The sequence below is a fragment of the Amblyomma mixtum genome, chromosome 4, assembly GCF_055824585.1.
Source record: "Amblyomma mixtum isolate Tamu chromosome 4, ASM5582458v1, whole genome shotgun sequence".
Classification (NCBI taxonomy): Eukaryota; Metazoa; Arthropoda; class Arachnida; order Ixodida; family Ixodidae; genus Amblyomma; species Amblyomma mixtum.
In genome coordinates, this window is record NC_143015.1 from 80,881,357 (window position 1) to 81,169,714 (window position 288,358).

Consider the following 288,358-nt stretch of genomic DNA (forward strand, 5'->3'; position numbering starts at 1 on the left):
CCCCTGCGGGTGACATTGATGTCAGTGCTGTCCATTATAGACTTCCTACACAGCAAGGGCGTCAGCTATATTCTCACAACGAAGTTAAAACAAGACCCGCTTGAGGTAATTAGACTGGCACGTTGAAAAAGCCTAGAAATGCTCATATATAATGTGTTTTTTTTTTTAATTCAGAGATTTTTTGGCCTAGTGAGCCCATTAGGAGGTGACGAAGACCACCCTACAGTTACAAAGTTCAGGTAAGTATTTAGGTGGTGGTGGAAAACGTTTATTTGCTCTAATTTACAATATTTTTTTGCAGCTTCAGATGGAGTCTTCCATCTTATCATTATTTAGGCTGCTTTCTTTTACACACCTGTTGAAGTAGCTGTGAAGTGGAACTGTGAGACGGGAACTGATCGTGTCTTATTTAGTGCCTTCGAGAGCCTCGGAGAAAAGCGTCGCGACGCCCTCATCCAGAAAAAGGCTAGAAAGAACAGATCTGGCAGGAGCTGATGGCGATACCTTTCAGGGACCTCTCCAATGCTTCCAACGACCACAGATACAGTGTTCCATCACCAGAAGAAACAGCCTTGTACTATTTGGCAGGCTATGTGGCTTTCAAAATGAAAAATAAAGCGCAATGTGAACTCTGTGACGCAATATGACGCACTTGGCAGGCAGGATTCTCTGCCGCGTGAGGCTATATGCTCATTATTGAGCGCGAGTATGTTAGTGGCAGTCTCGCGTACCCTTCTCGCGTACCGTACCCTTTGCCTGTATAAGCGCGGTAGAGGGTGCTAAAAACAGGCTTGAAAGGGCGAGTTGTTTGGCGACCTGTTTTGGAACGTGCTGGATTCTCTTGTAAAAAAAGGCACGAATGGTGTTGGTTTACCAGAGCATGCTGAAGTGTTCACAGCTCAATTAATTTACTTTTATTTAGTGACGCCCGTGCACTTCTTTGCGCGAGCAAAGTGGTTGGAAAATAGTAGCGCCGTTAGAGCTCAAAAAGAGCGAAAGTAGGCGAAGCTTGTCTGACAAACTAGTTGACAGCAAATCTGTCAACAACGATGTTTAGTGGGTTTGTGAATAAATTTTTTTTCTATTTAAATGCCAAGGGCCTTGAATTACTCTTGCATTTCGCCTACACCGGCATCGAACTCGCGGCTTTCGGGAAGGAAGCTGCGGGCCGTAGCCACCGAGACAGCGGCGGGTTTTATTTGCACCAGTATTGCTGTAATAAACGTAAAAGTAATTTTGCGCGAAATGCAAGACACAACAGCCAGTCGAGAAAAACTGGTTCGGCGGATAATCCGAATCTATTGAAGTAGCAAGGTTAGGTTCATCTCACGAGAAGCAGAACCGAAGCATGCATTTCGTCATTGCCCGTACAAAACGGCCGCTTGTGACACTGCTCAGAATACCGCTCTTAAGTTCGCAAACGAGCTAAGCCCACGTATGTTATGAAATACCTCCGGGCAAGAGCCGGAAACAAAAAACAGCAGTCGCGCAGCGATGATTCGAATGCGAGTGCTCGTGCAAAACGCTGCGCGCTAGCAGACGACTCTCGCTCTCCTGGCTCAACCCGCGATTGCAGCGCCGCGGTGGCGGGGACGGCGACAGGCCGCCTGTTCCCTACGGGCGCTGCGAGGAGTTATGGAACTAAAAAAGTATCTATAAACGTTGGTCACTGCTGTGTCAGACTTCAATATCAATATTCAATATGCATTTAATATCTTGTCAAATCATCCCCTTATCATGTACAAGAGACACTTTTGATGACAGCCTGTTTTGTGAAGGGGCCTTTTTGCAACGACAGATGGCAGTCACACATTTACAGGAATTCAGAGCCTTCCCATCTGATACAATGACGTAACGACTTCTCAACCTTTCATCCTCACCGGCGCTAGCTCCTCGACCACTGACCGTTCGGCACCCCTCTGTTAAACGGCACACAAGCGACAAACCAATACTCTCAAGTGACAAGTCAAAGAACTCTACGCGACTTCTTTTAGAGTAAGGCGATTAAGCGTCCCCTGGAGTATCTTAACACTTAGAGGGTCGAATTATTTTGAAGAAAACTTTCCCAGGTGGTCAAATTACTTTATTGCGGATCTTGAATCTACAAAATGTATATAATCGAGAATAAATAGTAAAAAAAAATTAGGAACAGTACTTTGGTGACAGCATCACTCACAACTGGAAAATGTTCAATAGAATAGAATAGCAACGGGGATCAGCAAGCTAAGAGCAGCACCAATAAAGATAGAAATCAACTTTCGCCGCCTCTGCAAAACAGTGCCCACAAAGAGAAAACACGTTTCGCGCTATTCCGTTGCGATCCCGCGGCGGAATCGAAACCGCTAGGCGCGTTGCCACAGAGGGCGAGAATACCTCGCGAGCAACGGTGATAAGCAAGCTAAGAGCAGCGCCAATAAAGATAGAAATCAACTTCGGCAGCCCCTGCAAGATAGTGCTGACAAAAAGAAAACTCAAATTTCGCGCGACTACGTGGCGATGACGCGGCGAAACCAAAACTACAAAAGGGGTGTAGCCGCAGTCTGTGCCGCCGCGCTAATGCTAGACATAAGTTCTGCTTATCTCCTTAAGAAGGCAGCACAAAATTCAAACACTTCTTGTAATTCCTAAGAGGTGGCAGCACCCCCCAGTGAGCCCGCATTGTTCTTTTGGCGCAAAATTTCAAACGGAAGATCGAAACCGTACCCGTACGGCGAAGACCTTGCGGGACAGAAAACCGCCGCCGTACATATACGGCAAAAACCTTCAAAGGGTTAAGACTATTATTTCATACCAAGCGTATTTAAGCGTATGTGAGCGATTAAGCGTATTTGCTTTAGATTTACCTGTATTTATAGACTTCATTCCGGAGAGGAGGGGTGAGGGGCGCAAGCGATCTCGTACGAACTTCATTCACTTGCAACTAAAATAAAATGCGATTACCAAAGTTTCTTTAGCATTATCAGAGGCAGAATCGTTTTCTCTCTCTGCCGCATGTAGGACCTTCCTATAGGATCTTGGACGCTGACAGAGCTTCGGAAGATACAGAGAGAAAAGCGGTAGATGAAAGGCAGGGCGGTTAACCAGAAGGATGTTCTCTTTGGCTACCCTGCACTAGGGGAGAGGGATGAGGGGGCGTAAAAGGAAAAGAGCAAATAAAGAAATCTCGTGCAGTGGAAGAACAGCCAGCAGAGAGACACGTGCTGAAAGTAATAGGCCGCCACAGCTGTGGCCTGCACTGTTGAGGGCTTCCGAGCGCTTCGACCTCTGTACAACACAGCGACCGTCCTTCATCGCTAAACACAAGGTGTTGATTATTATCAACTCTGTTTCTTTGACACTTAGGTCACTGTCTCACAAATACAGTTAGCGCCACAAATTTAAAAACGACTGAGCTGCACTGGTGTTCTTATACTGCGCGTAGACTCGTTCGGGCGGCGGGGGGCCGCGCACGCAGGAGCCTCCAAAGAACGATGCTCACTCGTTGGGTTCCGTTTTGAGACTGGGAGTTTATTTGCAATAGAGTCAGAGCACTTGAAGGAAGAAAACAAAACACACACAGAGGGAAAAGAGGGTGAAGGAAAGCGGGGGGGGGGGGGGCGCACTTAAAAGAGGCCACCTGCAGTTTCGGCCCGGCCGGGCTCGAGACCTTGAGGCGGAGTGTCGTCTTGCGGCTCCGATGCGCGAACCTCGTAGTTTCCTGGAAGCCGGCATGCTCCCCTGTTTTCTGCCCTCCGCGCTCCGGAACTCGGGGACCATCTCCTATTTTCTTCATCCTCCCCCGCAATGAGCTTCAGCTCATTTGTGCTGTATGTGGGACATCTTCGCTTAGGAGTTCGAGAGGGAAAAGGGCCTGCACTGGCCAACCGAGCTCCTATTAGGGTCCCCATCAGCTCCAACCGCGGTAATGACAAGCGCTTTAACCCATTAGCGTCCAGCGTACTTTTAAAAGTACACTTAATTTTTTTATAATTTCACCACCAAAGACTGCAATTTTCTTTTCAAGTAGGGCATGCTTTTGTCAACGGGATTGGCCAACCACCCTTAACTAATTTGGCGCACTTCCTCTGCTCAGTATGTTAGCTTTCCGTGGTGAAACTTCAGGATGTTTGTTTCCCACGAAGTGCACCGGTAGTTGCTTGCTTATAATTTTCTCACGGCCGCATTCATGTACATATTACGCTAGTTTCAAGTATAGAGCAGCACGAAAGACAAAACTAAACAACGGATGCTTTGAATGTCCCGCACCTTTGGCATTTTTTGCTCTGTGATGATTTATATACTGCTGTACTTTCTATAGTACACTGGGTCTTCCTGTGTGCAGAACGGCGCCTATTTATTCCAGTTCATAGATCTTATAGTTACTTCCAATTTTTCGGAAAAAATCACTTTGTCTGCTCAGCAAGGCCTCGGAGGATGCTGTACTTGCAGCTAGCGGTCTTGAGTTTGATGATGGTATGATTTTAATTGGTTGTAATAAAGTTTGGTTATAAGAACTGAAGGTTCTACCGAGCAGACAGTTACTGTTATGCCATTCACACCGTCTGCGCGAAGTACTTGAGTTCAGAAATGAAACATTTGGAAGCGCGTGTTGTCCTGTCGTCACCTGAGGTGATTTAAACCCTTAGTGACCATTTCATCTTTTTTTTTAATTTTTTTTACCTCTCAAGACTTTCTTGTAATGCTCCACTGGGAGGAATTTAGGGCTTGAGGAACCGTTCGCCAGAACAGGTTCAGGAAGTGTCCACTCGGGCCAAAGAAAGCGATGAAATACAAGCAGCCATGAAACATTGATTCTTGCTTCAGTAGTATAGGTTACGTGCCTTTATAGAAGTCTACGATCAACAGTATAGTAACTATGGCTTGCAACTATAACAGCAGTGAGCCTACGTGTTTTGTAGAGTGGTGGTTGCCTACAGCAAAAGAAAAACAGATTTTTTTAAAGCCAAAACTCCTTTCCTTTTACAACAGTGGTATGGCAGGTGTTGACCTTTCGCATCAAACCGTCTACTGCCAGTATATCAGCATCAGGGACAAAAAGTGATAGTGGTTGTTGACACCAAAGCTCAACTTTGCAATTGTGAAAGCCTGAACAATCTACCAAATTGCTAGAGACGAGCCTGCTGACTATTTTTGCTTTGGTAAGAACGTTACTCATTATTATCTACACCTTGACATGCAGTAACCAGCGGTACGCAGACACTCTGGCTCAATCGTATCTGATGCTTCTTTGAAGAGGAGAAAGCTTTCCGTGCAAAGTAGGATAACTGCGGTGCCAGTATAGCCAGAAAATATTCATGAGGGCCTGCAAGAAGTGTTATATCACCCTGCGTAAAAATCGCAGACAAAATAACAAAATTCACGCCACCAATGGGAATGCAGTGAAGTAGCCACATGTGCTACGGGGAAGACCCAGTGTACTATAAAAAGTACACCTGTGTAACCTCTGGAAGGAATAAAGCAATCGTGACGAAATTTCAGCAATCTCTTTTTCTTTACATGAGAGTATTATGTGCTAAAAATGAAGAAAATCCCTCTGATAGACTTTTCTTGGTCCCTAATGGGTTAATGGCGCCACCCTTGTTTTAGCCATCAGAAGGGATACAGTGAAGTTCCCGTCTTCATTTGTTGTCTTAGTGTAAGGAACGGCACCGTAAGCTTTCGGGCTGGCATCACAGAGAATGTGAAGCTCCGGCTGGGCATGCTCTTCTTTCAAGGCGACTTTACGAGGTACGGAAATATGGCGAAGCTCAGGGAGCTGTTGGCACCAAATGTCCCATCGGTCAAGTACATCTGGAGGCAGTTTCTCATCCCAATCTGTACCTCGCTCCCAAAGGGTCTGAAACAAGATCTTCGTTGTAGTGGAAATTGGTGCGAGGAAACCGAAGGGGTCGAAAATACGCGCAGACGCTTGCAGCAAAAACCTCTTTGTGTCTTGCCGCGATCTCAAAAATTCTATTAGGGTGTTCATCTCAAACACGAAATCGTCTGGGTGAGGCCTCCATTCGACACCCAGGATCTTGGTCATTGTGAGCTCCGGCAAGCTGCCCCGTGCATTCTCATTTTCGGATAACATCGTCGAAAGTTCAATCGAATTCGATCGCCACTTGCGTAGATGCATGCCTGCCTTGTGTACAATGTGCTGCGATTCTTGGCAGATGCGCTCCGCCTCCTCAACTGAGTCAGCGCCTGTCACCAAATCGTCCACATAAAGGTTGTTCTTGAGTATATTCGCTGTGCTCGGATAAACGTCTTGCACTGACTCAATGTGATACCTCAGAGTTGCCGCGAGCAAAAAGGGGCTTGATGTTGCCCCGAAGGGCACTCGTGTCATTCGATACTCCTTTATATATGAGGAAGAGCTTCTGACTGCTTGGGAGGTCGCTCGTACCAGAGAAAGCTCAAGGCGTCACGGTCACTTTCGACCAGCTGCACTTGAAGGAAAGCCTTTTCTATATCGGCCATGACAGCTATTCTGTGGGTTCGAAACCTGATTAGGATGTCTGAGAGGTTTGGGTTCAAATTTGGTCCCGCAGAGAGAACATCATTTAGCGAAAGCTCGCCTCGTGCGCTCGAGGAGGCATCGAAGACCACCCTCAGCTTAGTTGTTTCGCTTGTCGGTCTGACAACGCCTCGATGCGGGAGGTAATAAATAGGTCCCTTTGGGGACTCACCATTTTCGTCGACCTCCTCAGCGTGCCCAGCAATCAGGTATTCTCTCAGCGCTCGGTCGTAAGCTTGCATGTCGCCGTCGTTTCTTATCAACTTTGTTGTCAACGACCGAAGTCTCTGCGCAGCTATGGCCTTGTTGTCCGCCAAATCTGAGGCATTTTCTTTCTAGGGCAGAGAGACCTGATAACGGCCATTGCTGTAGGTGACGCTTTCTTGAAAGCTTCGAAGAACTTCGTCTCCCTTCTCTGTGGTTTCTGTGTCAACGATTCCAAGATGTTACAACTCCCAAAATGACTTCAGCTGCCTGGAGAGGTCGTCGTTTTCTTGCTCAGTGGTCACCAACACGCGCATGACTCCGGTGGTTGTCAAACAGGTCGTCGCTGTGTTTCTTGCCACTCTACCCTGCAGCGTCCACCCAAAGATGGTCTCCACGGCGACAAGCTTGTCGTTGACCCGCTTGACACCTCCAGTGGCAACGTCCCAGTAATGGTCAGCTCCAATCAAGAGAGAGACTCCGATGCTATGTGGATGGTCGTCCGGGGCCAGGTCAGCGAGTTGGAGCCCTTGGTCTGCAGCCAGGCTGGTAGCGGAGGCGTCAGGTGGTGGCAGGAAGTCCCCGGAAATCTCTGGAACCTCGAGGGCCTCGATTCTTATTACGTGGTCGTCATGTCGGCTTCGTAGACACAACTCGACTCTGTTACATGTTGTGATGTTTGGCGCAGTGGTCCCAAAGGTGTGAATGGCGAGACGTTCTTCTCCCACCACTTGAAGTTTGAGACGCCGGGATACCTCTCGCTTTACGAAAGTTCTCTGGCTGCCACCGTCGAGCAGAATCCTCACCAAGGCGCGCTTCTGTTTCGATTCCGCCCATGCTTGTGCTGTCTGTAGGAGCACGCTGGGCGTGCAGCCAGTCTGTGCCACCTGTAACGATGACGGCACGACAACCTCGTGAGGTGCAGAACCGTTTCTTGAAAGGGGTGGCGTCGACTTGCTGAGATCGCAGACGCTAGTAGCGTGCCGGGCGGAGCACTTCGCGCACTTGAGCCACTTTGCTGTTCGGCAATCGGCTGCTCGATGATTCATTTTCGTGCATTTAAAGCATCGTCTTTCTCTGGCCAGGATCTCTCTCTTGGCTTCTGGCGCAACGGAGGCCACGCAGTCTGCCGTAACGTGGTCTTCTGCCCCACAAAATGAGCACTGTGACTCGCTGCCCTTTACAGCGAAGACGGCTGCAGATGATGGCTTCCCCTTAATGCTTGGCTCCCTCGGTTTAACAACCCTGTTGAGTGACTGTCGACTGCTGCACCGCGCTCGTTCTCTGCTCTCCACTTCCGTTCTCAAGAAATCGAGGAAGTCTTGGAGCTCGTCTTGGGGAACGGTTGAAGTGGCAGCCTTCCTTCGGTGATATTCGAGGCTAAGTTGATCTGGGATGCTCTTTCGAAGGACAGTCAGCAACAACACGCCGTACGTGCTTGATATCACGCCCAGTGCCTCGAGGCTTCGGACTCCCGATTGTACCTCATCATAAAGGGTCATGAGCCTTTCTGTGTCATGGAGGTTGTTTACCGGGCGAACACCGAGCAAGCGAGACATGTGTTCTTCGATAATGACGTCTTCTCTCCCAAATCTTTCTGTGAGGGTCCTGATGGCAATTCCGTAATTTTCATTGCTTAGGGATAACCCTTCGATAGCCGCTGCCGCCTTCCCTGTTAGATAACTTGTCAGGTACTGAAATTTATCGATTGATGATAGAGAGCCATTTTTGTGGATTGTTGAGTCGAATTGATTCCAAAATTTCTGCCATGATCTCAGGTCTCCATTAAACTTGGCGATTTCCAACTTCGGAAGTTTGGTTGTTGCCGATAGAAGTTGGCTCGTGGTAACGCTGGCGTGAATTGAAGGCTGAGAACTAGGCTCGGAAGGGTTCCCCGCTACTGATGGAGTTCTTGACCGGTCTCCGTAAGAAGTTTGGTTTCGTAGGGCTCTTTTTATTCTAGTTTTCGTGATGCTAATCTTCTCGTTGTAAGCAGATACGGCGGCTAATTCTACGTCGAGTTCCTGTAGGTCAATTTTCTTCTCAATGCTGTCGTTAACCGACTTTAGCTCTTCTGCTTGCTCGATAAGGAGGTCAAATTGTTCTTCAAGCTCACCGCTTTGTGCTGCAGGCTCTTGTAGGAGGGCGGTGGCTGCTGCGATGATCTTTTCGGTGGCTTGACGTAGCGCGGCTTGCTTCTTTTGGGGTCGTTCCATGGCGTCTTTGATGGCAGTTGACTAAGTTCCCGGGTTTCGGCATCAAATGTTGATTATTATCAACTCTGTTTCTTTGACACTTAGGGCACTGTCTCACAAATACAGTTAGCGCCACAAATTTAAAAACAACTGAGCTGCACTGGTGTTCTTATACTGCGCGTAGACTCGTTCGGGCGGCGGGGGGCCGCGCACGCAGGAGCCTCCAAAGAACGATGCTCACTCGTTGGGTTCCGTTTTGAGACTGGGAGTTTATTTGCAATAGAGTCAGAGCACTTGAAGGAAGAAAACAAAACACACACAGAGGGAAAAGAGGGTGAAGGAAAGCGGGGGGGGGGGGGGGCGCACTTAAAAGAGGCCACCTGCAGTTTCGGCCCGGCCGGGCTCGAGACCTTGAGGCGGAGTGTCGTCTTGCGGCTCCGATGCGCGAACCTCGTAGTTTCCTGGAAGCCGGCATGCTCCCCTGTTTTCTGCCCTCCGCGCTCCGGAACTCGGGGACCATCTCCTATTTTCTTCACAAGGCATACCGATAGCCCAGGTGTGCCACCGTGAAGCGAGGCTGCTTGACGCTGCGGTTGATAATGTGGATGACAAAGTGTGTCATTCCAACTTCTGGGAACGATAAGCCTCGAGGAGCCATGGCGCCAGCTATTGGACTGGGCTGAACGCTTCTGGCACTTCCAGTGCATTTCGTGCCGCTGGCGTCAGCACGCTGGGAAGACGCACACGCATGTTGTTCATAAATGTCTTCAAGATTGAAATTACTTGCTCTTTTTCGGCGTGGACGGGTTCCTGGTCTGCTGCCCTAACCAACACTAGGATCAGGGCACCGGATGCGCGGCGCGTGCTCCGTCATTAAGGGTATGCATTGCCTCGATAGCGATGGCCAAGGCATCTGCAGGTCTCGGCGTTTGCACCGCAGTATGGCCTTGTGCTTGATCAAGGGCAACCTCTGGACTGTCGGCGCGCCGCGCCTGGTTGACCACTGTGGTTGTGTGTAGCTCCGATAGGGATGGCCAAGGCACGTCTCCAGCAATCATTCCTGCTTCGCCAGTCATGGGGCTTCCGTACTTTAAAGAGGCATGTGGAGGGTGAGGACAAGTTGCAGAAATCTCTGCACCACCCTTCCAAATGGCCACTACACTCTTAGAAGACCTTCGGCGAGGGGCACGACGTCGTCACACCTTACCGGCGGCTTTTCTGTGTGTGGAATTGTCTCTTGTTATTTGTTGAAATATCGTCCGCTTCTTTTTCATGCGGGGACAGTCTTTTCAAGCAACGTCATGAGGGCCGCGGCACTTGCACACTTTATAGGACTGTTGCCCGGCAAGCAGCGCCACGTTTTGGCTGAAAACGTCGTGGGATCAGGATGAGGAAATTGCACACACTACTCACGTGCCCGGCCGTCATGCATTTCCGGCATTGGAGGGCTTCGGGACGGTAGGCCTTACCACGTGTCGGAAGTGCCCAACCTTTGCGTACTTTGTAATGGAATGCAGACGCTTGGGGAGTGAACTTTATGCACTTTCTTCTCCCAAGGCGCTCATTTTGCAGTATGCTACAGTGTTGGTTGCTGGTCGTATAAAAGTGGGGAGGTCGGAGTCGCGGATGCCTATGTCTGCGTCGTAAATGACGCCCGCCGTAGTGCCACTGCCCTAAAGGACATGGGAGCCAACTGTGGTGCCATCGAGCGTTTTGATGTTGATTGAAATTTCAGGTGCGTTCCAGTCCGTGTCATCAATGGCGACGACGTTCCTCTAAACATTCACCCTCACGACTTTAAAAGCTCCCGGGACGCGAGTGTCTAGGACCACAAACGTGGCTTGCCAGTTGATGTTGATATTTCCGATTGGAGTATCCAGCAGGAATAGGACAGAATGTGCTGGTGATCCTCGCTCCGTTGAGATGGTGGGCGTAATCTATGAGGCCGCGTCTTCACCTCTGTGCAGTCTTCGCTTGGTCTTCTTGCTCAGAACTCTGATGAAGCCGTCGTGTGCCGCGGAATGATCGCTAGCGGCCGACTGCAACACGGTGGTCTGGCTGCTTGAATTGTTCGGTAGGCAGAGATGTTTCCTCTGGACGGCAGTTGCCGACGAACTGAATTCCACAGGAGGTGCAAGAGCGTTAACTTCCATCACAATCATAAAACAGGAACAGTACCTCCACGATAATGTCGTAAACTTGGAAAAACTGCAGAGGCGCAGGGATGGCGTTCTGGTGTAAAACCACTTCATCATCATCGAGGAGAAAAATACCTGAAGCTGCGCAAGAATAGAATTGGGGTAGTTGGATCCAATTCATCTCCAGCCCACGCAGGTGAAAGACAAAGGTAGTGGAGAGAAGAGGAGACACTTTTGCTTGCGCTGACTCGCCACTAAGCTTTCACTGTGAAGGAAGCTGCCGCCGCGGCTCAGTGGCTATGGTGCTCGACTGCTGACCCGAAAGACGCGAGTTCGATCCCGGCCGCGACGGTCGAATGTCAATGGAGGCGAAATTCTAGAGGCCCGTGTACTGTGCGATGTCAGTGCACGTTAATGAACCCCAGGTGGTCGAAATTTCCGTAGCCCTTCACTACGGCGTCCCTCGTATCCTGAGTCGCTTTGGGACGTTGAACCCCATGAACCAAACCTTTTATTGCGAAGGAGTGCAAATATGCATATACACATGGGGATAATCAGAGCATGGGTGAAAGGCATGGGCAAAAACAAAAAATATGAAAAACAAAAATAAAAACCCATCATAGCCGCGCTTCTCCGCTGACTCGAAAACTGACACATCACCTGTTATTAAATGCCTCTCCCGCTGTCACAAAATGTTATCGACCGGCATCGGGATTAGCGTATGCGAGAAATAGAGATGTATTTTATTCAAAAGAAAAAATATGTGCTAGCAAATCGCCGTTCACTTTTGTATGGCATAGGGATAGGCTTTTTATATAATTCGGGATATGATGTTAGTTTTGATGTTAGGGCTGTGAGTGTGGCTATGGCGCTTTTTTTTCTGTTTTTATAGGCTGAGTTTCATCGTGCCTGTAGGCATTGAGTGCCTTTCACACATGCGTGTATTACCTCTGAGTATATTTATATTTGCATTCCTTAACAATAAAAGCTTAGTTGCGGGGCAGCGCTTGTATTGTCTACACTTCCTGTGTCCTTCGTCCGTGTGCGCTGACGAAAGAACGTTAACGAAGTCACCGACCACACCCGCTGAAGACTGCACATGAGAGGACGTGGAATTGCGAGCGCGATGTCGTCGCGTCATGGCAGGCCACTTCGTTGCGGTTTAGTGACGAGAAGCTGATGATAAGCAGTGTGCTAAAGTCAAAGTAAAATGAATGTCACAAATACACAGAAGCTTCAGCGCCTTTGATTAACTTCCCTCGTTATCATGCTCCATAATTACAGCAGGCTCTCGGTTGAGCGTCATTCGTGTCTCTTGGCCAGCTTCGCTGCTCATGACCAGTGGTGCAATGTTCGCTGCGCACTCTTTCGGGCCGCGCTCACTTCCGGAGCTTTTGTTCGCTGCGCTGGAATGCGCGGCGATACCTACAGCTGCCGCGGCCGCACACGCTGCGTGGTATTACAGGTGCCCCGGATATACTTTTTCTGAACCTGTTGTTTTGCTTTGCGTTCTGGATGCAAAAGCCAAGTCTGGAACTCTATAAAAAGCAGCGGAATGTTCAAAAACAAGCTCCGGTGCCATGAACTTGGCTGATATCTAGTGTCGGAGCGCTCCGCCCTTATAATAATGGTCTATAGACTGTCTACAGACTCTATAGCCATTCTTTAAACTTTTCTTTTTGTCTATACACAGTCTATAGAAAATCTGTAGACTAAAGTCTATAACCGCCTTTATTTTATTTTTTCTACAGACGGTGTATAGACAATCTTTGGACTAAAGTCTATAACTGCCTTAATATATTCTTGTCTATTGACTGTCTATAGACTACCTGTAGACTAAATTCTATAACCACCTAAATTTCCCTTTTCTATAGACAGTCTATAGACTATCTATAGAATAAAGTCTATAACCGCCTTCATTTACTTTTGTTATAGGAGGTCTATAGACTAAAGTCTATAACCGCGTGCGTTCTTCTCCATAGCGCGAGTAGCAGCAAATCTAGAAATAAAAAAGATAAAAGCTCTGCAGGAATCTAAAGTCGGAAATGTTCGTTTGCGCAGCAAGCGTTTTAAACAATATGCCCCTATAACGGCACCACTTTTGTGGGCCTTCACAAGGTGTTCATAACTGTCGCAGGTTCGCTATCGCTGGAACAGAGGGCACGCAATATTTTTGTTTTCCTTTAGAGCGGAAAAAAATGCTTATAATCTTCTAAAGTTGCGTCATCTCCACCCTGTGTGATTTTCCATGATGCAATGCTGCTCTATGACGGAAACTTTTGGTCTGACATAATAATTCAACGTAATTATTACCATTCCTAGTGCACCGCCAAAAATGCTGCTTTGGTTTCATTTCGGCATCACCATCATCATCATCATCATCACCAGTATTTAAAATTCAAAGCTATCAAAGCTATTAACGTATTTGTAGGACTCTCTATATCACGTACTCTCGAGATACAGTTTGCTGAGAAAATGCAACTTGAAAACAGAATACTTTTTCCTCCACTGAGGTCAAACCCGCCACTTTGACGGTAGCATCGAGGCCATTGTAGACTCCGTGATCTCTCCTTAGGAGTGAATGGCTGTGCGGTCCGTCCTCGAAGATTCGTATAGACGGCTAATCATACAAATAAGTAAGCCTCTTTGTTAGTATCCGGAGATGTCTGTGCTAGGCGGTGCTCACATGAAAGATTAGCACATGGATCGCGCTAAACGATAGTGTGCTTTGAATATAAGAGGTACCATGGCGGCTCTGTGGTCTTATTGTCCACCTGCTCGGTTTGTGGTCTCAACGTCAGATTAGGGCCGCAGCTCTGGTAGATTAACGGATCCAAAATGCAAAGAAGCGCCGGTTTTCGCTATGATGTAATTACCTCTTACGATCACTCTAAGCAGGAATAGCAAAAACAGATAGTAAGCCGTCATATACAGCACTCCTTTTTATAATAGGTAGTGCGCTAGAGGACAGCTTACAGTCTTAATACTCCCATATAGGCGTATATTTGTATAGGGTGCAGATGGTCAGCGTTGTTCCGGAGCCCTCCTCTACGGCGTTCCTCATAGCCCACGTGCAACTCCAAGTCTTTAAACTTGCATATGTTAGATTTGTGACCATAAAGTGCTCTGACCTTTTGGAGCGCATTACCGAACTGATCACTCCAGCCTGGGTTTATCTTCACGATAAAATGGTCGCAGGTTAGCACGACGCGACGCAGCGGTAGCATGGAGGAATTCCTTGCACGTCAGAGTACGAAAGTTCGACGCGTATGCCTTCTATTGTACACAGCTAAAGCTAAGAAGCAAGAAAATATGAAAACGAGCTATGAATGCTGATGTAGCCTTTTCAGTAACTTAAGGCAAAATGAACGACATAATCTGGAAAGAGAGAAGGTTGCGAATGAGACCGGTTTCATGTAGTTGAACACCATCACCCGACAGCGACTGACATGTAGAGGCCTACTTTGAAGAAGTATCGGAGCGATTTGACGTAGTTCCCTAAGCTGTCAGACTAAGAATCTTCCTTGAAAATACTTTCAGCTCGAAATATTTTGAGGAAGAATAATCACATGGTTTATACCCTGCCAGTACTTCAACTAATTTACCTAATTAACTCCGAACCTAATGAACCTTGGCTAAAAATGAGAATGTTAGCTTGTTTCAAATCTTATTATATAACCCGAAGGTTGAAGAACGGTATTAGTCAACGGGGATTAGTCAAGAGTTCCGTGCTTGACTCGTTAACATCACGTGTTTTTAGTTAGAAAGTCGGTAATGCTTTCTTTACTGAAAAACAATCCTAGAAGCTTTCGGCTGTTCAAATAACGCTTGAACGATGATAGATGAACTCAATTCTTTTACCGGTCGGCATTGATATTAGTTGCGCATGACAGTCTTTGTTTTGCCCCGTAGTCTTGCTTCAACGAAGATGCACTTGATCAGGCCAGCAGTGCGCGATGAATGTGGCAATAAAACTGTCAGCCTTATTCACTCATAAGAAGATAAATGGTACTAGAGAGCGATGCCTAGCACAGTAACATCATTGGCCTTCGTTGAAAAGGGCACTGACACCGCTACAGAATGTGGGGAATATGACGGTGGTCTATGGATGCCTCAGATTCGTGATAGAGTACGGCTATGTGTGTGCAATTTACTCATTTCTAGTACACCCCAAATTTTAAATAACGGTTTGCAGCTTACTGAATATTATAAGTTCCCGATAGCGGTGATCATCCGCTTCTGCAAAAAGAGAAAATTTAAACTGCTTTGCGTTGCTCTTGCTATACTATCGAAAAAACGGTCGCTTAAACGGGATTGTAGATGTGAATAATAGATGTTTCTTTTAGTCTGGTATCGATCACTGCGACGTCCATATGGATGTTCACTGTGTGATCTCAGTGCATGTTAAAGAACCCAAGGTGGTAGAAATTACCCGGAGCCTTACAGTATGGCGTCCCTCTTACCCTGAGTTGCTTTCTAAAGTTAAACACCATCAAAACCAAACACAGTTAAATGAGTCGAATACATTTCCAAAGTCTAGAAACATCTCTATGATGTCAGCCTTTTATTTTGTGTACTTTAAATTTCAATCTACATATAGTAGTGTGGTTTCTGCTGACCAGTTTCTCCTAAATCTAAAATGACCAGAGGTTATTATTTACCAAGTCACGAATTCCACAATACTTTTTTAAATATCTCCTCGGGCACCTTTTCAGACACTCGGATTAATGAGATAGGCCTAAATTCACTATTAACTGTCGTATATAGAGCCCACCTTGTGTGCAATAGTACTCCGGAAATCTTTATTAGTTGAAGAAAACTCCAGTATATAAAGTACTACGTTTTTCGATATGGGAGATTGGAAGGCTGTTGATCGCTTCCGCACATTTTAGCGTTTTTTACCTATTCTTCTCTGCTCCTGGTGCACGGACGCACTTATGTGCTAAAATGTTGCCGAACACACCACTCTCATTACTCTACAGTAAGAGCATTGTGTTAATGGAGCCTAACACATTGGCCACATGGTGTATCAGCTTGCTCTTCTCTGCGTGATCTGCCCGCAAGAAGGGAATCATAAATAAATTTTCAACGTCTTATCAGTTATGGCATCTTCATGATACGGGACCGTTTTAAACTGGAAGTTTCTTGACTCTGTCACTGTGGCAGTCTGCAACGTTAATCATGGTTTGGTTTCGTTGTGGGGGTTTAACGTCCCAAAGCAACTCCTCAGGCTATGAGGGGACGCCGCAGTGAAGGGCTCTGGGAATTTCGACCACCTAGGGTTCTTTAACGTACACCGACATCGCACAGTACACGGGCCTCCAGAGTTCACCTTCATGGATCGCGCTTAATGTCTGTAAACGTGTCCATGTAATATCCACACCTTGATCAATTACCTGCATTTTACTTGGTTCGAACTTTGTGAAACAAAGAAACCTCGTTTTTATTTTTTAACTTTAAAGAAAGTTCAGATACCACTGTTTTTGAATGATTCTTAGATGCAATAGCGAGATGCATGGCATGCTTCACTTTTATTTCGCCCATGTTTTATGCGGTGTTGCTATAAGTCTGCGCTCATCCACTACAGTATGAAGGAGTTCTAACAAATCATGAACAAAAACACTCTGCAGCCTCAAGATGACACTTAGTGGCATACCCTATGGTGGCATGCGTTCTGCCGCTTTTGAAATTAATAAAGACCTAAGAACAGATACGTTTTTAGGGGTACGATGGCCTCGAGCGTGATGGGAGACCGAGACCGAATCTCGGTCGAGAGGACCGCATTTCTAAAAAGGTGAAACGCAAAAGCATCAGTAGTGCTTTAGAAGTAGCTAGTTGGTCGTTCCTAATTACATAGGGGTGTGCTAACTTCGGATCAAACACAAGAATACACCACGAGACACAGTCACTGACTACCGCAAACGCAGAAAAGCCACACTGTGCTAGTCTGCGACTGTTTGGTTTATTGTTCGGGGGGCGGTTAACGTACCATACCGACTCAGGCTACGAGGGACGTCGTAGTGAAGGACTCCGGAAATTTCAACCTCCTGGGGTTCTTTAACGTGCACCGACATCGCACAGTACACGGTGCTCTAGAATTCCGGCTCTGTGTAAATTTGACCGCCGCGGTCGGCATCACACCCGCGTCTCCCGAGTCAGCAGCAGAGCTCCATAACCACTGAGCCACCGCTGCGGCTCTAGTATGTGACTGTCTCGTGGTGTATTGTTGTGTAGTCTGTTCCCAAGTTAGCGCATGCCTATGTAATTATTGGAAAAGCATACTTGCGCTGCGCGATATCTGTGCTTATTTTTACACCTCCGGGGGTTCCACTTTATTTCGTTGTCCTCCACACCGGCGTCTTTCATAGCTTGCAATCAGCTTTGGCATGTTCAACTAACATTGCTTGCCGAACGCAGATATGTTATCATTTATTTTTCCCGACGAATGTTTTATGCGATGAAGTTCCCGGCTATTAATTAAGGAAGCCAGATATTAAGGAAGCCAGATAAATAATGCGCTGCCTTCGCACGTGGCGTGAAGAGCGGCGCGTCGGGGTGCGATGAGCAACAACCAAGTGGGGCGGGGGTTGCTATCAAGGAAATACAGAAACGGCGGATCGAGCTTGCGCGCCTGACGATCGTGCCTTCCTATTCCCGGCTGCTTAAGTCACCGGGAAAGGACAGCCGTCTCCGGGAGTTGCCCAACGCTACGCCACTCATTCGATGACGGGCGCTCGCTTCATGAGCGATACAGCAATTGCCTGAGCAACCCGGTTCCATCGAGGTGATGTCACCCCGAATAGTCATAAGAACACGAGCCTTGGACGCCATATTCCGCTAATTTCCCTTACTTTGAGGGTTGACGCAGCAGAGGCGCTGGAAAACGGCGATTAAGCAAGATTGCCGCCAATAATTAAGAAGCTATAGAAGGCAAATCAACGAATGTGGCAGAGAGATGATGAATTTCGCTTTATAGAAAAGCGCTTTTGATATGTAAAATTTTGTATATCTTTTCTTATAGAAGTTCTCTCCCATCCCCTAAAAGTTTTTTTTTTTGCAATTTTCTACGACCTAACTGCCAGTCAAACGCTCGAAGGCTTTGGCAGGCCTTCCATCTCTATTCTGGTTTCGGCTATGCACTACAAAGATTGTCTTGTATCTTGCTGACAGATCGTGAAAACAGGACGTTCGGGAAGTCGGCCCGCGTCAGTCAGCCTATGATGGCGTCGACAGAAAATGGTCTTGACGCTGAATCAGTAGAGCGCTTCCACATCGCGGCGATGAAAAAAACGGTTCTGGAGAGCTTCATTAGGTAGGTGTTCAAGAATAAGTGGTGAGAAAAATGTGGGGAATCACCTTTCTACACCGGAGTCACAGTTATGGAGAATTTCTGAATGAAGGAATAGGTTGGTTGGTTGGTTGGTTATTGGGGTTTAACGTCCCAAAGCGACTCAGGCTATGAGGGATGCTGTAGTGAAGGGCTCCGGAAATTTCGACCACCTGGGGTTCTTTAACGTGCACTGACATCGCACAGTACACGGGCCTTTAGAATTTCGCCTTCATCGAAATTCGGCCGCCGCGGCCCGGATCAAACCTGCGTCGTCCGGGCCAGCAGCCGAGCGCCGTAACTACTGAGCCACCGCGGCGGGGCGAATGAAGGAATAGGAATCGAATTTTTTGTGGCGACAAAGCGGAGTCGCACTTAGAGATGCGAAGTGCTGAAAAAAACGGGAAAATTCCGGAAAAAAACCCGGTTTTTTCCCGTTTTTTTCGGAGCGCTTGGAAAAATTAATCAAAATTGCCAAGGGGAAAAAATGTACAGAAATAAAGTTTACGCAACCCACAGTGCCGAATGCGAAAGCGAAACATCGAACGTGAAACCGAAAAGCCGATCGACGGCTGAGCAATCGCCATCGTGACCACGTAATGTCAGCTCCGCCGTCGGCGAAGCTTCGTCGGCTGGTTACAGTTTCTCTTGTTTTGGTGCTTGTTTTGTACTCTTTGGGGTTTTCTTCGCACCCCTGTGCAAACTGTTGCGGAAATCCTCATTTATTTCCGTGTTGATTTCGTGTTGGAGCGAATTCTGCAATGGTACGGCCACTTTCCAACGTGTGGATGCACTTCACGGTCGGGGAGACCGTTGGCGGGAAACGGGGACCCGCAGTCTGTAAGTACTGCAACAGCAGCTATGCTTTTCTCAATGCCACCCGCCTTTCTGGGCACATTGCTCAGTGCGTGAAATTCCCAAGAGAGGAAGTGACACCACGAAGCCGCTCTCGCAGCCCTTCATGTAGCAGTCGTAGTTCAAGCGGAACTCATGGCGTAGTAAACAGCAGAGCGAGCAGCGCGGCGTCAGCGAGTGGAAGGGTGACTCAGTTCGTCGACACGATGACACCTCAAGCGCAGAAGAACGCCGATAAAGCGCTGGCAAAGGCGATATATGCTTCGAACTCTCCCTTCACCTTGGTTACAAATGACTATTGTGTGGCTGCATTTAAAGCCCTCAGAACTTCTTACAAGCCCCCAAGCCGGCACAGCTTGGCTGGACCATTACTCGACGCAGAATACGAGGCCGCTACCGTATCAGTGAAAAATTCCATTGAAAAGGCTTCATGCATCACCCTTGTCACTGACGGCTGGACAAACGTAGAAGGAGAATCGGTTATAAACTTTTTGCTGTGCACACCATCGCCACTGTTTTTCAAGTCAATCAACACCGGCACAAACAGGCATACCGCGGCCTACCTGAAAGGAGAAATCTGTGCAGTTATGGAATCGGTCGGTAGCTCAAAGGTAAAGGCGCTGGTAACCGACAATGCCAGTAATATGAAAGCAGCATGGGCTCTCGTTATCGAGCGATTTCCTCACATTACAGCGATTGGTTGCGCCGCACACTCTCTGAACCTGCTGATGAACGATCTACTTACACTTGGCACAATCCAAGATGTGCGTAAGCAGGCGAAAGATATCATCAAATATGTTAAGAAAACTCACTTGGTGTTGGCCACATTCAAGGAAAGGCAGGCAACAAAGCACGGCAAAGGTGTGAGCTGCAGCCTGAAGCTTCCGAGCAGGACGAGATGGAGTGGTGTCTGTCTCTCCTTTGAAAGCCTTTTGCGAAACAAGGAGGTTTTGCAGGAAATTGCTATAATGGAGAACGTGAAGTTCGACAAGGCTATTAGGGTTGTCGTTCTGGACGAAGAAGAGTTCTGGGTTGCATTGAAATCATGCCATACTTTGCTGGAACCCATCGCAAAGGCTATCCAAGCCGTAGAAAGTGACCAAGCACTGTTGTCGGACGTCAAAAATTTGTTTCACAGTCTATCAGAGCAGATTCAAACGAATCTGCAGTGCTCTGTTCTTCTGAAGAATGAACGGGATCTCGCCAAAAAAAGCCTTAAATACACGCAAGGCGTTTACAGTTCGTCCCATACACTGTGCAGCAAACCTTCTTGATCCAAGATACAAGGGGAAGAACTTGACTGACGAGGAAGTCTTGTCTGCGTTTGACTGGATCTCTGAGCACAGTAAGCACATGAACCTCGAAGTAGGAAAAGTGTACTCCGAAGTTGCAGAATACAGGACCAATGAAGGCATATGGTCAAGGTCCGGAATATGGGCCTCTGCTAACCACATGCGGCCTTCAACGTGGTGGGAGAGAATCTGCACCACTAAAACGGTGGTGCCTCTGGCTCGAAACGTTTTACAGATTCCACCACCATCAGCTGCTTGTGAGCGAAACTGGTTCGACTTCGACAACATTCATACTCTGCGTAGGAACAGGCTAAGTAATGACAAGGTGCAAAAGCTTGTTTTTGTGCACGCACATCTCAACATGATGAAGAAGGCTACAGATGAAGCCAGTGATACTGACTCCGAATAAGTTGTATAAGTTCACCTTTTCACCGCCTTGGTCAATGTATCCAAAGTTGAAGCAATGACGAAATAGCAGCCGCAGAAGAGGCATTAGAGTGTTTTTTGTTATAACTGCCATAAAAGTTCCACAGTGTCCTGCCTATTTACAGAGAACAGACCGCTTTTGCTGGATGCTTCTATAATTCCTTCAATCTCTGAAATCCTTGTACTTGTTTGTGAAAAGGCAGAAAGAATTTCTTTTTGTTTTCGGTTATTTGCATTATGAAAGTTATGGCTTTTGACATTGACAATAAACCGTTGTCATGCGCAAAAGAAATTGTTTTTTTCCATTTTTTCCAAATTTTCGGAAAAAAACATGAAAGAAACCGTTTTTTTCCCGATTGTTCAAAATTTCCTGAAATTTTGCATCTCTAGTCGCACTTCATTCGAAGATATGCGAGTAAAAATTTTTCTTCTTTTGTCCTCACGAACCTCCGGACCCTTACTTGACTTATGTTTCATCAGGGAGCAGAAATTGTGCAGTTGAGATGCACCGATACCCTGGAGGTGTAACAAAACTGCCCTGGCCAGAGGAAGAACGATCTTGGCGACAAAATGAAAACTTTGCAGTTTTACACAAATTAATTAAATTACATAACACAAGTGATTGCAAGTACGGCTAATGTTCGGGTCGTATAACTCGGACAGCCTTAAATTCGGAACTGCTGACGGTGAAAGACGACGAACCTTAGACCTGCACCCCCTCACACTTTTTCACAACTTCGTTTTGAGGCAACGGCTTGTTCGTCGTTGATTCAAAATCGCCGATCACTGACACTGAACAATGTGGCCATGGGCTGAACACATGTTGCCCTCGCACCACAATTGCTTGCCCGGCTGTCTCCCATAATGCTTCTTTTCTGCAACGAAAATCAACATCATTCACCCCTGTGACACACATACTGCGCCATTTCCTTTCCTCAAAAGCCAATATCAATACAAATACCCGCCCCCCCCCCCCCAACTCGTTATTTGCGGGGCTCGACCGGAAACCCTGGCTGTGCGTTTGCAGCCATCACGAGCCCCCCCCCCCCCCCCTCTTCCCTCCCGGAAGGACTCACCATATCAGCGTTGCTCTGAGCGACGAGACACTGAAGACAGCGTTTGCAGCGCCGTACGGTTGCCTAAGCGGATCAGGTTTCCGGCACTAGCGACGGATGCGAACGTCTCGGCGGATCCGGCTGCCGGCAGCCACTCTCACACTTCCCAGAGCAAAGAAACAAGCGAAGAAAACATCGTAGTGCCGGTACCTACGGCGCGTCGTAGTCCGACACCATGCAGGATACCACAAATGGCATGCACCGTTCCTGCGGGCTTCGGAAGAGAAGACGTGCTTGAAGCTTTCCAGGCTGTGCTTGAAGCTTTCCAGGCCTTGCTGCCTGGCGGCAGGAGAAGCGAAGCTCATTCTTACAAAGACCAATAGATTTATCAAAGCCGCGTTCGTACATGTGATATAGCTTCGCTAAATATAACAGTATGTTGCTCTGTGGTCAAAAATATTGCCGAAATTTGTCTTCAAAGCAACATATGAAGGGGCTATGATGTTTAGAGTCGGTTCCTTTCCCAACCACAAGCTGTAGCGATTTCAATGCTGCTTGTTGTGCATGCAGCTGTAGCGTCCAGTTTCGAACCAGCGAAGTCGTCGTGCTCTCGAACCTAATGCCATGGCCGTTGAGCCGCGTGGTAGGTATCAGGGGGGGAAAAAAGGCACTATCTGAGCAGGCCTTTGAGCTCCCGGGGCTACTGATACAGAACAGTGTGGCGAAATTATGAGCAAGATTGGGTGACGTTTCTTGCTTCGTGGTTGAGGCGTTGTCGCATAGCTATCTGCCTGTTCTTTGTGCGCTGGCGCTCCTTTTTTTTTTGTTCTTCTAGCGTATTTTCTTTTCTTTTCGTGTTTTTCGAGCACATCTGCGTTTCCTGCACAAGATGACGGTTTTTGTAGAGGTTTATGTCGCTTTCGGCCCTTTTCTAGCTACTGTGAAGAGCGCTAGCAACGCGTCTTGGTGAAGCTAGCTTGTGCGTTCGGTTATCGAAACTAACTTTATGCGGCAGATTGTGACCGAATAGGCAATTTACGGCGTAGAATACAATAGTGCTGCCATCTAGCGAGCGCTTGGCGCACACTGAACCAGCAAGTTTCAGCACCGCTCGCCAGGCAGCGTGAAATCTATCAAGCGATAAACCAATGTGAGAGCACAACATACGGGGACATGAGCGTACACCATTACGGTCAAAACACAGCACTAAGACGAAGAATAGGTTTAAAACATTTATTTGAGGGTGATGGAATTGCAAAATGTACAAAATATTATTGAGCAGTAGTTGTTCGTTTCTATGCAACATAAGCAGAGGAAGGCAGTCTTTCCACGGCTGAGACATCAATGTAACAACGCGCTTCCCAAGAACGTCTCATCTTGTAAACGCATATCTGCTGACTACTGCATTATTTATCGACCAATAAAAAGTACTAATGACCACCTCTCGCTCCAAAATGACCTCGATCGCATTACTGACTGGTGTAAAACGTGGCTATTGACTTTAAATATTTCTAAGTGTAAGATAATTTCTTTTAGCTGAAAATCAGTCAGTTCGCATTTTGCCTACCCCATTAATAACGATACATTGGCTCGAACTACCTATCTACTATCTAGGCGTCCACCTTTCACCAAACCTTTCTTGGCCTGAACATATAACCGGAATTTTTGCAAATGCTTACCGGTGACTAGGTTTCCTTCGCCGTAACCTGCAAAGCACCACACCTTCACGTGCGTCAGCAAGCCTACATACCTTTTGTCAGACCGCAGTTAGAGTACGCTTCATTCATCTGGTCACCTCATCAGAAATACCTAATAGAGAAGTTGGAAGCTGTCCAGAATAGGGCTTGTCGTATCATTTAGCAAAATTCTAGTTATAAGTCCAGTGTAACTCAACTAATGATCGAACTTTCACACCATCCGTTGAAAATTCGTGGCAGCAATGCACTTTTATCTATCCTTCATAAATACGTCCATGCCACTGATTCACCGCCAGCCCAGCTACAACGTCCCTCCTACTTATCACATAGATTACATAATAACTACAGCTATGCCAGCATTGATGGCAGCATTCATGCTTTCAACTTCTCGTCAATCCCACGCGCCATCCGCTCTGGAAGGATCTTCCGTATTGCATCGCACTGCAGCGTAATTATGTCACCTGTCGCGAACATTACTGAGGCACTTCGTTGATAACGCTTAGCACGTCATTTATATACTCATGATTCAAAAAGCTGTGTCTTCAGCTGCTTGAGACTTTTGCCTCATTTTCTGTTCATGCGCAGCTATCCTCATCTATGACAGAAATGTTTTTTTTTTGCTTTTGTGTAACTCTGTGCGCATTTCTATCATTTTTCTTATATGACGCATAGTTGCCTTGTACCATTGCCATTTTTTGTGAACTGTGGTATGTTATCTGAACTCCCTTGTTTTTGTCTGTTTTGCTGCGCTTTTACGAGCCTTTTCTTTATCTAACCTAGTCTACACGAACTTCTGTATTTGACCCCCCCCCCCCCCCCTTACACAATGCCTCTCCGGAGGCCTCTAAACCATGTGTAAATAAATAAATAAATAGACTTCCATTCTCTCCGAACCACAGAAAATATACATCTGTCTTTCGTTAACTGCAAAAAAAAAAATCTGCAAAGATTGCCTCAAAGTGACCGGGCAAGTAAACAGTTCTCAGAATGCGACATCACGGGTCCTCGACCGCGAGTACCCTCAAAAAATCTGCATGGCCATAACACTAGGAGTGAGAGAACAAAGAGAAGTGAGCCGTAGTGGAGCGCTTCGGAATAATTTTAACCACCTGGGGATCTCTAACCTTCACTCATACTGCACTGCACACAACCACCATTTGCGTTTCGCCGCCATCAAAACACGGCCGCCGCGTTCAGGTTCGAACCCGGCTACTCCGTCTTAGTAGCCGAGCGCGCTAACCATTGAGCCATCGCGGTTTTCTTACGGCGCGGTTGAGATGTCCACCGAGAAATGAGGCAGCTATTGCGTGATTTCCTTTCTTCAAAGACCACTAAGAATAAAACTGCACTATAAATCAGAAGAGCGTGTTGTCGGGCTAGTTGGTTCTGCATAGTATATAAGTGAAATGCGCAACAACTTAGACAGGACACAGGAAGAAACACATACAACAGTTCACGAGCGCTCGTGAACTGTTGTATGTGTTTCTTTCTGTGTGCTGTCTAAGTTGTTGCGCATTTCACTTATATACTATGCACTATAAATAATGACCGGACAGTCCTGAGTAAAGGTCTAGGACAGATATGGCAACCCCTCCCCCCCCCCCCCCCTTGGTGCGCACGGCCACGTACGGAGATAATTAGGCGTACTCAGAATGTTGCTGAAGGAGGTCGGCCCAAGCGCACATTTCTGAATACCAAATGATGGTCGATATACGTAGTTAGGCCAGATACGAATAAGGTGCGCTAGCACTTTGGTTTTTGGCTCAGTTGCGATGTTCATAACCATTTTTCTCTTATGGCAATGGTTCGGATAGCCGTAATAGGTTAATGACCATATATGCGGAATTGATTATTCTCTCCTCTACATTCTAAATCCCTGGGAGTCCTCATACCACTCCTGGCGAAGTGGTGCAGCGGTTAAGCAATGTACCACTGGGCCCTTCTATGGCAGGTGCAGCTAGTCGGTGGGACTTGTTTTGCGAACAGGTTCGTTCTTCCCGAGCAGCCTGTCGCGGCTTATTGAGCTGGCACCTGACGCGGTGGGCAGGTTGTGATCTGCCTGCTACAAAGCAGGCTTCAGAGAAGCATACAGACTGACAAACAGACAAACGTCCAGCGGTCAGATGCGGCGAATGGATACCAGAAGTACTGGCGCAATAATATGCTGGAAAATATATTGACAACATGCTTTCCATTCTGGCGGGGCCTCTGAACACACTCATAGTCAGAGCAGTATAATTAAAAAAAAAACAACGCACAGTCCGATAACTGTCGCAGCGAAATAAATAGCGGTAAGTTGTTCGATGTTATAATGCTAGGTAAAGGAAATTCTGTTTGTTGTAAAATTTCTAGCGCATAAATTACGGCTCCCTACAGCTGAGCAGAGTTGGCGTCCTCCGCTAGGCTGCTGTGGCCGAAACATGATTTTGGCTGTTTTGACTTCATTTAGAGCTCGTGCAATCTGTGCTGCGACACTCATGCACTGCTTCCGCGAAGTCCATCAGCTGAACCGCTACTGCTTCAGCCCAGGTTCTCCAAGGGTAAAATAGGAAAGATGCACGAACGAAGGATAACTGAGGCGTTCTTCACTGCAGTGCACCTCGTAGTCCACAGAGTTCTTCTGGGGTGCAGAAATCCATTCCTAAAGGCTTGATAATCAAATACATCGCAGCGAACAAGTTTCCACTCTTAAATCCTGTCTTTTTTTCGCTAGACGGGCGCCTTCGCTGTAAACTGGTTGACAGAGTGCCAGTACTTGACGTTCTCCATAGGGTCACCTTGAATAACTGAGCAGAAGGCCTCCCTTGTTGATTTCCTCAAATGATATAGTGGACACTTCTAAGGTTTCGCGTATTCCTCGCTTATCTCTCATTGGACATTCAAAGTGCTGGAAGTTGTGAGGTGCTATCCTTGCTGTGCAGAAAACCAGTACACTGTGTTCTCTCATAGGATGTTCCCTCTTCAGCCTTTCAGTATGGAGGCGTCCAACAAAAAAGCTGAATAAAACTAATAAGAGGATATTTTGATATATCTGTCGTGGTCACTGAATCACCATTTATAGGGATACGGAACCAAACTTTTGGAGCTGCTCTTTTACTTGTAAACAAGAGCTTGACTGCTAAAATTAATAAATGCGGCAAACATTTTAGTGAAGAAAGGCGGATGGCACGTTTTTTGTTCGTGATTTATTGCCATACCGTTGCACCTGGCGGCCGCCTGTGGAAGCTGCGACTAGACGCCATAACACCCCCGCTCCCACTGTTGCCGCAGGAGCACGATTGCCATCGCTACTTGCGGGTGTTGCCAGTTTTGCGTCGGCAGTGTCGGAGGTGGGGAGCCTTATCGCTTGGTCTACCCAAACTGCACTGCGACATCGCGCTTCGAGTGACGCGACCGGTTGCCTCGGTGTCATGATGTCACGCTCTTCACCTCGCGCCGGCCTGGGTTGGCTTGGCGCGCGCTCAAAAAATATCGAATATAAAACCATCCGCTGAATACTATGCGAAATGACGACTAGATTTCAGTGTAATCACATTCCGAGAATCTATTTTCAGCTTTTTGTTCAATTTAAAATTTTACTTCAGTATCCCTTTAGCATTCCCGTAGTGAGATATCAGACTTTAATATGAAGTACGTGCATATCACCGAATCTATAACCATCAAGCAGACCATAATTTTCGCGGCACATAGCCTCTCTGACCGCATGTATGAAAAAAATCAGTTTTTGTGATTCCAAATGTGGGGACATTTTCGTCGTGGATAGAAAAAAGTGCACTAAACTGCCACAATACGCCAGAATTCACCGGGAAATGGGGCTCTCAAAATAGTATAAACTAACGACCATCCTAACGGCGTCATCGGCTAAAATTGCAAGTTAAACATATGTGTCTGAAACATTTGCAGTCTGCAGGAAACATTCGTCCTAGTTGAACGTTCGCACCGTGGAATTGCCGCTTCTCCGGTGCAGCTGCTCGCACATGTAAGCCAACAGATATTTTTGGTCTGGACTAGCTTTTGAGCTTCAGAGATCCAACTGCGGCAGCATTAATAATACAGCTTAGGTGGGATGGGGCAACTCGTTTCGTTTCACCCTTGGACTTACCACCGATCTTGAGCGCAGGTACCGAACGCGCGGCGGGTTCTTCCTGACCGCGGATACCGTATTTTGATGGAGGTGAGATACAGAAGCTCGCCTGAGCTGTGCGATGTCAGATGTATACTTAAGTAGCCCAGGTGGTCTAAAATAATTCCTATTCCCGCCAACACCCCCCCCCCCCCCTTCCCCACTGGCCCTACCGCAGCGTCCCCATTGCCCGTGTGTCACTTCGGGACATTAACCCTCACAATTCACGTTATATTTGAACTGAGCAAACAATAATGGCTCTGAGGTTTTCTGTGCAGTCGCATGACAGCGGTGTGTCATTGAGTCATAATTCCCTTCAGTGAAATTATCTCTGCGGAATCTTGTAATGCCGTGCGTTTGAGCGACCACTTTACGAAATGCAAGAAACACACAGTCTAGATAGAGAGAAAATGACTTCAATAACAGAATTAACGCAGAGATGAAAAATGGTCGTAGCGGAATAAATTGCTCCACGTGCAACGATACTGAAGCGAAGGCTTCACGAAGTTGTGTGAAGCCAGGGTCACCGTGTCTGGAGATTTGACCTTCAATAGAGCCAGAGGTCAAACCAAGCCCATGCTGCGTCACCATTGTGGCCCACAATGGTGCTGCACCAAGGTCAAACGTCAGGTTAAAGGTTAAGGTCAAGTCAAAACCACAGGTCAAGGTGAAGTTAAAATGTCAAGGTGAAAGGTCCACTGGCCTACAGTCATACAGTCACAAACAAGTGACGTCAAACCAGCTGAACACGTGACGGATCGACGTCATGATCACATGATGGAAACTGCCGATGTCACATCGGTAGGAGCAGCAGCTCTGAATAGCTCGTTTTGCTACTCACCGCAGCCGCAGTTCTGGCCCAGATTTTAAGGGGAAAGCCTTTATTAGGTTCATGACTCGCCAGCGTGTCCGTCTGCGCGAACGTGTCAGTCATACATGTAACATCACAACTGGACGTCATGCCAAGTCACGCGAGCTGTCAATAATACCTAGTTAAATAGCGCAGTACCCCGCATATTCTAGTACGCCTTCGTTCCTTTATATATACTCCAGTCGGTGAGCAGCTAAAGTGGGACCAGTGGGTTGTACTAGTGGTACACAGATTGTGGACCACCTAATTGGCCTAGAATGTTCGGAGTGGTATCAAACTATTCAGCGCGTGAATTCTTGAAACTTCAAACGTCCATTACGGACAAACCGATTGACGTAGGACATTCGGAGCGGTGCAAACGATTTCTCTTCTTGCGCTGTATGCGTTAGCAACGAAGGTGTAGTATGTCGTTACTCGAACTCGGTTATAACGCGCATAACACCGAACACACACAATGAAGAATCAGAAGCGTTCGTTCCAAACAGCTCAGCAGGACGGCACAAAGGATTTCGCCTTGTTGCACGTAAGGTGATTTAACTGCTCGCCCTGAATTTTTCTGATGCTGGGCACAGGGAATGGCACTATTTAAAAAATGGGTATCGCAGGAACTGCCGTTCCTGCAGTTGAGTAGCGTTGGCGTATTCGGCTGATGCTGCGATGGCCGATATTTGGGGGAGACCAAACGCGAGAACTGTTTGAGTTTTTGGCGCGTTATTGGCGTTTTGGCTGTTTTGTAGCGTGTGCTACATTGACTACAGTCTCGCCGTTTAGCGTGCTTCCTCTGTCGACCATACTGCGCATGCGCGAGGAGCGCATGACGTCACTGCAGCGCCTTGCCGCGCGCGCTGGCCGCTGCAGCTGCTGCGGCCTGCGCAGAGCCATGTGACGTCAGTGCTCACGCTACGTATATCCTGGCATAGCAGAGCTAAGCTATTGCCAACGTTTTTTTATTTCATTCAACGCAAGCGCAATCTGTCCTGTGCCACGTATGCACTTCAGCTGCTTCTATGGAATACACCAATTGGAGCTCTGATTCCCCAGGCAATATGACTGCGCCTACAACGGCAAAAATTCGAAAGGTGCAATGAATCCTCAGATAATGTGTGTGTGGTGTTGGGTTTAATGGCGCATAAGCGGCTAAAGCTATCATGCGCCAAGCACTCCTCAGATAATCCATTAGTAATTGAGCACCTCCTTGTGCACAAAGTTCTGGGATCCAGAAATCTATTCCTAAGGGCATAAACATCACAGGGGTGCAAGCGAACAAATTGGCTTCCTCAATTTCGGTCTTTCTTCCCTGGGCCGATGGACGCCTTCGCTGTAGACAAGGTGACCAAGTACCAATGATGGACGTTCTGCACAGCGGCACCTTTCGGAAATGAGCACAAGGATACCCTTGTTCACTCTCTCAAACATATAGTGGATACTTCCAAAAATTTCAGTTATTGCTCGCTCAAGTCTCGTTGCAAAGTCAATCTTTCGAATACCGAAAGAAGCTGTCCTCTCTGCGCAGCTGGGCCCCTACTCTGCTCCCTCATAGTTCCTTCTTCACCCTTGCAATACTGTGGTGCTCAACAGTAAAGAGGACACTGTACAATACCTTTCACTATTACTGTACAGTATCTGTCATGGTCTCTTATTCATCTGTCAGTATACACGATATCAGCTATTTGACAGCCACATGAAGTGCATATCACTGCATCTGTAGCTATCGAGCGGACCCCAATTTTCAAGACACATAAGCTCCCATAGCTGGGTATAGGAAAATATCTATTATAATGATTCCAAACCAGGGGAAATTACCACCATGTGTAGGAAAAATCACAAAAAACTGTCGCAATTCGCCATTCAATCAAGGAGGGGTATCTTAGAAGAGGAAAAACTAACGTCCACCTGAACGGCGCCATCAGCTGTTACGGCAAGTTAATGATCCGTATCTGAAACACATGCAGTTGCAGTAAACATCCGTCCCAGTTCAACGGTCGCACCGTGCAACTGCCGCTTCTGCAGCGCAGTTGCCTGCACACGTAAGGCAACAAATGTTTTTTGTCTGGATTTACTTGTGAGCTTCAGAGACCCAACCACAGCAGCAGTAGTGATACACCTGTGGTGAGATGGGCCAGCTCGTTACATTTCGTTCTTGAAGTAATCCTCGATCTGGAGCTAAGGTAATATTTCGGCACTATTTTTAAAGGAAGCATCCTGTGCCGGGTCTGGCAGTTTTTTCCTGAAAAGATTCTCTTTCAATTTCGCCCACATTTTTTTTGAGACTTTTGAATTGTTTGCTAAACCACCCCGTATATTATACAAGATATTTTACTTCAATGTAAGACGACATTTTTATTCACCTTTGAGTAATTGTGGCAGAGCACTCCGGAGCATTGCGGACTCACAATTAACCCTTTATTGCCGAGCTTTGTTTAGGAGTAGCAGGTGAACATTTTTTTTTGCAGCCCACTGCACCATTTTTAATTTTTCGCTGTCTTCTTTTGTAAGAAAAGGCCATTCAAACTGCATACTATGCAAAAAAAAGAGGCGACTGCTCTTAGTGATTTTTTTTTAAAAGAAACGGCAGTGAATGCGGCCAATCGACAAGCCATTGCTCAATGACGACAAATGTTAGCGAGAAGGGTTTCCTTTCATGACGGTAGGTTACTCTAACAACAAATATCTTACTTCAGGCTAATTATAAAGAAAACCAAGGCGGTAAGTATTTCATCGACGTAGCCTAGCAATCGATTGCAGAACGCGCGATTAAAGATAAACAATAGAAATAAGACGTTTCAGCGATTAGAAATGAATTTTTTTTTCCGCAGCGTATATATTTTTCTTCATGAACTGCAAGTTACTCACTATGATTTTAGTTTATTGAAGAAGGAAAAATTTTGCATATTGAGGGAAGTGGTGTCGTTAGCGCCAAGCTGTTTATTAGAAGGAAGCTCGCAATGCAGAAAAGCGGGCTCTGGTCTTCCGTTTTCGCCAACGGACATCTCCAATCGAGGAAAAACCCGCAGAGAAGTCGCCTTACAACTCTATATGAGACCTCCCTCCGTTTCCTTTGTTTATTGCGCGTGTTGATTTTTTTATCTATTCGAAAACCTAGTTCAGCATATCCTGAGCACAGTCAGCGTCCGTGTCACTATCTAGCCAACTTCCTATCACGAGGAAATTTCAGCGGCGTATTCAAATGCACAGGATATAAAGAATTGCTCCTGTGTTCAGCAACTTTAGACATCCAAGGCTTTGAGAACAATGCTTATGGGCTGGCTGATTAAGTGCCACGAGGGCTAGCTATCGCGATCGGCTTTCGTCCGCGTGTATGTCCAGATGAACGGCATTGAACTGTAACGCCCGCGCGAGATAAGCTCCTTTACAAAAGGTGAGCTGTCAGATTCCGCTCTGTGGATTATTTGCATGGTGCAGCGAAGGCCGCGACAACGTCGTCACCGTCTATAGATATTTAACAACAGTGGTCGGTAGCGTTGTTCACATAAACTTTTTTGGGTGGCGGACGCGTAAGTGCGCTGATCAAGTAACTGCGTGGTAAGTCTTTATGCATTTTTTTAGACGGACGCATTATACTTATTCCTGCGCCGAAAATAGCGAATTGATTCCTGCCAATATCGCTTTCTTGGCATAAATATTGACTTGTTGAGAAGAAATGTACTAAGGGTTCCGGTACAGGGGACTATGTGCAGGAGAGAATCGCGACAGCGCTGGCCGCGTTTCGATGCAGACCCAGTGCGTGAACGGACCTAGTTCTTTTGGACATCCGTGCACTTTAAAGAACCGCGGGGGGGGGGGGGCAGAAACAGCCGTGGCGCCACTCGATATGGCGTCTATCAAAGTCAGCGTGGGATTTCAGGAAGTTAGAACTTTATAAATGACGTCACAACGAAGTTCTTGGTTGCAGAGACCACGTGAGCAAGACAAGAAATCGAGTATGTCCGCGTCAACAAACCTGGACACTGCGGACTGCGTCGTCTTCGGCGTACTCACTGCTGTGGGCTACCTGGTCGGCATATATTTCTCCGTGGTCAAACGGCGAAAAAAGGTAGGAGCTCCAACCATTCTTTAAGAGTACGAAACATTTCTCGGATTTTTTGAAAATTATTGCCTCTGGGATAGTAATGAGTTATACTGAGCATTAAAGCCAAGATATGGAGAAATATAAAACAGGCAGGGCCGTGATTTGTACAGAGCAGATATGATGTATGATTTCAAGTGGAGAGTCAGAGATTTTTTGTAAGTCTCTTTTTGTGGAAGAAGGCATCGCTACAGAAAAGAATAAAGAAATCATCCTTGAGGCATCACGCGAATAATTGTTTTAACGCAAAAGAACTGATCACGTCGCCGTTGGGGTTTAATTAAGCATTACTTGGGTTTGTTAATTTTTAAATATGGGTGACTCCTTTTTCACTGCGGACCCATAAACACGGTTATATTTCCTTCACCAACATGAGACTGCTGTTATTGGTTTGATATTGGTATGCAAAAAATGCGACTTGATAATTTTGTTTTCAAAGTAGTCTATTCTTTGACACTCGATTTTCTCTCCATATTTTCTTCAGTCTGGCGTGTTTGTAATCAACTTGATCGCAGAGCAAGTGCCAGCTTAGGTAATGACGTTTGATCGTTTTATTTAACCTTATAAATTGAAGAAACCACTATGGTGCTCAGTTTTACTTTCCTCTCGTCTATGTATGAAATATGTTCTAGCTCAAAAAAGAGACTATAGGATCGAGTAGGCTCAATTGATGTTCGCAAAACGCCGCGTACACAGATGCAGTTAGTTATCTGCAGTTGTTTTCTGTAGCAAGAGTAATCGACAACCATTTAAGGCAAAAATTTTGATAACGCTGGCGTGATCGCTTGTTCAGTTCCGGATACCTCGCGATCAAAGCCGTGTTTAAAGCATGTCCACAACACGTGCAGAAGTTTTACATTCTGTTCGTAGGAAGCACGACATTTGCTGTGTTTAAAAAAATGCGGTAGAATTTCAGAAAATGTAGAGATGTTTAATTTTTTTGCGCACTTCGACATTTGTCAATGTGAGTACTGCTTTTAATGGGAGCGTTGCCCTATTTTAGGCTAAATTTTGAGGCGAAAATGGCTTTTTAACAGCCAGAACATCTGTGGGTACTTCCTGCCGAGCAGGTAGTAGGATGGTATAATCGTTTGACGGGAAAACGCAATGCGTAGAAAACGGTATCGCCTATTTTGCTGCCCAGAATACTGTACCAAACACCAAAAAGCACTGGAATGGGACGCATGCCTCTAAGCAACTAAGAGCAAGCGTGAGAGAAGCTCCAGTGCTCTCCCGCATGTCTATGCCAGTCCAAATAGAAAGTTCCCAACCAAAGGTCGTAGTACATATAATGCTTTAGTTCTGATATAGCTCAGTGTACGTTAATGACAAAACAGGTTGTGGCGCCACGCACAGCTCATCCGCTATGTCACCGTTTTACCGCCATGTCGCGACGCCGGACGTGCGGTCGGAGCCGAGGTTCGAATAAAAGCGAGGCTTCGAGGATCCACGGAGAGGAGGATCTTCTGTCGGCGAATTGTAATGAATTTACTTGCATTTTTACATGCTAGTAGATATTTCAGAAGAATTCTCCCCTGCGATTCTGAAACCTGGGGGTTTCAAGCCATGTATTGTGCCCGGATCCATAGACAGGCAGTCCGTTGTCGTCGGGCGGGCATCAGTGCAAGAGCACAAATTGCCATTTTTTTTCCACACGGAGGCCCGCCCTCGAATTTCTATGCCACTGCACGTTGACACGCACACCACTAGCCTTCCGCAGGCAACCACGGCGTCTCGCGCTGCGAAACGGAGGTTCGTGTTCCCGGCGTGTCCATTGGTCTTGGCGTACACCTGTACGCGTCGTCGGCAGCGGCGTGTAGTTGTTTTTATTTTTCACCCGGCGGGTTACGGTAAACCGACCTCGGTGCGGAGCCGGCGATGCTTTCGTTATTCCTAAGGGGCCGCACCTCGATGAGGTCACCGTTTCTAGGATAGCCTCCTGTAGCTTCTGCCGTATGCGGATATCCGATACGACGGGAGCTCCTTGTACGGGCAAGCGCGACGGCAACCAGCATGACTGCAAGGCCATGGTTGCGATCCCATTATAAGTTATCCGAGCTGCCCTTGGCTTCAGTGAGACGAACCGGCGTTTTCCCAGATCTACAGGACAGACGTAAGACGTTAAGTGTTCCGTTAGGCGCAGGACATGTCCAATATTCTTGGACATGAATATTGGAAAACGGTACGGTACTGTTATATAAATATTGAAGGTAATGGTGCACTCTTCCAATATGAGGCAAAATCTTTGCTTTATAGTGTCTCCATCGGTCGAATCGAGCAGTAAAGACTCTCATGGAAAACAAATGTGGAACGAGTTGTAAAATTTTTAAAATGAAGAAATCCACCCATGACTAGAAATTTCTTGACGTGAATAAACGACATTGCGTTTTATATTGTGACTTGGAATGAATTATTTTTAATTTTTTTCAAACACCGCAAAAAAGGAAACCGTAGTTTTGGAATTGTTTATTAATTTTTATTCTCGCATAGAAGTCACTGCGACTATTTTCGCACATTTTTCAGTATATAAAAAAGGCGATTAAAATGCTAAAGAGAAAAAACACTTTAAGCAACGGGACAAAAACATTAAACTTTCGAAATACGATTTGTGCACCGTGTTTAGCCGTCAGTTACATGCTAAGGCAGTCTGAGTACGCATATGAACGATGTTACGCTGGCGAGAAATATTCGAGGGATTTATTTTTTTTCAGGAGGTTTAATTGGAGGACTTACTTTTGAGCATGAAAATAGATTTGTAAGTTCAATACCAGAGCCCTACTCCGGCCATACCCCATTCTCGCTCTTCACTCCAGTTCGCGCAGCTGCGAGAGCTAACGAGACAAATAGAACTTGCGTTCCACTGTCTAACTGCGAAGGTGCGCGCTAATCTTGGACCATCTTCTCACGGTCACGGTTGTGAAAAGTAAAATCGGATGCGCTGCGAAGCAGGTGCACATTAACACCACGCGTCGTAAATGGAGAGGACGATCAAAGGACGATCAAAGGTCGACTAAAGGCCGACAAAGGCTGACAAAGGCTGACAAAGGCCGACCAAGGACCATGCAATGGCTGGTTAGCCTTGTTTCTCATCCCTCACTGGGTGGACGCACTATCAAGTTCAGCTCCCGCTTTCAGTCTGAGCACCACCAGGGTAAACAGCTTTCACCTAGAAATAACTACATCCTAAGCGAACACTAAAGGAGTTTTCTGTGCGCTTTCAAGTGGATATATTTGTGCCAACTGAAGCATTGGCTCGCTGCATTTTTGTTATCTTGAAATTATGTTCTCTTACACTAACATTCTACCTGTATATGTTGTTTTCTTCCTTTGCCGTCTTTTTCAGTACGTCCCCTGCAGAGCGGTATGTTAGTCACTTTTGCTATCCTTATTTTAAAGGTTTTCAAGTTTCAACAGTAATTTTGCATTTCAGATTCTTCGATGATAATTTTAGACCTTGTAATCCGGATTTTAAATTTAAATCGGGGTACAATCAAAGTGTTCTAGAGAGCTATTTGAGCCTGCCATTGCTTCGCTGATTGAAGATGCTAATGAACAACTAACAATTTTAAAATTATTTTTTTGGATAGATGCAGAATGGCCGCTATATATTAAACCAAAACGAATATGAAAAGAGCGTGGTGTCTTGCTGGTGGAGTCACAACATTCGCCCGTACCGTTCCGCTCCTTGCTTCAGTTTGAGTGCACTATACCGTATTGTGCGTTTTTATCGTAAAGGCTTTAAAAATTTTTATTACCTCAACCGCTGGCTCGTTTGCGCTGAAACTGCAAGTTGAGGTAAGGAAAATTTTGAAAGTCTTTACGATAAAAATGCACAATACGGTATAAGCGTAAGAAAGGCAGCAGCAACAGCATGCAGCGGGTTAGCGTCCCCCTGGGGGCAAGTTTTAAGTTGACTGTATTTTCTCACCCGTTTTCGGAATCGGGCCCCTGACCGACGGAGCTGTCGGTGGAGGCAGTGTACCAGCCTGCCTTGAATACTGCAAGGTCGCCAGACGGTCCCATAGCTGTATGTTACAACACATCACGAACATAAACCCTGTCGGACTCAGTGAACTAAACAGAGGCCTACCGCTCGTTGTGCACCCTCCATCGAGAAGATATACCTGATAATTTTGTAAGCTAAAACATATCGAATTCACTTGTCACCATGAAGCTGCCGGATAATGTGATGTGTGAGAGTTCTGGCGTGTAAGAAGGAGCGCAAACTGCACATGAACAAAAAGATAGGTGAAACGCACGCTTAAAGCATCAATTTATATTCTGCGAAAGTGGCATGTACTGTTGCTGATCGTACCCAATAATCTCTAGTATTTGCTGTGTTCCCTCATAGTTTGGTTTACAGGACGACTTTTGCCACTGCTTTTGTTTTTGATGTTACGAACCATTTATACCTGCTTTCATGTCACTTTTCGCCCAGGTATCGATCACAAAAGCGGCACAAACAATTTGGAAGCTCAGGCAAATATGATAAAAAGGTGGTGCCATTGTTGGACCTAGCTAAAGGCCGTGTTTTGCGTGTTCTTTTGTGACTCTTTCTATTCCCCTTTGGCATTCGTCAGGCCTACCATTTATGCCTTCCGGCGAACCACATCACTGCTTGCTTTCACTTTGAAGTGATAGGAGAAAACTGTTTAGCAAAAAGGAACAAAGTAAAGAGCCGCAGAAAAAATGCAGACTTAGTATGGTTCGAGGTGTCATTCGGGGCACACAAGTTAGCAGAAAGCCTGTCTTATTTAATAATTACACTTTTTTCAATTAATGAGATAGGTCTTAACTGCAACGTGAAGACAAATATTTAGCTAGACCAGTTACAAAAGCAGCAGCACCTAGTTGATGTATACGAAGAAGTTTGAAATGGAAAGTGTATTATAACTGTGCTGTTATAGCTCTTAAGTGTACTATAACAGAGACCCTTACGAAGGAAATTGGGAAGCCCTCGCCAGTACCACATGCGTTTGTCAGTGCCTAGTTATTATAGAAAATAAAGTTTGTTTACTTAAAATATATAACCCATCAGTTCGGCGCGTGGAACATTCCAGTATCTCGGCGACAAAGTCGTTTGGTGCTACACTTTGCGGTTGTTGTCACGGTTAAAAAACTCAGTTATTGCCCACTGCCTGTCCTCAAAAAAATAAAGGAAAAATCAATCAGTACAAAAGCGCAAATAAAAAAATATTGCGTAGTCTATTTAGGCGCAGAAAAGACAAGGCTAGCAAATTTGTGTGTACAGCCGGCGAATTCTTTAACTGGCTTTAATGACTGCCGCCTTTTCTGTGCTCCTGTAACCTATGACGGAGCAAGCTTGCGAAAGTATTATATCTAAGCACAGTCTCACTAAATCTGTGCTCACTATTGAGCTTTCCGTTAGTTTGCTTTCTCGGCCGTCGCGCACGGCAGCTTAAGATTTCGCCGCCTGTACGCCATTCTTCCCTGCCAGTGTTTACCTCTTATAAAGTATTACCGTTTGTTCTATGCTATAAACATCATTTATCAATCCTAATGTACAAAAAAATATTTATTTTTGCCTTTCTATCGTTCTTATCTGAACAGACAAATTCCATACAATTTGCGTGCAATTTGTTTAACTAGTTGCTGGCCTCAAACAAATTATGCTCCTGAGACTATAGATCACATAATAGCAGTTCTATGCATATCCAATATTATTTGTTTGTGCCCAGAAAAGGGTCATTAGTCGCCAGATTGGAAGGATTGAAGGCTTCTGCATTACATTCTACTGTGAGTATCTACTGTATTGTGTGTTTCATAAATTACTTTTTTTTTATCTCACAGTTGAACTTAGTGATTTGTCCTTTATTTCATTGCGTACTATTTGTTGTGCTTTCATTTCTTCTGTTCGAATGTACCTTGCTGTTGTTCATCGTTTGACTAGTTAGTGTTGCTCAATGATGCCGGCCGTTATATCTTTATTTTATCTGTATTTTCCTGCCTGAAAAGTGTTTAAGCCTTGCTTAGTGCATCACTCTGCTGATTTTCTTTACCCCAATGTTTTCTTTGTCAATAATTTCATTGACATGTTGCAGCATGCCATCTGCTACGATATGTAACCCGGGGATTAGGCCTGGTCAGGAGACATCCAATTCTCCTTTTGCCTCTCCCCGTGGACGCCATGTAATGTTGTCCGATATAAACGGATTGACTGATTGATTGATTCCTATTAACTACATTGAGCCCCTGTCACACTCCGAAGCACATATCAAAGCAACCTTTTAACGGAGCGCTAGGCACTGAATCAATAAATAATTCTTACCAATATCCTAAAAGAGGCCTTAGGTTGCTTAACACTGCCCCAAAACCAGCCTCGCAGCACTGAGTAGCCTTTCTGAAATCAGTGTGCTCACTGCCGCGCTCGATAAGCACTGCCATAATGTGCATCTTATTTTTCACCCTAGGCAGTGTCTGGCATCAGCAATGCCGCAAGCGCCGAGCTGGAGGCGTTCCTGGGAGGCCAGAGCCTCCCGGCTGCTGCCTTGGCTGTCTCCATTGTGGCCTCCGTGGCGAACGGCATGAACGTCGTAGGCTTCGTGGGGCACTACTACGCCTATGGTTTCCACGCGCTGTGGGTTTTGCTGGGGACACCGCTGGCGACGGCTTTCGCAGTGACCGCACTCGTACCGCTCCTGTATGGTTTAGGAGTGGCGTCTGTGTTTCAGGTAACTGACAACAGGAGGTGTGCACTGATTTATCAAGTGTTGCTTGCATAAAAAACAAATGTATATAAGCCCAGTGTAAGGAGGAAGCGTGAAAAGACGAACGACAGGAGTGGAAATTTAGAGGACAAAAACTATAAACTTTAACTTACATGTACAGCGAGCACTTCTAGTAGATAGCATGATTTAAAGTGGTCTGTTAGTTCTGTTAGTTTACTTGTTGTAGTGTGTGCAATTTGGGTAATGACTTAGTTAATGATTGGCTCCCAAAAATTTTTCAGTATAACAGCAGAAGAGCAGTACACACAATTTTTTCGAAGAAATTCTTGACTTATTTGTTTATTCTGTCCAATCAGGCAACTCCTCGCTGAAGCTGGGCGGCTGTATTCATTATGACATTTTCTCGTGGAACAGCTGTAAAGATACGTTGCGACAGCCGAGAGCTTAGGTAATGAAACTATATAATTTAGGGTTAACAATCGTGGGTTTTGCTTTGAACATAAACGAAGAAGTTGCTTCCAAAATTTGTCTGAGGGATTTTATGAAAAAAAAAAACCTTCTCCGTTGATTATTTCCTTCTGGATTTCTACTTATTGTTGGCAGTTATCTTCTTTTGAGGTTGCTAAACAGCGCCATATGTTCTGTGGTGTCTAACTGACTCTTAAATGCTGACATTTAGAGAGCCAAAAACGTGGTGTTGAGGAAATTAATGCACACTATTTCGTAAGCCACACTCAAAACGCGCACCTTTTTACGTTCTATTTGTCACCTTCTCCTACCAGCCTTATTATGGCCGCCACCTTTATTTCAAGTCTAGGTGATTGCTAGCTGTCTGCTGGGTGTCTGCTTAACATGTGGGCCGTAACAAGTGGCATGATGGCACGGGGTAATTTAAGCACGTCCTGATTTATATCCTCTCTGTTATTTTTTTTAACCACCTCTAGTACCTGCGTATGAGGTTTGATAACAAGGTCGGCATCACAGCGAGCGTCGTCTACTTCGTCCTGAGCGTAAGCTGTCAGTTTTATTATTGTCCAAGTTTGCAACGTTACTCCGTAGTCCTTGCACAGAATCTTTACTTCAAAAGTAACGTTCTCTTAATAGCCCTTGATAGAGTTGGGAAGAATGTAACACCATGTATATTTATTGCTCTAACACTCTCGCAGTGTGTTGAAGGTGTTGCATTAAAACGCAATTGTTTTCTAGCTTTATTCAGTTGCGATGACGTAAACAGACGCCTGCTCTACTGGTCTAGAGATATCGTGCGGATAAGTGTGCTAGAATATTTGCATAAAAAAGGCACCAATAGCATAAATTTGTGGACTATATTGTACTTATCGAAATGCAGCTATCGCGAAAGGTCTGTTTGTGATTGGAGCAGTTAGAAGTTTTCTCGCATCATTCCCGCTTCGGAGGAGCAATCGAATAAACCTTATGTCCTCACCTTAATTTCAGAAAAGCCAAAGGTGGAAGTGAGTAAGCTCTTACATATAATTGAAGTTAACTGGAGTTTCAAGACAAAAGAATTATACAACCTGTATCAAACGTTTAGCGCCCATGAGGATAGGTAATCTCAGGCTTGTATCGGGGCCCTTTTTGTATGGGCGAAAATCGTAATTTTCGGAGGGGTGAGGATCATAGTTTGTTACCTTCAAGAGATCTCCTACGGTGGCTGCGCATAGCGAGCCACTCGGCGTTACGCAGACGCAAAACCCCATGGGTTCGAAACTTTTGACAAATACTGCACATACGTGTCCGCTGTTGTGACTGGTGCAAAAATACTGGTCCTTTATTGTTAGCACTGCCATTCGCAGGAACATTTTCAGTGTCGCAATTACGGTGTGGCCAGTCGTCTAAACTGTGCATAGTTGTTTTCAAACCCGCTAAACTCTAACTTCTTTTGTAGTTCCCTGTTGTAATCGCTGTCGCCTTAGTACGATGGCAGAACGAAAACTGTGCATGTTCTATTTTATGGGTTTTGATTTCACACAATTGTTTCTTTTATGCTTCTCGCTGAAAACTGCTCCCGCCTAAGTCGTCGCACTCATATTAAGGCTCACGTTTTCAGCAAACACTCGGCGCCGTGGGAATTTACAGCGCTGCGATTGGATTGGCTACAAGTAGGTATTCACCCGTTTCCACACGTTCTTCTTGTTTACATAAGCGGCGAAGTCAGCTTAAACACTGCACGAAGCAGTGAATCTTGCTCAGACGAGTTCGAAGCACAGTAAGTTTTAATTGCGATTCGCAACACTGAGACAGTCGCTACAGGCGACGGAAGCGACTGGCCGAGATAGAAGTAGGAAGAAGCATTTGTTCAAGTTATGCACAGTGCTTTCACGTTATTCAACTTTACCGATACTTCACTGAGGGTTGCAGCGTTCAAGCCAGCGTCTTAGAGGCTGGATATAAAAGGAATAGCTGTTCTTTTATCCAAAACTTGCACATGCATCGCCCCCGACGAAGGTTCTACTAAGGCGTAGTTTAATTCCATTACTTTCTTCCTGTATTCGCATAGAAGACGCGCACTTCGTAGTTTCAGCCGGTCAGACACACTGGCTCCTGCCGTGAACGGCGTAAAACGTGGCCCCTGGCGCCGCACAACTGCAGCACCGGCCGTGTACATATGCGTCAAACTCGGTCTTTCGAATGGAATACCAACTGTAGTGCTGATTTCTTTGCAGTCATCCTGCTCTCTTAATTAAACGGCTGCGTCGCACAGAGGTGCCCGTAATTACTCAGTCCGTCGCGGCTATCAAAGCCAAGGCGATCTTTAGTGGGCGTGTTTCCACTCTTCCAATACTTGCTTCACTGAAACTGAGACTGTGCAGTAAATTTAACGATCAAATTTGAGTGCAGTGCAAGCTACGCCAACAGGAATCCTAATAAAAATTATACTCTAATGATTGACGTCTCCGCGCTAGCCGCCAGTCTTTGAGGAGAATGGCGACCATAACCATTTGCGAACAATGCACTAAACCTGACTAAACAGGTGACTAAACAGGCACCATATTCCTTGCATTAAATTTTGTACGATACCTTTACCTGTTCGGACATTCGATGAAATAGCCTGAGCGTAGAAGGTAAGAATATGTAATGCGAATGACTAGTCGACTAGCTCTTAATTTTTCCTTATTTTCTTCAAAGAAAAAGTGAACAGAGCACGCCTGGCACCCTTAATTTGAGCATGTGTCGCCAAGAATAAAATCGGCGGCATAAAGTGAATTATGTATATGGTATGTGTAGGTTTCATGGCTTACAGGAAAATGTATCTTTAAGGAACGAAACAGCGCTAACTAAAACGAAGGACCAAGAAAAAGAGAGACACGAACACGCGCTGGTCCTTCTTTTTTAGTTTGCGCTGTTTCGTTCCTTAAAGATGCAGTACCAACTCGCCCACTATGCTATTTTGCTACAAGGAAAATGTAGCAGAAATCTTTCAAGACTTCGCATTTCTTTTAGAGTTTGCTGACTACCCTAAACGATACTCCCCGTATTTTCCAGTGCTCTCGGTGCCGCTGCTGTACTCAAACATCGTCATCGGTCTTGCTGGCACAATATACACAGCTCTGGTAAGTAAATACTTCAATTATATATCGCGCTGCCATAAATAAAGCACTCGCAGCGTGCCTTCTCTACACTGTGTCGTAGCACGGGATGTCAGAGCGTGGTTTTGGTCTCCGAAGACATCGCCGGTAGCTAGAGTGCGCCATCCGGCAGGCTTATGTGTGAAAATATTGTTTCAGAATCCAGTAAATGAAATCGCAGTGCCTGGGAAGATCGGACCTTTTAGGACCATGTAAAAAATAGGTAGTAGGTAAAAGAGTTGAAAGAACAAGACAGTTAGCAACCTTCGCGTACGAAGATAAATATAAAAAAGCGCACAATAATGCTTTAGTAGTAGTGTTGTATTATTTGTCTGTTTGCTTATGCAAATGACAACACATTTGGACTCTGTTACAACTTCAGCTCTCGACTATATATCAGACGAAGACAGACAATTTTCCCCTACGTTAAAATGAGGCAGCCTTCGTCCTTTTAGCGCATTTAAATGTGTCCCTCTTTTTCCATGTATTTTCATTCCTGCTCAGGGGGGACTCCGTGGCGTCGTTTGGGCCGACTGCGTGCAGGCACTGGTTATGTTCGTGGCACCGGTCACAATCATAGCAAAAGTGATACACGATTCCAGCAGTGTCACACCGCCGCTCCGACCCATGTCTGATTTAAACGTCACTGAGTACATGTTCAGGTCAGTAAAATCGCTGCCAGATGAACGGGAGTTCATATCAACTCCTGTGATTGGTTTCATGAAAGGTGAAACTTACCTCTTTTTTATCATTGTTTAATTAGCAAACGGGTGCGAAGCAATTTCCGCGGAGGGATCTAGCCGCTGCACTACCGTACTCAGCAGCAAAGTATATTATGTCGCAATAAATGCTTCAAAATAATTTTTTCAGGATCCTCAGGCTCTCTCAGGATTCTGTGACTTCCACTTTGCAATATATCGATAACCGTGTTAAAACTTTGCAGCTTGCAGTCAGTTAAATATTTGATATCAAGCAGAGATTGAAGTTCAGTTGACTGTTTTTTTTCTGCACCGAACCAAACAAAAATAGCAAGAGCTTGTTATTGTTTTATGCGTTACCGAAGCAATGTTTATGCCAACTATCGAGTCGAACAATAATGTGGTCGAAATACTAAGGCATCATCTCTGGTATCAAAATTTTCAATGTTTAATTTATTTGGCGCTTGAAACATGAAAATTTCGCATTTCATGTATTTCCATGCGCCCCATTTACTAATCTACAGCACTAAATGCTCTACGTCGACTTTACAAGCAACACTTATGACCGCCTTCTGCTGGCCAATTCAATAATGACAACGGATTCCGCGTGTCTTTGTTTTTTCTCACGTGCCCTTTCATCGCGTATGTCTGCAGCGTGAGGCTGATGTCATCTGGTGCTAAAGTAAATAAAAATGAATCACTGTTTGCAAAGCTAACAGCGTTGTATAACCTGAAAAAGATGTTCAGAACGTACTACAAGGCATCGTAGTGTCATTGTGCTTGGAAATCAATGCTCGGCCAGGCTTTAAAGCTTAGTTGTACCGTTCTGTAAGTACAATGAGCAGCATTTAATGTATTTGAGTGCTATGAAGTCTTTCTAGCGACCTCAGCAGGAAGAATTAAGGCAATTAATGTTTTCTATGACATGTGGCCTTAAGCTTTGACTTCCTGCAGAACATGCCCCACATCATTGCACTTTGCTCGGTGTTGTGCTAAAGGCGTTGCATGTGTTAGTTGCGTTTTTGCGTACTGAATTATGATGGAATCAGGTGTGAATTAGAGAAGGCAGGCCATAATGGGTCGGAGCTAAACCAGTTAAATAGAGTGCTGCTACAGTCGGTAAATACAGGCGGTGGCTCTTCTTGCACATAGTGGCCTTTAAAACTTGTGAAGGAAGACGCCTCGTGCACCTTGGTGAAGTACTCAAGATGTAATATAACGTACAGCGTAAAGAAACGAGAGACGACGAAAGAAACGTATACCACAAGCCCTGACTTGCAGCTCCTGCTTCATTAAGCATGCGCCGAAACTAGCCCTTTGGCGGACTTTGACCAACCTGGCTCGTCACGAGGTTGCTACCATTTCTGGTTCTGGACGGGCCCAGCTTTTCACGTGTTTCCTTGGGCTGTGCGTCTGGTCTGAGAACTCGTACAAGGGCGCTATGCTGGAAGGCCCCAGTTTGCTGAAACTCGGAATCTTCCCGAGCTCTGGCGACGCCCTCAGATGAGTGAACTAATGGTAGCAGGACAAAATCCCACCCTCGTCACGCCTCAAACTTCATTGGGTTATCTGGATATATTCCGTGCTTTATCATCCCATCGGCGCCACCTCATCGGCTTCTTGGGCGGTCTACAAAGAACGGGTCACGTGAGCCAACCGCCGGTGCACTTTTCATTTGTGTGTCGCTCCACCAAGTGCACTGCGTGTGCAATTAGACAAACGAGGTTTGTTGAATTTTATAATGCACTTAATACACCTTTATAAGCATTTTATAGTGTGCAAGATTTGGATTTAAAGCGCTTTGGAGTGATTTATGCATTATTAAATTTTGCTTTGTACCGCGAGGGAACGCTACCAACGCATGTCATCAGCTGACCGCCAATGGCGACGAGGTACATGTGCAACGCTGTGAAGGTTACGGAAGTAGTCCGCAAAAAAAAAAATAGAGAGGTGTATCACTCCGCGCTGTTCTGTGACCGTGTGGTCTAACGCGTCGCTCCGGAGAGTCGACAGGCAATGGGAGCGCGTGGGTTCAAATCCCGCATGGTGAAACTTTTTTATTTCACATTTTTTTTCATCGCAAGTTGAATTTCGCGTGAGTTGAATGAGAAAACTCGTTTTTTTTTTCAGAATCGCTTGAATATTATGCCGTGTTCTGAAATGAACTGCATGCATCTGTTCATTACATGCATACCGCGTTAATGTGAGCTGTCCGAAATTCGTTGTCTCATGAGCTCGCACCGGCTTTTGGTCAGCAGTGGCGGTTATCTTCCCAATTCTGCAGCATTGTGACTATACTTTTTAGATGCAAGTGAGAGGTTTGTGCGAAAGATGACATTCATTCGTCGGATTTAATTAATTAGCACAGCGGTGAGTGCTCTGCAGTGGCCCGATTAACAAGTGGCCATCTGCAACTTTCGATTTCGCCGTTGCCGAGGAGCCCGCTGTTATGCGTTGCATATTGAAATCAGTCAGTTCAGCCCTTGGGCGCGGCCGGACAGCCACCATTGACCTTGAGCGCAACCACGTGACGTGACGTCACGACAGCCGGAGGAAAATCTGGGCCCCAACTCGCGCGGTCGCGCGCGGGTGCAGCCACCACCTGACTCCCGCTCCTCCCGCTAGGGGCGCTGCGCCGGCGCGTGACGTCACGGAGGAAAAGCTGGGCCCCAACTCGCGCGGTCACGCGCGGCCGCAGCCACCACCTGACTCCCGCTCCTCCCGCTAGGGGCGCTGCGCCGGCGCGTGACGTCTTGCCGAGAAAATCTAGTGCCGCCAAGCAATACCTCGCCCTCAAAAAAAAAAAAAAAAAACCGCGCAATATGCAACGCATTCTTGGCTTAACCAAGCTAAGCCTGGGCATCTTTTATTTTTTTTTGTGGGCCTCTCTTAAGGTACCTGGCATGTTATGAATTGTTCTGTGGAACCGGTTAGCGGCTGATCCAGTCTTCGCCAAAAGAGTCTGGGACCGACTTTGGCACTGTGCTGTAGAGTAGCCCAGAGGGTTTGGCGAGAACAATTATTTTTTACTGATTGCAATGTTCAATGCATAATGTGCCTTCCTCGTGAAATAGTTGGCCTTCACCATGTCAGGGCTGGACTTCGAAGGGGCCTTTACGCCAATGTAGGTCCCGTGGACGCATCCCACGACGTCTGTGATGCCGCCGCGCAGAAGGAAACGCTCCTCAACATACGCACGTTCGGACGCAGTCGTGGGCAAAGCGAGCCACCGCTTCTGCACAGCCGTGTCGATAAGCGCGTCGGAGACGTCCCTCACACAGCGGCTCACAGTGCTTTATTGGCGTCCAATAAAGCGGTCTGCGCCGACGCTCCCCTGGAAGCTCCCGGTCGCGAAGAACCCGAGGGCGCAGAGGACTTGCTCTTCGACCGAAAGCGAATGAAGCCCGGTACGCACTCTCCGCAGGCGTGGGTCATCGCCTAACTATTTACACAACCATCGTGCCGATTTTTTGGAGAGGCGAAAATGTCGCTGGAATTCGTCGTCGGCCAAGGCAGTAAACGGGTCCAGCCGGCCGTACTGACATTTGCCGTCAGAGGAAGCGATTACCCAGGCTGCTGCTGCTGCCGCCATGACAGTCCAGAGATGAATTCGGGGCACTTCACCGTTCACGAGTTTAGCTCCGAGTTCACCTGTCAATCAAAGCCATTGGTCACGCCCCCGGCGTGCCGTACATAAATTATAGGCGTACGCGCTATGGATGGGCCACTCCCAACATCCCTGCTGGCTACAGGTATGCTGCGCGGCTGTGCTGATTTCTGACAGACATCGACAATGTTGACCATCGAAATATAACAGGCAAAACGGACGTCATCGCTGATAAATCTAAGCATCTCTGCGAAGGACACGCAACGTGGCGAAAGCCGCCGATTTCTTCGCTCGCATACCAAGATTGCACAACACTATAGCCTGTTGCAACTACGTAAGACACAGCGCAACGCTGAAGGCGCGTCACACCTCCTTGCAAGGCGTCAAACACGGAGCACGACGACGAACCGGTGCAATAAAGTGTTTGTAATTTCCAGCACGCAAGCACTGCGTACTTCACAACCGTAACACCTTTCTCTGTTATAAGTCCGATTCCATTATTACAAACAGGATCCCTCACCTGCTCGAACAATATTAATGCGATGTCCCTGCCGTATACAACGGCGATCGAAGTTAGTGACCAAATCAGTCCGCAAAACCTTGAAGTGCGCGACGTTGACAAATACTACGCAGATACGCGCGCCACTTCCTTCACAGCTTTTAGTCAGCGTCTGATGACGGAGGATGAGTTGTGTCGCTGGGTAGCACGCTCTTCGCATCCGCAGTGCACTAAAGAGGCGTCACACGCAACAGGCATACGTAATGAATCATTGAATACAGCCAAACAGCAATTTTTTTTCTCACACCGCATCACAGCCGCTCGCACGGCCAATTTCTGCCGCTGAGATTTGCCATGAGCGTACTAAAAGCAATGGTTGGCCATAGCGGGGTGCGGTAGCGGCCGTAGCAGCGGAGAGCTCCACCTGAGGTCACTTCAGAGAGCAGCAGTTACGCGGGGGTGCAGTGAAGTTCAATTTTTTGCTTTTGTTTATAATGCAAGCCAGAAGATGCATAACTGTTATATTTTGATATACGACACAATAAAATATATTATCGCAATGGCCGAAAAGTAAGACAGATTCAGCGTGTAGTAGTTGCCCAGTCTTTTTAGTCGAAGGCAGCGCTACCGGCGGCGTGTCAGCGCAGGAGCTCTCTCGTTTTCGACACGGTGGGCTGCCGCTCTAGTTCGTATGCAAGCCACGCTGCAAGCAATGGCCTCACTATCGCCTCTAGCGGCAGAAAGTGACAAATGTTTGTTAATTTCCTAAAGCTATGCTTTTCAACAACGCTTCATTGGATTCAGATTTTAAAATACATTGGGAAATGAAGAAAATGTTCATAATATTATCTGTTGCCTTTTAACGTATCCGAGAGAAGAGAAAGGGTTGATACAAGAGTGCACCTAGTGCGCACTGTTCGTCTTCGGAAATGGAGAGACAGATAGAGCCTGAAAGAGAAGACACGCCTTTGACGCGCCCGAAAAGGCGTGTCAAACAGCTAGCGGCGAGTGTGCAGATAGATAGCAGAGAAGTCACGATTTCGCGATTGCTGATATGGCGCTGATAACTTCAGGTAGCGCTGCGGCCTGGTATTGCGCAGTGTATTGTGTTTGAAGTGTGAAACAGGCGCACAGGGTGCGCTTGTATCGCCTTTACGTGGCTTTATCTCTACATTTTATTGTCCGCTGCCTGCGCACGTTCCGCGCTATCTTCGTTCACTGACTGCCGTCATCGCAAACTCGGATGAAACTCGGGCGATCGCCAAACTCGGGCCTTCCGGCATAGCGCCCCAAATCATTTTTTTTCTTTGCCGACAGATGGCAGCCCTGGTGCTGAATGAACTTAATGGCGACAATTTCGAGGAAAAATGTGTGCTAGTGTGTTAAAGACACGGCCGGGAAAACGTGGACAAAAATTCCTGAAGACACTTTGGAAATTCTAAAGTGTGCTTGGCGAAAGGCTTGTGGTCAACCCACTGGCGCTTCCCCGAACCGCTTGGTGCGGAATCACTGGGCCGGTTAGGAGCCATGCGTCTCACTCACTCGACTGCAACAAGACGTCTGGCGAAGGAGCGCCGGTGCAGTTGCCACCGCCGACGCGCGCGCGCTCGTTCTACCGCTACTGTGTGACGTCACAGTTGCTATGCACAGCTACGCCCCCACCGGCGCGCCGGTTGCTAAGAAGGGGAGGAGGTTTCGCTGCTGCCCGGAGGAGAGGCCACTGTTGACACCATTGCAGCGCACAAACGGACACCGCGAGCATGAGCCATTGAAGGCTTTCGCCTTAATAATGAACAGCGTAAAAGATACCAGTCAGGCGTGTCCAGGTACCACAACTTTTTTTTCGCTCAGGAGAGTTAGCTGCTTACGCACGTACGTTGATTTTTCTGGCTATGTAAGGCCTGCTAAATTATCTGAGGAGCTAGACCAGGACGTCAAAGCTTGAGAGTTCATTTGTGAAGCAGAGGCACACAACGTGGTATTCGTGGCACGGCACGGCTAGATGGAATGGTGACGCTTTGAAGGCATGAACGTTATATGGCTCATGAGCAAGAAAACCCGGCGTCGTTATCGGCGTCCAGGAAAAGTGGTCCAAAAAACTGCCAATGACGTACACCATCAGCAGAGAGAAAAATGTCTTCCCAAAGTGCGAGGAATTAAACGAATTGCCTGTTTTAGGTTCCACCACCAACACGAAACGACTGAAAGCACTTTCCCGATTGTCTTCACATAGTTTTTGGAAAAACTGTTTTCGTGCGTGCACTGCTTGTTTTAATTTATGTGTGTTTTTTGTTATCATTTCATGCTTAGGTGACTGAGAGGCCATGTGTAATGTCTGTATTTTTAACTTCACGTCTCTCCATTTCTAAACTTTCCTATACCTTGTTCCTGCATGTTGATTCATTTAAACCGATATCTTTATGCCTTGCTTTAACAGCTGAAACTGTTTTAAAAATCAGTAAAAAATACGTTTTGTTCGAACACAGAGCAAACCTGGACATCACACTTGATGAGAACATCTGGAGTTGCCTCATCGGTGGTATTCCGTACATTTTTGTTCGTGTCGGATTTGACCAAATGGTTGTCCAGCGATTCATGGCAGCGAGGAGTCTGCGAGACGCAAAAAGGTGCGTTTATTTGTTCGCTACTCTGGTTTCAGAGTGCTCACATAAATATTAAGGTGTGTTACATATGTGCATTCCTATTTCAGGATAGCCATCGTCAGTGCAGTGTTCGTGGTTTTCTTTTTTTTCCTGGTTGGAATTGCGGGAGGAACTATCGTATACTGGTATAGAGACTGCGACCCACTTATGTCGGGTGCAATCAAGAGCTACGATCAGGTGAGATATGATAGTTGTTTCCAGTTTTTTTTTTCGCTTGAGCGAGCAGTGGTCTAACAGTCATTCACACTGAAGGCACGGCAAGGAGTAAAGATAGATTGTCAGCAATCGACACTTTGCTTTTGGGAAGAAAACAGTGCATCGGCGTGATCAAGTTCACATAAAAGCGCGTTATCAACCTGTATTTTTGTCGTAATGCTCCTCAGGACCTGGAACCTGGGTAGATCTCTTTTAGCATATCGCACGCGCTTAGCCTTCTCCAGGTATAAGTTGCTGGCTTGAAAAGTAGTATCCCGTCAATAAGAAAATGAGTCTTCCTGATAAAGTCCTGGTAGCAGTAATGTGTTGGCTTAGTCACAAAATATATACTATCGAGGACAAATTTAACTACATCTCCCCCCCTTCCAAGTCGTCAACCGTCAGGCATTGCACGCGGGCAGCGCTTGACAGCGCTCTCCGGCGCAGTGCGCCGGTCTCGACACCAGTAGTGTATCGTAAAGTGGTGTCCGCAACTTCATCGCCAGGTGGCGCCTGCGTAAGTTACTTTTAAGGCGAAAGCCTTCAATGCCTCATCGTTGTCGACAGAAGGCTGTCGACAGCAGGTTGTCAGCAGAAGGTTGTCACCAGAGGTGTCACGCTTTTCGGTTGGTCCAAATGGTTATACATTCAGAGTACGTGGATTCGCAGTAATTAGGTCACCCACGGATGCCTGACGGCTCCTTTTGGAGCAGACGACAACTAATAAAATAGTAGTTGTCGTCCGCTCCGACAAGGGGCGTAAGGGGTACGTGGGTGACCGCATTGCATACCCCATTACGGCGAACAGAGCCATGGATATAGACCTTTTTCAGGTGCGCGCGGCCATCTCTCGACAGCAGCGCCGCCTTGCCTCTGGCCGATTTCTCCATGTTAGCTTCGGTGGCCGCCGCTGCAATACTGGCCGCGAGTACTCGCCGCGCTGTTGAGCCTTATCTGAGGGTTGATTTTTGCATGATTTTCACCTACAAAGTGTTGCACTGTATGCACAGAGCAACTCTGCACAAAATGGCCCGTGCTTCGGCGAGCGGCGACGCGGATGTTTCCCTGCAAGTTGTGCCGAAAATCGACACTGGAGGTGCGCTTCTACGCTAGTGTGCGCAATTCATTTAACGGCTTTCTGGTATCTATAATGGAGACATTTATTAATGCGAGCACGAAACTTGCTGAGCGCTTTTATGTTGTAGTTATAATTATAAAAGAAAAACCGCTCCGTTCCGAGCTAACAGCAGTGTTGCTGTCAAGCGCTCAAGCGGTCTGCTCTGCGTTGCGCCGGTGACATGAACAGATTGAAACTGCTTTAGACCGCGTCTTTCACTACATTTTCCCTCTGCAATGTCCTAAAAAACGGTACTTTCAGTAGTGCTACATGGAGCAAGCACCGCTGGAGCGCATAAGCGCACAGAATTCTGTTGCGGCTTTTGGCTTTGCATAAATTTCTTCATTACTTCGTACTAACGGTAAAATAACTGGTGAAGCGTGTAAATGTAGGGTGTTCCACTCTTAGCGTGAACATGCGAGTGTGTGGCAGCGCTCTTCGGAGCGCCAGTGTATCCGTCGGCGCCGCGCGTCCAAGCAAAGTTTCGCAGGAACAGAGGAAACTGGATGTGGAGCTTCGCGTCGTCGGACGTTTCGCTAAACTCGGAAAAAGGTGTAGTAGAGAGGCATCTGGCCTTCGAACGCGATGTAAATTATACACTCCAAACTGGTGCACCTGCTGTGACAGTACCTGAGGGGCGTATCTGCTTGGGCCGTCTCGGGTGCGGCCGCTGATTAATGCCGAAAGAGCGAGAAAGCGCGTGCGTGTGGTCGGGTGTGCACTACGTGCCTGCTGATTGCACGTCCCTAATAGGCACATTTTTTTTTAAACAATCGGCACTTTGCATTATGGCGTCAGTTGAAAATAGTATTTGGTCGAAGCATGAGGTGTCACGATGCAGGTGTCACGAAAGTTGAGGCCTTCAGTTTTTTAAATCTTGCTGGTTTATCGGATATTTACTGCAAGCAAACAGCTGTGACATTTGCGCAATGCATCATGGCTTTCAAGTACTGTCAAATAGCTACGTTTACAGTGCCGTTGTCGTTAATAATCAGTCGCCAGTGTCGGTAGTTATAACAGAAGTGTTGCACGTAACCTGCAGCGCTGCGCATCATTTCCCCGAATTATTACTTATGTTTTGATTTTGCAAGGGTCACAGACGACACATATCTTAGCGACATCAGCAGTAGGAGCTCGCGTGGAAGGTATGTGTAGCTGAAACAGCCCGCAACCGCACTGCCGCCGTGGCTCTCTGTGTTCTTCAAACTGCTCCCTCTTCAATCCGCCTTCGCTTCCTGTAGTTGTTCGAACAGCAGACGACTGCGCAGTGGTTTCCCGAAGACCTCGTTTCAGCTTTAATCGCACATACACCCAAATCGGGCTACTACAGCTAAGCAACCGCATACAGTAAACACGGAGAACCACAGAGAATGCACGGGATGCACGGACACCGCCTTTCCGAACCAGCCAGAGAGGGGGAAAGCAACATGGCGGTGTTCGGCCTGGTTCGGCGCTCTGGGAGCGAGGCTGAAACTGAAAAAGGTCTATAACCGAACTCATCGAAGCAGAGAGAGAGTCGTGCTAAAGAAGCAGTCAAAGCCTGCAGTCAAAATGTGTAGTTGTAATGTGTAGTCAAAGTGTGTAATCAAAGCACTAGTACCACACAAACAGTCTCGCAGTTACTGCCAAACAGTGCGCCAGGAAAGGCTTTCGCCTTACAGCAATTTAGAGAGCCAAAGCGCCCCCTGAATTTTGGTCCTCGATAGTGCGTTTTGCGAAGTGCTGCAATTGCACTAGCATGCATGCAGCCATCAATATCAGCACATGATGGGGGCATTGTTCTGACGGAGAAAATGTGTCAATCAATCAATCAATCAATCAATCAATCAATCAATCAATCAATCAATCAATCAATCAATCAATCAATCAATCAATCAAACAATAAAATAATCAATCAATCAAATTATTTACCATCTTACAATACATAGAGGCGTTGTAGAGAAAAGATGCCAATGAGCAGCTTGACGACTCTACAAACCTAATGTTGAGCAGAGAGGCCGTACTGCAAGTGACAGTTTTAAACGAAGACAAATACATCCCGGAACCACCCTAGAACATAAAAATCATCAACATGTACGGAAAAGTAAACTTAAGCCTTGTTTTTTTTAATACATGTGGGAAGTTCTCGAAGGAAACAGGAAAACAAATCGAAATTCATAAGAGCATAACTGTTAAGAAATGACTGAAGTAAACCGTCCTCTTGAAAGGTTATCATTCCAAGTGGTGATGCGAACAATCCACTAAAAACCAAAATATTGACTGTAGTTTGTCAGACATCTTAACACTGTCTTGTAACTTATGTTAAGCCACTTGCGTTTTGTAGTTCATCAAGCAAGTGATGTCTTCTCATTCTGCATTGAAGAAAATTTTGGCACATACTACGAAAACTTGAAGCGTTTAAACTTGGAGGAGTACGGTAAAAAAAAAAGTCCTACGCGGAAAAAAATATGTCGAAACAATCGCACTGACCTTAGTATTTCTTACTTTTTGATGTTTCTGATGCTTTGCGATAAATTTTTCAAAATGTTAACTTTTAATGTTGGCCACTATTTATTTGCTTATTTGTTTATTTATTTATTAGTACCTGAAAGGTTGACTAGGGGCATTACATGGGGGGTGGGCATACATATCATTGAAAAAAATAAGTGATGAATGATTTGAAGTATTGCAGGCCAGGATGGGTGAAAGCTTCAGCGGGGAGGTCGTTCCAGACTCTTGCGGTCTGGGCGAAGAATGATTTTAGGTGCGCAGAAGTAGATGCTCGAGGTGTATGAACAGCTTTCGGATGACTGATGCGAAGTGAAAGGCGGTATGCAGGGGTGATAACGGATTGACTCAAATGCGAATGATAAAACTTGTGGAAAAGGCAGAGTCTGGCTATTTTCCGACGGGATTCAAGGCTGGGGAGGTTAGCTTTTATTTCCAATGCTGTTACGCTCGTATCATATAAATAATCCGAATATACGAATCTTATCGCGCGGCTCTGGACGTACTCAAGGGTTTTGGCTAGGTTAATTTGTTGGGTTTCCCAGATAAAGCAAGAATATTTAAGTTCAGGACGGACAAGAGTTAAATAGGCGGACAGTTTTACGGAAGCAGGTGCCAAACGCAACTTACGCTTAGATAACCAAGAACACGGTTAGCTTCGTTGGTTATGTTCATTATGTGGGTGGTCCAAGAGAAATCCTGTGTTAGGCTAATACCTAAATATTTATATGAAGATGCGTGTGATAGCATGGAACCGCGAAGGGTGTAATTGGGAGTAGGATACGATTGACGACAATGAAATGATACTAGCGTTTTTTATTAACGTCTAAAGACATTAGCCAGTTTGCGCACCACTCTTCCAGGAGTTTTATGTAGCACTGCAGATAGTAAGTGTCTCTGTTACAAGTGATGCTCCGGTAGATGACACAGTCGTCGGCGAACAAACGAACGGTGGAAGATAGATTACTTGGGAGGTCGTTGATGTAAATTAAAAATAGTAGAGGTCCTAAAACCGTGCCTTGAGGTACGCCGGAGGTAACAGGGGCGATGGAAGGTGCATGATTGTTAGCCCATACAAACTGTTGGCGGTTAGTCAAAAAATTCCGGATCCAGTCATGTACTAGTGGGTGGAGGTTTAGGCGCGAAAGTTTAAATAAGAGGCGCTGATGGGAAACTTTGTCGAAAGCTTTTTCAAAGTCTAAGAAAAGAGAGTCCACGGGTGTGTTCATGTCCATACTAGAACTGATGTCATGAGTAAAGAGGGCCAGTTGGGTAGAGCAGGATAGGTTTTTCAGGAATCCGTGCTGAGAAGGGTAAAAAACTTGACAGACTGCAAGAAAGTCATTATGTGTGAGTAAATGACGTGCTCCATTAATTTAGAGGGAACGCTAGTTAGGGAGATGGGACGGTAGTTTTTACTAGACCATGGGGGGCCTTTTTTGGGCACTGGGATGATTTTCCCCACTTTCCAGTCGTGGGGTACAATACCGGACTCGAGTGATTGCTGGAAGATACGACAAAGAAGAACAGCTACAACATTTTTAGTATTCTTGAGAACTTTTGTATTAATTTCATCTATACCAGCAGATGTGGTTAGTTTCATGGAATCGATCAACGCGATTATTCCGTTAGGGTCGAAACGTATGTCAGGCATAGGTGTCTTATGCGTCTTTCCAAAACAGCGTGTTCATAGATGCTGCTAGAGCCTGTAATGAAAGTTACTTTGTTTCCCAATCTGTTCTTTTTGTAACTGATGGCGTGCAGTAAAGGACCTACTTGAGTCTCTGTGTCACACTTGATGCACAGTGAAATAAAAAATGTTGCGACGTTCACGGGTATACAGTAAGCGAAATTCCAATGAACTGTTAGCGTTTCCATTGGCAATTGCCGCCCACACTTTTCTGCGCTGAAGTGTGCGCAAGCTTATATAAATTCTTCAGGCAGCGACTCTCTCTTTACGAATATACGTTTTATTTATTTGGTCCTAAAAACAGTCTATATTTTCATGTCGAGAGAAAAGCGTTATTTTTTTTTAGTTTCCAGCACAGCTGTCAGCAAGCCCCTGTAGGCATCTGTCATAAAAGAAATTCGTCCTGAAGCCTTAGTCTTCAAATTCCCATGACACCCACTAGGAAGCTTGAATCCGGCGCTTGAAGTGTGCGTCTTGCGTGAAATATTTTTTTACGTGTGTTTTCGCGCACAAACCTTATTTTAAATGTTGGGAACGCGTAAAGACCTACAACGGATGTATTTTGTTCTACCTGGGAAATCAGACTAGAATGTGTAGATGCCCGAGCAGATGCTTCTAATTCATTGTAACACGGGTGCCATGTGAACCGCATATTTATTCCTTTAATATTAAAATCCCAGTGAAACTTGAGTACTCTCGCTTTCTTAAGCTATTTCTCAATATCGATAGAAATAGTAGCCCTAGATGTTTACTGCAGAACACGATTACTGCAAAATAGGAAGTACAACTATCCGATGTTTTCTCGATGCGATGAAATCGTGGTTGCGCTCCAAAGGGTAGTGTTACGAATGCTTTTAAGCACGTCGTTGGACACTTAAAATTTTTTCCATCTGCTTGTACACGAAAGGGGTTTTCAGATTTTTTCCCTGTTGATTTGTTAATTGAACAGGAAAAGAACTATGTTAACGTCCTTTTGTTCCAGGTTGTCCCTTACTACTTAAAAGAAAGCCTTTCCGATGTGATGACGTTACGAGGCTTGTTTCTTGCCGGTCTCTTGGGAGCTACTACAAGGTGAGTTCGTAAACCAAATGTTTGTTATCGTGCAACGTATGCTGCTTACGGAATGAGAAATGATATTTGAGCCAAGGCCTCTAGTCGTAGATGCACTCTTGTGACGACTAAACGGGGCTTTTTGGAAGGAATGTGAATGTTGAGGAGAGTCGGATAGCATTTTATGTTAGACAGTCTAGTGCGTTACTAAATTTTAATGCCTAAAATTTTAACGACACTTCGCCAGGTTGTCTGCTGAGAGGTAACTGGCCTTTGTAAACTGACTGTAAAACATTCAGTTTGTCGGAAAGAGCTTGGTGCTAAGAGGTCGCGTTAAGTGGTCGCGAGTACCTAGCCTTCGACGACTTTGTAAGCGCACTCGACCGCCAGATCTTTCGTTCCGGGGTCAGAGCTAGTCAACACGGTCTCCCACCGCTCGAGAGAAGCAGTGGTAACTAGATCACCCGGAGGTGGCTCTATTTTGCAGTCCCATTGTATATGATCGTAGTTGACTCGTTGGCCGTAGGGTTGAAACATTAGATAATTTAGAATTTCGCAACCGTGATTGTGCTTTTCGCTGTGCCACACTGATTTGATCATGGTGATGATGTCTGTTTGGTGCAAGAGCAGCTATGGAGAAAAGGCGCCATCTGACAAGGTATTTTCGCTATTGAATATGAGTTCAGAGACTTGTTTTCCAAGTTTTTCACCCCACACACGCCGAGCATCAGGCGAAGGGAAAGCTTGTGCACATTGTATCACCGGAGGTTTCTAAATAGGACTGGGGATAGAATACCACATCTGCCGAATGCGAGGCAAATGCTCAAACCACGGAGCCATCGCTGCAGTGTGCAATGATTTCGTTTGTAATGTTACCGAAACAGAACCTATCGGGACACCTAGTCCAGCTTCAGAAGAACTATAATGGTGACAGGTGCCCTAGCGTATTTTGACTTATCAGTGTGTTCACTATGTTTATGTGCCGCTTGTAGCACTCATTCTATGCACATGTTGAAAGAATACTGTGAGCGCATCATCGCGAATGCGAGGACGAGCAGGGGAATGCCTCTTGACATGTACAGCCGGCCAAATATTTAGCTGGCGTGCGTGACGGCCGCTTTATCCGTGTTCCCGCTGCTTATGACGGAGTAAACGTGCCAAAATATCAACTCTAAGCGCAGACTCACTAAGCCCGTGCTTATTATTGAGCTTTCCGCAAGTTTGCTTCGTGGCAAAGCTCAGGAGCGCAAAAAAAGCGTCCGTCGCTGACGATAGCTGGAGATTTGGCCGGCTGTACCTCTATTTCAACGCAGCAACGCGATGATGTCAACGATACCTGTCAGAGGCATCGCGGTCGCTGCAACGGGCTAAAGGGGGTGACAGCAGTGAAAATATAATTAAATTAATAAAAGTTTCCATTTTTTGGGCCCTTACTTTCTATCGTGTTAACAATTCGTTGATACTTATATGCATCCAAAGAGAAAAAGCCAAAGAGGACATATAAGGGGCATAGTGTTCATCCTGCGCTATATAAGTCCTATTATATTTCACTCTCATCTACGTGTAATTATTACCATAGTAAAGAAGACCTCTTGAAAAAGAATAAAGTGTAAGAAAGCAATAACACGTGCAAAAAATAGCGATGACCACCCTAATTGAAATTGAGGCTTTCTAAATTTTTAATTTTTCAATAAATCTTCAATGCTCTCGTTTCTTCAACGTCTCTTTACACTGACACGTTGTGATGTCCTGCTCCCTAATTTCATTGTGCCCCTGCACATAAAAAAAGGTGTTCAGTTCACTTTGAAAAGCCGATTGCAGCAAAGAATCGAAAGCTGTTTTTGAAAGCTCGCACCAGGTCTTTTATTTCTCTCTCATATGTCGGGCAAAGCATGGAAAATATGAATTCCCGGTGCGTAATTAAAAATTCCAGACTATTTCTCCCCACGCAAAAATTCAGCCATTTAGTTGTACAGATACGTGCACCGAATCGCTTGGCTGCCGCTGTGACATTTGTGAGAACGATTACAATCTACATTTCCCACTTTATATAACAAAAGTATGTATATTTTGCTAAAATGTTACAAATGACTACAAAGCCTTCCGTCAACCAACTGCAAAACTACCTTCTTTGGGTTCGCAGCACGGTTTCCTCTGTGGTGAACTCGCATGCAGCAACATTCTACATCGACATTGTGGCACCACACTTCAGCATCTCAGAGAAGAGAGCATTGATTATAATGCGCCTCTTAGGTAGGTTGAAAGCTCGATGTCTTGTATTGATAAATATTTATCAGGGTTTGTTCCTACATCTCGAAACAGTAAAAGGAAATGACGTGTGGCCTGATAGATCTGCAAGGAAGCATTCGCTGAGGTTTCGGCTTTGCTCTTTGGGCGCAAATAAATTAATTAGAAGCAATTTCATACTTTGGAATTTGGAACCATTTGGAATCAATGAAAAGCGAGTCTGAGCGCCTGGAAGATTTACTGGGTCTTTTTGTTTATACTCTCTTCCAAATCTACCTGTGCTATATGCCTAGAATTTATATAAAGAGAATGTGAGTGAAACATATTTGCGAAGACAGACTACTTCTCTTTCAGCGTTTGGGAGTGGGGCAATCATGACCCTGTTTGCAATTGCTGTACCAACTTTAGGCACCGCTACTCGGGTAGGTGTCCAGTTATTCGCATTTGTTTCTTCCTGCCGCATCCTACCATATTCGTAATCGAGTCGCATTCCGCCCACAGCTCTTTTTGAACTTCTACGCTTCAGCCTCTGGGCCATTTGCCGCGCTAGTCATCCTCGCCGTCACGTGTCCGTGGATCAATGCAAAGGTAAGGCTCTATTGTTTGTACGGTGAAACAGCGGACAGAAGTGCTGCTTCGATAAGGCATGCATCTCTGCATCGCCGAAATACAGAGATTGTTTAGGTGTGTTTGTCGCCATGAAGCACTTTTTCTGAGAGCAGTACGGCGTATGGTATTTTCACCAACGTTAATGACGTCCTAGTCCGAATCAAGAGGAAGAAATGGGCTTGGGCAGGGCATGTAATGCGAAAGGAGGATAGCTGCTGGTCCTTAAGGGTAACGGAGTGGATTCCAAGAGAAGGCAAGCGTAGCAGGGGGCGGTAGAAAGTTAGGTGGACGGATAAAATTAAGAAGCTTGCGGGTACACGGTGGCCGCAACTGGCGAAGGACAGGCTTAATTGGAGAAGCATGGGAGTGGCCTTAGTCCTGCAGTGGGTGTAGTCAGGAAGATGCCGATGTTGACGATGACAAAGCGCCGTGTCCTGTAATTGAAAACTGAAGGGTTCACCATTTCGCCTTTTGAATGCTACCTTCACCTTGATGTGTAATTTTATGAGATATGTATAATTTTAAGATAGGTGTTGCAATTTCACTAAATTAATGTATTTTTCAGCGCGTCAACGTAACGTCCCGCATACTGCTAACTGGGCTGGTGACTTGAGACTACCGTTCTGGACCCGCCTAGTGCCTTTGCAACGATTTTGAAAGAGTTTTTTTCTTTTTGGTTTGCGTGCCGCCATCCTAAATATGTTAATCATGATATTCCTCTCTCGCATTGCAGGGTGCGGCTTGGGGAAGCTTGCTGGTTTGCGGGTTCCAGCTATGGCATGCCGTGGGTCGCAGCCTGTCTAGTGTGGCAAAGCCGCCTGTGTTTCCTGGAACTCTAGATCGCTGTCCAGCGCCTGAAAACAGTACTGCTGAGGTTTCAAGCGTGATGGAAGGGCTGTTACAAGAAGGGTATATTTTTATGTTTGGCGCGCATTAATTTTTAAGCGTAACCGCAAGGTTAACTGCTTCCAAAAATGTATAGCAGAATCCTAGGACTATTTGGTGAAAAACTCACCATGCGAACTGAAGCGAAGAATTTGTGGGCTCTAGCCTGTCTCGCTTTGTAATGAGCGCCGTGGGAGCCGTAACGTGTTTACTTTGCACCACATAGCAGCTTAGATGCCTTCATTTGAGCGCTTTGCTCACAAGCATGGTATTATTGAAATTGTTTTTTTTTGTCGGAACCTTTCTGCGTGATACCTAGGAATGTATACAGTGCAGCTTGAAATGCATTTTCAGTCGCGCAATGCGACTTAATGTACACGTGCATGTGTTATTGCGCACATTCATCAAAGAGAATATGGAGTGTGCCATTTTCACAGTCTGCAAATTGCTTCATTATATGACGAATATTTGGTACCACAGATGCAAATTTCTCGCGACTTAAGCTACCTATAGAGCTTTTTGCTGAGGACAACCGCCTGTGGTTGCTAGGATGTCAGTCATTTCAAATCGCCTATTTTAATAACTGCTGAGAAAGCTATATCTTGCTAACTTATAAGAGATAAATGCACACTGTCGTCTTTAGTGCACCAAACTTTTGGAGCAGTCCTAGCTGGAATTTGCGCTAATGTGTGTTAGCGGCGTACAGATACCACTGAGCCCTGTTTAAGCTGCCCGAAGAGCATGACAGAAGGGCGTTGGGAACCGGCATTGTCTGCCCAGTTTGCGACGGATATTTTTCCTGCAGCGTTAAAACAGAGGATCCCACGTGTTCACCATCGCATGCTTTGTGCGACTTAGAAATATTTCCTTAGGACAGGTCATACGAAGAGAATGGTTTGACCAGGACAGTTATTCCATGAAGTATTACAGTGCTGTCTGTGGTTCCTCCACAGCGCTCGTAACGTAGGCATACAGGTGAAAATCAAGACACGGAAAGAAATTTATTTCTGAACGATTAAGCCATTGTCGGTCACTGTCGCATTCTCCGGTACGATCCACCACAAACAAGCTTTGAAGTGTGGAATCAGTGAAGAGTAAACAAGAGAACTGGTGCAACCTATCTGAGCTTTAGGTTTGCATCTAATGCTTGCATGCAAAGATACTGCAATCGCTTGTAAAAATTGTGCAATCAGCGTAGCTTCCACGTCAGTCAGTCCCGGTTATGCGCGCTTTACAGGGAGCAGGCGAAACAAATGCTACCAGTAATGACCGCCGCATAGGGGCTACTTAGCTAACGTCGGTGACATCAGATATGAAGCCAGTTTTCGTCTATCATGGCACCCAGTCTCACGGAATGAACCCCGGCCTAATAGCAGTGCGTAGGCATTGTAAATGCTTCCCGACGACGCGCGTGATTATTAAAGTCTAGTGCAATGACGCTTGTGATGCCATTTCATTGCGGATAAATATCTTTTGCCGATAGATTTGTTTCAGTAATTTTAGGTCTTAATTATCACTCAAGCTGTAAAATTGTCTCGTTTTCCCTGCTGTCCAGAAGCATGGCATTTTATTTCTTTGTGCGCCTTATACACCTCGCCTATTTTCATAGCACGTTTTAGAGAAATTCGGCCCAGTACACGGTATCCGCCATAAAAAATGCGTTATCATCATCATCCGGGTTCCAGCTCTCCGAGCTGAAACTTCAAGGTCACTTTGTTCTACCACCCACGCCACTAGGAGTACGACAAGCCAAGACCGTGATATTTGCTACCTTGAAGAGATTCTATATTATCTCGTAAGATGCATTTCACTGGCACTACACTAAGTACAGAACAGTGCCTAAAATATTGGAGGGACACTTAAGCTCCGCCTCAAAGGTAATACGCGATAGCATTAATAGGTTAATGTCCATATATGTGGAGTTGGTAATTCAGGAGTTTACATTCATAGATCCCATTGTGTCCTCATACCACTCCCGGCCCAGTGGTGCAGCGGTTAAGCGATGCGCTACTGCCCTGCGATGGCAGGTGCTGCCAGCAGTGGGTCCTATACGACCGAAGTTGCTCTTTCCGAGTACCTTGGCTCCTTTCCGAGCTCCTGCCATGACGTCAGATCAGAGCCCCCGCAGCTCTCACGAACATCGTGTTGCACACACGGTGACACCCGGCTTTACCTAGCAGAGTGCAGCTATCCCTTCAATACAAAGTGCACGCGCTTTTTGTCCGGCTTTAGCCCACATGAACGCTTCGGGAATGCAGCGTCCGTAAATTTCATGGCTACGAGCGTGAACTTGCGAATAATTGGTTGTAGAAAAGCAGCGGGCATAAGTTATTCGGATTACTCGCTCATAGAAGCATGTTTGTTATTCGCAGTGAGCAACCTTGTTAATTGAACATCGCAGTGTCCAACCCTATTATTTAACTCTTTACAGTTTCATAAATGGCCGCGAATTTTAGGAAGCCGACTTTTTCACGCTGTTAGCTTTCACTTGTTAGAGCGCAAATGTGAAGAAAGCCCATGCTCTCGTGCACTGCACGACAGAGAAGAGATGGCGTTACTCTATGGTATGGTTCTCTGCAACAATACCCGCCTAATTAACATGTCCGCTATCCGAATCCGCTGCTTTCCTGTGCTGCCCTCTTACGCGCACCGCTGGTTGAAAAGGAGCCATCAGCTTCTAGCGCGTACGCGCACTTCGTGCTGGCCACAGGTGCAAATGTGCTGCGACACGCCTGCCACTCCGCACGCGCACATAGCGGCTCGCTGAAGCGGGTCGCTCCTGTGGCTCTCACGCGCACGTGTTTTTTGAACCAGTTGTTTGTGTGGGACACAAAGTACTGCTATCACACAAGAGGGCGCCATAGGTTGTGAAAAAAACAAATCAGATTGGCTTCCAACTGCATAAATAGGATCATTTTGCCGTACACAGCGGTGAAATGGAGATTGGTGCATGTATCCAAAGCACGCTCCCGTACAACAGGTGTCTCGTAGGCTGCTCACAGCAGCTCCGTTCTGCCGTGTATTGTGCTCCCGCTGCATTTCCGCGTTTCATTGCCACGTGCGCCTACTGAACCGGCTAACATTGACTAAAAAAACGCATTGTACAGTCGGGTACAAAAGTCTCCGGACCACTTGTTCCTCAAACGATGCTTATAGCTCTACTATCAGACAGCGACTGGAGACCGCACTTGTGGAAATGAAATTACAAAAATTTAACTTTTACCTCCACAAGTGTGGTCTCCAGCCGCCGACTAATAGCACAGCTATCGGCTTCGTTAGAGGAACACGTGGTCCGGAGACTTCTGTCCCCGACTGTACATCCACAAAGCAGTATTATAGCAATCAAATATTCACAAGATGCCAGTTCGCAAAAAAAAAACGAATGCGCGTGAAATGTCTGAATGCATGAGCCAATGTGCATGCTCTATACTTTGGTAACAGTGCCATGCAAATGGGACGTGATCAGTGACCACAATACCTTTTTTTTTCGAGAATGTGAAACTCAAACTTTTGACCACGATTGTACATGTGTTTATAAGAGCGCTAGGTTAAAAATTTCGGAAATTTCGGCAAATCGGAACCTGTGCGCTATTGACGCCAAGTACCCTTCCGCAATACTTTTCTTTCTGCAGCTATTCTAAACAGCTATTGTGCGATTAGAAATGTCGCAAAAATGGAGGAAAGGATGTCTCCCTTTGAGCTCAACAAATCCCTACGTAAAGGTCCATGCAGAGGTACCTTCAGCTCTCTGTTGGTACGCTGTTACGGTTACAGGTTACACTTATATTCACTTCCTAATGGAGTGCATATTGCAACCGCGCTAAACGACGCAGGACGAAGAGAGGAAAGCACAGGACAAGACGCGGACAGTCTTGTCGTGCACTGCACGACAAGACTGTCGTGCAGTGCACATCCGCGTGCACTGCACGCGGATGCAATATGCACTCCATTATCAACCACCAACTAGCCCGCCTTCACTTGTTACATTAACTTCCTGTTACCATTAGAGGGGAAACTTGTAACCTCAGTAGCGGTGAAAGTATTTTCTCAACATTGAGGCCCAGCGGAAACGGTATGTGCCTTAATTTGACTTGCAAACTCCATCAGAATCTTTCTTGTGCGATTCAACCGAGTTTGCACGTTTGCTTTAGTATAAGGCGCGTTTGAATAGATCCCCGTAACGAACTTTGCCCCTGTCTCTTGAAGGGTGCTCCATATGGCACTAGTGCAGCGCGAAGGTCATATGGGTGCTAACATTTCTCTTGAGTTGTTCGTCCTTTCACGTTCTAGTGGCGCCAATATACACGACTGCGTAGCACAGAGGTACAGCTGGTGAACTCACAAAATGTGGCGAATCTGTACTGCTACCTTTGTTATACACCCTGTAACACGTTTCCTTCACAGCACGTACGTGTTTCCACTGTACCGGCTCTCCTTCTTCTGGAGTTCATTCTTGGGCGCCCTCTTAACGATTTTCCTTGCTACTGCGCTCAGCTTCGCTACTGGTGAGTACACGAAGCGCTGCCGACGTGAAATGTATTAACGATCGATATATGAAAAACTACTTTCCACGACGTCATTGAACCATGAGTCCGCAGTAGTGGCGTGCGTGTGGTGGTGTTCCCGCATGTTTTATGCGTTGCCTCAGTCGTTGGCATAGTTGCTCTCAGGTGCTTGATATATTAAGCACCATCGAGAAAGTGTGCTATTAAACCAACTTAATCTAACGACACCCACAAAAACCAGGTCAGAATGTTAGTGCAGTTTTTATTGATCATGCAAAAGTAAGAAATTCTCGATAGTTTTTCAGCACTTAGAAATTTTTTCATATGAGGTCAGCTCTTTCTAAACATCCTCTAATCAGCACAAAATCCGCTCCTGTACTAATAGAGATATGCATCAATGAGTGAACGGACCGTAAAAATCTACGCCTGTCGGCCTGTCATATTTGACGCGTTGAATTCCGGAATTAATTCGGTTTTAGCGAAGGCATTTAAATCCCTAAAGCACCGAACACCCCCGCCCAAGACACATTACCGGTAACCCATAAATACAGTAAAAAAAAACATCTTTGCTTGACCCAAAAATTGGCGTTGACTCAGGGATTAACACGAGTGAATTTTAGACACTATAGGAGCTGCGCAAAATGGTCGTGGGATAGTTGCGCATGTTTGTAACGTGTCTAACTTATTGATACGGCGTATGCAAATTGTGCAATTTTGTTGTTTTAAGGTAATACATGGGCTATCGGGGATGCCGTAGTGTACAGCTCCAGACTAATTTAGAAAACCCGGGATTCTTTAACGTGCGCTGACGACGTAGGTTACAGCCGCATTTTTTTATTTTCGGCAATTTCAAATACGGGAATATAATAATAAGTCTGCAGTAGAGGTTTCCTTCGTTCTACTGAAACTGTTTCTGTGACATCTGTTGGTGCTTTGGATATTGTTCCATCAATGAAAAAAACTTTAAAATATATGTGTCTTTATTAAAGGGACAGTGAGGAGAGCACTATCAATATTTTTTTATAGCAAAATCCGATAGTTCGGCATTTCATGGCTTTGTTGCCACTTGGCCGGCAGCGAAAGATGCATTTATTTCTAAGAAATCTGGATTCGAAGTTGAAAAAGTTTTTCGCGCCGCTCTGATTCAAACTTGGGATTCTCTTATGACGACACAGGACTAAGTGACGTGAAACATGACGTGTACATGACGTAACGCAGACTCTGTGATTTCTGGCGGCCAGCAGAGCGGCCTAGCAGCAGCCGAAAAGAAAGCTACCGCCGGCCGCACGTTGAAGGCAGCTATCGGCTATTGCGGCAGTCGCTACAGTCGCTTCGCTTACGTTTTCACCGGCGTTTTGCAAGCGTTACGATGGATCCCGTTGTCGAAGTCGTCAACGAAGTTCTCGCAAATAGACACCTTTAGCATACCGTGTACCTTGTTACCGTTCGCGGATTACCGGGAGCCCGCCTACCGTCGATGAGCAGGCGCTGATTCGTCCCTATGCTGCAGGCGCGTGCGTAGCTGCCGGACACGTGGCGCCATCTGGCGACGTCAAGGAGATTTATTTATTTATTTGTTTTATTTATGCAGAATACCCCTAAAGGCCCTCGAGAGGGAATTACATAGGGGGGGGGGCACAGCAATTGAACAGAATAAAACAAAACCACAAATATATAAAACAAACAACAAAAGCACAAATAAGGCTCTTTGAATGACATAAGCGTATGCGAATGCATTGGCTGCGCCTCAGTGATTCGTGACTTCACGGGTCCTAACGTTGCTAGAACCAATAACACTGTTTTCTCCTATGACGTCATCACGCTTGTAGTTGCGAGTTTGGCCTGTGGCGGCGATACCTGTATTTGGGTTCTTGCTCTTTTCAACGTTACAAGAGCTTTGTTGTCAGTATGAATGGCGTTTTTGTAATCAGAAGCTGGTATTCTGTCGATACAAGCAAACTTCAATTTCTCCTCAGTGTCCCTTTAAAAACCAGGCGAGCGCAAAGTCACGAGCAGAAGCGGCACTGTATTGTTCCACGAAAGTCTTTCAGATGCTGTTTTGTCGATGAAGTCTTCAAAAATACGCTGCGCCTCAATACCAGAGGAATTCTTTACACAGAGGAACATTATTTCGGTCAATTTTGTCGCAAACTGTTTTGCAAAAAAGATTTTTTTTTATTTCTCAAGGGGGCATGAAGAATGCAAAGAACAATGTACGTTTCACGAGCCCTATATTTCTGAACTTCTGGAAGCGGTTCGCCTTCATCGCTGAGAAATGTGAGGTAAGTGTGTCGGTGCTGAGGGATTGGTGTCAGGTTTTTCAGTTATTGCCTTTAAAACTCAATTTCGTTAAAATTCAAAGCCAGAAAGCAAATGCATGTGGGGGTTCATAAAAATAAATTACGAAAGTAATTCCAAATTCTCGAATGCTACTTGCTAGACAGATCCTATTATTGCGTTCAAAAAAGTGTGCCGCATGCTCAGTCGCCACATTTATGACTTTTTTAAATAAATAAATACATAATAAACAAAACAAAACGAACGTGAATTTATAGATATTATTTGGAGTTTTCAGCACAATTCCACAAGGTAATACCAGCATTTTAACGTTGCACAGAAAACATATTGAGTTTTGCGGCTCACAGCTCAAGCTTCGCAAAACATCGCCGGTCAGATACATAACTCTAGTTTCTGAAGTTGCGTGCAGTCTCGCCGATAGCCAACTTGGAAGGAATTTGTATTTTGGCGTCTTTTTTGTTTTACACCATCCGTCTTCCCAGAATGCTTGCTTGTAGCTTTATGGATTCGTGGTTGTCATCTATTGTTGCTTTTGCAAAGCCGTAATCTACGAAATCGTGCCTGAATTTATTCGTTATTAGGTTAAAGAGATCTCATTATTATGGCCAATTGTCACAGTAATTCTTTGTGATGCAATAATTCTTCAATGTGAAATATTATAAGCTGTTGTTGATTGTCTTCGGTGAATCGTCTAAAGTTTAGAGTAACACCGGCTCCCTCCCCCTCTCTTTATTATTCTTTATCATGCATAATGCTATCAAACCATTAGTACTGAAAACAAGTAATTAAACAAAGGCGACAACTATACGATGCTTCTATGCCACTGTACCAGTAGATTGTCAATAAAGATCACTGAAATCCACTCTGCGCTGAGAGTCACATAAATAAACTAAACACGATATGTGGATATGTGCTAATCGGTCCATTCGAACTCTGACAAGATTATTGAGCGTTTACTAAAGAACGCGGTAGTGCGTAATCTGAGCGGTGAGGAAGAACAAATATTCGGCGCCTGCTGAGAAAAAGACATTTCACATTGGTTCCTCAGCTCAGAAATAATAGCGCAAAAAATAACCGGATGTTACATATTGTGTGACCATGCTAAGTGTTTAGGCTATGACCGTTTCTACACTTATGCGTCACTTGAAAGACTTGGTGTTGCCTGTTCCTTTGCAGTTGGAAGAAGCAAAAACACTGAATGGCACGAAAGCTTCGTCGGGTCATCATGACGACGACGAACGCACTAATAACGACACAGAACTGACATCGAAGTACAAACGACGAAGCAGTAGCGATGTGTCTGCTGACGAAAGAGCTGAATGCGTCACGTAATTTTGACTGCCAAGCTTCTAGACATTGTTTTTTGGCACTGCCGCATCACGAACAATCCTGTGCCTGTATCATTAGCGCGAAGTGAAGCGTGAAAACGGCGACTCAAACGCGATGTTCAAACATTCTATTTTAGCTTTTTTAATGGAATTACAGCAGCGTCCATTGTCACATGCAAACAGCTGTCGTCTCTTCACACTTTCGAAGTGAAAAACAACCGTACCTCTATGCAGTGTCCCACAGCTGTCCTTTGGTTTTCATGTTAGCGTTGCACTTGTATTCTTCGTGTTTCAATCGAGGCTCATTCTATTTTTCGTCTTTTCAGGCACAACAATATGGTGCAAAGAAATTAAGCCTCCTACTAGAGGAGATGACTACTTCCCTAGTGCAAATGTGGTCTTGAAATTGGGCGAAAATACCGAATTTTCAATGAACTTTGAATGCTTGCATTCATTTTATTTCGCAGTTGCTGATCAATGCAAGGCCGACTACTTATAAGCATTGCGGTCTGTACTTTTTCCAGCGAAGCATTGTTATTTGATCTGTCAGCTATGGAATCTCTCTTGCGTTTATTTAAAAATTTATTTCCCTTTCAGCTTTTGATAGATAAAACCAATGTTACTTGTTTCGGTACTATGTGCAAAGACGCTGCGTACTGTGCATGATTTTCCCTCGAGTACTGCTCTTATGTTAATCATATTTATATAGGTCAGTCGAAAGTTTCAAGTGAGTGGGGTCACGAGTGTGTTGTATTTTATCTTTCATAGCGCGTCTAGAGAAACAAAGAAATTGTTCAGTTTGTTCAGCGCTTCTGTTACGCATCAGCGTGATGTAGTGTTGGTGACCTGCACTTCGCGTGACCAGCTCATCTTATTGTGAAGAGCCGGTTCTGCCACTCCTGTTGTCCCTCCACATCGTTGCTCATTTCGTTCATAGTGCGGGAACAATAGATCTCAGTATTATTATCACCGCTTGAATACCACAAATGTATGCTCTCGCTGAATTGGGCAAAATCTAAGCTGAATTGCGCGAAATATTCGGCTTACCAAACTTTCTGGCAGCATGAATTATCGCGATGGAAAGAAACGCGAACAACGCGGCGCCTACGCGCTCCGCTGTTCGAATTTCCTTTGACCGCGCTTTAACTTGGGTGGTATGAAAACGACGTTAGAGTAGTCGTAGAATGCATCACTGACGACTCAAGCGTCTTTTTGCTACCACCGAAGCAAAGGCGTGATGAAAAGGAATCCGAACAGGGAGCACCTAGGCGCCGCTCTGTTCGCGTTTCTTTCCATCACCGTTTTATTTTCTTCTGAGCCTACGGGATCATATTGCTGTTATGCCAACTGAGCAGCCGCCATTTGTAAGTTGAAGGTTTGTTTGAGAGTATTGTGTGATCTTCTGGCTTAAATTATTTCACGCATCTGTCATGTCTGCACTGAAACCTTCCTGTGAATCAGGTCATCATCTTTTGGTTAAAAAAGAAAACCTCTACTTTTTTTACTGATACATTTTCACCTTGGAGAGTTTTAGCGCCGTTGTGAGTGTAATTGCTAACTGCAGTAACTACGACTAGCAATGGCAACACAGTACCATACTGACCGTGCGCCTCTTTGGCTGTTCCAAAACAATTATTTTCGCTAGCTTGAGCAAATTTTCAAGTTTTCTTGAATGCGTGCTGCATTACTCCCTCTTTTTTGCTCCTCTTCGTTGAACGATTGGTTATTGATTTTTTTTTTCATGTACGCTTTTATACTCTTTATTTGTCTGAACGCCCAGTGCCATATTCAATGTGTTGCCTTTGCGTCTCTTCATTTGCGGTGCTTTGTTCGAACGCTTGTACTTTACTCAGTGCTGCACAATGGAACTCGTGTTCGCAATGTTTAGCTTAAGCTTTTAGTTGCATATTAGGAGGAAATATTGTTCTGGATGGCATCCACTTAACATGGCGAGGAGAAAAGTATATTTCCTCATTACTTCTTGCTCCACAGTGGGTGCCTTTCGTTTCCTTTCCATGTTTCGTGTAGTGCTTGACGTGTGTCATGACTGGAGTCAGTGGCAGGTGTGGAGCCTGTAGACCCAGAAAATCAATTTCCAAGGAGGCACAAAAAAAAAACGTGATTCGGAAATTCTAAATAAGAATATGCCCGACATCAATCAAAACTTCAACCATGCATAAGTTTAACAGGCAACGTTCTTATGAGTGCTGTGTCTGTAGGTCGATATATGTGCAAGTGTGCGCTCATATGGAGCTAGTTCACAGAAAGTTAGGCGTTCGCCTTATGCGGAATGCGCGTTGAAGTGTCTACGCTGCAGGATGCCAGAAGAAATGGTGCTGGACGCGCGATTTTGTTTTCAGCGTGCTTTACGCCATGCAGTATTACGTTTCTTTAAGGCTTATTAGAGCTTTAAGTATTTTGTGATTTTTTGGTTACTAACATGAAAAGCATTGATCTCTTTTCTATAGCTGGCTTAAAACAGAGGTGCTTCACATCTGCCAATGTTTTGTCTTCTTTGTGTGACGCATATGATGCTGCATTTTTCGTTGTCAAAAGAAGTGACCGGCGCTGCCATGCTCACTGATCTCTGCTGTTTACGGGAGGAAAGGTTTTGCTCATACGAGCTTTAGAACCCACTCATCTCAAAGAATAGGTGTGATCTTATACTTCACAGCATTAGTCACTGCTTGCTCGTACCTAAAAGTGCCGCGTGGGCGGCGTTTTCCGGATAGCAGTCAGGGCAGGCCCCGGAAAAAAAATGAATCAAACTACAGAGTGAACATCTGCCGAATATTAGCGGAGATTACCTAACCACTAAACCATCCCTACGGTGGCCTACCGATAACAACATTCATTGGTATTCACGCGACTTTACCGAACCGGCTATCATTTCCCAGATGGACAATCACGTCGGCGCTTCCTGCAGAGTTGTCGCAGTGCGTAATCAAGTAAGGGTACAACCGGTACAGGTCGTTTATTAGAAATAAAGTGCAGCTTGAATTTTATGTAGTGCAAACGAGCACTAGCTGCTTGTACACAACGATTTAAACAATAGCACTGGGATGTAGTTCTCCTCATTGGGACATTCCTGGGGAAATTTCGCGCTCCCGCGTTACATGCTGAGTGGTGTAATACTGCCTTCAGTTATTCATTTAGCGATATACTTTTTTTTTAAAGACAAGCAGGAACAAAAACGTGAGCAGAGAATTTAGAAATATAGAGCCACTCAGCACAAGCTGTGGCTCAGGGCGGCTGTGGGCGGGTAATGGGACGGCGACGGCTATTGGCGCGGGCTCTGTTTCAGTCTCGAAGGCATTCCGAGATTTCTAACATCTGCTTGTCGATTGGAATATCATGTGAAACGAATGCTGCAGAAGAACTGCGTGCACTAGCCCAAGGCTGGCAGTCCAGTCGAATGATATTCGGTTGGAAAGCATTCGAGACGTCCTTTTTGCAGTTATAAAAGAAGGGTAAGTTTTAGTGTAAGGATACCATAGCATTTCCTTCAATGAAAGGTGCAAGTTGTAACCTGAGCAGTCAAACTTATCATATATATAGGCTCGGAAAGTTGCGCTTTGAAAGATGAAACTGAACGAATAAAGTTTGCACCTCTGTGATGCAGGCTGACACCACCAGGAAACGAATAATGTTTCTCCTTGATATGTAATTTATGCCCAATTGCAGTCGGTCTATGAACCATCTGGAGATGTACATACCCTTTCGACATGAAATACTGTAACTCCTGTGTAGCTTAAAACTGTTTACTGAATGCACGGCTAAAGTTTACTCGTCAGGTTTAAAAGGCTACCTTAAGGGAAGTGCAGGTAATCCTGCAATATTGGGATATTACCTTTGCCACATGAATTGTGATGCTGGGTGCAGTTTTAGCTGAGATGGGCTCTCTAATCTCTTGTTCAGACCGCAGGTTCCCCTGACGAAAGAGCGTGAAGATTCACAGAAGGAAACGTTCTACCTTAGTAACAGCTTCCGCCCTTACAGCTCATCGCACGCCAGAACGTTGCAATCACAACGGAGACGCCACGCGCTGTCGGATCCTCGTATATCAAAGTTGCTGGGGATGCTCGGAGCCTCTGGCGTCTCACTCCATAGCATAGTTCATTTTATTGGTCTCCTCATAAAAGTAAGAAAAAAAAACGAAAAGAGAGAGGAAGTTGGAATGAGTAAAACTCTGCCAGCCTTAATGGCAGTTGAAAATAAACTAAAATAAGTTCAGCGATCAACAAATAAAACGTCTAGAAGCCCGTGTACTGTGCGACGTCAGTGCACATTAATGAACCACAGGTGGTCGAAATTTCCGGTGCCCCTCACTACGGCGTCTCTGATGCCTGAGTCGCTTTGGGAAGATAAGCCTCCATAAACTATGAGCCAAGAAATAAAACGCATTTTATAGAAAAATTTGCTTAGTTAGTGCACAAATTAACAAGTAAAAAATGTCGGGGCGATCAACTGAACTGATGCGGTAGAAATTTTATACCATTCCTCTTTCTCCAGCCAATCTATTCAGGTTTCGTTTCTATACCAATATGAATGCATTTTCGCGCACTAATCTACTCTAGTTATGATCATTTTCCAGTTCCGGCTACGCAACTGCGCAAAATGCGTCACATTGTTAGATCGCTGCGCGTCCCCATAGTAGTGGTGGTGGTGGTGGTGAAAACATTTATTAAATCATAGGGAGAGGTGTTGGGGGTCGTGACTTGAAGGGTCACGACCTTACAACCACTAGGTGGGATGCCTAGTCAGGTACCCCATTGGCGTTTGCCGCAGCCCGGGCGCGCTGCGTTAAGGCCCTTTGGGCCTCGAGGGTGCAGCAACCGGACAGGGTCGCCTCCCAGTCCTCTCGGCTGGGGTTTGGGATAGGGGGTAGGGATGGGTTCTGCTGGCAGGCCCACACCATGTGGTAAGTGTCAGACACCTCCCCACAGTGTGAGCACCGCCCGTCGAATTGAGGATCGAAATGTTGCAGAGTTGCCGGGCACAACATCGTGTTGGTGAACAAGCGCAGGAGTACCCGCTCGTTGACCTTCCCCAGCCCTTTGCACGGGGTGGGAAGAGTTTGGTGCGTGGATTTGTAATACTCGCATATTTCTTTAAAAGTATAAATCGGATTGAAATCAGTGTCCTGGTCGGCGTCGGGTCCCGTGGGAAATGCCCGGAGAGAGAGCGCGCGGGCGGTGGCGTCGGCTGCCTCATTTCCGTGGACGCCTTGGTGACCTGGAGCCCAAACGAGAGATCGGTGCGCGGGATCCGAGTCTCGGCTACAATTTTGGTAAATGCGATAAGCTAGGCGAGTAACCCACCCTTGCGTGACGTTACGGCAAGCCCCTCGCGAGTCGGTGATTATGTATTTGGAGGAGGTGTGAGAGGCTGCCAAAGCGATGGCAACCTCTTCTGCGTGAATTGCTGACTGGGCCTTGAAAGTAAGGGCGTCTACTGTTTTACCCTCGTGGACGACCGCGGCCGTGTACCATTCCCTGGGGTCCGGGCCGGGCGCGTCCACGTAGAAGACTCCTGGTTTGCTCCGAAAATGGCGGTCCAAGGCTTCCGCCCGCGCCAGGCGCCTGCCATTATGATCCTCTTTGGACATATTGGTGGGGAGAGGCCGCACGTGGAGGGCGCGTCTCCAGTGTACGAGAAGGCGGCATCTCTCCTCTGTGAATTGAGTGTGCTGGATGTGAAGTCGGGCTAAAAGGCGGCGACCCGACCCTGTCTTTGGGAGACGAGTGTATTGGTTGTTGAGGTGGGCCTCCCGAAGCTCCCTAAAAGTGTTAACCATCCCCAGTGCCAAAAGGCGGCTGGTAGAGGTAGAGACCGGGAGGTCCAGCGCTCGTTTCGTGATTTTGCGGAGGATGACCTCGAGGGCATCCTCCTCCTGTTTCCGCAGGTGGAGATAGGGAGTCGAATGCAAGATTCGACTGGTCACGAATGTGTTCGCCAGCCGCAAGGCGTCTTTGCATCGTAACCCACCGCGCTTGTTGGAAACCCGGCGGACCATGCGGCCCACCTGGTCCCCCACCTGCCGGAGCTTGGCGACTGTTGTGTCGCAGCGTCGCTGGTTGTGTATGAAAAGTCCGAGGACACTGATTTCCTTGGATTCGCGAATGGGACCGCTTTGCAACAAGAGATTGATTTGGGTCGAGCATGTGCGCGAGGGACGCAAATGCACGAATTCCGATTTTGGCGGGGAGCATTGCAGACCACAGTCTCGAGCATAGCGGTCCACTATGCTGGCGACCGTTTGCAGGCTGGTTTCCATATCCCCAGGCGCCCTTGCGTAGCCCAGATGGTGATGTCGTCGGCGTACAGCGCGTGCTGGACCCCTTCGACCGCACCCAGTAGGGCGGGTAGGCGCATCATGGCAATGTTGAATAGCAGAGGGGACAGCACCGCGCCTTGTGGAATCCCCCTTGATATGTTTTGCCGAGCTAGTAGCGTATCCCACCAGGCATCGGGTCGAGGAGCACCGCCGCAGTGCCGAAGGAGGAAGGGACGTGGGCCGGAGACGGGGAGTAGGGGAAAAGAAGGAAAAACTGTATTTACATTTTTACATGATTATTTACAAAAATGACAAAGAAAGTAAAAACTGAGAAGACTCAGGAAACGTTGAGCGGATCGCTCAGGGAGTCGCTCCGGGAATGCCCTCTCGATGAACGGCTCGAGCGCTTTAAATAGACCCTCCCGAGATCTTCCCGCCTTTTTCAACCAATCGTAGGGACTTCGTCCGGGTGCTCCATGGTCGTTCACCGCTTCGTCGTCTTCCTCTGCTGAGGCCCCTAAATAGTCGGAAGTGGCCCGTCAGGCCAGGTGGATTTCATATCTTGTCTCGAGGAAACAAGATGGGCGAACACCTGCCGCGTCGTCACCTCGCTTCATCCGCTGAGGCCCGTGGATACTTGGAAGTGTCCAGAAGAGCGTGTTGACGGGCTAGTCGTTTCCGGCCAGGTGGATTCCATGTCTTTGTTCCAAGGAAATTCCCCAAAGGCGAACACCTGCCGCGGCGTAACCCCGCGGTTGACAAAAGAGCTAGGACCGGTTGAATGGCAGGCGCTTGGCAGACGCTCGTCTCCGCAGGTAGCAGCTTGCTTTGAGACATGTCACCTTGACAGATGCACACAATGTCGCAAGGTCAGTACTTGGGTGCCTTGGGTGACGTTTAAGGGGAACTCCGGAAGACACGTCGTGGCAGTTAGGCAGAAGTGGCGGTACCAGGAATGCAGGAGTTGAATACGTCCCTCGTGTTCGTTTCCACCTGTCATGAGGTTGCATGGGAGCGCGTGCATGAAAGAAGACCCCTTTCGCAGAATCACGCACTGCATCTGGGCATGGCCTAAGTGGACACAGGTGTGACGGGAACACACAAAGAGAGTTAGGGGGGGGGGGAGGGGGGTAGAAACACAACAGCACGTCCGCCGCCCGAAGAGGTCTCGTAGTGGTTGCAGCCAACGCTGCTGCGCGCAGAGACCTGGAGTTGTGTCCGATCGGCTTTTGGTCACAGCTGGGTCCAAAGGTTCTTCTTGCTTCGTTGACAGCTGTAACGATCTTAACCAGCAAAGTCCAAAGCCCAACAAGCAGAAAGCGCCAAACCAACTTTAAGACCTGCCAAGCTGTCTGTGGTCAACAAAACCTCATTCGAGTAAATGAGCTGTCGCGTGAAATTTACGTCCTCCTCCTAAAGTTTCCAAGTTTGACCAAACCAGAATACATAGAGCTTTCTTAGCCAAAAAGGGAAAACTTTCCTAAAATTTTGGGGGGGTGCCGTAGCACGGTTTATGTCACAGAAAGCCACCTCCCGTGAGAGCACAAAGGGAAGGTGGAGCTGCTGAACACACAAACAAAACAGACAAAAAATGATTCCCGCTAAAGCAAAAAAAGAAAATACAAATTTGCATAGCGGATTAACGTCTGGGGAGTCAGGAAAGGGCATTACACGGGAAAGCTTCGGCTGAGGCCATCAGCGTTGCCATTACCTCGCAATTTACTGCAACGATTGTAAATTGAGTCCCGCAAAGCCAAGCTCCAAAATTTCGCTCTCATCTCGCATAGGAGAGTGTAATGAACAAAAGACAAAAAACAAGCATTAAACTCAATATGAGATTATGCGTCATATCCGCCCCTTGCGCGGCCGCGGTCCGACAGTTGCTTAAGCAGATGAGACATTACATAATGCTAGGAATTTCAGCTTGCATTTCTGTACAGGAGAGTTAAATGAACAAAAAAAACAAGCATTCAACTCAAGACGGGATTATTCCTCGAATCCGTCTACAAACAGCGTTGCGACTCAAGGAATGTACTGGTTGCTACTCTTCAGCCGCCCCCTTCGCGGCCGCGGTCCGATAGCTGCTCTAGCAGGTGCAACAGGACACAAGGCTAGGAATTTCAGCTTAGGACCCTTAACTGTTCCTCGTCCAAGTCTCGCGGTTCTGAAGTTTGGCTGACGCTCAGAAAGCAGAATGCGAGAAGGGAACGAACGAGTGCGGATGCCGTGCCAGCGTATCCGTCTCTCTCGGATTGGGTTCGCGCGTTGCGTTCTCTTGGCTTGTGTTCCCACGGGGCGGGTGCGAACTCTTGAGCACCGAGGTGCCAAATTGGGGCTGCTACGCGGTTCGGATTTCAGTCGAGCAGTCAACAAGAGCCGCACTTTCCCCTTAATTAACTCTTCCCGTTTGGCCACCTCTATACGCTGCCGCTCCGTGGAAACCCTCTCTGTTGGTTTGCGAGGCGCGTCACTAGCCATCGCGGAACCGTCACAGGTTAAATCGTCGGCGTTCGCCTCATTGTCAGATTGTGATCCAGACTGCTCTGGCTCACTACCGTGAGAGTTTATAAGTTTTACAGGGCCACGTTTGCCCTCTTCACCCGCGTGCTCTGCTGGCGCTTCGAATTCTGGAGCCTTCGAACTGGTGAGGACCTGCGCAGCTTTATCTCCAAAACTAAGGCCTTTTTCTCTAGGCAGCATATCCGAGCGACTTGGGAAAATCGAGGGATACTGCATAGGCAGGTTTTGGGAGACGGCTGCCTTGGTCAGACGCAGCTCGAGCGGGCTCTCGATCGCGACGCGGGCAGTAAGTTGGTCGTGTTGGATACCTTTCCTATCCTTATACTGGCGGTACAGCAGGCCAGAACGGAGCTGGAAAGGTATGTTCTTCCGTGACACACCTATGTCACTTTGGTGACTCAAGTTGCGTAGAGATTGGTCTTTCTCTTGCTCAGCGGTGAACGTTTCTCTGTACACACGAAGGAGTTCGAGAAAGCCATCTGAGTGGGGCAACACTAGATTCGTATTCAGTTCCTCACCTAGCCCCAGCTCATCACTTGCGCCTGCTTCGGAAGACTCACTATAGCCTGCACTACTATCGGTGCTCTTTACCCCTGTGCTAGAAGTGAGTAAGTCCTGGGCTGGGTCGTCATTAGGTAACGCGGAGCCGTCACGGGTTAAGTCGCCTGTGTTCGTCTCGTCGACAGTTTGCAATAAAGCCTGCTTTAGCTCATCACCGTGAGGATTTATCAGGCTTACAGGTTCAGGTTTGCCCTCTTCAACTACGTGCTCTGCTGGCGCTGCGACCTCACGAGCCTTCGAAATGGTAAGGACCTGCGCAGCGTTATCTCCAAAACAAAGGCCTTTTTCTTTGGGCAGCATATCCAAGCGATTTGAGAAAATCGAGGGATGCTGCTTAGGCAGGTTTTGGGAGACGGCTGCCTCGGTCAGACGCACCCCGAGCGGGCTCTCGATCGCGACGCGGGCAATGGTCAAAGACACGCTGGTTTCAGTGGAGCATAACTCAATTTCGGGTGTTTGGTCGCGAGCGGCTGTCGTTCCCTCATCGTTGAACTGATCATTGTTTCGAGGCAGCGCTGAGGCGCATTCCTCGCTTACAATAGAACTTGCAGTTGCCGCTTTCAGCGCGCGACTGCTCTCTGGAGGACTACATTTCTGCGCTGCGCCTACGTCTTTCTGGGTTGCAAGGGAAATCTGCGCGGCATCGCGCTTTTCAGCTAACGCCGCGCTCTGGCTTGGAGCTCCACAGTCGCTGTCAGGTTTGCCCTCTTCAACTACGTGCTCTGCTGGCGCTGCGAATTCACGAGCCTTCGAAATGGTGAGGACCTGCGCAGCGTTATCTCCAAAACAAAGGCCCTTTTCTTTGGGCAGCATATCCGAGCGATTTGAGAAAATCGACTGATGCTGCTTAGGCAGGTTTTGGGAGATGGCTGCCTCGGACAGACGCACCCCGAGCGGGCTCTCGTTTGTGACGCGGGCAATGGGCAAAGACACCCAGTTTTCATTCACGATTTTAATTTCACTTCGCGCCGAAACCTCCTGATTTAATGTCGAATTCCTCTCGGCGCGCTTCGCCAGTAAAATTTGCAACTCCAAACGCATTAAAGCAAGTTGCCTTTCATCGGCTTCCTTGAGACGAAGGCGTTCTTTTTCTATCCTGTCAGCCTCCTCCTTAGCGGCTTCCTTGCGGTAAAGGCGTTCTTTTTCTATCCTGTCAGCCTCCTCCTTAGCTGCTTCCTTGCGGTAAAGGCGTTCTTTTTCTGTCCTGTCAGCCTCCTCCTTAGCGGCTTCCCTGCGGTAAAGGCGTTCTTTTTCAACCCTGACGGCCTCCTCCTTAGCCCTCCTGATTCCCTCCTTAGCGTTCCTGATTCCTTGCTGAATGACCTCCCAGGTCTCCAAAATTCTGTCACCCTCCTCCTTAGCACCACATTCCTTAATAGCCTCAATCAGCTGCGACTTTCTGTGACTTTTCCTGGCCTCAATACCCAGCTTTTCACACAGCAACATCAACTCTGGCTTCTTTAGCTTCCTCAAATCCATGGCAATTCTCGAACGAAGACTTTCAAAAAATAAGCTGCTACGTGAAATGCTTAAGCGAGCACGTGCAGAAAAACAATCTACAGGTAGTGATAAATTTCCAGAGTTATCAAGCCTGGCAGATTCTTAAAGAAAGTCAAGCGCTCACCACTGCTGAAGCCAGGACCAAGCGTGGAAGATCCCACCGCTGCCACCTGTTGATATGTTTTGCCGAGCTAGCAGCGTGTCCCACCAGGCATCGGGTTCAGGAGCACCGCCGCAGTGCCGAAGGAGGAAGGAACGTGGGCCGGAGACGGGGAGTAGGGGAAGTGAAGGAAAAACTGTATTTACATAATTACATGATTATTTACAAAAATGACAAACAAGGTAAAAACTGAGAAGTGTCAGGGAAACGTTGAGCGTATCGCTCCGGGAGTCGCTCCGGGAATGGCCTCTCGATGTACGGCTCGAGCGCTTTAAATAGACCCTCCCGAGATCTTCCCGCCTTTTTAAACCAATCGTAGGGACTTCGTCCGGGTGCTCCAAGGTCGTTCACCGCTTCGTCGTCTTCCTCGGCTGAGGCCCCTGAATAGTCGGAAGTGGCCCGTCAGGCCAGGTGGATTTCATATCTTGTCTCGAGGAAACAAGATGGGCGAACACCTGCCGCGTCGTCACCTCGCTTCATCTGCTGAGGCCCGTGGATACTTGGAAGTGTCCAGAAGAGCGTGTTGACGAGTTAGTCGTTTCCGGCCAGGTGGATTCCATATCTTTGTTCCAAGGAAATTCCCCAAAGGCGAACACCTGCCGCGGCGTCACCCCGCGGTTGACAAAAGAGCTAGGACCGGTTGAATGGCAGGCGCTTGGCAGACGCTCGTCTCCGCAGGTAGCAGCTGGCGTTGAGACATGTCACCTTGACAGATGCACACAATGTCGCAAGGTCAATACTTGGGTGCCTTGGGTGACGTTTAAGGGGAACTCCGGAAGACACGTCGTGGCAGTTAGGCAGAAGTGGTGGTACCAGGAATGCAGGAGTTGAATACGTCCCTCGTGTTCGTTTCCACCTGTCATGAGGTTGCATGGGAGCAGCGCGTGCATGAAAGAAGACCCCTTTCGCAGAATCACGCACTGCATCTGGGCATGGCCTAAGTGGACACAGGTGTGACGGGAACACACAAAGAGAGTTAGGGGGGGGGGGGGGTAGAAACACAACACCCTCGTGCCGAGCAGGAAAGGTCCGTGCTCTTCGTCCTGTATTCTGATGTAGGACAGTGTCCGTGAGAAATTGTTTAACGTAATTGAAGGTATTGGTGCCGCAGTGAGTTTGACTCAAATGTGTGAGTATGATCACGTGAGTTACATTATCGAACGCTCCTTTCAGGTCGAGCGCAAGGACTATTTTGTCGTTTTGGGGGTGTGTAATGGGGTTCAAGATTTCGCGGTCGAGTTGGAGCAGGACATCCTGTGCGGATCTATGTGGGCGAAATCTGAACATTGTGTCCGCGAAGGTGTTGTGTTGTTCGAGGTACTCGGACAGCCGATCCCGCACCATCGTCTCCATCAATTTGCCCACACACGAGGTGAGAGAGATGGGGCGGAGGTTGTCCGTGTCGATCGGTTTTCCGGCCTTCGGGATGAAGGTGAGAATGGCCGTTTTCCAGTCAATGGGGAACGGGGTTTCTCCCGTCCATATCGCATTGATGTATTCTAGAAGGCACTGGTACGCTGAATCAGGAAGGTTCGCCAAAAGTTTGACGGTGACCTTGTCCCGGCCCGGCGTGGTGCCCCTCTTCATTTTGGCCAGACCCGCCCGCAGATCGTGAAGCTGGAAAGGCTTATCCAACTCCGAGTTTTCTCTGCCAGCGTAGGAGTAGGCCAATCTGCGGGCGTCCTGAGTTGTGCACAGGTAGCGATCCCGGAGCGCCTGTGCCAACTGCGTTGTATTTCCTTGGAATGAGTGCATGGCTTTGTGTAGTTGCTTCTGCGTTTCTGTGCGGGTATGTGCTGGGTTGATGAGGGCTCGGAAGAGCCGCCACGTGTTGCGGCTCGACATTTGCCTCGCCGCCGTGTTGTAGCGGTCTACCCAGTTTGAGTCAGCGAGTTGGGCCGGGTACTCTGCTGCCTGCCGGGTGAGGTCCGAAATGCGCGCTTTGAGCTTCTTGTTGTGTTTCTGGCGCTTCCAGCGGCGCGAGAGGCCTCGGCGCGCTTCCCAGAGGTGGAGGAGGTGGTTGTCCACGTCCGTGACCACCTCGGTGAGCTGTATCTGCTTCTCGTGGGAGCGAAGGTGCGATATGACTGACCGGGACCAGTTTGCGTATCCCTGCTCTGTGATGTTCGTGTTGGTGTCGGACGGGAAATTTTGGCGAAAGGTGGTCCAATTGGGGATGCGTGCTAGTGTGGTAGGGCGCTTTAGGGGGCGTGTATAAACAGTGGTGTTGATGATGCAGTGGTCGCTGCCGAGGGTATCCTCGGTGTTGATTCAGTCTGCGTGTCTGATGTTGCGAGTGAAGGTGAGGTCCGGGCATGTGTCTCGGGTCAGCGAGTTGCCTAAGCGAGTAGGAAATGCCGGGTCGGTGTGGAGGGTGAGGCCCAATGTGGACGCCAACTCCGCCAGCATGCGTCCACGCACTTCCTCCTTACGATAGCCCCATAGCTGGCTAGGGGCGTTGAAGTCGCCCACAATCAGCAGGGGGTAGCGACCCGCCTCTTTAAGTGCACGGCTAAAGAGGTCCGCGAAGGTCACTCGCTTCAGTTTCGGGGAGCAGTATACATTAAGTACGTGCGGGGGAGGATCCGATCGGCGAAGGGGAAGGATCCTTACCATAGCGTACGAGTACGGTATGTTGAGATCGAGGTCGATTTCGGTGGCTGTGTACGACTTGTGTGCGAGGAGACACGACGAGGGGTCTCGCTGGAACGTCACGTAGTTAGTCAATTTCGCCGCCGCTCCTGTCTCCTGGAGGGCGACCACGGCGGGTAAAGCCTCGAAAGTTTCTAGGTAGAGGCGCAGGTTCGCGCGTTTCTGCGAGCCTTGAAGCCTCTGCAATTCCATTGCGTTACGGTTACCAACGTGTGTGTTTTCGGAGGTGAGGAACGCTCGTTAGGCCGTGCCGCCATCATTAGGATTGGAGGTGAGAGACGGGTGCTGATTGGACTCTGGCCTACAGCTAGCACTGGGTGGGGGTGCGGGGTTGGAGTCCTGCGATGCCGCGTCTCTGGGATTGCAGATAATTTTCTTGTGCATATTGCAGGCTCGGATCATCTCGAACCGCCGACTGGTTCGGGTGGTTTTCGATTTCATGCAGCGGCTTATGGCTGCAGGGACCGATGACGAGCATTTGGACTCCATGCAGTTCATAGCCGTTTCTACCATTTTCTGAAGCTGGGAGGGAGACGCGCCTCCATCGCGGCCATTGAAGACGCGAACGCGGGCGGCAGTTCGGGCTCACTCTCCATGGCCTCGGGACTCGGGATACCCGTCGCGGCAGCTAGCTTTTCTTCCAAATTTTGAATTTTGGCGAGCAGTTGCCCGATCTGTGCTCTAAGCTGCTCATTTTGTCTGCGGCTTTCGACATCTACGCCGTAAGCCGAGGAGGGGGAAGTGGGCGAGGGGGAGGGGGGAGAGGAAGCAACCGCTGCCCAGATGCTCACCTGAGTGTGTTGTTGCTGCGTCGGGGCCCGGACTCCGGCAGCGCCACTTGGTTTGAGGCCGGGAAACTGCTTGGCGTTGTCTGCGCTAGGGGGCGGTGGCGGTGCCTGCTTTTTCTTCTTGTTTTTCTTGTTTCGCTTCTTCTCTCCCGTTGACTTTACTCCGGGAGACGAGGAGGCCGCGTTGACGTTTCCCTCGTGCGAGCCGGTGGCATTATTGCCATGTCTCACGCCGCCATTGGCTCCGCCGGCGGTGGGATCTTTTCCATTTCCAGGCTCTGACTTTTCGAATCGTCCATGTTGGGAGGGCTTGACACTGGCAAGATGAAGTCGACGGAATTTTGCCGTGCAATCTTTCGAGCCTGTGGGGTGGGCTAGTCCACAGATTGCACTTGTCGAGTTGCACTCGTGTGGCGCAGGGCCATCCTGCGTCACAGTCACATTTTGGCCGCAAAGGCCACACTTAGACGAATTCGGCGTGGGGCAAGTGTCCGTGCGGTGTCCCACAGTACCACACTTTACACAGGCGGGCACGGTTCGCTTGTATTCTCGGACGGGGGTAAGTTCCCCGTTGTAGTGGACGTACCGCGGGACCACCTTTCCCACAAAGGTGATCACCGCGATGGATGATTTTCCAAGGCGGCGAATGCTTGCAATCTGCCCGCCTCGCCAGACAATTTGGGCGGTGAGCGTTGCGCTGGTTTCGTCGTCGGCGATGCCTCCGATGACGCCGCGGCATACGTCTCCAGTTTGTTTCAAACGCCCGTGTACGGGCAGGGTGCCTTTGCTTGTGGTCAAGCTGATTTCGCCGATCAGGCGATCGGCGAGGTGCGGATTCCGTACTCCTACAACGAGAAGATTCTGCTCCCAGGCGGGGACGATGTTGAGAATGTTCTCAGCAGCAGAGATGCCGAGGTGTGCGTTTAGAGCTTTGCCAAACTCACCACGTCGGGAGGTATTCCGTAGGTCGGCGGTGACCCTGGGCTTGAGGATGACCACGTAATCTTCAGGATGCATCTGTGGCATAGGACGGGGCTTCCACAGACGCGACTGAACTTGTTTTCTAAGTGATGAGGCAGGCCCGTGCGTGAGGCCTTGCTGCGTAGTTTGGGAGGCCGGCGATGTGGCAGCCTGCTTGTTGGAGCCGGCTCTGCCGCGCCGGTTGACGAGTTGGAAGAGCTCCTCGTGCTCGAAGCGCGCAGGTTCCGCAGGAGCTTCAAGTTGGGTAGCTGGAACAGTCGTCCAGGCCATTTCGGAAGGGTCGTAGCCCCTTAGAGGGGCTTGAGAAGCCATCTTGAGAAGTAGCGAGGGTCTGACCGCCGCGGGAGCGACGCAGCCGTTAGGCGCAGCGTCCACTCCTCGCGGCAAAGTGGAAATCGCCCCTAGCAATGCGAAAATTGGGCCCACCTGGTGAAATTTGGTGGCTCCAGAGTCCTGGTGATGTTAGGAATCCACTCGCTCAAATTTTAAGAGAGGCCGAATTGATGCGTCCCAAGAATTAGCGACACTTGACGGAGCCGATATGGCATGCGTCCCTTCGCGTTCTCTCGCGGCCAGCGTCTCCCTCCCCATAGTAGTACCGGCACAAAGGCGCTGCCCTTTAGCGATGGGCCACAGAATTGGCTGGTAGCTGTTTCAGGCGGGACCTGTGAAACCCAGGTTTCTCTGCGCGAGCAATGCGAGGAGGAATACAAGCGCAGGCCTCATTTTTCTACACATACCACTGCGGGAGACTGTATATTTTGCGCGCAGCCTTGCTATTGTCTTAGTCATTTTTCTAGTTGTTTTCGTTTTTGCTTAGTCACTCTGTTTTGGGCAACTCCCTCCTTTCTCTCACACGTGGAGAAGGCACAGTTGACAGGTGGCGTGGCAGGTGGAGAAGCAAATTTCTATAAACGCCACCTGCTGGGTGCAGCCATCGCCCAAACGCGGACGCCGTCGGACATTTTCCGCCTTCGTGACCCTCCTAATACTATCGCATTAAAAAAAGAACCAAACAGGAGGGGAGCCTATAGTCAAAGTCGCCAAGTCGTCGTGCTAGGATATGCAAAGAAGGATAGGCAAAGAGGAGAAAGAAATTCGCAAACGGCTAGGCAATGCCCAGTCTGATTTGGCGAGAGCACGAGGATATCGGTGGACTTGCCCAGCACGACCTATTACTACCACATATGGTCCACGCACGATTCGAATTCTATTAGTCGTAATGTATCACATCTCGTCAATTGACTGTGGCGCGCACCCGCTAGATGGCGGGGCGCACACGCCGCCTCCCAGAGCGCAACCGCGCCCGCTGAATTCAACGGCGTAACTGACGCAGCTGTGCGTTTTGCCAGACCAACAGCACCGGCTGCAACATTACCGCGGACTTTAACTTGACAAGCCTACGAGCTCTTTAAGCTGTCGATACGGTACACCACAGGAAGTGCTAAATTTAGCGGTGGAACTCTGGCGCAGCTGCACGTCTTGCCAGTCCAAGCGTTACGATGCACACCAACTTAGCGGGCCGATGAGCTCCCTATGCTATCGCTCGATAAATTAAGCATGAGGCCATCTTCCTCCTCCTCATCATCATCTTACAATGGGCCCAGCGGGCAAGAGTAGCCATCCTGGCGAATTACGCCGAAGAGGCGACCAGAGGGTTATAGTACGACTTGAGGTGTTTAACGTCGACAACCTCGCGACCATGGCGGCGGTGGTTCGAGGAATGCGTAACCGGCTCAGTCAGGTAGTTGACGGTAGGTTTGCGTTGAACGACGTGGTAAGGGCCAAGCTACTTGGCCGAAAATTTTCTGTCGGCGGGAATCCGAAGCCAAACGAGGCAGTCGGCGGAAAACATCGGGAACAGACTTTGCATTGTCGTACTAGGTCTTTGGGTGTCAGAAGTAAAGGTGCGGGTCAGCTGACGGTACTTGGCAGCTTTCTGGGCAGTGTATGAGATAGCTGTGTACTGAGCAGGATCACCATGTCGAGGGTAAAACCATGTCAAGGGGACAGGATGGTTCACTGCTGTATAAGAGGAAGAAGGGGGAGAAACCTGTCGTCGCTTGATGGGCAGTATTGTATGCAAAGGTTACAAATGGGAGCACCTGATCAGAGTTCGAATGGTCCGACGTTGCTTACTTTGCGAGCATAGCAGTCAGAGCGCGGTTGAACCGCTCTGTGAGGCCGTTTGCTTGCGGGTGGTAAGATGTAGTCGCACGGTGAGTGGATGTGCTTGCTGAGAGGAGCTCTTGAACAACCTCGGACAAAAAGACACGTCTTCTGTCGCTCAGGTGCTCCCGAGGTGCGTCGTGACGGAGAACGAAGTGGTGGAGAGTAAAGTAAGCGACATCACGGGCCGTCCCCGCGGGAAGTTTCGTTAGGTAAGGCACAACAGGTTAGGTGATCGGCGGCACGATTACCAATAGCTTAACCGGCCGAAGAGCAGGGAAGCGAGCCCATAGAGGTCGATGCCGATGTGGTCAAAGGGGCGAGCAGGGCACGGTAAAATCTGCAGCTGGCTGCCTGATGACTTCTGTTGGTGACAGGCGGTGCACAAGCGAAGGTAGCGACAGACAAAACTATACATACTACGCCAATAGGAGCACTGACGAAGCCGATGATAGGTTTTCAGGACACCAGCATGACCGCTTTGCGGGTCAGCGTGATGACGGGCAGAAACTTCTGAGCGGAGATGGTGTGCGTTGACAAGTATCCATTTTCTGACCTTATAGGTGTAGTTGCGGTGGTAAACAAGACGGTCCCCGATGGAGAAATGGGAATTTATAGGAGTTTATAAGAATTTATGGGAGTTTATTTATACAAGGCGCATGAGCGAACCCAGGCACATGGCGCAGATTGGGGGCAAATTTCCGTCATTCCGATTAAGCGTATCGGCTGTAGTCTGACTGATCAGCGATTCCAGACAGAGCCGTGATTTCGAGTCCCTTTCTTTAGCGATCACACGTGCTTTTGCCCAGTTTTTGTTGTGTACAGCGGACACCGAACGCTTGGCAAACGCATTTTGATCTGCGCTTTTTTTTCTTTATTGCCTGGCTTTTGCAAAGAAAATTGTACGAAACAAAACAAAACACAATAAACGCTATATACATACGACTCGTGGTCAGCCAGCATGAATCTAGCTTCGTCTAATTAAAATTCAGGCAATGTACAGAGGGGCTCTAGTTTTGAGAGCCACTTCGGAGGGTCCGCGCGGCCTTCTGAATGGCCAGAAACATGTCCATATTTTCGTGAAAGTAAATCCTGGCAGGTCTTGCGTCTCGGTCACAATGGTAGCCTGCCATTCTGGAGCGCCATATACAGTGGAGGCCTGTCAGCATTATTAAGTCGAAAGGCACCCCATTCTCATTTTCAACAGATAAGTACCGAATGCAGTACGGGTCTAGCGGAAATTCTTTCTTTAAGGTTCGCTGCAACACATCCCAAAAATAACCCCCTTCCCAACAGTGTAAAAAAACATTGTCTATTGTTTCCGGCTTCCTGCAAATCAAACAGTGAGATCCCCAGGGTAAAAAGAATTCCTTTCCCTCTAAAATTTTTTTAACCGGTAAGGTTCCGGTGTGTAGCTTAAAAAAGAAGGTTTTTGTTCCTGGCGGCACCTGCATTTTTTTCACTCTCTTTAAAACATCTTTGCCTGGGCCTCCACTGTACAAGGCCCTGTACAAGGGCACGGGGAAAACTACATCGCACAGAGCACGGTACAGTTTCTTCCGTTTCACAGTGGACAGAAAGTCATTCGAAAACCGCGCAGAAAGAAACCTTACACTGGCAACGATTTCCCGGTAAAAACCGCTGACCCTACTGTAAACCTCAGCAGTTCCGACTACGTACTCCGGCAACAGGCGCCGCAGCCTAACTTGGCATACGGTGCGCAAAAACGGGTCTCTTGTGTCCCGAAAAAACAAGAAACGATTCACCAGCTGCCGAAGAAACAAATGGCCCAGTCTCAGCCCACCTTCCTGTACCCGTCTGAACAGGTTGGTCCGACTGCAGCGCTCCCAGTCAGACGACCAGATGAAGACGGCGAAAATTCTGTGCAGCTTTTGAATGCTTAACCGTGAACAGTGCAACACCTGCATGACGTACCAGAGCCTGCTGATGAAGAACAGGTTGCAAACAGTGGCTCTGGCAAAAATTGACAAGGTCGTCCCTTTCCAATTATCCGCTCTCTCCCGTATCTCTTTGACCTGCCCTGTCCAATACTGTTCGCTGTCACGGTACGCATCGAGCGGACCGCCCAAGTACTTATCTGGTGTCGTCGTCCAAGGCACACTGGCGAACCGTTCAGGCGTAGACGCCCACCCGCCATGCCACAGCCCGAGGCATTTCGACCAGTTAACCCCGCTTCCCGTAGCTTGGCTGAAATCGCGTACACATTTAACTGCCTCGCTTATGCCTCCCTCGTCCACGGCAAACACTGCAATGTCATCAGCGTACGCTAAGAGCTTAACTTCGGCTGCTTGCAAACTGAATCCGTTGAAGATACTGAAAAAGCATTTTGATCTGCGCGCCGGTTACCTACGTAACTCTGGTGATTACGCATTCTTCGCTCAAAGTCACCCGTCTCGCCGATGTACATACTCAGACGGGCAGTCCGTGCATAGGATCATTTCCTTCTTCAGCTTGTCTTTGATTTGCACAAGCTGACTCCTCAGTTTTCGAGCTGGCACATACGCGGTCATTACATCGTAGGACCGTATATGCGTGCCGAAGGTTCGCTAATCCCAAGAACATAGGGCATCGCGACTCGTTTCTGGGTAGCGGGATTAGCTTGCAGCCTGAAACGTCCCATATGGCGCTGTACAGAGTCCATGACATCTACAGGATAGCCACACGTAGCTATCCTGTAGTTAGGTGGGCAGATGAGATTAAAAAGCTTGCGGGGATACGGTGGCCGCAAGTGGCAATGGACAGGGCTAATTGGAGAGACATGAAAGAGGCATTTACATTGCAGGGGGCGTCGTCGCGCTGATGATGATGATGTCTGCCAGTAGAGGTACGTTGAAGCCTTTTGAGGTAGTTGATTTTATGGTCTTCAGTAAGCTCGGCACTTGTAATATGCATGCCTTTTGCAGCAATCTGCTGATTTCGGAGTAGACGTGTAAGCCAAGGGCCATATTCATGGCTGTGCGGATGAAAGCACCCTCCTCTGGTTCGGCCGTCTTATATACCCGACCCCCAGCATCGGCTAATGCAAAGCGGAATCCAACTGAAGAAGAGGACTGAACTGAAGCTGTCATGGGCGCGTGTCACGTGTCTTTGGGGAGCAAGCGCCGCAGAAGAAGAACCATAGCTCCGCGGTAGCCAGCAACGTTTATTCGCCTCCCAGCCTGCGTCCGACGCTGCACCAGGAGGAACAAGATGGCGGAAGGTGAGCGCACGCTGTGGCTTTCTCTAATATTTCCACGCCTACGCTGAGTGGGACGCAAGTTAACACAGGCCTTCTTTTGAAAGGAGGGATGCAGTGCTAAGTGCTTGGTAGGCCTCATTTTTCTAGTATTGCTATCCCCCTGCGGGGTAATGAAAACACGATAGCTAATTCGCAGGGAAGTACACCAGGGACCCGTGGTTTAGATGCGTACAAAGTTGCCGTGATTAGCTTGTAACTCATAGTGGCAACGGGGCCAAAGAGGGCTTCGTCCTCACAGGTAGGCCTAGTTAGGCACTCAAGCTGTTTGCCAGCCTAATAGCTAGATCTTCTTTTGTTCAATCATTTTTAGCTTCCCAAAAATTTAGTGACTCAGCTAGAGATTTTTTTTCTCCACGGAAGGGTAGCTGGGGACGACAATCAATGATCTCAGCCTTGGGCCCGAATGAAGAAGCTGTGCTATATGTGCAGCCAGCCATAGTTAGATTGCAGATGCCCTCCAGGCGAGCTTTTCATGAAAGCTGAGTAACCCATTATGTGATTTTAGTCATTGAACAGAAACAGTGTGCGCGTCAGTCGCGATTGAAAATAGATAAATGGCAGCGTAATTTCCCTGCTAAGAATTGGAAACAGCTACGGCTTTTGAAGGATTAAGCAGGTCTGAACATAGAGATTGTTTTTGTGGAGGGTGCGACTGTGCCTGACATTTGGACTTACAGTCCTAATAAGTGTGTTCGCGCTCAACATGTCGAGCGCTTTCAGTTCCGCATGCCATAATTGCGTGTGCATGACATGAGATAAAGCGACTAGTCTACTGTTTTAGGAGGATTTCCTTGAAAATCATCTCATTTAGAACTAGATATTTTCTCGAAGATGAACCACGGCTTTCTATATTTATGGATGTTGGCGCCATTAAAAATCGAACTCGCGTCACGTTGCCTTCGGCTCATTATAACCTCAATAGCCGCAGCGCCATTAAGTCGCAATTACTACTGACATTACAGATGAGTGCTTTTATTTAGGAGCTCACGCATATTTTTTTTCTGCTGCTTGTAGGGCTGCAGTCGCTTGTTATGCTGGCTATGCATTGTGAGACAGGCGCATCAGCAAGCAGCTTTTCTCGTCGTCGGTGGAGTCTTTGGGAGCGCTGACTGCAGAGTGCAAAAAAAAATACTTTAAGACTTTGTTCGTGGGTGGAACAATCTCTGCAGTAGAAAAGAAGTACACAGAGCTTTAGTCGAGCTCTCCGTGCCTTGCCGCCGGTCGTAGGCATGCTTGAAAAGCACCCTTGGAAATTTAGGGTGGTCACAGCGGCAATTCGCAGACATCGTCTGACCAGATTTGATCAATTCGGTACGCTTGTCTTGCTAAAAAAAGGGAATCGAAAGACAGTCACGAATCGAGCAAACGTAGCTGCCTTTTTTGTGAGTTCACATCGAGTCTTGTTGACACTATGCCTTTTAAAGCACTGTCACAGTGGAGAGTCGCAGACGTCGCGTGACTGAGTTTGATCTCGCTAAGCTCGCGCAAGTGTACACATGCTGCTGCGACCGTAACAAACAGACAAAAATATTCGCGTGGTGTCATGTGATCGTCGCTGTGAGCAACTTTAAAGGTGCGGTGTAATGGCGCCTCGTTGTGCATTTACCCCTAGTCGCCGAGAGCTTTGCCGCTGTTCTCCACACTTCCTGTCTTTGCGTTCGCGACCATAAGATGTCACACAATTTCTCTTCCTATTTTCAGAGGAGACCTTTATGCTGAGCTCCCACAGTTCCCCCGAGTAAGTACTGGAAGTTCAATCCAGTAACCTTAATAGGGCTGGAAACAGACTCCGCCATGTTAAAAAGCTGCAGTTGCGGCAACCGTGGAAGCAAAAAGAAATGGGCTGCCGTAACCCACCATGGTATGGAGATAGAGGGATGGTGAGAGCTTAAACACAACGTATGCCGTCTACCGTCACCGCTTACCGCTGGCCTCCAGTCCGCGTGTGCAGATGGGGCCAATGAACCAGGCACAGGCAGCTGCAGGGGCTTTTGGGACCTCTGAGCCATCAAAGACGTTCGCGCAAGAGGAGACGAGACAGAATGCGCCTCAGTCATTACTAAAGCCCGCTAACAAGGCTTTTACTCTGAACATATGGAACCGGAAGAAGGAGGTCACATGTCAGGAGATTTTAAGGCGAAAGCCTTTAATGGCTCATACTGTCGTCCGTTAGCAGAGGGTGTCACACGCGTTTACCTCGGGAACTAAAAAAGATAGAAGAAAACCAATGGTTCCTTCAGATAGAGCAGGAAATGAACCTATGAGCCAAGTTTGATGACGGTAGATTAATTAGGTGATTAATTATAGGCAAACATATCAAAATCGCGTCGGAATAGCACGGACGTCGATATAGCCACAGGAACGGTGTGACGCCACATCCACCAGAAGTCGTCACGGCATAGTGACAATTGTCACAGAATGGTCGGAAAAACGTCGGATTTGTGTCAAATCTGATGGAAAAATGTGTACTTAACCCTAGTTAACACTTAAGATCCCCGAAAAATGTATACTAATTTGGGTACCGATATAGCCACGGGATCGGTGTGACGTCACATCCCCGGAAGTCGTCACGGCGTAGTGTCCTCGGCTTTAGCCTCTCAACATTTTAGTTGCAAAAGTGTCCTCGCAATTTTTTCTCTAGTCACACTAACTCATGGTGATATTCCTCTGCCCTGTGATGCAGGGAGCGAAAGACTGAGGATGACTCATATCCGAACCAGCTGCTGCCCCTCATCTGCTGCGCTATACTCGGCCTGTTCATCATCATGATTATTCTGCTCATTATGTTATCGAACGTCTACGCCGGTGAGTACAGTACGCGTTTTAACGCGATAGGATTAAGGGGCTAGTGTCGCAGAAAAGCCGATGTCGGCGTCGTTGGCCTTGACGTTGTAACACGAAACACGATCTTGTGGAGATACGGGGAATCGAAGTGTTTAAGATTGCACGGAGCGCAGGCGCCGAACGCAATGCGAATGTTTTTTTTTCTTAGCGGACACTAACACTGTACAAAATCGTACACAGAACAATTTAGCCAACTCCTAACGCACTACGAATGTTCGTTGGTTAGGAGTGAATAAAAATGGTACCTAGTGGACGCATCGTAGTCTTCGACTTCATGAAGCGTCCTTGTGTACTGATGCGTACATGAGTAAATAAGAGTATGCCAAGTTTAAAACAGGATACAGTGAAAATCGCGCTCTGCTCTATAAAGAATTTTATATGACTGCCATGAGCTGTGAAACGCAGCGCCATCAATGCTGTTGAGATGAAAGTAAATTCGAATAGCTTGCGCTGAGGTACGGTAGTGTTCTGACCGTGTTCGGTTTGTTTATAAGTTTATTTGTTTGTGGAGTTTACGTTCCAAAGCGACTCCTGGTATGAGGGACGCCGTAATGGAGGGCTTCGGTAATTTCGGTGACCTGGCATTTTTAACGTGCACCTGCATCGCATAGTGCTTGTGTATTTGGAGGACAGACAGACGAAACCTTTGGAGACGTCGAATGGTTCGAACGCGATCCTAGTGATAACACGACGGTTTCGCCCCTGTCTGTGCGAGCGTTGGTTGAACCCTTCACGGCCACTTCGGACCTTTGCGCGTCATGTTTTGCGCGAGTGCCAACCATTGCAATGTCATGGAACCTGTACCGCGCAAGCGCTTGTGATGTACGCGTGTGTGTGGCGTTACGGTGAACAAAAAATTCAGGAGGCACTTTGTTGACCTAAAGTGCGGTAGGCGAAAGCCTTAAGCACGGTGTTGCTGCTTGTGTCACTGTTGTGTTGTTAAGATGTTAAGCTTCGCCTCTAAGAGTGAAACGCGACAGCGTCTTGCAGCGCTGCCAGGGAGTCCACAGAACGCCATCGCCCGTTCGGTTCTACGCCTTGCTTGTCGGTAAATTGGTTTTTGGAGCAAAGGAAATGTATCTGTCTCGCATACCTCGGTGGACACCTGAACCTCGCCGTAACGGGAAGGGAGAAAGATGGGAGTGAACGAAAAGACCGTATTCACTGGACGCGCCTTTGTTCATTCCAAACCATCGAGATGGCATGGCGGAGTGGTAGCGTGCTCGTCTCGCACTCCGGAGGCCTTAGTTCGATTCCCCAACTCGACCAATTTTCTACTCCGTTGTATTTATTTATCTGGTCTGACTAGAAAGGCTAATTAGGCTACTTGATCAATTAAGCAGTTAACTAACCTCAGTCCCATATACTTGGAGCATCACTATATCATCCCTTTAATTGGTTGCATGGTTACTAGCCAAAGTACAATTGACCCGTTTGAAATTCGCGCACTGTGACGTCACGACCATTTCGACCAGTTGAAAAGCGTGACATTTCTGTCGACAATTTCCGCTTCCGACGATGAGGCATTAAAGGCTTCCGCCTTAATACGACGCCAACGGAGACGCAGACCTCCGGTACGGCCGGTCTTTTCTCTTTCATTACAAAACTTTCTCCGTTCCTTCCCGGCGTGGTTAAGGTGTCCATCGATATGTGAGACAGTTACTCCGCCTTTCTTTCCGCGAAAATCACAATTAGAATGGTGACGCACAAAGGGCAATTCAGGGAGTATAGCGTCACTGCAGCCCGTTGGTGATCTCTTAGGGAGGGGGATGGGCTTCAGAGGCCTTCTAGACTCCGAGCGTATTGTCCAACGGGCAAGGCGTCGCACCGAATGGGCGTTCCGCGGAGTCCCTGGCAACGCTGTAACACGCTGTCGGGTTCCGCTCTTTAAGGCGGAACTTATGCTTCCTGGAATTTTTTTAAGAGCGTGAGCTCTTAAACTTTTCAAGGACGCGTCTGTCTGCAGTGAAGGTCAAATTGATCAAAACAGAAACTACGTGACCACATTATTTCATATTTCACATAGCAACAGTGGGCGCCTATCGCCTTAATTGATGGCTATACTTTCGATCCATTATATATGTGCCAGAATAACGGCCATCGAAGTGGGAACCCCCCGGGACCACCATTTGCATAAAATACGCGGGCCACCCGTTTCACGCAGAATGTTCCAAGGGGTGCTCCTAAGGATAAAATTACTAATTGGGATAGAGCCGAAAATATGTGCGGGATTCGCAAAGATGACCTTTCCGCCCCCAAGACATACATTCCGAGGACTTTCAGACGGCCATTGCTGCCGAACCGTTTGTCGCAGGGGGTTCCGGATGGTGTCAAACGATTCGTCTTGTTGGGATGAGCACGTTTATAAAATTTATTAACTGCAATGTCAAGTCAATATAGCAGGCATAACGTTAATGGCTGTAAATCGCAAAAGTAGTGCCAAATTTATGAGGTAGATGGCGCTGCTTGTGTCTTATAAGGGATGCTGCCGGAAAGCAAACGTCCGCGGATGTTTGGATTTCGTCCCCTCCACGTTTGCTGAGCACACCGCAGTAAACGCTTGAAGCTCCCGTAGATAACGCTTATGAATCGAGCACTGAGGCAGTGTTGGCAGAGAATTTTTTTTTTTGTGGAGTCGTCCGAGGTGGTTCATTTCCACAGCAAGCTGAGCGGTTTTCTTTGAGCATTGAAGAAAACATGAATCAGCAAAGCGCTGCAGATATGAGGCTTTAGATTTACGAGATTTATCGTGCACATGTCCTACCCTGCATGCAAAAGGAGTACCCATTTCAATACACATAATTTTACGTTCAGTGCTCAGCGGCACTCATCTCTGTCATAGGTGCGATTGTAGTATCATTAGACTGTAAATGGCCGCGCATAAACAAACAATAATAGACAAGATGCGGCGACGTGGCTTTGGCTCCCTCAGACGTCGTGTTGTCTCTTCAACGCCCAAGTCAATTACGTAAAAGTTAAGTGATTCAACTGTTTCGCGTGTAACTGCCCTAGTAGAGGGTATGCGAATGGCTGTTGCCAGCCGCTTTTGCATATAACCTAACAACCACCTTATTTCGCGTATCCATATTCACTTGCGGTTAATGAGGTTGTCGCTGTGCAATCTTCATGCCGTGAGATAGCATAAAAAGGTATTCCGTCCAGCTGCCTCTTCCTACCTTCGACAACTGGAAGAGGTATATGTACATAAAAACTGTGTTCCATGCTACTCGCATTGAATGGGTGTGGCTTGACGGGAACTCTGGCCACCGTGGACACGTGGCTGTATGCGTGTACAGAAATTTCTAGCATTTTTGGCATCCAGTGGTCGAATACCACTCAAGCGAAGACTCCGTAAGTGTATAAAACACGCTATTGGTAATCAGTGGCCACCAGTCCCTGTAACGTTTATAAATAAACTGTTGGTCATCAGTGCTTGACCTCCATGACGCATGCGCCTGGCCTTACTGATATCACATTGCCGATCGTAGTGCTGGGCTGGGTGCATTGCCCACGCTTTCAAATCAGTAGATATCGGCGCAGTACCAACATATTTCAGCTGTTTCCGAACGGAAGAGCCTTTCATTGCACTGTGTCATTTGTCCCGTTCGACAGATGCTCCTTATACTGTTTTCATAATCAGTCCGCCGGTCCAAACTAACTAGTTGCTGACGCCGGCATAAGTACCTGGTCACTTGACGGATTAGGTCACACTGCTGCAGTAGATACAGCCACCAGCAAAATTCGGTGTTTGCGTGGTCGCAAACAAAATTGCTTTAGTGCACCCTGGGGGGTGATCGCTTGGTGTCCATACCACTGGACAGCACGTGAGCGTCCCCTTGCAACCCTTAGCGCTTCGCGTTGTTTGCCTATGCACTGTGCCTAAGTGAAATATTTACGAACTCCAACAGGCTGTTACCATTTCGGCCGGCTGTGTTAAAAGCTGCATATCCTAAAGGGGAAAGAACCTACCACATTCTATGCTCTATCGCCGACTTAGTTACGCACCGGTCAAACAATATTTCATTCCATTTTTAGATCTCTTATGCCATAAACAATAAACAGCTTTTTTTTACCAAGCTACGACACCGTTTCATTTTCAAATTATTTAGTTCTCAATGTGTCCTACATCAATACTGGTAGTAAAGTTTGATTTGAATGCTGTAATAACACTTTTAATAACAGGTAATCCTAAAAATTTTTAATAAGAGATAGCAAACACTTGCACTTTCTAACAATTTACAACACTTTTATGAAACGCTGCATGGCGGCGGCTTTAAAGAAGGAGCTGGATTTTCCCCAAAAGACATATATTTAATGAGCATCAGTCTAAAAATTTTCGGCTCTTTTTACAGGCGGCGAAGGGCAAGTATCTCTTCGTAAGTATACTTTGTTATCACTACAACCCGCAAGCAAACAGTTCAGATTAGGGAGGAAAAAAAGCAGCACTCGGTATTTAGGTCGAGCTGATGGCTACTTATGGCTATGGAGGGTGACATTTTGCATCACGAGAACTCTAACCAGAGCTCATACAGCGACGTGTAGAATCAATTCACGTGATGTAACAAGCCCCGCTTCTCCGCCATTCTATGGTGCTATGGGTGCCCGAAGTGGCGATGTAGCAACATTAGAGACACAGAAAACTTTAGGGGACACTTAAACTTCGCCTAAACGGTTTGACGCCATAGCTTTAATGGGTCCACCTAGACACCTGGGATCCTAATTCGTGTCACGTCGAAGACACGGACACTCATGTCCAACATTCTGGGGCAAAACTTTGAAAATTGAAATATTTTAAGATAATCTTTGGAGATGTTGAAGGTAGTGGTCCGTTCTTCTGATATGCAGCAAAATCTTTCATTTAACGTGTTTCCGTAGATCGTATCAGACAGTTAAGACTGTCATAGACAAGCAGTGAGGAACGCTTTTTACGATAGCAAAAACGGTAATAGAGGAAAAGGAGAAAATAACTTTTACTGTCCAACAAATGCATCCCCCACCCCCCTCGGAACTAGGCAGGGGAGGCAGGAGGCATCGCTTTAGATGCTGGCCGGGAGGTCGTGTGTCCTGGCGGCCTCTTCAGCCAGTCGGACGAGGTGGAGCTGGAGCTCAGGGTCCGAACTACTCAGGAGGGTCTCCCAGGATTCTTTGGGGGCGACATTTTGCGCCCTTCCAGAAGAATTTCGGTTCTCCCAGAGGGTGGATGGACCCTCTCAATTTGCAGTGTGAACACTCGTCTGATCTTGTCTCCGGGAACATAGGTTCGCCAGGGTCGGGCATGGGGAACAGTTTGTGGTGAGTCGTCTCCACGCGATTACCTGTATATTACTGAACGGCGTGTCTGGAGGGAGGGTGTGTGTGTGTGTGTGTGTGTGTGTGTGTGTGTGTGTGTGTGTGTGTGTGTGTGTGTGTGTGTGTGTGTTTATGTGCAATGTATATGTATTCAGTATGAGTGCATGCGTTCTAATATCACGCAAACCTCTCGTCTCACCCCGAGACAAAAGACTGACAGAAGTGGACACACAAAGCGCTAACACACGACATTAATGTTTAATTAAAACACATATGTCCTATCTGTGCGACACCGAACGCCATGTGCGTGTTACAGCGGAAGCGAAGCTAAGCAATTTCCTTGCCACACATAGAAAGATATGGGATTTTGACGCAAGCTCTTCTCCGAATTACATATTTTCCTCTTGAATAATTTCAGGTGGGTCCCAATTTCTTTCAGTCCGATAAAAAAGCACTATGAAAAGTTTTACGATGTTTAGACTTGTTACAATGCAATACAAACATCTGATATTGATCCTTCCCTTTTTTTGTATTGTGTACATATTCATAGAGGCTATCAATAATAAAATGATTCCTTTGGCTTCATGGTTTTGTCGGTATGAAAGTAGAAGCCAGCACAGCCCACTTACTTTGCAGTCAAGAAATCCAGTTAAATGTTTCTATTTGCGCCATAATAGGCGCATGATTAAAACACAGCAGAAAAGCTGTTGTGTCATGCAATAAGGCATGTATAAACTGCGCCTTTTCCCACCAAAATCATTGTTTAAAAGGTACCACTGTGTTTGTACACCTTTGTTTTACTCCCTTGTCATCTGGTCCTCTTGAGCTTTGCAAACCATGACCCACAGAGCCTAATTTCTGATAATATATACCAATATCTCACGTTGTTTTCATTTCTCGGTCGATCGTTTTTCTACAGAAACCGAGTCCCCCAAGTACGCAAAAGTTACCGTCGGCGGAAGCGGGCACGGAGGTAAGTAGTGTGGAAGGCAAGTACAGGGCTATGTGAGTAAAGGAACAAAATGAGCAAAATGAACAAAAGGAGCAATGAGCTGTGGTTTTTAACACTCAGCACTTAACGTCAATGAAAAGCAGTCGCAGCTGCGTACACGCATTGCTCCAGGGAATTTGGTGCAGCTCCGAAGGAGGGACATGAAAAGCTTTTTGCACCTGGATCAACTCCTAAGCTTGTGTCGTGTGGATCGTGGGTGGTGGTGGTAAAAACTTTATTGGATGCACTGGGGTGGGATGTAGGGGAGAGTGGAGAGTTTTACCTGGTTGGTAGTCTATTCTGGGACACCAGTGACGTAGCCGCTGCCCGCGATTTTTGAATCGGATGATGGGGAAAATAAAACAGATCCTCCAAGAAGCCGCCGCTACAAAAATGGCATTTCTTCTAAGGTGCGAAGATATCCTCGTACGGTCATGTGGGTGGTAGTTTAATAGTTTATGTTCATGCACTTGTTTTGCTCTCCATCAGTCTGCTTCTTGAGTCCTTCTTTAAGAACGAAGTTTAGCTGCAAAGCTTACTTTCCACTGAAAAGTTGCAACGCTGGAGCCAACAGCCAAATATCTCATTCTGATGTCAACAGGACCAGCATGATACGGCGGCCTTATCTCTTCTTTCATCTATCATTTATATTTTTTTATATACGTCTTATATAACAACCGCTCATACGGCGAGTTTAAATTCTAGTACAACTGCCGTAGTTCAGTGAACAAGTTGTATACAAATTATAGTGCTGGGTCACACAGCGCTACAGCCATTGTTTTACGCACCGCTGAAAACCCTCATGGATGGGCGCACATTATTGACCTCGTCTGTATGGGAAGTTAACAGAACTGGGAAGGGAAATGCTAGATGGGCGCAAAATCCCGTACTGCTGACCATTTGATAGAGATGGGGTTAGCAGACCACTCCTACTTAGCTATCTGTTTGTTCGTTGTTCTGCCTTCTTGTGCACTGGAGTCTGAATATGTCGTATTAGTTCAAGTAAAATTGACACCCATGCCATTTGATGAGTAGGCTTGTTTGAAACAGAAGAGAGTGACTGTAGAGCAGATAAACTGGACGTAATACAATAGCGGTGACCATCCACTAAGTATTAAAGAACTCCTTAAAGCCCCAGAAGTTCTGACTACATGAAAACCTCGGAGCGACAGAACCTGTTTTTATGGATCTCTGCTTTGGTATTTCGACATCACCGTTAGCCTGTGGCTGGGTCACCACTGTGTTCTATTTCCGTGTCTTCATTTTCGGATCTATTCGCAAATAATTTTCAATTAGCCCAGCAAAACACTTGAAGCTGCCTCGCAGCCCGAGATATGCTCAGAAAAAGAAAGTGAGGACGAGGTGGCGGATGCTTGCACACAGCCTGAATGAACTGATAAGGAAATATGTACAATACCTGTCACACCCTGCCCCGCCTTTCTTCCCGCTTTCAAATACTTCACGCCATGTCGCCCTTACACTTGCTGGAATCTTGGTTGACTTTGCGCTACGAAACGTTCATTGGGCATGTGCATGGACGATAAGTTACTGTGTGAACCTACAACATGCACAGAAATCACAGAGCCAGGCGCACACAGCAATCCAGGGCACAATATGGCGACGCCCAGGGAGGAAAGGTCTGTGACATGTTAGCCTCTGCCTCAGAGGCACATATTATACATTTTATACAGAGTACCACTTCGTTCCCGAGAACACAGTGAGCCTTCTCAGATCATGGTTGATGCTCATGGTTAATGAGCTGTCACGACATTCATTTGCGCTTTTTATTTGTGTTCCTTCGTCAGCTATACCTTCATGCGCACTAGAAGTTTTGTAGAAAAGTGTTTGTAACCGTCTCCCGAAAACCTGGGCACTTGAATTATCCGCACACGCCGTGTGTGACAGCCATTAACTAATGGCACATCGCGCTTTACCCGCCGTCGTTTCTCTACTTGTAAAGGAGATCGTGTTCAAGTAAAGAGTATATTTTAGGTCTTCACAAGCAGTAAAATGCCGAATAGGCGCCGATCAGAAGATGAATGGAGTTTATTGCTATGTTGTATGGTGCGGATCATTGGGACATTCATGCAGCTTCGATTTCGCTCGTTTATTTCGCAGGCAAAGGAGGACCGGTTGCATCAGAAGAGGCCACAGTTGTGAAATCTACGGAATCGACAGCGGAACCGCCGAAAACACGGGTGCCTTCCACCTCCGTGACGAGGAATTCATCGGAAACTATGAAGCCTACGTTGACGCTCAAACCTACGGTCGTGAAGACGACCAGGTCTACAGCTCGGTCGACCGCATTGTCGACCAGAAACGTGACCACAAAACTAACGACAAAGGCACCCACAAAGACTACGACGAAAACCAGTACTATGACCACGACAACAACGACCAAAGCCACAACGCAGACCATAACGACTGCTTCGTCAACTACTACAAGCACCACGACTAAGGCAACGACAACGACGAAGCTTACGACGACTAAGGCAACGAGTACAACCAAAAAGTCGACGACCACCACAAAAACAACGTCAACAGCGTTGACGACGACCACAACGACAACAACGCCCTTTCCAGGAGAACGTGAGAACTCTCTTTCTTTCATATGGTACACGCCCGTTTCCTAATCAACCTAATTACCTGTCAAAAAGGCATTGACCGTCTGTGCCTCTGCCACCCCGAATCTGCAACGTAAATGTGCCCAATTCGGTGAGGCCTAGGTGTAGTATACAACAGTTACATTTTCTTCTTACGCATGTGAAAGAAAACGTGTAATGAGCCTTGATCTTGGCCCGGTAGCTAAGGCCTTTTGGTGAACAGCCGTAAGTCTCAGGTCTGAATATTGGTAGTTTTTTTTCATGCGAGGCGAAATACAAAACTACCCCTAAGCACTCAAATGAGAGAGCTTATGTTATGGAAACCAACTAGGTACAAACGTAATCGGGCAACCACATTTATGGCGCCTCTCATAACCAGCGTGAAGGTTCTGGATATTAAGCCCCTGATACAATATCTGTAAAAGTAATCAATGCCCCTGTGAGCAATTATCGCTTGATCAATGGATGCATTTATATTCATTCAGTATAGCAAGGACAGGCAATGGCACGGTGCACATGAAATTGGTTGCGACATTCCCAAATAATCAACAAACCAAAAATATTGTCCGACATTTTCCACTGGAGGCGCATATGATCTTTATGCGCAGTGCTGGATGGGGAAGCTTGCGCCCTCATGACTGAGTTAGGTGAGACGAGTATGGCTGTTTGGATAACAGTAGGTTAAATCATCACTACAAGTCCTCCCCGACACTGCGGTCAGTCATTTAAGTGGCAAGCTAGCCATCTGCGATGGACGTTAAGTGCTCAGTATCTCCTGCAACATAGAGAATAGCGTGCAGGCGTATACTGTCTCTGTTCACCAGGCAGCTAAGTGCTTAGTTTGAAGTGGCTTACGTAATAAGGTTCAATGTCTGCTTTGGAAAGGGCTGCAGTTATGACATATGTGGTAGGCAACGCAATCCAAGGGCATCATATGCAGGTCAATTAATGCAGCAGAATCCAGAAGGACCCTCAAACACACATGAGAACTCGTCCAGGAACAAAATGTCGGTGATACACGCCTCCATCGATCACATTCCTTCCACTTACCGTAGGACCGCAAATAAGATCGAAATAGTCTTACCACGGATAGAGCTTCGTCACGGCCGGCTGGCGAGTGCATGGCAGAAGTGCTCCATGCCCTTGCACAAAACTTTTATCACGTTTTACTGTAGACGTAACTTGTTCGAACTGTTCAAGAATTGATCGAACGCCGAAGCAGTGAGGTTCTCAAAACTTCCCCTGTACTGCCACTTGTGTAAGACTGTTCGCGCCGAAAGAAAATTTGCTAAGTAGCTGGTGAACGTCTTGCGGGACGCTGGAATGTGGATACTAGCTTCGTTTGAGTACTGTATTGGGATAACAAAGCGGAATTGCTGGCGCCGCTACTACAGTAACCGCCGAAGAATTTGTCTGGCCACGTAAAGCCAATTAAGCGCACTTTCGGGGGTCTCCAAGTCTCTCACCGATTTTAAATGTATTGAATCCTTGATAGAGGTTAGTGTAGCGAGCGATAGCGCAGTGTTGAAGGTTTTCGGAACCTCACGCCCTGTCATCGCATCCGCTTCATTTGAACCCTTGCCAGCGCCATCGTTGCTCCTACTGTGAGCCGTGCACACTCATTCGAGGCGAAATACAAACCTACCCGTAAGCTTGGTAGCACCGCGAAACGGTGGAAGGTTTGACATATGCGGATACCGTCTATTATACATCCCTTACACAGTACAGTTAAGTACGGACACGTGCTCTCGGAATCTCCCAAGGTGTGCGCGTGTGACCGACTGAAATTGGAATATTCCTTTGTATCCGAATCGCAAACTTGCACAAAGTATGCTTTCTGCAGGTGGTGGGCTTTCCAGAACAATATTTTGTGGCTCGATGTAAAAAAATTTCTTTCTTCCAAATGTAATCTTCCGAAAGAGATAGACGGAGTTTTCTGCTGTTCATACAGCCTGGTTAAGCTTTTTTTCCCATTGCTCATGTTCACGAAAGGGTCTTCCCAGTAACGATCCTGCGTTATATGTTTTAGCGCATCCCTTGGTGCCACGAATAATGTAAAAAGGAATGAACTGAGAGAAGCGCGCTGGTACAGTATGTGATACACGGAATTCAACGGTCCGAGGGGAGATATGCGCTATGAGTGGCGCCATGGAGTAGGCCGCCTTATTTTGACCATCTAGGATTTATTAACGTGCGATGATATCGCACAGCGCATGGTATTTTGTCTCCATAGAAATACGACCTCCGCGGAAGGAATGGAACCCGCAGCGTTGGTACCAGCACCCAAGCGCCAAAGTCACTGAGTTACTGCTGGAGCAGCCTGTTTCTCAGTACTTATATTTCTTTTCTATCTGCATCAGCCCTTTACATGTATATTTATCTGCTCTGGAGGGCTGGTTTTCGCTCGCTCTTGTAGGTGACTTGGCAACACAGGAATAATTTTTCTTTTGCAGCATCAAGGCCAGGGAAGCCACCTCGTAAGTATTTCACTTACATTCCTAATATATTTCATGCTGCGCAACTTACTGCTATTATTTACCGACCCTCACACTGCCTGAACCAGGTGATAACGTGGGCGTAGCGGCGCCTTGCCCATTGATGGAAGGCACAAAAAGTTATAGAATTATGCCCACCAAATCACCTGTACAGATAAATGTACTCAGCATCATAAAAAAAGGACTATTGTTACGTGGCGGCCAGCCGAAAAATGAGACGTGGTGAACCATGAGCAAGAGATGATTTAATGGCCGCTGGCCGAGCGCGAGCACTCCGTCCCGCGCCACTGCCAGCTTCGTCTTCGTCACACTACCCGCGGCCTCCGAGCGATCGTCCCGATCGGTGACGAACAGACGGCGAAATGGCGATGGTCTTGAGTGGGGGGTTGAACAGGATGTAGAAGATGGTGCAGTGCTGGCCGCCACGATGAGAACGATGAGAGCATGAGTCCCGGCCCACGAAGCATCCGGGCCAACGATGAAAGAATGAGTCCCGGCCCACGAAGCATCCGGGCCGGAGGGTGCCAGGAGCTGACGGCCGAGGTCCGTGGCCGCACCGGACGGCAGGGGCAGGGGGGCGGCGTCTTCATGTGTGGGCAGGGTCTTGGGTCGGTCGGGTCTCGGGTCGGTTGGGTCTCGGGTCGTCGTGTCTTGTGGTCCGGGTGGGGGACGGGGCTGGGGTGAGCGGCGAGGTCGGTTCAGGTCAGGCGGGCTGGGGCATGGCCGGGCGGCGCGGACCAGGCACTCAAGGCCGACGTCCACGGCAGACGCAGGACACCGAAGCTCCGGGACCAGGATGGCGATGAAGGGACCCCCGCACCTCCACCAAATGTTACGTGGCGGCCAGCCGAAAAATGAGACTTGGTGAACCATGAGCAAGAGATGATTTAATGGCCGCTGGCCTAGCGCGAGCACTCCGTCCCGAGCCACTGCCAGCTTCGTCTTCGTCACAATATCATCCGTTTTGCCGTCCGAATGCTCCACAAATATCCCATCTTCAACACACAAGAGATTGTTGAAAACAGCCAGTCATAAGCCATTTATAAATACAGTGGGATGCAGAAGCTTATTTGTTTCCTCGGCATGACAGCTTACGACAGATTCCTCTATTAGTCACAACTAGGCCCAACTCCGATACATGCACCAAGCACTATTTAACCTTCACGGCTACTTAACGTACAAACATCGCCAATGAAAAACCAGCCTTACGCTTGAAGGCAGATCAACGGCTTGGCGATTCAAGGCCTGCTATGACATGATGGCATTAAAATAGCGGTCCAGTTCCTTTCCTATTAGTGACTGGTTCTATAAAAGCCATGCCTGAACGATCACTGGGCATGCAGGAGGCAATGAAAAAATATGTCGCCGTTAAATCTATGGCTTGTTGCGGTTGATTCAGGGAAACGCAGCTATAGGAAAGTAAGCTTGGTATCCCGTCTGACTGTTATTGAGAATTTGCGCTAGAACAGCAGACTGTATAGTGACTGCAAACGCAAGACACGCCTTGCCTTGTTCTTCTCACGAAGCGACTAATTAGGCTTACAGCTATCCCAGACGGATAGCTAGACAGACTCGCTCCTGTCCTGAACAGACTCTCTCTTAAAGAGGGAACGCGCAGCATGACGTCGCGTAAGCTAATCTTGAATGTAGAGAAAACAGGATAAAGGATGCAATACTTAGAAAAAGAAAATCGGGACAATCGTTCTATGATAAATCAAAAGGCAGTGCCTTACTGTTTTAGGCTAGACCAGGGTGTAAGATTGCGAAGCTACAGAAAGATGGCATATTGTATTATGTGGTAAATGTGTCGAAACATCGTATACTAGAACACTACGATATATCCATCTAGATTTCGGTGGATGCAGTCATCCTCCTTGAGGGTCTAGAGTTTAGAGACAACAAAGGGGATCTGAATGATTCTTCGGTAGTGGTTATCAAAAAGCGATTGGAAGAGTGGTGGCTGAGAAGCAAGGAACTGAGAGGTTAGAAGTGCTTCATTAAAAAAATATATTTAAAGAAACGGCAAATTACAGAAATTTAGAGCATTGAAAGACTTACAGAATTCAAAAGAAAACCCTTAAATTTGACGGTAAACTTAAGGAAATGTAAAGAAAAAAAGCTGAGCACGGTGGTAACTGCCACCACCGTGTTTCGAAGGGAACGCTCCAATCTACCAGCCATCCATCCATCCATTATGGCGCTGTGACTTCGATGCTACGGAAAGAGGTCTTTCGCTTAATCTCTCAGTATTGCGGCTGTCCCGCACGCTATTCTGACTGGTCACTACCAGGTTGCACTTATATTGGCATTTGCCATTCTTAAATTAACTTTCGCCCACCAATTAAGTATACAGACGTCGCGCGCCAATACGTAAGAAGGTATTTTATATGAATAATCAATAACTGGCCATTTGTCCTCGTCTGACAGCAGCTGACAATGATTCTGTCTAATCGGCACACCACCTAGAAATAAACTAGCCATAAATGTACAACTGTAGCTTCCCCTAACAGATTCCTTCAGACATCGTAGCCATAATTGATTGTGCGCGTAATATTGAGCTAAACGGGGAGCCCTTATTATTGGATATGTCAGAAACTTGACTCCTAATTTCTCGTCGTAAGAGTTTTTGAAATCGTCCTACAAACAACCGATTCAGTTCAACGTCCTCCACATCGGTATTAGTCTATAGACTTTGCAACTAGGTTTCAGTGGGCCGTACACTGGGGCCAACGCTACCTCTAGTCTCTTCCATCGTGTGCTCACTGTTCATATGGGCTCCCTGAGTGAGTGCGCAATAATAAGTCTTAAATTTACCATCATGCTTGAAAGAGATGATACGACAGACGGTGCTGTCGTCTTCGCAGCACCCTTGAACGGCTTGCAGTAGCATCAGCGCTACGCCACAGTGCGCTCTTCACTTTTGCAGGTCGGTACACTCTTATATGTGCCTTCGAGTACGTCACCAAACATAGGTTGCCTAAGCAACACCAGTGCACGGACTACGTCTACATGCGGACGTTCAACTACCAAAGGCACAAAATCGAGGATGTAAAGAGACTCTACTTTGGCCGCAAGAGGCTCAAGGGTGAGTACTAAGGGACACTTTTGCGCGGCCTTCAGATTAGCGTCACAGGCCACTGGCCATTTTAGAGCGATATTTCTATTGAGTACAGAAACTCGAGTTATAGTCGGAATGTAGGTTTGACATTGAAGTGACATTAGGACTTAGCGATTTCATAGCAACGGCCTCAAGTCAGATTTTGAAGGATACCTTTGACTGGGCCAATGTGATGGCGTCGGAAAATTTGGCCCCGTCATTACCAACATTAGCCTATCCCGCCCCCCCCCCCCCCCCCCCCACATTTAGACCAACCCCGCCCCCGAAATTCGACCTCAAATTTTGAACAAATACCAGTATCGAGGCTAATATGAATATACCCAATATGAAGGCGGGATCCAATTTTGGCCTTACGAGTGATCCTCGCAGAGATGACGTGTTTCGAACTGGAAACCATAGCTAACTACTTCACGGACCACAAGGCGACGTTTGTAAAAATCTGAGCGAAACAAGAAGCACAACTTATTAAATGGTTAAAACTTTAAAACTTAGTACTTAATCCCACTACACATAGCAACCGGCCGCAAGCAACAAGTTAAGCGAAGGAATAAGAAACGGCAAAATAACAGTAGAGCTAAGAATAGCTGTCGCGCGAGGATTCGGTGTAACAGAGTTATATCGCTATCATTTTTTCAGGATGTTTGCATGGTCGCCCTGGCCCGCCTGCTTATGATGGAAAAAAGTTTCAGCTAATTAGGAAGAAAAACGCAATTCCTTTTAAACGATTAGCATTGTTAATATCCATTAATGTTGGTTCCAGTGCAGGAAGAAAAAAAGGGGTACAGAAAACACTCCTTTTGATTTGTCTAATTTTTTTTAAGCTTTTGAAAATAAATTTATAGACGATCAATGCAATTGAAGCGGACGAATATGCGCCCGCTTTAGAGTTTGTTTCAGACGGAGCAGATGCTGCCAGAGGCAGTTTAAGGCCGTGCGAGCGGGTGGCGTGATCATATCTTTCGACGACCGCGTCACATGCTGTGCCCCGCCATATCCCATTTCCACTCTCGGCCACCGACCGGCGCCAGCTCCCTTGTCTCTTGCGCCTCCCACTTTTGACGCTCCCTTCGCAGGCATCCTCTCTCCACTTTGAGAGCTGACAACTGAGGCTTCAGGGGAACGGCTGGACCGATTTCTCCAACGTCGACGTTCTAATGCTAGCTCATTAAAAGCACTGCGCCATGAAGGGGGCTGCAACATCGTTTAGATTAAGTGCAAGTACTGGATGAGCTGAGGGACTTTTTGCGTTCAGGGTATAGTTATTTAGAACCTGCGTTCAAAAAACAAGAAATATTCGAAAAATAACGCATATTAGAGACCTTATAGCTTCTGCTATGACTGACAAAACGCAATAATATTTGTCAGTGTTTCGATTGTTCATATTTCACAGAGTCTGCAAAATGTACAATCTTTGTCAAAAGTTTAGAGCCCAGGGGGTTTACTTCTTAGCCTTGCAGTCGGACTCCTGAAGCATTCCGGGAAGTCCTGTCCAATGAAGGAGGCAGAACCAGAAATCTTCTTACCAAGAGGAAATTTGGAGCGCTGGAGATGCATCACGAACCACACAGTGAGGCTCAGAAGCAAACCCCCTGGGCTCCAAACTTTTGACAAAGGCTGTGCTTGAGCTGCACTAGGTAGTTATTTAGATTGCATTGCTAAAATTTAACATTAACCACCACCGGACCTCATTAATCTATCCAGCCGCCGACACTCAGAGTCGTAAGGGGTTATCCTGATAACGTAGCGACAGCCGGCGTTTAGCCATTTCACAATGTGCTGCGCAATAACCGGCCTGGACGTTCTGGTTGAGGGACAGCGGTCTACGTGCCTTTCGCCGCGAGGTATCTGGTGTAGCATAGGATAACAGGTAACGTAGTTGGAGAGCAGGTTGTGATTTGTTTCGTCTGTCTCTCGAAACACCATCAGAGGAACCCGACGACATTTGGAACATGTACTACGACAGCACCCCCGATTACTGGCGGGATCTCAGAAACGCTGACAATATGTACCAGTACTGGAAGCGCACCTTTCCCCATGCGGACTGGTACTTGGGCATGTGGGGCCAGACATATGTGCGGCTACTGTAAGTGGACCACTGCATTTGTTTTCGGTTTAGAAGACAGTTCTGCACCAATTCCAATCATGCAGAAACATGTAGACTTCTTCGCCTGCCAAACCACCGGCAGCAAAAAGCTCCTGGACGTTTAATTTTTTTTTATTTAGAAGTTAACGATTGAAATAGCCTAACGACGGCCGAACTTGAGTGGACATGCCCCGGGGTACCTTGAACGTACATATTATGAATTTGCTTTTCTATTCGTTGCTCCAAGCACAGGAGAGTTTTGCCTGTTTCTTATACCTGACAGACCTCCAAAACCAATACTAGTGGCGCATAACAGCGGTGTAAATCACTGTTTTAAGCATGTTGTAGCGCACGTGTTTCCTGAAGCCGTGTGCACAGTTTACAGCAAAAAAATTCCTAGTTGTTATCAAAATTTGTGTAATGCTATAACAGAGCTTGGCGCGATACGTGAAGTAACCATGTCACGGTACCACATCGATTGACGACCTTTTATATAAACAGTGGTTGCCCCCATGTATTACCCATGGTCTCGGGGATCAGAGAGGTCTAAGTATCGTGCTGAAGAAACATAAACCACTGCCAAAGAAGGTCATTTACCGGGCCAAAGAGGTCTTTTGCAGAAAAAAAAACAATTGAGTTTCGGTGGCCGGCCACCATTCATCATCTTCCTTCGGCACTATTCGGAATAATAAAACGCTGCCCTACCTGTTCTATTCTCGCTACGGTGGACGCAATACTAGACAATACTAGGAATTAGGCGTGGTGGCTTCATCCTAAAAAAAATTCTTCCGTTCGACGATTTAAATAAATGATTATAAAGAACAAAACCCGCAAAAACGGGACGACACCAAGGCAGGCGACAACCCCGACACCAAGGCAGGCGACAACCCCGACTTGTGTTGTCGCCTGCCTCTGTCCCGTCTCTCTTTGAGGATTTTGTTTATTTATTTCTTTATTTATTTAATTTCAATACTCTTAAAACCCGGAGGCATTATCGAGAGGAGGGGCATACAAAATCAAAAGTAATTTCCTTGAACTGTTTGACATCGGTGATTGCAGCGATGAAGGCAGGGAGGTGGTTCCAGTCATTTCCAGTTCAAGGAATATATGAATTCAAGCAAAGAGTGGTTCTGCAGTGCGGGATTCTTACCTTAAAACTATGATCAGTGCGCGAGGATATAAGATGGAGGAAGCAGTAACTAATTTTTGAGAATAGGGTTAGTATAATAAATCTGTTGGAAAAGACATAAGCGAAAATATTTACGGCGCAAAGAAAGAGCTGAAAGACCAAGGGTTGACTTTAGTGCAGATACGCTTGCTGTTCGTGAGTAATTTGAAACAATAAAGCGGGCGGCGCGGTTCTGAACGGACTCTAAAGTTTTAATTAGAGATATTTGATTGGGATCCCAAATAGAACATGCGTATTCTAGTTTAGGTCTTATTAACGTCCTGTACAAATGAAACTTAATAGAACTGTCTGCAGCTGTGAAATGACGGCGTAAGAAACCGAGTGTGCGGTTAGCCTGGTTAGACACATAGCTCACGTGCATTTTCCAAGAGAGATTGTGAGTTATGTGAACACCGAGATATTTGTACGATGAAACAGGTGATAACGGAGGGTTATTAAGAAGATAGAGAGCGGTGTTATCATAAGTTCGGCTAGAAATACGCACATGTTTGCACTTAGTAGCGTTAAGTTTTATAAGCCAATCACTGCACCATGAAGAAATTGCATCCAGGTCCGTCTGCAAACACGCCTCATCACAGGGATTAGTAATTGTACGATACAGCACACAATCATCTGCAAAGAGTTTAATGTGGGAAGAAACATTGTTAGGAAGATCATTAATATAGATTAGAAACAAGAGTGGACCTAATACAGAACCTTGAGGTACTCCAGAAGTTACGAAAATAAGAGGCGAGTCGTAACCATTAACTGAGACATATTGGCTTCGGTTACAAAGAAAACATTTGATCCAGCCAAATACCTGATCTTCCATATTTAGAGCCTTGAGTTTAATTAGTAGCAGTTCATGCGAAACAGTGTCAAATGCCTTGGCAAAATCTAAAAAAATACAGTCCACAACAAGGTTAGCATCCAGAGCTCGAAATAAATCGTTAGTGAAGGAGAGGAGTTGCGTTTCGGACGAAAAAGATCTTCGAAAACCGTGTTGACAAGAATTGAAAAAAGTTTTTAGAATCAAGGAATGTAACAAGGTGAGAGTAAATAATGTGCTCAAGAAGCTTTCAGGGTACGCTGGTTAATGAAATGGGCCTATAATTAACGAACTGGCCTGCTGCTATGCCCTCCTAAAAATTGCGCCAATACTCAAGCCGATAACAGCGGAGTTAGATCTGCTGTCTCCGAACTAACAACTTGAGTGTTTTCATTCTAACACTAACATTGATTAGACACTGAAGGATAGGAAAAAAAGAAAATTCCAGCCTTCGAGAGCATGAAATCCAACGCCCTCATAGGTAGCGTGAGCGCATATCCGCAGAGTAGCGCGACAGGCTCTCCTACGTATATGCAGAGTGTCGTACAACATGTGGTATCGGTAGATGCGGGACGGGCTCTCCTAGGGAAACCGGAGCTGAAGGGGGAGAAATTATCTTGATCGCCTTGTGTTTCCTAAACTGGAGTGACATCTCACAGGATACGATTTTTGAGTTTCCTTTCATTCAAAATTGCGCCCGCCGCGAAAAGAATGCGACCTCGCGGCCTGGAGCTGTTCAGAAGGACGGCAGTAGTGGTAATAGTGCGATCGCTAGACGTAGTTCGCTGTTCATCATGGTGAACGCGCCGAACTTTTAACGTAAAGAAATGAAACGAAGACACAACACAGAGTGCAAACTGACCGCAGAATGTTACAGGGTGCAGCACGTTTTCTTTTATACAGGGAGTACACAAGTGCCACCTGTGGGACAAAAAACGAGAGGAAATAGTGAAACCGGTAGACACTCTTCTAGATAACCTAAGTTGTTCCGCTTCTTGTTCTAACAGCGACAACGACACGTTGCTGATGTATTTTTCAACCCGTGTAGGTTTGATTTCGAAGGCTTCTACAATTTCCCGTTCAGCTTTTGGTTTCAATAGGATAGGATCACGGTACTGCCAAGCAATGGCATGCGGCCGCGGCGGCTGCATTTTGATGGAGGCGAAACGTAAAAGGCCTCCGTGTGCTGGACGTTGTCAGTGCTGGTTAAAGATCCCCAGGTGATATAAATTATTCAGGAGCCCTCCACCTCGGCATGTCTTTTTCCTTTCATCTTTCACTCCCTCTTTTATCCCTTTTCTCACGGCCGGTTGGAGTGCCCACTCAGATGTGAGAAAGTTACTCCGCCAATTTCTCTCATCGAAAGCCTAATACAACTTTTATCTATCGCAACGGCTGCATTGCGAGACCAGCTTTATTGGGTGACTGACAGAACTGCAGTTATTGGCACGGTCATCAAATGTTTTCTTTCCGTAAAGGCCGGTTTGTCTAACGTACTTAGTTCCACAAGACAGTGTTATGCAGTATACAAACATTTTTTTCCACATGCTTGATGCTGCAAGGAGTGGCTATGCGAACCCCACCGAAAAGCCACACTACGGGTTACTATATAACCCAGCGTGACGTCATGTTGCAGTCTGCTACGAAGAAACCCCGACACACCAAGAATGCTGAAGAGAGCTTTGTGCTCTTGTGGCCGTAAGGACTCAAATGAAACAGCTTTTCCTCAATTGCTCGCGTGAAACCTTCACTGGACTGCGGAGCCCATGGCCGAAAGCAGTACGCAAATATCCTCACGGTGGAGCTTCACTGTGAAGTTCGCGAGCTTTCTATGCAAAGAAACGGGGAGTGCAACGTGCATTTTACCTGCTCATGTTGACTATGTTTTCTGACTTCTTCCAGCAACAGTCTTTGGACGGCTCAGGTTATTATGAAAGGGCTGCACGATTACGTGCGTTCGAACATGTCTTCCTTTCTCCTCAACGGAAGCCACTTCGAAGGTTTTGCCATCCTCAACACTCTCATCATAGACTACAGGGGATTTGCCCAGGCAAATGATACTGTTCGCGTAAGTCTTCCCTGTGTTGCTCAGTATGGCGAAAAAGCGCGCTTTAACATGCATAAACGTGCCTCCTTTCAACCTCTTATTTTAAAGGGCGGTTATACCCATTCCTGCCAGAAGGGGCACTATCTATCTGGAGGCTGAGATAGCATGTAACCAAGTCGCCAATACCACAGCATAAAATCTACCGGGAGGAAATGAGAGGGTTGGGCGGGCATGACGAGTTTAGAGGACGGGAGAGTAGTTGGGCGAATTAAGGTGTCTCCTTTAGCAAATCATTGGCTTTCTCACATTTGCGTGCGATCATCTCCGATTGAATCCATGCTTTCCTCCCAACACTAAATACACTTCGACCACGCCCTAAAATCTCGGAGTCGATAAAGTGCAAAGTGCTCGCTTTTCCTACCACGCAGGTCCATGAGAAATGCACTACAACGGAGTGCTGGGATTTGTGCTCGGAAATGGCGTCTGGCAACGCCTGAGTACCAATGAGGGTCGTGATTTCGAACGATATGCCCAGAAACAACTGTACTGTAAGCAGCGCAGCAGCTGACTTCGCTTTTGACGGATACGCGAATAACGACTAACATTCCGACAAAGTTTTGGAGTTAGTTGATATGTACGATGGCGTACACGTAGCGCATTCGCCTGCCCTGCCTGCCAAAAGAACATGGTTCGACTGCCGGTGCCGTGCGCCCACGGATACAAAGAAAAAAATCTCCACATATCGCTAAAAATGCATAACCAAGCCTGTGGTGTGGCTGGATCTCTGTTATCATAACTGACAACGAACTCCCTTAGCAGCCATGATATGAGCACCCTGGTGCAGTATTTGGCCACAACCACCTATATGAATAAATCTATTAATCCTCCGCCCTGAATTCACAGCGGCTGCGGGGCAGCTGATCAAAACAGCGGTCAGACTTGTTACTCAGCGGAGGGTGTTAGGAATCTCTGGCTTCGGACAAGCCTTCATCAAAACAAAACCTAGCAACATTGAGCGCTATAGCTTTATCCAGTGAGGCTATAGCCTAGCAGTGCTGTTCAAAGAACTAGCGTGTATTAAATGCGATGTCATAACACTTACTGTGGTTAGAACAGATGAGACATATAGAGTGTTAAAGGGTGGGCGCGCACTATGGTGTCGTGGATTAGCGGAAAGACAAAAGTAGGTGTGGCATTCCTCATCAATCAGGATATAGATAGCAACATAGAGGAATTCTGTAGTATGAACGAATGGCTGGCGGTATCCTAATCAGGCTTAATAAGAGCTACTAATTCTAGGGGGTACAGGCTTATGCGCCTAGATCCGGCAGTGATGACCACATCTTTCACTTATCTACAGTACAAAGACATGGATTCAACAATAAAGAAAATAAAAATGCACTGATGGGCTACTTTAATGCCAAGGTGGGTGAGAAGCAGGCTGTTTACCAGGCAGCAGGCGACTATAGTAGGGGCGCCAGGTATACCAAAGGGAGGTTATTCGTAGAGCCAGCGAAAAAAAAAGCAATTTACATATTATGAATACCTACTGCAAACGGCAGAGCGGAAATGGACTTTTAAAGCCCGAATGACGCGACAAAAAAGGCAATAGGGCTCATACTTCGCTCAGCTTTGCACTGTGCAGAACGTGAGGGTACCCAAAAAGGTGAGATGTAGCGACCACAGCATGGTAAGCTCTCCAATTAGCTTGGCCCTAAAGAGGTGACAGAAGAAACTAGTGAGGCACAAGCCCATCAACAGTTTCTTTAGAAGGTTCAGCAAAATGGCTTACCGCTTCCTAGATGGTACATGCGTTGTAATAGACTCTGAGTCAATGCTGCCTCTGGCAGCAGTTCAGTAACTTCCTTTTGATTTTGGGCGCGCAGTCGACGGAGTGCCCCGACTAATTAGTGGCTTCGGTGTGCACAATGACGGACTTGGGGCTAATGTTGTTCATAGTCACCCTCACCAAGTTACAATGACCAAGCTGTAATGGCCACTTGAGCCGTGCTCTTGCTGCTTACGCAGCACAGAGTGGTGGTATCGATAATCGTAGTACAGTATTTTAAGCGGTATAGGTTCAGCGTTGTCACTCTTTCTCAGGGTCCCGATTGTATTGCAGCGCAATAAGCCCTCGACAATTCTGGTTTCAAACGATCTTCAGACACTAAGAAATATCTCCGGAGGTCGCTAAAGTTGACCAAACGTAATTTTCTCAGCGGAAGGGCTCTGTTACCACTCAAGTCTGGTAGCACAGGCCTGATAGCCAGTGCTCTTTACGTCATTGAAAGTGGCACAAGGACAAGGTAGCCCGAGAGCCGACGCCTCTCCTAGATGTCCCCTCTCACTACAGCCAACGTCTCCATATTTCCGCTATATGCCAGGAAGTTTATTACGATGGGTTGGAGCTTTGGTTCTACCTTTTTAGGGTTCTTCTGGTTGCATATGCCCCAGGCGTCCGTTTCAAGCAAGCAGCTTTCGTGTTAAATTTTAATCTTCTGTTCGATGTGCGACGTAGTTAATTTCGTGACTCAATGACCCATCTGGTCATGCAGGTAGTTAATTACACCCGTGTAACACTTGTGATATATCACGCTGGCCCTCGGGTTCAGGCTCATTGCTCCAATGCGCAGTCAGAATTCTTGTAGCTATTCTATCGTGTCGACCCCGATGAGTTTGTTGCTAATTATGGTGTTCACCACTTGTTATGAAAGCTGAATCTGTCAACGCTCGGCTCTGACATCTCACGCCTTAGCGTCTGAAGAAAGCAAGATTACAATGCGAGACTACCCTCCTCTTCATTTCTCAAGTAGAAAACGACTGTTGACTGGCGACAATGCGACGACTGTTTAAAACATAACAATGTTGCAGAACAATGGAAGCTTGGACAAGCTGATAGTGATCGATGATAAAATATATTAAACGCTGTTCTCGTGCCGTGCCGAAAAGATGCCGCTTAGCGAAGTTTTACGACTTGACATCGTCGCTTTTCACCGGACCTGTGTTTAGTAAGAGAGGCTTCGCGGCAGCTTAGCATCGACCCTGGGCGGAATGTTGCAGAACAATGGAAGCTTGGACAAGCTGATAGTGATCGATGATAAAAGATATTCAACACTGTTCTCGTGCCGTGCCGGAAAGATGCCGCTTAGCGAAGTTTTACGACTTGACATCGTCGCTTTTCACCGGACCTGTTTTTAGCAAGATAGGCTTCGCGGCAGCTTAGCATCGACCCCGCGCGGAAGCTGCCGAGGGTCTAAGGACTGCCCTCATACACTCTTCGTGGCTCGTACGAACTCCAGCCAGTGTCATATGCCGTAAGGAATGTAGCTGAAATGTTACTCGTTACTTGTTTTTCTGTAAAATGCGAAATGAGCTGCTGCGCTGCTCCCTGTACAGTTACTTCTGGGCATACCGTTAGAAACCGATACCCTTTCAGGCACTCAGGCGTTGTCAGACGCCACCTCCCAGCCCGAATTTCAGCGCCTAGTTGTATACATAGAGTGAAGTGACTTTAATGACCATGCGATTTGGAACAGGTAGTTCCCTGGGTACCCGCACGACCAGAAGTTCTCATGAAAATGCGTAGAAAGAAAAGTGTCTGACTGGCACTTCATCCACCACGCAAATTTTCGGTGGGGGCGGAACCATCAAAGTGCTAAAGTGTTAGGAGGCAAACATATTCAGTCGGGAAGATACTAATCTTTTTGAGGCAAACCTTGAGATTATGCTTTGCTAATTTTCATACCAGCCTAATCTCAGTCTTACCCAAGCCTACGTAGGACCGTGAAATGTTTTTGATTGAACACGCAGATGAGGGCATCGGAATGGTTCTCAATAAATTTTACAATTCCAATAACAATAGTTCAATGAAATAAGTGCGAAAGATTTCCCCACTTGGCACTGAAAGCGTAGATGGAAATTGGGAAGCGTCTGTCGCATTCACCTGCAGCGGTTTCTACACTGGATTAATTTCCACTAACAGCTTCGTCAACTTGTTAATACTTTTCCTGTTATGGAGCACAAAAGGCATCTGCGCCTTTGTGGAACTTCCACTAGCTTGTGGTCTGCAGCAAGGTAAAAAAAGGTGCTTTCCGCTTGTTAGTCGTCCAAAATCTTCAAAACAAGAGGAAGTTGGGATCTGTAGATGTCCCTATATATGCAGGAAAATGTAATCACTTACCGGCCATCTCGAATTGCTTTTTTGCCAGATCACATGTAGCCGACAATTTTGAACGCCTCCGAAGAAAATATCAAAGTATCAAAGTCTCGACTTGTTACCTCATGCTGCGTGCGCTGATGAAACCATTTTTAAACAAAAAATTGTACCCTTAAGATAGGTTGCACCATAGCATAAGTGAGACTTCTGCGTTCCACTGCCTCACATGAGCCTTTTAGTATGTAAAATGTAGCGGGAAGTATGCGCGCGTTTTTGCAATGAAGAGCCAATAATACTGAAGTAAAAAAACATGAAACAACGCATGCGCGTAAGCTTGAGTGCATTAGCACAAAAATCTACACTCAGCGACTTGTCCACTGTCTTTCTTACTCCAGCTGCTGTCACGGACTATCTAGGTCACGTGACCTTGTGACGTCTTCGGAACCTTCCCACTAGATTTGTGGCGGGTAGCTGATCAGTTAGACTAGTTGGAAAGAGGAAGAGACACCTGGGTTTCCCGAACCCCTGCCTTTAGAGGGCAGTGGCGCGTGGCTTAACCGCTGCGCATATATATGATGAACTGCGCAATATGGCCATTAAATCATTAGTGATATCGGGTCATGCTCTTTACGCGCAGCGTAAGTGTCCTCGCCAGTTTTAGTGCGCTAGAGCTAGGGCCTCTAATCACCAATTTCGTTGATCTTACTCCGTAGCATGCTCTACCTTGAAAATTGAGCCTCGACCCGATACCGAAGTGCACCTAATTTGCATTTGGCCTAACCATGCCACGTTGCCTGTCATTCTTTTTTGTTCGCTCGTCCTGTCGCCCAAATAGTGGTCATTACGACAATCTGTCACACTAGATCTTCTTTGTGAAAGGAAATGCGAATTTCCTCTACCTCTGATACTCATTTTGCGCGTAAATGGGATGCTGCTATCGCAGGGATGGTCCTGCAGGGATGGTCCTCCAGAAACTTTACACTGGTCTTCTCTTTCCTATGTGTAGTATAACATCTTCCGCAACAACAAGACGCCCATCCTGAGGCCTGGCTGGCTGTATATCCACACTGCTGCCATCTGGCCGTACGGGGAGACAGGGATTAACGGGATTCCAAATTCCTTCATCCAGGATGTCATCAAGTAAGCAGAGCCTTAATATTTTAGCGTCAAAGATACGAGGTAGACACAGCGATACTCAAGCACACCCTGCGGCTTGCTAGTGCACAGTTTGTTGGCCCGTTGCTTTTAAAGAGATAGCTTCAATGGTCCCGGTCGCCAGAAAATCCGGCGGCGTCCGTTGTGATATCCTTGCGGAAAAATCCGGATCGGTCGCAAAGGTGGCTGCGCCGCTCGAAAAGAGGCATGTTTGAAATGTGATTAAAGCATTATAAACCTGGTGATTAGAAACACCCATTATGACACGAACGTCATTATTAGTACATGTAAGTACACAAGGTATGGTAAGTACAGTGGAGAGAAAATTCAGGTAATCTTTGGGAATCGAACCCATGACCTTAAGGTTTGCTAGTCATACATGCAGGCATGTCCGTAGAGCTCGGTTAAACGGGCGCTTGCTATGTGACCTGTGTTGTTTTTCACAACATACGGACAGAGTGTTCCCCGTCTCTGGGAGAAAAAGGAGCCGCTGCCGGGACACATTAAGGCTATCAAATCAAACCCTTGAAAGCAAAGCTTAGCTGTCACCCAAATATTCCCGGCCACTTATGTGCTTTTGAGCAACGTTTTTCTGCGGTAGAGTTGAGCGAAAGTCAGCATTACTGTAGCGCCAAAAGGAAATTATTTCGCTTCTCCCCTGTTTAGGAGCAATACAAAAAAATTTATGATGCTTCTGCAGAATCTTCATTGCTCAATCGCATCACACAAACCAGACTTTCTGTTGTGTTCGTGTTGATGTTTGTGTGGGGTCCTTGTCGAGGCCTTCCAGAAAATTCGCCGCCGATTGTCTGATGTGCACGTGTTGAATAAATGTGTGATGAGGACATGATGCATGCTGTGATGGCTTCATAGTGAAGACTTGTGATGATATTTTGTGGAATGTTTCCAGAAAATTTGCCGCCGATTTTCTGATATACGCGTGTTGACTGATTTTGTGATGTGGATGTGATGTCTGATTTCATGATGTGGATGTGATGTCTGATTTCCTGATGGGGATGTGATGCTTGATTTCATGGTGTGAATGTGATGTCTGATTTCGTGATGTGGATGTGATGTCTGATTTTGTGATGCAGATGGGATGCTTGATTTTATGATGTGGATGGGATGCTTGATTTTGTGATGTGGATGTGATGGCCGAATTTTTGATGTGGATCTGATGTCAGATTTGGTGATGTGGATGTAATGTCTGATTTTCTGATCACATTAGCAATGAGAGGAATAATTTTGGAAACATTGTCGCTGTTTGATTTTATCGAGCGAGAAGCGCAAAACGGTGGTACTTGTGCTAATCTTTATCTTTAATAAACAGTAAAATACTCCGTGAATGCATCCATATGCGCACCAAAAAATAGAATGCCGCAGGCAATAAGTACACTGGTCAGTTATAGCTTTTGGGTATTCATTTATTTTAAAACGATAGCATCAATCGTTAAAAACAACTGTTGATGGCCTTGTCGTTTTATTTCTCGCGATACCATCGACAAAAGGTTTGATCTTATCTGCTGCACCACCACTCCTGGGAACTTGGGCCATGTGGAGCCTAAAAAGTAAACGAAAAACAAAGTGTAGAGCAGTTGTAGCATGCACATCTCTGAATTTAGTTTCAAGGTTTTCACGATATTGTGGGTGGCTCGATGGCTGGTTGGCGCCGAAATTATAATTAATCGGGCCAACCTACCCACCACTGCACTCTCTGTGAGTTCGGTGGGGGAAGGGCGACAAACTTCTCCACCCCGCGTGCAAAAGATGAGGTTCGACTGCTGACCGGTGATAGGTACCCCGTCTGATTAGCCGTTGACCGGAGGCATGAAGCGTAGACAAGTTTTTTTAGAAACCCCTTTACTCGGGCAAAGAACCGCAACCAAAAGGGTACATAACAAAGTAAAACTGACATTCGAGCGAGTTGGTACAGCATGTTGGAAAATTTCCAGCGCACACAGGACAGGGACAAAGAAGAGCACACCACAAGCGCTGACTCGCAACTAAGCGTTTCTTCGCAAACGCAGAAAATATATGCTCAAAGGAAAAAGCAAAACAAACCCAGTAAAATAGCGGCAATACACAGGCGCGACACGAATAACAAACACACAACGAGGACGCTAACAGCTATTAACAGGACGAGGAAAACAACAGAGTGAGAGTCATACAACAAAGTTACAAGATCAAAGTAATAATGCACAAAAGGTTCGGACAAGAGCGACAGGAAAAAGAAAAAGACTACAAGCTAGTCGGGAGAAATGGTGACTTAGCTGCGGGGTGGCAGGTCCGGTCGCAGGGAACGTCGGGCTGCGCGCGGGGCTGATGGGGTGTTGCGGATACGGGCGGCTTGGGCCACGCGTCTTCGGGATCCCCGTCGCCGCGCTAAACGCGTCAGACACCCGCCTAGGCTCGCTTGCCGACCACTTCCCTGGCTGACCTCACACACGTCTGCACGCACCGAAATCTCCAAGCCAACTCCCCGCGGCTCGCGGTTTTGCCGCCGCCGCGTTGACGTGGCAAACAAACAAACAAAAACTCAAAGCACTGCGCGCCAACGATTTGCAGATGTTAAAAAGGGGGGAAAGAAGCACGAAGAAACATAGAGGGAAACTGGGAGAAAGCTACGGTCCTAACGAGGAGCAGGGCTAACTTGTTTGCGAAGGTGGGCAAGGGTGCCTGGGCGACCGCTTCCCGTCTCCACAACGTCCAAGCGCTCGCTACCCGGCGATAATACTAGGAAGGGGTGCAGTGGGATTGACCCTCCATCCACGCAGGAGGGAGGAAGGGGGGACGTTCAAAGTCACCGCCGCCGTACTGCGACACGCCTTACAAAAACCGGCGCCGTGGCCACCTCGCCCGCAAAAGAAAAAGAAACTCAAGGCATGCACGAACTTTCCGGCAAAGGGCTCAGGTCCTTGCATCGGACTCTGACTGTGGTTCAACGGCACAAGCAACATTTATGGAACGAGATAATCATAAAAAAAATGTAAGAAGCAAAATCTGCATTTTACACGTCATTAACATTTCATCCATTTAAGAGGAACACAAGGGAAACATACAAACCTAATTTGATAAAGAAGGGCTGGGAGGAGGACGTGTGCAGAACCACATAGGATATTAAGTACCTGCATCGACCCATCTTCATAAGAGCATTAGTGTAGCACATCGGTCTGTGGGGACCGCTAAAATGCTCACTGCTGCTATAGAGAAAGGAAATATCTCTGGAACCTCCTCATCTGCAGTCTTCGTTCGGAGAGGGTAAGAGCACATGCATTGCTCGAAACGTAGACGTACGTTCCTCAAGAAATATATAAGTATTCTGAATTTGGTCACAGTGCATTTCACTGCACGCAATAATCACGGCAACAAACTGATGACATTTTAATTTAGCTCAGAAGGACAAAACGTTGTTTTAGTGTCCTATTTTCCCCTTGAAACCTCTTTTCTCAACGCAATTAAACTTTCTAAAAGGAATTGTGGGTCATTTTTGTGAATCGATATTGATCCTTCCGTGCCGACTGTTCCGAGCCTTCCAGAATGAAAGGAGACTTCGTATTGTATGCTCCACAGTAGAGATTTTCTGAAGTTCCGGTTATCACTAAAACCTTTTTCCAAAATACAGCACGATATGCTGCAGGTTGTAACGTTTCGCGTGCTTTCATTTAATCACTTAATCTTCGACTAACAAAGAGCCAAAATATAGAAACTTCTGCATACAAAAAAAAATTGAATATTATCATTTACTTACATTCTTTAAATTTCTTTATTTGAGAGGGAAATAAAATGCCCTAATAGATACTTTCGTTATTTAAGAGCAAAAAGAGCAAAGGACCTGGTTAATTGGAGGAATATGAGAGAGGCTTTCGCCCTGCAGTGGGTATAGTCCGGCTGATGATGGTGATGATATCTCCAATCCGAGGGGTCTCTCCGCGGTCGCTTAACCTCCACTTATCGCGATTTACTCGCTCCAGTCGTAATCCAGTCTAACAACTTTTTATTCATCGTAAATCCACATTGCTTACCATTCCCGAAAAAAAGTTTGTCTACTTCTCTCAACATTGAATTTATGTTCTTCCTGAGGCAGGCAGCACACGATGTGTTACAGCGTTACAGATTACCGAAGGTGAAGAGAATGTTGGAGATGATCACACATACTTTTTGCCTCTTCGGTGGCGGCTCTATTCCACTCTCGGGAGTGTTGTCCGGGACGGCGCCTACTTCAGATTCATAAACGAGCCTCGTTCTATGGCGGTCCATCGCGCGCACCATGCCTGCATTTCATGCGACGCAACAAATTATGAAGAGTCCTGGCTTTCATAAATGTGACCGAAAAGTAAATGATGACACTTACCGAAATCCAGAAGCGTTGCCGGCGCTGGTGGCTGGCCGGCTTCCCATTGCACCATGACAGTTGTGCCGCGCAGTCCTTCTATGGCGCTTTCCTTTGTTAAAAGCTTCAAACGAGCATCGGCGTCTGTGGCACGGACCGCATAAACATCCGATTTTTGATCTTCGTTCCGTTTCACAAGTACATGAGTAATTTTGGAGCGACAACGAGGGTAGCTGGACTACAACAATCCGCTCTCACTCTACCGTGTGGCTTTTGTAATGTGGAATAAGGTTTATTTAAAAGGTTCTTCCATTCACGGAAATTTTAACCGAATGGCTGGTGTCACCATGCATTTGATTCAATGAAAGACATGGACGTCTTTCGACTCTTGTGAATTTATTATTAAATTAATGGTACTCATTCTTCAGTAAAATTCGTCGTGTGTCCTGCTTTTGTTTTGCTTTGTTTTAAGCATGAAATGCTTTTAGCTCCCGTTGTCGGCAGTGTGGTGACGTCACGCCGAGACCGAGAGCCATCATCCGGGCACTGAAATCCACTCATCCGGGCACTGAAATCCAGTCATCCGGGCTCTGAAACGAGAACATCCGGGCACCGTACGAGACTTAACGAGATTTAACGAGACTCTCTAAGGCCTCCTACGCGACCGGCATGCAAGCGCCGGTTGGTCTCCAAACGAGACAAAAAATAACTGCTGCCAGTGCCTTCTCAATGTTTATCAAGATATCAGTGGAGCTGTGGGTTTGATAATGCACGGAATTATAATTTCCGATTTCTAATAACGCGTGCAAAAAGCACATAAATGCCACGTTACACTTCGTTGTCATACGTGATCCGGGGGAGAAGCGCTGCGTTCAAAGGGCAAGGCATCGCGCCGAACGGGTGGTGGCGTTCCTCCCTTCCATTACGGTGCGGTTTGGGTTCCACCGAGATGGCAGAGAATTACTGCGCCATTTCCTTTCCTCAAAAAACCTTGCGTTCAAATGGCAAGGCATCGCGCTGAACGGGTGGTGGCGTTCCTCCCTTCCTGTACGGTGCGGTTCGGGTGTCCACCGAGATGACATTAGGCCCGTAAACATTTCATGCTTACTCTACTCTCGGTTACGGGAGAGGCAGAGAATTTTTTTTCATTTGAATGTGTTCTGTATATACCGGCCTTAATGATTTACATTTGTAAAGAGCTTGCCGCTCACTCTCAGGGTTTTAAATCTAAATTCGTAATTTCTAACTACCATGTATGTGTATTGAGTGTATACTCGCCGTCCCTGAGGATCCTTGATTCTGCACTTTAAGGTGCATAATCGAAGAATTGTCAAGAGCGTGATCGCAAAAGCATGCATAATTAAACGCCGCCTTGCAGAGGTTATGTGTGCCTAACCAGAACCTGCCTCCACGACCAGGTGAAGAGGCTAAGGGCGGCAGGATACCTATTTTGTTAAACGTAGCGTAGTCCGCAAGCTTGCTTGCCGAATGCAGGATCCAAAAAAAAAGCAAGCGCACCAAATTTGACCAAAAAGTCAGAAAGAAAACGGCGTTCATCCAGTACGTGCGATAAGTCCTGCAAAGCTTGGAAAAGGCTACGAGCGAAGCGGGCGTGAGGTTTCGTTTTGGTCTGGTATAAACTAGGTGGAGGGGAGCAAACGAGTGAACGAAGAAGAAAAAGTAGTTAAGCTTTTAACGCACGATTATAAACCGAGTATACGTTCGAAAGCATGTCTTTAGGGTGCTCATGCAACGGCCAGCAAAGCTCATGAATCTACCACCACCACCGCGCGTTCAACAACAAGTGTCGGCAATATTTATCTGTATTCACTTCATTTCTGCATGCATGGGCCAGGTCGATCACTGTCAAGGTCAAGCTTCACACAAACTTGTTGAGCGCGGGTTCCATAGCTCGGGAAGTACTGCCTCGCACTAAAGTATTATCGGAGAAATTGAGAACCAGAAGTTTGGTGTAGCGTTGGTGCACTAAATAAAATTTCGACGTCACGCGGCCACTTTTGTATCGGTGAGGCGGAATGTTGCATCAGCGACACAATAAGTTAATTCTAAAAAGGTATACCGAATAAGTCACGCCGAAGCCATCTGGCAGCCGTACACTGTGATGAGTGCGAAAACTGTGAAGTGGTTTTGAATCGGACCGTAGTCATTGCCACGTATAAAAGCGAGATATGAAGGCTCATTTCCGAATCAAATACCAACTAAAGAAATTACATGTGCATCAGCAGCCTGTCGATATCTCTCTTCCGAAAAGTATATGCATTTATTATTCAGTTATGCTGAATATATCCTCCCAGGCGTGGGGCTGGGCGGTTTTCTCTGTTATGTTACTTGAGGAATTTATATTGAATGAACAACAGAACAGCGTCCACATATATGAGCAGCTTGTGCCAAATGAATTTCTGCAGTGAAGCTTCACCTAAAATGTCGAAGAATTCGCATGTAATAAATTTCACTAGCGGAGCTACATCAAGAACTTTGGCGACTTATTGCGGACTAGATTTCCGCAGTGATCCCACATCAACAACGTTTGAGCGATTTGTATTGAATGAATTTCTGGAATGAAACAACATCAATAATTTCGATGAGATTATGTGGTCTGAATGTCTGTAGTGAAGCAACATCAAGAATATTTTAGCAATTCGTATTGAATGAATTTCTGGAGTGAAATGACATCAATAACTTTGATGTGTTCGTGCAGACTGAATTTCTATAGTGAAATCACATCAAAAGTATCTGAGGAGTATATATTGGATGACTTTCTGTGGTGAAAATACATCGATATCTATGACGAGTTTGTATCGACTAAATTTCTGATGTAAAACCGCATCAAACGTTTCGTGTGGTTTAAATAGAGGCCTCTCTACAAAATCGGAGTTTCTGTCGACATCATGGTGAGTCCATAAGAACCCCATAAGAACTCAACAGAGATTCCATGTCCATTTTTGTAAGGGATTGTCAACAGTGTATAGATACCGGCACCTATCTCAACTAGCAACCTCCAAGACAATCGCTGCTCTTGCATAGACGCTGGTTTCAGGGCGTTCACTGGAAGCCCCGAGGTGTTCTTTCTTCTCATATTTTTCCCAAGAGAGAAACAGTTGTCGGCGTTGCAACAGTGAGCTTAGCTCCGAGTAGCGTAATCGACGAACTGATCATCATGGTAATAATTTGGAAGGTTCGTAAAGCTGTTAGGAACAATAAATTATAGTAGTAGAATTTTTCTAAATAGATTTTAATGCGAAACCTCTTAGCACGCAAACTGTACAGCGTTATAACATGAGTGCTGGAGCTTTTATTCCGCGTACGTTACGCCTATGAGTTCACCTTGATTCTATTCCCCCTGCCTCAAATTTGTTGGAGACAGTAACTTACAGGAGTGCGTTCAAAAAAATAGATAACACTGCGCAAAAATGTAAAAATTATGAGATGTTATTTATTTCATTTAGCTGTGTTCAAATTTGTAATTGTTGAAGTTTCCATTTGCCAAAGGTAAGGACCAAAGTGACAACAGTGGTCGCGACACACCTAGGAGCCTTTCATAATTGTAGCTTGACGTAAGATACAGTTTCTTCAGCGCTCATATGGAAGAATGCAGACCCAAGATTAGTGAGAAGCTTCCAGGTGTGCCATTTACCATGCCATTCGATGCATCAAGATATTATGGCCGTAACTACTCATAAGAAGGGCGACATGGAGAAGTTGTACAACGGACAGAAACGCTACTTGCAACTCCTTCAAAAACTTTACCACCGAGTACACATCGATTTCTAGAATGGTACTCCAGAGTGAAAAATCTTGCGTGCACACCTTGCAGATCATTTGTACGTTAAAATCGCCGATTGGAGCAAACTGTTTTTCGATAAAAGCGTCATCCAGGTAAGGCAGGATGTTATATATTTTTGTTCTCAGAATTGTAATCCCTGCGAAGTTTGCGCTTGAGGATGTGGGAGGAGCCCAAGTATCGGAAGTAAGAATTCTTATCTAGTTCATGGTTTTACAATAAAAGATCTAAAACACAGGGGCCCGAAAAACAAGCAGAGGTGTTGTGTGAACCGTCCGTAAAGAAAGTGAATAGATTAGAGATGCATAATCAGTCGAAAAAAGAGCCCAATAAACCAGAACTAAAAGAAAACTAGAAAAATGGGAGCAAGGAGGCATGCTCGTTATTATTAAAATTGGAGTTCATATGCTTTGGTAGCTTACTTGGAACGGAAGAGCTTATCCGACGTAAAAGTTCCTGGTAACTTGTTCCACAACTTTGTAGAAACACGAAGCTAAGAACTATCAGTAACTTGTTCGAATGAAGGGTTCGGTTGCAGTGGTGGATGAATGTGATCAATGTTCACATGTACTATTGCAATGAAACGATTACGGGACGCGTGTTCTCGGGAAAAATGTTTATTGTAGCTCTGCCTCCCAATGCAGTCCCGTTGAAATGTTATCAGCGAACAGATCATTCATGTTCCCTCATACCTCGACAAATTTCAGGCGACTAGCTTACGTAACTATGCCAAAATAATTTTTTCCCGCACACTGCGTTCCGCGTAGTAGCTGGGTGAGTAGAAATTTATAGAAGTATCATGAATTAGTTTCTGATGGAAGACTACTTCAAAGTCACACATCGGTGCAGAAGGGATGTGTCTGAAATGCGTTCTTTCGCCGTCACCGCCAACGTTGCAGTCGCGCAGTGTGCTAGCCTGCATGTATTAAACAACCACACAGGGGAGGGTTGTGTAAGACGGAGCGAGGTGACACAGTATGTACGGACCTTCATTTGGAGAGCCCTCATATTTCTAGAATAGATCATGCTTAAGAGGTTTTTTTAGTATGTAGATACGTCGCAGCTGTCGCAGGTAACAAGATCCCGTGGTCTGCTACAACCCCATGCACAGCTGCCCCTATAGCCATCTACAAATGAGGCTCACAGCTTCCCGGTGTCACGAATTCCCTGCTTTTTGCTGTCATGGATAGCATTTTGGTTTCAGTAATGATACACTCAGGGTTAGGAGGGTAGAATACGTCACGCCCAGAGATATCATTATAAGGCGAAAGCCTTTAATGGTTCATTCTCTCGTCCGTCCGTACTGCGTTGCATCCAGCGCCTCGAACGCTGCTTCGTCGTCAGTCGATGTACGGCAGCTGGTGGAGGAGGATGGCTTCCAAGCGGTGCAGCCGTAACATATGCAGTCATTGGCAGTCGAAGTAGCCGGACAGAGGCTTTCGCCTAGTGCACTTTTTGGGCCGCCAAAGTACCCCCATAGTTTTTTCTCCCTGAATAAGTTGAGAGTCATGGCAGTTTTCCGCAAAGCTAAGTTTTGCCATCTTTCTACAAGAAAAATGCTGGTAGCGGTGTTGGCGTTACCAAAACGTAAGCAAGGAATGAATAAAGAACGAAGCCCGATGTACGTCTGCATGGCGGTGCGGGTTTTCTCAGGGAACGTAAAGGGTGTTTATTGAGATGTGCTGTGGCTTCTCTATCTCTTCAGCTCAGCGGACATTGTCGGCCTCAGCACGCACAACAGCTCAGAAGAGCCCCATGTCGTCTACTACGGCGGCGACAACAACCACGCCCTTTTTGCTTCGCCACCCAACCCTATCAGAGGCGCCACGCCGCGCACCAGAGGCATGGTGAGTTCGTTGAGCGGAAGGAGTGGAAAAAGTGTCTGCAGGTTCCGTTCATTGATGGTGGAATCCTGAAACTGCCGTGGTGAACATACACATATAGCTTCCCCCCCCCCCCCCGCCGATGCCGAAATGAAGACGCTTTAGCAGACCTGTTAGAGCTTAGGAACCAGTAGAGGATCGAAAAATTTAGGCGTCAAGATTTACCCGATACAGCCGCAAAAAGTCGTCGGCTCTTGTGAGTATCGCTAGGCAAAAGTGTCAAAAGTCCCAGCGAAGGTTCTTGACTGTTATGAAAACGAGGTGGATTTAAAGTGAGTGGGAACACTGATCTCCACTAGGGGGCTGGATGGCGCATCGAGCGCCCGAAAGTAAAGCCACCGGATGTAAGCGGCCTTGTCTCGGAAGTCAGCTTTTGGCAGTGCACGAAATCGGACCTCAGCACGGTTGTTCAGTATGTTTTGGTTTTCCACTTAGCATTCCGTCTTTTCGCCGTCCTCGTCTTTTTCGACCACAGTGCCTACCTGTTGCGCCGTCAACTGCTCGAGGAGACCATCAAAGTCTTCGGGAAAGACGTTTCAAAAATAAGGGTCTAATGCATCGCAATGGGACGACACTAGCAGACGACAGGTTGTCGCTTCACGAAGCAAGTATGGAGCCTCATCTGCTCAGCTCTGTGTCGTCCTGTTGCGCCAGCGTCGCCAGCTGTGCTCTTTAGTGTGATGCTTGTTCCCGCGCTCAAGCACAAATTACGTTGTCAATGGGGGATAAATTTAAAAATGAATAGGTGGAAACCTTCACCAGGCAGCCGGCTCTGCAATGACCATTTTACCGAATTATGTCTAGACCGAACCGGAGCGAGGGCTAGGCTACTATCTGATGAAGTGTCGACGGTGTTCGGTTGGTTCCCATTAGCGCCTCCAAAAGGTCTGGTGCTGCTTTTTCGACGGAGCGTGTCCTGTTTCGTACTGTTGCAAGTTAGGCCTGACTAGGATTTTATTCGTGATGCTCGGCGCAGTTGACTTCTAACAGCGCTTCTCACGCGCGCTGCAGCATTCGTCTTTCTTGTCAGTCGTTTCTCTCGCGCAGTGCAGCTGAAACGTGGCTGTGCATTGGAGTTAGGTTCAAAGCACGTCTGGAAGGTAAATGTCGCCCTGAAGCGATAAACGTCCCCTGCCATCGATGAGAAGAGTCATCGTCCGCCACAAACTCTAAACTGAAACTGCGGCAGCTGTAGAACGAGTGGTTTTAAGTACTTCTCATTTGCTCTCGGAAGACGAGAACCAGACAAGAATGTACTGTTTAATGCACGTATCCTTTGCCGCGGCAAGCTGAGACCTGCATGCCTGTTTTCTTCGGTTTCTCTGAAATTACAGGGTTCTGCACACAATGATCACATTGGTCGCGTTCAGTTTTCTTGGTTCTTTCATACAACAGTACACATTGCACAAGAACAACGCAAAAAACTGAGAACGAAAGGGCGAAAGACACGACTTTTTGCATTGAAATACACAGCAGACACTTGACTTTCCGGGCAACCAGTCCAACTTCCGGTGGCTTTACTCGCGCTTGTCTCTGAAAGCGGAAATGCGGCATCCAGGCACCTAGTGGAGATCAGTGGGGGGGAAGGAATGTACCTTGTCGCTCTTGATACCAGGATCACCAAAACAGATTTGTTCAATAACATTGTCATGTATTTTGTGTTCTAAGCGGGTCTACTTTAGTAGCATTCATTGTACGGGTTCGTCCCATGTGAGCATACTAGTTCTTTTTTTTAACCTTTGAAGGTGTTTTTTAAGTACTGAGATAACTTCTCTGCAGTATGTCGAGCTGGATTGTGCGGGAAGGTCGACATTGTGTATCTTATATGGATCAATAATTAAATGAATAAATAACTAAAATTATCGAATGAACTTTCTCATTTTTATCTTAGGCATACGGTAATATTCCGAATGAATGCCTGTCGACACTGAAAATGAGCAATGTTTTTAAGTTTTCTTAATTTTCAATATGTTCAATATTCAATATGTTCAATAATCTTCAATATTAAGCTGTATCTCATTCACTTTTATATACTTCCCTCGGACTCTCATGGGGAAGAGCGCCTATTTACGAAATGATCGAAACGATGGCATGCGTCCGTAGGCAGTTTTTATAACCGTTACACATCAGTGCGGTGAAGGATTGTGGAAGGAAGTTGATTACTTGATGGAAAGAGCAGTTCAATTGTTCTGAAGGAATTTTGTTTTGAACTTTTTGATATTTTATTTCTCTGGGTTCAGGAGCGTTATATTTCTGAGCGAGTGGGTACCGCATGTGTTTTTGGAAATAATTGCTCACACACTAGACAGAACATGAAAAGGGACTCACACAGCCGAAAACTTCAATTCGACTTTATTGTGAGCACTAGAATCAGGCTCAGAGCCGTAACCGCGAGCAAATGCGAATCTTCTCACAAAGAAGTAACGAATATTCTTATTGATCGCCATTATGTTCAGTGCGGCATGAAAGTGAATTTCATAGCGTTCTTGTGATGCCTAAGTGTAAAGCAGCGATAAGAATCACGTTAATAACTTGAAACCTAGAAATATCAACTCGTAAGAAGCTAACCTATTGCATTAATAGCAGTGCACAAAAGAACTCGTGGTTATTCCTGTCGGAATGAGAACGAACATCTGTTCTCAGACTTCTGGAGCAGTGCTTCCTGGACGCCTGTATTTAGATCTGAGGAAATATTCAATTAGTGGCCGCGCTCCGGTCCCAAAACTGAAGTGGGATGCAAGGGCTTGCAGTACTTAAAAATTCTTAAATCCACGCTAGGAGGTAATCGTGGCTAATGATTTTTCGCCGCAAACTGCGCATGCATTGGGCCAGCCTATAAATGGTATTATTAGGAGCAGATGGGTAAAGCCAGTAGTAACCTTTGTGCCGATCGACTGGTGTGCCCTGTTCGTAATGGGAAGAATTCTTGCGGAATAAGAAGTACGAAATAAACTGACTCTTTTGTAAACAAATTTCGTTTTGTACGTCGAGGCACCATGATCTATAAAATCCTGTAGGTGTGGTGCTTTGTGCCTCATCGTACTGGCAACAACGGGTACCGCTTCAGATCTCTTGATGTGAAAAATTTGTTGTTGCCGGATTATTGCCTATCGTATTGGTCCTCGTAATAGCAGCAAGAATCAATGCAGCTTTGCTCTAATCTTTGAAGCCAAGGTACACATGAGAATGGGAGAAATGCGGGATCCCTTGCTGTAGAGTTGAGTAACTGATGAAGCGTGATCTGTACAAAGCTCTAGACAAAGTAGGGAGACAAGGAAGGCGGTATGTGTCATTCGGTCTTGGGGAATGATTCGTGCTTTCAACGTCCGAACACACTGGCCTCGTTTGCACATCATAACCTCCCGCGTTAATGTTTGCTTTACTTTGCGAAGGAATACGTTGTGCTCGTTTCGCGACTGCCTCTATTTTACCGCGCACCGCAATGCATCTTCAGAAAAGTTCGTCACAAAGTTTCATAAATCTAAACAAAAAAAATCTTTCGACGCCTCTGAGAACTTTCAAAAATGAAACATTCGCTAAGAAAAGCAGGCATGCCAGACTCACAAGGCGCATGGTTGACAACGCCGTGATACTGTATTTTTAGGCTGCGACCTGTTATAAACGAGCGAAAAGTTTTTTTTCAGTATTTTGTCGAACACATACTTAGCGTTCATGCTGGCAGTAATTGTTGGTTTATTTGTTTTATTTGTTTTCCTTTCTTACAGAGCACTGCCGTCACATTGTGTGTTGAACGATTATAATGAGTGTTCTTAATTCGCTGTAGTGTTTTTCGCATGCGTGCCGACATGTTTTAGTGCTTTCCACACTGGAAAGATTAGTAGATCACTTCCTTCCTATTCTCATCACAGCTGGACATCCTCGATACGTTCCCGTATTGGAAAAAAGTGCTGAACCGCAGTAAGCTCTGCTTCTCAGTAACAACGGCAATCAACTTCGTTAATGCGTCTTGGATCATGGACTTTATAGTAGCGCCCAGAGAAACGATGAGGATGACCCGCCGTAACGTGAGTCTTTTTTTTTTTTTACCATGATCGGTCTGGCTAGCTTGCACAGTTAGCCCGTTCTTCTTAGGAAGACCTCCGGAAGTTAAAAAAATATGTACGTGCAAGATAGCCTTGTGAATAAACAGAGTGCTACGGAACTACTTTATAATAAAGTTTGCACGATTGATAGAATCTATAGTTTAAAAAGGTTGATGCAGTTTATTTGAATGCGTGCTCAGCCGTGTAAGGGTGTTATTGCATACATCATAAACTTAATTGGGTTGTCTGTACTTTCTGTTAATCGCATATAGCCGCAAGCAGTTAAAACAGAATTAAAAACAACCGTTTCATGTGAATAATACATAATTACTAGAAGGATTATCTGAAAATCCGGAACCTTTTGTTAATTACCCATTTATTGTCCCTATTGTTATTGGAATCCAGCAACTGCGTGGAGGTGCATATAAATTCACAATTTTCGACGCACAACCAGGAACAATATTAATTTTATTGAGAGCGTTCTGATAGTATTAAATTTGTTACGCCTCACCGCGTTTTCTATTTCTTCACCAATTTCGCCACTTTCCCAGCGCGCAAATCTATCTTTTCTCGAAGAATTTTTCCAGCGGTTCTCACTGCATGCACACATCGCGCTGTAAAAATGACTACCAGAAAACGCGCATGAGTTGTTTTTAGAGAACGTGCAAAGCACAGTATGGTGGAAAGTTTCGGGCGCAGTCATGCGCAGTTACATCAGAGACCAGCCATACCGAGGTCACCGCTTGAGACATCAGCAGTTCACCCGCAGGTTACAAATAGTATTAGATCCGATCGGACAGCAGTTACTACCTCAGGCTTTTCTAGATGCAAGAAGCACATTTCATACATAGTTCCTTCAAAGAGGCCTGACTCCAAAGAGAATATCGAAGTTGCAATGACTTTGGTAAATTCATGTGAATCCATAAACACAAATATGCTCACAGAAGATGCAAACGTTGCACGGATGATAATCCATAAACACAAATATGCTCACAGAAGATGCAAAAGTTGCACGGATGATAGCCACAAGTGGGATGTAGAAGGATTATTGATGGCGAGCCCCATTACACAATGCGCTGACGGTTTGAAAAGGATAGTGCCAGCAGCGGATAAAGAGTCAGAAGGGGCGCAGAGGAAGCGTTAATGTGGCTTTTAGGGGAGGATTTAAAAAAAAAAGAGGTCAGGAATTGTGGGGATAGAATGACATTTTAATGCAGAACGGAGAATCTGGAAAAAAAATCAAACGCCCGAATAACTAGTAATATTTTGAGGTACTGATATTCAAAATAAGTTACTTTAGAAAGGTTCTCATTATTTTCGCAATATCTTTACGAAGTCATGCTCGTGCTTATGCGTTGATGTTATGCACCCTTGAATACAGTGCCCTTCTTCCCGGTGCCATTTTCGCAGTTCACCGGAATCAACCCTGCCACCAATAAGACCGAGGCTGAGGTGCGATATATGAAATACGAGTGGTGGGAACGGCCGGCCACCCACGCGTTTGTATTGCGTCCCAACCTCCCAAACCAGGTTGGACCACTGACCGCCTTCTTTGCCTACGACGATGCGAAAAGTCTCGCTCCTAAGGTGAGTAATGCCTCCTGTTAGCTGAAATGCAATGGTCGCGTCTGGTTGGCAATTTATGGTAATGGTCAAGAAAGTCAAGGGAAGTAGCCAGTATACCTAGAATCCAGACAACAAACATGGCGGACTACAGCGCGTTTCAGTGGTACGTTTATTTGTTCTAAGCGCTTCTGGAAAACAACTGCACCCATCAAAAATATATGCGTACAGGTAAAAGCAACTTTTTTGCGCATTCTGTTATAAGTCACATTTTGTGCCAAAAAAAACCACTGCTGCCGAAGCTACGTACCCTGTCCTTAAACTGCGTTCTCTGAAGGCATTCCGACCTCAGTGCGCACCTCATCGAGTGCACTTATGTTATGCTGTTTAACTAAGCTGTAGTGCACTGTTAGCAAGCGGCACTTTTTGTAAGTGTACTTTTTTTTTAGCGAATGAGAGGGATATGAGTCAAATAGGCATGAGAACTTTCAGTCGTTATAACAAGCGTTCGCACTTTGCCATGGTTTAGAGAGGAATATTTTCTGTGCATTCTAGTGAATTATGCTTTCTATTTTTGAGGTTTCCGGTATGAGCCGTTTGTGCTGCCCCAGATCGGTGATAAAAGTATGCCTCGGCAGCGAGCAATTAACCTGCTAGTGATCCTGAGTTTCCAAATGGCAGCAACAACGAAGTTTAAATATCAGCATATTGTCAGTAACATACAAGCGCCCTTGTTGTTGCGTTGTGTGCTGTAGTTCACAATGTGCGTGTACCCGTGTGTTGCCGGCTGGATTCGATTGCCTGACATTACTGCGCGCTCAGGGGCTTATACGTACGAACCCGGTTGTTCGCTATTATGCGGCATTGCATTAACACATTTCAGTGCACTGTAGCTCACCGAGAGTTTCAGGTGAGATACCACTTTCTTTTTGGTTGGTTTATTGGTTTATTAGAGTTTAACGTACCAAAGCAACTCAGGCTATGAGGGACGCCGTAGTGGAAGGCTCCGGAAGTTTCGACCAATAAAGCAACCAACTTTCTTTTTGTTTTTAAATACACCAAAAATTCTACGCGTTAGCCATATAGCACACATAGAAACCGTTGAATATCTCCGGGATAACCATATGCCGGTCATACATTTACATTGATCCCAATGTTCACGTCGGCCCGAATGTCGCCAAAATTTGCTCGTTAGGGACGATGGCCGACTTTCATTCGAAAACTGCGCGAAGCTGGCAAAGCACAGCTTTCGCCTATTGACGACAGTAGCGGGTACAGGGAAAGGAAGACAATGTTGCCAACTGGTAGACAGAGAAGGAACTCCGATGGATTTAAGGGGAAAATGCGAGTTATTCATATTCCATCTCAAATCCAAGAAAGGAATACGCATGGACACTGAATTCATTGTGAGCGCAAACGAAGCGCGCTACTGCAGTAAATCAGGTCTAAGGACGGCCATAAGCATAAACTGAAATAAATAGGTGGCATTTTGCTCGCAGTGAGCGCAGTTGGCACGATGAGGATAATGATGAGGGCTTGCCTGTGAATTTTGTCCCCTTAAGAAAACACTCTGTATGAGACTCCGATTGGGGCTACACATAAACGTGGTGGTGATATTGCTCCGCCATCTCGCTTGTGACGAGGAAGAAGTGCTTCGCCTGCTTGCTGGTGACCGCTCGGCAGACTGGAACAGTTCTTGTGTATCTAACGGTGTGCCGTGTAATATTCGTGACAAATCTGGCGGAGGTGCGGGGTACGCTTCCAGACCCGCGTAGGCTACCGACCAATACGGATCTCACCCCAGTTCACCAGCGCCGCGGCAGCCGCCTCCGTGGAGCGTCCCCTGAATTTGGACTCCTTCCGGCTGCAACCAGGGCGATGCAACCCCGGTCTTCGGAGGCACCAGCTGCCATGGCAACTGAGACCACGCTCCCGGCGCACATCCTCTGTCATCAGCCACGAACACCCCCGTCGTTTCATGGCGACGTGTTCGAGGACGCCGAGGATTGGCTCGAGATCTTCGAACGTGTTGCCCGTTACAACGGCTGGAGTGACAACCGTAAGCTCCACAATGTCTATTTTGCGCTTGAAGAGTTGGCTCGGACATGGTTCGAAAACCATGAGGCTTCGTTTACGTCCTGGGAAGCTTTCTGCCGCAATCTTAAAGCCACTTTTCCGAATGCAGACCGTCGAGAGCGAGCAGAAGCTGCGTTACACTCGCGCAACCAGCGCCACAACGAGAGTGTACGCATATACTACGAGGACATGACCCGCCTTTTTAAGCGCGCGGATCCCAACATGACGGAAGACAAGAAGCTTCGCCACCTCATGCGGGGTGTCAAGCAAGAGCTCTTCGCGGGACTCGTGCGCCGCCCACCAAGCACTGCGGCAGAGCTCCTCACCGAGGCGGCAACTATGGAGAAGACGCTGGAACAGCGAGCCCGCCAGTACAATCGCGACGTCAACACCTTCGGGCCTGATCCCAACTCCATGCCTCCCGGTATCGACGCGGGCTTTCTACGCGAGCTGGTCCGATCTGTCGTCAGAGAGGAACTGCAGGCCTTCCGTACGCCGTCCGAGACGCCATCTTTCACGCCACTGAGCGAAGTCGTCCGGGACGAGGTGCGCCTGCCAGCACAACAGCACCAGATTTCCGAGGTTCCTCGCCGGCATGATGCAAGGCCCACGTATGCGTCCGTCCTGCGCCAGACCCCTGGGTACGACGCCACTGCCGCGACTCCAGCAGTGCTCTCGTCGAGCTTCCCTCGTGGTGACGCTCCGCCAGCCTACCAGCGACCGCGAAAGAGTGAAGTGTGGCGTGCCCCAGATCGTCGGCCCCTCTGCTATCAATGTGGCGAGGCGGGTCACCTCTACAGGGCGTGCCCATACCGACGCGTAGGCCTGCGTGGTTTCGCGCGGGACGACCCGTGCCCTCAGAACGGGGAACGACCGCAGGAGATAGCATTCCATCGGTCGTCGCGCCAGAACCACATCACGTCAGGCCACCAGGAGGCTCGATAACCGTCGCCGAGACGCTACCGTTCTCCAAGCCCCCGTCAAGTCACAGGCTACTCCGGCCGCCGTTCTCCCAGTCTACGCCGGGAAAACTTATTCCAGCGGCCTCTGGAGGCAAGGCCGCTGATGCCGGGACTTATGAAGATCCTCCTGCGCCACTACCACGCGACGATGTTTCTCCGGGAGCGAGTAGCGACAGCATCCGACGCGCTACCTCCGATTTGTGCGTCAAAATTGACGGAATCGACGTGACCGCTTTGCTGGATACTGGTTCCGACTATTCGGTCATGTGCCTGGCCCTTGCCTTACAACTGAAGAAAGTATTGACGGGGTGGTCGGGGCCTAGCATTCGCACTGCTGGGGGTCACCTGATTATCCCCGCCGGCAGGTGCACAGCTCGTGTCGATATCCGTGGTTTTGTGTACGTCGGCGAATTTGTAGTCCTCCGTGAGTGTTCGAGGGACTTGATCCTCGGCCTCGACTTTCTCCACACGAACGGTGCTGTCATTGACCTGCACGAAGCACGGGTCACGTTCTCGACTAAACGGGCCGTGGCGCGCACTGGCACAGACGACTCACGCTTCACTGCTCTGCGACTTGTTGACGACGACGTAATGGTGCCACCCCGGTCCAGTGTGCTAGTTCTCGTAAGGAACGATTTATTCCATGACTACGAAGGTGTAGCTGATAGCCACGTACCCCTGCTGCTCGAGAAGGGAGTAGCCGTCGCTCGCGGGCTCGTCCAACTACAAGACAGTTGTGCTAGTGTGCTCCTTACAAATTTTACCAACGAGTTGCAGCATATCGCCAAGGGCACGGCTGTCGCCATCCTGCATGACTTCGCCGTGGTGCCTCAAGTGTGCGCCCTGGATACAAGCCCTCAAGACCAGGCTCCACCATGTCCTGTCCTTCCGTCCGTCAGAATCAATCCGGATTTGGCGCCTGAGCAGAAGGCTGTCCTCTCGGCGCTTATAAGAGACTTCGCGGATTGTTTTGCCACAAGCTCCAGGGTCGGTCGTACGCCTGTCGCAAAGCATCGCATCATCACCAACGAGACTACACCACCCGTATGCCAGCGCCCATACCGCGTTTCTTCGACGGAACGCGAAGCCATTAAAAGGCAAGTGGACGAAATGCTCGCCGACGATGTCATTCAACCGTGGACAAGCCCATGGGCATCACCGGTGGTCCTCGTGAAAAAGAAAGACAACACCTTGAGATTTTGTGTCGATTACCGCAAACTGAACAACGTGACAAAAAGGACGTTTACCCGCTCCCCAGGATTTATGATGCACTCGACAGACTACGTGATGCCAGGATCTTTTCCTCCTTAGATCTCAAAAGCGGCTACTGGCAGATAGAGGTGGACGAGCGAGACCGCGAGAAAACTGCTTTTGTGACGCCTGATGGTCTATACGAATTTAAGGTGCTCATGTTTGGACTGTGCTCAGCGCCGGCCACTTTTCAGCGCATGATGGACACTGTCTTGTCTGGGCTCAAGTGGCAGACGTGCCTCGTATACCTGGACGATGTCATTTTCTCGCCCACCTTCGAGCAACACTTCGAGCAGCTGCGCACAGTGCTCCGGGCGCTCCAATGTGCGCAACTTACGATCAAGCCTGAGAAATGCTATTTCGGTTTTGAGGAGCTTCGTTTCCTCGGCCATGTTGTCAGAGCGCGCGGTGTTCTCCCAGATCCCGACAAGACCGCTGCTGTCTCCAGTTTCCCTCGTCCCACTGACAAAAAGACTCTTCGACGTTTTTTGGGACTGTGCTCTTACTATCGACGATTCGTCCAAGATTTCTCCAGAATAGCTGAACCCTTAACAGCGCTGACCAGAGACGACACACCCTTCTTGTGGGGAAGCGACCAAGAGGATGCTTTCGTGGAGCTTCGCCACCGCCTGCAACGTCCACCGATACTCGCCCATTTCGATGACGCCGCAGCAACCGACATACACACTGATGCTAGCAACGTAGGCCTTGGGGCGGTCCTAGTACAGTGGCAGGATGGCGCCGAACGAGTCATCGCTTACGCAAGCCGTACACTTTCGCGCTCGGAATGCAACTATTCAACGGCTGAGAAAGAATGTCTTGCGGTAGTCTGGGCCATCGGTAAGTTCCACCCATACCTATACGGAAGACCGTTTCGCGTTGTCAGCGATCACCACTCGTTATGCTGGCTGGGCAGCCTAAAAGATCCATCTGGGCGGTTGGCGAGGTGGAGCCTCCGTTAGCAGGAGTACGACGTAACGGTTGTGTACAAGTCGGGGCAGAAGCACCAAGATGCGGATTGTTTATCACGCGCGCCAGTGGACCTGGCTTCCCGGAAATCACTGAAGACTTCTCTTTCCTTGGTGCTGTTAGGGCAACCGATATGGCGCAGCTTCAAAGGGAGGACCCAGAGTTAGCGCCGCTCATCGCGTACCTGGAAGGCTGCGATGGACCCCGCGTTCCTCGTGTTTTTCTTCGTTTTTCTTCTTCTTTCACTCTGCAGAACGGCGTCCTCTACAAGCGCAACTTTGAGAGCAACACCGCAACATTTCTGCTCGTAGTCCCGTCCCAATTGCGACCTGATATCCTGAGCGCTTGCCACGACGAACCATCTGCCGGCCACCTGGGGGTCAGTCGTACCTTAGCGAGGATTCGGCAGAGGTACTTCCAGCTTGTCTTCGGTCGTCCAGTTATTACTTCTTTGGATGCCATGTTGCCCGTCGATCCTTGGTGTGGCCTAGAGCCAGATCTTGACGTCGCAACTTTTGTTCAGCGGGCCGAAGAAGCACGTCAACTGGCCCGGCAGCGAATACATCGTCAACAGCACGTCGACGCTGACCGCTACAACCTCGGACGGCGATTTGTTACGTATGTACCAGGCGAGCATGTGTGGGTTTGGACACCAGTTCGTCGCCGTGGGTTGTCTGAAAAATTACTGCGCCGATACTTCGGACCTTACCGAGTTCTCCGCCGCATTAGCGACGTGACGTACGAAGTTTCGCCGGCAACCCCAGGCCGCCCATCGCACAGACCACCGCATCCGGATGTTGTGCACGTCGTTCGTATGAAGCCGTACCACGACCGTCCTGCTGACTGTACTTGACGCTGAGTGCCGCCGGTTCTGTGTCGTGATAGCTGTGTTTAACTTTCCGTGTTCAACCCATTTTCCCCCTCTATGAAAGCGGCCCGCATCGAGGCGATGCTGCAGAGGAGGGAGCAATGATACAGCTTAGAAGTGGACGAAGAAGAAGTGCTCCGCCATCTCGCTTGTGACGAGGAAGAAGAAGTGCTTCGCCTCCTTGCTGGTGACCGCTCGGCTAGGGTGGCCAGTCTAGCCACCCTAGCTCGGCAGAGTGGAACAGTTCTTGTGTATCTAACGGTGTGCCGTGTAATATTCGTGACAATATTAGCAGCCGCGGACCATTTTTGCAGATTAGTAAAACCTGAAAGCGTGGAAACGAATTCTTGTAGCTCAAATTAAGAGTTGAGACTCAAATCTGTCAAATTCTTGCAAAACGAACTCATCTCAAACTCAAATCTCAAAACTCAAACTCAATCTAAAATTCTAGATTCTTAATCTCTCAAACTCTCAAAACTCCAACTCTCGAAGCGAACCACGAACAGCAGCCTTTACAGGATGAATAGGTTCGAATCTTGGTCTGCCCTCAAAGGAGCGCAGTGGGGTTTCAGGAGCCACATTTCCTCAGAATCTGACTAGAATAAATTTTAGGAACTTGCTAGTTTCTTAATTCATACTAATTGTATTTTTTGGCAATTTTTGGCACTTTTGAGTTACTTGTGTGCCTTGTTGGCTACTATTCAATCCGTTGCTAAATTTGTATTGTTTGTTTGTTCAGAATAGTTTTGTTCAATAAGTATCTTTCAGGATTGATTATTAGCGTGACCTACTAAGTATAAAATAACCCTTCTGAACCTGCTCCCCCTTAATGTGTAATATTTCTAGGATTGATTATTAGCGTTATCTAAGGGTAGACCCTTAGATAACGCTTAAGCTCCGAACCTGCTACCTCATCACGTGTAATATTATATTATTAGGGCCTTTAGGTGTAATTTTAATCAACCAGAACATAGCTCCGGTACTTATTGCTACGTCCTTCTTCAGAAGCTTCTGTAAGCACATGGCACACAGCTCGCTGCTTACGCAGCGGTGGATGAGTAGCTATCGTGCTCGGCTGCTAACCCCTAAAGCCTGCCGTGGCGGTCGCATTTCGATAGGGGCTAAATGCTAGGGTCCCGTGTACTGTGCGGTGCCTTTGCAAATTACATAACCCTAGGTAGTCGAAATTATCCAGAACCTTCTACTTCGGCGTCAGTCATAACCTCTGTCGCTTTGGGAGGTTACACCCCTTAAAATTCAAACCCAAACACTGCCTCCAAATGGGATTTAAATTATATTCCTTCCTGAGCACCGAGCCTGAGGTGATTCTTTGCCGACGCGACTGCAGAAATCGCTCAGGCACTGCAGACTCCGAATTGGTCTCCAGGTGCGTTACGGCAAAAGAGACTGTGTTTAGTATGCAAATTATCCGCGCGTTAACGCCCATCGAAACTGGGGTGGTGCTTTGGATATTGCTTGCATGAAATTCGAGCATTCGCTTGCCACGAGAAACTACCACATGTTGATGTCGGCTTTTTTCTCTACTGAGCAGTGTACAGAACTGCATATCGTAAACTTCTTTTCTGTTGTCGTTATTTTGTGCTCGTGATTCATCCTGTATCGGAACCCCTTACTAGGCTCGTCTTGCCACTTTGAAGCAGTTGAGCAAATTTAATAAAGCGAATGGCGGTTCAAGCTGTATACGGTTAGTGATATGCAACATGACAGTGACAGCTGCTTGCGGTAGTGACTAACAAGTTTTAGAGTGCGCGTTGCGTTACTGACCGCAGTTCTGTCCTAGTGGTTGAGCGTCCGCGTTGCATGTGGGAGGTGCCGGGATTGATTCCTTACGCCGCGTTATACCCACCGGTGATGCAATGTGTACAAGCTTTCGCCTGGTCTGGCGCTCGGCTTATAAAGGGTGTATTGCCTGGGAAATGGGTCTTCGACCCTACCTTGAGCGAAACGAAAATACCTTGTGCCATGGCACTTTTTGGTCGCAAATTCTCTTGCGCCATAAACATTCACAGTCGTCACTAAACAGTAACTTGTGATGCCACTCTATTCAGACCACTCAGCGTAGTGCGCGAGAGTTGCGTCACGCGTGACATCACTGCATGGTGAACTATAAGCATGGCGCAGTGTTACACCGACGCCATCGCTGGGGCCGCAGAACCACGAAATGCGGCCGTCGCGGTCGCTGTGAAGACTAGATGCGTTTCATGCGCCCTCATACGTATTTGTATGCGCCTCGGATACTTCAAGCGTCACTGCTTTAAAGAAACGAGCCGAATGACGTGACTCAAGTCCCCGCCGTGAACTTGCACTAGTTGCACTCTTCCATAAACTATCTCCATCCATCGCTTCACCACTTTTTCCAGTCACGCCTTTCCGCGTCTCGATCGTCCACACAAATTTAAACGCGTGGCGTGCTGTTCATCTTCATATGCGAATCATTAACACCTCCCAGTATCACTGAGTGGAACAAGTTGCCAGAGCGCATAACCATTGAACCTAACGCACCGAACGTCGGCACTAATAAACGAGATGCATAATTATTCCCATTTTATAACCTTTCTTTTTATTATTAATTGGTAATTATACGTTCTTGCGCTCTTACGATTGCTTCTTGTTCCTTTTTTTGCCTACAAACACCTCACACAGTAGCATTTTCCTTTTGTAGTTGTCCCTAAAATTTCTGTAATTTTGTTTGTTTATTTGCCTGCCTATGATTTATTAATTATCTTCCCGCGCTCTCACGCTTGTATATTTAGTTGAAGGTGTTTCTTCATGTACTGTGCACTACCGCCTCCCCTCATCCCCGAAGTAATACCCTCAAAACGCCGACTTTAGGGCTATCTTGATTAAATTGATATTGATAACATATATGAATGTTTGGCACTGTTTGTAGTCGCATTGTTAACAAGATGATGAAGTTTACTGAACGAAGTGCTTTTTGCAGATGAAAGCAGTGTTGGATGCCTACCCTCAAGACCGGTGCGTTGTGTTCGACGACGTCGGGGACGATTCATTCCCGGGGCACTTCGAGTACAATGCCACAACCGTTCACTTCGAGCGATACGACCTGCTGAAAGTTGTTTCGGGCGCCATGATTGACAAGTACGGAGGCCCGGCGTTTCCGCCACAGTACTACTAAAAACCTTAGATTAACGGCAGCAGTCCATCAGCGCATCCGAGGCCACCTGTAGTCAACTCTGCCACCTGCTGATGGAACAAAAAAAAATCCAGTGTTGCAATGCCAAATGCACAGCTCTATTCACCGCAATGAGCATGACATGAATAAAGGAGAGTGGCTGTTTTTATTTCTAGGAGACTCCGCAGTGCGCACCTACCCCCCCCCCCCCCCCCCCACCCGCTGCGTTGTTTGGCTTCGACTGTTGGAATCTGTCATATCCCTTCGCCATGACGTCTAATGCGGCCTATGGCTCTCCACTATGACAGTTTGCCACTCACTTCGCTCGATTGGATTTTTTTACGGAAACTACAAGAAGTTGATGGGCCTGCTGAACGGGTTGTAATCAATTTTTTTTCTCGTGTCTATAAAACTGTAGCATGAAATATGAGGCAAAATCAGTACTTGCATCATGAAATACAAGTTTTGCATTAGTGCTCCCACAAACTGCTTCAGAATAAATGATCTTAGCTTACTATTATACGCACAATTGTAAACCGCAGCACCTGAATATCTGTTTTCCCTGGCGCTACAGGGTCTTGCATCAAACCGTGCATAAGAGGACTCTGCGATGCCTCACATTTTTTAGTGGTAACAACATGCTTCACCAGAGCAAACAATTATTTACGGCAAGTTTTTGCAGCGCACAATCGCGTTGCTCGGCTCTTTAGTGTGGGACGTCACATTCAGGTATAAATGTAAGGCGCTTGTGAATAAAGATTGGTTGTTCTCGGATGCCCTCGTGACAAGTTGCCTGATTTGCAGATGAGGATACCTACTTACAGGTATAAGAAATACGAAAGAGAACAAGTGAGCGTGTGGCCGCCACGCATCTGATAATGCTTCATCAATAGCAGATGAGAATCGGCGGAAAAGGCGCATGCGCACTAAGCACGGCTGGCTGTTCTTCCCGTGGATGCGCCCGGTGCCGGTTACTCCCGCCCGATGTCGGCAGCATCGCTTCGCAAGGCCCGCGCGGCCACGCACACGCGTGTTCGCTTTCATAATGTGTATATCGGGACCCCGTAGGCACCAGAAAGTGCGGCGTGGGCATATCGGACGGCAAAACGCACGGAAAGCAAACAGCGAGCCCTAGCGCTTGAAACAATGCAAGCGAACTAAGTACTGCTGGAGTATGGCGAGCCATAGCCTCCTTTGTAATTATAAAGGAGGTTATGGGCGAGCACCAGATGGAGGCGTGGAACGCCCATTGAAACTGGCCTTTGAGTGCACGTTGAAAACGACGACCGAAAGTGAGCGGCGCAAATGAGGAAAGTGGATGGGTATTTCGTTTTCTATCTGCTACGAAATATCGCATGTTGCATGGATAGCAGAGATTAATACAAAGGAACGGGACATTTAACCGAATTTGGAAAGATTCGGGTAGTTTCTGGAGGCTAGCGTCATAAGCGACGAAAATAACAAGATTTCTAATTCATTAAATTTTCTGCTGCACTACAAGGCACCGCGTCATGACTTCGGTGGCTTTGAGTTCGCACAAAAATTCTACGCGGGTAGAGCTTCCCCTCGTCACGTGACCTGGGAGATGGCGTACGTTGGTAGCGATAAACTTTGATCAGTAAATAGCTTTGGGCCCACTGTACTGGGAGGGGCCCTTGGTCCAGGGCTTCTACGGACTTAGCTGTTGGCTGCTGAAGCAACAGTCTTTAGTTTTCTGGACATAAGCTGGACAGCACGTTTGTTGGTTCAGACTTCTCGGCGCAACCCATGTTGTGTGACACTGTGAAGGGCGCTGACCGCTTGGCGGTATGTTTTTGGTTGTATATTGGCAGTATGTGGTGTAAGAGGTTATTACGTCATTATGTTTTCGTCTGTTGCTGCCTCCAGGCTACGGCTTCTTCCCGCCTAAGCTTCTTATATGGGAGGGATAGATTCACATATTTAGCCTGTAGTAGGCAAGGATCTCACTGCGCTGTTCTGGGACCGGCTCCATGGCCGCTAAATCTCGTTGCGGTGCCCGGTTAGTCGAACCACGAGCTACGGCTGCGAGCGCTGATTATCGCTCAGAGACTCGCGGCCGGGTGTCCATATGAGTAGCTCCAGGAAATTGGCATTCTCGCGTTTTTAATATAAGGCGCGCGTTTGCAGATATGCGGTCATTTGTGTATTTTATACGGAGCGCTGGTTCTACACGTTAGCTTTCGAAGTCATGTGTGACTAAAAGGTTACGAAACGCCTGCAGTGGCGGCGGCGGCGCAGAAGTGAAAAATTAGTGCACTTCTTCGTAGCTTCTTCCGTTTTAGCAATAGCTGCATTCAAGGTCGACATTTTAGTGCGTAAGCAGTGCTCCGATGGCTACCAACCCTGAGCAAAATCGTCCGCTGTGCTTTGCCATGTCTGTTCGCAGCTGGCTTCGAGTGAGCAGTCTGTCCCGCAGCACTGCCCGCTCATCGTCTTCTCCGACGTATTACAAATCCGTGCGTTCGCAGTGATTCTAATATAGCAAACTTTCTCGGTAGTTTTTATCAACAACGGCCTCCTTTTCACCTTGCATCGGCCCGAAATAAATATATCCATGGAAAATCGACGGCCTAGCACCGTGACGTAGGCATGCATGTATGAGTTTCACCACCCATATTGCAAAGGTAAAAATGCGCCCGTTGGCTTGGAATCATCCCGACTGTTTTTTTGTCGTCGCTTCTTTCCTCTTCTCGGGCAAGAGTGGCAGCTAAGGTTTCTTTCTTGTGAATAGTTCTTAGACTATGTAGAGCGAAATGCAATTGCAAAAGTTTAATTACAGGCTGAGTAAAACAAATTTTGCGTTGTGGAATTGGCGGTAGTTATAACCGAAGGCTGGCTCACTGCAAAACAGTTTTAAACACATTCCCTCTGTGATGAAATAACGTGAAGTGACTAGAATGAGAATGGGGTCGAGCGCATTTGGCCGGTTATCTGAGATTATGAATGGCAATATACCAATATCCCTCAAGATAAAAGTATACAAATGCCCTTTCCGGTGCGCACCTATGGGGAAGAAACGTGGAGGCTAGCGAAAATGCTTCAGCTTAAGTTGAGGAGCACGCAGCGAGCTATGCAAAAAAAGATATAGATATAATCTTAAGGGACCGGAAGGGGGCAGAGTGGGTGAGGTGAGGAAACAAACGCTGGTTAGAGATATCCTAGCCGAAATTAGAAGGAAGAAATGGGCTTGGGCCGGGCATGCTATCCGGAGGCAAGATGACCGCTGGTCCGTAAGAGTAACGAAGGGGATTGCAAGATAAGGAAAACGTAGCAGGGGAGGCAGGAAGTTAGGTGGGCGGATGAGATTAAGAATTTTGCGGGAATACTGTGGCCGCAGCTGGCAAAAGACAGGGTGAGAGACATGAGACATCCTTAGCCCTGCCGTGGGCGCAGTCAGGCTGATGATGATGATGACACCATGGGTTCTCTAGCATTCACAGGAAGATGATGCTGAGTAATGCGCCACCACGGACCCGGTCACCACCGTTTAGCCGCGCGTTGCATCGCCATGTTCATAGAAAAGGAGATCTTGGCGGTTGAGCCAGTGGCGGTCGTTGGGACCTTTAAGTCCCCTCGGCGTAGGGAGCACACTACTTTGGCCCCAGCTTCCTGTAGAAAGTACCTCCATCCTGACCCGACCGCGGGAAATCGGCATTCATCTGTTCATATATCCTCCAAATCGCCTTTCACTTTTTTATCTTCTTTCTAACAACTTTCCTGTCTTCTCCTCCCTTCTCGTTTTTTTTTTTCACTTTTCATAGGCGGCTAAGGTACACCTTGTGCTGCCAGCTGCCTGAGTTAGGCCATATTTGGTTATAGTTGGGGCGTACAGCTGGAGTGGGCAGTGTTTACTTGCAACTTCCTGTCCCGCCCCCTTGTTGTGCTCAATAGTGGTTGCCTGGCAACGTGGCCAAATAATAAATAGCCTGTGGCTCCCCGTCTATCCAAACACATTCCCTGTCTGAAAAGAGGGCGGAATGAAGCAAAAAAAAAACTTTCTCCAAAGAAAGAAAGCAACGTTTACCAAGTTTTTGACATGCACAGCAAACTAGACGAAAAACAAGCTAGTCCTATCCCCATTCCTTGTGTCGAGGTGCTACAAGATATCCAAAATGACCAGCGGCGGTTTATTCAGGAACTCCGGTAAAATGTCCAAGCCTCTAAACTCGCAAACACACTGTCTACTGCGCGACATCTCCACGTCAACGCACCGATCCCTCAACACTCTCCGTGCGGTGTTCACAAAAAATGATTTCACAAATCTCAGAAAGAAATGCTGGAAGGGCTCTGCGACCAAAATGCTCCATGGGTTGGCATCTCGCAGGGCTTCCCCGTCGGGGAAGGCCTGAAGCCCACGCACCTGCGGCTTCTCCGCGGTCTTACAGCACTTCTGGCGAGGTGCTGGAGGACTGGTTTAGTTGGCAAGGGCTGCCAACTTCGATGCCTGACAAGGAGGCGCTAAGCTCGACTGCACTGAAACATCGTCCCTTCGGGCACTCACGGCTAACTCTCCCTAAATTAAAGCCAAGTGGTCAGAACTAGAGCAGAAATACGGGTACAAAAAGCCAAGGTCAGAAAAATAACACATCTTAGGTAACAGCACGTGCTGACTTAGGAGGACCAATCTCTTCGTCGATGCCGACAGCAATGACTTAAAAATATCTCCAGATGACGAGTCTGTCGTATAGCTATGACCGCAGCAAACGTGATTGCTGCGCAAATATACACAACCCCCAGCAACATCAGCGGTGTCACCTTTTAGAAAAATGGCAGAAGGAGCATCGTAGAGCGACCTAAGAGGTTAGCAACAGTTCAGATATGGCGGCAGCTTCGTACAGGACGCTTCGATTATTGTTCGTTGTTAAAAGAGCTGGTGTTTCCGAGCTACTATTCACCTCTTAGTTTTTTTCAAGCGGAGAGTGATGTATGGTCTACGCGTTCCTGTACCGTCTGGAAGCGAGCGTGAGAAGTCGCAGCGTCAGCCCTCTCTGTATGTATATACATTACAGCTATTGGACACCATAGATCCTGGTGCACGAACGAGGTGCACTGGCAGACTCGCTGTTCTCACACTGTGTCAGAAACCCGCCAATAAACACGGTGTGTTTTGCACGTGACTCGGGTTCTTGTTATGGTTCGAGTCCACAAATAGAAATAATATACACGACGACTGCGCAGGCACATAGTGCACCATCCGTGGCTAAACGACCGCTAAAGGCACCGAACGAACCTTTTCTCCTCGCGAGCAAGCCAACTATAAATTTTATTAGGACTGCGCCAGAGTCACTCAGGCAACCGTGGCTGCGGTCTAAAGCTCGACATTGACTCAGGAAACCGAGGCCGCTATTATACCAACCTGCACATCACAGCTGGGACACGTAGGTTGTTCATTTTTCTGTTCGCGAAGAGCAGCTGTTTCTATCCGTAGCTTACATCTAGTTTACCGCGCGATCAGAGTTTGTCGGCACCCAGCAAGGTTTCCAGCGAGGTATGCGACGATGCGCAAAAGCGCATCCAAGCATTACATTGCGAAGGATGATCTACATGCTGAAGTTAATCGTATATTAAAAGGAAATACACACTTTGCAAAAACAATGTGACTCAAGAAATTGCATTGTTTCAGTCACGTTTGCCCGGCTAGAAGAAGTTTATCATTAGCTTATAATTCGCTTAATTGTCAATGGAATCAATCTGACGACTGCGTCCGACATGGTGTAAATCTTGCGCAGACACGCGCAATTACAACAGATGGAGACGTAGTTGACAAGAGCAGCTATTCCGGCTGTTTATCGCAGTATGGGCGCTTTTAATCTCCCTCCTACCGAAACGTTTCGCGATGAAGAATGACCCAGCATAAGCGACAGATTTTTTCATGCACCGGATAATTTCCTCTCCCCACTGGCATGAGTATGACGCGATACGAAAGCTGTCCTAGCGGCAGACGACTTCCACCTGGCTCGTTGCGAGACTACTGCATAGCGGTTTCCTACAGCTGTACGTGTACCGACCGCATAGACAGGAAAGGAGAAGGTATCGCATGTGAAATTCTACTTGTTGACACAGTGCAGGCCGTCGCGTTGCATGTTCTTAGAGGAAATAGTAGCACCAGCAGCTTCTTTATTTCATGCGCTTCGCGGAGAGTGAGCTGTGACGAGAGGACTAGGACTGTTGTGGGCGTTTCACGCTGAGTAGCAGACTGGCGGCTGTGGGACAGGGAGATGGATACATCGAAAGCTCTGGGTGCAACTGACTACGCCGTCTTCGGCGTCCTCACTGCCGCGGGATATGCGGTCGGTCTGTACTTTGCTCTGTCTCAGCGACGGCGAAAGGTGCGTCCACTACATTCTAAATTTATTTGCTACAATTCATGATCCTGCTCACAAACAGAGCATGAAATAGCGGAGACGAACCTAGTATAGTGCGGATCGTGGGTGGTTGATATGCCATCCTTGAAACGAAGCAGGCTGAAAAGCCAAGAAGTAGTGATGAAGACATAAAAGCGCTCCATCGAAGTGCAACTCTTACAAAAATAGCTCAAAACAGCGCCTGTCTTTTGTTTTCGCTCGTTTGTATATATTCTCCGCGCTTTGTGTTAATCACTTATGACCTCCTTAGCCTCGGCAATTATTAGCGGTTACAAAACTTTTTTTGCAGTTGTGTTGAATAATAGTGCCACAAATAGTATTACTGAGAACGAAATTGAACTGAGGAATGGAATAGCCGTAGAGGATACATGTAACCCCAGTCTCAATAACCGATGTTTGGGTCAGTGGGTGTTGATACATAATAGAATTTCGCAGCACAAACCATACGGGGAATGTGATGCTAAACAAGTGCGACAGGACGAGAGGCGCCCCTTTGGTTCGTGCTGTGAAATTCTTCTATTAAGCTCTTTCAGAAGATGACATATTTTATTAAGAAACGCCAAGGCACGCGATGCTCAAACCGCTAAGTTGAAATACAATCGGCCGAACAGTCAAATTTATATGAATGAGCGTAAGGTAATCAACATGAGGAATTATAACGGGCAGAGAATCTAGCATGCGCTACCCGCCAAGATAGCTTAAAAGCGCCAAAGAGTTAAGTAAGCTGGATAGGATTTCTACGCAGAGCTATTCAGTAGCCCGAATAATCAGGCCGGTAATGACCGAAGCAGTGGTGTGGAGGAATCGCATGTCCTCCGGTAACAGAAAAGGAAGTAGAGAAAGCTTTGCAAGCAGTATTAAAGTGGGGAGGCAACTATCGAGGATCAGGCAAACGCATACCTCTTGAAACACGGAGGGGTGTAGTGCTAGAAAAACTGCTTACCCTGTATACGCAAAGTCCCACGACCTAGAGGGTAGCAGTTGTTTGGAAGAGCACTAATACTATCTTCATTTAACTGCTTGAAAAGCTACAGACCGATCAGCTTACTGTACGTGGCTTACAAACAAGTCGTTATCGGAGCCTCCCTACACTTCATTGAGCCAAAAGAACGGGCTTACTTTCAGAGAGGCTGCTGGACGATAGACCATGTTCATAGTGCCAATTAGTTGATAGTGCGTATACAAGTCTAGCTTTCTTGGACATCAAATTTAATTGTGTGCAACTGTGGAATGTAGAAAGGTAGTGTTGTGAACATATTGATGGGAACGCGCTAACTTTCCGATTCGTAGAAAAATCTTGCTTTTAAATTTTGTCCTGTGTTCACACCTAGTAGTCAAGACTGCCATAGAAAGGGTGCGCTTTTAACTCTAATTGTGAAGCAGCTGCGGAGTATTATAGGGCACTGGTAGGAATATAGGAACATATTGATGGGAATGTTCTATTGTTCCAATATGTAGCCAAATCTTTCTTTTAAACGCTATCCAACGCTGCAACCGAGTGCTCTAAATCGGCTTCAAAAACAACAATCGCATGCGTTATTCAGAATATGGTCATTCCATTTCACAAGTTCCAGGTGTGGCACTCGACCATCTCTGATTTCTGTAAAAAAAAAACCATAGTAACTGGTTTGGGAGTGATTTCGTCAAATATGTCTTACAAAAAAATTATTATTTATTCACAAAGGAAAACTGGGTCACTGACCAAGTCAAAAGATGAAAAATGACGTTTCGAGTCCCATACGGGGCCCTTGTTCACAATTGTTCACAAGTTGTGAACAAGGGCCCCGTATGGGACCCGAAACGTCATTTTTCATCTTTTGACTTGGTCAGTGATCCAATTTTCCTTTGTGAATAAATAATGCTTCACCCCGACCAGACGGTGTTCCGTCGAACCTTGGACTATGTAAAAAAAATATTCCCTTGGCTAGGTAGCGCTTAGAAAATCAGGATTGGTGCGAATATTGAAGACAGAAAAATTATTTTGAAAACCATTTAATTGGCCACAACTAGATTTGAAAGTTTTCCTACATCTACACATATGCCTTTGCACTTCAGTATCAGTCGCAGAAGAAATTTTTTCTAGTTTGTATATTTGCTTTATTATCTAGAAAATGGAGGTATATCGAGGACTATGTAAATTTGTTGGAACACAGGACAACCTTTAAAGGCATCTGTTTGCTGCGCATAGAAAGAATACATCATTCCTATCAATATTTTCATGACAGTATCATAGAATATTCCAGAGCTAGCTCACAATGATTGCCAAAAACGCTCCCCATTGCTTTTCTATGGCGGTCTTAACATCTCAATGCGAGCACAGGACAAACTTTAAAAGCAAGATTTTGCTGCGCATGCGAAGATTAGGCCGTTCCCATCAATATGTTTAAAAGAAAATCTTACAATATTCCACAGTTGCCTCATAAATAAAGGCGATGTCCAAGAAAGATGAACTTCTTGAATGGTAGCGTAAATATCAGTAATGCTCGAATTTAATGCAAGTAGATTGATGAAGGGATCAAGTAAAGAGCTTCACATTCGGTACAAAAAAGGCGCGGTGTTGGTCCACACAAAGATGTAATCTGGAAAGAAAGAAGAACGACTTGACAGTTACAACGATTCTTTCTTGTCTCTTTATAACAGTATGGTTAAAGTGGCGCTTCAGTGCAAAGAAAAAATCTCTGGGATTATATCATTTCTCCCTCATGAAGTTCTACTCAATTGCGGAGTTCTGTATAATGTTCAACAGTCTAGTAAAGGCACAGCAGATCGAAATTGGTAGCGAGGTGCTGGAAGTAGTAAGAGTCTGCTTGGGGCAGATAGTGACCGCTGATCCGGATCAGGAGAGGGAAATAACTAGAAGAATAAGAATGGGGTGAAGCGCATATGGCAGGTTCTCTCAGATCATGAATGGCAGTTTGCAAATATATCTGAAGAGAAAAGTCTACAACAGCTGTATCTTACCGGTACTCACCTATGGGACAGAAACAACGAGGCTAACAAAGAGGGTTAAGCTTAAGTTAAGAGCAACCCAGCGAGTCATGAATATAAAAATGATAGGTGTAACGTTAAGAGATCGGAAGCAGGCGGGGTGGGTGAGGGAACAAACGCGGGTTAATGATATCCTTGTTGAAATCAAGAGGAAGATGGGCTTGGGCAGGCCATGTAATGCGAAGGCAAGATAACCGGTGGTCCTTAAGGGTAAAGGAGTAAATTCCAAGAGAAGGCAAACGTAGCCGGAGGCGGCAGAAAGTTAGTTGGGCGGATGAGATAAAGAAGTATGCGGGGATACGGTGGCCGCAACTGGCAAAGGACAGGGTTAAATGGAGAGACATGGGAGAGGCCTTCGCCCTGCAGTAGGCGTAGTCAGGCTGATGATGATGATGATGATGATGGGGAATATTTTATCCTTTTTTTGCTTCCAGTCATATTATTCGGGCGCTGTGAACTGAAAGCGTTTAGGAAGTACACTTTTGTGTAACAACGGGGGCCTAAAGCAGATGCATCGCTGACCTTTGTTATCACGCATTATCAGGCGACGTCTAGCAAAGCAAGGGCCGCAAGTGCCGAGATGGAAGCATTCTTGGGAGGCCAGAGCATTCCGGCAGCTGCCCTGGCCGTCTCCGTTCTGGCCTCCGTGGCGAACGGGACGAACGTCGTCGGCTTCGTGGGCCACTACTACGCGTACGGATTCCACACGCTATGGGTCGTAGCTGGAAACTTGGCTGCGGCGACGTTCTCGGCAACTGCGCTCGTACCTTTGATATACGGCCTCCGTGTGACATCCATATTTCAGGTGAGCATCTTCAGAAAAATACGAGGCATGACCAGTATCACCTAACCTGTATTGCACTTGCTTTATTCGCTGAAATAAACTAATTGGAGTTAACGCCGAATGCAAGACACCAGTATACGCGGCACGAAGTAGTGAAGTTTCTCCGCGCCAGTTTCGACAAAGTTATATTCCTCGGCGTGCCTGGAGACCTCGGTACACGGGCGTTTGTGTAGTGCGGTGGTCTCAGTCGAAGCGCGGTGGCCGCGGCAGAGATTTAACCTGAGAAATTTCGCTAAGCAGCCCAATGTCATCATATCACCACTCGTTTATTGTATGAAGAGATGACTGATGCTGTCTTCAGTTCAGAGGGACAGCATGGGGCGCAGTCCGTTCCTTAGGGGGACTCCATCACAATGCATGCGCATGAAAGAGTTCGGTTCAATATTAAGGTGAATAAGTGAGACGTCAGAACTGCCTCGTCAGTGAGTACCAGATAAAATATAATCTTACAAGTGGTTGTTATCTTTGCGGGACAGAAATCAAAGAGGCTGCGTACGATAGTAGAATAGAGCAGGCAGATCGTATTCGCTGCTGCAGGCATCGAAATCCTTCCCCAGCGGACGTTGCGTTTAAACTAAGCTTGATGCGCACCTGATGATCTGTGGTTAGAATTTATGCGGAAAAGGCAGGCAATTGCCTTCAGCTGAACGGCTTTAGAGAAATGGTTTTTATTCGTTTCACATCATATTCTCGGCGGCTGTGAATTGTGAGCGATAATTAAGAAGTGATTTCTCCTTTATTATTAACTGGCTAACTAGTACGCCCTTAAAGGTGCACTGAAGAGAAATCTGAACTCGTCTTTTTACCGCGGGAACTCGATGTACACGTTCTGAGCATTCTTAGAAACTTCGATTTATGGCCCTGTGTGGCCGGTTTTCCTAATTAAATCGAATTAACGTCTGGCTCCCGCTTTTTTTTTCAAATTCTCCCCCGTAAGGTGGGAGGAGTCAACCAACTCGTGAAGTGCCTTTCAGCCAACTCCGTGGAGGCTTTGCTTTCGCTTTATATTGTTTTTTAGGTTTACGTGAATAAATAATTTCATTCGCAGATAATATAGCCGTAAAATAAGCCCGTAGAAATAAAAATACGCACGGACTATTTGCTACTACGGATTACTACGTATTACTCCGCCTATGGCAGAGCGGCAAGCCGCCACGGGGCTGGGTGAAAGGCACTCCACGCGTTGGTCGACTCCGCCCACCGTACCGGGAGAATTGAAAAAAAAGGTGGGAGCCGGACGTTAATTTAGTTTAATTAGGGAAATTGGCCACACAGAGCAATAAATCGAAGTTTTAAGAATGCTGGGAGAGTGTAGATCGAGTTCCCGCGGCAAAAAGACGAGTTCAGATTCCTCTTCAGTGCACCTTTAAAGAATACTAAGCTAGCCCGTGCTGATTGTTCGTCCCTGAAGATAGTTTCATTCTTCTCAACCGCCATATTTTTGCGAAGGCTTAGAAGTCTTCACTCAAACCAGAAGAATAAGTTGCGAATGGTGCATCATGAGCAGGTATTTTCACTGCTGAATTTGTATTCGGTTTTCACGAAACGCTTGCCAAAAATAATAAATTATGTGAATCATGGAATGCGCAACACTACACAGCCGGGCTCACAATGTGCTCTCCCGGACGTTCACTGACACTGGATTCATTTTTTTTACTTTTCTCTCCTGCAGACATGCAAATAAGTGCATAGCCTTGGCAAAGCCCTTGAGGGTTGTCGTCAGGAACGAAAAATTGAAGCTAAGCGCGGATGGCATCATGCATTTGTGGCTTGTATATCTGCAAGGCACTTTCTGTAACACTTGCGTAAAAAAATGGTTTCTTGGCGCCATAGAACATTCGAAACAGGTCTCCTTATTTCTAAGGGAAACCCTCGTCAGAAACTTACTGTACTCCCTGAAAGCAGACTTCGATTGTCTTAACTTTTTATTTTTTTTCCATGTGCCCAGTACTTGCGTCTACGCTTCGACAGCAAGGTTGGAATCACAGCGTGTATTGTGTACTTCGCTCTGAGTGTAAGCAAAAAACCGTTGCTTTCGTATTCTTTTTTCCGTCTGTGTGTCCGGTCTTCTATTTCTGTATGTCAGTTTTTGTGTGAAAGTTCTGAAACATAAGTAAATATTCTAAGTATCAACTTTAAACTGTTGACATTGAGTGTTATGTGCGGCATGCGAAAGGAGTGAAGTCTTTTTCTCTTCAAGAGCCAATTCTGCACTGCTCATTCGTATTCACCTTTTACGCCCTTGACACATTTTTTTCCCATTCACAATCTAACTCTGCATAAAGAATCTTGCGAATTTTGTCGCTGTCGACCACTTGTTGCCTGCAAGTGCGCTTTCTTGTCATATGTATATATTCTCTATGGTCATGGCCAGCCACCCCTACCCAAGACCATGCATAAGGTTGGAAGTACCTGTAAAATAAATAAATAAATCACTCGGGCTCGATTTTGACCACTCCCAACCGATTAATTTTTTCAACTCTTGCAGACTTCCCTTACAACACGGAATAACCGGAATTGTAAAAATGGAAACCCCAACATATCCTAGTTTCAACTTGCAGTGCTTAATAACCACAAACAGAACGCGCCTAATTAAAATGGCGCTTAGAGGCTGCTGTGATGGTATGAACACGATTCGTCCTAAGGAGAAGCATTATAACGCAGCCAGTCTGTAAAAACTGACGCAAGCTAAGTAAATGTTGTCTCGAAGTCTCCTAAACTTCCAGATGTTCTTTGTTCCCTTGCATGCACGAAGATGTGTTCGGGTTATGTCCGACCAGAGTATGACTTCGAGCTTCCTGCGTACGACTTATTTTGGAAGCCAAGACGTTTTGAGCAAAAAAAAAGAAGAAAGAAACTCTGGCAAAATTGTGGCCATCTGGAGCACCTACTATGCGAAGATGAGCGGTGTCGTCTAAAAGAACAGAAGCGAAGTTGTTTTTGCTTTATTAGGATTTTACTTTCTTGAAGGTGTGCTTTGCGCCTTGGCTATTCATATCGTCAATATTTGGAAGACGTGCATATCAGTGCATACGCGCACAATTGTAAGAACTGCGTCTCCTGCAGCAAACACTTGGTGCGGTGGGAATATACAGCGCCGCTATAGGAATCTCAACCAGTAAGTGCCTCATGTTCTGTTTTTGACGCGTGATGTTGCGCAGCATATATATGCAGGTGTCCCAGCTAAATGTAACCAAGCTTTTAAAAAACACGGGGTGTCCTAGCCGTCTGAAACGAAATGAGGGTTGTTTAGAGTCGCGTGACCTAGTCTGCAGTATTTTTTCGTTCCTCAAAGTTGACTAATTAGTTAAGCTTAATTAACTAACTTTTTAATTAGTGACTTGAGGAACAAAGTCTAAATCGAAAAGTTGTAGATCGCTTTGAGAAACAGCTTACTGGGACATTTGCAGCAAAGTGATATTTACGTAAAGTAGTTTTTTTACCGGCCTTTAACCACAACCCGCACAACAAGAAAAAGCTTCAACGTGACAACTGTGCCACTTCAACGTCCCAAGACGCGCCTTAAAGAATAATATCCGTTTTTTCTGAAGACCTCTCTTCGATGAGTCTTTGGGTGCACATTGGGGCAGAGAAGTAAGCGAGCAGCTGGTCACGTGACAACTTTCTTTTAAGGCCAATAAATGAAGCTACGTAAATCGTAACTTGACGGAAACAGCACTACTAGCGGTTTTTCGAGGCAATCTAAAACTTTTTCATTGACACTTTCTTCCTGAAGTCAATAATTAAAAAGTTACCTAATTAAACTTAACTAATTAATTAACTTTGAAGAGTGAAAGAAATACTGAAGACTAGGCCACACGACTATGAAAAACCCTCAGTTGGTTTCACTGGACTAGGACGCTTCGCCTTTTTTAAAAGTTTGGTTACATTTAGCTGGGACACCCGGTATATGCAGGTGTGTGATACCGGATTTCGAGCATAATTTCTTATAACATCTAATTCCGTGAGTATAGTGATGTCACTAGGCACGTCTATGGAATAATGTGTAGTATACTACCCGTAAGTTTCTCAAGATGTGGGAGGACACAATCACCTTGTATTATGTGTGGTATGTGACAGGACCGAGGTCTTTTCTCCTTAAGTGCGGACTCTGTACTGCTCATCCGAGACAAAGATTACATTCATCGTTGTTCACTGAAAACACCACACAGCGTTTGACGCCAGAACAAGAAGGCTAAATTTTGAAACAAGATGTCTGCTATTACTCCAACTGCGCAAAACCGAAAACAAGAGTTTATCGTCATACACGTATTGAGCGCACAAAGCATTTATAGCGACTCTGATTACTATAGACGCACCTGTATATGACGTCGTCTTAAGATTTAGGCCCCAGGTGTGACTATAGTACTCCTTCGCACATTTAAAAGCCTGTTTTGTGGAATGTACCTCAGTTGAAGTCAGGCGTCCGTGATGTCTAATCTCTTCTTGCGTGTGTTGTGTGTGCGTTGGAATGATGTCTTATGTCTTATATGATGTTTGTACTATAATATTATATTATATTACAATATACTATATGTGATATAATTATATATTGAGATTATATTATTACGCAATGGTATCTTGTAGAGGGGTTGGTATTTTTAATTTTGTAACCAATCTTTCCGCTTCTTTTCTGCAGTGTTTTCTGTATCAGTCGTCTACACGAGTATAGCCATTGGGTTGGCAGGCACCATCTACACGGCACTGGTAATCTTTAGTTACATTTTTTAACATCACTTAAAGAGACATCAATAATCAACATTCGTTGACGTGTACATGTGTATAATTAATCTCATTACAGAAATGTCATTTTCAAATCTTTACTTCAAAGAATGAATTTTCGGGCGGGAATAAGTGGCATAACTAAAAGTGGTATGTGGTGGCACGTCATGAAATGAATGCAAGATTACTTGCAACAGTATTTCTCTTTGAGCCATATTTCTAGCTGGAAGGCCTGCATTCTTTGTAAGCGATTTGAACTTGAAATTATTAAGAGCAGTAATGAGGACTTGCTGTCAAACTTGTTAAAAGCTTCATTTCTGGAAATACAGCTAGGCGTGAGGCACAAGACTGGAATGAATAAAAAGTGAAAATCTCTTTCCACGCTAGAAGAAATTATAAAACGTTGTCGAAAAGAGGCATGGAGGTAAACAAATATTTACTTAATTTAAATATGAATATTGATTATAGCTTCGTAATGCGAAATAAACGATTACGTTTAATATAAGGATCAAAGCTCTCAAGTTCCTCCGGTACTTCAAGTTGTTCCCGGAATAGTTGTTCCCGGGCAGAGAGTTTAGCCGGCGTTTAAAAACCAATGCCACGCTAGTGTTTGGGGAATGAAATTTGGGAGCAAAATATGGAAGAAGAGCAGAGCACAAAAGGTTAAAATAAAATAAAATGAAATGGGGAGGAGATTAAATGCGGCCATTAAAAGCGCATTATTGTGCATCGGCGAGTACTAATGTTAGGTGTGCAATTATGGAGTGCATAGTCCAAAAAATGGGCTAACAAAGTTGACTGCTTGACGAATTTGTGCTGGTAGCATGCAAGGTGAAATTAGAGCTTTTCTAGATGCCCAATGTCATTTAGACATGAAAACAAAGAGTTCATTGCATGTCTTAGCTGCCTAAGGCATGCTAAAGCTCCTAAAACACTGTACATTGTTAGAAGAATTGGGGAGAGCTCCTCCACGCAATGTTCATAGTGCGCATGCTGCCACACCGTGCTCCCGCCATGAACTTGAAAACTTGCGATGCTGCAGTCATCTTCTCGCGCAGTGCTTTGATCTGAGGTGACCATGAGAGATTACTGCTTATCGTAAAACCGAAGAATCGCTGAGTTCGTACCTAAGACAGTGACTGTACAGATGGGAGGAGCAGATATCGAGGCATCGTTTTTCTCGTCAAAAGCCATGGCAACACTCCTTTCGGGGGAGATACGAATACCTCGGGGAGGTAGGTACATCGAGATGTGTAGTAACGCTCTCTAAAGACTTTGCGAGATAGTAGTATAGCGTGAACGTAACGCGCTCCAGATGCAGATATCATTGCATAAATCCTTATGTGCATTCCTCGCGGAAGGTTTCTTGTTATTTGCATAAGGCTAATATTGAAAACGAGAGGTCTGAGCACCACTCCCTGAGGTACGGCCCTCTCCAATGCGTGAAAGTTTGTAGGACCGTATGAGGTGGTCATCAGAACTGGTCGTTCATTTAAATAGTATGCCATCTATTTGCACAGCTTTCATCCGAGGCCTAGACTAGCCAATGCTTAGAGAATTGCATGGCGAAAAACAGAGTCAAAAGCAGACCTGATGTCAAGGAAAACGGATGTAGGGATGCACCCAGCATTACAGTACTGTTCGAGTGATCAGACGAGGGCTATAATGTTGTCAGTAGCAGACCTATTTTGACAGAACCCGTTCATTTCTTCGGGATATTCATTACGGCTTTCGCGGAAACAAATGATGCGCTTGCAGATCATTCACTCCATAAGCTTATCTGCGCAGGTCAGTAGGGTGATGGGCCGGAAGGATGCGTAGCTTGTTGGCTGCTTACAGGGCTTCAAAACAGGCACAACTTTCGCCACATTACACTCCTTGGGGACTTCACCACTATTCCAGGTATAATTGTATTATTCCAGGAGTCGAAGACGGGAGTTGTGGGGTACCTTTCAGATGGCCTCATAGGTCACTTCATAGAGACCAGGAGATGTGCCTCTGCTCGATTCCGCAGTAGGTTTGGATAGCTCTTCCACTGTGAAAGGCAGGTCCAACGCTGGCACTGCCGCCTGTGGGATGCCTGATTGACCACCCGCAGAGAGTGCCGAAGGTCCTGACCCCACTGACAACTGTTTGCAGTATTAATCGATACACGATTAAGAGATGACTATGGAAGGGAAGTGGTACGCTCGCAGGAGCTGCCGGAAATGGGAGAGTTTTGAGAGTAAACCGCGAGTGTTCTACTAGAAAATGGTGCATGTGCGAAAGATGTTGTGAATGGTCAGCCGTGGTTAATCTGTCGCTGTTGAAGTCATGATTGTTGTTGTCAGGTATAATGTCCCTGCGGAGCGTAGGAGGCTGACATCAACGACTCCATTCCAAGGAGTGGTTGGACTTCCACTTCTGGGAACCCTCGTCCCGAGGTCTCCTAGAAGTGGAAGTCCGACCAGTATTAATAAAAAATGCTGGTTAGATAGTGCACATGCATTCTGAAACATCAGCTCAAATGATTTTTACATTGAACTGCATTGTACGGCGATATCAAGGTGATATGCAGCCCTGATTGTTTTCTGTATCCGTGTGTATATTTTCACTAATAGGGAGGACTCCGTGGTGTAGTTTGGGCGGACTGCGTTCAAGCTCTAGTGATGTTTGTGTCACCGTTAACGGTTATAGCAAAGGTTATTTATGACGCCAGCACCGTGACTCCACCGTTGCGACCACTGACAGACATCAACGCTACCGACTACCTGTTAAGGTAAGAATTCTGGATTCTTAAAAGACTTTCTAGCGTATATGAATATCTGGGAGGCATTTTACGCCTGTTAGAAAAAAAAAAACAGCCCATAGATATGGTGAGTGTTATTGGAAGTGTTTTAGCTCAAAATTTGAGTTGAAAAGAAAAGTTCCAGCGGTGAAAATAGGAGGCGGATCCTGCGACATGGGCCTTCTGTTCTGTCTGAAGACGCAACTATCCTAGTGCGCTAAGCGCACGCAACATTGTACAAGAATACGCAAACGCAAGGCGCAGACCCAAAAGTTTCTTGCTAACATCTCGAAATGCGCTGAGAGATCGATGGCAGACTGTCGCTTCTGCATGAGGCTGTTGTAGCCTGTGCCATGCACCACTGACTTACTATTTGTCTTCTGTTCAGTACTTGCAAACACGAGCCCGTCACGGACGAGGTGCTTCTGAAAGCACAAATCTGAAACGTTGATACATTCCAAGGACAATACGCTGAGAAAGCAGTTTCGAGGTATCAACAACGTTTCTAGAATACAGGTCTCGTAGCCTATGACTGCTTATATATTTCTCTCGGCAATCGTCGAATTTCTCCTCGTTGCTCATTTCTCGCTAGGCACAATCTCATCACAAAAATTGGTAGAAAAAATTGCTTCAATAAAAGATCTAACATTGCAGCACAAAGGATACTACAGCCGACCGCAATCGAGAAGTTCCTAGATTCGTACAGGCCTGCACACCTACCTCGAATGTGCTTACTGGCAACCAATAGCAACCTGCTATTTCTCAGCGTCCACCGCCTTTATGGCACAATGCGTATCTTTTGCGACCCTTACTCAGCGTGGATCGCTTCACCAGCTGACCTTCTGTTACTCATTAGTGTTCGATTCAGTTAGCTGTACGTCGCGTTGTTAACTTTTTTCCCGTTTGCGCGCTCTTTCAAAGGCACCGAGGAGAAACTAAATGTGCTTGTTTGTAGCTGAAAAGTGAGGTTTACATTTTCAAACAAGATGGGTATTTTCCAATACGCGCGCAAGAGACCCCTCACAGAGAAATATAAAAGAATTATCAGAGCTGGTGATGCTCTCTGAATTGCCGTTTTGATCTTCCTGAACGGTCAGACAAATCCTGAGGTTCATATGCGCAGACGTCTGAATTACACGAAGCATTTGAAAAACAAAAATGAATAAAGCAGGCTTTTGTGTAGAAACTCGCTGCCTAATCATGTTTTCTTCAACCTACAGAACAGATTTCGACATCACGAGCGACGAAAACGTCTGGAGTTGTCTCATCGGTGGGCTGCCTTACAGCTTTGTGCGGATGGGATTTGACCAAATGGTGGTGCAGAGGTACATGGCAGCGAGGACAGTGCAAGCTGCGAAAGTGTAAGCCCGCATCGCATTACGGTGACAGCTCTTGGAGGCGCTTTCTTTGCCTCAAGAGGCGTTGACGTAGCGTCATTGCCCCATAGTCTTGAGCTCATGGACTGTCACGGTAAAGTCCTGCGTTGGTGTGTTTCGGGTATATAGGTTAATATATATGGCACAGAACGAATGTGTTCAAGAATGTCCCTGTTTGGGCTGTATGGTCTAAGTATGCCTGGGAATCGATGCATTCATAGCGGGCGGGGAGAGGGGTGGGGAAGGGGGGTTAATAAAAAATCGCTTTATACGAATTTATTGTTCAATCGAAGTGATACCTCCTACCAGTAAGCATTATCTACATCAAAAGGCTTCTGTTCATTGGATCTCTTCCTATCTCGTACAAATTCTCGGTGCGCTTCAAGTTGTCTTCATCGAGTGTCCGCACTGCACTTATGTTACCATATTGCCCCATGCTATCGTTTTTTTTAAGTCTGGCAGTTTGTTTACCCGTTGAGTGTAGCTCTGAAATGTGCGACAAGGCTCTTCTGTTGTTTGTCTCTACAGAATAGCGGTCTCCGGTGCCGTGTTTGTCGTGTTATTTTTTCTCCTGGTGGCCGTTGCTGGCCTAACAATCATCTACTGGTACAGAGACTGCGATCCAGTGCTGAGTGGAGTCATTGGCAGCTACGACCAGGTGAGCTGCACAAAGGTGCGACTGCAGTTAAGGCTAGTATCAATGGTACTGACACGTATTGTCGGAGACAGGCAGGTAAGAACGTAGGGAGATGTACTTACACTGAAAAGCGAACTGTTTATGTGGGCTAATTTTTTTTCTTTCAAGCAGGAAACCTCAGTTGTGGTAAAAGCGACACATTGGCTCGTTCAGCCGTGATCACTGTAAAGACAACTGAGAAATTTTGCTATAGGGTGCTAAAAAAACCTAAGCCACTGCTTGACGTTAAAAAGTTGAGAGTAGAAATCAATTATTTATATATTTTTATTTATTCATTCAACCACAGCGGCAACAGGCATTAACATTGCCGAGGATATTCTAGACGACAAGAGAGATGACATAAACCTTGGCAGCTACATAACTGAGGACCATCAAAGCAGGATCCAGTGATGAAACAAAAAAGAAATGCTGCAGTCAGAAAAGTACCTTAGAGCATGAAAACTGGAAAGTCGTCATTGCTGCATAGAGAAGAATACTAGAGAAAAAAAATGACTCTGTTTCAAGGTGAAATGCATTTTTATAGCGAGTTGAACGAATTCCGGGTAGCAAAAGGAAGCGATAAACACTCCCAGTGCCGAATAGCAAGGAACAGGCAAAACCAAAAATAAGGTATCATCTAGGCAATATTCTTCTTCATTACCGCTTTCGGCGCCGATATAAGCAAATTCATCCCTAGGGAGCACGTTCTAAATCCACATTTTAACCGCATATTTTAATGGGCGAGATTAATTATGTTTGCGGAGACGGAAGTTTAAAACTGTTATAACCATCGCTACTTACTTCGCTCATATATAGCGCTTACAACAAACGGCAAGTAAATATTGAGTGGTACGTATAGTGTTATTGGAGATGTTACTTATTTGGTTGAATTCCTGGCAGAAGTTAGTTGTTTGAAAAGCTTGGTTTTATCAGAGCGGCCTTTCCAGTCGCAGCACTGGCTCTGGTTGCTAACAGAACTGGTCGCCAATTGCACATTTTTACACCTCCAGTACTTGTTTTAAGGGAGCAAGTTATACCAAACCAGTGGATGTTACGAATGCATAAATATATTCTTGGCTTCCACCTTTCACTTCCTGAGTGAGCAAAAAATTAACGGCTATTACACGTGTGGTAGTGCGGATTTTAAGCTCAAGGCAGCTCCAGCTTGTGGTTTTGCACTGCTTGCAATGAGCTTGATTCCTTAGTTTGGTAGGCCGCTGCGCTGGCTCAGTGGTTATGGTGCTCGGCTTCTGATCCGAAAGACGCGGGTTCGAACCCGGCCGCGGCGGTCGAGTTTCGATGGAGGCACAATTCTAGAGGCCCGTGTACCGTGCAATGTGAGTGTACGTTAAAGAACCCCAGGTGGTCGAAGTTTCCGGAGCCCTTCACTATGGCGTCTCTCATAGCCTGAGTCGCTTTGGGATGTTAAACCCCATAAACCAACCAACCTTAGTGCGGTGATTGTGACAGACCCAAATCCCATTCCGAGACAGATGGCAGCGACGGCACAGTCACAGTTCGCTTGCATTACTTTCATTTCTGCCTGTCGCAAGGCCATCAGATGTGAAGCGCTAAAATGGTGGCCCTGGCCTGCTTCGCGCTGTTGATATTTCAGCGCCGCACAGCGCGCACGCGCTTCTCCAAGCTGTTTTCATCCATGACAGTGGCGCGACTCGCACGCTGCTTGGAGGCTGCTGGCGCACACCGTTTTGGTCGAAGAGTGCTGTGCCGCCTAGGTCCCGCTGCGCGACGTACGCACCTCATGCATGCTCTCAAATAAACGAGATGGCGCTGCAGTCTATATGGCACTGGCTGTTGGTTTCAAATAAACGAGATGGCGCTGCTGCAGTCTCCAGCGCGCTGGTTTGGTTTGGTTTGGTTTATGGGGTTTAAAGTCCCAAAGCGACTTAGGCTATGAGAGACGCCGTAGTGGAGGGCTCCGGAAATTTCGACCACCTGGGGTTCTTTAACGTGCACTGACATCGCACAGTACACGGGCCTCTAGAATTTGTCCTCCAAACAAATTCGACCGCCGCGGCCGGGATCGAACCCGCGTCTTTCGGGTCAGCAGCCGAGCACCATAACCACTGAGCCACCGCGGCGCGCTGGTGCTGGGCTTAAAGTGAAGCGAGTGGACTGGTAAGAATGTCTTGGCTGCGGGTTTTTGGAGGCCTTCAGGCGCGTTCTTAGTCCCTACGAATTAGAAGAGCGGTTGGTGCTTCGAAAATCAGTATTTAGCTCAAAGTACAGAACATATGGATTCTGAGAAATAATTCTCCGCACTGTATAGTGCGTACATGTGATTAGTAGTAAGTAGAAAGCGTCTTGCTGCCGTTGGTGCCTACACTAGCAGTGGAAGAACATCACTCGTATGTGATATTATGCCCTAGCCGGCATAACCTTACTTCGGGACAAAAGACATGTCACAGAAGTGGCGGCAACCTGTAAATTACTTTTGTTTGTATAAAACTAATGCGTCCGCGTTTCTTTGTATGTGTCTCGGGAAGAGCAAGAATGCATGCACGCTTTTTTTCAGTTATGTAGACAACCCCTCGCGTTGCGAAAGCGGAGGCGGCTCAAACTCGTCCCCGATACTGCCGGTCTAGAGCTGACCATTAGCGGGAAAGAAGTTGCGGCCTACGTGACTGGCTTTTTGGTTGTGTTTTACTTTTTTGCCTTTCCAAGGTCACCGAATCGAGAGTCGAAGCCTGGGGCTTCTTTTTAGTTGTGCGTTAATTTTTTCCTCCTCAAGATGGCGGCCATGCAGAGTCAAAGTGTAGGTGCCCACGTGCTCTCGTTGCGCTTTTTGGTGTTTTGTTTTTTCGACGCCGACGCTGTGGCGCCGCGAGTGCTCGCTCGCTAGCGCCCGAGGGCTTTAAAAGGGGGCCGTATGGAAACGAACTTCAGTCCGCTCGTCGGTGGAAACGCTGCCGCCGCGAACTCCCGGGTCTCCGAGCCGCCGCACCGCATCCTCAAAACCGCAAGCTGCCCTGGACGGACGTCGCCTTCGGGGGCCGCACTGACTGCGTGTTTGGGATGGACTGCAGCCGCGCTTCCCGGTTTACTGTATGTTTGTTCACCTCCTGAGTTTTGATCGACTTTATCTAATTGGCCTCTCACTTCTGTTCTGACCTGTGTAGAAATATTCAATGTATACTTAATTCAGTGTGCTTACTGTTATGTGCTTTCCGCAATTGTTTTGTAGACTGTAAATTATGTGTCTGTAAAAGCTGCCGCATTGTTCAATTGAAACTATAAACGTTGTTTTGTTGTTGTTACCTCTTAGCACGCCTCGGTCTCAGTCACTGCGTTTGCTTACCGGCTACGCCGGGCATCAAACGGCCACCCCCTCATTGTCCGGACTCGGTGATGATGTCGACTAGTCACTGAACCCGTGACAAGACAGAAGAACTGGCACCATGCTAGATTAGCAGATTTGCGCTTGCCGTCTGTCGACGCACCTAGTTTCCCTGCATTGTATTTCAAGTCAACTGTGTTTTTTTTCAGATGCTTCCTTATTACATCAGAGAAAGCCTTTCAGGCGTTGCGGCATTGCGTGGACTGTTTTTGGCAGGACTCCTTGGTGCTACCACAAGGTTAGACGTGGTATATGCATATTTCTTATGGCAGCAGAAACGTGTTTGCTGAAGTGGACACGAAATTCGGACGGTTAGGAAGGTGACTTCCATCGCTTTGAATGAGTTGTTTCGGTTTCTCTATTATGGCCATCCCTTCCGTCAAAAGATGCTGATTAATACTACGAAAAAAAGATGGAATGGACGCAGTTCCCTCTGCCCGTGGAAACTTCACAGCACGAAGTGATTTCTAAGTTGAGTGGTTGTGCAGATTGTCGATATTAGAGAACTCGGTTTTACATTTACTTTAGTTATTCGCAACTGCTCCAAGGTGCTTGAAATTGAGAGTGAAATACGTAGCAGAGAAATATATCAACATCATCCGTTAACACTTACAAAAGCCTACACGACAGTCTGGTGCCTATCAAAGGTTTGGAACCGACATGAAATCTTCTAAAATAGGACCTACTCTTTGCTTTCGTTCGCTAATAAAGGACTTGTTATTGATATATGCGGAATACGCTGTTCATCCCATTTCAGCACCGTCTCATCTGTGGTCAACTCTCACGCAGCCACCTTCTACATCGATGTTGTCGTGCTGTACTTCAAGATGAGTGAACGCCGTGCCGTGAACGTGATGCGGCTATTAGGTGCGTCGGACAACGTCTCTCGGGCAATATGCGGAGCAAATTGTTCCCAGGCGTATTAGAACTATAAAAAGTTAGTTGCATATAAAAAAAAATTGCGAGGTGCCCACGGAATTTGTGCTATTTTATTTATTTATTTATTCATTACTGTAGGCGTCGCGGTCCAAGCAGGAGGGGCATAAGAGTTATCAAATACAATTTAAAAATACTAATGACAAGTACACGTGTCAAACACAGCTGTTCTTGGGACAGAATAAAGCGAAAACAGTAACAGAACTCCGATCGTATCTGAGCAAAGGACGTGCAAATGCTTAAAAATGATTTGACAAAGTGCGCAACAGGTTCACGTCGAATATGCCAACACAGAAAAAAGCCTAGCAAATAAGAAGCAATAAACTGCAGAAGATGTGTGATGTTATCAAATTAAACCTTCAATGACATCATTGCTGCTTCGTAGTGATTGTGTTAGGTTGTTCCATTCGCTTATTGCTCGTGGGAAGAAAGAATATTAAAAAACGTTTTGTCTGGCGCTATATGGAGTGAGAGAGTCATGGTGTCGATCACGTGCTCTTCATGCAGTAAGTGGTGTTATATACGGGCGAGGAGTTAGAGCGAGAAGGTTATATTTAAGGAGGAACATAAATTTTAGACGCTGTATTTTTCTTCTCATTTCAAGTGTCTGGATTATATCTTGCCTCATTAGAGCTTTTGGTGAGTCAGTTGCACGGTACTTCAAAAAAATAAACCTAACTTCCCTACGCTGTATTTTTTCAAGAGCGTCGATATTAACTTTGGTGTAGGGGTCCCCTCAGTGCATGCATATTCGAGCTTTGGCCTAATTATTGATGTATAAGCTAAAAGTTTAGTTTCGGCAAGAGCATGCTTTAGTTTATGGCGTAGAAAGCAAATTTTCTAGAAAGCATCGTCACATACATTAGTTATGTGAGTATTCCAGTTCAGACTACTTGTTAACGTGACACCAAGGTATTTATACTCATACACTTCGGTTAGCGGTTCTGTGCCTAGAGTGTAGGGAAAAGAAAAGTTATTTAGCTTCTTGGCTATTTTCATGCACACAGTTTTGTTAACGTTTAGTTTCGTGTCCCAAAGGTTGCATCAGGAAAGAATATTTTGACGGTTATTGTTTAGGTCCACTTGATCATCCTGGCTGGATACTTCCCTGAAAAGCACACAGCCATCTGAGAAAAATCTAATTTGTACGGTTTCTGTAATCACACTCGCAATATCATTAATCTAAATCAAGAATAGCAAGGGTCCTAAGACGCTGCCCTGAGGTACACCTGAAGTTACTGGAAGCTCTCGCGAGCAATAATTAACAAACCGTCTACGATCAGTAAGGTAATCAGCAATCAGTTAATGATGAAGGGGGAAAGATTAACCATTTTAAGTTTATCAATAAGCCTAGAGTAAGAGACAAGATCAAACGCTTTTCTCAAGTCTAACAAAATAAAGTACATTTGGCTAGAGTTGTCTATAGTTTGATCAAAGCAATGGATTATAGTTGCCAACTGTGTGACCGCAGAGAAACGCTTAAGGAAACCGTGCAGCACAGGTGAAAGTATATTGTTATCGTTTAGAAAAGTTGTAATTAAGTTAGCTATTATGTGCTCAAGCATCATGCAACAGGATGAGGTTAGCGATATTGGGCGGTTATTAGTAACGAATAGAAAGTCCCCTTTTTTCGGACTGGCAATACATGCGCCCTTAGCCAGTCTGGGGACAGTCGCTGAAGACAGTGCCGCACGAAAGATCAGTGCAAGGAAATGCCATAGCATTTCTGCATATCGACGAAGAAAACATTTGATATATTGTGTGGTCCAGGAGCAGATTTTGTTTTAAAGTTAAGTAGCATAGAAAGCACGACCGGAGATGATACAAAATCACGAGATACGTTGTATGATGTTGAGAAAGGCAGGGGGTGCTTTTCTCCAATTATAGACAGTAACTATTCCACTCTTCAGTGCTTCGTAAAAAAGGATTCTAGTCGGTACGTAAACGCTGCCTTCACTGAGTGTCTGTAGGGCTCGCCGGAGATGGGACCGCAGCATGGCGGTCAAGGTATTGCGACTAATCAGTTAAAAGATGTTGAATATTTTAATGACTTCGTTCTTGATGCAAGTTGCAAACGCAGTCTTTAAGACTATATTGACTCGTCACTTATCCAATTAAGAGAAACTTGCTAAGTCTGATGGGTGTTGAGTTATTCATGAACAAATTCCCCTGGTTTCTTTCTTCATGCGCCAGGTTCGGCGCATGCTGTGGGCAGTTTCGAAACGAGGTCCGAAATAGTAGATAAATTATTGATGAATAACTCAGAACCTATCGCACTTAGCGAAATTCTTTAAATTGGAGTAGTCACGAATCAATAAAGTCTTCAAAGCTCTGCATGCGGCGTAAAGCCGTCAGTTGAAAGAAGAATTTAAAAATGTTGGCTGTTATTCACATTACTGTGTCCGCTGTCTCGACATCTCGTGCCCTCCGAGATCAACGCCCACTCAGTGAAGGGACATAACTCCCAGAATCATTTATTTATCAAGCTTTAGAGATTAAAAAAAATTACTTTGCATAAACTTCCCTCGCAGTAGCCTTTTAAGCAACACAGCTCTGTGCAGTTAAAGAAAATAGGAGACAAACTGTACTTACATCCCGGCCTGGAGTGCCCTATAAGCAAAACGTAAAACTAGGTGGTTTTTGTTGCAGTACATCTAAAAAGGACAGAACAGATTGTTGATATTAGCCTTCTTTTTTAACCTGTCTTTAATGTCTTTTTTAATGACTTTTTTAATGTCTCGTGCAACCTTCATACGTACACTCGTCAATATTGTAGCCAAGTATTTTCTTTACAGCACTTGCAAGCGGGACCATAATGACCGCTTTCTCGATCGCCGTGCCGTATATGGGAACAGCCTCACGGGTAAGCAGCTTGTGAAGACCAGTATTTCTCACTCGCAACGGCAATTCTTACGTAGTGAAATTATTCATTTCCCTTGCAGCTTTTTATGTCCCTCTACGCGTCAGCATCAGGCCCTTTTGCTGGCCTTGTTCTTCTCGCAGTCTCCTCTCCGTGGGTGAACGCAAAGGTGTGTATTGCCAGTCGCAAAAATATATAATGATAGTAGTAGGTACCTGCATGCCAAAAGTAACCGAGCAACAGGTTTCTGCTTCTCAACCGTCTATCGGAACATTTAAGGCACCCCTCAAGACCGAAAGGTGCCAAAATTTAAGGTGTGATGTGCACACCACACTGACGAGGGATCTTTGGAACGCGACGTGTCGGCAGTGGTGCGTCGGATATAAGAGCGCCGTGCGGGCCAGCTCTGCGTTGCGCGTGTGCGCGTGCGAGTGGTGAGCGCGAGGCTGGCACGAGGAGCGTAGAGCTACGTGTTGATGAGGAAGGCGCCGCAGCACGTCTGGTCATTCAAGCATGGAATTGGCAGCTGTCGGACATTAGATCCGAGCTGCCCGTGGCTTCCCTTGAATCATCGACTCATGACCATCGAGTTCCATTCAAGCTTGGAAGTGGCAGCTGTCGGACGTTGGTTCCGAGCTGCCAGTGACTTCCATTGAAACATCGACTCAAGACCATCGAGTACCATTCAAGCGTGGAAGTGGCAGCTGTCGGACATTAGATCCGAGCTGCCAGTGACTTCCCTTGAATCATCGACTCAAGACCATCGAGTCCGATTCAAGCGTGGAAGTGGCAGCTGTCGGACGTTGGGTCCGAGCTGCCAGTGAGTTCCCTTGAATCATCGACTCAAGACCATTGAGCCTCATTCAAGCATGGAGGTGGCAGCCGTCAGACTTCGGGTCTGTGTTGCCATGGACTTCCCTTGAATCAACGACGCAGGCCTACTGCGATCGCCACTTTGCTGCCATTGCTTCCTTGGATGGGTTGCATAGGCCTACGGTGTTTTTGGAACGCCGTCGACAGGACTTGGCTACAGTTTTCCAGCTGTAGCTGCCCAATTCTCGGGCGCGGCTTACAGGAGTTCGTCAGCATCTCCCGTGTCCGTCTCTGTTCCTCATTTCCTGGCTCTCTACCACCGCTTCCCTGGACGCAACACCACCGACGCATCGCAAGTCGACAACCCGCGTCTAGGTACCTGCAAGGCATTCCCGCTCCACCTGTGACGCTTTGTATCCGGTGAACTATCTCCTTTTTATCCATAGTGTTGTACGCGTGTCTAGTGTGTGTTTTCCTTGGTGTTTTCGTTTCTTTTATTGGCTCCTTTCCTTTAAAATATAAACACGGCTTCGTTTCGTTTTGTTTGATTCCTTTGTTCTTTTCTTCGAACCTGCACGCGAAAGTGTTCCCCTTCAGAAGTCGCGGACGCGTCAACCCGATTCGCGACAAGGAGAAAGGCTCACCTCAATCTACTCACATTCATAGCTTGAAGGTGCACTAAAGAAGAATCTGAATTGGTCTTTTTACCTCGGCAACTCGATCTACACGTTCCGAATATTCTTAGAAATTTCGAATTATTATCCTGTGTTGCCGATTTCCATAAATAAAATCGGATTAAACGTCCCGGCTCCCGCCCTTTCTTGAACCCACCGCAGAGGGTCGGAGGAGTCAAGTCACCTTTCAGCCAGTGCCGTGGCGCCTTGCCGCTTTTCCATCGGCGGAGTGATACGTAGCGATCGGCGAAAGCAAAGATTTCATGCGTGTTCTTATTTCTGTGGGCCTAATTTGCGGCTATGTGGCCTCTGACTAGATTTATTTATTAATGAAACCTTGAAAAAAATAAAAGCAAAAGCGAAGCCGCCACGCGACTGCCGGATGGGCACTCCACGCGTTCGTTAACTCCTCGATCCGTCTGGGGTGCGTTCAATAAAGGCTGGAGTCCGGACATTTAATCCGATTTAAATTATAAAAATCGGCCGCACACGATGATAATTCGAAGTTTATAAGAATGCTTGGAACGTGTAGATCGAGTTCCGGTGGTAAAAATTCCTCTATCGTGCACCGTTAAGGGCTACCATAAGTGTTCCGCTATAGAAACAAACCACCCGGTCCCGCCTACTTTTGGCAAAGACTACACATGAAAGATGTCAACAAACGAAATTTTAAATAAACCAATGCTACTGTTAGTATATTCAGAGTGATAACGGTTCCCGGGGATTGCTACATCAACCCTTCAGCCGTAAAAACAGCGTCCCGAATATATGTCGAACTCATTTAACAAGCTGTCGCATTGCTGTCCGCTTTATATACCGACGTGAATTAATAGCGACCGGTATGACGGAAGCAGTACTCAGTCAGGCTCGATAAAAATTCGATTAGGTTGATTTTCTAACTCCAAGCTTAGCCGCATGTTGGTACCATTATCGTAGCGGTGATATCGCGATATGCACGCGAGATCAGTTGACAGGTAAACAAGAGACTAGTGCTGCATGGCCCAGTGTGCCTAGCTTAATGTCCCGAAGCGGCACAGGGGACATGACAGCGGCATACCGGAAGGATGTGATCTTGACGTCATGGCATTGAGCGTACCGCTCAGCGGGCATCACCTCGTAGTCACCGTCGCCGGTGTGTGCTGAAAAGCCGTATTGCTGGGAAGGGTCGTTACGTCACGCGTGCATTTGTGGAATAAAAGTTAAAACAATAGAAAACTAGCGTTGAGAACATCGCAACAAGATTGAAACGTCATTAGGACATGTAAGCATAAATACGAAATTAATGAAGCTGAATAAAAAAAATTGGGATAATGCCCTTACGTTTGGAGGTTAAGTGTCCTCTTATTTTTTTGTATTTCTGTCAGTTGATATTTTCGTTTTCATAGCTAGAGAGAGCAGCGCGGAAAAAAAGGACGTAGTGCTGTTCCCTTTCGCCATGCTACAACACCAAGTGGGCCAAACCAAAAGTCTAGCTTTATTTTTAATGTCTCCATGCACAGCATTACACAGGTGGCAATTTGCATATCGCTTCGTTCGAACTGAAGCCACTTTCGCTTCGGAGAGGGCGAATCGCCGTTTTGCGCTCCCTGTGTAATATATCTTCCAATGTGTTCTTGAGAAATTTAACATTCGTTTTTTTTTTTTAAATTATTTACAAAATGGTTGTGCACCTGTGCTCCATCGGTTCGTGAGCCTTCACCGAATTACCTCCGCCATCTAGAAATTTGTTGCATCCCCGCCGCTTTTAACTTGAAATCCTTATGAAGCCTGCCTGGCACGTGCTTTGATCACGTCGACTTTGCAGGGTTCGAGACTGTAGAGCTTTGTCGTCACACTGCCTTTCGTACCCCACTGCCGCTGCGTACACATTATGCTTGTATCATTGAGTCGTTCAGCATTGAGCCGTTGCCACGAATTGGGAAGCGTTTATTCTGCAATCGGGGAACCAAGCTTTCATCTTCTAATTTTATGCTTGCCCGGTTCCTAGAGCCTCAACTAAAGTTCATATAATACACCCTGCCTAGACGCAATAATCTTTGGAAAATCTCATTGTTATTTTGAAGATCACCCTGGTGTCTCCTCCTGCTCTTGATATCATCACTAATTCCAAAGCTATTAGGTTTTTTTTTCTACGCAATATTTTTACTTCCACTGTATATGCAATGGAAGTCTCTTCCGCTCTATCACTTCTTCCCCGTTCGCCTTGACCTTTCTTCATCACGAAATTTAGTTTTTGCCTCCCGTATTGCGAATGTTGACCATGCATTTTCCAGCTCGTCTATCGACCACACTAAGCTATATTTATAGACAGTATTTTTTCCAGATCAAAGGCACAAAACAGTGTTTTTACAGGTTTTGCAACTTCCATTGCATCATTGCAACTTCCGAGACTGTGCAATTCACTCACGTTTATTGTGACCCTGAACTCCACATGTTTGAGAAAAGGCGTGTTTTCTTCACTTAACCGCGCGTTCTCGCTGGAGCGCTTCCGTTGATTTCCATCATTTATGCGTCCAACAGTCGGATTTTATCAATTAACCGTAAATATTTTTTTAATTCTCTAATGTCTAATGTCTAAGCCACCTATTCTCGTTCACAGCCTTTAATTTGGGTCCACAAAAAACTGAAAACAGAAGAGTCGAGCAAAAGGAGTCTGGTGCAGACCGGAATTGCATTTACATGGTAGCGGCATTTTGTGATTATCTCGTGAACAAGAGGGTGTTATATCATCACTACTTTTCGTGCTCGGTGTGGCGAGAAAGTGGAAAATATACCACATTTCGGTGACGTCTCCGAAGAACTTTAGCTAGAACCGTAAGCAATGTTGTTCAAGCTTTTGTTGTTTTCATTTTATACACCGTAATAAGATGTTGTCTCTTGCAACACGATTCTCTCCGGCGGCTCTTACTAGTAAAATTTATTGGACAAGACTGTTATCGCCACTTTCAGTAATACAAAAAAATACAGTTCTGCACTTGGCATGTGCCTAGGCTGTAGAAAACTCTTCGCGATTAGCAAAATGGTATCACAACTGCAGCGGAAAAACACGTTCACGTTGATAAGAAACACACAATACAGTGATGAACGCTCTGTAGTTTGTTTCTCCTGTTTGTGAAGTTGTTTCTTCTCTGCAGTTATGAGCCAAGAATGCGGCCAACTAGCCGAAAAGTTCGTTTGACTAGCAAAATAAATGCTGTTAATGCACTCGCCTCTTATATGTGCAGCGAACGTTGCTTCAGCCAATTATTGAAGTGGTATGACTCATTGCTACTGATTTGGTTTATGGGGCTTAACGTCCCAAACCGACTCAGGCTATGAGGGGCGCCGTAGTGAAGGGCCCCGGAAATTCCGATTACCTAGGATTCTTTAACGTGCACTGACATCGCACAGTACACGGGCCTCTAGAATTTTGCCTCCCTCGAAATTCGACCGCCGAGGCCGGGATCGAACCCGCGTATTTCGGGTCAGCAGCCGAGCACCATAACCACTGATCCACCACGGCAGCTCATTGCTACAGTATATTAGAATTTTATTTAATGTTTGTGGGAGCTTCGTCACACTGAACGAAAAATGGTTGCTGACAAGAGGTACGCAGTGTGGCATAATGGTTATTGGTGTCGAAATCTGATGAATGGACCTTGAGGTTTACCATTCTCGAATATAACCCGACGCGCGCCATTTTTGTCATTACAACGTAAGACTGATAACGCAGGGAGCAGCCTGGGCCAGCATGTTGGTTTGCCTCCTCCAGCTCTGGCATGCCGTGGGAAAACATTTGTCCGGTGCGGCATCCCTCCTCCTGCTTCCTGGGACTGTGGAACGCTGTCCACTCATGGAAAATAGCACTGCTTCTGTCGAATCACATCTAGAGACGACTGCCATGCCACTCACAAGCAGGTTGGTTCAATTCCTCCATTTTTCCTAAGAAAATGTTTGCGATTCATTACAGCTGGTTCGTAATCTTGCCTGCCAGTCATTATAGGTCGAAATTCAATCTTTCTTGCGGCGACTATTGTCACCGAGAGAAAGATGGAGGAGCCTGGAGGAAACTGGAGGAGCCAATCTTCCACGTCCTCCAGCTGAGTCCCGTGAAAAGATTTTGGTTGCCGTGGGTTGTGGAGGGTGTAGTACGCGGCGCCTTGGATGACTGGTTGAGGGGCAGGCGCCGAGGTAGTGTCAAATGGCCTGAGCTCAGGAGGCAGCCGGCCAGGTGTCGAGGTAGTCTCCAACAGCCCATGCTCAGGGGGCAGTCCTAGATTGCCGCGACTGACCCGATGCACTGGCGTGTCGATAGGGAGAGGTCTGGGGTTCTCGGTGTTAGAAGGGGTGTGCGACATATTCCAGGGCGATGTACCCAGCACCTCCACCACAAATGTCACAGATGGGTCCTTAATCACACAGGCTAGGCACAGGCCGCAAACAGAGAGGCAGAGTCCCAGCTCCGAGAGCACGCGAGTTCCTCGCTTCTTCGTCCTTTCGGCGCCGCCCGGGGACGCCTGGCGGCAATATATAAGTTACATCAATGAATACAAGTTTTCTGATGCAGTGATGTTTTGAGGAGATTGACGATAGGGTCCGTGCGTCTAAGCTGTGTAGCAGTTTGAACACGAAGCGAGAGAGCCGTAGCTGACAGTTGACGGTATCTGCTTGATCGAAATCCTGAATACACTCCCAACAGGTGGCGGATATCCGCTTGATATTTTCAAGAAAGGCATGATTTCCGCATCGGGGAGTATTTCTTGCTTGATCCAAATGGTTAAAAGCACTTCCTCCCCATGCAGTTTCTTAGGACTGTGTTCATCCAGAAAGAAGCGCTGCAGCTCCTACAGTGCACAACCTGCGCACACGATTTTTTTTAATTGGTTTTATGCTGTTAAACGTGTGAACGCATAATTTACAGCGCTGTCATCAAACCCCTTCAACACTACGAGCATTTTAAGGCGGTTCAGCATGCTTTGGAACTGGTTTCTGTTCAAATCAGGTCCACTGGTGAGCTTAATATTATCCAGTTTTATTATTTCAGCGTGAGTATCAAATAGACTTAGTATCCCTTCACTTTAGAAAACCTTTCAATTCTGAGCTATTTGCTACTGCCACATAGCTAATTTGTCCTCTCCTGGCTTTCACCTCAGCGTGCTTGACTGGCATAATTCGTAGGTTCAGGGCAGTGTGCAGCATAATTTGATCGATGGTTGCCTCTCGAATTAGGTGATCTTATCCTTTCTTGTAGCGGAATGGTCAGGTCTGGGATCCCTTCTTTTCCTGATCTATACGTCTCTCTAACTGTTCTGAATGTTACCTGCAAAGTTCAACTGTCGACTGAAGTTTGCGCTAATTATCTTCTCATCCAGAGGTCTTCTGATGTTGAGAACCTGCAGAGCGACTCGAAATGAGTTTAGTGACCTTACTCTAAGTTGCAAATGTCGTTTAATACTTTACAATGCGAGATTTTATCGTACACTGACAAACATACCTCAGCGTTCATTTTCATACAATGCGTAAATATAAATACTTGGCGTTGACTTATTAAACTTAACTTGAACAAGGCAGTTTGAGTACTAGATCCCATGCCTGCAGAGGGCTTAATTTTCTAAATAATAGTTCGAAAAAAGTACCATCTAACTCAAAAAAGTATGTTCGTGCAGTCAGAGGTACCCCTACAGTTTATTTATATCATATGCTTGAAGGGAGCCGCAAAATTGTTCTCGAATTAGTCGGGATCATTTACGTAAGGAGATATAGCTCTCTACATATAGGAAATGAATAATGCTCCATTTATTCTGAAACGGTGAACATTAGGAAAAACCGATATTTCAGCCGACATCACTTTTTATCCATGCGCCTCGATCATCGGTGGAAAATCATCAGATTAAATTTCAGACGGGCGCTCAACATCTCATTTTTTTCGCGGACAATGGATGACCTGAGCAGGTTACCTCTGGACAGTGTTCAGTGCTCCACCTACTGTCGCTACCGCGCACTCAGATCAAATCATGGCGTAGCGTGATGTGGGCATTTTTTTTCCTTATGACAGGATTATATGTGTTTTTTTTTCTTCCTTCCCATCTTATGAAATATTTTGTATATTCTGTCTGCTATAATGCCTCAGGGCTCTGCTGGATACCGCTATTTTGCAAATTAAAATATAGCAAATAAATTTATGCTTAATACATGCCGATATAGAGAAGCCCGTTTATTCTGAAAAAAGTTGTCCTTTATTTCGATAGAGATTTTAATCAAGAAAGCATTAGGTGCAAGGAAGTTGCGGCCAGCATCACCCTAGCTTTCTTTCAGCAAGGGGCTGGAAGGCAGATTGTAAACATTTCTACTGTAAAAACTAAGAATAGAAGAAAGAGGGTGAAATATGATCGATGGTTATTCGACCAGAGCCTTGCGTATTCCAGTGAGTCAAAGATTCATCCAAACGCTTTACGAGAATCACCGAAGTTAGACAGATTTCTAAAACGTTATAATTACTCACTTGCGTGCACCCAAGCGGACTTCTAGGGCTAAAAAGGAACGATGTATAGGTCTAAAAAACTGCGTCGTTAATAAACAATCGTTCTGGTGCGGGTCTCGAACTTGAGATCATCGCCTGCACCGGACAGTCGCTCTACCAATTAAGCTAACCAGTACAGGTAGCAACGGACAGCGCTCACACGAATTGACCGAAAACTTCAAACAGTAAGGGTGCGCATGAAAATGAAGCGAGAAGCTTTGTAATTAAGTCAAAAGTCTCCCAGCTCCCTATGCTGACAGCTCTTGTTATACATGAAGACCCATCTTGGTGGTGTCGTATGTTGTGAAGATTACCGTCGCTCTTTGCTAAAAAGATGCGTAGTTATGTAAGTGATGGTTACGGCGATAAATGAAAACATTGTTCCTGTTAGACTGAAGGAGGCTAATTAAGGCCAATAAGAGGGAACTAATTATATTCAAGTTAAAAATCAGGGTGGTTTAAACGCAAAAATATCGTTGCAAACGTGAGGAGGTATACTGATAGAATCTGGGACAGAACAAAAGAACACAAACTAGATTGCGGGCTTGTTCGGCCAGTTTTGCGGCACCGAGCATGCTTCAAACTGGCTCACTGTTTCTGCCGCACCACAGTACTGACGTTACGGACGTAAGAATATCCTTGGGTGCGCTACACCCCTTCAATTTTAGCTTTATCACGTGTCGATTTTGTAGATAGCATACCATACAGCGAACTAGACGGCTTTCTCTAATGAAGCTCAAGCCAAATGTTCTGCCGTCTGTCCGCAGTCCGGTGGTGTTCCCGCTCTACCAGATGTCATTCTTCTGGAGCTCCTTCGTTGGTGCTTTGCTGACAGTGACCCTAGGAACGGCCCTGAGTGTAGCAACAGGTGAGCGTTAGAACATAGCCGGCGTGAGATTGATACTGTCTTATGTATAACAGGCAGAAATTTCTGTCACCTGTGCGTTGCGACATCAGAAGAGCACATTTTCCCGCGGCATGGTTGTGGCTGCATTAGATTCTGAATAAAACGCAGCGTTAAACGCTGCTCTTCTTAATTAGTAGTGATATACGTATATGGTCTGGATGCAAACTTTTGTGCGAAACTTCCCTTCCCTTGCCATGTTTTAAGGTTTGTACATTTATTGCGCCGGCCGTGATATTGCAACGCACTTTTTCAAATTTTAAGTGTTTCTTTATGCCGAAACTTTGTGAGCATGCTGTTATGTCCTTACCGAGGTATTTCAATTCCTCAGTAGTATTGCTTTCACTATTCTGCATATTGTTTCCCTCGGCATGGCAGGTAAGAAAAATATTGTGTCACACTCCCCTTCAGTGAAGCATCTGCCGTCGAATGTACGTACGTTAAAAATATATATAATTGAGGATATATCTACACTAGAATAAACTGAGGACTGGGCAAGTTAGAAGTGGACACTAACATAAAAGCGCTAAAAGGTACACGTCACAGGAGTTGGGGACACGACAAGAAGCCCTTTCTTGGTATTTGTTGCCTAGTGTTCTCTGTTCTTCTGTCGTCATCCTTATCGCGTTTTTGCGATATGTTTATTCCGGACACTACGCAGTGTTGGCACGATCTTCCTTGTTATGCTTTAGCTACGCTATTAAAATTTGAAATGCTCCTTTATGTCTGCTGCGTATTGGTTCTCATTGACATTGTTCTCCTCGTTTGCTTTGGTCCTCGTTTTTTTGCGCTGCTAAGTATGAAGCAGTAGTTCACTTTTGATTCAACTACTGTCCTCTTTCATGCAACGCTGTAAATGAAAACAATCATTTTTCCGCTTATATTGCTGGAATTTGCTCTAGAGAGACTAACAGGCTGAAGCAAACGATTTATTTTTCATTCAAATTACGCATTCAAATGATGCCCCATTCAAATTATGCTCCGCAGGGTTGTTCTGTGAGCTTTGTTTTGAGCTTCCCATTATGACTGGTGTACTTTATTTTTAATTTACTTTGTCATATTTGCAGCGGATACTAGTGCGTCGAAGCATTAGAGCAGGCGAATCGGCTAACATGTAAACAAAGAATTGGGTTTAAGGATTGGTAATCACCATCGTAAGTGCTATCAAGTTACACAATTGTTGTAAAATAAATGAATTACTCCACATTTTAGGAATTACTGCATCAGTTGCATGCTTCGTTTGGTAACGCGTTCGGCTCAGATATTGTTTTTAAAAACAATTTGCGCCGAATGGAATTTACGCCGAAGTAAAAAGTTTACGAGAGCTTGGAGTGATGCTCGAAAGAGCACCTTTTTAACTGCGCGAAGTGGAAAAAAATGCAAGGGGAAGAATCTGTAGAAGGAGGCGTCCCTGGTCATATGAACAGGCTGGTAAAAGTTTTTCATGTTAACAGCTTTAGCAGATCACCCAGCGGTGTGGTTCATGTTCGCTGAAAGAGATGAAATAATGCCAATACGTTAAAGTTGCCATAAGACAAAATGTGCCTTCTTATTAAACTAGTCGGTCAGGCAGCAATTCTACTGGAAAGATCGGCGGAAATCTTTGTGTGCATGGATATGAATATCTGCAGCCTGCGAAACATATAGGTAGTTCAGAGGTTCCGTATATGCCCGCTCATGAACATGTTGCTTTGAAAAATACTATGTGTAATTGGCCAGCATTTTGCCGTGCCTCAAAAACCCCAATAGTTATTTGTTGTATGCAATTTATTAAATTCGTACCTAGCACCTATAAGTGTACAGTGAATATGAACGATACAGAAGTTCCTGCATAGGGTATTGGTTTTATGCTAATCTTATAAAGTAAGCTTCTTGTACTCTATGCGTTAGAGAAGCATAGCGCTGGCCGTCATAAAAACTTGATCAATACGAGAGATTATAATAACAGAATTCTGATCTCCATCTTGATAACCGAACCGGTTACTGATATGTGGTGAAAGAAAATGGAAAAAGAAGCGGCGTCGGCCGCTTATCTGTTTTTTCAGCAGCGCCCGCTTCGGCGCACGCGGTTGTTGCTGCGACGCACGTCTTTTTTTTTATTTTTCTCTTTCCTCTGACCTTTTCATTATCCTGTATCTGCACGTGGCAGCGGTGGTGGCTCGGCTCGAGCCAGCAGGCAGGCCCGTGCAATTTCCTTTTCATCCTTCTCCCAGTCACAACAACACAACAACAACAAAAAACAAACGAATCATTGAAGGGACGGCAATGTTGGGAGGAAACAAATAGAAAGAAAAGATTTCCAACAAAGACGTTTGGTTTAGCTTATTGGGGTTGTACGTCCGAAAGTAACTCAGGCTATGAGAGACGCCGTATGGAAGGGCTCCAGAAATTTCGACCAGCTTGGGTTCTTTAACGTGCACTGACATCGCATAGTACACGGGTCTCAAGTATTCCAACAAAGACGTGTCATTCAAGAAGATAGTTTTGGATGTCTCGTAATATACGTATGTGACTACGTTGAAGTGTACAAGGTTCAAAAAAGAAACATCCAAGGTTAATCTTACGTCTCGGGCGCAAGCAGGGCGCATTTTACGACATCTTTGTGCGCGTCCTTTGAGTAAGGTGTCATCAGCATTGGAAGGATTGTACGAGTCTGCTTTGACGCATGTATCCCCATGCACATGTGTACGTTATGCCAGGAGCGCTAGTCGCCACGTACGCAGTTACCTGTGATGTGTTGGAAGCATTGATATCGTACCACAGGCAATATGTTTAAATTAATGATGGCGTTTAACCTCATTAGTGCGCTACAAATGAAGTTAAATAGCTAGGGGCAGTTGCAGTTTCACTTATTCGTGGTGCTTGCCGAGCTGAAGGGAAAACTCGTTTGGAATGCTCTTCCAGCCTTTCAGAAGCTCTCGTGGTTCTTCCACATGCCGCTAGGAGGCAGTATAAGAAAATAAAAATAAAAAAAAACACGATGAAAATATTTTTGGCAGCCCGTTTGAACGACCAGTGTTGGAAAGTACCGAGAGTGACTAATAGGCCTTATTAGTATTGCAATTTTTTTCTTGCGTACTGCTGAATAGAAGAAATTAGTTGTTTTAAGGGGGCTGTGACTCACACTATAACTTCTGTCCTCAAGGTGGACTGGAAACAGCTAAGAAGAATGCACACCTTACAAGTCCGATGTTTATAAATACTTGGAGGCGTTTCAAGTTTTTCCGAGAAAAACTTCAGGTAAGTGTTTGATAATATTTTTCTTACAACATTGGAATACTATACAGTTGTTAGTCAGAACAGGAGCAATCGTTCTTAGAGCTCAATTAGTTTCCTGCTTCAATTTGTGTCTGTTAGTATGACAATATTGGGTGAAGACTCATGGTAAAGAATAAAGTTCAAGTGGTGCCCCTTGAATAGTGCGTTGCCGTTTTTCTTGAATTGATTATACAGCCCGGCGATGCACAATGGGAGCTTGCCAGTGCACTTGTACTGTCCTCTGTTCAGGCTTATAAGTATACATGCTGGTGCATCAGTTTCAGTGGTCGGTGTTCTGAAGAATAAAATACCTACACATCTTGAAGGCTGCGTTGTCAGACTGAAGCAGCTTTGTGAGATACAAACTTTATAAAAGCGGAAAACTAAAAATGGGGCTCGTAGCGCAGCGAACACTTTCGAGCAAAGATTACTAAACTTTTACACGCTGTTGCGTCGCGATCCACGATGTACAGCGTGCCAATCCTTAATGCTACATAATAAGAGCGTATTTTTGCAGTCACTTTGCCCATATGGTTAACACATTTTAATTATTATAGTTTTAGTTCCATGCCACTGCATTTACCGCCTCTAGGCACTTTTGATATTCGGGCTTAAAACACCAGCGCGCACAATGTAATTCACAATAATACGGGCATCCATTCCTTTACCACTTCACAAAAGACAAATTCTTTTATTCGCCCAGCAGCCAATATGGACCCTAGAGGCAAGCTTGTTATCTTGCTGAGTGTATAATTAGGCTTAATGACTTTATTCTTACGTGTTCGGTGTTTGTCTGGATGGGGAGCTGGTCAAACCCGATTGATAAATTTCTCGTGCATTTCGGGCATATTCGTCATAAACCTGCCACGGGTAGTGCGATCTGAAGTTGAGATCAATATTAAGAATGTCTCGTGAAAGACTCTGCATTCTCGAATATGTTAAAATAACATTTGCTTTAGTATTCCACTCTAGGCTTCATTACAGCAACATTTTCAATGCGCAGTAAAGTCGTGAATTCCCAAGCATTTTGCAATACATCCGCCGTTTTGATGCGTCCTACCGAAAAACAAAGCACTGCGTGTAACGAAAACTTGGTTCAAAGAAAAAAGCCTTAGGTTGGGCAGCTTGAAAACATATGAGGTAATAATGCCTTCACTCACCACCCATGGTACAATGGGGAATCGGAAGGAAAGGAAATAATTCTGAAGGCCCACCAGCGTCGTTAGCAACAAGCTGTATCAATTGAACAAATCTACGAAAGAGTGCGCTCAATGAAGGTAACACATATTTTCTTGTTTCTTTCACAGCTAGGCACAGAAGCGAAAAGTTTCAACTTGAGAATTCGTACTGAAGATGAAGACAGCGGCGAAGGGAGAGAATTCAACCTCAAAATACTCGCGCCGACCGAAGACCAAGACTACAGAAAAAGTTTGGTGTGACTTCAGTGGGCGGACTTAATTGACGATTCTAGTTAAGGATCTCAAAATATGGTATCCATTAATAAGGAGTAAGATAAAACTAAAAGATAAAACAAAGTGTTGAGGTCCTATGCATCGTTTCTACAAGAGAGCGCACCCTTTTCTGCGCTGAAAAAAAAAAGTCAATGACGGTATGCCGATGATAGAATATTCTCTCGCGTTAGATATATCTTAGTAGGCTGCCTTTCTTCTTTTCAGCACTGCTTGCATTTTGTAGCAGAAACAGAAAGCAACTTGAATAATGCTTGATTTGGGTTCTGTATCTTGTATCGGTAACGGAGGTACAATTTTCAAAGGTATCGAATATCGTATCGAAAATACTGTTTTGGAGTATCTTGCCCAGCCCTGAGTCAAGAACATAACCTGAAACTATCGAATTTGGATACCTTAAAGTAAGTGTCAGGCACTACACCCCTAACCCCTGAAGATTCTTCAGTTGTCAGAGGTTTGGCCACGGTTCACAGAGTTGCCCGAAATGCGCTTCGAAGCAACACCCTTTAGAGGAATGGGATGCAGCAGTGCGCTGCGCAGACTGCAAAGGAGACCACACTGCATACTCCAGCTGCAAGGCGTGTCGGTCCCGGAAGAAGAAAAAAGTAATAATCGCCACAAGGACCAAGTAAAACATCTAACTTAAAGACAGGTGATTCGCACAAACAAAAAAATCAATAAACAGAAACACAAAACAAAACAGCAAAGGGGAACAAAAAGTTCTCCTTCACCGAAAATCCAACTTCGCTGATGTGGTGCGCAGTGGCACTGAACCACGCAGCACTCCGGCACTTGTAGAGGGCACTGTCACCGAGCCTATTCCAAGGTCAGCACAGGGTCAGCAAGGCAGGGACAGCGAAGGTTGCCCTGCCATCCTCAAAGAAGGAAGCGCCGGTCCATGGGTTGGCATCTCGAAGGACTTCCCCGTCGGGGAAGGCCTGAAACCCACGCACCTGCGGCTTCTCCGCGGTCTTCCAGCACTTCTGGCGAGTTGCTGCAGGACTGGTTTAGTTGGCAAGGGCTACCAACTTCGATGTCTGACAAGGAGGCGCTAAGCTCGTCTGCACTGAAACATCGTCCCTTCGGGCACTCACGGCTCACTCTCCGAAAACTAAAAGCCAAGTGGTCAGAACTAGAGCAGAAATACAGGTACAAAAAGCCAAGGTCAGAAAATTAACCCATCTTAGGCAACAGCACGAGCTCACTTAGGAGGACCAGTCTTTCGTCGATGCCGACAGCAATGACTTAAAAATATAACAGCCTATAGGCAATACAAATGCCATAGACAGTCTATAGACAATCTATAGATTCATGGCCATACACTTTTAGTATACTTTTGTCTATAGACTGTCTATAGACTATGAATAGAGAAAAATCAAGATCTGTAGGAAGTCAATAGAGTCAATAACAAGTCTATAGACTGTCTATAGGCCATTTTTGTGAAGGGAGAGTGATGTATGGTGTACGCGTTCCTGTACCGTCAGGAAGCGAGCGTGAGAAGTCGCAGCGTCAGCCCTCTTTGTATGTATTTACATTACAGTTATTGAACACGATAGATTCTGGTAAACGAACGAGATGGACTGGCAGACTCGCCGTTCTCACACTGTGTCAGAAGCACGCGAATAAACAGGGTGTGTTCTGCACGTGCCTTGGCTTCTTATGGTTCGACTGCACAAATAGAAATATAGTATACACGACGATTGCGCAGCCACATAGTGTACCGTCCGTGGCTAAACAACCACTAAATGCTCCGAACTAACCTTTTCTCCTCACGAGCAATGCAACTATAAACGTTATTAGGTCTGCGCCTGAGTCACTCAGGCAACCATGGCTGCGGTCTAAAGCTCGACATTTACGCAGGAAACCGAGGCCGGTGTGCGTCACACCTGGGAACACGTAGGTTGTTTATTTTTCTGATCGCGAACAGCAGCTGTTTCTGGCCGTAGTGTTACATCTATTTTCGCGCGCGATGAGAGTTTGTCGGCACCCAGCAAGGTTTCCAGCGAGGTATGCGACGATGCGCAAAAGCGCATCCATGCAATATATTGCGAAGGATGACCTGATGTTGAAATTAATCGGATATTAAAAGGAAATAAACACGTTACAAAAACAATGTTACCCAAGAAATTCGATTGTTTCAATCCCGTTTGAGCGGCTTGAAGAAGTTTATCATTAGCTTATAGTTCGCTTAATTGTCAATGGAATTAATCTGACGACTGCGTCCGACATGGTGTAAATCTTGCACAGACACGCGCAATTACAACAGAAGGAGACGTAGTTGGCAAGAGCGGCTGTTGTGGGTGTTTATCGCATTGTGGGTGCTTTTAATCTCCCTCCTGTCGAATTGTTTCGAGATAAAGAACGACCCAGCATAAGCGACAGATATTTGAAGCGAAAAGCTTCACTAGGCTCTTCAACACCGGGTCTGGCGTGCGCCGTGATCAATTTTAGCCGCAGCTGCGCATGCGCGAAACCGAGCGACGTCACGCGGAGCGCAACGCTGCTGCCGCAGCCGTCGTCGCCGCCGCGCGCTTACCCCGTCGTCTGAGCGTCGCCGCTTCTCCACCTGGCCACCGTTTTACCCTTCGCCGCCGCCGTCCCAAGAGAAGGTTCTTTCGCAAGGCGTGGCGAGAACGGGTGAGCAGCGGCGGCGGCCATAGAAGAGGCGGCCATCCTCGCCACCGTTTGACCTTTCGCCGCAGCCGGGCGCAGTGCACATTTGAAAGGAGGGGTATATAAGGTGCGCTTGCCCATACAGCAGGCGCAGATACTCGCCATGGAAGGAGAAGAAGAAGCAACAGTCGGACGGCGCAGAAACACCGATCCAGAAGTGGTAGTTGAGATTTGGCTGAAAAGCAGCGAGAGCTTTTCGCTTATCCAGGCCTAACCTTAGCTAAGCCACAGCCAATTTTTTTGATGCACCGGATAATTTCCTCTCGCCACCGGCATGAGGATGGCGCGATACGAAAGCTGCCCCACCGGCAGAAGAGTTCCACCTGGTTTGTTTCGAGGCCACTGCATAGCGGTTTCCCACAGCTGTACGTGAACCGACCGTATAAACAGGAAAGGAGAAGGTATCGCATGTGAAAGTATACTTGTTGACGCTGTGCAGGCCGTCGCGTTGCATGTTCTGAGAGGAAGTAGTAGCAGCAGCAGCTTCTTTATTTCATGCGCTTCGCGGAGAGTGAGCTGTGACGAGACGACTACGACTGTTGTGGGCGTTACACGCTGAGTAGCAGACTGGCGGCTGTGGGACAGGGAGATGGATACATCGAAAGCTCTGGGTGCAACTGACTACGCCGTCTTCGGCGTCCTCACTGCCGCAGGATATGCGGTCGGTCTGTACTTTGCTCTGTCTCAGCGACGGCGAAAGGTGCGTTCAGTAGATTCTAAATTTATTTGCTAAAATTCATGATCCTGCTCACAAACGGAGAATGAAATAGCGGGGATGAGCCTAGTATAGTGCGGATCGTGGGTGGTTGATAATCCATGCTTGAGACGAAGTAGACTGAAAAGACAAGAAGTAGTGATGAAGACATAAAAGCGCTCCATCGAAGTGGAACTATCACAAAAATAGCTGTAAACAGCGCGTACCTTTTATTTCCGCTTGTTTGTGTTTTCTGCACGCTTTGTGCTAATCATTTATGAGCCCCTTAGCCTCGGCAATTAATAGTGGTTACAAAACCTTTTTTGCAATTGTGTTTAATAATAATGTCGCAGATAATGTTACTGAGCGCGAAACTGAACTGGGGAATGGAATATCTGTAGAGGATATATGTAAGCTCTGCCACAAAAACCGTTGTTTGGGCCAGTTGGTATCGATACATAATAGAAGAATTTTGCAGCACGAACCAGACGAGGAATAAGATGCTAAAGAAGCGCGACAGGACGAGAGCCGCGCCCTTCGTTCGTGCTACAAAATTCTTCTATCAAGCTTTGTCAGATGCTGAAATATTTTATTAAGAAACACCAAGGCACGTGATGCTCAAACCATTAAGTGGAAATACAACCGGCAAAACTGTCAAGTTTATATGAATTAGCGTTAGGTAATCAACATGAGGTATTACAACATGCAGAAAATCTAGTACGCGCTACCAGTAGAGATAGCTTATAAGGGGCAAGAGCGAACTAGACTGCATAGGATTTCTACGCATAGCTATTCAGCAACCCAAATAATCAAACTAACGACGGGGGCAATGGTTTGGGGGAATCGCACGTCCTCCCGTTACAAAAAAGGAAGCAGAGAAAGCTTTACAAGCAGTAGTAAAGTGGGGAGGCAACTATCGAAGATCAGACAAAAACATACCTCTTGAAACACGGAGGGGTGCTGCGCTGGAAAAACTACCTACCCTGTATACGCAAAGTCCCACGACCTATAATGGTCGTGGGACTTTAATATTGGACACTATATTATGGAACACTAATATTATCTTCATTTAACGACTTGAAAAGCTACAGACCGATGGGCTTACTGTACAGAGGGCAAAACGCATGTCTTGAACGCTCTCTGAGAGTGTTTCAAGCATAACACGCGATAACTAGCGGTGAGACTTGGTTAAAAATGGTCTCGAGGTAAACATGTGCAGTTAAACACAGAATTTCATCGTCATTTTTTTCCTTCTTGGTCGCAGTGGCTTTGGAAGCTCCGGAACACATAGTTTCCTTGTTCTAGGCATGTGTTTTGCCCTCTGTTCGTGGCTTACAAAGTCGTCATTATCAGACCAACCCTACACTTCATTGAGCCAAAGAACGGGCTTACTTTCAGGGAGGCTGCTGGACGATAGACCATATTCATTGCGCCAATTAGTTGATGGTGCATACACAAGTACAGCTTTCTTGGACATCATTTTAATTGTGTGGCAACTGTGGAATGTAGAAAGACAATGTTGTGAACATATTGATGGGAACGCGCTAACTTTCCGATCCATAAAAAAATGTTGCTTTTAAATTTTGTTCTGCGTTCGCACCGGGTAGTCCAGACTGCCATACAATTGGGTGCGCTTTTAAATATAATTGTGAAGCAGCTGCGGAGTATTATAGAGCACTAGCAGGAACATAGGAGCATATCGATAGGATTGTTCTAATGTTCTAATATGGAGGAAAATCTCTCTTTTGCTATCGAGTGCTGTAAACCGGTTTAAAAGGAACAAGAATCGGATGAGTTTTTCAGAATAGGGTCATTCGATTTCAGAAGCATCAGGTGTGGCAGAGGATCATCTCCGACTCGTGTAAAAAAAAAGCATAGTAACTGTTGGTTCGGAGTTACTGCGATAAATATTTCTTACCCAAATTTTTTCATCGCATAAGCTGCTGTTAGAAAATGGAGATTGGTGCGAATATTGAGATCAGAAAAATAAATTATTTTGAAAAACATTTAATTGGCGCGCAACTGGATTTGGAAGTTTTCCTACGTCTACACATAATCCTTTTGCAAGGTGGGGTTTATTCTGAGAATCTCCTTAAGAGCAGTGCCAACAGCAGTCCGAAGACAGCTAGTTCAGCCAGGACCGTGCACCAGGCGGTGGCCATGCGGCTCGCGCGTATGCCTGTCGTCTTCCTCACAATGACCCCCGGACAGAAGAGGAGCCCTCTGGGCGACTTAAGGGGCGGACAAGACAGCGGGGTCGTAGTATGTCTTGAGGCGGTGAATATAGACAGCCTCACGGCCGCGGTGTCTGATATCGGGTGACGACGTGAGGGGCTCAATAATTTAGCTGACTAGAGATGTTTACTGCAAGATGCGACAGGGCCCTTGATATTTAGCGAGCAGTTTCCGGGAGAGGCCTGGAGTACGGGGAGGTATCCACAGGCAGACAAGAAAGCCGGGCAAGAAATGCTGGGAATGGTGATCTCCATCGTGGCGGGTTTTTTGAAGGGACTGGGTAGCTGTCGTGAGCAACCGGGCGATCTGCGGCAATCTTCCGCGTGCCTGGCAGCTTCGGAAACGATGGTGCACTCAGATGCTTGAGGGTGGTAGGGGAGAACAGTATAAATGGGAACCGAGGGATGTCGGCCATAAAGGAGGAAGAAAGGAGAAAATCCTCTTGTAGACTTCGTAGCAGTATTGTACACGAACGTAATATACGGGAGTATGAGGTCCCATTTCATGGTTCGAACCGACGTACATAGCCAACATGTCCCCCAGAGTGCGGTTAAAGCGTTCACTGAGGCCGTTTGTTTGAGGGTGGCAAGCGGTGCAAGTTCGATGGATGATGTGCACTCGCGGAGCTGAGCTTTGATGACGTCAGATAAAAAGACGTGGTTATGTCGCTCAGGAGTTCACGAAAGGCACCGTGTTGAAGGATGAACCGACGCAGAAGACAGGATGCCACATCCCGTGCCGTGGCTGCAGAGAGCGCGGCGGTTTCAGCATACCTCGTTAGGTGATCGACCGCAACTATAACCCATCGCTTGCCAGAAGCAGTATACGGGAGGGGCCATATCAATCAATGCCAACTCGGTCGAAAGGGCGAGACGGACAAGATAACGGCTGCAACTCGCCAGCAGTGCGGTTGGTGGGCGTCTTGCGGCGTTTGCAGTCGAGGCACGAGCGTACGTATTTAAAAATGAAATTATACTACATGCCACGCCAGTAGTAGCGGAGGCGGAGGCGCGTGTAAGTCTTGAAAAGGCCCGCATGACCGCATTGTAAATCAGCGTGAAACCATGAGCAGATATAGAACCGGAGGTGGTGAGGAATGACGAGCAGCCATTTTCGTCCATCAGAATGATAATTACGGCGATAAAGTAGGTTATCTCTGATCTAAAGATATGAAACTTGACGGCGCAGGGCGCGTGATGGTGTAACCGCCGATGGGTCGGAGCGAAAGTCGAGAAGAGCACGAATCCAGGGACCCTTGCGCTGCTCAGAAGGCAGGAAGGCGATGGCCATGCGGCTCACGCGTATGCCCGTTGTCTCCTTTACACTTCAGTATCAGTCGCAGAAGAAAATTTTTCTAGTTTCTACATTTGTTTTATTAACTAGGAAATGGGGTATTTTCAGAAATGTTAAAACTTGTTGGAACACAGGATAACCTTTACATCTAACAGTTTGCTGCGCATAGGAAGAATATATAATTCCTATCAATATTTTCATCAGAATATAAGAGAATATTCCAGAGCTGGCCCAGAACTGTTGCCAAAAACGCTCCCCATGGGTTTTCTATGGCAGTCTTGGCATCTCGGTGCGAGCGCAGGGCAAACTTTAAAAGCAAGATTTTGCTACGCATGGGAAGATTAGACCGTTCCAATCAATATGTTCAAAAGAAAATCTTACGATATTCCACAGTGCCTCATAAATAAAGGCGATGTCCAAGAAAGATGGACTTGCTGAATGGTAGCGTAAATATCAATAATGCTCGAATTTAATGCAAGTAGAATGATGAAGGAATCAAGCAAAGAGCTTCACATTCGCTACAAAAAAGGCGCGGTGTTGGTCCATACAAAGATGTAATCTGGAAAGAAAGAAGAACGGCTTGACAGTTACAACGATTATTCCTTGTCTCTGTTACTCAGTGTGGTTGAAGTGGCACTTCAGTGCAAAGAAAATAATCGCTGGGATTATGCCATTTCTCCCTCAGGAAGTTCTACTGAATTGTGGAGTTCTTTGTAGTGTTCAACAGTCTAGCAAGGGAACAGCAGTTTGAAATTGGTAGCGAGTTGCTGGAAGTAGTAAGAAAATATGTCTACTTGTTGCAGGTAGCGACCGCAGATCCGGATCATGAGAGGGAAATAACTAGAAGAATAAGAATGGGATCCCTACAGAGAAAACATTATGTGATGCAATAACCACATAGAGGCTTCATCATAGAAAATATCATACAATTTGTATGATACAACATACAATTTTTATGATATTCTATGACATCTCTATGATGACTACGATTTTGCAGAAATGTATGACATTTGTAGGATAATTTTCTATGATTTGTATGGTAAGTCTATGATATTTGTATGAGAAACTGTATGAGTTTAATTCATCATACAACTTTTCTCAGCGGGGATGGAGCGCATATGGCAGGTTCTCTCGGATTAAGAATGGCAGTTTACCAATATCCCTAAGGAGAAAAGTCTACAACAGCTGCATCTTACCGGTATTCACCTATGGGGCAGAAACGTGGAGGCTAACAAAGAGAGTTAAGCTCAAGTTAAGGACAAGGCAGCAAGTCATGGAAAGAAAAATGATAGGTGTAACGTTAAGAGATCGGAAGTGGGCGGAGTGGGTGAGGGAACAAACGCGGGTTAATGACATCCTAGTCGAAATCAAGAGGAAGGAGTGGGCTTGGGCAGGGCATGTAATGCCAAAACAAGATAATCGGTGGCCCTGAAGAATAACGGAGTGGATTCGAAGCGAAAGCAAACGTAGCAGGGGAGGGGGGGGGGGGGGGGGCAAAAGTGAGGTGGGCGGATTAGATTAAGAAGTTTGTGGGGATACGATGGTCGCAACTGGCAAAGGACAGAGTTAATTGGAGAGACATGGGAGTGGCCTTTGCCCTGCAGTGGGCGTAGTCAGGCTGATGTTGATGATGGTGAGAATGTTCACTAATGCTTTTTTTTCGTTTATCCATTATTGTGTCTTTGCGTTCTCTTTATTGTGCATAGTGCCATTTCTGTAGGGGGTACAGACCCCGTCAAGCCAAATCCATTTGGCGTTTTGTCTGCACTCCCGTCATCTGTACATGTATAGATGCAAATAAAATTGGCTTGAATTGATAATTCGGAATATTTTAGCCTTTTTTTGCTTTCATTCTTTGTATTCAGGTGCTGCGAACTAAATGTGTTTAGCAATTACCGTTTTGTGTAACAACAAGCTCGTAAAGCGGATGCACCGCTGAGCATTGTGATCACGCATTGTCAGACGACTTCTAGCAAAGCAAGCGCCGGAAGTGCCGAGATGGAAGCATTCTTGGGAGGCCAGAGAATTCCGGCAGCTGCCCTGGCCGTCTCCGTTCTGGCCTCCGTGGCGAACGGGACGAACGTCGTCGGCTTCGTGGGCCACTACTACGCGTACGGATTCCACACGCTCTGGGTCGTAGCTGGCACCGTGGCTGCGGCGACCTTCTCGGCAACTGCGCTCGTGCCTTTGATATACGGCCTTCGTGTGGCATCCATATTTCAGGTGAGCGTCTTAAGAAAAACACGATGCACAACCAGTGTCAACTAACCAGTATTGCTCCTGTTTTACTCGAGGAAATAAACTAATAGGAGTTAACGCCCAGTTCAACAAAGCGGTATACGCGGCACGATGTAGTGAAGTATCTCCGCACCAGTTTCGACAAAGTTATATTTCTTAGCCTGCCTGGAGACCTAGGTACACGGGCGTATGTGCAGTGCGGTGACCTCAATCGAAGTGCGGTGGCCGCGGCAGGGATTTAACGTGAGAAATTTTGGTAAGCCGCCTAATGTTATCAGAGCCCTGCGATATTCTACGAAAGAAGTCAAGCTTTTGGCGTATACTACTATCGTACGTCCCATACTAAAATACGCAAGCGTCGCCTGGTTCCCCTACACGCAAGATAACATTACTACGATTGAGGCTGTCCAGCGAAAAAGTGTGCGCTTTATCTGCAACAAATATAGGCGCACCGATTCTCCGACGCAGATGCTATCTGAGACGGCTTGATACGCTAGCTAGTCCTGCGACGCTCCACCGTCTGAAGTTTCTGTACATGATTTTGCATAACAAACTTAAAGTTGATTCTGCTACATACATTACCTTTATGTTCTCTTTTTTCCGCGAGCTGCGCGGGAGTGGAACTCTCTTGATGTTTCAGCGATTCTACAGCCAACTGGTGGAAAATTTTTGGCGCTAGCTGACAAAAGTGTATTGTCAGGAATAAACTGCGATTTTTTATTTTTTTTACTTTTTCTAACATTTTTGGGGGTCTTGCATGTATATGTATTTCAATGTATTTATTTTTATTTATCATGACCATTTGTGAAGTGAAAAATTGATGATTATTCATGCGTTATTTTTGTATTGCCTTTTTCTAATGCCTCTTCTGATTGTCCCCATAATTTTCACTGCCCTTTTTGCACACTTGAAATTGTGTTTACGCCTGGTCGACTGCGGACAAAACCCACTCCTGTAAAAATCCCAAAAAAGGAATTGGTAGTATAAATAAATAAATAAATAAATAAATAAATAAATAAATAAATATCACCATGCGTTTATTGTATGAAGATATGACTGATGTTGTCTTCAGTACAGAGGAATAGAATGGAGCAATGTCAGTTTCTTATGGGGTCTTCATCTCAATGCATGCGTATGAAAGAGTTTGGTTCAAAATTAAGGTGAACAATTTAGGTGAAAGTGTCATGCCCCAACTACTCCGTCGGTGAGTAGCAGATAAAGGATAATCATAGATGTGGTTGTGATTTTTGCGGGACAGAGTAAAGAGAGTGCGTACTATGGTAGAATAGAGCTGGTGGTTCGAATTTGCCACTGCAGGCATTGCAATCCTTCGCCAGAGGACGTTGCGTTTACACTCAGTTTTATGCGCACCTCATTATCTGTGGCTTGAATTTATGTCGAAAAGGCAGGCAATTGCCTTGAGCTGAAAGGCTTTAGAGAATGCGTTTTTATTCGCTTTAAAGACTGACATGACATCATATTCTCGGCGGCAGTGTACTTGCTATAGGTTCCAGCTGAAGGGTACGATAATTAAGATGTTAATACAAATTCAGTATTAACTCGCTAACTAGTATGCCCTTAATAAATACTAAGCTGGCCCCTGCTGATCGTTCATTCCTGAAGAGAGTTTCGCTCTTCTCGACCGCCATATTTTTGCTAATGCTTGGAAGTGTTCACTCCAAATAGAAGAATAAGTTTTGAATAGTGCATCATGAGTAGGAATTTTAACTGCTCAATTGATATTCGGTTTTCACGAAACAATGCAAAAATAATAAAGTATGTGAGTCACGGAATGCGCAACACTCAACAGCCGGCCTCAAAATGTGCTCGCACAGGCGATCACTGACACTGGATTCATATTTCTTTACTTTTCTCTCCTGCAGACATGCAAATAAGTGAATAGCCTTGGCAAAACCCTTGAGGGTTGTGGTCAGGAACGAAAAATTGAACCTTATCGCAGATGGTATCATGCGTTTGTGACTTGTATATCTGCAAGGCACTTTCTGTAACACCTGCGTAAAAATTGTTTCTTCGCACCATAGAGCATCCGAAGGAAGCGTCCTTATTTCTGAAGGAATTAACTCGACAGAAACTTAATGTACTCTCCTGATATCAGACATGTCCCCTTAATTACTTCGATTGCCTTACAATTTTTTTAAAATTTTTCTTTCCATGTGCCTAGTACCTGCGTCTACGCTTCGACAACAAAGTTGGAATCACAGCATGCATTGCGTACTTCGTTCTGAGCGTAAGCAAAGAACCCTTACTTTCATATTCAACTTTCCCTCAATGTGTCCAATCTTGTATTGCTGTATGCCAGTTGTTTGTGTGAATTTTTTTAAATATAAGTAAGTATAATCAGTACCAACTTTAAACTGTCGACATTGAGTGTTGTGTGCGGCATGCAAAAGGAGGAAATTCTTTTCTCCTCAATTCCAGATTATGTACTATTCATCTGTATTCACCTTTTACACTCTTGGCACATTTTTTCCCACACACAATCGCACTCTGTATAAAGAACCGTGCGAATTTTGTCGCGGTCGACCACCTGTTGGCTTGACGTGCGCTTTCTTGTCATATGTATATGTTCTGTATGGTCACAGATACCCACTCCTGCCCAAGAGCTTGCATAAGGTTGCCAGTACTTGTAAAATAAATAAATAAATTAGTTTGGCTCGATTTCGAGCGCTCCCAACAAATTAGTTTTTCTACTTTAGCAGACTTTCTTTAACACACGGAATATCCAGAATAGTAAAAATGAAAACGTCAGCATATTGTACTTTACACTTGCAGTGCTCAATTAACCACAGATAGAACGCGCCTAATTAAGATGGTGATTAGAGACTGCTATCATGGCATGAATACGATTCGTTCTAAGGAGAAGTATTATAACGCAGCCAGTTCGTACAAACCGACGCAAGCTGAGTGAATGTTGTCTCGAAGTCTCCTAAACTTCCACATGTGCTTTTTCCCCCTGCATGCCCGAAGATGTGTTCGGGTTATGTGCGCCCAGAGTTTGGCTTTGAGCTTCCTGCACATGACTTATTTTGGAAGCCATAATTTTTTGAGCAAAAAAAAACACAAAAAATTTGGTGGCATTGCGGCAATCTGGAGCACTTGCCATGCGAAGATGAGCTGTGTCATCTAAACTAACAGAACCGAAGTTGTTTTCGCTTTATTTGGACTTTACTTTCTCGAAGGTGTCTTTTGCGCCCTGGTTATTCATATTGCCAATATTTTGAAGAAGTGCATATCAGTGCATACGCGCACAAATGTAAGAACTGCGTCTCCTGCAGCAAACACTTGGTGCGGTGGGAATATACAGCGCAGCTATAGGAATCTCAACCAGTAAGTTCCTCCTGTTCTGTTTTTGGCATGTGATGTTGCACAACACAGATATGCTGGAGTGTGATTCCTGATTTCGAGCATAATTTCTAGTAACATCTGATTCCGTGAATAAAGTGCTGTCACTAGTCACGTCTATGGGATGACGTATAGTCATCTACTACCTCTAAGTTTGTGAAGATCTGGGAGGACACCATCACCTTGTATTATGTGCGACAAGTCAAAGGACGGAAGTGTTTTCTCCTCAAGTGCTGATTCTGTACTGCTCCTCCGAGACAAAGATTACTGTGATCTTTGTTCACGGGAAACACCACGCAGGGTTTGACGCCAGGACAGGAAGGCTGAATTTCGAAACAAGGGGACCACTATTACTCCAACTGCGAAAACCCGAAAACAAGAGTTAATCGGCATACACGTATGGAGCGCTCAGAGCATTTATAGCGACTCTGATTACTAAAGAAGCACCAGTAAATGACGTCGTCTTAAGGCTTAGGCCCCAGGTGTCACTAGTACTCCTTCGCACATAAAAAGCCTGTTTTGTGGAATATACCTCAGGTGAAGTCAGGCGTCCATGGTGTCTACTCTCTTCGTCAGTGTGTTGTGTGCGCTGGAATGATGTCTGTCTTATATGATGATTATACTATATTATTACACAACGTTACAATATATCATATGTAATATTATTATATACTAAGATTATATGATTATGGTATGATATCTCATAGAAGGCTTGGTATATTTAGTTTTGTGACCAATCTTTCTGCTTCTTTTCTGCAGTGTTTTCTGTATCAGTCGTCTACACGAGTATAGCCATTGGGTTGGCAGGCACCATCTACACGGCACTGGTAATCTTTAGCTACATTTTTTAACTTCACTTAAAGATAAATCAATAATCAACATTCGTTGAATTCATGACGTGCATATGTGTATATAATAATCTCATTACTTCAATGTCACTTTAAAATCTTTACTTGACATGATTAATTTGCGGGCGGGAATAAGTGGCAAAACTAAAAGTCGTATGCGGTGGCACGTTATGAAATTAATGCAAGATTACTTGCAACAGTATATTTCTTTGAACCATATTTCTAGCTGGAAGGTCTGTATTCTTTGTAAGCGATTAGAACTTGAAATTACTGAGAGCAGTAACTAGGATTTGCTGTCAAACTTGTTAAAAGCTTCATTTCTGGAAATACAGCTAAGCCTGAGGCGCAGGACTGGAATGAATAAATAATGAAAACCTCTGTTCACACTAGAAGAATTTATAAGAAGTTGCTAACTGAAAGTGTGTTAATATCCAGCCATGGACGTTAAGAAATATTTAATTAATTTAAATATGAATAATGATTCTAGCTTTGTAATGTGAAAGAAACGATAAAGTTTAAAATCAGGATCAAAGCTCTCAAGTTCTTCCGGTACATCAAGTTTTCCCGGAATAGCTGTCCAACCAGTAGACAGAAAAAAACCCTTTAATGAAAAGGAGAGAGTTTACCGGGCGTGTAAAAATCAATGGCATGGTAGTGCTTGGGGAAGGAAATTTGGGAGGCAAATATGGAAGGAGAGCAGTGCAGAAAAGATAACATAAAATAACATGAAAAGGGGAGAAGATTAAATGCGGCTATTAAAAGTGCATTATGGTGCATCTGCAAGTAATGCTGCTACGTATGCAATGATGAAGTGCATAATCCGAAAAATGGGCTAACAAGGTTCACTGCTCGACGAATGAGTGCTGGTAGCATGCAAGGTGAAACTAGAGCTTTTCTAGATGCCCAATGTCATTTAGACATGAAAGCAAAGAGTTCATTGCATGTCTTTGCTACCTAAGGCATGCTAAGGGACCTAAAACACTGTTCATTGTTAGAGGCACTGGGGAGAGCTCCTCAATGCAATGTTCATAGTGCGCACGCTGCCCCACCGCGTTCCCGCCATGAACTTGAAAACTTGCGATGCTGCAGTGATCCTCTCGCGCCGTTTTTGATCTGAGGTGACCACGAGAGATTGCTGTTTGTCACAAAACCTAGGAAGCGCTGAGTTCGTACCTAAGACAGCGACCGTCCAACTAGGAGGAGCAGATATCGAGCTATCGTTTTTCTTGTCAAAAGCCATGGCAACAATCTTTTTGGGGGAGATACGAATACCTCGGGGAGGTAGGTACATCGAGATCTGCAGTAACGCTCTCTGAAGACGTTGCTAGGTGGTATAGCGTGAACGTGACGCGCTCCAGATGCATGTATCATCCGCATAAGTCATTATGTGTATTCCTCGCGAGAGGTTTCTTGTTATTTGTATAAGGCTAATATTGAAAATGAGAGGTCTGAGCGCCGCTCCCTGAGGTATGGCCCTCTCCAATGCGTAAAAGTTTGTAGGACCATTTGAAGTTGTCATCAAAATTTGTCGCTCTTTTAAGCAGTGTGCAATCTATTTTTACAGCTTTCCTCCGAGGCCTAGACTAGCCCAGGCTTCGAGAATTGCGTGGTGAAAAACAGTCAAAACAGACCTGATGTCAAGAAAAACGGCTGTTGGGATGCACCCAGCATGACAGTGCTCTTCGTGTGATGAGACGAGAGCTATAATATTATCAGTAGTAGACGTATTTTAACGGAACCCGGTCATTTCATGAGGACATTCATTGCGGTTTTCGAGGAGCCAAATGATGCGCTTTCAAATAATTCCCTGCGTAAGCTTACCTACGCAGCTCAGTTGGACGATGGGCCGGAAGGATGCGTAGCTTCTTGGCTGCTTACAGGGTTTCAGACCGGGCCCAACATTCGCCAGCTTACATTCCGTGGGGACTTCACCAGTCATTCAGTCATTGTATTATTCCAGGAGTCGAATACGGAAGTTGTGGGGTAGCTTTGAGATGGTGTCATAGGTGACTTCATCGGGACCACGGGACGTGCATCTGCTTGATTCCACAGTAGGCGCGGATAGCTCTTCCACTGCGAAAGGCAGGTCCAACGCTGGCACTGCCGCCTGTGGGATGCCTGATTGACCACCTGAGGAGAGTGTCGAAGGTCCTGACCCCACTCACAACTGTTTGCAGTATTCTTCTCAGACTTCTGCTAGGGATATTCGTTCATGAAGAGAGCGTGCATGGAAGTGGTGATGTTGTTGGAGTGGAGTGCGCATAACCTCTAACGATCCGTCAAATGTTGCGTACTGGTTGGCGCACATTAAGCGTAGAACAAAAGTCACGCCATCTTTGCCGGCTGAGTTTATCCAGGTAGCGCCGAATGTGGTGTTGTTCCCGTTGGCAGGCACGCAGGTCTTCAAGGTTTTTTTTTGTCCTGAGATCTTTCCTTTCAACCTTTGAAATGCCTCATCATTTTAAGGTTGCCTACCACTTTTAGTTGTTATTCGGTTACTGTCTCTCAGGCAATAAGCCATTGTTGATACTAATTCCTCATTCCGGGTTACGGCAGTAATTCCTCTGCTCGCAGCGTTCTTTTATGCATCCCAGTCAGTAGATTTTCCAAGGAATTTCTTTGGCGCCGTCTGCGCACGGACAGCTGATATGAGGACTGGGGAATGATCACTTCCACGTGTTTCTGACTTGGAGCACCAGTGGAAGTTGTGGGCTGCTGATCTTGTTACAAAGGTCACGTCAGTGCTGGCAGTCGTCAGGTCTCGGAGGTAGGTTATGATGCCATCATTTAGCGGCTCAAATGAATGTGTTACGAGAGGTTGTGCAAGCTTGGCACCTTGGGCACATGTGTGTCAGCTACCCCAAATTTCATAGTGAGCATTGAAGTCTCCACAGATAATATGTGCAGAGGGCGTCCTTTGCATCATGTTTGCAAGCCTTGGAGCGTCGAATGGCCTGCCCGGCTAAAGGTATGCGCCAATGAGAGTGTATTGTTGTCGGTCAATTACTATTACGTCGCGCAGGTATTCATTCTCACTGTGAGGCGGAACAGCAACCAAGGATGCCGGGATATCCTTTCGAAAGCCTATTAGCAACCTACTGACATCATCTCGTAGTTGCGAATAGGGGAAATAATATCCGTGCGATTCAGAGATGACTATGAAAGCGAAGTGGTACGCTCGTACGAGCTGCCAGAAATCTCAGAGTTTCGAGCGTAAACCGCGAGCGTTCCACTGGAAAATGGTACACGTGAGAAAGATATTTTGAATGGTCAGCCATGGTGAAGCTTTCGCTGTTGAAGCCATGATTACTGATGTCTGGTATAATGTCCCTGCGGAGCGTAGAAAGTCGACATCAACGGCTCCATTCCAAAGATTGACTGGACTTCCACTTCTGGGAGACCTCGTGATGAAGTCTCCCAGGAGTGGAAGTCCACCAGTATGAATAAGAGGTGCTGGTTAGGTAGTGTACATACGTTCTGAAATGTCAGAGCAGACGGTTTTACGTTAAACTGTATTGTACAGCGGTATCAAGCTGATATGCAGCCCTGATTGTTTTCTGTATCCATATCTATATTCTCACCAAAAGGGAGGACTCCGTGGTGTAGTTTGGGCGGACTGCGTTCAAGCTCTAGTGATGTTTGTGTCACCGTTAACGATTATCGCAAAAGTCATTTATGACGCCAGTACCGTGACTCCACCGCTGCGATCACTGGCAGACATCAACGCTACCGACTACGTGTTCAGGTAAGAATTCTGGATATTTAAACGACTTGTAGCGTATATATATACCTGGGTGGCATTTTCCGCCTGTTAGAAAAAAAAAACAGTCCATAGGTATGGTGAGTGTTATTCGAACTGTTTTCACTGAAAATTCTAGGTGAAGAGAAAAGTTCTGTTCTGTCTAAAGACGCAACTATCCTAGCGCGCTAAGCGAACGCAAAATCGTGAAAAAATAAATATACACAAGGCGCACACCTAAATGTTTTTTGTTATCATCTCGAAATGTTCCGAGAGGTCGATGGCACACTGTCTCTTCTGCATGAGGCTGTAGCCTGTGCCATGCATCCCTGACTCTTTTACTATTGTCTTCTTGTCAGTACTTGCAAAATTGAGCGTGTCATGGATGACGTGCATCTGAAAGCACGAATCTGAAACGTTGATGCATTCCAAGGACAATACGCTGAGAAAGCAGTTTCTTAGGTATCAAGAACATTTCGAGAATACAGGTCTAGTAGCTTACGACTGCATATATATTTTTCTTGGCAATCGTCGAGTTTCTGTTCGTTCCTCGTTTTTCGCTAGGCACAATGTCATTGCAAAAATTAGCAGAGAGAATTGCTCCTATAAAAGTTCTAAAATTGTGACATAAAGAACACCTCACCTGTCCGCAATTGAGAGCACCTAGTTTCATACAAGCCTGTACGCCTACATGGGATGGGCTCAGAGAAAATCAACAGCAGCCTGCTATTTCCCCGCGTCCACCATCTTCATGAAACAATGCGTATCGTTTCAGACCGTTCCTCAGCGTGGATCATTTCACCAGTTAGCCGTTTGGTACTCTTTCATATTCTCTTCAGTTAGATGCGCGTCGCGTTGTTTAATTTTCGCCCCGTTTGCGGGTTCTTTCAACAACATGAACAGGACAAACAAACTATGCCAGTTTCTAGCTAATGAGTCAGGTTTACATTTCAAAACACGATGGGCATTTTCCAATATGCGCGCAAGAGACCCCTGACAGAGAAAAAATATATATATTATGAGTTCTGGTGATGTCCTCTGAACTGCCGTTTGGCTGTTCCTGAACGGAAAGCCAACTCCTGAGTTTGGTGCGCGCAGACATCCCTATTACACGAGAGCATTTGAAAAAGAAAAAGGAATAAAGCCGGCTTTTGTTTAGGAACTCGCTGCCTAATCATGTTTTCTTCAACCGACAGAACAGATTTCGATATCACGAGCGACGAAAACGTCTGGAGTTGCCTCATCGGTGGGCTGCCTCACATCTTTGTGCGGATGGGATTTGACCAAATGGTGGTGCAGAGAGGTACATGGCAGCGAGGACAGTGCAAGCTACGAAAGTGTAAGCCCACATCACATTAGGGTGACAGCTCTCGGAGGCGCTTTCTTTGGCTCAAGAGGCGTTGACGTAGCGTCGTTGCCCCAAAGTCCTGAGTCCATGCACTGCCACGATAAAATCCTACCTTGGTGTGTCTCGGGTATATCGGATAATATATATGCCACAGATCGGACGTGTTCGAGAATGTCCCTGTTTGGACTGTATGGTCTAAGTATGCCTGGGAATCGACCCATTCATAGCGGGAAGAGAGAGGGAGGGGGGCTCACGCTACACATGTTGACTAGAATCACCTCAATAAAAATTCGCTTTATTCGTATTTATGGCTCAATAGAAGTGATACTTCCTACCAGTAACGATCATCTACAAAAAAAGGTTTCAATTAATTCGGTCTCCTCCTATCTCGTACAAATTCTTGGTGCGCTTCAAGTTGGCTTCATCAAGTGTCCACACTATACTTATGTTACCATATTGCCCCATGCTACCGTTTCTTTAAGTCTGGCAATTTGCTTTCCCGCTAAGTGTAGCTCATAAATGTGCGACAAGGTTGTTCTCTTATTGGTCCGTGCAGAATAGCGGTCACCGCTGCCGTGTTCGTCGTTTTCTTTTTTCTCCTGGTGGCCGTTGCTGGCCTAACAATCGTCTACTGGTACAGAGACTGCGATCCAGTGCTGAGTGGAGTCATTGGCAGCTACGATCAGGTGAGCTGCACAAAGGTGCGACTGCAGTTAAGGCTAGTGTCAATGGTAGTGAAACGTATTGTCGGAGGCAGCCAGGTAAAAACGTAGGCAGATGCACTTACACTGAAAACCAGACTGTTTATTTCGACTAACATTTTTCTTTGAAGCAGAAAACTTCACTGGCGGTAAAAGCGACACATTGGCGCGTTCAGCCGTGATCAGTGTCAAGTCAGCTGAGAAACTTCGCTATAGGTGCCGTAAAAGCTCATACCACTCCTTGACGTTAAAAAAGTTCACAGTAGAAATCAATTTTTTATTTATTTTTATTTAATTATTCAACCACAGCGCTAACACGCATGAAAATTGGGGAGGATACACGAGAAGACAAGCGAGATGCCATAAGCAGTGGCAGTCACTTAACTGACGACCATCAAAGCAAGATCCAATGATGAAACGAAAAAAAGACAGCAGTGAGAAAAGCACATATAGAATATGAAAACTGAAAAATGGTTATTGCGACGTAGAGAACAATACTAGACAAAATATTGGCTCTGTTTGGAGGTGACATGCATTTTTCTACCGATTTGAATGAATTCCGTGTAGCAAAAGGAAGCGATAAACTCAGTGTCAGAGCCGAATAGCAAGGAGCATGCAAAACCAAAAATAAGGTATCACCTCGGCAATATTCGTCATCATTACCGTTTTCGGCGCCGATATAAACAAATTCATTCCCAGGAAGCATATTCTAAATACCCATTTTAACCGCACATTTTTTGTTTCCGGAGATGTAACTTTAATACCTGTTATAAACATCGCTACTTAACTTCGCTCATATACAGCGCTTACAACAAACGGCAAGTAAGGATTGAGTCTGACATGTAGCTTTATTGGAGATATTAACTATTTGCTTGAATTCCTGGCCGAGGTTATTTGTTCGGAAATCTTGGTTTTATCAGAGCGGTCTCCCCGGTCACAATACTGGCTCTGGTCGTCAGTCGGACATTTTCACACCTGCAAAGCTTGTTTTAAATAGGAGCATGTTATACCGTCCCTCTCGTTTTGGAGAACCGCTGCATGTTCTGAATGCATAAATACATTACTGGCCTCCAGCTTTCATTTCCTGCGTGCGCAAGCAATTAACGGTCGCTGCGCCTGTGGTAGTGCGGATTATAAGCTCAAGGCAGATCCAGCTTATGGTTTTGCAATTTCTGCAGCTGCTCTCAATGCTTTAGCTTGATTCCTTAGTGCGTTGTTTGCGACGGACCCCATTCCCACTCCAAGACAGCTGGAAGCGACGGCACAGTCAGAGTTCGCTTGCTTTGCTTTCATTTCTGCCGGTCACAAGGCCATCAGATGTCAGGCGTTAAAATGGTGGCCCTGACCCGCTTTGCGCCGTTGATATTTATGGCGCGTCACGCGCACATGGTTGCCACGCCGTTGTTCATCGATGACACTGGCGCGACTCGCACGCCGTTCGGAGGCGCTCTTGGCCGAAGAGCGCTGTGCCCCCTATGTCCCGCTGCGCGACCTTCGCGCCTCCTGCATGCTTTTAAATAAACGAGATGGCACTGCAGTCTCTCGCACTCTGACGCTTGCTTTTAAATAAACGAAATGGCGCTGCAGTCTCCAGCGCGCTGGCGCTAGGCTTAAAGCAAAGCCAGTGGCCTGGTGGTAAGGTATTGGCTGAGCGTTTTTGGAGGCCTTCAGGCGCGTTCTTAGTCCCCACAATTAGAAGAGCGGTTGGTGCTTCGAAGTCACTATTTAGCTCAAGGTACGGAACCTATGGATTCTGAGAAATAATTCTGCGCACTGTATAGTGCGTATATGTGTTTAGTAGTATGTGGAAAGCTTCTTGCTACCGTTGCTCTCTACGCTAGCAGTGGAAGAAATTCACTGGTATGTGATATACAATACAATACATCTTTATTCTGCCCTAGCCGGCATAAACTTACTTCGGGACAATAGACAGAAGAACTGGCACCTTGCTAGCCTAGAAGATTTGCTCTTGCCTTTTATCGACACACCTAGTTTCCGTGCATTGTATTTCAAGTCAACTGTGCTTTTTTTCAGATGCTTCCTTATTACATCAGAGAAAGCCTTTCAGGCGTTGCGGCATTGCGTGGACTGTTTCTGGCAGGACTCCTTGGCGCTACCACAAGGTTAGAGGTAGTATATGCATATTTCTTATGGCAGCAGAAAACGCCTTTGCCGAAGTCTATTCGTAATTCGGACGGTTAGGGTGTCAGGTGACTTCCATCGCTTTGAATGAGTTGTTTCGCTTTCTATTTTGTGGCCATGCCTTCCGTCAAAAGATGCTGATTAATGGTACGAAAAAAGATACAATGGACGCAGTTCCCTCTACCCGTGGAAACTTCAGAGCACGGAGTGATTTCTAAGTTGAGTGGTTGTGCAGATTGTCGATATGTGAAAACTCGGTTTTACATTTACTTTAGTTATTCGCAAGTGCCCTAAGGGGCTTCAAATGCAGAGTGAAAAACGTAGCAGAAAAATATTTCAACATCATCCGTTAACGCTTACAAAAGCCTACACGACCGACTGGCGCCTATCAAAGGTTTGGAACCGACATGAAATCTTCTAAAATTTGTCCTACTCTGTGCTTTCATTCGCAAAGTACAGGCCTTGTTATTGATATATGCGGAATACGCTGTTCATCCAATTTCAGCACCGTCTCATCTGTGGTCAACTCTCACGCAGCCACCTTCTACATCGATGTTGTCGTGCTGTACTTCAAGATGAGTGAGCGCCGTGCCGTGAACGTGATGCGGCTATTAGGTGCGTCAGACAACGTCTCTGGGGCAATATGCGCAGAAAATTGTTCCCAGGAGTAATAAAACTGTAAAAAGTTTGTTGCATATAAAAAAAATTGCGAGATGCCCACGCAACTTGTGCTATTTTATTTATTTATTTATTTATTTATTCAATACTGCAGGCCTTGCGGCCCAAGCAGGAGGGGCGTAAGAGTTATCAAATATAATTGAAAAATGCGGTGGCAAGTGCACATGTGAAATACAGTTGTTTTTGGGACAGAATAAAGCGAGAACAGTAACACAACTCCGATCGTATCTGAGCAAAGGACGTGGAAATGCTTAAAAAACGATTTGAAAAAGTACGCAACAGCTATACCTAGCATATTGCCACACACAAAAAAGCATAGCAAATGGGAAGCAATAAAATTCAGAAAATATGTAATGTTATCAAATTAAACCTTCAATGGCATCAGGGCTGCTTAGTAGTAATTGTGGTAGGTTGTTTCATTTGCTTGTTGTTCGTGGGAAAAAAAGAATATTTAAAAACAGTTGGTCTGGCGCTATATGGAGTGAGAGTCATGGTGTCGATGACGTGCTCTTCATGCAGTAAGTGGTGTTATATAGGAGCGAGCAGTTAGAGCGAGAAGGTTATTTCTGAGACGGAAGATAAATTTTTGACACTGTATTTTTCTTCTCATTTTAAGTGTCTGTATTTTATGTTGCCTCGTTAGAGCTTTTGGTGAGTCAGTTGTACGATACTTAAAAAAAAAATAAACCTAACTTCCCTACGCTGCATTTTTTCAAGGGCGTCGATGTTAGCTTTGGTGTAGGGGTCCTATCCATGCATGCATATTCGATCTTTGGCCTAATTATTGATGTATAAGCTAAAGGTTCAGTTTCGGCAAGAGCATGCTTTAGTTTATGGCCTAGAAAGCAAATTTTCTAGAAAGCATCGTCACATACATTACTTATGTGAGTATTCCAGTTGACTATTTGTAAACGTGACACCAAGGTATTCATACTCATTCACTTCGGTTAGCGGTTCAGTGCCTAGGGTGTAGGGAAAAGGAAGGTTATTTAGCTTCTTGGTTATTTTCATGCACACAGTTTTGTTAACGTTCAGTTTAATGTCCCAAAGGTTGCACCAGGAAAGAATATTTAAAAGATTCTTGTTTAGGTCCACTTGATCATCCTGGCTGGACACTTTTCTGAAGAGCACACAGTCCTCTGCGAACAATCTAATTTGTACGGTTTCTGTAATTACACTCGTAATATCATTAATCAAAATCAAAAATAGCAAGGGCCCTAAGACGCTGCCCTGAGGTACACCGGAAATTACTGGATGCTCTCGCGAGCAATAAGTATCAATATTAACAAACTGTCTGCGATCAGTGAGGTAAGCAGCGAGCAGTTCATGATGAAGGAGGGAAGATTAATCATTTTATGTTTATCAATAAGTCTAGAGTAAGAGACAAGATCAAAGGCTTTCCTGAAGTCGAAAAAAATAATGTCCATTTCTCTAGATTTGTCTATATTTTGAGCAAAGCAATGGATTATAGTTGCGAACTGTATTATGGCTAAGAAACCCTTCGAAAACCATGCATCAGAGGTGAAAGTATATTGCTATCGTTTAGAAAAGTTCTGATGAAGTGAGCTATGATGTGCTCAAGCATCTTGCAACAGGATGAGGTTAGCGATATTGGTCGGTTGTTAGTAAAGAATAGAGTCCCCTTTTTTACGGACTGGCACTACGCGTGCCGTTAGCCAGTCTAGGGGCAGGGTCGCTGAAGACAGTGACGCACGAAAGATCAGTGCACGGAAATGCGACAGCTTTTCTGCATATCGATGCAGAAAAACATTTGATATATTATCTGGGCCAGGAGCAAATTTTGTTTTAAGGTCAAGTAGCATAAAAAGCACGCCCTGAGATGATGCAAAATCACGAAGTACGTTGTATGAAGGTCAGAAAGGCACGCGGTGCTCTTCTCCAATTATAGACAGTAACTTTGTAGTCTTCAGAGCTTCATAAAAAAGGACGCTAGATAGCACGTGTATGCTGCCTTCACTGAGTCTCTAGGGCTCACTGCAGATGAGACAGCGGCATGGAGGTGAAAGTAGTGCGAATAATTAATCAAAATATGTCGAATATTATTAATGCCTTCGTTCTTGATGCATGTTGCAATCGCACTCTTTGAGACTATATTGAATAGTGACTTATCCAATTAAGAGAAACTTGCTAGGTCTGATGGGTGCTGAGTTATTCATGAATTAATTCTTCTGCTTTCTTTCTTCATGCAACACTTTCGGCGCATGCTGCGTTCAAAGTTTCGAAATGAGGTCCGAAATAGTAGACAAATGATTGATGAATAACTTAGAACCTATCGCACTTAGGCAAATTCTTTAAATTGGAGGAGTCACGAATCAATGAAGCCTTCAAAGCTGCGCGTGCAGCATAAAGCCGTCAATTAACAGAAGAATTTAAGAAAGTTGGCTGTTATTCACATTACTGCGTCCGCTGTCTCCACATCTTGTGCCCGCCATTATCAACACCAACTCAGTGAAGGCACCATTCACATAACTCCCAGAATCATTTAGTTATCAAGTTTTAAAGATTAAAAAAAAATTACTTCATATAAACTTCCCTCGCAGTAACCTTTTAAGCAACGCAGTTCAGTACAGTTAAAGAAAATAGCAGACAAACTATATTGACATCCCGGCCTGGAGTGCCCTATAAATAAAACGTAAAACTAGTGGTTTTTCTTGCAGTACATCTAAAAAGTACAGAACAGATTGTTGATATCAGTAATCTTTCTTCTCGACCATGCAACTTTTTTTAGTGCAACCTTCATACGTACACCAGTCGTTGTCGCAGGTCAAGTATTAAGGCGAAAGCCTTTAATTTAATGCCTCATACTATCGTTAGCAGACGCGTCGGCAGCCGTGTCGGGAGATTTGTCCGCCTTTCGGGGTCACTGTATAAAAAGAAACTGCGCCGAGGGTGGGAATCGAACCAGGGCCTTTGGCATTTGAAGCGGAGACGCTACCACTCCGCCACGAAGGCTTTTTTCTTCAACATGGTATTTATTACAGTGATGTAATGTTCTATGTACATGAACTATATACAAGCCATTATGAAAACAGTGTTAAACAATACATATTGAAAAGACCATGCACTAGAAAAGGGGCAATGCAGAGCACATCACTAATAGTGAGTGCCACTCCGGTTCGTACTCAATCTGGGAATACACGTCTCTTAGATGAACAACCACTCGGCTGAAGTGATCCTTTGTAGACATAACAGGTTCACAGTGTCTGTCCATCATGCGGGTTTCCCAGAGGCTGTGCAGTCCAATCAGAAAGAACATGTCCAGGGGTTCATCAACAAATGGCAGCGCAGTGAGATAGCGAACAGAATGTGGAGTCAGATGAATTCTTTTTTTAAATGTGCGTTGCAGGATATCCCAGAAGAGTACTGCATCTTTGCAACTGATGAAACAATGCTCAATTGTTTCTGGTTCATCACAAAGGCGGCAATTAACGGTAGACACAAAAATGCCCTTTTTTTTCTAACCATGTTCTAACGAGCAACGTACCGGTGTGTAAGAGGTCTTTGTACACGGCGAGACTGGCATCTTACGTACTCTTTTAGTACGTCATGCCCCGGTAAACCAAAATACAGGGAGCGGTACATGGGTGGAGTGAAGAGCATACTAATCAAATCCTTATACAACTTTTCCCTCGACACTAAAAAAAGGAACTCAGGAGAAAAACAAACAAGTAGGAAACGGACAGCCAAATACACCTCTTGCATTATGCCCCACAAACACGGACGGTCACAAACATTGGAAGACACAATGAGGTTGAGTAAAACATGAAGGCTCAAGGTTCGAGCATGAATAAAGGCACATCGAGTGAATGCATGGGTTTCATAAATAAAATAAAAGGAATAAAGTCAAGAAAAGGGAAAATAAAAGTAAGAAAAAAAAGCAAAAATAAAAACAAAATAGAATTAAGATATGAAAATAACAATAAAAACAAAAATAAGAAAAGGAGCAAAAAAACAGAATATGAAAAATAAAAAAGTAAATAAAAGCAAACAGTGCGCCTGGAAGCGCTTTCGCCTTGCAGCTCTTTAGAGAGCCAAAGTGCCCCCTGAATTTTTTTCTTTACAGCTCTTGCAAGCGGGACCATAATGACCGTGTTCTCGATCGCCGCGCCGTATATAGGAACAGCCTCTCAGGTATATAGCTTGTGAGGACCAGCATTTCCCACTCGCAACGCCAATTCCTACGTAGTGAAATTATCTCTTTCCCTTGCAGCTTTTTATCTCCTTCCACGCGTCAGCAGCAGGCCCATATGCTGGCCTTGTTATTCTCGCAGTCTCCTCTCCATGGGTTAACGCAAAGGTGTGTATTGCCAGTCGCAAAAATATATAATGATAGTAGTAGTTAGATATGAAAAATGTCAGTAACCGAAATGTGAAATAAGCTAATGCTGCTATTAAGATAATGACAGTGATAACGTTTCTCGGGGACTGCTACATCATCCCTTGAGCCGTAAAGCAACGTACCGAATATAGAGGGCATCCTAGCTAACGTGGACCAAGATTTTGAAAAAACCTAAGGCTTCTTCAGACCTTGTAACAAGTGAAGGCGGGCTAGTTGTTGGTTGACAATGGAGTGCATATTGCAGCCGCGTGGATATTGGTAGGGTTTATCTAAACTTACAGTACCATTATTTTGGTCGTCCTACTTCAAAAATTAGCCGAGGTAAATAAATTAACTGTTTAAATATAGCTTGAAACAGTCAGTCGTCAATACAAAAGTTGTGGAGCTCCACAAATATTGCGGAGATAGACTGGAACTACTAGACTAGAAGAGGCAGAATGAGATATACTTAGCGTGGCCTTTTTTATTCGGGTTAAAAGCGAAAGCCCTCGGAGTTTAAAAAATACCACGTGACAGCGCGCTCCGTGCTCCCGGATGCGCCGCGATTACAGCGCTCTCAACCGTGCTTTGTAAAAAACATCACTCGCTTCGCGCCTTTCGTGCTGCCCAAAACAGAGCTTCGCGTTGCGCTTGGTTCCAAGATAAGCGCCAGTGGGTTCGGGCGGCAGCTGAAAGAAAGCGCGGCTCCCGTTTCTGCGGCGATAATTGCGCTCTCACGCTAGCAGAATGCATGCGGAGGACCAATGACAATCTCATTTATTTATTTATTTCTTGAACCTCACAGGCCCGAACGGGCATTGTGTGAGGGGGGTTACAGTATCAAAAAGGATTTCAGCAACAAGAGGCAAACACTGGGTATATAAGTGTCAAAACAGAACATAATTCACAAGAACTAACATAAAACTAAATCGTACCTACACAGCGCAATACTTGCAGTTGCATACATACATATACACAGAAAATAATTAAGGCTAACATGGTAACACATGTACGTTGTACAAAATAACACATGTACTTGCGCTAGCAGTATAAGTTTAACACATGTTCACGGAATGACGCAGGGTTAGGTAACGATGCAATTGCATCAGGAAGATCATTCCAGAGTGAAATGGCACGAGGAAGTGCAGATGAATTGAACGCTTTTGTACGGCCGAAAATGCGAGAAAAACTAAGATGATTATGCAAGCGTCGAGACGTGCGCAGTGGATTGCTGAGTGGCAGAGGTGATGGTCTATCTGTGTACACGTACTTGTGTATCAAGCATAGAAGCGCGACTTGGCGGCGTTTTTCTAAGGGCGGGAGATCATGTTCTTTTTTCATTTCAGACACACTTGATTGGCGGGCATAATTGTTAGAAATAAATCTGGCAGCTCTGTTTTGTATCAATTCTAAGTTCAGATAGTTTTGATGTGGTGACCATAACGGAGATGCATATTCAAGCTGGGGGCGAACGTAAGTCACGTAAGCTAACTTGCGAACATGCGCAGGCGAATTTTTTAGGTTGCGGCGGAGATAACCAAGGGAGCGAGATGCTTTAGCACAGATGGAAGTGATATGCTCGGTCCATGAGAGGTGCGGTGATAAAAGAATGCCTAGGTATTTATACGAGGTAGTCTGAGCCACAGGCACGTTGTTCAGGGAGTAGCAGAACTCGGAATTGGAACGTTTACGGCTGAAAGTCATTGTTTTACATTTGGAGGAATTGAGCGACATGAGCCATTTTTCACATTACTTAGAAATAATATTAAGGTCCTGCTGAAGAAGGTGATGGTCATTAGTCGATTTTATCTCACGGTAAATTATACAATCATCAGCAAACAAGCGCACAGCAGATGATATGTTAGTTGGTAGATCATTAATATAGATAAGGAACAACAAAGGACCAAGAACACTGCCCTGAGGAACACCAGAAGTAACGGAAGAAGACGGCGAAGAATAGCTATTAACAAAGGTAAACTGTTCTCGAAAAGAAAGGAAGTTACGGAGCCATGATAAAGTTAGGGAATCAAGACGAAGTGCTGACAACTTGGAGATTAGACGGCAGTGGGCTACACGGTCAAACGCCTTCGAAAAATCAAGAAAGATGCAATCTGTTTGTTCATTTTTATCCATATTAAAATTTAGATCAGTTGTTAGCTCGAGCAGTTGAGTGTCACACGAATAGCCTTTTCTGAAGCCGTGCTGGTTGTGAAAGAAAAAGTTATTGGACTCAAGGTGGCGACGAACATTAGAAGAAACAACATGCTCAAGTAGTTTACAACATACAGGGTGTTTTTTTTTAGAAGGTCCAAAATTTTTAAAGAAAGGTAAATTCCTTTAGATTTATTTTAACCCTGGGGCTATACTGAGGGCTACGGCGGACACCAGGTAAGAGGCAAACTACTTTAATTAGTTCGCTGATTAACTGATTACGTTAATTAACTTTTAGAATTTTTATTTTAGGGGATATGTTGTATTAGCAGAATTGGAGATAATCTTCCAAACAGTCCAGCCAAGAAAAAAGATTTTCATGAAAAACTTTTTTGCGCGCGTAACGAAGCGAGAAAAAGTCTCCCTGGTAGGCAGCTTGATACTGTAACACAGCGTCTGTGAGCGCTCGCTCCGCCCTGCACTTTGTGTCAATGCGTTTTTGTTCCAGCGCGGCATTCCGTGAGGCCGCGGAGCGAAGCGAGATAAGCAGCGATAGCGCAGGCCGCCAGTCCGGGACGCTTGACGCAAAGCGCAGGGCGGAGTGAACTACGTCAGAGGCGCTCCCGCCGCTGCGTTACGGTGTGAAGATGCCTACCAGGGTGATTTTTTCGCGCCTCGTAACGTGCGTGAAAAATTTTTAATTAAAATTGTTTTTTCTTGGTTGGACTGTTTAGAGGACGATCTCCAATTCTGCGAATACAACATATCCCCTAAAGCAAAAATTAGAAAAGTTAATTAACATATTTAGTTAATCAGCGAACTAATTAAAACAGTTTTCCTCTTGCCTGGCGCCCGCCGTAGCCTCCAGTATAGCCCCAGTGCTAAAATAAATCTAAAGCAGTTTACCTTTTTTTTTAAATTTTGGACCTTCTAAAAAAAAACACCCTGTATACATGTGAGCGATATTGGTCTGTCACTGTCAGGAGAATTTCTATCACCGTTTTTAAAAACTGGAATGACTTTTGCCTTTTTCCACTCTGCAGGGAGTTGACCTGTCTCTAGTGATTGCTGGAATATACGAAATAATATTTCGCTAGAAATCAGCTTAGTATTTTTGAGTACCTTGGAAATAATATTATCAACGCCACACGAAGTGGAAAGGTTGAGGTTGTCGATTAGAAATGATATGCCTTCAGGAGTAACAGTGATGGGTTCCATATACGTCCAGTCAAATTCGGGGACAAATGGTACACTGGAATGATCTTCCTTAGTGAAGACGGATGAAAAGAATTTGTTGAACTCAGAGGGGACATCATTATCAGGAACAGGAACATGTGCGTCTCTACACAGAGAAATGTGATTAGTATTTTGCTGCGGCGCAATAAACTGCCAAAACTTTTTAGGCGCGGATGAGTTCGAATTTGAGAGCAGGACTCCAACAAGCAAATACGCATTATAACAAGCTTGATAACGTGGCGTGAATCACGCTGAAAACGGGAGCTGCGCTTTCTTTCAACTGCCGCCCGAACCCACTGGCGCTTATCTTGAAACCAAGCACAACGCGAAGCTCTCTGTCTTGGGCAGCACGAACGGTGAGAAGCGAGTGTTTTTTTTTTTTACGCGCTTTAATCGGCGCACATTCGGGCGCACGGAGCGCGCTTTCACGTATTATTTTTTAAACTTCGTGAACTCTCGTTTTTCCCGAATAAAAACGGCCACGTTAAGGCTACCTCGGTGAAAGTGTCTGGGTGGGACATTATTTGTGGAGCTCCACATCTTTCCTATTGATGCCTGAACATTTGAAGCTATATTTAAAAAGTTAATTTACTTATCGACTAATTATTCAAGTAGGACGACCAAAAAAATGTCACTGTAACTTTAGATAAACTCTAACAATATCCACGCGATTGCAGTTCTGGAGAACGCTTAGGTTTCTTCAAAATCTTGGTCCAAGTTAGTTGGGACACCCTGTATGTCAAAGTCATGTATGTTGTCGCAATGCTTGCCGCTATTTATACGGACTTGAATTAATAGCGACCGAGATGACGGAAGCAGTACTCAGTCAGGCACGATCAAAATACGATTAGGCTGATTTTCCGACTGCTAGCTTAGCCGACTGTTGGTACCGTTATCGTAGCAGTGATATTGCGAGATGCACACGAGATCAGTTGACAGGTAAGCAAGAGACTAGTGCTGCATGGCCCAGTGTGCCTAGCTTAATGTCCCGAAGCGGCACAGGGGACATGACAGCGGCATACCGGAAGGATGTGATCTTGACGCCATGACATTGAGGGTACCGCTCAGCGGGCATCACCTCGTAGTCACCGTCGCCGGTGTGTGCTGAAAAGCCGTATTGCTGGGAAGGGTCGTTACGTCACGCGTGCATTTGTGGAATAAAAGTTAAAACAATAGAAAACTAGCGTTGAGAACATCGCAATAAGATTGAAACGTCATTAGGACATGTAAGCATAAATGCGAAATTAATGAAGCTGAATAAAAAAAATGGGTTAATGTCGTTACAGGTGGAGGTTGTGTGTGCCCTCAAATTTTTTGTCTTTCTGTCAGTTGCTGTTTTCGTTTTCATAGCTAGAGAGAGCAGCGCGAAAAAAAAGAGGGCGTCGTGCTGTTCCCTCTAGCCGTACTACAACACCAACAAGGCTAATCCACAGCTCTGGCTTTATTTTTAATGTCTCCTCCTATAGCATTACACAGGTGGAAATTTGCATGTCTCTTCGTTTGAATTGAAGCCACTTTCACTTCGTAGAGGGCGGATTACCGTTCTGGTGTGACTATGTAACAAATATTCTAATGTGCTTTTGAGAAATTTAACATCTGTTTTTTTTTTTAACATTTACTGAACGGTTGGCCGCCTCTGCGCCACCAGTTTATTAACCTTCACCGAATTACTTCCGCCGTCTGGAAATTTGTTGCATCCCAGCCACTTTTAACTTAGAATCCTTATCAAACCTATCTCGCAGGTGCTTTTATCGCTTCGAACAGCGCGTTCTCGCTGCAGCGCCTCTGTTGATTTGCATCATTCATGCAACCAACAAGCTGATTGTATGAATTAACCGTAAATATTTTTGAATTCTTTAATGCCTTCAGTTTAAGCCGATTCTTATGACCATTGCATCGCGCTCTTAGTGGAGTGTTAATGTATCTCGCGTCTATTTATTTTTCAGCCGTTAATGCTTTTCGTCCTTTCTTATCGCGGTTCAGTGGTATGGGTTTAGTTTCATTGGAGGCTAATACCAAATTATAAATTGAGGTGCTAACCATGAGCATCGCACCCCGAGCACTCTCTTAACCTTCAGTATAGGTAGCATTTCCATTCCTTTGCATTGGAACAGTAGGCCGCGCTCGAATGTTTTCTTGAACCAGATGTGCCACAACAACTGTTGGGTCCAATGTGGCAAACTAAGGATATCATTAAAAAAACGTTATTGTTGCAAACTTTTTGTCAATATGTTGCCACTAAACTTATAAACTGTTCAAAAATTTTTAGAGAATAAAAAGGTTTCAACACTTCGAAAGTGCTACTACTATAAGTGTAGCGTCAGCGTGGATATATTTTTAGAACACTGGATGATGAACTCCGATGTCACCTTTTCTATGTCTGCTATTAATTCACAAATCGATGCACTGGCCAGCTCTTCTCTGTCTTTTTTTGCTTTTTTTCCATAGCAGGATTCTCGTCCGTGTCACATTAAATTTATCTTTCAAACCACAAATGTTGAAACGCCTTTACCTGCCGAACCCTGATTCTTCAATGTTGCACGTCCACTATACAATATGGGCTCGATGTCCTGATTGTTCTCGTCTCAACTAGCCTTAACTCAAGGTGCGCTGAACTCCCCACTTACACACTTTCCTTATACATTTTTACTCTTTCGACTTGCTACAACCAACCTATTCACGTTCTCAGCCTTTAATTTGGGTCTACAAAAAACTGAAAACATAAGAGTTGAGCAAAAGGAGTCTAGTGCAGACTGGAATTGCATTTTATGGTAGTGGCATCTTGTGATTATCTCGCGAACAAGAGTGCGTTATATCATCACTTAGCTGGGTGCTCGGTCTGGCGAGAAAGTTGAAAATATGCCAAATTCGATGACGTCTCTGAAGAACTTTAGAGTGAACCGCAAGTAATGCTTATGGAGCTTTTGTTGTTTTCATTTTATACACCGTGATAAGATGTTGCCTCTTGCAACGCGATTCTCTCCTGCGCCTCTTACTAGTAAAATTTAATGGGCAAGTCTGTTGTCGCCAGTTTCTGTAATACATGATAAAAATCTCAATGCACACAAGAAACACCAGTTCTGCACTTGGCATGTGCATTAGGCTGTAGTAAACACTACGCTACTAGGATAATGGTATCATAACTGCAGCGGACAAACACTTTCACGTAGGGAAGAAGTACGCACCACATTGACAAACGCTCTCTTCTTTGTTTCTTCTCTTTGTGAACGTGTTTGTTCGCTGGAGGTATGAGCCAAGAATGCGACCAACTAGCCGAAAAATTAGTTTGACTAGCAAAATAAACGCTGTTAATGCAATCGCCTCTTCTAAACGATATCTGCAGCGAACGTTGCATCAGCCAATTATTTAAGTGGTTTGAATTATTGCTACTGGTTCGGTTTTGTTAATGAGGTTGAACGTCGCAAAGCGACTCAGGCTATGAGGGACGCCTTAGTGAAGGGCCCTGGAAATTCCGACGACCTAGGGTTCTTTAACGTGCAATGACATCGCACAGTACACGGGCCTCTAGAATTTCGCCTTCATCGAAATTCGACCGCCGCGGCAGGGATCGAACCCGCGTCTTTCGGGTCAGGAGGCGAGCGCTATAACCGTTGATCAACCGCGGAAGATCATTGCTACAGTATCACATACCTGTATTCAATGTTTGTGGGGGCTTCGTCACACTGAGCGAAAAATGGTTACCAAGAAGACGTACGCAGTGTGGCATAATGGTTATTGGCGTCGATATCTAGTTAATGGATCGTGAGGTATACTATTCTCGAATACAAGCCGACGCGTGTTATCTTTAACGTTCTAACGTAAGACTCATAACGCAGGGAGCAGCCTGGACCAGCATGTTGGTTTGCCTCCTCCAGCTCTGGCATGCCGTGGGAAAACATTTGTCCGGTGCGGCATCGCTCACCCTGCTTCCTGGGACTGTGGAACGCTGTCCACTCATGGAAAATAGCACTGCGTCTGGTGAAGCACGTCTAGAGACGACTTCCATGGCACTCACGAGCAGGTTGGTCAAATTCTCCCATTTGTCCTAAACAAATTTTTGCGATTGATGAGCAGCTGGTTCGTAATGTTGCCTGCCAGTCATTAAAGGTGGAAATTCAATCTTTGTAGCGAAAGCTACTTTGGCCATGAACTTGCGATTTCGCTGTGGCGGTGCTCCGAGGAGGCACAGAGACCGACCTTGAGCCGTTGCCTAGCAACCGCCGCAGCTGGCGGACGCCGCGCGCTCACCGCGCCATCTGTGGCATGACGTCACATTGTGCCTCGCCGCGGAGCTGCCGCCGCCGCCGTTTGGTATGACGTCATACCGCTTGCCTCGTCGTTGAGCTCGGTTTCTCTACGTATATCCTTGCGTAGCCGAGCTAAGCCTCTGCCAATTTTTAGCGGTGACTATTGCCGGAAGGTGTAGAAGATACAAGTCACATCAATGAATATGTTTTCTGATGCAGTGAAGCTGTGAGGAGATTGACAATAGAGTCATTGCGCCTAAGCGGTGTAGCAGATTGAGTACGAAGCGAGAGGGCCAATGCCGACAGTTTACGGGATCTGCTTGACCGGAGTCGTGGATAGACTGGCAACAGGTGGTGGATATCCATTTGAAGCTTTGAAGAAAGGCATGATTTCTGCATCGGGGATTATTTCTTGCTGGGCCCAAATGTTTAAATTAACTCCCTCCCCAAACAGTTTCTTAGGACTGCTTTCATCCAGAATGAAGCGTTGCAGCTCCTACAGTGCAAAACCTGCGTGCACATTTTTTTAAATGGTGTTATGCTGTAAAACGTGTGAGCGCATAATGTAGAGCGCTGTCCTCAAACCCCTTGAACACTACGAGCATTTTACGGCGGTTCAGAATGTTTTAGAACTGGTTTCTACTCCACTCATGTCAACTTGTCAGCTTAATATTATCCAGTTTTATTACTTCAGCGTGAGTATCAAATACAGTGAGTATCCGTTCACTTCAAAAAACCCTTCGATTCTGAGCCTATATGCTACTGTAATACAGCTGATTTGTCTTCTCCTGGCTTTCGCCTCAGCGTGCTTGACTGGCTTAATACGTAAGTTCAGGGGCGTTTGCAGCATAATTTGATTGATGGTTGCCACCCTAATTAGGTCAATGTATTCATTGTTGTAACGTAATTGTCAGGTCTGGGACCCCTTTTTTTCTAATCTATATATCTCTCATATTATTCTGGATGTTACCTGCAAAGTTCAGCTCTCGACTGAGGTTTGGCCTATTTGTCTTCTCATCTAAAGGTCCTCTGATGCTGAGAACCTGCAGCGCGACTCGAAATGAATTTAGTGACGGTACTTTAAGTGGCAAATGTCCTTCAGTATTTTAAAATGCGAGATTTTCTCGTGCACTGGCAAGCATACCTCAGCATTTATTTTTACACTATGCGTAAATATAAATATTGGCGTTGACTTATTAAAATTCACGTGAACGAGGCAGTTTGAGGTGTGCATTCGAAGCCTGCAGAGGGCTTAATTGCCTAAATAATAGTTTGAAAAAAGTGCCATGTAATTCATGTTTCACGGACAATGGATGACCTAAGAAGGTGATCTGTGGACACCGTTCAGTGCTCCACTCACTGTCAGTACCGCGCACTCAGATCAAATCATGTCGTAACGCGATGTAGGCATTTTTTTCCTCATGACTCGATTGCGTTTTTTTTGTGCCTTCCTATATTATGAAATATTTTTTTATATTCTCTCTGATATAACGCATCAGGGCTCTGTTGGATACCGCTATTTTGCAGATTAAATTATACCAAATAACTTTAAGCCTTAATACATTGCCGAGATAGAGAAGCGCATTTATTGTGCAAAAAACATTTGTCCTTTATTTCTCTAGAGATTTTAATCAAGAAAGCGTTCGGTGCAAGGAAGTTGCGGCCGGCATTACCCTAGCTTTTTTTCAGCAGGGCGCTGCAAGGCGCATTGTAGACATTTCTACTGTAAAAATTAAGAGAAGACGGAGGGCGAAATATTATCGAAGTTCATACGATCATAGCTTTACGTATTTCAGTGAGTTATAGACGCTTTACGGGAATCGCCCAAGTTGGACAGATTTTTAAAACGTGATAATTACTAACTTCCGCGCACATAAGTGGAGCTGTAGGGCTAAAAAATAATGCTGTAGAGCTCTAAAAAAACTGCGCCGTTAACAAACAATGGTTCTAGTGTAAGACTCGAACTTGCGATCATCGTCTGTCCCGGACAGTCGCTCTACCAATTATGCTAACCAGGACGGATAGCAGGTGACAGCGCTAACACGAATTGACCGAAAACTTTGAATAGTAAGAGTACGCATGAAAATGAAGGGAGAAGCTTTGTAATAACGTCAAAAGTCTCCCAGCTCCCTATGCTGACAGCCCTTGTTATATGTGAAGACCCATCTTGGTGCTGCCGTATGTTGTGAAGATTATCGTGGCTCTTTGCTGAAAAGATGCGCAGTTATGAAGTGATGGTGACGATGATAAACGATAACCTTGTTTCTGTTAGACTGTAGGAGGTTCATTAAGGCCAGTAAGAGGGAACTTATTGAATTCATATTAAAAATCACGGGGGTTTAAATGCAAAAGTGTTTTTACAGACATGAGGATTACGGGGACAGAACAAAAGAACACAAACTAGATTGCGGGCCTGTTCGGCCAGTTTTGCGGCATCGAGCATGCTTCAAACTGGCTCACTGTTTCTGCCGCCCCACAGTGCTAACGTTACGGACGTAAGAATATCTTTGCGTGGGTTACAGCCCTTCAAATTTAGCTTTATAGTATGTCCGTTTTGTAGACAGTATACTTTACAGCGAACTGGGCGGCCTTCTCTAATGAAGCTCATGCCAAATGTTTTCCCCTCTGTCCACAGGCCTGAGGTGTTCCCGCTCTACCAGATGTCATTCTTCTGGAGCTCTTTTGTTGGTGCCTTGGTGACAGTGATCCTAGGAACGGCATTGAGTGTAGCAACAGGTGAGCATTATAACATACATAGAAGAATAACTGGTGGAACTGGTGGAATATAGAAGAATAACTGGTGGAAATTTCTGTTAGCGTGCGTTGCGACATCATAAGAGCCCATTTTCCAGCGGCGTTAAACGCTGCTCTCGTTAATAAGTACTGATATATATAGTCTCGAAGGAAATTTTTGTGTAAACCTTTTTTCCCCTTACCATTTTTTAAGCTTTGTACATTTATTGAGCCTGCCATGATATTTCCGCGTACTTTTTTCAACTTCAAGTCTCCCTTGATGCCGAAACTTTTCGAGCATGTTGTTATGTCCTTACTAAGGTGCTTCAATTGCCCAGTAGTTTGCTTGCACTATTCTGCATATTGTTTCCGTCGGCGTGGAAGGTAAAAAAAATATGTTACTGTCCCCTTCTCTGAAGTACCTGCCGTGTAATGTACGTACGTTAATAAATCTACAATTGTGGACATATTTGCCCTAAATAAAACTGAGGACTGGGCAAGTTAGCATGAGTAAACACTAATATAACAGCGCTAACTGGTACAAGGCACAAGAGGTGGGGAAGACAAGAAGCCCTTTCTTGGTATTCGCTGCCTCGTGTTCTCTGTTCTTCCGTCGTGATACTTATCGCGCTTCTCTGATATGTTTATTCCGAATAATATGGGGCAGACACGTGGAGGAAAACAAAGAGGGTTCAGCTTAAGTTAAGGACATCGCAGCGAACCTATGGAAAGAAAAACGATAGGTGTAACGTTAAGTTTGAAGTTTGTTTATTTTACATCATAGATGTGGGTAGGGCCGGGTAAAAAGTGATCGCAGATCACTTGAGGGACCCCCGGACCCCCCTTTACATGGCATACAGCAACAAACATCGGAAGATGGTCAAACGCTAGAGACAAAAACTTTTTACACAGACACAGTTATACATACAACACATTTTATACATCATAAAAAAAGAATATACTTAACAACGTTTTGTAGCTTATTTAAAGGCAGCTTTAATTTCGCGCAAGCTGCTTTTCGAAATATCGATATTCATGGACTGTAATTTGTTTAATAAGTGTGGCATATTGTAACATAGCATCTGATGGCCGTAGTTGGTGCGACAAAAAGGAATAAACCATTTTTCTGTATTGCGGTACAGTTTGAGTGAGGCAGGAATAATCAGTCCAATAAACTTCTCTGCAAGGTCAAGTCTAGAAAGGCTCGATTATTATATTGTAGGGATTTCTTGTATCTGGTTGCTAAGTAATATCGGTACAAGCTATGGACTGGTATAATCTGGTAGTGTGAAAATAAGTGATCAGTAGGGGCATGGTAGTCAACATTGGCAATGTAACGGACAGCTTTCTTTTGCAGCATGTAAATTTTATGCATATTTGTTTCTGTTGTAGTTCCCCACACCAAAAAACAGTAGTTTAAGTGTGACAAAAAAAAATGGCGTTATATATCTTTAGCTTGATTGCAACAGGAAGGAAGTTTCGGAATTTAGCGAGAATACCAACACACCGTGACAGATGAGCGATGACAGAATCTACTTGAGCGTTCCAGCTCATGTGGTTGTGGAAAAGTATTCCTAGTGTTTTAATCGTGTCTTTGAATTCTATGTTGGTGCTCCCAAGCTTTATGTCGAAGTTCTGAATAATTGCTGATTGCCTAGCATGAAAAAGTACGGCTTTAGTTTTTTCAGTATTTAAAAGTAGTACATTATTTTCACTCCAGGTTTTTAATCTATTCATTGCGTCATTTATAATTGGAATTAGGAGCTGTATTGAGGTGCCTTGAAAAAATAAACTTGTGTCATCTGCGTAAATGACATATTTTGGCTTATCATGTATTGTAACTATATCATTTATATATAATATGAACAGGAGAGGCCCTAAAATGCTGCCTTGCGGTACACCGGTACAAACTGCTTGCGATGATGACAGATGAGACCCTATTTGGACTTTCTGATGACGATGTTGAAGGTAGGACTTTATAAGGCTTAAGGGTGTTCCGCGTACGCCATATAATTCCAGTTTCTGCAGTAAAACAACATGATTGAGGCGGTCGAAAGCCTTTGAAAAATCTATGAAAACTCCGATGCAGATTTCTCGATTTTCAATTGCATCCAGTATGATTTCTTTTTGCGTTAATAACGCTGTTTCGGTTGATTTCCCATGGATAAAGCCATGCTGGGAAGGGGAAAGAAGATTGAACTTTAAGCAAAAATTTATTATTCGTTTGTAGATTATTCTCTCTAATCCTTTTGAAAAGACCGGTAATATTGAGATTGGTCGATAATTAGACATATCACTTTTATCTCTTTTTTTGTAGACAACGATAACTTTTGACACTTGCATTAACTTCGGAAACAGACCAGTAGATAGGGCGAGGTTGTAAATATGGGTGAGAATAGAAGCTATGCAGTCAATTACGTATTTTATCAGCGCAATTTGAATGTTATCTATATCACAAGCTCTGCTATTATTTAAGGAGGCAAAAATACTGCAAATTTCATCATAAGAGTTTGGAAGCGGGCGGAGTGTGTGAGGGAACAAACGCTGGTTTATGACACCCTATGGGAAATGAAGAGAAATGGGCCTGGGCAGGCCTTGTAATGCGAAGGCAAGATAACCGGTGGCCCTTAAAAGGAAACTGTATAGGTTTTGGAAATCAACGAGCTTAAGAGGGTCGACAGTGTGAAACTTGCAGGTCAAGGATTCGAAGTCTCTTTGGCCTAGCACTTTAAATAGTGAAGTAATCGCCGATTAAAATCCGGGCGCCCTTCAAGCTTCTCCGCAGCGCAAAACGCCAAGGGGGGGGGGGGGGAGCAGGGGGGGGGACGCATGATGACGTCATCGAAGGTATCGGTACATTTTCGACGCACAATCTGAAATCATGCCTTCGGTGACGTCACGCTTAATTTTTCTGTACTCCTAATTGAATCGTTGATTACGTCACTATTTTAAATGCTAGTGCAAAAACACTTGGCATGCTTTACCTATAGTCTGTATAGATTTGAATCCTTGAATATCGCGAACTTCTCAAAAAAGTGCTGCAATTGCCCTTTAAGGGTAACGGAGCGGATTCCAAGAGAATTCAAACGTAGCAGGGGACGGATGAGATTAAGAAGTTTGCGGCCACTGTAAGAAGATACGGTGGCCGCAACTGGCGAGGGACCGGGTTAATTGGAGAGACATGGGAGAGGCCTTTGCCCTGCAGTGGGAGTAGTCAGGCTGATGATGATGGTGCAGTGTTGCCGTGAACTTCCTTGCTATAGCTTTAGCTATGCTATTAAAATTTGAAGTGCTCCTTTATATCTGCCGCGTATATGTTGTCATGTGATTGCCGCAGTTGACTTGTTTCGAATGCTCTCCTACTTCATGTAACGCTGTAAGTCAAAGGAACGATTTTTACGCTGATATTGCTGGAATTTGCTCTAGAGAGACTAAAAGTCTGAAGCAAACGATCAATTTTTCATTCAAATTAGCTCTTCAGATTATGCCTCATTCAAATCATGCTCCTCAGGGTTGTTCTATGAGCTTGGTTCTGAGCTGTCCATCTTGACTGCCGTACTTAGTTTTTAATTTGCTTTCTCATACTCGCAGCGTATACTAGTGCGTCGAAGCAGTAGAGCAGGATAATTGGCTGACATGTAAACAAAGAATTGAGTTGAAGGCACAGTAATTACAATCGTAAGTGCTGTCAAGTTACACACTTTCTATAAAAGAAATAAATTGCTGCATACTTTAGGAATTGCAGTATCAGTTACATGCTTCGCTTGGTGAACGCGTTCAGTTCAGATGTTGTTTTTGAAAACAAAGGGGAGTTGATGTAATTTGTTTGATGCATTATTTATCTGAATTTTCTTGTGAGTCCGTTTCTTCCTGAGGGGTTCTGCGGGTGTCCAATGGACCCAGATTTATCTATACGAGCTAGTCTGTTACATATGGCATAAAACAGCATCCGCCTGCATTCACTGCGCTTTCTATACAAAGGTTCGATAACAATTGAGCCTTCATATGATATGAAGAGCCAGACGCACGCTCGATCCTGGCCGCGGCGGCCGAATTTCGATGAAGGCAAAATTTTAGAGGCCCGTGTACTGTGCTATGTCAGTGCACGTTAACGAACCCCAGGTGGTCGAAATTTTCGGAGCCCTTCACTACAGCGCCCCTCATAGCGTGAGTTGCTTCAGGACATCAAACCCCAATCAACCAATAAACCAACCAATATGAAGAGCCTATTTGGTCACATGCTCTGTCGGCTTAAATCTAACATATTTGATTAGAGCAGGGCGAACAGCACTGCCCTTCGCGTGACTCTGCAAAACGTTATTAACCTTTTAGCAGACGTGAATTAAACAACTGTATAGTTACAAAGCCAACAAAAATAAGATAATTATCGCTTTGTGAAGACGGCGTACTGGTGTTAGCGCAAGATCCAAGACGGAAGCGGGGATGATATGGCAAGAAGAGAGATTGCAAGTTAAGTTACTTCGTTTAATTTATGGTGAAGGAAAAAATTTACAAAACCTTGGCGTGATGTTGGAGAGAGCACTCTTTTTAACTGCGCGAAATGTAAAAAAAAAAAGGGCAGGGGGAACATGTTCTTGAAGGAGACGTCCCTGCTTATGTGAACAGGCTGGTAAAAGTTTTTCATGTCAACAGCTTTAGCAGATCACCCTGCGGTGCGGTTCATGGTCGCTAAAAGAGATGAAATAATGCCAATACGTTAAAGTGACCATGAGTCAAAGTGCGCCTCTTTTTTAAACTCGCCGGTAAGGGAGGCATTCTACTGGAAATATTGTCCGAATTCTTTGTCTGCATGGATATAAATATCTGCAGCCTACGCAACACATAGGCAGTGTGGAGGTTCCGTATCTCGCTGCTCAGGAACATGTTTCTTGGAAAAATACTATGTTGAATGGCTGAGCATTTTGCCATGCCTCAAAAAGACCCCAATAGTTATTTGTTCTATGGAATTCATTAAATTGGTACCTAGTGCTTATTATAAGTGCACAGCGAATATGAGTGATAGAGAAGTTCCTGCATCGGATATTGGTTTTACGCTCATCTTAGAAAGGAAGCCGCTTGTACTCTATGCCTTGGATAAGCATAAGCACGAGAGATTATAATAACAGAATGTCGATCTTCATCTTGATAGAAACCGGTGACTGATAAGTGGCGGAAGAAAATGGAGAAAGAAGCAAGAGAAACAAAAAACAAACGAATCTTTGAAGGGACGAGAATGTTGGGAGGAAACAAATAGTAAGGAAATTTTTCTAACAAAGACGCGCCACTCAAGAAGATAGTTCTGGATGACGGGTAATATACGTATGTGACTTCACTCAAGTGTACAGGGTGCACGAAAGAATCATCGAAGGTTAATCTTATGTGTCGAGACGCAAGGAGGACGCATTTTACGATATCTTTGTACGCGTTCTTTGAGTAAGGTGTCATCAGCATTGGAAGGTTTGTACAATTCTGCTTTGAAGCCTGTGTCCGCATCCACATGTCTATGTAATGCGAAAAGCGCTAGTCGTCACGCACGCAGTTGCCTATGATGTGCAGGAAGCATTGATATCGTACCACAGGTAATGTGTTGAAAGTACTGATGGTGATTAACTTCATTAGTGCTCTACTAATGAAGTTAAATATGAACCAACCAGGTCCATTGCTGCTCTAATTACTGATGCTGCTTTGCGAGCTGAAGGAGAAAGTCGCTTGGAATGCTCTTCCAGCCTTTCAGAAGCTCTCGCGATTACTACTTCTTCAACGCTTCCTCCACATGCCGCTGGGAGGCAGTATAAGAAAATAAAGATTACAAAAAGCATTATGAAAATTAGTTTTGGTAGCCCGTTTGAACGGCCAGTGTTGGAAAGTACCGAGAACGGGTAATACGGTTTAGTAGTATTGCAACTTTTTCCTGCGTACTGCTGAATAGAGGAAATTAGTGGCTTTAATGGGGCTATGACTCACACCATTACTTCTTTCCTCAAGGTGGACTGGAAACAGCTAAGAACAATACACACCTTACAAGTGCGATGTTTCTAAATACTTGGAGGCGTTTCAAGTTTTTGCGAGAAAAACTTCAGGTGAGTGCTTGATAATCAATATTTTTTCTTAAAACGTTAGAATACTATACAGATGTTTGTCAGAATAGGAGAAATCTTTCATAAAGACCCCGCCGCGGTGGCGCACTGGTTATGGCACTAGGCTCTTGGTCCGAAATACGCGGGTTCGATCCCGCCCGCGGCGGCTGAATTTCGATGGAGGCGAAATTCTAGAGGCCCGTGTACTGTGCGATGTCAGTGCACGTTAAAGAACCCCAGGTGGTCGAAATTTCCGGAGCCCTCCACTACGGCGTCTCTCATAGCCTTAGTCGCTTTGGGACGTTAAACCCTAATAAACCAAACCAAGCCTTCATAAAGCTCAACTAGCTTCGTGCTTCAATTCGTGTTTGTTACTTTTGAATAGGTTTTAGGCGCAAAAAACAGACGAGACACATAGGAAGGTAGCAGGACGAAGCGGCTTACGAAGCGCCATACGGACGAAGCGCCGTGGCGCTTCGTCCTGTTACCTTTCTACGTGTCTTGTCTGTTTTTTGCGCCTAAAACCTATTCCAGTATGAACCAAAACCAACTAGCCCAGCAGCAAGTGCTCGTGTCTCTTAGTATGGCAATATGGGGTGACGGCTTATCTTAAATATAAAGTTCAAGTAGTGCCCCTTGAATAGTGCGATGCCGTTTTTCTTGAGTAGAATATATCGCGCAGCGGTACACAAATTGAGCTTTCTAGTGCACTTTTACTGTCCTCTGTTCCAGCATGTAAGTAATTATGCTGGTGCATCAGGTTCCATGGTCGGTGTCCTGATGAATAAAATACCTACACATCTTGAAGGCTACGTTTTCAGACTGAAGCATCTGTGTGCGATACAAACTTTGTAAAGGCGGCTAACTGAAAATGGGGCTCGTAACGCAATGACCGCCTCCAAGTAAAGATTACTAAACTTTTGCGTCGCAATCGACTATGTGCCGCGTATTACCCCTTAATTATACATAATAAGAGCGTATGTTCAAAGTCACTTTGTACTTATTATAATTTTAGTTCCATGCCACTACATTTACCGCTTCTAGGCACTTATGATATTCGAATAATGGAATACAGTGGGCGAGATGGTTTTCCATCTTGACAGTGAAAGCGCTCAAAAGGACAAGGACAACAGAAAAGGAAAGAAATACAAAGCACTTTGTATGTCTTTCCTTTTCTCTCGTCCTTGTACTTTTGAGCGCTTTCACCGTCAAAATTATGACATTCGGGCGTAAAACCCCAGCGCGCACAATATAGTTCACAACAAGATGGGCATACATTCGTTTACTTTCACAAAAGGCAAATTATGTCTTTCGGTCAGCAACCAATATCGACCATAAAGGCAAGCTTGTTAGATTGCTGAGGGTATAATTAGGCTGGATGCCTTTATTTGGACTTGTTAGTTCCGTGTTGGTCTGGGTGGGCAGCTGGTCACACCCGATTGATAAATTGCTTGTGCATTTTGGGTACATTCGTCATAAACCTACCAGGGGTCGTGCGATCTAAAGTTCAGATCAATGTTAAGAATGTTTGATGAAACATTCTGCATTCTCTAATATGTTAAAATAACGTGTGCTTTGGTATTCTACTCTAGGCTTCATTACAGCAATATTGTCATTACATAGTAAAGTGGCGAATTCCCAAGTAGTTTGCAACAAATCCGCCGTTTTGATGCGTCCTACCGAAAAACAAAGTACTGCGTGTAACGAAAGATTGGTTCAGAGAAAAGCCTTAGGTTGAGCAGCTTGCAAAGACAGGAGGTAGTAATGCCTTCCCGCACTACCCATGGTATAATGGAGAATAGGAAGGATAGAAAGAATTCTGTAGGCCCGCCAGCGTCGTTAGAAACAGGCTGTATCAATTGAACAAATATACGACACAGTGCGGTCAGTGGAATTAACACATATTTTCTTGTTTCCTCCATATAGCAAGGCACAGAAGCGAAAAATTTCGCCTTGAGAATTCGTACTGAAGATGAAGACAGCGGCGAGGGAAGAGAATTCGACCTCAAAATACTCGCGGAGAAGGAAGACCAAGACTGCGGAAAAGTTTGATTTGACGCCAGTGGTCGGACGTAATGGACGGTTCTTGTTTAGAAGCTCAAAGCATTGTGTTTATAAATAAACAGTAAGGGCGAACTTAGCTTCTAAGAACATTTTTATACAAAGAAATTTTCAGTTCCGACTCATCGCTTCTACAAGAGACCGCGCAATGAAAATTTATTATGCTGGGCCGAGAAAAGTAACCATTGACGGTGTGCCGATGACAGAATGTTCTCTCGCGTTAAAAAAAAAAATTCAGGGGGCACTTTGTTGACCTAAAGTGCGGTGAGGCGAAAGCCTTAAGCGTGGTGTTGCTGCTCGTGCCTCTGATGCGTTGTTAAGATGCCAGGCTTCGCCTCTAAGAGTGAAACGCGACAGCGTCTTGCAACGCTGCCAGGGAGTCCACAGAACGCCATCGCCCGTTCGATTGTACGCCTTGCTCGTCGAAATGGTTTTTGAGGAAAGGAAATTATGTCTCGCATATCTGGGTGGACACCTAAACCTCGCCGTAACGGGAAGGGAGGAAGATGGGAGTGAACGAAGACACCGTAATCACTAGATGCGCCTTCGTTCATTCCAAACCATTGAGCTGGCATAGCGCTCTCTGTATTTTGGTTTACCGGGGCACGACGTACTCAAAAGAGTACGTAAGATGCCAGACTCGCTGTGTACAAAGACCTGTTTCTTCAAGTTACACACCGGTACGTTGCCCGTTAGAACATGGTTAGATAAAAAGGGAATTTTTGTGTCTACCGTTAATTGCCGCCTTTGTGATGAACCAGAAACAATTGAGCATTGTTTCATCAGTTGCAAAGATGCAGTACTCTTCTGCGATATCCTGAAACGCACATTTAAAAAAAGAATTCATCTGACTCCACATTCTGTTCGCTATCTCACTGCGCTGCCATTTGTTGATGAACCCCTGGACATGTTCTTTCTGATTGGACTGCACAGCCTCTGGAAAACCCGCATGATGGACAGACACTGTGAACCTGTTGTGTCTACAAAGGATCACTTCAGTCGAATGGTTGTTCATCTAAGAGACGTGTATGCCCAGACTGAGTACGAACCGGAGTGGCACTCACTATTAGTGATGTGCTCTGCATTGCCCCTTTTCTAGTGCATGGTATTTTGAATATGTATTATTTACCACTATTTTCATAATGGCTTGTATATAGTTCATGTACATAGAGCATTACATCACTGTAATAAATACCATGTTGAAGAAAAAAAAAAGCTGGCATAGCGGAGTGGTTAGCATGCTCGTCTCGCACTCCGGAGACCGGGGTTCGATTCCCGAACTCGACCAAATGCCTACTCGACTTTATTTATTTATATGGCCTGACTAGAAGGGCTAATTAGACTAATTCAGTAATTAAGCAATTAACTAAACTCGGTTCCACTTACTTGGAGCATCACTATACGATCCCTTTAATTGGTTGCATGGTTACTAGCCTAAGTACAATTGGCACCGTTTGAAATTCGCGCACTGTGATGTCACGACCGTTTCGACCAACTGAAAAGCGTGACATTTCTGTCGACAACTCCTGCTTACAACGACGAGGCATTAAAGGCGCCCGCCTTAATATCTCAATAGGCGGCCTTTCTTCTTTCCAGCACTACTTGCATTTTGTAGCAGAAACAGAGAGCAACTTGAATAATGCGTGACAATAAATGTGACTATCAGCCGTCGTTACTGAGCTGCTTAATCTACTAGAAGGCTCTCAAATTGGATGGATGAAGAAATAAAAAAAACAACTCCAATCATCTGGGGTTTCTTCTTTTCAGATGCCCCAAATCTTTCAATTTGGAGCGCGCAAGCTGTCTCATTTTATCTTGCCGAAATGAAAGCTGCATATGTGTATACACATATAGTGTTCGTCAAGTTGGCTTAACATTTTTTTGCGAAAAGGCGCCAAAAGTAAACAACAGAGAGAGACGAGCACACGAGACACGCGCGTAAGAGCACTAAAAACAATTCATGTGTTAGTGATCCCTCAGTGTTGCTATCGGGAAAGGTGCTGGTATATTAATACAATAGCATTTAGCTTGTCGTCTTCCAAATACAGCGGATTTTTCCATAAAGAAATTTCTTTTGGTCTACAGGTTTGTGACGTCACAAGCACCTCCACATTTGAAAATCTGGAATTAGAACGCGGCAGTACATTCTATTGGATTATCACATAAGGTTACACTATCCCAACCTACAAACACACCTTCTCCCATTAACTTATCCCCAGAAATCTTCGTTATTCCTCACAATAGTTCACAGTAATCTACACATAAATTCCCGCTTATCCATCGTAGTCTATTTTAGTGCTTGGTCTACTTCCAATTTTTGGGGTCCGTTAGAGTTTTTAGTGCTGACCCATTTCCGAATGTTGTCACATTATGCCGTGGTTAAGAAAGCAGTTAAGTTTTTGTATTCAGTAGTGAGGTGGGAAGATGGTTCTGCAACGGTTTATTTTTACTCTTGTGCATTACGATAAAAACTTTTCTTGGCATTTATTGGTTCGCTGCTGTTATTTCTCCTGTGTGCAACAAATAAACTAAAACTTTCAGTTGTTGCCTACATGTGTCTTATGTGTTCTCTTTCTGCTATTTACTTCTGACTCTTTTTAGTGAAAAAAGGTGACTATTTGGTTTCGCATCATGAATTTATGAGGACTCTACAGGACAAGCACAGAATGACTACCGGAAGTAAACAAAGGCACGCGACGAACTAAATTCACTAGCCGAGACTTAATAGTGGGAAGATTAGCTCAGGGAATTGGCGATATGAGGGTGATAGCACCGCATGTGCAGACCGTGGTATGCACAGCATCGGATGTGCTAGCACCTAACGGGGAAGTCGACAGGGACATAGTGACTGTTATTCATGATAAAGGGAGTAAATCATGGAAAAAGGGTTCTAAGTGTAGAAATAAAGAGGGCTACGGAGCGGCGCGCAACGAGTACAGAGACTCCGTCGTCGCTACGCGCTGTTCTGCATCAATGAACCTATACCAACATCTCCAATTAGAAGTTCTAGTAAATAAAGAGGGAAGTGCGTGGAGCAGGCATCGGCAAATGAATTGGTCGAGATAGCATCCATTTTAGTGGTGGGGAGGGAGAAGAAAGAGGCTGGTGCCTGGCAGACCATGCATCAGCTTTTATAGGATGTCTACTGGGACAATGCGCGTAGGAGTTGGCGGAGGTGAAGAAGAACGCGTAATAATGGAAGCTGAACCCAACAAAAAGTCCCACAGGTGGTTCAAGAAGAAAACACTATAAATAAATTTGACATCAGGATCACTTACATAAACATGCAACAGGTTAAAAAGTGATCGAGGTCGTTAGAAATATGACAGCAGTCAAAGGATGACGAAATAGTTGTTTACGCTCTTTGGGAGACCATCTTACAGATCGTGAAGATCCACCGTGTATCGAAGGCTGTGTCTGGGAAGGGTGTAACGGAACAACAAGGCAGAAGTAGGGGAAGGGGTAATTGTCAACAAACAAACGCTAACCGAGAATTCTGACATCTTTTCATCAAATATGTTCAACAGTGTAGGAATGAGTCAGCATAACCTTTTTTTTTCGTAATTTGTCCTGCTGAAATATACAGCCGAGTAATTAGCGTACCCTGGGTCATACGCTTGTATATAGGCTGTCAAATTAGCCAAAGGGCGTCGGTATGCTATGTTATTCCTGATTTCTATCACCAATGCTGTTGTCAGTGTACGAGTGAAAAAAAACGTTTTCACTAAGCAAATCAAATGTCTCTACCAAATGATTGAGAGGATGCTCTCAACTCATGCTTGCATTAACTCTTAATGTTGTTTTTTTGATGCCGTGGATTTTGGTAGTGTTACTGAAGGTTGTTCCCCACGGTAGGAAAAAATATTGTATGGAACAGCGAAACAACTAGTGGTAAATCAGGAGCATTGGCAAATAAGAATTGCTCATGTCGCCCTTCTGCGGATCGAAAGAGTGACAAAACAGTCAATGCGCTGCGCGACCCGCTAAATCTATTTATATTCCTATTATTTCGTCCTTAAATGAATTTTTTCCTCCCTATTCTCTACAATCACGGGCAGGGGCTGTTTCTATTTTTACATGACTATATTTTATATGAGCTAATGTGACGTCTTTAGCAGCCTGTAAAGAAAATCAATCTGTAAAGAGTACATGTACAGAAGGTGAATAGAAAGTTAGACACCAAAGCCTTCACAAAATCCTAAACTTGCAACTGCAAATATTCTCGTTAAACAATTTTTTTGCGTTGCAACACTCTCAATACACATTCAATACGCTTTGAAACATTCAAATTTTGAGAAGTCCACAACGCCTCTGCATTAAAGCTTTTTTCGCATGTCTGTTAGTCAGAATGTAAGCATTAGCTCCCCCGGAAGTGCCGTTTTTTGGTGCATAGGTGCAATTGCAGATAACGAGTCGGTACCTATTTTTCATCCAGTTATCAACGTGAATTTCCAAGGAGTACTCAAAACACGAACAAAACAACGCTTATGCTACCTCCTTTCGTAATTACTGTATAAGCATTAGGCGATTGCACTGGAGCAGAAGAGGTTGTTTACGCGTACGGAGAAGCACGAGGTAGTAAGGAAAAATGCGGCAGATGAAGCGCTGGGTTGTGTGTGAGAGACAAGCTGTCACTAATCACAGAGAAACTTTTTCATTGTGTTGATATTACTAGTCTTGTACACGTTGCAGAAAATAAGCAACCGATTCGAATTTCAATCACTCAACCCGCACTGTAACTGGTTTTACAGCACAGAAAAGGAACTGTACAATTACAGAAAAGTAATCGACTACATTGGCGTCATTTTCCTTGAAGCTTTAATTGTCATAACACTGATTTTCGCTGGCTACACTATACTACTGCGTCACACTTGTTATTTGTTGCAGGATAATTTTTAAGAGGTATTGGTAGAGAGAGGGTGTGGTAGATGCTCCTTGGCGATCACAAAATGAACAGGGGAGGGGAAAACCTCAGGTTGCTTGAGCCAACGTTTCGACAAGAGGATTTGTCTTCGACGAAGACAACTCATCTTGTCGAAACGTTGGCTCAAGCACCCTGAGGTTTTCCCCTCCCTTCTTCATTTTAAGAGGTATTGTTTTTCAAAGTTTTCTTTTGATTTTATATTGCTATTTGACGTGAAATTTTCTGCATTCCCCCTAATTTCCCCACATTCCCTCGTCACGATTTCAGAAGCTACACTAAACACTCTCTCAGTGTAAGCATTGGAAGGAAGAGCTGTATGATAAGGTATGAACACCCTGAGCAGCTTGCTTCCGGAGCCAGAGCGTGCCGCGTCAGCACTGCAGCAGAGCCCACTTCAATCACTATCAGCTAACGTCCACATCAGTGCATATGCGGATAACCTCTGCATCTGTAAGGGCGCAGAGGCCCTGTCAAGCTGTCTTCTGACAAGCTTTTTTGTCCCTGTGCCCTGCATTTCTTTGTATGAAGTGCAAAATAAACCTTTGATTTGATTTCATTTGATCTGGGCTTCCGGTTCGACACGATCACAAATACGTGCGAAATTACAAAGGGCTGTGTCCTACATATCGCAACCTCTATGGCTCTAAGGTTTGCTTTCAGCAGCAGAATAATGCGCCGTGGTCGCACTCACCTGCACATCTCTGTTCCGCTACCAGATAACACTACACACAGCTCATATGCCTGTCTCTCCTACCACATATTCTTGGCCATTACATTGAGCGCGGTCTGTCATGGTCGAGGCAAATCAATATGCTGTAAGAAAAGACCTGCTAGTTTTTGTCATGTTCTTTGCTTCATAGCAGGTGTGAAATGAGGTCCAAAAGAAAGCTGCCTGGTAAAATTTACCAAACTCTCTTCGTAGGCAACTTTCAATATAGCCTCACAGTAGTCTCTAATACGAACATTTTCTGACTGCGGTTGTTAGAGAGCATTCAAGCGCTGGCGGTGAAGGCATGCCTTGGGTTGCCAAGGTCCACATGTAATGAAGGCACGACTGAGGAAGCAGTACGTGCCTTCCAGATATTGATATTCCTTTGGCTCGAAACACTTCGTGTGTATTTACGCTTACTTAGCTGACACTGCTGTCACCCACTGACTATGATTCTGAACGAACCGCCGAAAACCAGTTTTCCAACTGCACTTCGCTGCCGTCAGCAGCTTACCATCAGTATATGCCCTTCCATGTCGCACCGTAAAGCCACCGGATCGCTCAGCCTACCGCTTGCCGAATGCTACAGAAATCCATACCGGCCAGCGCAAAGAAGCAACTTGCTATGGCGAACATCTAGCTAGAATATAAGTACTTTCGCGCATCCCCTTAAATATCTGTGCCACCAATGGTATCGGGAGCTGTATTGATACCCACTCATCAGGTGACTCTCAGACTAGTTGTAGGATATGTTTGAACATCAATTGCTGCTGAGCTTGCGGCTCTTCAGGAGGTGATTCGGCACATCTGTGGCGAACCACCACAAGAGCGGTGTATATTTACTGACTCAAAACCTGCTCTACAAATTTTAGGACGTTTTGTACTCAACATCGCCTACCCCTCTGGCACTAGAGATCGCTGAGCTCCTTACACCTGCCGAAGAAAAACGTCGCAGAATTGTATTTCAATGAATTCCTGCACACTGTGGGCTCAATGGAAATGAGAGGGCTGCCGCGGTGGCTCAGTGGTTATGGCGTTCGGCTGCTGACTGGAAAGAGCGCTGGTTCTAACCCGGTCGTGGCGGCTGAATTTCGATGGAGGTGAGATTCTAGAGGTCCGTGTACTGTGCGATGTCAGAACACCAGGTGGTCGAAATTTCCGGAGCCCTTCACTGCGGCGTCCCTCATAGCCTGAGTCGCCTTGGGAGGCTAAACCCCTCTAAACCGTAAACCGCAAATGAGATGGCCGATGCTGAATCAAAGAGTGCCCTCGGCAATGGCATCCATACTCTTGTGCCTTTTTCAAAACCGGACACTAGTTGTATTCTTTCGGACTTTAGAGGGGGCGATGGCGAGATATTGGGCTCAATGAGACGTTCGACTGACCCGCCTCAAGAAACTAGATCCGGCAAAAATATTTTAGGTTCCACGGGAAATTTTGCGCCCTCATACATGCTTGACGTACTTATATTTATTAGTACTAGCGGACTCCCATGACTGTTTTACTTATGGCGTAACCGAGTCTGTCGCGCATGTACTAGTGGCGTGTCGAGCACATGCTCGCGAAAGACAAACGTTGGCCGCTTCCTTCAAGCGTATGGACAACAGGCCACTCTCGGGGGACATACTGCTAGGCGCTGGGTTCCAGAGTTGAAAAGCAGTCGAGGCATCGCGGGTTTTTTAAGTAATTTGAGCGTCACGGGCCTCGACTCGCGGTTATGATGCGGTCAGATGTGCGTGTACATATCTCATCTCTTCTCACCACATCGTTACGCATCACGACCTCCTTTCTTCTCCTTTTACCTTCCCCATTGCAAAGTAGAAGGCCAGATATTCGTCATTCCGGCTGGCCTCTTTACCGTTCTGATCTTTAAACGTCTCTCTCTCTCTCTCTCTGTCTCTTGCTATTCTTTTCTTGTTATTTTCATCGCTGTTTTCTCTTCTATTGCTCTTACTGAGTCACTGAACCACTGCGATCTTACTAAGCCAGAGTTATGGCTATGACTAGGCGACTCCCGATAGATATATAAAATATTTTTCAAAAGTAATTAATAGATATATAAATCAAAAACATATAATAAAAATTAATAAATTTCAAAGGAGTACAACACGATAACGTATCGGTAGAGCAGGGCATGCGCTCTAGGCTATTCAGAGCGCAATTGCTGTATTACAGCAAAACAGGCGCTAACACCTGTGTGCGGCACCACAAACACACTGAGAGGCGATTGAGGCGAAGCAGCAAAGATAAAGGAGGCTTGAAGCTGTACTAGAATCCAGGCTGTTAACATTGCAGCCACTCACAGTCTTTGGACACGCCGCGTCAATCTTCGGTCTTCTTGTTGGTAAGGTGCCTCAATGTCGTCTGTGCATATCCCGACGGCTCATGCGGGCCCTCGGTATCCTGAGTGCGCCCAAGCATCACTCTCACCCCGACTCATCCATGGGCTTGTTTCGCCGCCCTTATTAATTCATCGCCATAGCTAACAGACGTCATATCTCGCGAGTAAAAGTTCGGCCATGCACAGCTGTTTTGAAGCCCTACGCACCCAGAAGACTGGAAGACAGCGCACGCATTACATAGATAAAAAGGTCGGGAAGAGTCCCAAAACATGATCCCTTAAAAAACCTCTTTTAAATTCTGCCCTCTTCGGTCCCCTGCCTCTTATGTAATCTACGTTTCCACTGCTACCACTTGGGAATACCACCAACTATCATTACACTCTCTTGTATTGCACACGAGACCTGCGATGCGTGCACTGTCCGCAGGATCAGTTGCGAGAATTTTTTCGTGAGGTACTTTGAGAGAACAAACTTTAGTTAGCCACCATGTTATAAACCTACTGTGTGCGTCAAAGCTTTCCAAAATGCTCAAATATGCTCGATCCAAAATTTGGTGGCGCTAAGGTTTAACTTTGTGCAACCAGGCTCGATTAGTACCTCCTCTTACGTCGAGCGTTTTTTTTTTCACGAATAATGAATTAATTTCCATAACTTTGCTTTTTATGCCCGCATTCTGAACACACCACATCCGCAGTGCCCATCGTTATGCTTTTTGTGTTGCCTGCATGATGTTGCCAGCAGCTGCACTAAAAAAGCACGTGCGTATTTTTCATGGTATATAATTAAGCTTTGTATGAAAACTTTCGTGTAGGCTTAGTGGCTCTTTACCGCCAATAATAGGGCTTTTTAAGCAGACCTCCTTGTCAGGAAGTTTCGTCTAAATTTGTGCAGGCTTGCAGTGCCATTCAAGAGAATACTCTGCACATTCTTACTCATTTTTGCTTTTCTTCCTCAGACAGAGGCATTTCATTCAGTGCTCCAGCAACTAGCAAAAACTATGTATGCCTGTTGATTCTCGTTTCTCTATGTATTACATCTCGTTCGCTGTTTTACAACATCCGCGGAAGGAGGAAACTGCAGAGAACTTACGCGGAGGGATTTTGGAAAAATTCAGTACAGCCTAGGCGGCCGCTTTTCGGCCAGAGATTTGCATATTGTCAACACGAAAGTAGCAACGCACTATGAGCGATTATTCTGTTAAGGTAAGCAATTGAGCGCACAGTTGTAAAGTGCAGTAGAAATGTCGCGTAACTACTTCACCTGAGGACAGCGATGAAATCTTTAGTTCCGAGGAAAGCGCGCACGTCACCCGTTGTCCTCCGCTGCTGGCGTGTGAAATAACTAAAAAGTGACGCATTTGCGAGCTGTTTGGTATAGGATACTATCCCAGGTAGGAATTTGGCTATGAGCGTGCACATTTATCTGTGGCGGCGAAAGATAGGGTGATCCTGTATATATCAATCCTGCTTGCATGTCTTCCTGATGCCCTTGGCGTCTAGCGCACTCGTGGGTATCGATGTTGAGCTGCAGATATAACTGACGCGTCCCAGCGATGTACTCCCTCAGCTCATGCAATGTAAGGCATTGTTACCTCATGTATTGCTTAAATGATTGAGAACGGTTACTTTTCTTATACTACTGCAGCCTGCATGACAGAATCATGGCAGAAGCATGACAGTAAATCAGCTGTAAGGGCCAGTGCACATGAATGCGCACATTCCTGTTCCGTATTTCGCCTAAAACCCACCAAAAAATTATAGATGTTACTGTTGATTTTTTATTATTGCAGTAATTTAGCAAAAGCAATGCATGGAAGCAGTGATAAACCATACTCCTCTACTGTGTAACAACATATTTCAAACGCACAGTCTTGTCAACATCGGGCCGGTATAACGCAAAAACAATGGCGTTCAATTGTGGGTGATTTGGATGCCAAGGTTTCATATCATGTGTGCCGGATATTCTTTTCTCTTTAGATGGATTAAAAGAACCAAGTAAATATAATATGAACTACAAAAAGAAAAAGAGCAAGGTTGTCATTTTATCATGCTGTTTTATTGATTTCTTTCTGGGAGAAACCTGTGAGCACAGCTTCATTCGTTCAATTGCGTGGACAGAAATAAAAAGATTGAGGTAATAATTATTTTCATTAGAAAGAAAGGAGCGACAGTAATTTTCTCTATGAGCCATGCCACATTTTGGTTAATTTCTACAAACTTGCTTTTTTTAAAGCAGAACTAGTTTTTACTTTTGATGAATTTTAAATACTAAAGTGCCCATAACACTCAAACGCATCTGCGCACCCAAGCAGTCTGCTGGGAAGCCTGCAGAGGTGTAAAAAGAACAATACCTTTCCATCTACATAGTGGCTCCTTATACTGAATGATATCGAGGAGATGGAAATAACGCATTCAGAGCACGCTGTACTAACTTCATGACCTATTTCAAAGTGACATCATCTTTTTCCCTTCAGACAGAAGGCGAAAAATATCCTGTCTTATGATCTTTCACAATAGTTATCATAACCGGACTGTCCACACAGCAGCGTTTATCACACCTCCTTTACGCATTTCCTATCGCCGTGATCAGTAGTGATCATAACTTTAAGGTTCAATCACCATTCCCACACACTGACAGAAACCGTTTTTCGTTATCACGATATGCAATCACCGCATGGAATCGACTACCGAAAGAGATGACCAAGTTATCTTCATAACTAAACTTAGTGATTTTCTGGTGGCTATTAGATAAAATGTACAAGTGTGCTTTTTTATTCCTTTCTTCAGTGTTGTGCTTATAGCTTCTGCTAAGTGTTTGATTCCACAGAGGAAATGTGACATTTAACTCTGATTTTGCGCTGCTGTTTCAATTGGTTTATGGGGTTTAACATCCCAAAGCAACTCAGGCTATGAGATACGCCGTAGTGAAGGTCTCCGGAATTTGCTGTGTTCTGAATGCACTTTTAAGGTGTTGTTTTGTGCAACTAAAATATGTGCTAGTCCAATATGAAGGCATTCATATATGTCTTTGTTAAGGAGTTGGAATTGCAGGCTGGCAAGTTGTGGCTTCTGCAAGATTATATGTCCTGACTGTCAAGAATAACGACACTTGTGATGCACATTGGTAGAATGTGAAAACACATACGCTTCTTTGGTTTTACGAAGTTTAATGATGATAATATGAAATCGTTCCATCCGCCAGGTATTCCGCAATCGTGCTTTGTAAAAAAGAGAAGCATAAAAGCCAACCGATTATCATTACATTTTCTAGCGAAATAATTAGCTTTATTGTCTAAACTCGCTTCCTCGTTTTCAGTATAAATATAGACGAATGCAATATTTTTCAACAGCCTCTGTCGATTTGACCGGCCATCTGCAGCCATTCGAAAGCACGACACCATGCACACCTTACGATGAACCTTTATTACAAAGACGTGACCGTCACCACTAGTTCCCCCGGACTCCATCCTAGATATCAGAATGCAGTGCGAGTGCACGTACTAAGCTCACTTTTACACTGCGCTACGGAACCCTATGACACCTCTGTTGCGGGTGCGCTTTAATACGTCTGCAGTGTTATAAGAAGAAGGGTTGTTCCAGCGTTCCTACTTTTCAGGAGTTATTAGTTTCGCGCACATCAAAGCAGCAGCGACAGCAGTTACTATACATAGAGTACGAAGCCGTTTCGCTTTCGGTTTGATTTATATATTTGCCTACGGCTACAGAGTGTTTGATGCAGAAGTAGAGATAACACAACCACTTCGGTCGGTGTGAAAAATAAAATAAATTCCACCGCGGTACGCGCTGGTGAAGATTGAGCTTTAACGCTGTACGAATGGTTGTTGGCGCTAAAGGTAAACTATTTAGTCACGGGTCATTGCTACTTGAAACAATCAGCTATTTGCCTTAAAACAAGGCATGGGATTCATTGACTGCTGTTAAGAATGACGTATTAGCTAGGAAACGAGTAACAGTTGACTGAAAGTCGGTAGTTGTGGCACAGGGATGCAAAAGCTGGCGTATTTCACTTGATGGAAAAAAGCTTTTAAAGAGTACAGCAATAAGGAGAATGTTATAAAGAAATCACGTAGTGCCAGTTAAGAGGAGAAAAAGTAATGAACATCTTTAGTTTACTGATTGCCGCGTTTCTCGCTTTAAAAGCGATGAGACAAAGCGTGGCCAAGAACAGAAAAAACGAGAGGCTGACCTGCTTTGTGCGGTCTGTACCGCGGTGAGTGTTTTCACTATGCCATACAAAGCAGCCCAGGGTTAGACCTTATTGAGTTCTAAATTCATATGAATGTAAATGTGGGATAAATCTATTACAGTTTGAGATTTTGGGGCATAAATGTGACTGTGTCACAACTGTACGATAGTCTGAGTTTTTCAGACCTGCTTCTTCAGGCGTCGTGCTAGCGTGTATTACAGAAAATAAATTTGCACCTTGGACAACTGGAAGATCCCAAGGTATTCTTCTCGCATTTCTGTTTCGAACAAGAAAAAAAGGGCCTGTTTTTCTTCTTCATACTTTCTAAGAAAACACAGCGAACGAAATCAGCTGCACACAAGAAAGCGGCACATCCGCTTATCATTTTGTTTTGGGATCCAGCTGGTTGCGCGCTCATCCAGGAACCGGCTAATAAAAAAGCTGGAAAATACTGACGAAACAAAACTCTCAGCAACCGCCATGATCTCGCTGTGTCGTAAAACTCGAAGTGAATAGACGGATGCAGCGCAGAAAAGTACCGCGCAACCTCCGGGAAATGCAACGCGCAAGCCTGGTCGAGGAAAAACGAACGGTAAACCTCTGCACAGGAATAACAATACACTGAAGAGTGGAAAAGGAAACGTCCGGGTGGTCTGAATTATTGACGATGCTTTCTGTTGGAGTGAAGTTAAATATGTGATACTGCTTTCCTTCGACTACTGGTGTTCTTTTACTTTCGAGTAAGCCCTACTACCACTCACGTTACTGGGAGAATTGAAACTGCTGCGTAACTATGCATCCGGGAGCATCAGCCACTCATTTCGGCATGAATTCAGTTAGGCCCTAATAACTGCTCTAAACGAAACGCCGTACACAAAAGCATATGTGCTTTCGCACAGTTTTGAATTAGAAACATACTGCAAGCCTTTTGGAAGAATTTAAATTGAGCAGCGAACTAATGCCACTGTTCTATGAACATGATGCCCTGTAGTTAAATTGTAAACTCTCGGCATGAAGTTTTCCTGTTTTCTATATTTATGTATTCGTTTCTCCCACACCCTGTGAGCTCTCATCGAGAGAAATACTGAACGCGGACAAGTGTAAAATGTTTTCGTTTATTCCAGATATCGCACATTGAGAAACAGCCAGTAAGTTAAAAACAAGTAGTGACACTTATGGGAACTGCGAATCAATGCTGGTGCTTTCGCAAATTTGAATCTTACCATGGCAATATAATATAATGAAAGTGGTTCGCTAAACATTGGCACCGCCTTATAGGGCAGAACTCGCAATGGTGATATCTGTTATGTTTTTTTTTTCGTGCGTCCCGGTATTTCAGCTTTCCAAGCATAACCATAGATGACAGGAAATGCCATCAATTTCCGGGACGATTGCGCAAGTGCTTTCATAGCATTGTCCATAAGCAATTCTTCTCGCAAGGGAAGTTTTTTATGTAGCCAGATTAATGCAACTCTCGTGTGTGTTAGATCTGCAATTTGGCTGTTGTCAAATTTTGACATCTTGTGCACTCGAAGTGTTTTGGATTGAAACCATTAAGTAGCTGCCACTGCTGTAAACGGTGAGATGGCCTTGTCACGCGGGAAACTGCCGTTAAGTCTTTGGACAAACTTTGGAAAAGGACAAACTCTCTCATTCATCCCCAAAATAAATTCGACTACTGCTACTACTACTACTTTTATCATGACATAGCAAGGGCAACCCGTATGTTTGAACCCGTATAGGCAGCCTGTATGAGCACATTGCTCACATTGGCTAGCACTTAATCTTCTCAATCATCTGCTGGCTTCAGGCGAGGATTCTAATCATCTGTATTCCCATCAGCCTAGTTTACACAACCGCACGCTTTGAGTCCTAGTGTATCGCAAACGATATAGGTTCTTCCTATAAATTCACTCTCATCAACCACCAGTTACGTTTTGGTTTTATTGATATCATCTCTCACGTTAAAACAGAAATTCTGGGTTGTCATTTAAAATATTTTTTTCTTGAAGGGCGTGATGGTTTTAGTAGTGCCCCTTTCCCCCGCATTGAGATTAGAGACTGTTGATTTTGTAGCGTAGCAGCCACGTTGACTCACTGTGTTGAACTGAGGTTAAAGAATGCGACAACCCAGAGATGTGAAGCTCGCGTGGAGCCCGAACGCTTGGAATGAACCTTTTTTGGGCGTTGCAAAGCGACCTAGGTTCTGCTGAGGCACAACTCATCTTTGGTTTGGTAGAGGCTGCTGTGCGTTCCCCCTCTCTTCCTGGAGCTCCGTAGCCACACCTCAGCTCCGACGTCCGTTACGACCGAAGTCGCCCGCGAGACAGCCCCAACCCTTTGCCTGCCAGTGCCTGTTCCGGCGGGCTGCGGCAGCGCGATCTCAGCGTCATCAGTGGCGCCGACGAACACGATGTCGATGACAAACGAGCACCTCAGCGCCTATAATTGGGGCGATTCCACCAAGCTCAGTAACATCCTGTTCAATCTTACCGACGTAGCTAACTTGTGGTTTCATAATTACGAGGCCGAATTGCCGACCTGCTCTTCCTTCAAGGCTAATGTCTATGGTGTACTCGGCCGCACAGCTGTGCGAAAGCTGCGCGCCGACAACGCCTCAGCGCTCGCGCTCAGCAGCCCAACGAAACCTTAAAGAGTTATATAGAAAATGTTGTCGGTCTATGGAAGCGCATCGCCCCATCTTTGCCTGCAGCTGATAAATTTAATAAAACTTTGAAGGGTGCCTCCGACGACGCATTCCTGATGTTGGTCGCTAAGAATCCACAGTCGTAGATGTTATCTACATATCTACATTTGCAAAGCTATGACGTTCTCAAGAAGCAAGGGGCTGCTACTCGCAGTTCCGACATGCTCGACGAGTTGCATGGTGAGCCGGCGGTTTGTAGACTGCGTTCGGATGCGGCCTAACTCCTTCCCCAGATCAAGGCTTTTAAACAGGAGGAGGTGGCGAGCCAGCTGCCGCTCCTGCCTGTATCTGATGACCCTTGGCCATACTTGGATCGCACACTTCTACGCACCATCCAGGAGCAGGTCGACCACGTTTGACCACGAGTCCTCGGCTTCCACCTGTGACTGCCCCTCTCACACACGCTCATGTTGCCGCCACGCCACGACGGCTAATTCTCCCACGCCTCTGCTGCACTACTTGTGACGCGCCGCCACGCCATTAAGAACCCATGGTGCACCCATGACTACCACCCTATCTGTTGTGTTTGTGACTTGCCGGGCCACGTCGCATGGCTTTGTGGCCAACACGCGCTGAGATTCCACGACGGGCACGCCAATTCCGCTACAAACCTGCGCCTCCTTTGCTACCCATTTCCTTCAGCCCCCTGCTGACTCCTTCATCTTGACGGTTCTTCGTACTCTGCACGGCGGTCGCCGTCTCTCCGTCAACGGCCACTCTCTCCCATGCGCCGGCGCGCCTTCCCGGCCATAGAAAAACTAACAGCAGCGGTTCCGGAGGCAAGAACTTCGCAGTCTTCCATCTTACCCCGCCAATCTTGTCAAGGTGTTTGTCGATGGTGCCTCCTTTCTCGCCATTGTGGAAGCGGGCATTGCTTAGCAGTTATCAGCGACGCCTTTGCCGAAGACTACGTAAAGTGACAACGCCTGCTTCGAACTTTTGCCTCCGCCCTGCAAGCTCGCATCGCATTCAACCTCGGACGGCGTGCACATCACACCTTGTTATTCAGGACGTGGTGTACATCGCCAGTTTTTCGGGCTGTCGCACTGTTCTCACGATGTCATTCTGGGCTATGGCTTTCTCACTCTCCATCATGCGATCATCGTCTGCGCCCATGCCAGCATCAAATTGTCCCTGCTTTGTCATGCCCTGCCGTGCGACACTTCTGGCAGAGCAAGTAAAATACTGGTTGCTGAACATACTGACATCGCTACCTTCTCTACAGCCCTGGTACCCCTCTCGTGCGCCTGCGGTTCTTATTCTACTGTTCTCGGTTATGAGTGATGCTGCCCGTCGCCACTGTTTCCTCCTTCCGTTCGCAATTATGACTATCTGCGATGGCCACAGGGCGTACTACACCACGAACCACTTTTCTCTCCCATCAACTCTCCTCCGTTGCGGATTCTTGGGGCGTGTTAGTCCGTGTTCGTTTCGATCTCTAGGGCCCGTTTCATCATTGTGGCCGGACGCCACTGGGTCATAGTGGCCGTGGATCATCTCACCCGAAGTGTTGAAACCTTATCCTTGCGATCCGCATCTTCGCAAGGTATTGCGTCTTTCATCCCGCATCATCTCCTTCTGCGTCATGGTTCCCATAAGGAAGTTCTGAGTTACCGCGGCCGTGTATTGCTCTCATACACCGTTGATGCACTACTTTGCGAATGCCGCATTGTTCACTGCTCTACAACGGCTTAGCACCTTCGCACAAATGGCATGACAGAAAATTTCAATCGCACATTGAGCGACATGCTGGCCGTGTGTGTTGCCTCTGATCACTAAGATTTACATCGCATTCTTCCTTTTGAAGCATAAGCTTAGAACACTGCCACACAGAGCACAACTGGCTACAATCCCGTCTTTCTTGTTTTAGGCCTACCTGTACCACGGATGCCGTGCTTCCATATCGCCCTGATGTGTCCCAGTCTCTTACCCTTTCTCAAGCAGTGACCTATGCTGAAGAATGTCGCCAGCTTGCCCGCTCTCTTACAACGCAGGGCCAGCATCACTAGAAGCACCTTCGCGCCCCTACCAGCCTCCTCCGTCCTATACCCCAGACGTACTCGTGTGGCTTTGGGCACCGATAGCCGGTCCCCTAAGTCCGCAGGATGCCATCTTTTTCGCCGGGAGGTCACTGTAGCGTAGCAGCCGCGCTTGCCTACTCTGATGAACTGTGGTTAACGAAGAGGACAATCCAGAGGCGTGAAGCTTGCTCGGAGGCCGAACACTTGGGCTCAACCTCTTCTGCGCGTTGCAAGTGACCTAGTGTCTGCTGAGCCGTAGCCCGACTTACGATGTGAATTTCCTTGGCGAGGCTGTGACATGAAGTATAGAATTGTTGTTTGGAACGATGAATTTCGGAATAAGTTCCCTAACTCTTTTTATTTAAATGGTTTTTAATTTCTTCAAGCTGCAATTGTAAGTATAAGTTCACCAAAGGTGCTGTTTTCTTCTGCTTAGATGTCCTTTTAAATGAGAAACTGCGACAATTTTCTTAACCTGCTGTTAAAATGAATGATTAAAATGTAGAAAACAAAATAAATAATCGGGCCACAGCAGCTCCTATACATATTTACTCTAATTATCACGTTACATAAATCAGCGCTGCGTAAAATATTTTGCGGGTTGGAGTAGATAAACTGCACAACCTAGTAAAGGGAGATACGACTCTCAAAACGTAACATCATCAAAGGTTAAAATCGGGCACTATGGCACAGAAAGAATCTATTTGTTTAACATGATATAAGTAATCCCACAGTTCTGAACTTCAGTTCTATGGCATCACGGAGGAAAGAACACTTTTCGTTGAAAATATTTTTTGAAAGAATTAAGCAAATTTCTTCGCAGTTGTTTACGTGGTCCTGCCGAAATAAACAGGCTCGGCATGTCATAGCAAATTTTTTATATCTCGCTGTGAAATTTATATTTGTTCTATTTATTTCTTTACTCAAACCCAGAGGACCAAGACATTGTAGAAATGAGTGGGTTAATACAGTAGAGTATGGACGTAAGAAGTGATATTTAAACAACTATGCAAAAATAGCAGCTCAGTTTTGTTAAATACAACAGAACGAAACCAAATTTTGTTGCAAGTTGTTACTATAGATGGAGGAAGATGGTTCCAGTCACGCGAAGCCCTGAGAAAAAACGGAATAAAAAATTAGGCATACTTTTTGAATTACATGCTGAGGACAGAATTACGGAACTAGTTGGTTTATTTCGTACCACAAGTATTTAAATATACGGCGAAAGCTTTTGAAAACAACACTGCCTATCACTGCCTAAGCTGAAAGGAGGGCGGTCGACTACGCACCAGGCCCACTGGTCTTGGAGAAGACCAGTCACTGTAATATTTTCGTATTGGCCTGTTAATCAAAACTATCAATATCTGTCGGCTTTCCAGTACACCCCCTGGTTGAGTTCCTGCTCTGTTTTCATTAGTATGCGCGGAGAATAGAATCTTCTGGAATGAACCAGGTAGGCGATGTGGATAAGTAACGCTAGCAGAATGCAAGCTTTCAGTTGCACCCTAATCAAGCCACATGGCTTGTGTTAGGAATGCTCCAGATCTTGAGTTAGCACGCACCTGATGCACTTCAAAAAGTTTCTTGAACATTACAGCGCGAAATCCACTGAAACAGGATGTATACATGATTAGAAATAGTATGCTGCTTGACACGTTGTGATGGCGAGATTCATGGTCTACCGTAGGATGACGCCGGCAGCATTCGCGAAGTTTTTTGGGGGTGACAACAACGGCGGGTATAGGTCTACAACGCTTATTTGAACGTGGTGGTATCTCTTTAAATAGGTTGGTGGTCCGCTGCAAATCAGCTGGGAGCGGTGAAAACGGTTTCCAACAGTTCTGAACTGCAAACGGCACCAATGAATTTTAACTACTGGCGAGCTGTGACACGACGACAACTGGAACGACACGATGAAATCCCTCGCGCAAAAATTTGTGTAGACGATATTTCAGGAAGGTCAGTCCAAACGCTGCCTTTTCTTTTCAACCCGCCGGGGCGGCTCAGTGGTTACGGCGCTCGGCTGCTGACCCGAAAGACGCTGGTTCGATCCCGGCCGCGGCGGCTGGATTTCGATGCAGACGAAATTCTTGAGGCCCGTGTACTGTGCGATGTCAGTGCGCGTTAAAGAACCCCAGGTGGTCGAAATTTCCGGAGACCTTCACTAAGGCGTCCCTCATAGCCTCAGGTGCTTTAGGACATTAAACCCCAATAAAACGAACCAAACCAAGCTACCTTTTTTCTATGTTCAAGAACGACCCATTCAGGATGGTGGCGGGTTATCAGGTGTACAGCTCAGGGCGGCACGCTTTGCTGATCTCTCTCTCTCCCCACATCCCCGCCACAGCAGTTTATACAGTCCTATGGCTTATATGTCCGCGCCACTGTGTGGACCGCTCACGTACCCAAGCAAACAAACAATACGCAATGTCGCCTATTCGCTTCTAGGTGGGAATTCGATGAGCGCGCAGGGCAGTCATTTTTAGCCAGCAATGTAATTCCAGGTGAGCCAACTATCAGCCCTAGATTTAAATGTCTTCGTACTCATCGGGGCCCACATCGAAAGAGTTTTTGAAATATAAGGATCGTGGCGACAGCACTTTTTCGGAGAGAATGGTTACAATGAAATGAACATTGTACAAAAGACAATCGTCCATTATCATAATACGCCCGAATTTCAAGCGTAATCCTGCAACGATGTCACTGTTAACAGCTAATTAGTGAAAGCTGCTAATGTGTTAACAGGCTCATCCTGTTGAAGAATTGGCCGTGGTGCACATAAGATGGTCGGGTGAGCACAATAAAAATCTCTTGGATGTCCACGCCTTTCCCTTCTGCTCATCTGTGCTTTATTCGTTCCTCGGCTCCAGGGCACTTTGCTGCAATGTGTCTTATGTATCATGGACCTAATCAACCGACCGTATTTAGCCCCGTATTTGAAGGCGTCACCCCGCTCAGCAACGTACTAAAAAATTGAAATCATGCCTCTGTACCGCAATACAGCAGTATAAAAAGACATTTCATGGTATCTTTCCAAGGACTTGATTCGAAATTTCTCAGTTCGCCACTTCAGCTTCTGTCGGTCTATCGCTGTGCAGTTGGACCTCGTTATAGCGAAGTTGCAGCGGCCAGAAGATTACTTCGCTATAGCAGTAGCTTCTTGATAGCATGTGTTGAACGAGATTCTAAATTTAATCGTCATTAATTCATTATATCCATTATTTTGTTATTAACCGTTTTGTTAAAACACAGCTCGGCTGCGTCTGCTTCATAGCGCACGAAAGCAAGGAAAACCTTCAAGAAGACGAACCTAACGAAGTGTCAAGCCTACTTGTCCTACTTGTCTAACTTACCTTTGTTCTAAATCGTTCCCTCGCAATGCGTGTGCACCGGAATTAACTCGTAGCATAGACTGCTCTGTTTTGTGTTTGTATTTATCAACATATTTTTGAACTTGATTTTAATGTGCCTAATAGCATGAAGTTATTATTAGTTTTGGAGACTCACTTTGTCGAATAATCTGCATTAGCACGTTGCTATGCCACAATGGCAAATGGCGGCTACCGGAAAATGATATGGCTTAGCAACTAAGTACTGCGATGTTTGCGCTGCTTGTTCATGTAGCGTCAACAATCAAGCGATGATCTGCTTTTACGAAATAAATGCTCAAAATAAGGAATTATTCCATTTACCTATTGCACCGCAACCATCTTCTGCAAAACGACAAAAGCATAAAAGCCAACTAGCTGGCACGATACTTCAGAGGGAAATATTGACTTTTATTTTTTAAAATCCTCTACCCTTCCCAATGCAAAGTGCAGGAATAGAGATCTTTGAAGAGCCTGTGCTTTTTGGGAGAGTCAAGGACCCTGTCTAGAAAGCGAATTTTTCACACATGAGAAATAACTTATTTTACTCCATCTCAGATGTCCGGTGCTATTACTGCGACCGCATGAGTACACATACGAGACTAACAGAGCTACGCGACAACTCGACAGCAATCTTGCGTGTGTGCTTAAGAAACGCTGCAGTGGTAGAAAAAAAAGAGGCGTTCCTGTATGCAAGCTTTCCATGACACACAAGTCTGCCTGACTTCAAAACGAGCCCAAGAGCAATTACGGAACGCTAGCATGCCTTGTCTCCTCTGTCGCTCCTTTCGTGGAGAAAAACGGGAGCCAAATTCTACGCAGACGCCGAAGAAGATGAAACGACACCGCTTCAAATAGGTATCCACTAATACAAATTCTGTCGTTTTAAGCATGGACTAATTGGGTGACGTAAAAGCCGAGTCAGTGTCGGCGCTGGTAGGAAACTATGTAGTCACTTTTGGAGCCTTTCTTTAAATACACTCCAATTGCCTTCACATATAGCAGATACCTAATTTATTGCTATAAGGACACACGACTTGGATAGCAAACCATTAAGACCTAATCTAAATTTCATAGCGGCACTGTAGAGCTGCAAGTGATGCCGTGCGCTCTGCTGAAGGAAGCAAACACTTTATCAGCACACCAAGGTTGAGAAGCTTATAGTAAAACCGTGTAGCTGCACTTAACAGTAAAAAACGTAATGGACTTCTTTTTGTTTAATATTGACGGATTACTAAGCGTTCGAACTATAATCTCCGTGTTATTGTGTGATGAGCTTCGCGATAGTCTGCAGAGGTCTGACCAGCGTTGCCAATATTGGGCCAGCATCTGTGACGAACTGCCTTTGCAGCGCTGGCAGCTTGTAGCTCCCTCCGATTATTTCCGACATGCATGCTTGAAAAAAAAAAACTCTTCGAAAGGCTTTATTACGAATACCCCAACGAAACCGTCAGGGCATTGTGAATTATAGTTGTGTCTGACGCACGGCAAATGTTGGCCTCTGTGCAGCTCGAACTACTTGCTGAATGCAAGGCACTCATCCTGTTACCTGAAAGCAAGTAGCCTACGAAATACGTCTACAGCAACATGTGGCATATCATCTCTGCATTCAGTGTTGCGACCCAGCTGGTTGAGTGCTCTTCCAGGAACCCGACACTAATAAAGCTCTAAATTATGCGCGTCGCATAAGCTCCCAGCAGCTGACGCGCTTTCACTGTGTCGTAAAACGCAAAGCTAGTAGATGCAAGCTGTGTAGAAAAGTGCAGCAAAACCTCTCTGGTAATGCAAGACGCAAAGCCGGCTGGAGGTACATTAATGGGGGAACCCTGCACTGGCACAAAACTACACGGAACAACGGCAGAGAGGAGATCCGGCTAAGTTTAAATATTAGTGACGCCAGCCTTTTTAGCAGAGTTGATTATGTTATACAGCCGTTCTTTTATTATTGCTGTAGCTTAATTTTTTTGAATTTGTCGTCCATATTCTCGAGAAAAAACCTCACTACTCTTCGTGTACACTTAAGAGATTTTAAACTACTCGAGGGCTCGGCATCTGCCCAGGCAGCACAGGTAATCAGCACAATAATGTAACTGCATTGGCAAGGGCCGGTTCTACAATGGACCAGAGTAAAGCCGTTCATTTTCCAATGTTGGGCTGATTAGCTGTGCTGATTGGGTGCTGATGTCAGGCTGCCATCTCTGACTAAATGAAGTTCGACCAAACTCCTCACTCAAAAACATATTTACGTCCTGTCATCAGCTCTTGATTTGTGCTGGCAATGGAGACAATCCCGGGCCTCGAGCGTAGCGACCATGTGGCAGCCGTGGCTAGCTGCATTCAGGGGGCAGTACATTCGAACGATGAACACCATTGACAGATCAGACCTAGATTGGACACTACTAAAGTGGTTATTGCTGTCTTGTCCAACAGTTTGAAACAAGGCTTCATGTGTCTGCTCGTCTGGAAGATTTTGATTACCATGCAGACAAGTATAGTTAGCGTGGAATCTCACGTGAATGCAGTTAACAGCATGTAACAAGCAAATTAGGGAATTGCGGATATATTAGTACATGGCATAAAGATTCGCCTCAGGCGAAAAAACCTGATTGCTCGAAAGAGATTGCTCGAACTTGAAACTGAGAACTGGGAACAGACGGAAAGAATCAGCAATGAATATTCGCCACTTTCTAAGTGATTGGAGTGGAAGAAATTGAGCTTGCTCACCGCATTGTTAGGTTCAAGTCTGAGAGCATCTGTTCGAGAGTAATTAAGTTCCTCAACTACAAATCAAAACTGCCACCATACATAACACACCAAAGTTTAGCACGGAACATTACCAAGAGCTCAGATTGACAAAGAATTGTGTTCGAAACTGGTAGTAGCACGGAAAAAAGATGCAATTCGCGAAGGATAATGCCGTGGAAAGCGTATGTAGACTGCCACTTGAAAGACTGAGCAATAGGAGGAGGAGTAAGAGGAAAGGCAGGGAGGTTAACCGGAAGAATAATCGGTTTGCTACTCTCCACGGGGGGAAGGGGGTGAGGGGATAAAAAACAATGAGTGGGAAAGGAGAGCATCAAAAAATTGAAGTCACATGGAAAGTCAACGTTCGTTAAGTCACAGCATATTCTTCAGGCCAGAAGTTCGCAAGAAGCGGAGCAGTGCCTTGGAGTCCTTCCCCGCCGACGATCGCCGCGGCCAGTGGCGAAGAATCTTCATTTTCGTCAGTGGGCGTTGATTCAGACGCTCCAGCGCACGGCTCAGAGACTGCCTTTCGGCGCTGTAGGCAGGGCAGTAAAAAAAATGGGGTACATAGTCTCGTCATGCCCGCAGATGGAACATGCAGGACTGAGCAATAAATGGCGAAATATACATATAGGACGCAGTTCATTACTATCTGTCATTAGGTACTAACCGCCAACAGGGTTTTGAGAATCAAGGAATTTGAACTGTGAGGTACTGATCTCAGAGGCGCGTCATGCTCCTAGAAAAACAGGCGTTATCCTTGGTGTTAAAAGTAATACTTGATAACACCTTCTAACTACAGATTGCACACTTCAAATATGGTAACTATAAGAATAGGCTCCCGAAAAGTTATCGTCTGCGTATGCTACGGTACACCTCACGTTGGAACAAATATCACTGTTAATTTCACTGAAAAAATTGAGGGTGTCAAGTAAAGGTTACCTTAGAATCCTATTTTCCGCACTGGTGTTTTTAACTGCCCCGGTATTGACGGGACCACTTGCACTGTTCCAAGCAAATTTACTCCTCTTAGTGAGTGCATAAAAATGATAGAGATGACTAATCCGTTTGAATTAAACCAAACAGTGTCTATGCCGACCTGTGACAAGGCAGTGTTAGACTTATCAGGCGCGCAAGGTATTCATAACAATAACAGCATTTCCTATCACCTAGACACCAGCAGTCTCACCGCAACTATCACGGCGTGTAGCTCCTTGCTTATTGATACTTTATCATTGATACTGCGCAGCTTGTTTCAGCACAGAAACGTGCACGTTGACGCAGAAAATGAAACGTGATGCACTCTTCAGCGCCTTGGGTGCACTGCATAGTGATTTGTAAATTGCCACCTTTCAGAACATAACGTCTTTCGTTTACAACGTGTGAAATGAACTGAAGTGCGCTGACGGTGACATCTAGGCAGCTCATGAGCGTGTGCACAAAACCACCTGTCTTTGCGCCGGTTACCTTTTTGGTTTTGGTCTCGTTCTCGTCTGAAAAACCCTCTTGTTGCCGTCTGAAAGATGTCAGAAAAAAACCAAGAATGTTCCACGCTCCTCAGGCTTCTTCAGCTGGCTTAACAAACGTTTGGAGGAGAGCCGATATATTCTCTCACATGTAATCGGGTAATAAACTGCCGTTTTTGTGACGTAAGGATGAAAACCCAAGCGCTTGTGCAAGGAGAGCCGGATAGTCGACTCTGCGATCTCGAACTGCCTTGAAATGGTCCTCTTCGCCTTTCTTGGGTCACCACTCAAGATGACGCAGCTGCTGGAGACACCTGAAAGCTAACACCTGAAAGCTGACTATGTGATGAATGCGACTTTTAATGGTGCTCGCAGGCGGGCACCGGGTACTGACTTATGTTGTCGTACCTGGAGTCATTTGTGGGCAGGGCATGCTTTCGCACCTTAGTCCCTGTCTGCAGTGAACGAAAAAATTTGCAAAATATTTTTTTTTACATCTACAGTTTTTCTTTATTAAAAACTGTGACAGAAACTTCGATGCAGGCTGTTAAGGGGATTGCACAGGAGAACGAACATTGTATGCTTGATATCTGTGATACTGCGAAATTCATGGCAGTTAATATCGAAGCGCAGCGGCGTTTTTAAAGTAGCTTAATCCGCAATGTGGATTTGGATATCGAACGTCGAGAATAAACTCGCTTAGTTAGTTTTCCGGTCTTGAATATTTACAAAATGGCGTCTCTCGCGCTTGTTATGCATTAAATACAGTTGCATTTGCCTTATTTTATGATGTAGAAGATGTTAACTTCATTTCGGCGACGCAGTGATGCCATTTTACACGTTCGTAATGCAGGAAACAAAACTAAACAAGCTTTTAAATGTGTATTTTTTTATAACGAATATTCTGAAACAATTTTGCCGACTAACGAAATTTAGAAATAGGGCTCGCCTTCGATGCTGACGGCCGTCAGTTTTGGAAAATAACTTTGCCCTCTAGAATCACAAATAAAAATATGAATTATTTGATTGAAGGCTCTGTCATGGATCCATCCGATAAAGCCAGATCGAAGTCTGCTTTTCTGTCAAATCCAGATGAAAATACCGCATTGACGTATCTCTCGCAGTTTTTAAAATAGAGATATTTAAAGGTTAAAAAAATTCACCCTGTTTAGGCCCTGTCTTTGGCGACTTGTTTCTTTTTCTATTATTTCATTCACATTTATTACAGGCTTGACATCAAAGACGTTGACATAGATACGGGTTCTTTTCCAACGTCTACGTACGGCCATGGCCGCGCCTCCTAGAGTTTTTCCCTCGAAAGCACGGTGATGCGAGATGAAATTTCAACCGCGTGACCACGCTTCCATTAACAGGAGGGGGCAAAGACGCCGATCTGCTTGCGTGCAGATCAGGGAACCTCATGTTTGCTCTGTTCTAGAGCGTAGCTAATAAAATTGGTAAATTGGGTTTTGGGGAAAGGAAATGACGCAGTATCTGTCTCACACATCTCGGCGGACACCTGAACCGCGCCGTAAGGGAAGGGAGGAGGTGGGATTGAAAGAAGAAAGAGAGAAAGAGGTGCCGTAGTGGAGGTCTCCGTAACAATTTCGACCACCTGGAGATCTTTAACGTGCACTGACATCGCACAGCACACGGGCGCCTCTTGCATCTCGCCTCCATCGAAACGCGGCCGCTGCGGTCGGGTTCGAGCCCGGGTACTCCGGCTCGCTAGACGAGCAATCACAGCTGACGAGCTGCGCTGAGATTTCGCATTAGGGAGTAACGTAATCGTCGGCAATTTGTTTATGGCACTGTTAAAAGAATGAGAGAGACTGCACCATTATTTCCACTTTAGCGTTTCCCCTTCCCAAGTTTCTAATGTAGTCACAAGCGGATCCCCTGGATTTTTCAGCAAGTAACTCACGGGGCGTAAAAGAGAACAGCCTATAAAGACAGGAATGTGCTCACTTTCACCTCTTTCCTTGTCGCTGTGTGCAGCGGCCGCGTTTTAAAGAAGGGGAATACAAGATAACTGTGTATTGTGCTTTGTCAATGCTCGTAAAGCAATTAGAGTAGTCATTCGTACCATCCGACTAGGGCGTCTCTTCCTCCCGTCCTTCTCCCACTTCATCCTTCGATCATTCCATTACGATGCTGTTGAGGCGGTCATACAAAAGTAGACAAATGCTGTTCCTTCTATTTTGCGGACACTCGACGTCCACTGCCCAGAGTACTATGCATAAGCCGTGAACATTTTTTTCCTGACGATCTAGCGCTCTAAAACAAGAAATCATGAGATGGGAGCTTATTGTATCCTTGACGACGCGTACGTGTCTTCCGATTAATATCAAGTTTAAACCTCTGAGGCTACCTAATTACGATACTGTTTTCGCTTATTTATCAACATCATTTAGGTGTGCCACCGCAGCTCTTCGATCAAGAGTGCTACAGAAACAATATAAACGGTTTCAGAGAACCCTGAAGCCGCGAATTATTCCATTGGATGGCACTGGATATGGCGGTACCTTTTTTTTTCCTTTTTCATAAAAAAGCAACCGCAACTTGGTCAAGTGGTGCAACTTAACAGTCTAGAGCACATACTCGAGAACTTTAAAAAGTACGCTTTTTAACGACGCTAGAAAGAAACTATTGACAATTGTAAGCGGTCCCGATTTGCACAAAAAAAAAAACAAGACGCTTACAACTTCACGAGGCAAAGCGCATTTATGTAGGGGCTTGCGGGAAGTAATGCAAAAATCTTTTGGTGAACAGCGGGCATAGACCCAAAAAAGAGTTGCCGGGCAAATTGCATGTCCAAGGGTTTGTATGGTTCCAGAAGCCGCAATAGGCTTAAATTTCTTGGTTTATCACCAGTAACAATTTTCACCGCTATGTGAGTGCTTTACACAATTGCATTCTGTGTGTGGTATGATTCTTAGGCGCCTGAAATAGCATCTCAAGAAACGAGTTTTCGAGCCGAGTTGCATACCTTTAGGTCCGCGAAAAACACTCAATTGGTTGCTTTTATCGAAGGAAATTTACTGGTAATATCTGAAATGCCCAAGTGATCTAAACAAGTAACTGTCCTTGACGGATTTCATCGTTACTGACAATTTAATACAATTCAGGGTCCATTACGCTCAAAAGGGCATGGTCATAAGAATACTACAAAGCAGTATGCGCAAAGTATCACTAGAATTGAAAGCGGATCTCTGCCATTCGAAGCCATCTTTACTTTTCCCTTGAAAACTACTTGCGAGCAGCTGGCATAGAAAACCTTCCGACTACCGCAGCTAACAGATGATGTACTGCGTTGCGACTGTACATCAGCTAGAACCGGATCCATGAGGTGCTCTCAGTACGGCCTAACCCAAACCACTTGTCCTGTATTATAAATTGGCCGTTCTCCACTCAGTGCAGCTTGGCTGCACTGTGATTAGCTACCGGAATAGGTGTACTAGAGCGCTAAGACCACTTTAACAGGATGTACGGGCGGTGAGGAACATGTGGCCTATGACGGGATCTATGGGGAAGATTTGTAAGTAAGTGCAAGGCAAACCGGCAACATAAATCATGTCTCCATGGCTGACAGCCGTGGTGAGTGTCAGCTTTAATGTTTTCGGCGTGGCTTTGTCTGTATAAATAGGCTGATCATCCGCGGCGACTACCACACAGAGCTTTTTTCTCCACTGAGCGGCCTGACGCCCTTCCCGGCATTAGTTAGAGACATGGCTGCGGCTCTTGTTCTTCTGGTCCTGGCCCTTCTGTCGGCACCTTGTAGTATTGGAGCAAGCATTGGTAAGACTGTTTACTTTTCGTGCATGATATTTACTCTATCTTTAAATTTCGTTTTTGACTTTCTTTTCGACGTATTCTCCTAAGAGATACCCTTTTTCTCGATGTATTCTCCTGAGAGATACCCTCTACGTATCGAGCTGATATGATCACCAAAAGAAAGGCATTTAACAGGCTATGTTCTGGAAAATTACATATTACCTTGACGCATTCATTTCATGCGAAATTTTACTAAGATCAGCAGGATACATTGTTGGGCAAGTTGCTTCATGACGACGGAAAGATAGCTCAGGCTAAAAGAAAAAAACATATAAGAGTGAGGACACGACAAGACGACCGCAAAACTTACAACTGATGCTTATACGGAGAACAAACAAGTTTATAAAGTTAACGTAGCTTTGAAAGCACAAGCTCAAACCATTATCAAAAGCAGATATAGGACAAGGGGAAGTTACGATAGCTTGTCTTCGGGGAAACCCAGTTGACTGTTATAGAGTGATCGACGTGTCACTGATACAGCCTGTACTATTTGTCTTGCTACAATGCACTCAAGAAATTCTCTTGCTGATCTGTCTTTGCACTTTCGCAGAATCTTAATTTCTTTTATTTATTTATTTATTTATTTATTTATTTATTTATTCATAACACCTTACAGGCCCCAGAAGAGCATTTAGTAAGGGGGCAAAGAACAACAAAATGTGCAAAAGAAGCTAATCATTACAACTTGAGATACAAAAGATTAAGTAAAAAGAAACTAATGTAGAAGGCAAAACCTAAAGGCGAAATTATGCATAGGATACAAGGAACTTGTTAGTAGCATGAATGCCAGATATACGGCCAAAAGAAAACGCAATGGCAACAAAGGAACAAAAGTGCACTGCGACAAAGAAAATCAGAGATAGGAGAAATAGCGATGTCATGTGAGTAAACCCTTGCATCTGTGTGCCACGCTATGTTTCTTAGGTGACGTTGAGCTCGTTGTACTGACGTCTCATGCGCAGCAATATGAACTTTAGTACTGCGGCCTGACTGCGCTATATAGTCTTGACTGATTCCTGTGATATGTGACATAGTCTACATAGGGCACACAGGCCGCTGCATCAATGTTCGCTTTTGTGGCCATGAGAGACCAATTCGACAGAAGGAGTAACGTGACAAGCCAAAACACTTCCTGGCACACAAATGCAAGCCGTTACTAAAAGAAATCAGAATTCTGCGCAAGGGCAAAGACAAATCCGCATGAGAACTTTTCGAAGGATATTTATTCAAGAAAATAGCTACATGCTCTACCAGTGGCACGTCGATCTGAATCTATGATAGAAGAGTGCGTTTCCTCGAAAGCAAGCCGTCGTGACCGCCATTTTCTTAAATATGCTTTTGACACCGTTTTGATTCGTTGCTGTCAAAAATATGGACACTTGCTTGTTCTTCGAATAAACCTTGTGTTTATTCCGAAGAAGTTTATTCTGTGTCCTGACTAAGTTGTTGCGCATTTCACTTATATACTATGCAGAACCAACTAGCCCGACAACACGCTCTTCTGAACCTTGTGTTTTTGCGCTTCATCCATCTTGCCCTCACTTGCAAATTTCTTTCTAGAGCGTTAGCGCTACTGGTCGCGTTTCGAGCCTCCATGTTAAGCCTATTCCACAATAGAATCCAAGATGGCGGCCTGTTAAGCTCCACTTATCGCGTCTCGGGTATCAGCGTTATGCATTATAATGTCAATCATAACTTAGTGGTGACCATAGTAACCATGGCGGTTACATAACGGAAAAATATATTAACAGGCGGCAGCGCCTATATATATATATATATATATCCCTGTCTGGCAGAAGACAAAGTCGGGCAACTTAGTTCCGACATTCGAGTAAAATTTATGGGCCAACCGTTTGCCACAGAATGTTCCGGATAGTATCATAACATTCAGCGTTTTTGCAGCATAAACTTACCATTTAATATAGAGCCTAGCTCACGGCAGGTATTCAAACCGGTGGCCTGTGTTAGGTGCGTTAACCCTCGATATTCGATCGCTGGGTCTGTGTTGGCTAATTTTTTTGCGCAATCCATCATTCCGTTGTCATTTCTGTGACAAGACAACTCCGCCACACTTGCGGCCTGGTTCACGGGCAGGCAATGTCTGCCTCCTGTACCTGCAGCTATCGCCTAAAGACCACATCGTCTGTCCCTAGGCCGCCTGTACTGCTGCCGGTTTTGAAGGCCGGGCAAAATAGCTGCATATGTTAAACCACACGTTCAAGCATTCTTAGCATTACAATACCTTCGTTTTGAGATGAGTGAGCGACCTTGGCGGTCAGCCTTATAGCCAAGCCTGTACGGCAGCGGTGGATGATCTATCAGCGAAAGCTTAGTAAATTGCCTCTAATTTTCTATTCTTCACTGTTGAAGCAGTTTGCTTTATTTGTCGCCTACATTGTACTGCCTTAACATTATTTGCCTTAGAAATAAAGTATAGTATTTTCGATAGCTAAGCGCGGCCATATCGTTCTGAAAAAATAGCGATCACTCAAAATGCTATTTACGGCGCTTTTTATCTGCGAAAAGATCAGAATATTGTTCGTAAGTTTTAAGTGCTCGCTAGGCATCACGCTGATTATAGTGGCAAACGGTACAATCATCAATGCCTACGATATATTTGCTGCTATCCTTTTCGCAGCGTTAATTTCTGTGGGCGCAATAAACAGGCTAAGCTCAGCGCCCCGCCCCTCGTGTGTCTCCATTCGGCAATCTCATCAAAGCTGCGTGAGATTCCAATCGAACACTCTGGTTTCCACATGGTAACGCGCGATCTGAGGCTGACAGTTGGTAGCGCTCGTATTACCTCTATGTTGTATATTATAAATGCAATATCGCACATTTTGAAGTCAGTTCGTCCATAATGTATCTTGATCTTTTTTGAAACTACTCACGCAGTATGTGCCGCAAGAAGATTTGAGCTCGTGGCTGTAACTGTACCATGGATAAAGCTAGAAGTAGGGAGAAGCAATAATTACCAAACTGGTTTTCGAATATTTCACCTTATAATAGCTTTCAAGTTAATAAAAATGTTTGTTTCCATAGCTGAAGCTTAACTTAAAAAAACAATTATGAAAATTCGGTTACACAAGTTAATGCAATCATGCAGGAAACAGCGAAAGAGAGTAACCAAAGAAGCATCGGATGGTTCGACATGGCGTTAAAACCTATCACCGGCGGCGAAACACACCATTAAAATTACAATGAGAAAGAGCTCTGTCGATCAAATTTAGAATGCATATTAAATAGCGAGATTGGTTGTCTGATCTGCACTTATTTTGCTATGAAGCCTCATCGTAGTAATAATCCGACAATTTCGTATCCCCAGGGATGGATGTCTGGGCAACAATATAAAGAAACTTATTCATATGCTGCAGTTTCCTATAGCCACGGGATGGCTCCTGGATGTTCGAATAATCGCTAATTCATGAGGTGGACATATTTTTCAGCGTCTAAGCAAGTGCATTCTTTCCTTCTTCGAAGTTGACTGAAACCGTTGTAAAGACAAACTTACTGCTTCTGATGAAAGTTGTTTGGAAGCCGTTTTTTTTTCGTAGCACTGCGTCGTGAACGAAATACCTTTGCGATACCTGAAATATGATGTTTCTCGATATGTGCTGTGGACTAATACTACGGATCGTTTAATTTCAACTGTCAGATTATTAACAAAAAACACCAAGGCTAAGAAATGTTGGCGAATGTGGACGTTTCTCTCATTCTTTGGGTGCGGATAGCTTTAGCTTGAAAGTTTAGCAGTGCTGTTAATGTTGTCGGCTCGTTTCTTGTTTTTGTTTTGCCTGGGAGTAAACTTTTCTTTGTTGCCTCCTGCCACCTTACTTAGATCACGCCTGCTAGATACGTGTGACCTTGACAATCGGCTGTTTTTGAGCACATAGAACATGCAACGTTTTGAACACAGTGCCCTTTCTTTGAGCCGAGATTCTTCTAGCCTAGCTTTTGCTTTCCACAATTGTAAATGGGTCAGAGCGAGAACGCCTGCAGAAATGAACCAAATTTATGAATGTGAAGGCAAGGTCAGTGCAAAACGAACGAAGGCAGTGACTTCAGACATGCTACCACCTTGTCAGTTATGCCAAAGTGACGTTGCAAGTATGTGCCCTGTTTTTCAGCCTTGAACGCTACTGTTGCTGTCTCCACCAGTGCCCCTGCACTCACCACGGTGGTTGCAGCCAGTACTCCTTCCAGCCTAGTCACATTGCCAGGTACGACATCTGTAGCGGGGGTGACAACCGTCGCCGCGCCTCAGTTGACCACTCCTTCCGTGTTGACCACGAGTGCGCCCATCGCCGGGACCACATTGCCAGGAACGATCGTGCCGGCAGTCACGACCACTGCGCCGGCTGCACTGACGACTGCGCCGGCTGCAACGACGGTCGCTACGGCCGTGACAACCGCGGCACCTCAGGCAACAACAACGGCCGTGCAGGCCACGACATCGTCTTCGCAGGCCGCTTGCATCCAAGCGACGGTGCCTGACGTTATGGGCCTAGGAACGGTACGAATATCGCCCATTCGTTCTACACTACGGAAATCTTGAAGAAATCCTTAAACTCGAGAAAAAAATCTGATCTTAATGCATATACGAGCTCTCCTAGCTGTGCTAATTTTCTCTGATATTGTTCTAGTAAAGCTATTAGGTAGAGAAACGTACTAATGAGGGGATCGTTGGACGCATATTGCTGGCTTATTTGTTATGTTTTGTAACATCGTAATACTGCGTGACGGTCTGTTTTCAATGTCAACGAAGTTAACTACTTTCGTATATTCGGATGATGAAGCGTTGCACAGGAATTGTTAGCGGCAAGGGCTGGTCGCATAAGGGACCGAGTAATAGCGAGGCTATCCCAGTGGGCAGTTTTACAAAGAAACACAGAAACATTGCCCATTTCGTCAGCAGCTGTGCGAGTAACCCGCATTTCAGGTGCTTATAATAGGCTTACAGAAGAAACGTTTTCTCTTCGAAGAAAAGCTGTGCCTTTGTCTATCAAGCTTCAGGCAGACTATCGTACAGTCGTCAACAAACTTGTCTATACCACTCCAATAGCCCATCAAAAAGTGCGCTTTTGTCATCTACGAGTAACCTAAGGCACGAAACCTAGCTTTATTTTGAGTCGGAATTATCAAGGATAGCATTTAGCTTCACGCCTTTAAATGCTGTTTTGGACCCAGCATATAGCGGCGATTATTATAAATGCACGGAAGAGGGTGTCGTTCGTGCGTTCGAGGCAGCTAGATTGTAGGTGACTGCATATGCTGTTCAAGATAGTGAACAAGGGAGCCGTAGCGCTCCCGAAACGTCTTTCCATCTTTATTCACTTTGGCCAGTGACCAGCAATCCTCATCATCAAGCTTTGTTGGTAGCGAACATTGCGGATGTATAACGTATGCACTTTCAATGAGTTGATGAAATATTCTTCTATAAGTTATGTTAAACTGCTCCTTGACGCGTTGTGTATACAATAAGCATTTACATGCAATTTTGCGAGGATTTAGGTTATCCTTTCTGAATAAAATCCGTAATGATACACCCCTACAAAATGTCTAATTAAATTTGCTTTTACTTGCAGTGCCTTCAAAACAGTCTGGACTTGTGCACAGCAGGAAATGTACGTAAAGGTCATGCTATCCCGAAAAACTAATGCGCTTTGGAGATTTGATTGCTTTGGAATCAGCCACGACAACCCGCAAAATCTTCGGTCGTTCTAGTGGAGTGAGGCCTCTCGGGAACTTGAATAGAAAATTGATAGAGGATCGTCTTTGCACCGAATATTACTTTTAGGAAATGCCAGAGCATTGCGCTGCCCGTAATATTTTAGAGGCCGGCTTCTGAACGACCGATCATGAGTTAGCCGCGCCGGCATCGTCGGTGTAAGCGAGAACAACCACAAATCAATAAATGAAAACATTACCACGACTGGGATTTGTGGGCCACTGCACGAGGGCTTTAGTCTATCGCCGCAGCCGATCACGCCCCGTGTTAAACTGCAAAAAAACTCTGGCGCTGTGCATTGCACATCGTCGTCGTGTTCAAATCTTGCTGCCATTGGCATATCAAACGCAATCGCGCACGCTGTCTTCTTCATCAGCTAGTACTAATGTCTAACTAATGTCGTCGCCAGATGTGTCGGCGACCAGAAAAGCAAAACAATGAGGCTACAGAGCGTGAGACACCGACACAGTTGCGGTCAAGTGTCCATGTAGGATGAATTGTAATCGTCCTTAAAATGTTCTGGGCACTTACTAGATTAGGGAAAATCCAATGTTCAGTTATTTCTCACTATCTGGGCATGCACAAATGAGCAATGCAAACAATGAAGCAAAAAATTCCGCCTAGCTGCTAGAATAATATTATTACTGTGTAAAAGCATCGCTCAGGGAAGTCGGCGTTTCAAATGTTTAACATATTTCTGAATTTTACGATGTTTTTAGCTGGAAGTTCAACGAAATAATGGATTTATAACTATTAGTAACTGCTGGTGCTACGTTGTTCGTGCAAATTACCTGTAGGTAAAGAAAGCTCATCAAAAACTGCCGACATTTTTCAACATTTCAACAAAAATAATAAACATGTCGATTAAAAAGGAAAAGAATCCCTCTGGAAACCTTGATGCTTGTTTTTTTTTCCTATTTTTCAGAACGTAGATAGTGCACGGATGGCACTCATAAAAGTACGTATGAGAAACTTTTAAAGATACTGCATTAGATCGCACGTATGGATGCTTAAATTTCGGCAGCAACCACAGCCTGCAGGTTCTGAGAACTCTATGTTGTTTGAACACATGTGTTTAATAATAATTAAACAAATCATGGGCAGGTAAACAATATTGCCCCCGAAAATATCAAATTGTCAACGACATAAACCTATAGTTAGAATCAGGAATCGTTGTAGCTATCAGATGTGCTCGAATTCTTCATACGTGCATTTCGGCGGCTCAGTTCTATCAGCAAGGCTTAAAAATGCTTTCTCACAGAGCGGGTACTGAATCAAATATTCTACTCTGGTTTTATTCGAATCCCAAGTACCGCGTTTGATAAAAAAAAACACATGTACTGACTGTTGTCACACGCTTCAGCTTGTACTGAAAGGAGCTCTCTCCTAGGGGTTTTTTAGAAAACGTGCGAAGTTATTTTTGAAAAGTCGTTAAACACGCTGTAATTTTTTTCTTTGCCAAGATTTTTTTGGCAATATCAATCGATATGCGGAGTTAACTGTATTGCCTCGTAATATAAGAGAAGACCTCTTCCGCACTAAGCAAGGGGAGAACACGTTCTGAAAGCATGGGTGTATAATGCAACGGCGAAGCTTTTATTGCATGAAAGCTATAATACTTTTAGTTCGTGAAAGCAACAATGGTTTGCTGGTGGTGAAACCCAAGCTGCTTCTTCGTAGGGGAGCCAGGCAGCAAAGGTTCTTTTTTTTTTTGCCGGAAGGTTAGCACAACGCTCAATGAATGCCAATGCAAAAGTTTTCACTTAGGTCTATACTATAATTGAACTGTTCCATAATTCTCACACTACTGACACTGCGCTAGCAGAGGGATACCTGCATATAGTTTTAGTGTTAATTTTTTCTGCAGTGCACGGCAATCTCGATCTTTAATAACCTGAGCCCGGTCAACGCTTTGAGTACTCTGAGAACCGTTCTTGTTGCCATCGTGACCAAGCTGAGTCCCACACGTGAGTCACTTTTCTGTGTATCGTTAGGAAGAATTCCTAGAAATTAGGGTTTAACGTCCCAAAGCGACTCAGGCTATGTGGGACGCCGTAGTGAAGGGCTCCGGAAATTTCGACCACCTGGGGTTCTTTAAGGTGCACTGACATCGCACAGCACACGGGCCTCTAGAATTTCGCCTTCATTGAAATTCAGCCACCGCGTCTGGGATCGAACCCGCGTCTTTCGGGCCAGCAGCCAAGCGCCGTAACCACTGAGCCACCGCGGCTGCGACCTTTCGAGCAAGCGTTGTTAGGCGCGGAGCTTCCTAAGTGCCGCACTGAAGGCAGATCCCCTACTGATGTTCACCTCTTGGTTACGGTAACACAGGCTACCAACGCCGGTGAGATAAAAGATAATGTTATTAAGTTTGATCACATCGTCACACTTGTTATAGAGGCTCACTCGTTCGTAAGGTGTGTGCCAATCTTCCGCTTAAAAATAAATAAATAAATAATCAGCAAAAAAATATAAAACAATCGCGCTGGTTGGTCCCGCTTAAGATAGCCGGGTTCCGTTGGCGAAGGGAGACGGCACAGACAACAGCAGTGCCCGCTTGCAACGCTAGATGTCGAACGTAGTCAGGCAGCGCAGGCGTCGGGAGATTAAGGCGGCGGAGTTCCAGTCCTGTTACCCGGCCCGTCCACTAAATTTAAGATGGGATTTATTTAAAGGAACTGGGACGACGGGAAAAGCGGCGAAAACAGTCTGATGTCTGAGTGTGAGAAGATTTCTGGTACTGCCTCCTGCAATAGGTAGGACTTCCACGAATGCTCCTGGAGACCCAATATAAAGCTTAGAAGTGAACCCCCTGGGCTCTAAACTTTTGACAGAGACTGTACATTGCCATAACATGGGATCCTCTTTGAGAAAAAAATAAAAATTGGATTCAATTCTAATTAAAAATAATGAACCGGCCTGTGGTTGATGGTACACGCCCTCCAATGCATCAAAGCAACTGGTGGTGTACGAAGCACGTCGTACGCCAGGGCTCCTGGAAATAGTCAGCAGACTTTGTTTCTTTTTTGTGCACTCTTACTGCAAACAATAGAAGCATTTTTAGTTGCCTCATCTATAGTGGAATGCCCGTCAGAGCCTGATATCAGTAACGTACACTTGCACTCACTATCCAAAGTTTAATGTTACCGAGATACATTTCCAAGTCGTGAGCCAGTAGAGCGAGCTAAAAGAACGACAAAAGTAGAAATAAAAAAGTGTTGATGGAAACATTAGTGATACGGTAGAGAGAAGGTGGATTATGAATTATAGCCTTCAAATGCTAAGCTTCTCATGGGGCCCCCATAGTTTCCCTAGGAGAGCGTAGTGAAAACCCGAACTCATGAAAGTTCGAACCAGTTTGATCAGATTCAGGCTAATATATAACCTATTGGACCATCTGACGTGTAGGGAGAGCTGAATGGAACCACAATTTAGAGACTGACGTTTTGTGTCAAGCTTCTCTGTGCAGCGAAGTGTGTGAACTGGCAATAACGAAATACTTTTTTATCAGGAAAACATTTGGGAACGAAATGCGTAATCAGTGTTTCTGCAAAAAAGGGTTGTATTTTCTGGCGGATATATCACTGCACCGCAGCCAGAACTGACCAAGACAGGTAATGATTCATATGATTTGTTCAATTTTTGCCATTACCATTGTTCAAACAATTTCCACTATTTTTTTCGGCACATAAATTACTTTTACTTCTTTTTTAACAGTGAAATAAATGCTGGGGTATTGCGTGACGATGGCAATGTGCAGCTTAGGTAATGGATGAGAAAGAAAGATAATAACGGAAGCAAAATTAGAGAGGAGCGATTATGCACGATGAAAACTGGGCCCACGGACCAACAGCAGGTTGGGAGCTGGAATACAAACGCCACTCCGGCGACGTGTTTCCCCGCACGAAAGGCCTCGTTCAGTCTATTAGTATAACTCGCGGTCAGCATGTCCACTCAGTGCTGAAAAACGCATGATCGTAAAAGTGATGTAGTGTAAGTGAGCTAGTAACAGGGTGGAAATGTGCGGAGTCTATTGCATGCGGACTATGTGTGATCGAAGTGGAGGTAAGCTTTCCGCCTTGTATTTACTTGACTTAATTCGTTGGCGTTACCTAACACAGGGCTCGGACAATATGAAAGACCTTTTTTGCTATGGAAGGCAAGAGGTAATCAGCAGAAACTGGCGTACCATAAAACATTTTCATCCTCGCGGTTTCTATTTGCGCGAATTCGTCCTGAACATTGCTCCGGATACCTGGACCATGGAGGAGAATTGAAGGATACTTCGAACACACAATCGGATCTTGCTGGACCTCGTCTCCGAAATTTGGCTTGTATTCATATATGCAAATAATTTTTAACGTGGCAGCGTTAATATACCCGTTGCCCTCAAATTCCGGTGTCGGCATTGTAGGCGTCGACGTCATCGACGTTATCGGCGTTATGAAAAAATTCGGTGGTGTAGGGTGGCCCATGTGGCATCGCACCGGAGATGGAAGGTAGGTGAGCCACCTAAGTCACATGACCTTATGGTGACAACACAACCTGCCCACCTGGTTGTGAGCAAACTGACCACCATGGCAGGTGGCTGTTAAATCAATGATTGTTCGGCAGAGGTTGCTCGGGAAGAGCAACTTCGGTTTCATAAGCCTCATTGGTGGCGGCGGCTCCCATTGCAGGGCAGTGCTGCACCCATCTGCATTAATGCGGAATGAGGGGTGTGACAACTCGCAGGGACTTATGAATGTAAAGTTCAGAATAACCAATGGGCAATAACTCATTAACGTGATCGCGTCATATCCTTAAAACGTAAATACTAAGTGTCCCCTCCAATTTTTTTTATGGTTGAAAGCACGCTGTAGCAATAAAAAAAGTTACAGAACTGTAGTACAGGTCAGCGCCAGACGTAGTAACATTTAAGCGGAGCCAACCAGGCGTTGTGCTGGCTGGTCTTCATTTGCGCACCAAAGAAATGTTTGAGGGAGGGCCTGCGTAAAACACCCCTCTGTATAACTCCTACAACTTCTTGCTGAAGGCTTCTATAAGGCGAATCCTATATTTCATATATATTCATATGAATTATCTCGCCGCGGTGTCTCAGTGGTTACCGCGCTCGGCTGCTGACCCGAAAGACGCGGGTTCGATCCCGGCCGCGGCGGCTTTATTTCTTGAAGGCGAAATTCTAGAGGCCCGTGTGTTGTGCGATGTCAGTGCACGTTAAAGAACCCCAGGTGGTCGAAATTTCCGGAGCCCTTCACTACAGCGTCTCTCATAGCCTCAGTCGCTTTGGGACGTTAAACCCCAATAAACCAAACCAAACAAAACCAAGCATATATATTATATTAAGGCCGCATCGAGTGTATTGAGTCGATATAGAATTTATAGAAAGGCCCCATGGAAGCTTACGGGCTCCATGTGACGTCTTGCACATTATATGTCAGTGCCATGGAGAATATATGGCAAGTTTTTGTACTCGATACAGACGACGTATTAAAAGTCTATATATTGCTAGATATCATACAGACTACATATTCCAATAAGTTCATACCAGCAAATCCTATGGAGCGTTTCATTAGGGTTGTTGGTGTCTACTTACCCTTGGTGGGGCAGGTGTCTGGTATACAGTAATTCTTGTATGTTGTATGTAGGTAATTCCTTTAAACAGCTTTCTTCTGCCAATTTCAGTGGGCACCACCCTGGATAATTTCCTTAAAACTCTAATGCCCATCAGCACCAGCATTGCCGACAACGTGTGCCACGGTCAGATAAACCTCGGATTTCCAAGCAGCATGGGAAAGGTAAGAAAAAACCGGGCTTAGCAACGCATTCCAATTCACATAGTTGTCTCCTCCATATGGTTTGAAGAAAACGAATGAGTTTGTGCTATCACCAAGAAAGGTAATTCAATACTGATTTTATGAATTAGACACCCTGAATAGCAACAAAGCTGCGGCATTGATTTTTGGGAGCACATTTTGTGCGTACTAATATCAAAATGGTAATGTTGCATGTCTTAATTGTCGAAAACTCTTGCTCACTGCCGTTTTAGGGCGTCGAGGCGCGATATAATTATGAAGCATATTGTTCACCGTATTTAAGAATACGTGTGACACTATCAAAAAATAAATTGGGTGGTACTGGATTGTGTATGATCAGCACGCATGAAAAAGTAAAAATATCTATGATGTTGCATGCAGATTGCTGCTCTTAGTCAACGCTTAGCTTTTGTGAAAGAGTAATCTATGCAGTATTGCGTTATTCCTCTACTACGAAGTTTTTACTCTTAAAACAAATACGCGTAATATCTGTGACTCCTGGTTTGTGAAAATATGTTTTCTGGAAGCGATGATTGTAGTGTGGCACAGACACACTTATTTCCCGAGGGGCCTGGAATAAAGGTTCGAGCAGGTAGGAGTTTCTAGAGAGCAAAAATTGGCTGCGATGTACAAAATTAAACAGAAGCTGTATTCGGCCAGCTGATTCGAAAAACGAAAACTGCAGGTTTATAATCATCGTAATATTTCTCCTAGATATCAGCCTTACTATGCTGACTACATGGCTACATTGGACACAGCTGCGTAAGGAGTGAATATGCCGTGAAACAAGAAGCGTTTGCTCTGCATTGGTTTGAACGAAGAGGTTAAGATATGCCTAGGCAGTAGGGTGGCTTTTACAGGCAATCTTATTTATTGCTATGCACAGACATCTGTTAATATAAATTGCATATTGGATTTATCATCAGCTGCTTATAAGTGCTACATGCTGAAGCCTTAAGTGAATGCTTTGTAAAAGAATTTACGTTTTTCCGTAGTGCCTGAACAACACGCTAATGCTCTGTCAGAGTGGAACAACAATCAAGGTGAGCGCCTTTTTTAACTTCTTACCATGCTATAGTCAAGAAAGAACACATTATGTAACATTTAAATCCGAGATTTTATTCACACATTTTATTGTGGCTTGTTTAATTTTAGATTTTGCCGCAGAAACACAAAGATGCGAAAACAATGTGGATGCGCAGTAACAGTCCAGTCCAAAACCTCCAAGATATAAAACAATTACCATTACGACCGCTAATAGGGCATGCAGAAACATACATTGTCTCAAAAGTATACAGGACGGTTTTATATTTATTAAAAATATAACCACCAAGAAAACTTATATAAATTACAGAAAAGTCGGAATTCAAACGGCTTGACGATTTTCTACGGAAGAATAGAGATATGAAAATATTTATGGCATGTATATATTTTAACTTCAAATCTACGGCGTCGGCATATTCATAATGTCCACTTGAAATGTGAAAAAGAGATCAGTAAATTTGGTTTGGTTTGGTTTATGGGGTTTAACGTCCCAAAGCGACTAAGGCTATGAGAGACGCCGTAGTGGAGGGCTCCGGTAATTTCGACCACCTGGGGTTCTTTAACGTGCACTGACATCGCACAGTACACGAGCCTCTAGAATTTCTCCTCCAAAGAAATTCTAGCCGCCGCGGCCGGGATCGAACCCGCGTCTTTCGGGTCAGCAGCCGAGCACCGTAACCACTGAGCCACCGCGGCGGCGATAGATCAGTAAATTTGTACTGCAGCATAGTTCGCCGCCTGTAATGCACAGCTAGAGAACGAAGCCACTATTTTTCGAACATGAATGTGTGACCTTGACTCGTTTTTTAGGCTTTAAAGCTTCAGATTTTGCTCGGTGTGTGAACTCTGCTTAAATATATTTTATAACTTCAAGAATGGTCATTATAAAGTGCTTGAAGCTACTAACTCAAACGGCCAGTTGCAGTCGCACTTCAAAAATTACATCTCAACCAGCTTCACGGAGAATTGCACAACTTAACGCAAATCGAACATAATACCAATGTCCACTTTAAGCTTCTGTTTAGTTCTGCTTATAACTAGAACAGTAGCTCTTATTTACTAATTGCTCGACTAATATATAATACCGCAGCTCTGAAAGAAAAATTTCGAATGTATATCGCGCTGAAATATATAGAGCACACGATTCCGTCCCGGAGACTGAAACATCTGCCGGTAAAAACAGGTCAAATCCGTCGTATACTGACTAAACCGGCTTGAAATTTAACCTGCGCAATTTTATCATGAAGACAGAAGTATTGTTCAAACTGAAGTATTGGAGGGCAATAAGCAGGACACATGCATCGTGCACAGACCAACGTTGCTTGAAATTTAACCTGGTTAATAAGTAATGTTATAATCTAGTCCTCAATATATTTGCTAACGTTTAGTTTTGAGTTTGTAAAAAGCTGCGCTACGATGCAAAACCTAGGAAGCAAAGTAAGTGAAGAGACGTCTTTAACGCTTGCTATGACACGGATACCTGCGGACTGAACGATTAAACTGGAGAATAGCGGCCACAGTGAAGATTTTGTAATTTGATGGTGTCAAAACACACGACCACACGACTCCCCCTTTTCTGCGACCATGCCTCTGTACTTGCCTAGACATGTATTCACATTTTCATCTTACTACATTTATATTATCGACCAGACGTGGTTGTCATTTTATAGCAATATAACGAGTTTTCTTCTTGAGCTTCTAAAATTTCCTGACAACTGTCACTCTTCGAAGTGCAGAGAAAAGTGACATGGCTTTCAATCAACTGCAATAACAGTGGTTTCTTTTAAAACATTTAGAATTTTTCCAGGTATGTGCTAATAGGAACAAGCTGTTGGCCAAACTGGTATAATCCTGTTTTCTCATAAACAACTGATACATGTTTCAGATGCCCCTTGTCCAATCTCTGGTGGCTGCTAATACTGTAAGTATACTATTAGGTATAAAGAAGACATGCGAGCTGTAGTTCTCATTCATCCATTTAGTGTCTAGTCAATGGATACGTTTGCCTGGGCCTGTATGTTCATTCCAATGTTTGTCCAACTTGCCAACTTGAGCTGGGTCAAACAAGCAAGCGCAAAGAGCTTGTACAGCGAGCAAATCGCTTTGACATGTTATACTGGTGTTTTTTTTATGTAAGAAGTGTTTAAAAATAGCCGAAGAGGTTTAGCGGCCGTAAAAACTTGATGCTCGACGATAGACCACAACGGTTCAGGCTACCACTGAAATTTTTTCAATGCATTCAAAAAATTGCATCAACTGCCTGTTTCCTTTGCTCTAATATTTCGTAGTCGAAAGTGAGGAACAAATCAAACCGGCCTGATGTGCCCCGTAATGCGCTTTAACCTGAACTCAGCTGAACATATTATGATCACTAGTAGTGCACAGCTGGTCAACGCAATTTGTTTTAGCAAGCTTCCATCGCAGGTAGTTGTGACCGCCAGAAAAAAAATAAAATAGAAGCCTTTATGATATTTAGTTTCTATGCTACACATTCGCTACTATACCTGTACTGGTTTTTATTTTCCCAGGTTAAGCAAATCGCTAAGCAAATTTATACGTGACGTCCAGAAAGCTCACATAACGGTGTATGCAAGTTTGCTTCTTGTGCTGCTCTTTTAAAGTATAATCAATAAAAATGGGGCACGATAATGGTCGCAGGCTTCACTCTCTTACCAAGCACAATTTGTTTTGTAATCTAGACGACTTCATACGCATTTCATGTTCACAAGTTCCTTTTAAGCCCTTTGGATGTAACAGTGCTCTTTGTTTCCTAGGAAAGCCCGCATCATTCGTTGCACTTCCTGTAACTTGTAATTCAATATCCTAATCGCCGTCTTTATTTATTTATTTTTTCCGTGTTTATTTATTTATTTTTCCTTTAAATACTTGCGCATACCACGCATACTTAACCTGATCTAACTTTAATCATGTTCTTGTTATTACTTCACCTGAAATCTGGCCTCTGAATTCCCGTTGGTGTCAAAACTTCTCCTGCAAATCATCTCAACGAACGTTTGTATTTTTTGTTTTGAATTCCTCTTCGGAAGAGGCCCAAGGTGGTTCACGTGTTGCAGCGGATGCTTTGTTGCTCCACGTTTTGCTCTGCAATATATACAGACTGCATTTAATACATCTAATTGAGTGGAGACATGTCTACCAGGGAGCTTGTGTAGAGAAAGCCTGTTGGCGTCAAGCAACGCGTACTGAGGAGAACAAATTTTTATTCAAGAATTTCATACTTGCATTCTGAATTTCGAATTTCGGACACATCGTGGTGATGATGTTCAGGACAGTAATAAAAGATAATTTTGAACGCATTCCTGCAATGGCTAAATGCGAGCAGTGCTGTGCAATACAGCATAGAGGTAAAGATACGAAAACTTTGAGTATGCAGAACTTCTGCAGCATAAATTAAACGTCTTCACAAGTATGTACGTACATTGCGTTGAGTATGTGGAAATTTATTTTTTGGAGAAATTCAACCTTTCCTTTCGAATCCGTCATTTTTTGATGAACGGAAGCGCTCATGTTCTACTCGCGCTACCGCTACTATGCATTCATAACACTCGCACGGGACCGATACCAATTCCAGGCGTTTCTCACTGCACGTAGTTTGTAAAATCACAGAGATCGTTGTAAAACCACTGCATATTTGATCATACGGATGTTTCGTTTCTTTCAGTGCATCGTTACCGACCTGCTTACGTCGTCTCCTCTGGATATGCTGCGCACCCTGACATGTGACCTGTTGAGGGCCGCGAAAGTTCTGTTTTACAGCACAGTAGTCGGGATAATCCCGTATGAGACCGTAATGACGTTGTGTAAGTATGGGGCAAGAAATGGACTCCTGGCGGCGTTAAAAAATGAGGCAAACCTAAGAGACAGATGGAAACAGCTGATGATGCTGCAATATACATAACAGAAGGTATACGGCTAACGACCAGAGATGGGAGGTAACTAGAATAAACAAATAAATGCGAGTAATAATATCGATACGAAACGAAGAAGACGAAATTCAAATCAGCAGGGCATGTGAGGCAAACAACAGATAGGAATCGGTCGCGCAAGGTGGGTGAGTGAATAGGATGAGAGTGTAAACGCAGGAGATGGCAGCAGAACAACGGTAGATTGATGAAATCTGAACCTTCACGCTATAGGGTGGTCACCGTTAGCACAGGACCATGTTAATAGACCCAGAGGGGCAGCTTTTTTCGTGCTGCGACCCTAAATGGGCTTTTCATAATGGCGGTTAGAGTCATCAGTGGGTCGGGAAAGTTTGCGATAGAAAACACCGTTGCCGGCCAGCATTATACCGTATGTGTAAGTGAACGGTTTCAAAAACTTTCTAAGAAGGTGCTTATCGGGGTAAAAATATGCCTTTTGCGGTGTAACGATAAGCGCGTTGGCGAACAACAGAAAACCGGTTAGTCATCACAGGTATAATGCTGGTTAAGTAATTTTTAATACATAACTTTTCAATTAGCAGAATTACACGCATAGTTCAATCAGAGATTTGTAACCGGCTTTTAGCAAAAGTCATGTATTAGTTTTTGAATTTGAATACTGGATTATCCTTCGCATGTGGCTCGATAAAATTTGGCCTTTTCGACTCTCCAATTGCAAGTAGGCATCTAACTCTACCAGTTAAAAGTTAGTTATTAAAAGTTTGTTAACCAGCGTACAACTTAAGACGATTCACCTGTTTTGAAGTGTCCGTCAGCACTGGTAATAAGATTCCGCAAAAGCAATAGTTTTACCCCAAAAAGAATATTTCTGGAAATTTGTCAGTGTTCGCTGAACCTCCCGGTACATAAGCTCAAAAAACCAGCTTGCGGCACTACTGCACAACCACTTTCGGCAAGAAAAAGTTATATGGACTTCAATGAGCGATTCATCACGCGTATATTTTGATGCCAGTTCTCGTCAGCCATTTGTAGGCGGCATTTCTCATATTTTCCCCTGTCACGCCACTCAAGAGAATGCCGGCAGTAATATGAACAGCGCTTAGAAAAGGAGCTCTTACCAAGCAGAACGAATAGGCGTTAGAAATGCATACGCTAAGAACCGAGTGTTTATTTTAATAAAGCGCAGCGCAGAATTAACTTAAGTGCTGGGGGCAAACGCGAAATTTTTATGCTTTTCTATTTCACGATTGCCTATATCGCGTTAGTTCATTTCTCCAGGTTCGCCTTTCTATAGAACTATTCCAGACATTCGAATAATTGTTCCGATGGGACTGAAGCCTATTCATTTGCACTTACTTCACGCTGAAGAAATAGGACGCAAGCATAGACAACTATTCCAGCCATTTGTAGAATTGTTTCGATCGGACTGAAGCCTATTCCGTTGCACTGACTTCACGCTCAAGAAATAGGTCGCAAGCATGATAATCGAACATAAACTTTTTGATTTTGCAATATAAACTACCGCATCCATTTATCATCGCAGAAATCATAACTAAAGTTTAGCCACAGCAGTCTATCCACCGCTCGCTACATCCATATATTCATTATCGCCATTACGAGGCCGGCTTCGCTCAGTGAAGGAAAAAGGCAGCTTTTCCGACCTCAATTTATAAACTTCTGAGCTAAGTGTGGCGCCTTCTGCGGGCAAATATCATAGCTGCATTTTCCTATTGGTATTTTTTCCTTTTCTCCATTCTTTTTCTTTCCCTCGGAACGCAGTCTGCTTTCTGAGACGACTAACAAACTTGTGTAATATCCATTTTAAGTTCCACCAAAACCCATTCTGTCATCTCGAATTCCGCTGTTGTAACAAATCACTATGCGCAAGGAATTGGTTCCATATTTTTTTCGATTCCTGTGCTTGCGGTCAACGGGCCCTGTGTGGATCCGCCACTCTTTCAGTTTGTTACTGATGGCTAGGAATTCCAAATTAATCTAGAAGTAAGCCTTGCAGCATCTGAGAGAACTACCATGCTGAAACTACCGAAAATTTGATGCAGATTTCATGTGCAAACTTTTCGCACTCTCTTTACACCAATGATAATTCGAGTTGGGCTAATTACTTTTTTTTTCTTTTCAGGCAAGTGAAGAAAGCCAGGCTGCGCCTCCGGTCTTCACTCAATAAAGAGTTAATAAAGCTGCATTGCAAAAATGATAAGCTGTGCGTTTATGTTCAATTAGATCGCTTGAGACAGGACTTGTCGTATAAGCTTTAACAGAGTGGAAGGAAAAAATGTATGCAGCTTCCTGTATCTCAAAAAGGGCAATCCATGGTGTCATTAATTCGTTTATGCTTTAGTTCTGGTCTATTGATGTGAATTGTCTCGCCGCTGGTACGTTTGAAATGACCAGTTTCAGGCCGCAGAGTGTTTTCACCGCTCGCATAGATTTTTTTTCTTGAAATTGCCGCTAAAACATTGCGTTACACGTATTGGTGGTCAGGGATGGGCAAAATCCGCCATTTACGTCTTTCTTTGTTCAACAATATATCAGTGGCCCTCCTTCACACTCGCCCTCACTTTGGAAACATCCCTGGCCCTCCCTCACCATCACCCTCCCTTCGTATAACGGGGTATGCCTCCTTAGCCCCCACGTCACTTTGTCGAACCTTTCTCACCCATACAATGCAATCAGTAGCTTTAAAGTTTTAGTTATATTTCCACATTGCCGATCTGTGCTCAAGTTACTGAGTCGCACTAGGTGCCCGCCATTGCTCATTGGGGTCCGGCACCAAGCATAGGGGTCCCGGGATTGGGGTCCCGGCATTGGCATTGGGGTCAGGCACATCGCGGCACCCAGCAGACGGTGTCATCATAGTGCCGCTTTCAAGCTAAAAATTGCGCTCGCTGCAGAGAAGTCTTCAAACTTGCAAGCCAGTCGAGATTTCAGCGTGGACCAAAACAGTCTTCGCCGTTGGAGAGGTCGCGTCATGAACATTTTGCTTGTGCCGCAATGAAAAGGGCCGTCACGGGCCCGAAGAAAAGTCGTAGCCTCGATGTGGGATCAGCAATGGCAGAGCTCGGGAAATTGCGATCAGCGGGCCTAGTCAGCGCTATGTATTCCGGGAAAGCTTGGTTGCGCGCTCGTCCCGAAAGTACAACATTACCAATGCATTTCAAGGCACAGAAGATTGTGCAATGTAAGAAAAGGGCAGTGATAAGGAGGTCCCTCAAAATGAGGACGACTGAGTGGCAGGAGGTTCGTGGAAATAAACTTCTTTTGTGTGCTGCCAAGCGCCTCCTGAAGGGTCACCAAGCCGAAGAAAAATTCAAACCCATTCCGGAGTACTACTGTAGCTCTGCAGAAATCCTGCTGCCGGAATCCCTCCCAAACAGCGTACCTGTATCACCACGTTTTCGCTGCGCTTCACCGCTCTGAATTTGTAAGCAAAAACAAGAGCGTTGGCATTAGAACTGAGACGAAACTCAGAGTTCTGTGTTTTGAACGTAATTTTAAGTTGTTTTTCTCTGTGCCACGAAAAATGTGCTATGCCAAAAGGAAACAATTCATCTGCTATATTGCTGCATGAATACGTTCGTATAAAGCAGTTGCCTTGATACGCTGACGAATTCTGGCTTCTACAAGACTGTACATTCTTAAAGTTAAGAACCGTGGTTCTTGCGTTATATATTGGTGCACTGGCATTTGGAAAAAAAAAAGATGCGTAAAAGCAAATCGGACATCATGTTATTTTCTAGCGAAAAAATGAGCTTCATTTTCCAAACTCCCTTCTTCATTCTCAGTATGACAATACAGGAACACGGAGTTTTTCAGAGGATGTGTCCACTGTATCGGCCAACGACAGCAATTCGAAAACGAACCATTTTTTTGCGTCTGAGGATGAACGTTTTTTAAACAGGCGCCACATTCCCGACTACCTACCCTGGGCTCCATTCTGGATATGAGAACACGATCACAGTGCCGTACCAGTGCACGTGCCATGCTCACTGTGACACTGCATTACGGAACTCTATGACAGTGTTATTGCGAGAGCGCCTTACTACGTCGGCAGCGCAAGAAGAAAAGTGTTTGTTCGAGCGTATTGACTCTTATATACTTGATACTTTCACTCCTTTCGAAACAACAGCGACCGCAGTTAATAAAGAGTACCATCCCAAGCAGCACAGGCAATAAGCCCAGCATTGCAAATTGATGTTTTAGAGCGCAGCTCTTTGGCGTCCGTTCCTGGGTTTCGCGTCGTCGTCGGCGTTGTCGTCGGCCTCGTAACCAGCTCCGCCCCCCTTTCATCCCCCCAGCGCTAGCAGCGACCGACTGATACCGCTGGATGCCGCTGACGCCGCTAGAGAGTCAAGATAACGTGACTGCATAGAACACCGTCGCCGCCATGCAGAAAGAGGAGGAAAGGGTCCCCCCCCCCCCCCCTGTTCTTGTGTGGCGGATAGGGTGCTCTTCAGTTGCCGACGCACCGGTTATTTCACGTAGGCCCCGGCACGTCGACGAATACGTGACCACCTTCCCACGGCTAGACCTGGTTCTTAGCGCTGCGGAAGCGAGGGTATCATATTGTTTGTGTCGGCATCGGCGGCGTTGTCCCTGAAACCAACTCCGCAGCTGGGGTTGACTCACTATCGAAAAGGTGAAACAGCTTATTTGCTGCGCTCAAATTTCCCATTAGGAAGTAACGTAATCGTCGGTAATTTTTAGTCTGGTCCTTTGCAGGACCAGCCTCTGCAATGCGTTTCCACTATTGGGCCAACGAACTTGATCCAGTAATTGCACAACAAAGGTCGCCTGAATAGTTTACCCAGCTTGTAGAAGAAGCGCTATTGTGGCCAAACGTAGAGTAAACCTATTGTATGATATCTTTGTTGTTAATACATTGATCATTTTGCTTTCATTGTTTGTTGCTGCATTACTTGCATGTATTTTATGATCCTAATTTTACAAATTGTGTACTTACCATTGTTATTTATGTATTTTGAAACACAGTAACTTTTCTGTGTTGCCCATTGAATTCCTTGTACATATCCTTTGACACGTCCTATATTAATGTAACCAGTCGTTTGTGCCGTTCTCTCTGGTATAATTCTTTGTTAATAATACTGTAAAATTGTTTTTCTGTACCCACCCCTGTTACAATCCCTCTGGGGATTGACAGTATATTTAAATAAATAAAAAAAATAAATAAATGTCTGTGCTGCTGGGGCTGCCTTTTCGCTCGAAGAGTGTGAACCAGACAAAAAATGATGTCAAGCAAAGCTTGGTTGGATTTCTATCTATGCCTACGGCTGCAGCGTGTTTTGGTGCAGAATTGGAGATAACGGCCCCACTTCTGGCTGTGTGAAAGTTGGAACGCTCTACGATAGCTTGGTGGCATTAAAGGGAAACTTGTTGTCACAGGCCCTCGGTTCTTCTTGAAACTTTCCCCTCTTGGCTTAACACAAGGCAGGGAATTTATTGACTGCTGTTAAGAATGAATTACTAGCTAGGAAACAAGTAACATTTAACTGAAAGTCGGTAGTATTGGCACAGGGATGCAAAAGCAGGCGTATTTCACTTGATGGAAATCATCTTTTAAAAGGTACAGTAATGAGGTGCATCCTATGAAGAAAGCACGAAGTCCCATCTAAGAAGTAAGTAGAAAGCCAGCGGAAAGGACACGTTCACCAAATGGCCCAACAAGCTACGCTTCTAAGAGGAGCAAAAGTAATTAACGTTTTAGTGATTGAGCATTTCTCGTTTCAAAAAACGATGAGGCACAGCATGTCCAAGAGAGGAGGCAATTTATTTTTATTTTTCTGATTTTCAAACATTGATTTTATTATTTTTTTCTCTCTTTCAGTCAGTGCAAAATTGAACCATTACATGCACTGCATTAGAATGTGCACAAAAAGCCATCTTCCCGTCTTCGATGTCCCATATAACAGGTCCCTTGTCGTTGCATCGTCCAATCTGCCAGCCTAAACCCTATTACTACTCCCTTTCTTCTATAAATGCTCATCTTTCCAGCAGTTCACCGCCTGTGTCTTGGCCACTCCCCCGTAGTGGGTTTGTGCCATTTTATTTGAGGCCAACCGACCGACCGACCGACCGACCGACCGACCGACCGACCGACCGACCGACCGACTTACTTATGTTGTCGTACCTGGAGTCATTTGTGGGCAGGGCATGCTTTCGCACCTTAGTCCCTGTGTGCAGTGAACGAAAAAATTTGCAAAATATTTTTTTTTACATCTACAGTTTTTCTTTCTTAAAAACTGTGACAGAAACTTCGATGCAGGCTGTTAAGGGGATTGCACAGGAGAACGAACATTGTATGCTTGATATCTGTGATACTGCGAAATTCATGGCAGTTAATATCGAAGCGCAGCGGCGTTTTTAAAGTAGCTTAATCCGCAATGTGGATTTTGATATCGAACGTCGAGAATAAACTCGCTTAGTTAGTTTTCCGGTCTTGAATATTTACAAAATGGCGTCTCTCGCGCTTGTTATGCATTAAATACAGTTGCATTTGCCTTATTTTATGATGTAGAAGATGTTAACTTCATTTCGGCGACGCAGTGATGCCATTTTATACGTTCGTAATGCAGGAAACAAAACTAAACAAGCTTTTAAATGTGTATTTTTTTATAACGAATATTCTGAAACAATTTTGCCGACTAACGAAATTTAGAAATAGGGCTCGCCTTCGATGCTGACGGCCGTCAGTTTTGGAAAATAACTTTGCCCTCTAGAATCACAAATAAAAATATGAATTATTTGATTGAAGGCTCTGTCATGGATCGATCCGATAAAGCCAGATCGAAGTCGGCTTTTCTGTCAAATCCAGATGAAAATACCGCATTGACGTATCTCTCGCAGTTTTTAAAATAGAGATATTTAAAGGTTAAAAAAATTCACCCTGTTTAGGCCCTGTCTTTGGCGACTTGTTTCTTTTTCTATTATTTCATTCACATTTATTACAGGCTTGACATCAAAGACGTTGACATAGATACGGGTTCTTTTCCAACGTCTACGTACGGCCATGGCCGCGCCTCCTAGAGTTTTTCCCTCGAAAGCACGGTGATGCGAGATGAAATTTCAACCGCGTGACCACGCTTCCATTAACAGGAGGGGGCAAAGACGCCGATCTGCTTGCGTGCAGATCAGGGAACCTCATGTTTGCTCTGTTCTAGAGCGTAGCTAATAAAATTGGTAAATTGGGTTTTGGGGAAAGGAAAAGACGCAGTATCTGTCTCACACATCTCGGCGGACACCTGAACCGCGCCGTAAGGGAAGGGAGGAGGTGGGTTTGAAAGAAGAAAGAGAGAAAGAGGTGCCGTAGTGGAGGTCTCCGTAACAATTTCGACCACCTGGAGATCTTTAACGTGCACTGACATCGCACAGCACACGGGCGCCTCTTGCATCTCGCCTCCATCGAAACGCGGCCGCTGCGGTCGGGTTCGAGCCCGGGTACTCCGGCTCGCTAGACGAGCAATCACAGCTGACGAGCTGCGCTCAGATTTCGCATTAGGGAGTAACGTAATCGTCGGCAATTTGTTTATGGCACTGTTAAAAGAATGAGAGAGACTGCACCATTATTTCCACTTTAGCGTTTCCCCTTCCTAAGTTTCTAATGTAGTCACAAGCGGATCCCCTGGATTTTTCAGCAAGTAACTCACGGGGCGTAAAAGAGAACAGCCTATAAAGACAGGAATGTGCTCACTTTCACCTCTTTCCTTGTCGCTGTGTGCAGCGGCCGCGTTTTAAAGAAGGGGAATACAAGATAACTGTGTATTGTGCTTTGTCAATGCTCGTAAAGCAATTAGAGTAGTCATTCGTACCATCCGACTAGGGCGTCTCTTCCTCCCGTCCTTCTCCCACTTCATCCTTCGATCATTCCATTACGATGCTGTTGAGGCGGTCATACAAAAGTAGACAAATGCTGTGCCTTTTATTTTGCGGACACTCGACGTCCACTGCCCAGAGTACTATGCATAAGCCGTGAACATTTTTTTCCTGACGATCTAGCGCTCTAAAACAAGAAATCATGAGATGGGAGCTTATTGTATCCTTGACGACGCGTACGTGTCTTCCGATTAATATCAAGTTTAAACCTCTGAGGCTACCTAATTACGATACTGTTTTCGCTTATTTATCAACATCATTTAGGTGTGCCACCGCAGCTCTTCGATCAAGAGTGCTACAGAAACAATATAAACGGTTTCAGAGAACCCTGAAGCCGCGAATTATCCCATTGGATGGCACTGGATATGGCGGTACCTTTTTTTTTCCTTTTTCATAAAAAAGCAACCGCAACTTGGTCGAGTGGTGCAACTTAACAGTCTAGAGCACATACTCGAGAACTTTAAAAAGTACGCTTTTAACGAGGCTAGAAAGAAACTATTGACAATTGTAAGCGGTCCCGATTTGCACAAAAAAAACAAGACGCTTACAACTTCACGAGGCAAAGCGCATTTATGTAGGGGCTTGCGGAAAGTAATGCAAAAATCTTTTGGTGAACAGCGGGCATAGACCCAAAAAAGAGTTGCCGGGCAAATTGCATGTCCAAGGGTTTTTATGGTTCCAGAAGCCGCAATATGCTTAAATTTCTTGGTTTATCACCAGTAACAATTTTTACCGCTATGTGAGTGCTTTACACAATTGCATTCTGTGTGTGGTATGATTCTTAGGCGCCTGAAATAGCATCTCAAGAAACGAGTTTTCGAGCCGAGTTGCATACCTTTAGGTCCGCGAAAAACACTCAATTGGTTGCTTTTATCGAAGGAAATTTACTGGTAATATGTGAAATGCCCAAGTGATCTAAACAAGTAACTGTCTTTGACGGATTTCATCGTTACTGACAATTTAATACAATTCAGGGTCCATTACGCTCAAAAGGGCATGGTCATAAGAATACTACAAAGCAGTATGCGCAAAGTATCACTAGAATTGAAAGCGGATCTCTGCCATTCGAAGCCATCTTTACTTTTCCCTTGAAAACTACTTGCGAGCAGCTGGCATAGAAAACCTTCCGACTACCGCAGCTAACAGATGATGTACTGCGTTGCGACTGTACATCAGCTAGAACCGGATCCATGAGGTGCTCTCAGTACGGCCTAACCCAAACCACTTGTCCTGTATTATAAATTGGCCGTTCTCCACTCAGTGCAGCTTGGCTGCACTGTGATTAGCTACCGGAATAGGTGTACTAGAGCGCTAAGACCACTTTAACAGGATGTACGGGCGGTGAGGAACATGTGGCCTATGACGGGATCTATGGGGAAGATTTGTAAGTAAGTGCAAGGCAAACCGGCAACATAAATCATGTCTCCATGGCTGACAGCCGTGGTGAGTGTCAGCTTTAATTTTTTCGGCGTGGCTTTGTCTGTATAAATAGGCTGATCATCCGCTGCGACTACCACACAGAGCTTTTTTCTCCACTGAGCGGCCTGACGCCCTTCCCGGCATTAGTTAGAGACATGGCTGCGGCTCTTGTTCTTCTGGTCCTGGCCCTTCTGTCGGCACCTTGTAGTATTGGAGCAAGCATTGGTAAGACTGTTTACTTTTCGTGCATGATATTTACTCTATCTTTAAATTTCGTTTTTGACTTTCTTTTCGACGTATTCTCCTAAGAGATACCCTTTTTCTCGATGTATTCTCCTGAGAGATACCCTCTACGTATCGAGCTGATATGATCACCAAAAGAAAGGCATTTAACAGGCTATGTTCTGGAAAATTACATATTACCTTGACGCATTCATTTCATGCGAAATTTTACTAAGATCAGCAGGATATATTGTTGGGCAAGTTGCTTCATGACGACGGAAAGATAGCTCAGGCTAAAAGAAAAAAACATATAAGAGTGAGGACACGACAAGACGACCGCAAAACTTACAACTGATGCTTATACGGAGAACAAACAAGTTTATAAAGTTAACGTAGCTTTGAAAGCACAAGCTCAAACCATTATCAAAAGCAGATATAGGACAAGGGGAAGTTACGATAGCTTGTCTTCGGGGAAACCCAGTTGACTGTTATAGAGTGATCGACGTGTCACTGATACAGCCTGTACTATTTTTCTTGCTACAATGCACTCAAGAAATTCTCTTGCTGATCTGTCTTTGCACTTTCGCAGAATCTTAATTTCTTTTATTTATTTATTTATTTATTTATTTATTTATTTATTTATTTATTCATAACACCTTACAGGCCCCAGAAGAGCATTTAGTAAGGGGGCAAAGAACAACAAAATGTGCAAAAGAAGCTAATCATTACAACTTGAGATACAAAAGATTAAGTAAAAAGAAACTAATGTAGAAGGCAAAACCTAAAGGCGAAATTACGCATAGGATACAAGGAACTTGTTAGTAGCATGAATGCCAGATATACGGCCAAAAGAAAACGCAATGGCAACAAAGGAACAAAAGTGCACTGCGACAAAGAAAATCAGAGATAGGAGAAATAGCGATGTCATGTGAGTAAACCCTTGCATCTGTGTGCCACGCTATGTTTCTTAGGTGACGTTGAGCTCGTTGTACTGACGTCTCATGCGCAGCAATATGAACTTTAGTACTGCGGCCTGACTGCGCTATATAGTCTTGACTGATTCCTGTGATATGTGACATAGTCTACATAGGGCACACAGGCCGCTGCATCAATGTTCGCTTTTGTGGCCATGAGAGACCAATTCGACAGAAGGAGTAACGTGACAAGCCAAAACACTTCCTGGCACACAAATGCAAGCCGTTACTAAAAGAAATCAGAATTCTGCGCAAGGGCAAAGACAAATCCACATGAGAACTTTTCGAAGGATATTTATTCAAGAAAAGAGCTACATGCTCTACCAGTGGCACGTCGATCTGAATCTACGATAGAAGAGTGCGTTTCCTCGAAAGCAAGCCGTCGTGACCGCCCTTTTCTTAAATATGCTTTTGACACCGTTTTGATTCGTTGCTGTCAAAAATATGGACACTTGCTTGTTCTTCGAATAAACCTTGTGTTTATTCCGAAGAAGTTTATTCTGTGTCCTGACTAAGTTGTTGCGCATTTCACTTATATACTATGCAGAACCAACTAGCCCGACAACACGCTCTTCTGAACCTTGTGTTTTTGCGCTTCATCCATCTTGCCCTCACTTGCAAATTTCTTTCTAGAGCATTAGCGCTACTGGTCGCTTTTCGAGCCTCCATGTTAAGCCTATTCCACAATAGAATCCAAGATGGCGGCCTGTTAAGCTCCACTTATCGCGTCTCGGGTATCAGCGTTATGCATTATAATGTAAATCATAACTTAGTGGTGACCATGGTAACCATGGCGGTTACATAACGGAAAAATATATTAACAGGCGGCAGCGCCTATATATATATATATATCCCTGTCTGGCAGAAGACAAAGTCGGGCAACTTAGTTCCGACATTCGAGTAAAATTTATGGGCCAACCGTTTGCCACAAAATGTTCCGGATAGTATCATAACATTCAGCGTTTTTGCAGCATAAACTTACCATTTAATATAGAGCCTCGCTCACGGCAGGTATTCAAACCGGTGGCCTGTGTTAGGTGTGTTAACCCTCGATATTCGATCGCTGGGTCTGTGTTGGCTAATTTTTTTGCGCAATCCATCATTCCGTTGTCATTTCTGTGACAAGACAACTCCGCCACACTTGCGGCCTGGTTCACGGGCAGGCAATGTCTGCCTCCTGTACCTGCAGCTATCGCCTAAAGGCCACATCGTCTGTCCCTAGGCCGCCTGTACTGCTGCCGGTTTTGAAGGCCGGGCAAAATAGCTGCATATGTTAAACCACACGTTCAAGCATTCTTAGCATTACAATACCTTCGTTTTGAGATGAGTGAGCGACCTTGGCGGTCAGCCTTATAGCCAAGCCTGTACGGCAGCGGTGGATGATCTATCAGCGAAAGCTTAGTAAATTGCCTCTAATTTTCTATTCTTCACTGTTGAAGCAGTTTGCTTTATTTGTCGCCTACATTGTACTGCCTTAACATTATTTGCCTTAGAAATAAAGTATAGTATTTTCGATAGCTAAGCGCGGCCATATCGTTCTGAAAATATAGCGATCACTCAAAATGCTATTTACGGCGCTTTTTATCTGCGACAAGATCAGAATATTGTTCGTAAGTTTTAAGTGCTCGCTAGGCATCACGCTGATTATAGTGGCAAACGGTACAATCATCAATGCCTACGATATATTTGCTGCTATCCTTTTCGCAGCGTTAATTTCTGTGGGCGCAATAAACAGGCTAAGCTCAGCGCCCCGCCCCTCGTGTGTCTCCATTCGGCAATCTCATCAAAGCTGCGTGAGATTCCAATCGAACACTCTGGTTTCCACATGGTAACGCGCGATCTGAGGCTGACAGTTGGTAGCGCTCGTATTACCTCTATGTTGTATATTATAAATGCAATATCGCACATTTTGAAGTCAGTTCGTCCATAATGTATCTTGATCTTTTTTGAAACTACTCACGCAGTATGTGCCGCAAGAAGATTTGAGCTCGTGGCTGTAACTGTACCATGGATAAAGCTAGAAGTAGGGAGAAGCAATAATTACCAAAATGGTGGTCGAATATTTCACCTTATAATAGCTTTCAAGTTAATAAAAATGTTTGTTTCCATAGCTGAAGCTTAACTTAAAAAAACAATTATGAAAATTCGGTTACACAAGTTAATGCAATCATGCAGGAAACAGCGAAAGAGAGTAACCAAAGAAGCATCGGATGGTTCGACATGGCGTTAAAACGTATCACCGGCGGCGAAACACACCATTAAAATTAGAATGAGAAAGAGCTCTGCCGATCAAATTTAGAATGCATTTTAAATAGCGAGATTGGTTGTCTGATCTGCACTTATTTTGCTATGAAGCCTCATCGTAGTATTAATCCGACAATTTCGTATCACCAGGGATGGATGTCTGGGCAACAATATAAAGAAACTTATTCATATGCTGCAGTTTCCTATAGCCACGGGATGGCTCCTGGATGTTCGAATAAAAGATAATTCATGAGGTGGACATATTTTTCAGCGTCTAAGCAAGTGCATTCTTTCCTTCTTCGAAGTTGACTGAAACCGTTGTAAAGACAAACTTACTGCTTCTGATGAAAGTTGTTTGGAAGCCGTTTTTTTTTCGTAGCACTGCGTCGTGAACGAAATACCTTTGCGATACCTGAAATATGATGTTTCTCGATATGTGCTGTGGACTAATACTACGGATCGTTTAATTTCAACTGTCAGATTATTAACAAAAAACACCAAGGCTAAGAAATGTTGGCGAATGTGGACGTTTCTCTCATTCTTTGGGTGCGGATAGCTTTAGCTTGAAAGTTCAGCAGTGCTGTTAATGTTGTCGGCTCGTTTCTTGTTTTTGTTTTGCCTGGGAGTAAACTTTTCTTTGTTGCCTCCTGCCACCTTACTTAGATCACGCCTGCTAGATACGTGTGACCTTGACAATCGGCTGTTTTTGAGCACATAGAACATGCAACGTTTTGAACGCAGTGCCCTTTCTTTGAGCCGAGATTCTTCTAGCCTAGCTTTTGCTTTCCACAATTGTAAATGGGTCAGAGCGAGAACGCCTGCAGAAATGAACCAAATTTATGAATGTGAAGGCAAGGTCAGTGCAAAACGAACGAAGGCAGTGACTTCAGACATGCTACCACCTTGTCAGTTATGCCAAAGTGACGTTGCAAGTATGTGCCCTGTTTTTCAGCCTTGAACGCTACTGTTGCTGTCTCCACCAGTGCCCCTGCACTCACCACGGTGGTTGCAGCCAGTACTCCTTCCAGCCTAGTCACATTGCCAGGTACGACATCTGTAGCGGGGGTGACAACCGTCGCCGCGCCTCAGTTGACCACTCCTTCCGTGTTGACCACGAGTGCGCCCATCGCCGGGACCACATTGCCAGGAACGATCGTGCCGGCAGTCACGACCACTGCGCCGGCTGCACTGACGACTGCGCCGGCTGCAACGACGGTCGCTACGGCCGTGACAACCGCGGCACCTCAGGCAACAACAACGGCCGTGCAGGCCACGACATCGTCTTCGCAGGCCGCTTGCATCCAAGCGACGGTGCCTGACGTTATGGGCCTAGGAACGGTACGAATATCGCCCATTCGTTCTACACTACGGAAATCTTGAAGAAATCCTTAAACTCGAGAAAAAAATCTGATCTTAATGCATATACGAGCTCTCCTAGCTGTGCTAATTTTCTCTGATATTGTTCTAGTAAAGCTATTAGGTAGAGAAACGTACTAATGAGGGGATCGTTGGACGCATATTGCTGGCTTATTTGTTATGTTTTGTAACATCGTAATACTGCGTGACGGTCTGTTTTCAATGTCAACGAAGTTAACTACTTTCGTATATTCGGATGATGAAGCGTTGCACAGGAATTGTTAGCGGCAAGGGCTGGTCGCATAAGGGACCGAGTAATAGCGAGGCTATCCCAGTGGGCAGTTTTACAAAGAAACACAGAAACATTGCCCATTTCGTCAGCAGCTGTGCGAGTAACCCGCATTTCAGGTGCTTATAATAGGCTTACAGAAGAAACGTTTTCTCTTCGAAGAAAAGCTGTGCCTTTGTCTATCAAGCTTCAGGCAGACTATCGTACAGTCGTCAACAAACTTGTCTATACCACTCCAATAGCCCATCAAAAAGTGCGCTTTTGTCATCTACGAGTAACCTAAGGCACGAAACCTAGCTTTATTTTGAGTCGGAATTATCAAGGATAGCATTTAGC

General features: G+C 45.5%; 4 protein-coding genes and 3 pseudogenes across 6 annotated transcripts; 5 read left to right on the top strand and 2 right to left on the bottom strand.

The window, feature by feature from the left end:
* Nucleotides 1-5,554: 5,554 nt before the first annotated feature.
* LOC149347173 (uncharacterized) lies at nucleotides 5,555-6,331 on the bottom strand. The gene has a single exon (XM_089541510.1). The coding sequence runs from the start codon at nucleotides 6,329-6,331 to the stop codon at nucleotides 5,555-5,557; it is 777 nt and encodes a 258-aa protein (XP_089397636.1).
* Nucleotides 6,332-6,945: 614 nt separating this feature from the next.
* LOC149347174 (uncharacterized) lies at nucleotides 6,946-8,919 on the bottom strand. The gene has a single exon (XM_089541513.1). The coding sequence runs from the start codon at nucleotides 8,917-8,919 to the stop codon at nucleotides 6,946-6,948; it is 1,974 nt and encodes a 657-aa protein (XP_089397639.1).
* Nucleotides 8,920-39,367: 30,448 nt separating this feature from the next.
* On the top strand, nucleotides 39,368-70,005 carry LOC149347175 (putative sodium-dependent multivitamin transporter). The gene is made up of 15 exons (XM_089585517.1): nucleotides 39,368-39,461; nucleotides 40,403-40,468; nucleotides 41,527-41,578; nucleotides 42,963-43,030; nucleotides 43,550-43,707; nucleotides 50,336-50,476; nucleotides 50,560-50,689; nucleotides 56,984-57,072; nucleotides 59,195-59,304; nucleotides 59,653-59,720; nucleotides 59,800-59,886; nucleotides 60,641-60,816; nucleotides 65,197-65,297; nucleotides 67,485-67,579; nucleotides 68,772-70,005. The coding sequence occupies exons 2-15, from the start codon at nucleotides 40,412-40,414 to the stop codon at nucleotides 68,925-68,927; spliced, it is 1,488 nt and encodes a 495-aa protein (XP_089441643.1). The 5' UTR covers nucleotides 39,368-39,461; nucleotides 40,403-40,411; the 3' UTR covers nucleotides 68,928-70,005.
* Nucleotides 70,006-89,741: 19,736 nt separating this feature from the next.
* On the top strand, nucleotides 89,742-143,638 carry LOC149347176 (uncharacterized; annotated as a pseudogene). Its single transcript, XR_016282569.1, has 15 exons — nucleotides 89,742-89,751; nucleotides 91,462-91,528; nucleotides 92,474-92,595; nucleotides 96,987-97,010; nucleotides 98,843-98,916; nucleotides 101,374-101,503; nucleotides 103,971-103,994; nucleotides 106,939-107,097; nucleotides 109,057-109,213; nucleotides 113,113-113,278; nucleotides 118,420-118,553; nucleotides 128,406-128,547; nucleotides 132,453-132,608; nucleotides 134,037-134,213; nucleotides 143,278-143,638. The product of XR_016282569.1 is annotated as an uncharacterized LOC149347176 (transcript).
* LOC149347177 (uncharacterized) lies at nucleotides 134,275-141,167 on the top strand (annotated as a pseudogene).
* A 6,041-nt stretch (nucleotides 143,639-149,679) lies between the features above and the next one.
* On the top strand, nucleotides 149,680-185,911 carry LOC149347178 (sodium-coupled monocarboxylate transporter 2-like). Its single transcript, XM_089586927.1, has 16 exons — nucleotides 149,680-149,819; nucleotides 153,388-153,648; nucleotides 155,636-155,701; nucleotides 156,754-156,805; nucleotides 158,327-158,394; nucleotides 161,010-161,167; nucleotides 162,397-162,537; nucleotides 163,081-163,210; nucleotides 166,736-166,824; nucleotides 167,344-167,453; nucleotides 170,318-170,385; nucleotides 170,465-170,551; nucleotides 175,582-175,766; nucleotides 179,136-179,236; nucleotides 182,418-182,512; nucleotides 183,838-185,911. Exons 1-16 carry the CDS (start codon nucleotides 149,709-149,711, stop codon nucleotides 183,967-183,969), a joined length of 1,854 nt encoding a protein of 617 aa, XP_089443053.1. The 5' UTR covers nucleotides 149,680-149,708; the 3' UTR covers nucleotides 183,970-185,911.
* Nucleotides 185,912-187,065: 1,154 nt separating this feature from the next.
* Nucleotides 187,066-231,198, top strand: LOC149347179 (sodium-coupled monocarboxylate transporter 2-like; annotated as a pseudogene). Its single transcript, XR_016292506.1, has 16 exons — nucleotides 187,066-187,372; nucleotides 192,857-193,117; nucleotides 195,315-195,380; nucleotides 196,429-196,480; nucleotides 197,255-197,322; nucleotides 200,931-201,088; nucleotides 202,279-202,421; nucleotides 202,987-203,116; nucleotides 205,166-205,254; nucleotides 205,779-205,888; nucleotides 210,036-210,103; nucleotides 210,183-210,269; nucleotides 217,514-217,698; nucleotides 220,560-220,660; nucleotides 226,643-226,737; nucleotides 228,661-231,198. The product of XR_016292506.1 is annotated as a sodium-coupled monocarboxylate transporter 2-like (transcript).
* The last annotated feature ends 57,160 nt before the right edge of the window (nucleotides 231,199-288,358 follow it).

What these genes read in the sequence shown, in the direction of transcription:
- LOC149347175 (XM_089585517.1), top strand. Translation starts at nt 40,412, where the DNA reads ATGAGGTTTGATAACAAGGTCGGCATCACAGCGAGCGTCGTCTACTTC. An exon ending in TGCGATTGGATTGGCTACAA is followed by an intron (nt 41,579 to 42,962) that starts GTAGGTATTCAC and finishes CGTATTTTCCAG; the next exon opens with TGCTCTCGGTGCCGCTGCTG. An exon ending in GTCCGTGGATCAATGCAAAG is followed by an intron (nt 59,887 to 60,640) that starts GTAAGGCTCTAT and finishes CTCGCATTGCAG; the next exon opens with GGTGCGGCTTGGGGAAGCTT.
- LOC149347173 (XM_089541510.1), bottom strand. Translation starts at nt 6,331, where the DNA reads ATGACACGAGTGCCCTTCGGGGCAACATCAAGCCCCTTTTTGCTCGCG.
- LOC149347174 (XM_089541513.1), bottom strand. Translation starts at nt 8,919, where the DNA reads ATGGAACGACCCCAAAAGAAGCAAGCCGCGCTACGTCAAGCCACCGAA.
- LOC149347178 (XM_089586927.1), top strand. Translation starts at nt 149,709, where the DNA reads ATGGATACATCGAAAGCTCTGGGTGCAACTGACTACGCCGTCTTCGGC. An exon ending in CTCCTTGGTGCTACCACAAG is followed by an intron (nt 166,825 to 167,343) that starts GTTAGACGTGGT and finishes ATCCCATTTCAG; the next exon opens with CACCGTCTCATCTGTGGTCA. An exon ending in GCCATGCCACTCACAAGCAG is followed by an intron (nt 175,767 to 179,135) that starts GTTGGTTCAATT and finishes GTCTGTCCGCAG; the next exon opens with TCCGGTGGTGTTCCCGCTCT.